This window comes from Lissotriton vulgaris, chromosome 2_1 (genome assembly GCF_964263255.1).
Source record: "Lissotriton vulgaris chromosome 2_1, aLisVul1.2, whole genome shotgun sequence".
In the NCBI taxonomy this organism is placed as follows: domain Eukaryota; kingdom Metazoa; phylum Chordata; class Amphibia; order Caudata; family Salamandridae; genus Lissotriton; species Lissotriton vulgaris.
In genome coordinates, this window is record NC_141687.1 from 1,094,506,547 (window position 1) to 1,094,794,904 (window position 288,358).

Here is a 288,358-nt window from a genome sequence, read left to right on the forward strand (position 1 = left end):
AAATAATCTGATTATCTATCACTTCACATGGGATGTATTTGATGACATATGGGATGACTTTAGGTGCTTTGCTTATTATTGAGTGAACAGTGATACACCCACACATGAATGACGTACTACTACTAAACTAAAGTTATTAAGAGAGGTAGGGAGTGTCCACCGTAATAACCGGATATATGCTGTGCTTGCAGTTGCAATACAAACTACTGCTACTATTCATGGTAGTATTTGGACAAAATTACAACTTCTTTTCCTTGCCTTTCCTACACTGGAACGGACATGCGGGTGCAGTGTTACATGCTCTTCAAAGTAACACTTAGTTCATCCAGTGACCGTCTACTCTCTCTAGATACACATATGCTATATAAGAGTCAGATAGTACCATGATCCAGGCATCCATCCAATCAAAGTATATGCACACATACAGTTTCTGTTTCACCCACCCAGGCTGTTCTCCTTCCACCCATCCTTGCTTCATCATTCACCCAGCCATGCACCATACCATATTCTTTCCTTCCCAGCCATCTCGGGGACCAAGCAAACACATATCATTCTTCTTTGCCAGTCATCATTACATTTGTCGTCCTTCCACACTTACTTACACTCTTCTTTCGCTTTTCGTTCATCCCATCCATCAAGTTCATCTCAGATCTGATTGGGATTCTTCTCACCAAAAACTTCACAGCTAAGTCGAAGTACATTTAGAGGAGGCTACTACCTGGTTGATTTATAATACACCCGTGCAGAAAGCACACTCTGCAGTCTTCAATCTCAATGAGTAAGGAATATATAGCTTACCTCTGCCCGCCACCACCGTGTTATCCCCCACAGAATTGTCCGGCACTTCCACCGCCTCCTCCCCAGAGTTGTCCTCCTCGTCCAATGCCACCAACACCTCCGCGCTGGCCCCGCCTCCAGATGTTCCACCTACAAAGTACATTTAATAATGTTAGAATACACCACTCACTACTATATAATATTTGGTCTAGGAGGAAGAAAGAAATGTGAAAAAAACAGAATACAATTTAATAATTTGTGACTGTCTACTCTAAAGTAAAAATGTCCCTTTTTCCAGGGAAGGCTGTTGTCTTGCTGCACTTTTTGGCACAACTGATGAATGCTTGCTTTTTATTTTTAACACGCACCACTTTTTCTCCTAACAGACAGAATCTTGACTTCTAAGAACACGAGCAGGATCAAGTTCAAACCAGGTGAGAGCTCGGCTCGACCACAAGAAATGTGTCCAATTAATCGTCAGCACTAAGCACTTTTCCATTTTCAGTTAAACGTTTACTTTTATGACAAACTTGATTTTAATAAATGTGTTTACTTTTAATAAAGCTTTTAAACTTAAATAGACTCTGTGGTTTTTGGTCCTCCAGACTAGAGTGGATGAGCTAAAGGTTTTGGAATTTTTGCAAGCATGAGTCCGTGCCTCTGACATCATTGGGAATCAATCATCGGTGACTTTGGGAGCTAAATGACTCTGCCACACTATCTAGTCATTAAGGAGATTGGGGGTTCAACTACAAAGTCTGTTATCACTGAGGTATGTGGAAAGTCTAACAGCACCTATTATAATTGATAAGCTAAGCAATGCATTATTTAGTGTCCATTGTTCTGTTTGTGCAGATTTGTCCCTGCAACAGTAGTAGAATGGATTGTCCTCCTATCCAAACCAAAAGTAAAGTAGTATCTTATTCTTTCTTGGTGGTCATTCACCTTTTTATTGTTGGCAATTGTCAAAGCATAAACATTTAGAAGACTTGAAAAGACATTATGGACAATCCCAGAGGACTGCACTCAGTGCATAGAGCTATTGCTGACTAGAAGGGGAGTCCAATGGAATTGCCAAATGTGCAATCGTAGTTAGCTACACCGACAGACTAATAAGAATAATCTAGTAATACCACACGGAGTCATAATCGAGGCAGGATAAGAATTTAGATCCAGTCTACAAGAAGATCAAAGATGATTTAGAAAAAATCGAATGAGGAATGCTAGGAAAAAATAAGTACTCTATATTAAAATTAAAACTTACTGGGGCCAGCAAAGGAGCCCTCGCCTGCCCGATCCTGGCTTGCATCCTGAACAGCACCCTCCTCCTCCTCCTGTGTCCTCCTCTTGCCCTGGGGGGAGCTGATGTACAACATGAAAGAAAGAAAAACAGAAAACATGGATGATATTTGTCAACCAAATCAAACATTTCAAAAGAACTAACAAAATATTTTGGCGAAATAGCAAATAGACAATTCCACGGGATATATTATTGACCAATCTCATGTGGTCTACTACGTTATTAGTATTGCTTGATTTGCGGACCGTCGAATTGGAAACTTCTTATGTAACTCACTAAACAAAGTACTAAAAAGGTTTGCCTAGGATTGGCAGGCAGCAGTCCGCAGCACGCGAAGTGACAGACAAAGTCCATCGTGATTGCAGATCAGCGACAACACTAAAATTTCCTCCTACATTAACCAGTCATTAAAATACTCAAACTATCAATCCACCACCACTATTTCTTCTTATCGCCATGTGTACAAACGAAGGACTGGACTTGAGTCTGTAGGGGCTGATTTAGAAGCCCCTTGCGGCTCTTTTGCTCCATTTTTGCGTGACTTTTGTGACGCAGCGGCAGCACAAAAGAGGCGCAATGGTGCGGCGTATATTAACAACGTGACGCATATGGGAGATGCATCACGTTGTAAAGTCCTGCGCCATCAGGGGGCGTTCCGGCGCAAGGGAGGGCGTTCCTGCGCAGGAACGCATCCTAAAAGTGGCTGAGGGAAATCTACAAGATTTCAATCACTCACTTTAACGACAATGATGCGTGACTCAAACTCTGCGCCTGCTTGAATCAGACGTACGGCTTGACGCAGCATTGGGGAGATAGGGCACCCCAGAGCATTGATGGAGCTGCGCCATCGTTGCGACGCAACTCCAGCAATGCGCCGCCTTTACGGCACAGATGCGTAACGCTTTGGTGACGTTTTGGGCCCATGGTGCGCCGCATTGTAAATACGGCGCACCATGGGTGATGGTGGCGTGGCGCACAATTACTGGCGCATCCCTGCTACTTTGCAGGGATGCGCCAGTAATTAAAAATCTGAACCTTAGCGTGTAGCATTACGCAGTTCTTTAAACTACACTCATACATAATTTCACAGGCCAATGAAATGAACACAAAATCGAAAACAAATAAGCATAGTAGCAACACTACTGAGAAGGAGAGCAGTGCACCTGAAATGCACAGAAGATTTTGAAATATAATTTACCTACAATGTAATGAGCAGCATTATTGCTCTTGGTAAAAAACAAAAATGTGCAATATAATAACACACAGCAGGAGAAAACAGAGTAGTAAAGAAATAGCTACTACTACTCACCAAGCCCGGGGATCTCAAGGCCAAGCAGGTCGAGCAGATCTCGTTCACGGTCCAGGACATCCGTCCAGCCGTGGGTGGCCTGGTTGTAGGTGCGCCGGACCCGAGAATGGTGGTACATGGCCCGGCACACCTTCTCCCACCGCTTCCGGCGCTCCCGGATCCCGTACCCGACACCGATCCTGCCGCCTGCCATGATGGTCCTGGGGAGGCGGCGCTGAACATAAAAAATGAGTGCGGCCACCTCCTCCGGGCTAAAGATCTCCCGGGGTACGACCTGCTCCCCCTCAAACGCCCGCACGGGAGCCGGGCACGGGGTGCGGGACCCTTCCCCTTCTCGGGATGCTTCCCGGCTCCCTTCACCATGGTCTGGGCGGAAAGGAATAAAGAAAATAGAATAGGGAAGAGAAGAAAAGAAAAGAGTTTAAAAAAGTAGTTTAAAATTAACCAAAAGTAGCCGTAAACACAAAAATATAGGGCTAGAAAAATAGAGGGACAGATAATAAGTAAAATAGATCAAAAAAAATTCAAACAAGCAAAGGATGGCAGAGATTTAGAGAGGATACAAAAAGCATGCCCAGAATCATAGCAATGAATGAGAAACGGGTAAGTTCGCGCAAGATTTTCCTCGCGAACACTGGCGAAATTGTACTGGCGAGCCGCACACTTTGCGAGATTACACTTCGCGCCCGGAAACGGAAATACGTCATGCAAACAAGATGGCCGCGCCCTTGAACGACCGCGAGGGTAACTTCGCGCCTTGCGCTACAAGCGGCTCGCGAAAACGCACAAAACCTTGCGAACTAACACGCCGCAAAAAAAGAAATCACATATTCGCACGAATTCGCGGCTTCCGAATCCGATCTCGCGCGTGTTCGCGTCCCGCGAATCCCGCGAAATTGCAGAAAAACGAGTTTTGCAAAACTGAAAGCACTCGGCAGGTGCAAGAGTTCAAACTCATCATTAGTAACCATTCCCTGTAGTGCTTCCTGACTGGGGCCCCTCCAGAGTTCAGTTGCTAGTTGCAACAATTGTATGACCCTGCTCTGACCCTCTATGACCCTCACAGCAGGCTCATAGAATAGCTACAAGTAGGCCACAAAGGTCCTGGAAAAAAAAATTGCACTGCAACAGAAAGCAAATTACTGATAAGGAAGTAGGTGCCAGACCTGGAATTTTAAAACAGTGACACATTAATAAACTAACCCCAAATTAATTCATGTCAGTTGAAGCAGGGCAGGTGTGCTTGCTTTTCCCCTCCATAATCTACAGTGATGATGAACCAGAGGGTGGCATTGATGTAACAGAGGGTGGCATGGGTGAAACAGAGGGTGGCAGTGGTGAAACAGAGGGTGCTGGGAACCTGTGATGATGAACCAGACGTAGAAACAACATAGTCGCGACCGTTGCGAGCCGACAAGTAAGTTCGCGATTGCGAACTAGTACCAAACCCTCGCGAACTGGCAGAAACCCTTGCGAACACAAAAAAAAAAATCTGCAAATTCGCGAGAATTCGCTGATTTTGCGGATTGCGAGTTCGCAAATTCGCAAAATTCGCGAACGCCAGATTCGCAAAATTCGCCCACACTTAAGTCCAAACAACCCTTATGGTGTCTGGTTGTAAGTCAACCTTATTAGACGGGCTATCTTAATGGTAGCATAGACTAAGCAGCCTTAAAGGCTTAACTCAAGAGGTCGTGTTAAGCGAGCTGTTTTACCAATCACAGTCCTGTAATATCAAATGAAAGGACACCACACAAGTATATATTATAAAAATATATGTATTTATTTCTAAAATAATCCCCAGTACTCTTTATGAGCAAAGGGGCACAAGCGTTAAATCAAAAGCACAGTATAACATACAAAGTTGCACAATTATGGATGAGGGCGGGTGGCCACTCAAACCATATATTAAAAAAGTGGTATAAGAGATACCAATCGAACAGTGGTTAGGCCTAGGGCCTAGGGAATCGCTGGGAGCAGTCGGGACAAGCAATGCTGAAGTCGGGAAAAGCCCGCGGGATTCGGGTGCAGCGCTTAAAGCGTGGCTTGCACCAATGCAATGTCAATGGTGCGTAAAAGTTACACAAATAGAGTTTAAGGATACTTCCGCTGAACCTAGAAGGACCAAACTTTAGACACAGACCCTAGAGGTGTGTACCAGTGTGGGAACACCGGCGTTGCAATGTTACCTCACCCACAGGAAGCGGGTGCATAGGGTCGAAGTGGCGTTGGGTTTTGTCATGCAGGTTCTTGGTGCTTGAAGCTGAAGAGGCTGCAGGCGATGTGAAGGAGAAGTGTCCGGTGTCATCCAAGGGTGGATCAGAGTCGTAAAGTACCTGAAAGCAGAGGGAACAGAGTCTGGGTCACTCAGCAGTGACCAGGTTGGAACCAGGACGGATCCAGACAATGTCGGGCGCAATCAGGTGGTTGTTGAGGAGCTTCTCTCCGCTGTCACGTGGGCTCTGGGGCATCTGCGACTTCCAGGAGCAGGTCACGATCTGTCCCACGCAGGCTCTCACCGTCGGCACAGTTGGCTTCAAGATTGGAGCAAACAACACTTGGCAAGAGCAATCCACGCAGGACCGGAAGATTGCTTCTCACTCGGACCAGGAGGGTCAGAGTGGAGGCTCCTTTTCAGAGGAGCTGGTGCAAGTCTGAAACAACCAGAATCGCAAGTCGGTTTTAGGTTTTCGTCGGCACAGGGGCCACAAGCCAGCTGGCAAGTGACCGGGCCAACACGTTGAGCCAAAGAAAGCAGAAGGGCCCCACGCAGCACTCGTCGAGTGTAGAGGGGTGAGATTCGGTGCAAGAGTGGCTCAGGGTTGGGGCTTCTCAAACCATGGTGTACAGCTTCAAGGGTCACTTGTGGGCTGCACGGTCAGCGTCTTGTGGTCTTTTCAAGATGGCATGCCCCACGCTTCCGGTCGCCTCCACGGGTCTCACCTCTGCAGGAACTGTGGATCGGGCTGTAAGAAGGCAGGCAAGCTTAATCTCGTTGATCTCTGTTGCTCGAGGTCCGGCGGGAACTGCAACAAAGCAGACGTTGAGGTGCTGGATGGTGCCTGTTTGCACAGGGTGGTCACTCCTTGACCACAAGGGAGATTCTTCAGTCTTCTACGTTGAGTAAGATGTCGAAGGGTCCAGAGTTTTGTTTCAAATGTTTCATCAGGATAATCTGAGTGCGTTGGCACTGCTCCCATTCTTATACCAATCTAGGGGGCTGGATTACCTGCTAGGTCCCTTCCTATGGGTGGGACCCAGGAAGGGGGTGGATATACCCCTTTCTTTTGATCCAGGCCGCGCTGGGACAGGGGCTGTTGTGCCCCAGAACCGGTTTGGCCGGATTATGCAAGGGGCAGCCTTGTGCTCCCCAGGCAGTGTCTGGTTTCTTTCAAACCTCCCAGCTGTAATCCACTATCTCCTGTCTGGGGTGGTGTAACACCGCCCTGCGACAGGAAACCCTTTGTCCAGGCCTCCTCTGCTGAGTTTCGGTCAGCAGCAGGAGGTCAGACTTGTGTCTGTGGCAGAAGCATCCATTTTGTGGATCTGAGGCTCTTTTAAAAATCAACCGCGTTTCAGTAAAGTAACATGTCTTCTCCCTCTAGAGGGGTGGAATGCTATCCCCGTCGACAGAACTGTCGAGGGAATAGTATTCCAAATCGTATGACACCTTACACGACATGTTTTGATAAAGCCAAACCAAAGTTGCTATATAACCGTGAGGATTATAAGGCACTTAATAGTATATGGTATGGCATTATCCCGGAACAGCTTAGGGAGTTGTTCCCGACAGCTGCAGACAGGCTCAGCTCATGCTAGGGCTCCATCTCACATTAAACCATGCACTCTGCCTTCAGGATTGATAAGGCCTTCCATAGGAGTGGCTCTCAGGTTTATATGTGTCCAGATATAGGTTTAGATATAGGTATACTATATCTAAGCAAGGGGTGATTACACCCACTTGCCCCAGCTGAGTGATCAGCCAGTTGTGTCAATTTAAGAACCAGCCAGGGGTGGCAAAAGCTATGCTTCAGCCCCTGGTAGGCCTTGGTGGCACCTATGCCCTGAGCACCTATAGTGCATGGTACAGGGGCTGACAAGGAGTCCATTTCCAATTGTGGTATGTACCTATAGCACATGTATTACGAATTTAGAGAGAGAACAGCAGGCTGGGGGTCTGATTAGCAGGCCCACAGCCTCAGTAAGTCGAAAACCAGTGAAGCAAAAAGCAAAAATTGGGGTGACCATAGGATAGCAGACCCTACTCTCCTACACAACCCCCCCCCCCCCAAACATAGGGACATTAAACTTAACCTTGACCAGATAAGTCTTCATGTTCTAAGTGGAAGTACCTGGAGAGACCATCTGCATTACCATGGTCAGTCCCTGGGCGGTGCTCTACTGTAAAGTCCATCCCCTGTAGGGAAATGGACCACCTGAGCAGTTTGGGATTTTCACCCTTCATCTGATTTAGCCACAAGAGGGGCTTATGGTCTGTCTGAATTAGGAAGTGAGTTCCAAACAAGTACGGCCTCAACTTCTTAAGGGCCCAAACCACAGCAAAGCCCTCCCTCTCAATAGCTGACCAACGTTTCTCCCTGGGGGTCAGCCTTCTGCTAATAAAAGCTATGGGCTGGTCTTGACCATCTTGATTAAGTTGTGAAAGCACAGCTCCCACCCCCAACTCAGAAGCATCTGTCTGTACAATGATCTGTTTGGAGTAGTCAGGACTCTTCAGGATAGGTGCAGAGCACATGGCCTTCTTCAGGTCATCAAATGCCTTTTGACAGCTAACTGTCCACTGAACCTTTTTGGGCATCTTCTTGGATGTCAAGTCATTCAATGGTGTCACAATGGACCCATAGTTTTTCACAAATTTTCTGTAATACCCAGTCAGGCCCAAGAAGGCTCTGACTTGTGTCTGGGTAGTTGGAGGAGCCCAGTCCTGTATGGTCTGGATTTTGCTCTCCAATGGTTGAACCTGACCCCCACCTACTAGGTGGCCAGGGTACACAACCTTGCTCTGCCCTACCTGGCACTTGGTAGCCTTGATAGTCAGGCCTGCCTTTTGCAGGGCCTCCAGAACCTTCTTCAGGTGGATCAGGCGATCCTCCCAGGTGGAGCTAAAGACAGCGATTTCATCTAGATATGCTGCGCAAAAGTCATCCAACCCAGCAAGGACTTGATTCACCAACCTTTGGAAGGTGGCAGGTGCCTTCTTCAAACCAAAGGGCATTACCACAAACTGATAATGTCCACTAGGGGTAGAGAATGCTGTCTTGGCTTTTGACTCTTCAGCTAGTCTGATCTGCCAGTAGCCAGCTGTCAAATCAAATGTGCTCAGAAACTTGGCAGAAGCCAATTTATCAATGAGCTCATCTGCTCTTGGAATGGGATGAGCATCTGTACTAGTGACAGCATTGAGACCTCTGTAGTCCACACAAAACCTAATTTCTCTCTTTCCATCTTTGGTATGAGGTTTTGGCACAAGGACCACTGGGCTAGCCCATGGGCTCTCTGATGGCTCAATCACTCCAAGCTCCAACATCTTTTGCACCTCAGCCTTTATACAACCCCTGACATGGTCATGTTGCCTGTAGATCTTATTCTTCACAGGCAGACTGTCACCAGTGTCCACCTCATGGGTGCACAAGTTAGTTTGACTGGGTGTGAGTGAAAACATGTGTCTGTGGGCCTGCAACACCTGTCTGCAGTCTACCTGTTGCTGCTCAGTGAGGCTGCCTGCCAAGGCTACTCCATCAACTGAACCATCATCAGGGTTCTGGGAAAACAGGTCTGGGAGAGGGTCACTCTCTTCCTCCTGATCCCCATCTGTGGCCATGAGGAGACTCATGTCCTCCCTGTCAACAAATGCTTTCAAACGATTTACATGGAGCACCCTGTGGGGGCTCCTAGGGGTTCCAAAGTCAACCACATAGGTGACTTCTCCCTTCTTCTCAATGATAGGGTAGGGTCCAGTCCATTTGTCCTGGAGTGCTGCTGGGCCCACTGGGTCCAACACCCACACCTTCTGCCCTGGCTGGAACTCAACCAGAACAGCCTTTTGGTCATGCCAAGCTTTCTGTAATTCTTGACTGGCCTCCAGGTTTTTGGATGCTCTCTCCATATACTCAGCCATCCTGGAGCGGAGACCAACTACATAGTCCACAACATCTAGCTTAGGCTTTTTGAGAGGTAACTCCCATCCTTCCTTCACCAAACATAGTGGACCCCTCACAGGGTGGCCAAACAAAAGTTCAAAAGGGCTGTAGCCAACCCCCTTCTGTGGGACCTCTCTGTAAGCAAAGAGCAAGCAGGGTAAAAGGAAAGGGTGTCCCATTTCCGCCTAAGCTTCTCTGGTAATCCTTTTATCATTCCCTTGAGGGTCTTGTTGAATCTCTCCACACGCCCATTGCACTGTGGGTGATAGGGTGTGGTAAACTTGTAGTTTACTCCACACTCCTTCCACATTGCCTTTAAGTATCCAGACATGACGTTGGCACCTCTGTCTGAAAGAAGCTCCTTTGGAAAGCCAACTCTTGAGAAAACTACAATGAGGGCTTTTGCCACAACAGGTGCTGTTGTGGTCCTCAGGGGAATTGCCTCTGGGTACCTGGTGGCATGATCCACTACCACCAATATAAATCTGTGCCCAGATGCTGTTTGAGGATCCATGGGACCCACAATGTCTATTCCAACTCTTTCAAAGGGTACCCCCACCACAGGTAGTGGTATCAGGGGGGCCTTTGTTGTGCCACCTGACTTACCACTGGCTTGGCAAGTGACACAGGAGCGACAAAACTCCTTGACATTTTCTGACATGTGAGGCCAGTGAAAGTGAGGAACAAGCCTGTCCCAAGTCTTGTTCTGGCCTAGGTGTCCTGCAAGGGGAATATCATGGGCCAAGGTGAGAAGGAAACCCCTAAACTTCAAAGGTATAACCAACCTCCTGGTGGTACCAGGCTTGGGGTCTCTAGCCTCTGAGTAAAGGAGTCCATCATCCCAATAAACTTTATGGGCACCTTGAGCATTCCCTGCAGCCTCAGCAGCAGCTTGCTGTCTGAGGGGTTCAAGTGAAGGGCAATCTAATTGGGCCTGCCCCAGGTCTGCCCTTGAGGGTCCCCCTGTCCCCAGAAACTCAACTTGGTCAGGCTTGGGTTCCTCTGAGACAGTCTCCTCTTGGTCTGCAGAATCAGCTTCCTGTGAAGTCTGATCCTCAACCTGGGGCAAGTGGGAAGGCACAGCCTTAACCCTCTTGCTTCTTCTCTTGGGTTGTGGTTGGTCTAATGTTTCAAGATCCACCACTGGTTCAGGAAGGCACTTCTTAGCCTGAGACCTTGTCACTGCAAGGACATGAGCTGAAATCCCTAGCATTTCTGCATGAGTCCTGTACTCCACTTCTGACCAAACTGAGCTTTCAAGATCATTGCCTAACAGACAGTCTACTGGGAGGTCTGCACTTACCACAACTTTCTTTAGGCCATTTACCCCTCCCCAGGAGAAGTTCACAACAGCCACACTATGTGACGTAGTGGAGTTGCTTGCATTGGTCACTAGGTAACTCTCACCTAGTACAATCTGACCAGGGTCCACAAAGTCAGGTGTCACCATAGTGACACTGGCACAAGTGTCCCTGTAGGCCTGAGCCAGTTTCTCATTGATTAAAGGCGTCTGCCTATATTTGCCCAGGTTACTGGGACTCACTGTAGTGGACAAAGATAAGTCCACATCATATAGGAGAACTGCCTGAGTGGGGATTCTGACTAGGCCAGATTCCACCTCAGTACCCAGGGTTAACCCTACTATCCCTTTAGGTTGTGCACTACCACTGCTGACTGAACTAGGGGGTGTAGTTGCTTTAGGAGCTGCAGTGGTAGGAACTGGATTTTTCTTGGTGCATTCACTGCCCCAGTGTGAAACTGATTTGCAGGTATTACACCAAGGTTTCTTTGAGCCATCATTCTTCTTTTTCTTTTTGGGAACCAACCTCCTTATTGCTAGTTTGGGGACCTGAAGACTTCTGGTCCTTTTCTTTATCTTTCTGATTCCCACCCTTCTGGTATGTTTTCTTCTGGTCACCACCATGGTTCTGGGGTTTCTGCTTAATCCTTGTTCTGACCCATTTGTCTGCCTTCTTTCCTAATTCTTGGGGAGAGGTCAGATCAGAGTCAATAAGGTATTGATGCAACAGCTGGTTCTGACAGTTATTAAGGATCTGCTCTCTCATTATAAGATTGTACAATCCTGTATAGTCTGAGACTTTACTTCCCTGCAGCCAACCCTCCAGAGCCTTAGTGGCACAATCAACAAAATCAGTCCAGTCCTGAGTCTATGCTTTTTGGGTGTCTCTGAACAACAACCTGTATTGCTCAGTGGTTAGGCCAAACCCTTCAATAAGAGCACTCTTCAGGACAGAGTCGTTTTTGGCATCCTCAGGTCTAACTGTGAGGAGCCTATCCCTCCCTTTCTCAGAAAAGGAGTACCATAAAATTGCAGCCCACTGATCCTGAGGAACCTGCTGTACCATGCAGGCTCTCTCAAGAGCAGTCATCCATTTGTGGATGTCATCCCCTTCCTTGTAGGGGGGCACAATTTTTGTCAGGTTTCTATTGTCATAGCCCCTGTCTTTCTCTCTAGGAATATTGCTGCCACCAGTGGCGTCTAAGCCACAAAACTTAGCCCTCATCCTGACCCTATGCTTTTTCCTCTGGGGGGAAGTCATTCCCCTTTGAGATTCCCTGGAGACAATAGAAACATGAGAGTCCCCTGATGGAGATCTCACCCTTCTGTTGCCTGTGGGAATTATGTTATAGGATCTGGGGAGGTGCTGGCCCTCTCCACTCCCATGTAGGTCTAAGTTGGCCTGGTTAAGCCTGGCAACTACAACCTGGTTACCCTGCTGATCCTGATTCTCAGGCTCATCTACTTCTGAGCCATCCTCCTCTTCCTCCTCCTCATCTTCTGGAGTTGTCTCATTCTAAGGGTGGGTCACTCCATCTTCTAAACCTAAGGGAGCTTCATTCGCCTTAGCTAAGTCATCCATTTCCAGGATGGCTATCAGGATAGGAATGGTGGGGTGTCTGCCCCTTTTTAGCCCTCTTGCAATGCACAAGGCACTCAAGTCTTTGTGGCTAAGTTTGTCATAGCTGGAAGTTGCCTTGGTAAGGTCAACTGTCGTAGGAACAGAGCCTGAGGCTCCACCTCCGTCAGACATGACTGCTAGTGAGGTGCAAGTGGTGCATTTACCTACACTAAGTGTTTTCCTACTGTACCTTGCTAGTGAGTTGTAGTCAGGGTGTGCTAATCCCTTTAATCTACAACTACTAAGTTCAGTAGAACTTAATATGCTAAGCCTTTGATTTATATGTACCTAAGGTACTTGATGTGATCTTTCAATTTGATAAAAAGATTGCAATGGTAAAACAACAGCAAGCTCAAATCCGCACCGCTGCGCACCAATGTGAGAAGTTGGCCTGATATATGATGTTTCCAATTCTGGAACCACCTTGTATCAGTCCAAACTACCCTTATGGTGTCTGGTTGTAATTCAACCTTATTAGACAAGCTATCTTAATGGTAGTATAGACTAAACAGCCTTAAAGGCTTAACTCAAGAGGTCGTGTTAAGCGAGCTGTTTTATCAATCACAGTCCTGTAATATCAAATGAAAGGACACCACACAAGTATATATTATACAAATATATGTATTTATTTCTAAAATAATCCCCAGTACTCTTTATGAGCAAAGGGGTACAAGCGTTAAATCAAAAGCACAGTATAACATACAAAGTTGCACAATTATGGATGAGGGCGGGTGGCCACTCAAACCATATATTAAAAAAGTGGTATAAGAGATACCAATCGAACAGTGGTTAGGCCTAGGGCCTAGGGAATCGCTGGGAGCAGTCGGGACAAGCAATGCTGAAGTCGGGGAAAGCCCGCGGGATTTGGGTGCAGCGCTTAAAGCGCGGCTTGCACCAATGCAATGTCAATGGTGCGTAAAAGTTACACAAATAGAGTTTAAGGATACTTCCGCTGAACCTAGAAGGACCAAACTTTAGACACAGACCCTAGAGGTGTGTACCAGTGTGGGAACACCGGCGTTGCAATGTTACCTCACCCACAGGAAGCGGGTGCATAGGGTCGAAGTGGCGTCGGGTTTTGTCACGCAGGTTCTTGGTGCTTGAAGCTGAAGAAGCTGCAGGCAATGTGAAGGAGAAGTGTCCGGTGTGATCCAAGGGTGGATCAGAGTCGTAAAGTACCTGAAAGCAGAGGGGACAGAGTCTGGGTCACTCAGCAGTGACCAGGGTGGAACCAGGACGGAACCAGGCAATGTCGTGCGCAATCAGGTGGATTGTCGAGGAGCTTCTCTCCGCTGTCACGTGGGCTCTGGGGCATTTGCGATGTCCAGGAGCAGGTCACGATCTGTCCCACGCAGGCTCTAACCGTCGGCGCAGTCGGCTTCAAGATTGGAGCAAACAACACTTGGCAAGAGCAATCCACGCAGGACCGGAAGATTGCTTCTCACTCGGACCAGGAGGGTCAGAGTGGGGGCTCCTTTTCAGAGGAGCTGGTGCAAGTCTGGAGCAACCAGAATCGCAAGTCGGTTTTAGGTTTTCGTTGGCACAGGGGCCACAAGCCAGCTGGCAAGTGACCGGGCCAACGCGTTGAGCCAAAGAAAGCAGAAGGGTCCCACGCAGCACTCGTCGAGTGTAGAGGGGTGAGCTTCGGTGCAAGAGTGGCTCAGGGTTGGGGCTTCTCAAACCCTGGTGTACAGTTTCGAGGGTCACTCGTGGGCTGCACGGTCAGCGTCTCGTGGTCTTTTCAAGATGGCGTGCCCCACGCTTCCGGTCGCCTCCACGGGTCTCAGCTCTGCAGGGACTGTGGATCGGGCTGTAAGAAGGCAGGCAAGCTTGATCTCGTCGATCTCTGTCGCTCGAGTTCTGGCGGGAACTGCAACAAAGCAGACGTCGAGGTGCTGGATGGTGCCTGTTTGCACAGGGTGGTCACTCCTTGACCACAAGGGAGATTCTTCAGTCTTCTACATTGAGTAGGATGTCGAAGGGTCCAGAGTTTCGTTTCAAATGTTTCATCAGGATAATCTGAGTGCGTTGGCACTGCTCCCATTCTTATACCAATCCAGGGGGCTGGATTACCTGCTAGGTCCCCTCCTATGGGTAGGACCCAGGAAGGGGGTGGATACACCCCTTTCCTTTGATCCAGGACAGGGGCTGGTGTGCCCCAGAACCGGTTTGGGCGGATTATGCAAGGGGCAGCCTTGTGCTCCCCAGGCTGTGTCTGGTTTCTTTCAAACCTCCCTGCTACAATCCACTATCTCCTGTCTGGGGTGGTGTAACACTGCCCTGCGACAGGAAACCCTTTGTCCAGGCCTCCTCTGCTGAGTTTCGGTCAGTAGCAGGAGGTCAGACTTGTGTCTGTGGCAGAAGCATACATTTTGTGGATCTGAGGCTCTTTTAAAAATCAACCGCGTTTCAGTAAAGTAACATGTCTTCTCCCTCTAGAGGGGTGGAATGCTATCCCCGTTGACAGAACTGTCGAGGGGATAGTATTCCAAATCGTATGACACCTTACACGACATGTTTTGATAAAGCCAAACCAAAGTTGCTATATAACCGCGAGGATTATAAGGCACTTAATAGTATATGGTATGTCATTATCCCGGAACAGCTTAGGGAGTTGTTCCCGACAGCTGCAGACAGGCTCAGCTCATGCTAGGGCTCCATCTCACATTAAACCACGCACTCTGCCTTCAGGATTGATAAGGCCTTCCATAGGAGTGGCTCACAGGTTTATATGTGTCCAGATATAGGTTTAGATATAGGTATACTATATCTAAGCAAGGGGTGATTACACCCACTTGCCCCAGCTGAGTGATCAGCCAGTTGTGTCAATTTAAGAACCAGCCAGGGGTGGCAAAAGCTATGCTTCAGCCCCTGGTAGGCCTTGGTGGCACCTATGCCCTGAGCACCTATAGTGCATGGTACAGGGGCTGACAAGGAGTCCATTTCCAATTGTGGTATGTACCTATAGCACATGTATTACGAATTTAGAGAGAGAACAGCAGGCTGGGGGTCTGATTAGCAGGCCCACAGCCTCAGTAAGTCGAAAACCAGTGAAGCAAAAAGCAAAAATTGGGGTGACCATAGGATAGCAGACCCTACTCTCCTACATGGGTGAGCAGCCTGAACGTGATCCTCTTGCTGACGGGGAGCCAGTGCAGTTTTCTCAGGTGGGCGGATATGTGGCTGTGGCGAGGGATGTCGAGGATGAGTCGTGCGGAGGCGTTCTGTATGCGCTGAAGGCGTTTCTGCAGTTTGGCTGTGGTTCCTGTGTTTTGGGTTGTTCCCGTAGTCCAGTAGGCTGGTGACGAGGGCCCCGGGTGACCTTCTTTCTGGTTTAGGTGGGGATCCACTGGAATATCTTTCGGAGCATGCGCAGGGTGTTAAAACACGAGGACGAGACTGCGTTGACTTGCTTGGTCATCGTGAGGGAGGAGTCCAGGATGGAACCCAGGTTGCGTGCGTGGTCCGTGGGTGTCGGTGCGGTGCTCAGCATCGTGGGCCACCAGGAGTCGTCCCAGGCGGATGGGGATTGTCCGAGGATGAGGACCTCCGTCTTGTCCGAGTTGAGCTTCAGACGGCTGTGCTTCATCCATTCTGCAGCATCTTTCATTCCGTCCTGGAAGTTGGCTTTGGCGGTGAGAGGGTCTTCGGTGAGGGAGAGTATCAGTTGGGTGTCGTCGGCGTAGGAGATGATGTTGATGTTGTGTTTGCGTACAATGGTGGCGAGGGGGCTCATGTAGATATTGAAGAGGGTTGGGCTGAATGAGGAGCCCTGGGGTACGCCGCAGATGATCTTGGCGGCTTCGGAGCGGAAGGGAGGGAGGCGGACTCTCTGGGTTCTGTCGGCGAGGAACGATGTGATCCAGTCCAGGGCCTTTCCTTGGATCCCAGTGTTGTAGAGGCGGGTTATTAGGGTGCGGTGGCAGACAGTATCAAAGGCTGCCGAAAGGTCCAGGTGGATGAGAGCGGCTGTCTCTCCGTTGTCCATTAGGGTGCTGATGTCATCGGTGGCTGCGATGAGGGCGGTCTCGGTGCTGTGGTTGGCTCTAAATCCAGACTGGGATGGGTCGAGCGAGATGTTTTCTTTGAGGAAAGCGGTTAGCTGTTTATTGACGGTCTTCTCAATGACTTTAGCCTGGAAGGGGAGGAGAGAGATGGGGCAGAAGTTCTTGAGGTCTTTGGGGTCCGCTGTTGGTTTCTTCAGAAGGGCGTTGATTTCTGTGTGTTTCCAGCTTCCAGGGAAGGTTGCTGATGTGAAGGAGCTGTTAATGACGTTCTGGAGGTGGGGTGCGATGATGGTGTCGGCTTTGTTGAAGATATGATGAGGGCATGGGTCGGAGGGGGAGCCGGAGTGGATGGTGTTCATGACACAGGTGGTGTCTTCAGTGCTGATGGGGGTCCATGCGCCGAGGCTGGTGGTGGGGGTCGTTGGTTTGGTGGCTCGAGGCAGAGTCTGGGGTCCAAAACTGTTGTGTATATCTGCGATCTTGCGGTGGAAGAATCTGGCGAGGGAGTTGCAGAGGTCTTGTGACGGTGTGATGTCGTTGTTGCTGGCGCTGGGGTTGGAGAGCTGTTTGACGATGCTGAAGAGTTCCTTGCTGTTGTGGGTGTTGTTGTCCAGCCGCTCTTTGAAAGATGTCGTTTTGGTGGTGCGGATCATCTGGTGGTATTCGCGGGTGGCGCTCTTCAGGGCGGTCATGTTTTCTGATGTCCGTGTGTGGCGCCAGGCTTTTTCGAGGGTTCGGCATGATTTCTTTGCTATTTTGAGGGCGTCTGTGAATCATGAGGTTTTTCTGTTGCTAGTCTTGTCTGGGGGTTTCTTCAGTGGAGCGAGGTCGTCAGCGCAGTTGGTGATCCACTGTGCGAGGTTCTTGTGATAAATAAAGTCTGTGTGGACCCACGGCATGGGTTACCAGTGAGCAGACATAGCATGACATAGCGGACGTCTGGGTGCCCACTGCGGTCCTGTGTTCATACCATGTGTTGTGCAGGAGCTCGTTGTGTGGTGCATGTGGAATGCTAATGTTTGGTTCAGTGTAAGTGAGGTGAGAGAAGTCCCTACGCAAGCGCGGTAGAAATGTTGAGGTAGGCTCCATGTGACTAGGCGAATTTCTCGCTGAAGATGGATGCTGACACACCTATCCTAAGCAGATGATATACAAAGGTGCAATAATACATAACCTTTGGAACATTGCAGGTCTTGGAATGGTGTCTGGAGGGGTTGTCTGCAGGTTTGTGGCATCAGTGGGCTGTCTTTGTTTGGCACAGTGTAAAGGGTCTGTAAAAAATAGTCTGTGGTCTTTTTGGAGTGAACCCTCGGACCTCATTGAGATTTCGGATGTTGCAACTGAAGAGATGGTGGACCGCACTAAAGATGTTGCACATGAAGGTCAATTGCAGACCAGTTGGATAAAAGTTGTGAGCTGTAGGTTAACGTTTAGAACAGCATGCATCATTATTCTTGTTTGCCTTTTTATTGTCAACAAACTACTATTGTCCTAGTGTTCAAGGCAGTTACCATACCATACAGAGATCTGCAGGCATCGCTGGTTGTACATAAATTATATGTTGTAATTTATGTACAACCAGCGATGCCTGCAGATCTCTGTATGGTATGGTAACTGCCTTGAACACTAGGACAATAGTAGTTTGTTGACTTATTGAGTGGAGGGCGTCCTAGCTGTTTGTTTCCCTCTTTGCTCCTATTTTTTCCCATGCCTTTTTATTGTGCCTGTCCTTTTTGGGGGGAACATTTGGTACATCTATTTTTACGCAACTTTTTAATGTTTTTTAGTAGGGTACTGGAAGTAGGCCTCAGTTTGGGGAGTCATTCTTGGAGACAGTGAACATCTTAGTAATGGAGCACCTGAGATGTATCTTTCTGGATCATTTTGGTCCTCTTCCCTCTCCATGACAGAGGTGAGTGTTTTAGTGGGGTGCATGGATTATCCTTTTGAGTTATTGTTTTACAGGCATTGCCGTCCCTCTAAAACCCTACTTTTCCTAACGTATGGTGTGTGTGTATTGTTTTACCAATATGGATGGCACCTTTTGACCTATATACGTGCCATGCGCCATGAAAGGAAGACAGAGTGTAGCAATTTGGAGGTTGTGGGTAATTGCAACGTGTCCTGAGGACACATGTATGCCCCTCTGGTCCCTACACGAGGCGTATAATTACGTTTCCCTAATGGAGTTGGCTATTTTGACTACGCCCTTTTTTCTGGAAGCTTCGATTTTTAGGCAACTTTTGTGCTTGTTCCTGCAGGTCATTTGAGACCTTCCTACGGTTTCATGCATTATTGATTTTAATTCAGCATACAGGAGGGCAGTTGAGAAGCTGCTCTGTGTCCCCCATGTGATTCGAATGTGGCAATGACTGGGATGAGGCCTATTGTTTCCCTGGACAATGTTTGTGAGACCCTTTGGTATTTGTATCAACACATTGGGTGCAGTGTTGAGCATCTCCATGTACCTTGTGTGGGGGGTGCAATGGTCATCTACAGAACGCCCTTCCCTTCCGGCATCCCTTTCTCCCTCGGATCTAGAATTCTGTGGGTCTGTCGCACTCGGCGAAAATCAGGGACTTTATACCTAGTGATAGGTTACTCCCGCCATTTTGAAGGGGCATGGTCCGATGAGCAACTTTGGATATTTGGAAGCATTAGGGGAGAGGAGGAAGCAAGATCTCTTGCTTGCGATGGTTGTCAGGTGCGCGGCTAGGAGTTGTTGTTCTGCGAAAAACAAACTGAGGTGGATTATTGCCCTGGTGAATCTCCCTACTGACTTGATGCCAAATTGTCACTTATATGTGCGTGGACTACGGGGGCACCATTATCCCAAGTACACAGAAAACCTGGCCTCCGGCACCGGAGTGTCACCTTGTTTTGGAAATGAAAGGGGGTCTCCACAAGCTGGAGGCATAAAATGTTGAGGAATGGGATCCGTTGGATCTAGTAATATGAACCTGTCTCCATTGGACTAATGCGAAGGGACCTGGGTGCCTGTTCTTGTGCACTGGTCGGGCCACCTTGCCCCCGTGTCAGACTGCCCTCCCCCTGGGTTGTGGCCAGCCAACCACACCCTGGGGTACTAGCAGCAGAGTAGGGCCTAGGCCCTAGCAGGCACCCAAATGGCAGATTTTAGCGTGAATTACCAATCGACCGAACATACAGCAACCCTGAGTTTATCCTGAATGCAAGTAAAGGCTTGATTTTTCTCCAAATGCTATGTCACTAGTCTTTATTGTTGTGGTGAGTTTTCTGACCTGGGTATGAAGTGGATGTGTCGTATTTATGATTTTTAGGCTTATTGCGTATTTGGATTGGGCAACTGCGTAAAGATATTACCTCCCCAGACAGTTACCCATCCCTGACGTGGCTGTGGCCCAGGTTCTTGCTGGGCTGGGTTCCCTGGCTGCTGCGGTTGCCATTTGTTTTGCCAACTACCTGGTCCTTGTTGAGGCAGTGTGTGTGCTGCCTGATTTCCTTGTGGCTGAATGTATTGTGCATAAGGGTTTATCTGGGCTTGGTTTTGTGGATGGGAATTTTGTAGGGACTGATCCAGGCCTATCGATTTTTGCTCATGGTAAGCTTTCAAGTGGCATTTGTCAGCCCTGTGGCCTATTCAGTGACAGTAGTGCTGGGAGGCCTCAGGGTAGCTATGCGCTATACAAATATAAATTAATTCAGTAGTAGCATTCTCTGAGTCTGGCCCTGGTGGAAACCCTCTGGAGTTCAACGTCAGAGTTCCCTTCAAGACTGCTGCTCTTCACATGCTTGCGCCCAATAGCCCCCCGATGGTGGTCATTTTTAACTTATGTTTGGCCAGCTAAGCTGTGTCTCTTTGGGCTTGCTCCTGTTTTTCCCTGTACTTTTCCTGTTTCTTCCTATATTAATATAATATGTGGGCCTGTATCTCCCAGCAAGGTTTGGTGTCTAATCCTACTACACTATCTAGACCTCCCTGTATTTCGGCGGGAGATCCCTTCTTAAGCAACCTCCCTGCCCTAGATCTAGTGGTTTTCTGCCCGGTGGGGGACCTTTTGGCCCCCTAAACTGCCAGATTGGTGTAACCCAGTGCAAGAATGGCAGGGAAGGCAGGCATTAGAGAGAGCACCTCTGTGCCTGTGTATGGTGGAGGAGGTGCAGCTGCCTTGCTTTCCGGGTTCAGGGTCAAAATTGTAGGTTGTGGCCATAGCCCATAGTTCTAACATTGCCTCTCTTCTAACCCTCTTTTGTCCTAAATACTTGGTCCAAATGTACGTCCTTGTGTGCTCTATTATGTTGTTGTCGAAGATTACCCGTCTAGCCAGGGGAAAGCATTTGTTTTAGTGTGGACATGCCAATCACAGCAAAATGTATCCAGCTTTATAGCCTGTGTGGGGAATTAATCTAGCTTGTATGTGGTTTAAAGAAGACTCCATGATGACTATGGAACTTTTTACGGGCTAGTACACTTCTAACGTAACAAGTCTTTTAAACAAACTTAAATACTCATCTGATTGTGGGAAAAATATGTACAGGGTATTATGCCAGCATTATCTACTTTTTCTATGAGCTCAGCTTGGGACAAAGATGCATCAAACAGACATAATACATAAAACAACACATATGGAAATAAACAACCTGTAAGAAAGTGCGTTGGTTAGCTCAAAAACATTATGAATTTTACTTTTAGCCGCGAAAACAACAAAATTTAAATAAATTATGATTTTTTCATTTGCACATTGAATCGTTAACTGGACATAAAATTTAGCATGAAACACAGTTACAATAATTATATCAGCACCACAGCATCAAGATAAAATACATAAATTGAAAAGCACAGTAAAATATAAGTAAAAAGAGAAAAAGTGTCAGAGGAAAAAATTATACCTTTGCCCAAAAAACCTTAGCCTGCTCGTAGCGCATGCTGCTCAATGACAAAGGAAGCTCTGTGCAGTACATAGAACTAAGTGAGCCCAATAGTCTCAGTATCTGCTCGGGGACAAAGATAGTGACAATTGATGCGAAGATGAAGGAGCAACTCAACAACTACAGGTCCTCCTTGGCCATGCACAAGCCGCAGTTTACTCTCCAAGGGCCACTTTTTTCCCTAACGCCCAAAATACACCCTATATCACACTCACGGGTCTTGTGTAATGGCTGTGTCACGCCCAGTGGTCCAAGCGAATAGCACTTCTTTCAGAAACTACCAGTGTTAAGAAACTGATAGCAATAAGAAAAGACCTTTAGACTAAAAAATAAGATAGAGATGCTGGCTCTATTTCACACCCAGAGCCTATGCGTAGTTTGCGTGTCATGCTCAGTGGTCCAAGTAGTGAGCCCCACCCAGGGATCAAGCGTACCCTCTGTGTCATACCCAATCAGTCCCTTTATCACACTCAGAGACAAGTGTACCCTGTGCGTTATGCCCAGTAGGCCTGTATCACACCCAGTGACAAGCGCACCCTCTGTGTCACGCCCATCAGTCCAAGCGACAAACAACCCTCATCTTTCCTAGTTTGCAATTCGCCAAATGCTGGGGCTAGGGAGCAAATGTAGTCTCTTACCCACTGGCAGCTGCTTCAGGATGGAACTCCGCCCTGCCGATTCAGCAGAACTTCCAATCAATTGCGGATTCTGCTCACCGTTCTTGTTATGCAGATGTGAATCCGTACGGGCAGGGTCCTTTTCCTTTGACTGCAGTTGAGCACAAAGAACAAATCTCTCCTGTGTGGCTCACCAAAATGTTGTTCAAATATGCATTTACCTTGAAAAAATTCAATACAAGAGGAGTTTGGCAAAACAGGAACAATTGTTTAATTAAACACAGCGGCTGGGAGAGTAGACAACAGAGTCGGGGTCTGAAGACTGTCTGAAAGCTCATTGGTTTTGGCTGTCATTTTACACATTACATGAAAAGTCATAAAACGATTTATGCGTTCCTTCAGAGACAGAAATTTGGGTCTAGTCAGGAGACCATAAATGTGGTAGTTTGATAAGAAGAGCAGATGGGCCTCAACTTTGCTTGGACAAAATGCAGGGCCAGTGGGTACGTGTCCAGATGTCCGGCATGGTGAGTGCGTGATCAGTGCATGTTGTGTGCATGCTGTGTTCTGAATGGCTGTGTGTTCCTAACTTAGAGTGGCATTTGACTTTATGGTGTTTTTGGGAATATGCGCCACTCCGGCCAAACGTGTCTTATTGGAGCCAATCTGCTGAGACAATTGTTGTGTTGCTGGCTATCTGTGGGATCGATCCGGGTTTTCTGGTTTGCACTTTTGTCTAAGGGTTAAGTGTCACCCCACCTGTGATCTGTCAATCAGTAGCTTCAGGCATAGGCCTATTTCTGACTCTGGGTTGAGGGGGAGGTCATATCTGCTGAATTCAACAATGGAGCTGGGAGTTTTTTTTATTATGTGTACATATATCATGGTCTACATCGACATCGTATTTATCAATATTAATATTACTCATTTAGATCTCAGAGAGATAGCATATTCTTTCTATACCTGTGGACACGTGAGAAGAAGATCAAATCCCAAGCTGTGAGAGTCTTATGCTCAACAAGTTTCAATGTATTTTTACTGGCCTGATTTGCACGTTTGCCTTTTTATTGTACGGGCTGTGGACCCAAAGACCTGCCATTAAATCAGTTGCGAGTATGAGCACCAGAAACCATACCTTTGTGCTCTGTCAGTGTCCCCCATGTACTTTGTTATCTCAGGTTGGTCTTGGCGCCTTGAGACCCTCACGGGTGATTAGTCGTGCTTTATAAGCCCCTGATTGATTGATAAAGGTGGGTAATTATTACCTAGATGGCGCCTGGTAACCATTTATATTGAAAAAAAATTAAATGTGTTTTGGGGTACCATAATGGCTGAACAAAAGGGGGTGGTGATGGACGGAGCATCTGAATCAATCAAACGCTCACACCCAGTCAAAAGATCTGGGTTTAATCCATCACTGTTCTTTAGCCCACTCTGCCACCCCAGTTCAGACATGGCTATATGCAAATCATTAACTAGGTCCACATTGTTTTAATCACAACGAGACTGGGTATATTAAATATACACAAGAATAGATCAATAGGTACAGTTGGTTGTACAGTGCCCCGGGGAGGGAAGGAAGGGTGGTGGTAAGTGATCAGGTGAGGTTAAGGTAGTGAGGTAACGTAAGTGACAGTAAAATCAATGAATCGAGAAGACTGTATTTTCGAGTCATATACAGTTTGGAAGACAAATAGTTCATGACAATTGGTTTAGGAAATCATACTTCACATTAAACAATGAATGAAATGATTGATGGCGTGAAGTTGATAGACCAATGGGCGGTTGTCGACGTTTCGACCCTCTAAATAATGCAGGGTTGATTGTGCCCTTGCTGGGGGGTCTTCATCAGGACTGGAAAGAGGGGCAGGCAACCTATTTAAGTATATAAAATACAGAAATTAAACTTCAAAGTGGTGGGATTGATCTCATGATAACTGATTGACGCACACTTATAGGGGCAAGGCCTTTAATCTGAAATTTGTCCTCAAATGCTTGATAAATGGATAATGCTCATTAGAGAATTGGGAATTACCTCGTGGTGAACTAATTACCGTACACTTATTGGGTATATTTGGACAGAATGCCGCCAAGATCAGGGGGTTATGTACCCGGACCAGCCAATCCTGGCGCTGTATGGTGCCCCCCCAGCCAGGATTGGCTGGGGGGGCACCATAACTGCTCGCCCAGTCGCCCTGTACAACCCCGGGGGTTGCCGCCCGCCCCCATGCCCTCTCTCTAAAGGAAAAATCAGGGGGGAAACAATCTGCGCATGCGCGGGCATGTTTGTGCCCAAAAGTCGACATGCGCAGCTTTAGCAGGCCTATCAGGCCCCCACCCTCCCTGCGCACTCCGGGAAAGTCAGGTGTCTCCCGGATTCCCGGCCGGCAGGTAGCGCGATTTTTAAAAAAATGTGTATGTGGTTTAGTGGCGACGCGGTGGGTCCAGGGGGCTTAGTGGGGCTACGCCCCTACGCCCCAATGGACGCACTGCGCCTGTCCTAGGTGTAAAAGTGGACCCGCAACACTTTTTCATATGTTCTATGAATGTGACAAGCTGGTACTTTTTAAAAAAATGATCTGGGAGTTCTGGAAGGAGGTTTTTGGGCGTGAACTGCCCGAGTCTTCTACCATCTATGTGCTGGGGCACGATTACACGCTAAAATTGCACCATAAGGAGGAGGTGACTCTATTTATTGTAATCGCAGTATATCGTATTATTTTGTCCGCACGTTGGAAGGAGGAAGATCCTTCGAGCTTCCAAATGTGGCTTACTCGGTTTCTGGCAGTGTATGTGTATAACTATGAGATGGCAATTTACGCAACCAGGGGGTTAAAGTCTAAAATGCGAGGCGAAAAGATATGGTCTCCCATTACAGCCTGGTGCGTTTCAGCCACCTCTAATTGATGCGTCAGATTGCCCATGGGCCAGTAGGAGTATGACCCCTCAGAAGTATGTCGTGTATTTGTAGTAAAATATTATGTTGTGTCTTAATCTGTTTTCCAGTATCTTTCCGTTCCCTATTTGTATCTAAATTCTTTTTTTTTTTTTTTTTTTTTAGTACATTATGTTTTTCTCTTCTGTGTGTGAAGAATATGCATATAAATGTAATGGATATGTCTGCACAAGAATAAATAAAATTAAAAAATAAGCTTTATGTATGTGCTTAAACACCATACCAATGCCACGGTGACATGACAGGAGCGCCACTCTGCCACTCACGCAGCACCTGCCAAATACGTCACACCACAAAGGTACATTGCCTTGAGTGATCTATACCAGTCCCACTTTTCTAAATAATTGTGCTGAAGTACAACACAAATCCGTGGTACTGTGACTGGAGCTGCACCTGACATGCCTCGTGCATGATGCCCCTCTCTTCCCACATACGTCACACTATAAGTATACACTCTGCCAATCATGCGTATGAGGCAGCGATGCCACCGTGCAAGGACAGCGCTTCGAACCATGTGCGTCAGAGGGGGAGAGAGATGCTGGTGTGCACCTGTCTGACTGACAGGCTTCCGTACATCAGCTAGGCTAGAGAGAGGCGCATGACCGATAGAGTGCAGACGTGTCAAGAAGAGATAGAAAAGTGCACGTGTAAGGTAGGCAGACAAGTGCTCTCTATCAGGAAAGGGCAGCTAGGGCAGGCAAATAGGGAATAGGAGGGGGGGGGGGGGGGGGAAGAGTGTGAGAAAGAGACTGGGGAAGTGAGAGGCCGTGAGAGATAGAGGAAGAGTGAAAGAGAGAGAGCATGAGTTACAGTGAGTGAGGGGTGTGCTGCAGTGTGCGTCAAGCAGAGCGAAGTACAGCTGCGTACCAGGCAGAGACAGAAACCCATCGGTACAATTGTGTCATTTATAAGAATGCTTGCCACTGTGCAAAAACAATAGTCTAAGAGAGAATCCCCCTTTATGATTTTACTATATAGTGCCTTATTTAAAGGCGATGGGCACACGGTAGGGGTTTCTACGAATAGCCAGCTCGAGCGCAGGCCGTCGATACTCTAGTCAAGGCAGGGAGGACTCCCGGGGACTCCTGGGGCTCGTGAAGCAATAGTTGCTTCATCTTTCCGAAGAAAGACCCTTAGCCACTCCCCTCCACTTCCAGGAGCCAGACGGCTGTGTGTGGTCCGTGTTTATTTACACAGGTGCCCCGGGCTGAACAGGCAAAGGAACTCTAGTGGAAATAAAGATGTCTTCCCGTTTGTGTCTGCGTAAATCCGCTGGCAGACAATGCCCCAGCTGTGCCCGCGAGGCCCGGGTGGTAGTGCCGCAGCTTCTTGGGGACACTGCAGCATTCTGCGAGCGAGGCTCTGATGGAGGCTGGTGGTGTGGAGGCAGCAATAATGCGGCACATGGTCACTTCAAAGCGACGAAAAATCCTTTCGATGGCTTCTGAGGCCCACGTGCTCGTTGGGAGTGGGGGGGAAGTTGCCCAAACTTCAGAGCAGCATCTTACTGGGAGCCTTCACTTTCCACCCCCAGCCTGCTCTCGAGACTTTCAAGAGAGTTATATATAGAGTCTCACAGCGGCGTAGCTAGAGGTGAGTGAGGCAATAAATCAACGGCCTGGCTCGGCTCTTAGATAGAGCCCGTACACGAGTCGAGCCCTGAAAACATTTGCTATGTAATTGTAAATTATACAACAAAATCACATAAAATATGTGAAGGTATCTTAAACATTCAAAAAGAATATTTCTTTAACACGTCGTAGCTTTGACAGTAATACCTCACGTTATTGCTCTGCCTCTATGAAAGCTGTGCTTTACATGGGTTAGCTGGTTTCACTTTATAAAATGTTAAGACTTTGTTTTTACTTCTTTGTGCTTTTTAGGTTTTGCCTAGCGGAAGCTGCGCTCTGCGCAGCTTTTCCGCGCAGGCGAAATCCTGTTGAGAACTGTAGTGTGGCTTTTGTTCGGCCCTCGTCCTTGATTGGCTGGCTCCGTAAACGGAGCCTTGCCATTGGACGAGGGGCCTGTCCGTCAATGCCGGACCAGACACGGGGGCGTTCCCGACATTCTTTGGCTTTTGCCGACGTCACGGGACGCCGGGAACGCCCCCGTGTCTGGTCCGGCATTGCCGGCACTTCTGCGAGGCTCCCGAGCGAAGGAGGAGCCCCGGGGAAAGAGCAAGTCCCGCCTCGGCCCCGGAACGAAGTCCAGGTGAGTGCTTTGTTTGCTGGGACTAGGGGAGGCTCCCTCCCGCTACCCGTGTGTCCGTTCCCGCCCCCGCACCCCCCCCCGCCCCCTCTCCGTGAGTCCGTTCCATGAGTCAGTGTTGGTGTTTGCTCTCCAAAGCTCCTTCCTTGTTATGACATTTCCCTGCTTGAACACAGTCGGCTAGGAGGCGTGCAAAACGTGACTGCCTCGAACTCCCGTAGCCTCAATTTTAACCCATGCGCCGACATTATTATTGAAAACCACAGAGACAACTGGGTACAGCAGGAATACAAAGGCACGTGAAATGCAACCCGTCGAGCTGTTACCTCAGGTAAAGTAGTTTGCTTTTGTTCGCAATAGCGAACAAGAGATTTCATACGATTTCATACGCTACACGAGAATCAATGATGGCAAAAAAAAACTCCCACTGCCACCCCCTGCCACTTCATCTTAAAAAAAAAAATAATAAACCATTGAAATTAACTGGCAGCTGTACAATGACTCGAGCATCTTCACAGAAACATTGGAACCAAACGATACAATGGTTTAATTAGACCCTACGCCGCTATGCAAACGACCTGCTCGGTTTCTATGGAAACTCCAGGTGGCCACATTCATCGTCTGTCAGGAAGACAAAAGTTCCTGCTCCGAATCACGTAACGTACTGACCCGGTGTGCGGAGAGCTGGGCACGGTGGGCTTGCACTGCCCATTGACTAGGCGTGACCGGGTGAGGGCGGCCCGCGGCCGGCTGGCCGGGGCCCGCTGCTGGCTGCCTGCGCCCGGTGGGTGGGAGGGGGCGTGCCCCGAGGTTAGGTTGAGCCCCCGCAGAGGGAGCAGCCTGCACCCAGCCGCACAGTGTAGCTCGGGCTGCCTCGTGAGTTACACTGTGGGAGCGGCAGCAGCGGCTGAAGGGGGAGGCTGAGACCGCACGAAGCAGCACTCCAGGCCGGGGCTCAGGGAGCGGAAGCAAGCATGGACCACTACGACATGCAGACCAACGACTACATGCACCCGGAGGACGACTGGGACCGGGACCTCCTGCTGGACCCCGCCTGGGAGAAGCAGCAGCGGAAGGTGAGCTCAGGTGGGGGCTGCGGGGCGCAGGAGTGCTCCGCCTTTCATCATTGCGCCGCTCGGGGTGGGAGTGGGTCTGTTTTCCACGCTGGCTGCGAGGGCGGGGGAGTGAGCTGCTAATGCGGAGAAGGTATTTCCTTTTCTGCCCCTCCTCGTCCCCCGCAGGTCGGTGTGGCAAGAGCAGCCGGGAGTGAGTCAATCACCGCTTCCTTTTCGCTGCTTGTGCGCTGTGGACAGCGGGGGCATTTCAACATATAAGATCAGAGAGTGACAGGCTTCAGGCAGTTTCACGCTGCCTTCGGGCAGCTTCACATTATGGAGTTTAACTGTGGTCGGACCTGGAATCTTGTCCTTGTAGCATTCTAGAACCCGAGTGTATCCCTTCTGAGCCTTGCATTGATGTCTGGTTGTTGGTGGCATTCTAGAACCCGAGTGTATCCCTTCTGAGCCTTCCATTGATGTCTGGTTGTTAGTGTCACTCACGTTCTAGAGCTTGAATGTATCCCTGTTGTACCATATTTGAGATCTGCTTGTCTGTTCTCGGTTCTAGATCCCGAGTTTACCTTCTACTCTCAGCTGATTGAAAGTTTTACCATTTTGAACCCTTGGACACCTAAGCAGCAGCGGAAGGTGAGCTCAGGTGGGGGCTGCGGGGCGCAGGAGTGCTCCGCCTTTCATCATTGCGCCGCTCGGGGTGGGAGTGGGTCTGTTTTCCACGCTGGCTGCGAGGGCGGGGGAGTGAGCTGCTAATGCGGAGAAGGTATTTCCTTTTCTGCCCCTCCTCGTCCCCCGCAGGTCGGTGTGGCAAGAGCAGCCGGGAGTGAGTCAATCACCGCTTCCTTTTCGCTGCTTGTGCGCTGTGGACAGCGGGGGCATTTCAACATATAAGATCAGAGAGTGACAGGCTTCAGGCAGTTTCACGCTGCCTTCGGGCAGTTTCACATTATGGAGTTTAACTGTGGTCGGACCTGGAATCTTGTCCTTGTAGCATTCTAGAACCCGAGTGTATCCCTTCTGAGCCTTGCATTGATGTCTGGTTGTTGGTGGCATTCTAGAACCCGAGTGTATCCCTTCTGAGCCTTCCATTGATGTCTGGTTGTTAGTGTCACTCACGTTCTAGAGCTTGAATGTATCCCTGTTGTACCATATTTGAGATCTGCTTGTCTGTTCTCGGTTCTAGATCCCGAGTTTACCTTCTACTCTCAGCTGATTGAAAGTTTTACCATTTTGAACCCTTGGACACCTTGCCTTACCAGATATGAATATCTAATTGTCAGTTTCACATTATGGAACCTGAGTGTATCACTTACCTGCGGTGCAATCCATTGAAAGGTGATTGTTCAATTCACATTCTAGAACCTGACTGTATCACTATCCCACTCTACCATCAGCTGATTGTCGTTTCCCCTTTTAGAACCCGAGGATATCCCTACTGTACCTTATATTAAAATGAAATTGTCCGTTTCATATTCTAGAACCCGAATGAATCCCTTCCCAATGGTACAAGCCATTGAGCTGTGGCTGTTTGCTTCACAGCCTACCACTTGAGGGCATCTTTCATGGTCGGAGTATCTGTTTCACCATTTACAACCAGATTGTATCCCTTCCGACCCTTCTATGGCGATCTGATTGGTTATTTCACTTTGTAGAACATGTGTATTCTCTGCACTATGCATACTCCAGATGTCTCTCTGTGCCCCTGCCTGTCTCTTGCCTGCTCCTAGGTCACGTCCTCGGTTATCAGGGTCTGTTCCTTGTACTCTGTATACTCCAGATGTCTCTCTTTGCCCATGCCTGTGTCTTGTCTGTTCCTTGTGCCTGCTCCTGGTACTCTGTATACTCCAGATGTCTCTCTGTGCCCATGCCTGTCTCTTGTCTGTTCCTAGTGCCTGCTCCTTGTACTCTGTTTACTCCAGATAACTCTCTTTGCCCATGCCTGTGTCTTGTCTGTTCCTAGTGCCTGCTCCTTGCACTCTGTATACTCCAGATGACTCTCTGTGCCCATGCCTGTCTCTTGTCTGTTCCTAGTGCCTGCTCGTTGTACTCTATGTACTCCAGATGTCTCTCTGTGCCCATGCCTGTCTCTTGTCTGTTCCTAGTGCCTGCTCCTTGCACTCTGTATACTCCAGATGACTCTCTGTGCCCATGCCTGTCTCTTGTCTGTTCCTATTGCCTGCTCCTTGTACTCTGTATACTCCAGATGTCACTCTGTGCTCCTGCCTGTCTCTTGCCTGTTCCTAGGTCACGTCCTCGGTTGTCTTTCAGTGTCTATTCTCTGCACTATGCATACTCCAGATGTCTCTCTGTGCCCCTGCCTGTCTCTTGCCTGCTCCTAGGTCACGTCCTCGGTTATCAGGGTCTGTTCCTTGTACTCTGTATACTCCAGATGTCTCTTTTTGCCCATGCCTGTGTCTTTTCTGTTCCTTGTGCCTGCTCCTGGTACTCTGTATACTCCAGATGTCTCTCTGTGCCCATGCCTGTCTCTTGTCTGTTCCTAGTGCCTGCTCCTTGTACTCTGTTTACTCCAGATAACTCTCTTTGCCCATGCCTGTGTCTTGTCTGTTCCTAGTGCCTGCTCCTTGTACTCTGTTTACTCCACATGTCTTTCTGTGCCCATGCTTGTGTCTTGTCTGTTCCTAGTGCCTGCTCCTTGTACTCTGTATACTGCAGATAACTCTCTTTGCCCATGCCTGTGTCTTGTCTGTTCCCAGTGCCTGCTCCTTGTACTCTGTATACTCCAGATAACTCTCTTTGCCCATGCCTGTGTCTTGTCTGTTTGCCTGTGTCTTGTCTGTTCCTTGTGCCTGCTCCTGGTACTCTGTATACTCCAGATGTCTCTCTGTGCCCATGCCTGTCTCTTGTCTGTTCCTAGTGCCTGCTCCTTGTACTCTGTTTACTCCAGATAACTCTCTTTGCCCATGCCTGTGTCTTGTCTGTTCCTAGTGCCTGCTCCTTGCACTCTGTATACTCCAGATGACTCTCTGTGCCCATGCCTGTCTCTTGTCTGTTCCTAGTGCCTGCTCGTTGTACTCTATGTACTCCAGATGTCTCTCTGTGCCCATGCCTGTCTCTTGTCTGTTCCTAGTGCCTGCTCCTTGCACTCTGTATACTCCAGATGACTCTCTGTGCCCATGCCTGTCTCTTGTCTGTTCCTATTGCCTGCTCCTTGTACTCTGTATACTCCAGATGTCACTCTGTGCTCCTGCCTGTCTCTTGCCTGTTCCTAGGTCACGTCCTCGGTTGTCTTTCAGTGTCTATTCTCTGCACTATGCATACTCCAGATGTCTCTCTGTGCCCCTGCCTGTCTCTTGCCTGCTCCTAGGTCACGTCCTCGGTTATCAGGGTCTGTTCCTTGTACTCTGTATACTCCAGATGTCTCTTTTTGCCCATGCCTGTGTCTTTTCTGTTCCTTGTGCCTGCTCCTGGTACTCTGTATACTCCAGATGTCTCTCTGTGCCCATGCCTGTCTCTTGTCTGTTCCTAGTGCCTGCTCCTTGTACTCTGTTTACTCCAGATAACTCTCTTTGCCCATGCCTGTGTCTTGTCTGTTCCTAGTGCCTGCTCCTTGTACTCTGTTTACTCCACATGTCTTTCTGTGCCCATGCTTGTGTCTTGTCTGTTCCTAGTGCCTGCTCCTTGTACTCTGTATACTGCAGATAACTCTCTTTGCCCATGCCTGTGTCTTGTCTGTTCCCAGTGCCTGCTCCTTGTACTCTGTATACTCCAGATAACTCTCTTTGCCCATGCCTGTGTCTTGTCTGTTCCTAGTGCCTGCTCCTTGTACTCTGTATACTCCAGATAACTCTCTTTGCCCATGCCTGTGTCTTGTCTGTTCCTAGTGCCTGCTCCTTGTACTCTGTATACTCCAGATAACTCTCTTTGCCCATGCCTGTGTTTTGTCTGTTCCTAGTGCCTGCTCCCTCTGCTCTGTATACTCCAGATGACTTCTCTGTGCCCCTGCCTGTGTCTTGTCTGTTCCTAGTGCCTGCTGCCTCTGCTCTGTATACTCCAGATGACTTCTCTGTGTATACATGTTGTATGTGGTCGTTTTTAGGGTGTGCAGGCAAAAATGGGGGTAAAATTGGGGTCTGCAGTGCTACACGGTCAGCTCTCCTAGATATCAAGTGTGTATGTTACTGTTTTTAACACATTTTTGGTCTGGCAATAATTGTCAGTATGGAACTAATTAAGTTCTATCAAGCCCTGTGTGTGTTGAGGAGGGCCCCTCAGTGTTAGACATGCTTTTACGGAGGTTTAGGGACCTTGTTGCTTCACTGCTGATTGGGCTCTGAGACGGCCATCCTGCCTAGTTGCCTGTTGTGAATGGGTATAAACAATAAACGTCCGATTATGGTGCCGGTTGGACCTATCCCCCCTCAAGAACACAAATAACCTACTGACATTTTCTACCTGAAATAGACCATCTAATTTGGAAAGACCACCCTGTGTCCTTCCTGATTTTATTTTCACCTAGTCACTAATCTCAAACTTATACTCCTTTCTCTCCATGCTCACATTTGTCCCCTTGCCTCCTACACCATTTCAACCTTTCAGCCATGCAGGGACCAATTTAGTACCAGGTAAGCATCACACATCTATTGAAATGGGGGTCGCAGTGTGTAGGGCTTGCAGTGTGTGGGGGGGGGACGCAGTGTGTGGGGGGGCTCTGTGTGGGTGTGTGTGGAGGGCTCTGTGTGGGTGTGTGTGGAGGGCTCTGTGTGGGTGTGTGTGGGGGGGAGCTCTGTGTGGGTGTGTGTGTGGGGGGCTCTGTGTGTGTGGGGGGCTCTGTGTGTGTGTGTGTGTGGGGGGGGGCTCTCTGTGGGTGTTTGTGTGTGTCATTTGCGAGAGATAAAGCTAGTTGCATTGTAAATGACAATGCCATTTATTTATGTTTTTAAAAAAACACATAAATAAAAATAATGTCAAGAGCAATGCCAATAGCTCTAACTTTAACAAAGGCAAAACCATTGCATTGTAAATGCTTGTTTATATAGTGTGAACTCAACCTGTAAGTGTTGGAGTGCTTTACATGAGCACCAGTTACATTACACACAGTCAGAATATTTTTTTTCAGACTCGGGGGAGATTAAGTGATTTGCCCAGAATCACAGGGTGGTGAATTAACGCCAGGACATTAGCCTGGTTCCCAAGTTCTAAAGCCGGATTTTCTGGCCTTAACACCACATCCTGGGTAAAGGGAGGGAGGCAGGTACAAGCCACATTTAAAGTTTGTCTCTTTACGGGCTCCATGTTTCAACAGGACCTTGAGCTGAGCCACAGTCAGGCTTCAGGCTCAAGCTTTCAATGGCTGGTCTACCTCTAGGCATAGCCAGTGTGTCAAGGCCCCTAGTCAGGGGCATACTACAAGCCCCTACAGCCCTGAGGCACACAGGGTGCCCCAACCCATCAATGGGGCCCCATTGAGCTTATGGCCAATGAATATATGCGAAACTTGAGGATCTTCATAGATCTGGTTCATAGCTTAAACTGCCTGGATGCCCTAGTACTTACACTCAATTGCGCATCACTCAGGCACTCGGTCACTCATCCTTCCTCTTATGTACCTAGTCATCACTCACTGAAACACTTTTGCATTAACCCTCTTGCTCATCAATCCCACCCACATAAACTCAGCAGTCAATGAAGAGGCACGTTCAGTTTCCAAGTGGGACTAGTAAATGTTGTTTTTCTGTAAATTACAGTTTTTTAGGAGTGTGAGAGTAGTGTGTGACTGCAAGTTGTGGAGTCTTGCTGGTAGTAGGAGACAGAGCATGCTGCCAGTAGGGTTAGACTGCCACTTTGTGAATGGTTTGAATGCTGTGTGAATTGTGTGGCTGCATGTTTTTGAGGGGGTCTTAGAGTTATTCTGGTTGGCTTCTATTGTGACCGCTACTCTGATAGCCGTGTGAGTGCAAGACTGCTAGTATGTGTGTATTTGTGAATGCTGCTGATGTTTTATGAGGGGCATCAAACTGTTTCTGGTAGTGTGTGACTGCAAGTCTGAGAGGGAGTGAGTGTTCGGATGCTATTTAGTGTAGTGTGCTTTTTCACCACAAGTGCTATAACAATTTGCGCCATATTTTCTTTCAGGACGTAGGTGAAGACACATTGTGTCATTTTTTGGTGGATCCTGCTCGCTCGGCGAGGCATGCAGTAGTTAAGTATGCTGTGGAAGGATCGCCTTCTCTCCGCCCATATTTTTGATTGGCTGGTGTCATTGTCCTTGGTAAATGCTGGCTTCAGATTGATAATGAGGTTTGTTAGTCCCTCCTTGTTACCGCCCTGTCACCATTTGTTACCTACCATGAGAACTGGATATTTTACTTGTGGCATTACACGGTCTCCTTCATAAGTCGGTAGGCACTATTTTTTTTTATTTGCTGCGCGGTCCACTTTCACTTTAGCAGCTGCGCTTGTTTATTTAATTAATTTGCCGCGCGGGCTGAAAGGGAGCATTCTACTTACTAATGTAACAAGCATTTGCAATGCAATAAGTCAGGCATTTACGCCAGTTTGAGCTATTGACATTGCAAATAACAATGCCTTTTATTTATTTTTCGTTTGTAAAACATACATAAAAGGCATTGTCATTTACAATGCCAGTAGCTTAAACTCACATAAATGTGAGACCTACTGCATTGCAAATGCTTATTTAATAATGGAGACGTCCTAACCTTGAAACAATGCTGCATCAATGTTTCCTAAGCGGAGTCCGTTTCCTTCACTTGTGAGCCTTCATGATTTGCTTTTGCTGATGAGGCTGTCCGGAAGGTGGGTGTGGCATTAATGACAAAGGTTTCCATTTATGTACTTTCAAGACCCCTGCCCTAGTGTAAACACCCTCCCCCCCTCTTAATCAGTATAGATGACTGACCTGGATATCAAGTGCACAACCAACCGATTTTAGATCTAGCCAGACAGTGTTCGCTGTCTGTTGCTGGAGACCTATTATCACTAATTGAGTAAAACCTATACATCTAGTGAGTGACCTTTGGGCCAGCCCCTGCTCTTAATTGAGTGGTGCGTTTTTGCAAGTTGACGCATTAGCATGTATGTCATCACACTGGGCCACCATAGCATCATGGTACATACGTGTGCACAATGCTATTAATTTATATATTTTCAAAGCCAACACATATTTAAAAAAATTGTCGTTTACAATACAAATATCTCACACTTTCCTAATGTGAGACCTATTGCATTGCAAATGCTTGTTTTGTCAATGCTGCCCAGTATCGGCGAAAATCATTTTTCTCTCTTTTTTATGCAGTTTTATATAGCGCAAACTTGACCTGTAAGTATCAGAGCGCTATACATGAGCACCAGTTCCATTACAGATGAACACATTCATTTTTTAAAGGCACGGGGAGATTAAGGGTTTTGCCCAGAAGCACAGGATGCTTGAGCCTCCCACCGGACTCGAACCTGGTTCCACAGCTTCAAAATCGGCAACTCTAGTTATTAGGAAACATTAGAAACACAATCAAATGACCAGACCTGTTGACTTTACCAATATGTGATTGTTTCGTCAACAAGCACCAGATGAACAGTGAACAGAGTCTTAGCCCTCTCTCCCTAGAACCATAGTGACAGCAGACATTAACCCTCTGCTCCTGTGTGTCTAGCTTCACATGAACAGCTCCACACCAGTTTCCAGCAGCTGCACTCCCTGGATGACTTCAGGTCCAGTGCACCAACCCATAAGGAACTCCAGTTCCCCAGCATGCATGGACCATGTAACCATGCGACACATGTGCAGCAAAATGGCCGTCGTTCAGCGAGGCACATCGTGCTTGTGCAATACCGTGAATATGATTGGAGCAGCTGGTTCACTGAGAAGCAAAATGGCGGCAGCAGCAATACGTAACACAATAACCAATGGGGGAGAGGAAAGGAGCACACATCATCTCATTTCTTTATTACAATATTAATCACGTACCATCTCACCAAACAACGGCAGTCAGTAATACGAAGGAAGTAACAACCTGTGGAGAAGGGAAGGAATCCACAGCGTGTGATGCTGTGTTATATCAGCCCTGCAGGTGCATGCATACATGGTAAGGCTCACACCTGCTGCTTTATGAGCAGTGACTGGACCTGCTGCTGTTGAAGCTTGCACCGCCACAGCAGAGGACAACCAGGAAGCAGGGTCGGACTGGGAACCAAAACCGGCCCTGGCAAAGTGACGGTCGGCCCCCCCCCACCCCCGGGGGGGGGGGAGTTGGGGGTGCGACCGCGCTCTTTGCCAGGGCCGGTTTTCGGCCGATTTTGTTACAGGGCCGTTTTTGCAGCAACGCTGCAAAACCGGCCCCCACCCTTGCGGCACACCGGGGAATTGCCCGGTGCCCGCAATGGCCAGTCCGGGCCTGCTAGGAAGGTGCCTGTACACCAAAAGGTGTACAGGCTCCAAATCCGGGTTTGACTGTCTGCAATCACTTGCCACATCACAGATAGTTAAATATATAAGGAGAAGACACCCCACTCAAAGTTTTGAGTGGCACGCTTCGTCATAGGTGTGTTCTTCTCATGCGTGTAGGTGTTCAGCACTCCGGTGGAATCAACCACTAACAGGGAACTCTCTGGGTGAAAACAGGGATACCGTTTTTGATTTTAAAAAGACTAAGGGTATACCCATCATAGCTCTTTAATTCACTGAGGACCTTTGCCACATTAAAAAAATAAAGGCTGATAAGCAGCAAACAATGAACTTGGACACAGAGGGTAATCCAATGTTCGACCCAGAATTGCTACAACACCCTATTTCTGAAGAGTGGTTCCCTCCTCCTTTTGTGGATGATTATGTAAAGGCTAAGTTTGGAAATCTTACTGATCTGCCACTAGAGCTAAAATGAGGGGAGCATGACCTAGGCCAGCCATTACTGAAGAAGCATTGACAAAGCCAATAGGTTTCCCCTATGCAAGAGCTATTGGCTTTGACAATATGTTTTAACAATGTTGTACACCAGAGTGGCTGCTGTTCAGCATAGTTACAAGTTAATGGGATAAACGAGAGGGGTGTGAAGTGGAGTGTTGTTAAGTGGATTAGAGTGGAGTTTTATGGAGTGGTGTACAGTGGCATGGAGTGGTGTAGAGTGGCATGGAGTGGCGTACAGCAGAGTCGAGTGGCATGGAGAGGAGAGAAGTGGAGTGTCATGGAGTAGCGTACAGTGTTGTGGAGTGTCGTGGAGGGAGTAGAGTGTCGTGGAGTGGGAGTGCATATAGTTGAGTAGAGTACAATGTCAGAGCTGAGTAGAGTGTCAGAAAGGACTGGCATAGAGTGTCATTGAGTGGTGAAGAGCAGAGTGGAGTGGTGTAGAGGGTGTTGCGTACAGTGGAGTAGAGTGTTGTAGAGCAGAGTGGCATAGAGCAAGTAGATTGTAGAAGAATGGAGTGATGTGTCATAGAATAGAGTGGAGTAAATTGGCATGGAGTGGCATAAGGGAGTTTTGTAGTGCATCATAGAGTAGTGTCGTAGAATGGCGTGGAGTAGAGTGCTGTAGAGTCGAGTCGTATAGAGTAGAGTGTCAGTGGAGCAGATTTTAATGGAGTAGAGCATTGATACTCAAAGTACCTCCCGGGGAACGCGTGCGGCCCTCCTGACCTAGGTATTTATTTAAAGGTTAATTGATGTTAAAGAAACAAGTAACTAGAGTCCTGCACTGCTTAACCTGAGCAACACCTTTAAGGCATCTTACAGAAAAAGGGTAAAAATATGACAGTCTCTTCAAAATTGTATTTCATTAACATGAAGAACCGTTTCACTTTAGTACATCAGATTATATTTGTGCATTGAGATTTTTTTTTAAGTAATAGTTTTCAAACATTCATTTAGAAATATAAATTCCCCACCCTGACAACAATGCCAATAGTGAAATAAGAGGTAAGTTAGTTGAATGTGCACTCGTTGGGTGGCCTGGGTTATTATTATACAAGAACAAAATTATACTTTATTAAAATCATACACAGGTAAAGATTTTGCACTGCACACATCCTTAAGTCATGCATTTCAAGGTGCTCTTGTATATGATAATGAAGAAAAAGGAGGGAAAGTGAAATAAAACAATTGCCCAGGATCACACAAATTGGTAAAGTGGGGAAGCCGGGATTAATTCCAGGTTTCTTGGTTTTTCATTGTGCAATTGAGCCACTAGATGTATATGCTTCACTTACTTACACCTACCTTACCTCCAAATTACCCCCCCCCCCCCCTCCTCCCTGACTGCCACTGCTGGCATCAGTGCAGCCGTAAGTCACATCTAAGACCAAACCTTTTGGCAGAGTGAATTGGAATGGCGAAGAATGCAGTGGCGTAGAGTAGATTGCTTCAGGGTAGAGTGGAGTGTTATAGAGTAGAGGCATAAACTGCACTGGCATAGACTGCAGCGTTGCAAAGTGGAGAGGCATAGAATGGAGTGATGAAGAGCTGAGTGGCCTAACTGGAGTGGTGTAGATTGCGGTGGCGAGGACTGCAGTGGTGCAAAGTAGAGTGAGGTACAGTGCATTGACAAAGAGTAGAGTGGGGCAAAGTAGAGAGACGTAGAGTGAAGTGGTGTAGAATGCAGTGTCATAAAGTGCAGTGGTGCACAGTAGATTAGAGTGGTGTAGAGTGCATTAGCACTGAGTGCAGTAGAGTGGTATAGAGTGGTGCAGATTAGAGTGCAGTGGCAAAGAGTGCAGTGGCATAGAGTTCAGTGACAGAGTACAGTGCTGTAGAGTAGAGTGGTGTAGAGTGCATTGGTGTAGAGTGCAGTGGTACAGAGTGAAGTGACAGAGTGCAATGGTGTTGAGTGGGGTAGAGTGCAGTGGCTTAGAGTGTATTGGTTTTGAGTTCAGTGGTGCAGAGTGCAGTGGTGTAGAATGGAATACAGTGGCATAGACAACAGTGGCACAAACTAGATTGTTTAAGAGTAGAGTGAAGTGTCGTACAGTGCAGTGGGGTAGAGCGGAGCAATGCAGAGTTCAGTGGCATAGAGTGGCATGAAGTAGAGTGGCATAATGCTGAGTGGCATAAAGTAGAGTAGCAGAGAATGCAGTGTTGCAGAGTATACTGTTGTAGAGTGCAGTGGTGTGTAATAGAGTGCCATGGAGTGCATTGGGATAGAGTGCAGGGGTGCACAGTAGGGTGGTGTAGAGTGCAGTGGCACAGAGTGAAGTGACACAGAGTAGAATAGAGTGGTGTAGAGTACAGTGGCATAAGATGCAGTGGGGCAGAGTAGATTGCTGTAGAGTTCATGGGTTTTTAGCAAAGTGGTGTAGAGTGCATTGGTATAGAGTGAAGTGACGTAGAGACGTGCAGAGTAGAGTGGAGTGGCACTGAGTGCGGTTGTGCCAAGTGTAGTGGTGTAGAGTAGATTGTTTCAGAGTAAAGTGCAGTGGTGCAGAGAACATTAGAATGCCATAGAAGGGATTGGCATAGAGTGCACTGGAATGCAGTGCAGTGTTGCTGAGTAGGGTGGCAAAGAGTGGAGTGATGCAAGTGGTGTAGAGTATAATGGAGAAGAGTGCAGTTGTGCATGGTAGAGTAGTGTGGAGTAGAGTGCATTGACATAGAGTGTAGTGGTGTAGGGAGGTGTAGAGTGGAGTGATGCAGAGAAGAGTGCAGTGATGCAGTATGTAGTGGAGTGTAGTAGCGTGCCGTGGTGTAGTGTGGAGTGGTGAAGAGCAGAGTGCAGTGACATGGAGAGGTGCAGAGTAGAGTGGAGTGAGGTAACATGGAGTATGCATGGTATGATAGGGTACTGCCTTTACAGACAACACATCTTCAATTGAAATGACCATTAGATTTGCACTCACAGTTTTACTGATTAAATGTATACAGCGCACAATGTTTGAAAATGTCATCACCCAGTGTATTGATTTGATCGTCAGCACAGGTTATTTACAGATATTACAATTTTGTTGCGTGCTAGGAAAAAAATAACATTGTACAGACTTACTCAGGCACTTCTCAAGAGCCATCATGATTGTCACATAAATCCTCTCACTTTGAAGTCAGAGAAATAAAAATAAACATCAAGCTCCCTGGAAGAACCAGCCTGACATTTGACCTCTGTCTTTGAATACACAGCAAATGTCACAAGATAAGAACAAGATTTAAGTGCTTGTTTACAGAAAGCTAGTTTGTGGAAGAATACAGTAAACAATGGTTGGGCTACAGAGGGGATGAACTCGAGCTGGACAGCATAAAGCTAATAAAGACAGCAAATAAGCCACAAAATGTGAGTTACAACTTACAAGCCACAATGCCAATGATAAGCAACAGTGGATTGCATTCCTAGGTCAATTTACTGAATATCCACAAGATATCTGTCCCATAAGATATCTGTCTGGTAGACTGCGACCTAAAAATCATCCCTGACCTCAGCAGTTGATGTAAAAATGGTAATCTTCCTAAGCAGTGTAGGTAAGCACACCAGAAAAGAGGTAGGCAGAGCTTAAGCTTCTTGCCAAGAGACGTTGTTATTCAGGGTTAGAATTCTATGTACAGCTGAACAGGTGAAGATCTAAGGGGAACCTCTCTATCCAGAGGTAATACCTACATACACAGATCTAGTATTTAAAATCAGAGGCAAGTCTCAGGGGGAGGGGGCCAGGTGTGGCATCTTCTCAAATTGAGCAAGATTGTCCAAGAAGATGTCCACAATGCACATAAATTGTATAGAGCTTCCTAAGGGCTCCTTTGTATTGTATTGTAATTGCATTTATATAGCACTTACTATCCCTAACAAGGCGTCAAGGCACTTTTTCAGTGAGTAGCACACTACTCTTAAACCCATAAAGGATTTGTTTTGAATTAGTATAGTGAAATATTAAATTTGAGAAGTGAACATGTTAGTCTGTTATTTTTATTGAAAACGATAGTGGAGGGATAGAAGAGTGAAGTGTTTAGAAGTTTTTTTGGGAGGACATAGCAGTAGGAAGATGCTTTGGGATGAGTAAAAAGGGGATGTGGAGGGGAAGAGTCAGAGGGAAGGGTTTAGAAAGGCTTTTTTTGTGGGATCGATATAGTAAAAGAGGTGTCAGATGATGCAAGGAGGGGTATAGTATAGGAGTGTCTAGAAAGGGTTATTTTGAGGATCATAGTAGTGGTATGGGTTTTGGGATAAATGAGAGAGTGAATGTAGAGGATATATTGGTAGAGGTATTGGGTGAGAAAGGGTTGTGCATTGGAAAGAGTAGTAGAAAGAAGCTTGAGATGAGTCAGAAAGTTGGGGTAGAAGATATATTGAGAGAAGTATAGGGTGAGAAATAGGATAGTGCATTGGATATGCTAAATTGGAAGAAAGTGATAAATACATAGATCCATAAGTACATTGAAAGTATACAGATGTGGTCTAATACGAGTCCAGTGCTGCACAAGACAATGCTCTGTAAGGAGGGCTTAACCTCTTAAAAATTTTTCAACAGGGCTAATGTTTTGGCACAACTGTCTTCTGTCTCAGAAAGCTATCAAATCTGGCAATTTAAAAAACAAAAACAACTGGTGTTGTGCTCTCCGTGCCTACAATACTGCAAGAGTTTTGTCGCAATTGGGGAACCAATCTGTGTTCTTTCTGGCTTTTCTGTACACTAAGAAAAGCTGGTTCCTAAAATGGCAGCATCCCAAGCTGATGCATCACATCCTCCTAATTTAGCAGCTTTTCCCTGGGGTCAACACTTCACTCTTTCATGGTGAGGTAAAGGATGTGTTATGAACAAGCATGGCGTCTATGAACCCTTGAAGCTTTGTCCATACATTAAATAGGTCATTTTCTACGTGTGTAAAAAGACACAGTTGTTGAGAGAGGGGAGAAAAATGAATAAAACAGCTTGATAGCTGGCTTAAATTGATGTCTTGGAAATTAGTTGTATAGATTGAAATACTGATAATGGCCGCCTTCATATCCCACCAAAAGGAGGAAGTGCAAACAAGGGCAAAATGAAGAACATGGTGACTGGCCAACATGAGGAAATTAGTCACAGTCGGGAACGATGTACAAAAGCCTAGATGTGGAAAAGTTGAACAATAATCTGAATGACTGAATGAAGTAATAAAAATAGCAACAGAGAAAAGAAATCAGTCATATGGATGACGATTAGATAGAAATGTTGAGGAATTAATGTCTTTTGACATTGGCAACACAATTATTTGAAATAGTTGAAGACTGGAAACATGGGATTCTGATGACATTGAAATGTCATGATGCACAGTGAACATAACAACTTTGGGATACATGATGTAGCCAATGAGAGCACACGCTACAAAATGTCCCTCTTTTCCTTGAACAGGTCAGGGACCACAATAATGACACGACCAGGGCCCGGCTGGCAGTAAATGTAAAATGTATATGTAAATCCAGTACTTGTATAACGCACGAATCACCCCTGAAGGGGTATCTCGGCGCTGGGGGCCGTAGGGAAGATTAAGCAAGCTATTGCCCAGAGACGCATGGTGCTGGGCAGACCCTACCGCCGGAGCCGGGATCGGACCATGATCCCCAGCGTCCAGCGTCAGTCGCCCTGGCCGCGTTACCACACCTCTCCTGCAGTAACAAGCATCAGGCGTTTCCCCGGGAGGCTGGAGAGATGGGGGCGGTTTTCAGGTGGTGGGGCTGGTTTTCATACTGGGGGCAGGTTTTGCAGGGGTGCTGTAATATCGGCACCAGTAACAAAAGCAGCAGTGCTCCATAGGGGGGCTTGTCTGTCAAAATTGCCAGAGCTGCTTTGGGCTCCTAGTCCGGCCCCGGACACAACCTTCCTCTACAGCCCCCTTGCTGGCAGACTACAGAAAGAGACTCAAGACCTGGCTCTTCGACAGAGACACAGCGCCCAGATACCCCTAGGGGGGACAATGTTGTGCTTAACAAATTTTGTTTGATTGATATGGGGATCTTACTTATTTGTCAGATCAGTACATACCCTATGGGTGTCAAACAACAGTCAGTAAGCGCCAGACACATGCCAGATTTGCAGGCTATTCCCGAAATCCGTTTGTGCAAATTATAGCACATGAGAATCATTTACAGAGAGGCCATCCTGAAAATCTGGTATCAGTGAACCAATGTAGAACAGCTCTCGCTCAGACACTTCTGGTCATTGAGAACCTCGAAAACATAGTAGAACAACCACAGGCAAAGCCAATTGGTCTCATCTTTTAAAAGCAATGCAAACCTATTGGCCTTGCTAATGATTTATTGCCCATGATGTTCCATATAGACAAAAGGAAAAGAAATGCTCCTTTACACAAGTTTAAAAGGATCGACTAAAAAGCACAATTAAGTGTACATATTTTAATGTCTATGTGACATTAAGTATTCGACAACAGACATCAGAAGCTGCCTGTGGGCGAGACCTGCAACTCATCCAAAAAGAGTGGCAGAGCAAAATAATGTATTCTTCACCTCGGTATCTTCCAATACTACATATCTTCCAATACCACACCCTGCTGTTTCATTATGCACTGAAAACTCTAGAACTCCCGCCTTCCACTGAAATGCTCATTTACAAGACCTCCTACACAAATGGGCATGAATAAACTGAAAGACATGGAATTTCCCCCAGGTGTTAAAGTAAACACAACATTATTCTATGTACAGTACGTATCTTCTGAATTAAATTGCTCACAGTGAATTAAAACAATCAATGCATAAAGCACACTAAAACAGTGAAGCTAAATCTCCAACAACAAAAAACGGGGGTTAAAAAGAAAACTTCATGTGTCAACCAACTCCCTCAAAAAGCTAAATGTGAAACAAACACCTGACAGCATCCACACTACACCACATCATGCAAACAGACGACCGCAGAGTAATTCCCCTGAGAGACAGAAGCCAGAGCCGCAGTAACCAAACCACAACACAGCGTTCGCGGCCGCACCAGCGCCTCAGAGCAGCTCAGCTCGCCCCTTCAAGCAGCTGCTTTGTGGGCGTCTATATTTAGAGGAAAACCATTGTGTGGCTGTGTACAAAGAAGCGGCAACTAGGCCGCAGCCCGGTGGTTGAACTGGAAAAACCACTGTAGTTGCTTTCAAACAAGCGGCGCTCCTTCTATTATGTGTTTCGAGGTAACGGAACAAGCACGCGGGCGTCCGTTTGAGCAAATACGGTACAAAGCACGTACAATGTATTTTGAAACCAACAAGCAATAACTTTCTGATGTGGAATAAAAACTGAGCAGAAACTTCTACACGCGAGGGAAGGACGCTAGAGGCAGTTAGGTAAGGCAAAGTAACACCATTTGCCATAGCAATGGCGACACATTTCTACAAATGGTCCAAAAGATTGCCTGTTTTCAGTGACGAGTTGTTCAGTTTATATGAATAGTGAGTGTTTACAGGGGGTGAGGATGAGGAGACATTTAGTAGCGAGAAAGAGATAGACTGGAGAGAGGATGTGGCCCAATGGCTAGAGCGGTCGATCTCAAATCTGGGGAACTGGATTCGAGTCTCAGCAATGACGTTGAACATTCTATGATTCTGGGCAAATCGGTTAATTTCCTTGTGTCTAACAAAAATTAATGTGTCCTTGTGTAACGCAACTGGTGATCTTGTAAAGCGCTCTGATACCTTTGGGTCAAGTTCACGCTATATAAAAAACTGAAAAAAATAGATAAACTTCGTTTACAAAACAAAAGAGAAACTAATGAAGTTACATACCAGACAGCATACGAGTCTCCCACACTGCTAAGTTAGTAGAGGCACAGCATGGACCTACCTGGAGAGGCAGATTGTCTGGACCCCTTACTCGTGTGTTGATGTGGAAGGGCAAGCCAGCATGTAGAGCCTCTTTGTTGTTGTCAGACTAGGGAGCCCTGTCGCCAGTTGCGGCCGGCATGGCTCGCGGGTGGGTTCATTAAAAAAAAATCCTTCCCGGGTCCTGCGCCGTCTCAGCTCCTGGCCGGGTCCTGCGTTTCCTTCTCACTTGCTCCACAGGAAGCAGGCAGCCTCCCTCCCCTAAGCCAATCACAACGCTCCAATGGCAGCATTGTGATTGGTGGGGACGCTGACCAGCCAGGCATCTAGGGGGAAGCCATTTTCTCCATGTAGGTTGCATGCAGCCTACATGGAGAAAAGGGAGAGTGTGCATGACTAGATTGGTCAGCCCCAGAGGGCTGACCAAAAAGCCAGGGCCCGCAGCATTGGACAAGCCACTCATCCCTTGCCCTCAAGCAGACCCGCCCACCGTCCGCCCGCCCCCCCAACCAAACCCCTCTGCTTTCTCGCAGAGCGAGAAGCAGAAACATAAAATGCTAATTTGCCATTTTATGTTTCTGCTTCTCGCACTGCAAGAAAGCAGTGGGGCGACAATGGAGAAGCCACCCCTGCCTATCACGTCACCCCTACCTCTTAGCATGAACCAGTTTTAAATCAAGATTATCCTAAACGGTGTTATCTGGCCAGTGACCAATATTGGTTAGGGAAGCTGCATCAGGTCATGAATGCACATCTAGAGCTAGATATGTCATCACACCGTTGGGAGAACCAGGCAAATGCTGGGACTCTGCACCTGTTAACAAACAAGGCTCTTTTCCCAATGCAGACACAAGCTCACCCCTTCAATAAGCACAGCACGTTAGTGAAAGACAGAGAGAGAAATGGTTTCAAACTTCCGGGTCAACCCTGAGTGAAGGTGGCCTCACCACAAATTCAGGATAAAGGCAGGAGTCCACCTGCATGTAGATGCAGTGAGTGACTGAACCCACTTGGGGAAGGAATCTTGGGAGTTCGTGGGAAACCCAGGGTGCAGTTCCGGATTACCAAGTAGGCAAATTAGGGATGGCCTATGGGCCCCACTCCTTTTATGGGCCCTGTGGCAGCGGATCAAAATAATGTTCATTTGATCTTGAAAGAAAATTACTATCAAGCTTTCTTAAATTGTTTTCAAAAGATAGAAAATAATGAACCAACTCAGAGAAACAAAAACTTGACATTTAAGACTCTACAAATAGTTGATAAAAAATACAAACTTATTAGGAGATAATTTACGAGGGGGGGTGGGCAAAATTTCGACTGCCTAGGGGCCTCCACAGGATTTAATCCGGCACCGGGGGCACCCTTCCCAAGAGGAGCCCTCAAATGGCACAATGGCAGTGTGCCAACTTATATGTGGCATGAGATCAGTGCTCTTGTCCCACGGCTTGTTTGCCAAATAATAAGGTAGGAGCAAAGCCTTCCTTTGCATGGTGTGATGCAATCCTTTAGGACTGCAGTGTCGCAAAATTAATGTCAATGTCATCTATATTACAGACGGGCTTTATGGGCGTATATTGCTGCTTCTGTAATGCAAAAAGTACACAGAGAGTGAAAAAGTGGGTTCAAATTCCCGACGCACTGCCTGGCTATCAAATGTAACACAATCTCTGGGTCAAAGGGGACTCTTTCGGGGGCAGAAGGGTTAAGGAGACGGGATATTGTGACTTTTAACCCCTTGCCCGCGGCCGGAATTCCGCTCCTGTGCAGCACATTCCGATCGCAGGCGTGGTCATGACGGCTGGGAGCCGTCATCAGCGTCATCAGCACACGAGCACTGTGTGCCATGACGGCTCCCAGCCATCATCAGCATGGAAGGGGTTAAAAGCCATTTCTGGAGAAGAAATACCCCATTTCTCCGGTAAACTACAATGAACACATTTTTACACCAGTGCAGGGTGATTCTAAAGGATGTATGACGTTACAACGCATACTTTTACCACGCATACCATTACAACGTGGTTTTTACAACGCATACCATTACAACGCATAGCGCTTTGGGGTGCTGGATAGTGAATAGTTTAATTTACTATTCCAACTCCAGTCCCCGTGGACACTAGGGAAGGTGTTGGATAGTAAATTAAACGTATTCCCTATCCTAGAGCGCCCCCCAGCGCAATGCGTTGTAATGGTTTGCGTTGTAATGACTGCGTTGTAATGGTAGTGCGCGGTAAAAGATTTGTTGTAAAGGTTGTATACCGATTCTAAAACTTAGGGCCAGATTTACAATAACTGGCGCATCTCTGCATATCAGCAGGGATGCACCAGTTATTGTGCATCAGGGCTTCGCCACCATGGATGCACTGCATTTACAATGCGGCGCACCATGGGGCAAAAACGGACAGATGCATGACGCATCTGTGCCGTAAAGGCGGCGCATTGCTGGAGTTGCAACGCAGCTCCAGCAAGGCTCCGAGGTGCCCTATATGTACAATGCTGCTTCAAACCTTACGCGTGCTTCAAGCAGGCGCAGGGTTTTAACGCAGCATGGGCTGAAAAGTGACAAAGATTTCACTCAGCCACCTTTAAGAGGCGTTCCTGCGCCGGAACGCACCCTGCTTCCTGCGCCAGAACGCCTACTTCTGGCGCAGGGCTTTACAACGTGATGCATCTCCCAGATGCGTCACGTTGTAAATACCCCGCACCATGGCGCCTCTTTTGCGCTGCCGCTGCGGCACAAAAGTGACGCAACGGGGCGTAAAAGAGGCACATGGGGCTTGTAAATCTGCCCGCCAGTTTAAAGAACCAAATTCATACAAGATTTTCAGGCTAACCATTGTCTATTTAACCGGTTTCTTTTTAGTTTAATAGTATGCAATGGAACACAGTTGTGTCACAATTTAAGTTTTATCAGGGTATAAGATGGATGTATACTTTTGGAAGCTTGTGGAAGATCTATTGGATGAAACCACTGTCTTTGAATACAGATTGTCGAAAACAGTCAAAATAAGACATCAACACCCTACCAGCATTTGATTGACCCCACTTCGGCTTATCAAGGGGTTATAGATTTGTATTTCAAATAAGACGACAAGCAGAGTTTGTATCTAAAATTCTGTCTATAAACTTTAATATGAAGTAAGGGCGTTAGGCCACAACGTATTATAAAAGCTGTCAAATTCCATGGCTTATTGCAAGAGTGTCAATAAAGTCAGGTGTACTAAGAAGGCTGTCGAGTATAGGTCTCGAAAACGCAGATGTCCTAGTTTATTGCGTTTTTCACGATTCCAACATATTGCAGCACAGCCACTTATAAGCAACTGTAAATAAAGACTGATAATACAGGGCAGAATTCAGAAAGTGCAGACTACTCCAACAACCGTTGTGTCAGGGTGTTAGGTAAGTGGAAAGGGGGCATCCACAAAAGATTAAAAAGCGTGTATCTTTACCCAGTACTGGTCTTTACCCAGTTCTGAATCACTAGAAGGCATAAACCATTGGCATGCTAGAATCTTCCTTTGTTTGATGAGTTCAGCTTGGAATTTTAGACACGTAAGTTCCTGCAATTTACTGCTGAAACCTCGAGATTTTCAAGTTAGAAAAACTACAATAGAGCCTTCCCTGGCATCGCCTCCAGAATTTGGAACTCCCCCCAAACCAGACTGAATCCCTCCACGGCATCTATTAAGAAAGAGGTTAAATTACAATTCAGGAACACATTTCTGCCCTAGGTCCTTGGAACTCTTTTCGCTCAGCCTACCTGGACCTGTCATCTTCTCTCATGATACCATGCGCTGGTTATTTTACTGTATGACTTTCTGTCCTCTCATGAAGGCGATCCCGCCCTCTCAGAGATTCCTTCATATAATGTTCCTTTCTCGACTATATTTATATTGATTGTAAATTTGTTATGATAAATAAACCAAGAAGATCTGATCATATTTCCAAATGGATTTATTCTTCAAAGGAAGACCTGAACATCTTCATGCCAGGCACAGCTGGACCAACTGCTCACTGATGCCACAGGCATGACATCATCTTAGAACCATCTAAGGCATCATAAGAAAGCAACATTCTAATGAGTGCAAGATGTGAGTAATGATAAAGTGATGAACCACATAACATATAAATATAACAATATGTCTCTGTTCTTTCACAAGTATAAAGCTCTCTGATACATGTGAGGGTCTTGTTTGCGTTATATAAAACATTCAAATAAATAAATAAATCATGGCATAATTCATCAGATCGCCTCCTATACATCATCTCTGATGGACCCTTGGTATATGAACTTTAAAAGGCCATGCAGACTTCCAATTTTCGATCTTTTGTAACACCTTTACAACCTGCTTAGTCCACAGTTTTATTGTGGCTGTTATTGAGCTCTAGCAACCCATTGTGCATCATAAGTATTTTGGAGTTCTGTTTATTTGTGGGCCAGCATTTTGACGTCCAGCTCCAACATTCAGATATTGTTCTCTAAAAAATGAGCGTGGGTCTCTCTTACTCTCGTAAAGACTGAAGAGAAAAGCAGCTTTGTGTGGTGAGGCCTAATGAAAGGCCCTGTGTTGTTGAAAGTGTCAAAAGAAGTCAACGCTGATGAGACAAAATAAGAAATATCAAATGTTGCCATGTACATACAAAAACATCATTGTCTGTGAGCTGGCAATAAGCTGAGGAAAGCCCCAAGGGATACCATGTAAAAATGTTTTATTTTTTTATATGCACAGTGTAAAAAGGTCACACTGCAATTGCTGTTTTGATCTACTTAGAAACTGTTTTTAGTCAGACTACAAACATGTTTCAATCAAAGCTTGAATCTTCACCGGTCTGCATCAGTATGTTATGTCTTATCATATATTAATATTCACACGCTTTCAACTGTATGCTGGGCATCTCGATATTCCGAGTTTGTACTCAAATGGATTCTGAAATGACCTTTTTTTATTATATCATTATGTCACAACTATGCTGCAGCACAGTGCTCTTTAAATAAATTATAACTTTCTTACTTTTATAAATACACGTTTTGAACAAACTAACTACAAAGTCGGTACATCTAATGTATGTGGGCATTATATATATATATATATATATATATATATATATATATATATATATATATATATATATATATATATATATATATATATATATATATATATTATATATACTGATAATGCATATATTTTGCAGAGCAAACACAACATATTTAATTCAGCAGTTTACATTGAAGACTTTTGAAACAGTTCATAGAATAAAATTCAGCACTATTATTTAGGGGGGTAGGAAGTTGCACCTCTGGTCGACTCACCAATTATTATTTTTTAACCTTAGCAAGATGCACAATGTGTAAAGCTTACAGAGTATCACACCTCACATCCTCCCCTGCAACAAGGGTCCCTTTTCCATGCCAAAGGCCATTCCTGCATACTACCAGCATTTAAGATTTTAAACACATTTTCCTGACTGTTGACTTGGCTCATGATAAATGAACTGGCTGCCATTGTTAAACTTAGAATTATCATTAAAATCATAGAGTAAAAGGACAAATACATTTGCAGTTTGCAATGGACCTTCGTGCGTATTTGAACAGGCCAGGGCTATCATATTTGTGAAACTCACAAGCCCTCATAGTCCAAATAACTTTTGAATGTCATAAATGTAATTTTAGCCCACCTTAAAAACGAAAAGATCTCACTGTCACAATAATATAATACACTTTTATGTAAACCAGATCCCAATGGTACCGAAATTTAAAAGCACCATGGCCTCTGACAAAACAAATTAATATATTTGTTTTTTAACCTAAAATAAGGTATACATAACATAAAATGACCTATTTACGTTATCAAAATAGCACCATTTAAAATCCTTTTTGCTTGCTCCACCCATGCATCTTTCATTATAGAGATTTAGCACCTGATATCTAGAGAAGTATTACAATAATTGTTAGAAATGGGATCCCTGGCTGGCCAGGGCTTGCGCCAAAGTCAGTCAGAGACCACCACTCCTAAGTCAGGGCAAGGGAGTTACACGCCAAGATAACCCCTACTCACCCTCTAGGTAACGTGGCGCGAGCAGCAAGGCTAAACTTGGAGGCGATATGAGTTAAGAATTTGCGCACGCACCCCAGCAACAACACCCAAGGCCCACCACAAAGGAAACTCCACACAAGGTTATATATAAAAATAGCCTTTGTATTACACCAAAACACATTAGATAAAACACACACTTTACAATGTGCCAGGGGCACGGGCAGAATTTACAGGGGATATTTACAAGATAGGGCCCCCTGGACCACTGTCAGGAATCGGCACTTTTAGAAGTAACACTTTTAGCACATAGAATTAAAACTGTAGCACAAAAATAACATACAACCAGTCACTACTGGTACCAGGTGAGCACCACCTATGCAATCCTCACTATCTTAGGAGATTACACTAGGGAACCTGGGCTCTGCTAGCACCACCTGTACTAGCAGGAAGGAAACCACCTAAGTTTCGCTATACCTGTAGGGGTCTAAGAACATAACACATGATGCAATGCATACATTCAGAGGTGTAAGGGAGGAAACACATGATGCCTAACAAAACATTCAGAGGTGTAAAAGCAAAGCACATGACGTATTACCAACACATTCAGAGGTGCAAGAACAGCAACCACAATAGCGCAAAATCCACATTAGCCACCACCTGTGGCAGTCCCTGTGTCCCAAGGTCAGGGCCTAAACGTGGCAGTTGCCCACAAAGTGCTGGGCAACTGGTGCAGATAAAGTTAGGGCAACGTTGGCGCTCGTGGGCTCAAGAACCACCACTGTGGCACTGCTGAGCCTCTCTGGGCTCTAGAACACAGATGCAGCCTCACTGGGCTGTGGGGGTCCCTCACGGGGGACCCGGAACACTGGGAGTGCCTCAAGCCTCTCTTAGGCTGGAGCACAAATGCGGGCGTGTTGGAGTCCCCCTCCTGGGGACTCGAAGCACAAGGAAATGCCCCCTTTGTCCTCTTAGGGCTCAAAATAACTGACTGCCAAGAGCCTCGCTGGGCTCGAAATCAACTGGGGGAGCCCGTGGGAGCGGCCCGCTGCCAATCGGGCCGCTCTCCTACAAACACAGGATGCCCCAATCGTTGGAGTCCTTCCCTGGGACTCAGAAAGGTAATGCCCCCTGAGCCTCCCCTTGCCCGTGCACACTCACCGGGCTCTCAGGCGGAGGCTCCTCGGTTCCTCTGGCTCTGCTCCCGTCGGGCGGGGAACTCCTCTCTTTCGTGCTCCACCCGGGGCGCAAGTCCAGGCTCCTCGGCGGGACACCCCGGGGCTCTCTCTCTCTCTCCCCCGGGAGCCCCGGAGGAGACGGCCGCTTCCTGCTCCTCGCTGTGGGGGCGGGACTTCCGGCACCTTCTCCCAGGGCCGCGCAGCGATAGGCCGGCCTGGGAGCTCCTTCCGGGTCGTCGCGGGCAGCGCGGCGGCCCAGCTCAGGTACCGCAGGCGGGGGATGAATTCCTCGAGGAGTGGGCTCCCTCGAGGGAAGCAATGCACGGACCACAGCGGCAATCTCGGGGGCCATGCCGGGTGGGCACCGGCAGTGAGCGTGCGGCAATGAACGGGGTGGCACCCGCGCCGCTTGGCACAAAGACAAGGCAATTTGCGGCGTGGGCAGCCGCTAAGGAAAAGGAAAGCGCTCCCAGTGCTTTAGCAAGAATTACAGCGCTTCCAGGCGCTAGGTGAAAAGTGAAGCGCTCCTAGCGCTATATGTCAAAATAAAGCGCTCCCAGCGCTGCAGGAGAAATCAAGCGCTTCCAGGCGCTTGGAAGCCCAGAAGTCCAGAAAAAGGTCCTTAGGGCAGGCAGGGGGGCAAGGCTGGGCCCAGAGCCAGCACACTGGGTCTCCAGGCAGGGAGACACTCCAAGTGGCGGTCCTCTGGCCCAGCAGCAGCAACAGCAGCCCTCTCAGGATCCTGGAACAAGAACAGTTTCAGTGGGGACACAGCCCCATTTTTATACACCAAATCCTTTGTTCTGGCACAGGGTGGGGGCAGACCCAGTCGCAGCTGGTCCTTGAGTACCCTTGATGGCCCAACCACCCCTTTCTTTCATTGGCAGGGCTAGGGTCATCAGTCACACCACAGGGGGGCGGAGCCAGCATTGTGTGGGGAAAACCCAGCCCATCCAGGACACAGGTACACTCCTCCCACACACTCATGCTAATCTCACACTCACCACCGGGCAGACCCACCCAGCCTTCCTGGAGCCAGGCTCACCAGCCTGCTCCAGCCAATCACACGCCAGGCACATTTTATATTAATATGCCAACTCCTAGAAGTGGCACTTCTACATATGACACACTCATGCAACACACACCATTGCGAAGCATTCACTCTCACGAGTTCGCACATATCAGATTCGAACCTGTACACCCCACGCATCAGGAACTACTAGGGACACATACATTCCCCCATGCATTCCTATGGGAGGGCAGGCCTATCTCATCACATGCACTCAGAGTGCGCACGCACTTTCCACTGGGACACAGTAAAAGTGCGCAGAACCCAAAAATCACCATCACCAGGTCACCATTAAAGCAAAAAGTCTAGGGGTGAACCTGCCATAAGGGCCAAATCCAACAATAATGTTTTCAGTTACTTTATTATTTACCTGATCAATGTTCTAAAATAGAAACCTTTGAAATCATGGCTTTAACTCACATTCCACACATGAAGTAACTTTTGTATAAGAATCATCCTCGGGATTCTATTGTACAAAGTTGAAACACATCTGCATACAGTGCAGTTGATTGGGCATTATATCATCATTATCACAATATATAATGTAACAAATGATACTAAACTAGAAGATAGCAATGACAAAATATGATTTTAGTTTTACTTTGGAATTTTTTGTAATATAATCTATATGTCAACCGTATGAGAATAGGAATGCAGGGGCTCTGTATACAGGGGCGGTGGCAGATGTGCTGCCGCTAACGTGACCGGCCTGCCCCACAACTCACAGCGGTTTCCGCATCCGGGGTGCACAGATGCCGTTGATGCAGTAAGATAATCTTTATTGCGTGAGTGCTAAAAACCATTGCAAATGTGAAACAATATGTCAAAAAAGTACAATATGATAAGACCCTATTTTAAAATACACCTTGATAAAACAATAATCGTTGAGTTCTTTAAAGTTCAAGCCCTTATATCTGTGGTAACTTGCGCCAGCCCATAATTATTGGTTTTACAAGTGACCTGTTAAAAGCTTTAAGATTATTGCTTTTTGTACATTGCAGATAGTGCAGGCACTCGGACGCTGGATATCTCTCAGTGGGCGAGACAAGCTGGTAGAGATTCTACCCGGTCCTGGCACCAAGGCTGATAGAGCTCAGGTAAGTCATAGGATGGCCCTACCAAGTGTCTCCAAGTTAGAAGTTAACAATTTTCTGCTTTCTCTAGAAATTGAAAAAAGAGCAATTGATGGACAGAATGCAGAACAATGTCATACATTCACCCCAGTACAGCGATCTGGGCCCAAATTCATCGTTTTTTTGCTTTTGCTCACCATGCCATTCCAGTTTGGACCCAGCCATATGCAAATTAGTCTTGACCCTGTGCCCAATGGGAACAGTCCAGCCGAACTGCCAGGCCAGGTCCTTCCTGGACTGGAAACAAGGATCCTAGGACCGGTTTTGGGCTTTCAGCCCTCATCAGCCAGGATAGCTTGACTCCAGTGGCATGGAGAACACGGGACCCACGTCTGGGCATACCCGCCCCACTCGGGATGACAAATGAAAAAAGAACAATTGATGGACAGAATGCAGAACAATGTCATACATTCACCTCAATACAGAGATCTGGGCCCACATCTAATGTTTTTTTGCTCACCATGCAATTCCAGTTTGGACCCAGTCATAGGCAAATCAGTCTTGACCCTGCGCCCAATGGGAACAATCCAGCTCGAACTGCCAGGCCAGATCCTCCCTGGACTGGAAAGAAGCATCCTAGGACCGTTTTCGGGCTTTCAGCTTTTATCAGCCAGGATAGCTTGACTCCAGTGGCATGGAGAGCATGGGACCCACGTCTGAGCATACCCGTACCACTCGGGGTGACTAATGCAAAAAGAACAATTGATGGACAGAATGCAGACCAATGTCATACATTCACCCCAGTACAGAGATCTGGGCCCAAATCCATTGTTTATTTGCTCACCATGCTCTTCCAGTTTGGACCCAGCCATATGCAAATCAGTCTTGACCCTGTGCCCAATGAGAACAGTTCAGCCTGAACTGCAAGCCCAGGTCCTCCCTGGACTGGAAACAAGCATCCTAGGACCGGTTTCAGGCTTTCAGCCCTCATCAGTCAGGATAGCTTGACTCCAGTGGCCCTAATTGGGAAGGGTATGCCCAGACGTGGGTCCCTTGCTCACTACACCACTGGATTCAAGCTAGCCTGGCTGATGAAGGTTGATGCCCTGAGACCGGTCCCAGGATGCTTGCTTCCAGCCCAGGGAGGACCTGGCTTGGCAGTTCGGGCTGGACTGTTCCCACAAGGAACAGGGTCAAGACTGATTTGCACATGGCTGGGTCCAAACTGGGGTGGTGTGGTGAGCAAAAGAATGATGGATTAAACCCAGATCCTTGTAGCTGGGGGTGAATGTCTGCATTGTCCAGCATTCCGTCATCAATTGTTTCTTTTGCATATGTCACCCTAAGTGGGAAGGGAATGCCCAGACGTGGGTCCCGTGCTCACTACACCACTGGATGCAACCTAGCATGGCTGATAAAGGGTGATGCCCTGAAACCGGTCCCAGGTTGTTTATTTTCGGTCCAGGGAGGACCTGGCTTGGGAGTTCGGGCTGGACTCTTCCCACAAGAAACAGAGTCAAGACTGATTTGCATATGGCTTCGTCCCAACTGGGATGGTGTGGTGAGCAAAAGAATGATGGATTAAACCCAGATCCTTGTAGCTGGGGGTGAATGTCTGCATTGTCCAGCATTCTGTCATCTATCGTTTCTTTTGCATATGTCGCCCTAAGTGGGAAGGGAATGCCCAGACGTTGGTCCCGTGCTCACTACACCACTGGATTCAAGCTAGCATGGCTGATAAAGGGTGATGCCCTGAAACCGGTCCCAGGTTGTTTATTTCTGGGCCAGGGAGGACCTGGCTTGGCAGTTCGGGCTGGACTGTTCCCACAAGAAACAGAGTCAAGACTGATTTGCATATGGCATCGTCCCAACTGGGATGGTGTGGTGAGCAAAAGAATGATGGATTAAACCCAGATCCTTGTAGCTGGGGGTGAATGTCTGCATTGTCCAGCAATCTGTCATCAATCGTTTCTTTTGCATATGTCGCCCTAAGTGGGAAGGGAATGCCCAGACGTGGGTCCCGTGCTCACTACACCACTGGATTCAAGCTAGCATGGCTGATAAAGGGTGATGCCCTGAAACCGGTCCCAGGTTGTTTATTTCCGGGCCAGGGAGGACCTGGCTTGGCAGTTCGGGCTGGACTGTTTCCACAAGAAATGGGGTCAAGATTGATTTGCATATGGCGTGGTCCAAACCTTGGTGGTGTGGTGAGCAAAAGAATGATGGATTAAACCCAGATCCTTGTGACTGGGGGTGAATGTCTGCATTGTCCAGCATTCCATCCATAAGTTGTTTCTTTTGCATATGTCGCCCTAAGTGGGAAGGGTATGCCCAGACATGGGTCCCGTGCTCACTAAACACTGGATTCAAGCTAGCCTGGCTGATGAAGGGAGATGCCCTGAAACCGGTCCAGGATGCTTGTTTCCGGTCCAGGGAGGACCTGGCTTGGCAGTTCGGGCTGGACTGTTCCCACAAGAAACAGGGTCAAGACTGTTTTGCATATGGCTGGTTCCAAAGTGGGGTGGTGTGGTGAACCCAGATCCTTGTAACTGGGGGTGAATGTCTGCATTGTCCAGTAATCCTTCCATCAATTGTTTATTTTGCATTTGTCTAGAAATTGGACAAGGCATCAGGCTAGTTGGAGATTCTCTCTCTCAAAGCATGCCTTAACTGCCTGCCTACATGTTCTTATTCCCTTTTTCTTCAAAGCAGGTTTTAATATGCATCTTCGTTCATTGGCCAATTTCCTGCATATGCACTGCAGGTGTTCATATCCTCATTTGGATCACGGCATAGTCGTCAGTTATTTGTTGCTTGTGGACGTTTCCACGGGGGCAGGTAAAACAGTGATGGGAGGATGCCCAACCTTACTTGAAAGTATTTCTCCTTTGTGGACCGCATGAAGCCGGCGCCTAAGTAGGGTTGAGGCAAGCCTCTAGTGTAACTCTGTAGAAAGAACCAACCATGTGCCCTTTTCGTTAGCACCGCCTTATCTTCCACTGATGAAATAATTTTTACTGTTTTGTTTACCAGCTTTTTAAAAGCATTATGGGATCCAATGCTCTCCCACAGATTTCGTAGAGCCAGGCTGTCTATAGAATTCTGTAAATAAGTAATTGCTGCGCTGCCTTTTTTGGATTCAAGCTCTTTCCAGAGGTAGGTGTTCAGAGTCTTCAGATCAGCTCCCTTTTTTTAGTGCCAGCACTTGGCGTAGGTGCCCTTCCGTGCTACATGTTGGTTCCTTTGGCCAAATTCGAGCCTCATTTGTGCTGGACATGTATATTTAGGAAGACTAAATATAATTCTCATTGCCCTGGCTGCTGTACTGTCCAGGATTTCGTGCATCGCCTCCTCGTAGACATTCTCTTTCATAGGTGATGGAGGATATGAGAAATCACCTGTAGCAAAGGTGTGAGTCTCAGGCCCCCTATTTTTAGCTTAATGTTTTTAGTGCTACTGCTTTTGCAGTGCCTCTCCTAACTATTGCTTCTTTCTGTAGCTGGAACGTGCCCTTGCTGTCCACTAGTACACCCAGGTACTTGTATTCTTCCACGGTTTCCAATGGGGAGCCTCCTAGTAGCTAGTCTGTCTGTGGACCTCCTCGAGTTTATTCCCATACCCTTAGTATTCTCTAAGTGGTAGCCGAGTAGCTATACGCTGTGTTGATCAGATGTTGTAGATCAATCGGCATGCGACTGATTAAGGCAATATCGTCGGCGCAGATTAAGTTTGAGATGTTAAAACCACCCAGTTTAGGAGCATGGGAGTTGCAGTTATCTAGCCCGGGGAGAGATCTGACATAAAAAGGTTAAACAAAGTCGGGGCCAGGACGCAGCCTTGTTTGAGACCCTTAGTCATCTGAACTTTTCTCAACAGACAATCGCCGACTCCCAGCTTGACTTGAACCCACGTGCCAGTATGGAGTGTAATCAGCTGGGACAATGAAGCCGATGGAATTTTTCTTTTTGATAGCTTAATCCATAATTTGTTCCTATTGATGTTGTCAAAGGCAGATGAATAATCAATGAAGCAGATGAAAAGAGCGTGGTTGGTAGATTTGGCAGCATCTATTAGAAGTGATAAGGCGAGTATGTTTGTTGTTGTACCAGTGTGTTTGCAAAAGCCTGTTTGATTAACCTCATAGCTGCTCGTAAACATCCCTCCCCAGTGCTGCACTGTCCATTGGAACTAGTGCTGAATGGACGTCCAATGGTCGTGCGCAGCACTGGGGAGGTAGTGCTGCCGTCGGCCAATGCACCGAGGCAGCACTTAAGGGGTTAATAGGAATTGCTGCCTTTTCTGCTGCACAGTCAGTAAGTTCATCCAGTACGAGGCCGCATAATATTTGGCATTGTTGTCTATTAAGGCAACCAGTCTGTCTTTTTTTTTTAAACAGATTTTATTCGTCAAAATAGCACGTATAACGCAGATCTCTGTACCCCAGAGACAACTGCCGCATATAAGATATAGATTTTAAGACTTTGACCATTTTACATTAGTAAAGACAGGAGAATATGAAAAGCAATACAAATTAAATCAAATCTTGCAACCAACCAACTACCCCACCGCCCTCCCCACCCTCCCAGCGCACCGTCTACAAATCCCGGAACAGCATATTACTATTTTAAGCTGCCATCAATCGACACCAGTACTATTAAGAGGAACAATGGTCCTTAGCACACTGAAGAATGAAAAACGAAAATACAATATAGGCCACAATAGGTTACTATATGAATCCACAGTCCAGCCGGACGAGGAGGTTTATTCAACAATACTTAAGAATATAGTCAGATAATTCTGAAACAACGGTTTGTATAATAGGGCACAAGCCTGTACCCTATATAGGAAAAGGAGTGTGTAGAACATTACATTTTAATCAAACAAAACATATAAACATGAATATAGGCAAAAACTTTGAGCTGTAATCACTCGCATGTATTATATTATGCAGCGAGTTTAACCAGAAATAGAAACCACACAGGTTAGGCACAATGGAAAACTGTGGTGCTATTTACAAGTGTCGACGTTTCGATCCCATCGCTCATTAATTCTCGGGATCATCATCAGGACCAAAAAAATTACATTTGCCTGGTAAAAATAATAATAGCCTGAAACAATTTTGGGCGCTTGTTGCAGCCAAGGAAAACGGCGCCATAGCCGCCAGATGGTTGCCGCTTTTAAGAACCAACCCAAGTGGGGCAGGCAGGTAGAAAACCTTGTGGTTGAGGGGATTTAATCTCCAGTATTATCCAGATAGTTATGAGCGCCCGGGGATCAGGATTGCTGGTCTCTATGGCGAGACTGCTCAATTTTTGATGTGGAGGGATGGAAACAGCAACGGTGTGCTGTCAACGTCAATGGCACGATGGCTTGTAAAGAACCAGAACACAACATCCAGAATGCCAGTGTCTACTGAGGAATCACAGGCCACACATAAAAAGAACAATACAGGGGGCGAGAATAGCTCACCAGTTACTCTGAGCCTTGACCCCGGTCCTCCTACGGTGGCTCCAGCTCCAAGCCATGGTAATCCGCCCAGCGCTCTAAATCTTATAGTGCTTCCTAGGGCACCCTCCAGCCTCAAAGATGGGGAGCTTGAGGCCCATACTAAAGTCAAGACCATTTTACCAAATTGAAACCGAAGGGGAAACCACTGCCTTCCAGGCTCTAGCTATGTCTCTTTTAGCTAAAGTAAAGCCCAGGAGCATGAGATGTCGCTTTTATATGTTGCCCCCAATCCTTCCATAACATGGAGGAGGACTAGTTTTGGCGAGTGAGGAAGCTCCCATTCCAGAACCTCAGAGAGACAGGCCATTACCCCCTCCAGAAGCGTGCGAGCGCTGTACAATGCCATATAGTGCGTATCAGGGACCCCTTTTCATGCCCACAGCGGAGACACCTCGAGGAAGCCACCATGCTTGCCCTCCATAGTCCCACCCAGGTAAAATGAACGAGGTGGAGGTATTTGAATTGGATTAACCGCAGGCGCACCGCGTGTTGATGCCAAAGCTTCTGTCCAGTCTTCTTCCTCCAACTGACCCACATCTCCCTCCCAGGCCTCCCTCGAACGCTGCAAGGAGGGGGAACAGTGCGTAACCAGAGATTGATAGATTTTGGAAATCTTATGATCAAGGAGATCCCCCATAAAAACTTTAGCTTCCACTGGACTAAACTCCGGTAGTGAATCCAGACCCTCAAAGCTGGGGGCGATGGCATGCCGAAATTGTAAATATTTAAAAAAGTGAGTCTTTGGCATCTGGAAGGTCTTCTTAATGTCTTGGAAGGATTGCAACACTGTGCCAAGCAAAACGTCCCCCAGGGTAGATATCCCGATATTATCCCAATCACAGAACCCAGCGAGACTCAGGAGCTGTGGGAAACTACTGTTATGCCATAATAGAGTTTCCTATGTCAACTTATTCCACCAGCCCATCTTCCGCAATGCCTGTCCCCAAATCTGAAAAACAATCCGCATGGCCGATGGAAGAAGACGCATCAGCAGTGCAGAATAGAGAATAACATGGAGAGAGTGATCCCCCATGCATCGTCACTCCACAGCGTAAGCTGGGTCAGCCCTGTCTCTATACCACCATTCATTTAAGACAAGGAGGTGCGATGCAACATAATAAGAGCAGATATTAAAGGTTGCCAGTCCCCTGCTATACGTAGAAATAAGTGAGTCCCTGATGGAACCGATTTCAAAATTTGTGGACTTCTTCCTGAAGCCGTTCGTTCCTAATGTGAAGTCCTACATTAGGGACACAACTGACTTCATCAACAGACTACAAAATGTGAAATTTGATAAAGGAAGTGAGTGGCTGGTCACTATGGATATAACATCCTTATATACCCAAATTCCACAAGATGAAGGAATACAGGCTTTGAAATACTTTTTGGATACACGAGAAAAACCGGAACATGTTCCAACAGAATTCATGTCCATTTATGAAGAAAAATTCATTTACCAAAATAATCCATTTGAACATGCCATCAAACATTGGAGTCGTTTCATTGACGACATCTTCTTCGTATGGTCTGGCACTGAGGAAGAACTAAAATTGTTCAATCAATGGCTTAACAACAGAACCCAGGAGATCAAATTCAGCCTTGTTTACTCCAGAAATAAAATCCCATTTCTAGATGTGGAGATATACCCTTCGGACGAAGGAGATTTAATAACTACTCTCCACAAAAAAGAAACAGATCGCAACAGATTGTTGCATTGCACCAGCAATCATCCCCGTAGCCTAAAAGAAAACTTGCCCTACGGACAATATCTTAGGATTCGGAGAAAATGTCATGACAGACAAGAATACGAGAAACATGCCGAAAAACTGACAAACAATCTAATTGACCGGGGTACCCAAAAGAACTTTTACACCGCTACAAGAAACGTGCATGGTGGACTCCAAGAGAACACCTGCTGGAAAAAAATAAAAAGAAACAGGATCGAATAGTCCTGGTGACTACTTATTGCCCAAATTCAAATATGCTAAAAAAGGTTATAAATAACAATTGGCATTTGGTCAAAAATTTGAGCGAAGACCTAAAGAAACCGCCACTATTCGCCTTCAAAAAAGAATCTAATTTGGCCAACAAATTGGTGAGATCCGCATTACCGACTAAACCACCCACCAACTTAAGAAGCATGATGGGCTTACCCCCAGTGATGGGTCACCATAAATGTGGAGGATGTAATTGTTGCGATTCAACCGAAGAGGGATCAGTGTTCAAACACAATGGATTATCGTGGAAACATGAGCATTTTACGAATTGTAAAATAAAGTATGTGATTTATGGGATCAAATGCCCGTGTAACCTCCTATATATTGGGAAAACCAATCAGGAGGTACGCTCCCGCATACAACAACACAAATCCAGGATAAAACGGAAGGTACCTAACGCCCCATTAGTCAGTCACTGGCAATCAAAAAACCATGATGACAATGATTTCCGATGGACTGTATTGATTAAGGTGGAACAAGATCCTAGAGGTGGAGATATAGACACCAAATTGTCTAAAAAAGAGGCCTCAATGATTGTCAGATTTAATTCGGCCACCAATGGATTAAATGAATTATCTGAAATGTTTAAGCTATAAAAAAACATTGACAGAGACATTATAATTGATGAACAGGTCCCCTATCAAAGATGGCCCCCACGGAGACACCACCGGGATCGATCGCAAAATTATACACGTTTTTCCGTTAATAAACATAAATTAACAATAGAGCAACCAGAACCTCAAGGAATACCAAGGGAATGCACCACAGACACAAATGCCAGGCGTCGACATTTGTCAATTTGACTATGCAAACATGGCGACCAATATACATGAGGAAGTCACGTGACGTTTAAACCAGGAAGTTAAAACACCATCGGGTGCCTTCACGACTGGATCGGAAGATGGGACCCGAACGGAGCGAACAGCGAATTGAAGGTACGATGAAACTTACACTGAGAGTACTTGAACTTGCCTTTAATGCGCAAACACCCACTGAGACATTCTCGCTTTTTGGCCCCACAGACGCGGTACGACTCTGCGCCCGATCATACACAGATGCTGGCGTGCAGCTTACATTAATCGGTAAGACCTGCCACGAAACACAGTGGAAACCTGTAAAGTGCACGACAGCAATGACGAATTACTTTCACTGCACATAAACATATAATAAGACATCTCTGCTCTTGGCCCCCACAGACGCCCTGTGATCAACCAATCCGACCCATCACAAAGCAAACAATTTCGGCGTTACCACCTAACTACCTGGTAAGAAACGCCGAGTGATGCATGTGATTTTTTAGCTCCAATTCAAACAGAAATCACTGACAGAATCCCTGTCCTTTCCCCCATTACAGAACTAAGGAGACACATATTACGCCAGAAGTGAGTATGAGGTTGAGCATGCCTGTAACGGAACGTTGTCATCAGAAAGTTACTCAAACATACGTGTATATTTGTTACATAGGTGGTCCGGCTCCGCGATAAATGATGAATACATGAGGCACATCTTGCTACACTTAGAGAGGTAAGAGGCAGAGAAGTGGGTGTTGAACCCAAGTAGGCTCACGCTGAAATAGTGCATTCACTAACACAGGTCCCCATTTTTTGTCATTTTCAGCTATTGGTCCTGACGAGAACTCCTAAACTAAGGAGTTTGAAACGCGTAGACCCCTCTATATCACGTTTCTTATGTGGAAACCATAAGAGAATTGAACAAATCTTTTGATCAAAGCGATTCACATCAAAAAATGCATATCTATGGTTTCTCTCTCATGAATTGTATATAATTGTACATAAAATTGTATTGTCTTTTTTATTGTTGGTTTGAATGAGTTCACAGTATGATTGCAATGTCTTTTGGTATGAATGGTGTATATAGGTATAACTGTGACATGGTCATTTTGTTTATTGTTCATTTGTAGTGTGCCTCATAAAGTATCGTTGAAAGAAAAAAATGTTTTGAAAAAATAAGATAAAAAGAAGTATTGTGCAAATAAAATGCAGATTTGAATTGATTAATTCTGAGAGATAAATTCCTTCTTGCATAAAGTCTCGTACATATGCATGGTACCAAATAAGTGCAGTTAAATCACTTGGCAGTATTGGCATTTAGTTTTGGAATAATACGTAGAAAGAAAGCACATCTGAATGGCCACCTGTACCGCTCCACCCTCCCAGAGGAACTGACTCGGAACTGAATTCACCTGGCGGAACCACAGCGGAGGAATCGGATAGGGGTGATTTTGTAGCTGGTACAATAACCAGGGGAGTGACACCATCTTAAATATGGCTGATCAGCCCTAGATGGACAGAGTCATATGGGACCATGTCTTAATGTCCACGAGCACCCGCACCCATACGGGTGCAGGATTACGTTCCCATGTCGTGGCGGGAGAATCATACAAATATAACCCCAGATATTTGATGCCTCCTTGTACTACATGCACAGACAACGCCCAAGAACCAACCTCATCCTGGCCAACCAGTACCCACAGCGTAGACTTCCTAGGAGTCATGTGGAGACCGGACGTTTCCCCGAAGATCTGCATAATACACAGCAACCGAAGGCCCGTTCGTTTCAGATTGGTAAGAAAGAACAAGACATTATCAGCATAAAGGGCGATGTGATCGGACAGTCCCTGCGCCCATTCAGATCTGGACACCTGAGTGTCCATCCGCACACAAGCTGCCAAGGGTTCCATAGCTAAGACGAAAAGATATGGTGACAATAGGCACTTCTGTCTGGTGCCCCACCCAAGAGAGAATGCAGATGAAACAAAGCCCACCACTCACACAGAGGCCGTCAAGTCGGTATATAGCAAGGTAAGATAGGACACGAAACGCAGTCCGAAATTCAGCCGCTACAAGAGTGCGAATAAATAGACCCAACTCAAGGAATTGAACGCCCTATCCATATCTGGTATCAGTAGCGCAGCCCGCTCCCCAGACCGTGAATCGTTGAGACTGCCAAATGTACCCGTCTTATACTGTGGCAGGTTGCACGCTGGGGCATAAACCCAGCTTGGTCCGGGTGTATCAGCCAGGCTATATGTGGGCGGAGGCGGTTTGCCAAAGCTTTAGCCAATATCTCGGCCTCCACATTCAGGAGGGAGATAGTGCGATACAAAGCGTGTAGTTCCGGCGGCCTACCGGGCTTATGAAAAAACACTATCTCCGCGTGACGCCAGTCGCTGAGCAAACGCTCCAGGCCCCTGGCCTCCTCGACAACCCTGTGGTAGTGGGGTCCCAACTGCAAGAAATATTTTTTAAAGAATTCACATGGGAAGCCATTAGGGCCCAGATCCCTCCCAGAATTTAGATCACCCACGGCCGCCCCCAATTCTTTATCAGTGAGTGGGCCTTCCAATTCCTCCCTAACCACATCCGGGATTGCCTTCGGACGGAGATCGTCCAAAAGCGATTGATGACCTCCGCAGGGAGGCACTCTGCAGGGGCATATAATTGAGCATAATACCCTGCAGAGCTGCTCGCGATAGCCAACACCCCCGCAACAGGGAGCCCCTCCAGCCCCACAACACCCGGGAGGACCTGGGGGAGAAGCGAACCTTGACCCAAACTGTGCAACATTTTACCAGATTTGTCACCCCATTGGTATATCCTACTACGGGTAGCAAGCGAAGCCTGTCGAGCCTCATCCAATAGGATATGAGAATATTCCTATTGCGCTAGCAATAGCTGATAACAAGCCAGCCGTCCGCCCTCCTCCCTGCCGCGCGCCTCCAATTCTAGAATTGTAGCCTCCGATCTAACCAGAGCCTCTCTACGCTGTTTCCGGGCCGCAGCGCAAAAGGAAAAGTCCACCCCTCAAATAGTGGGCTTAAAGCCCTCCTGAAGAGTCCCAGCCCCCGAAAGCAGGCCCATGTTAATGTCCAAATAATAATCAAGGGTATCTCCCATTCGTTCCCCAAAGTCCTCCTTCTGAAGTTTCCAGACTGAGAGGCGCCATTGGAATGGCCCACAGGCACCCCCAGCTCGTATGGTAAGTGCAACTGGAGAGTGGTTGGAAAGTCCTCATGGGAGGATATCAGCTGCTACCACTCTACCATCAAATACCCGTGGGATGAACAAATAATCCAGGCGGGAGAAAGAACCATGGACTGCCAAAATGTATGTATATCCCTGCACATTGCCATGTAGCCTGCGCCAGGGGTCCACGCAATCGAGGCTCGTCATTAAGGAGTAGAGTTTAGTGGGATGGCAGGCCGCAGATAGACCCCGGACATCCACCTATCAAGGGCTACATCCATGAAATCATTTCAATCCCCTCCCACCACCGCTAAGCCCTCGGGTATATCCGCTTACAGGGTCAGAATCTTTTTGGCTAACCCCCAGAAAAGAGGCGGGGGCATAAACACTCCCCAGTACAAAAATCTCACCCCCTACTGTGCCCTGCACAAACAAGTATCTGCCCTGAAGATCTCCCCAGGTCTTAACATGTGTGTATGCAACCCTTCAAAGTATTAAAATAGCAACCCCCCTGGAGCCTCTCACAAACCCGGACTGAAAGATCTGTGTAAATCCGAAACGCTGGAAGCATACTGCTTTTGTCCCCATGATGTGGGTCTCCTAAAACAACAATATATCAGCTTTAACTCGTTTGGCTGACTTCAGAATATCCCCGCTTGATCTTATCCAGAGCCCCTCTAATATTTCAGCTAAGAACCCGCACAAGACAAGTGGCCTCCCGCTTGTTAACAGGCATTCCTACCCGGTGCATATCTTATACAATACCATGGCAGCATCCCGGATCCTCCAGCAAGCGTGATACAGTCCAGAACACAAGTAGTCAGTGCGGCAACCCCCTCCCAACTCCCCAAAAACAAATGCACAACCCAACAACTCCCCCCCACCCAGTACCTCCAAAACAGTGAAGTACCTGTTGCGTCAGGCAGAGCAGACTGACCCCAACAGGAGGTCCCACCCCTCACCCACCAATGGATCCACAAATTACCACCCATTGTCTAGTGGCCTCCTCTCATTTCGTGGAGCACCACTGAGAGATTGCCAACATATACATCCCATTCGGCACAAACAGAATACTTAAGTTCAAAGGATAACATCGCCGTCCTGGTGTCAGTCCGCTGAAACATGCGGTTGGGATTCGGGCTCATTCCGGGCCACGGATCCTGCAGATTGTGAGTGGCGCCTGGACTTGGAGTGTCTGCCCCTCTACCCCTCGGCCCATGTTTAGTCCGGTCAGGCACACCCGAGGATGAGTCGGATTCCCTACCCGAGGGGAGTGAGGACGGAGCCGCACAGTTTCATCTGTCCAGTGAAGCACCTCCTCCGGGGAGTCAAAGAAATGGGTGCGGATCGATACACCACCGCAGCCTGGCCGGGTAAAGTAGAGCGTAAGGGAGCTTGAGTTCACGGAGATGGGCCTTTTCCGGCCAGGAACGTCTGCCTCCGCTGCTGTACCAGCTTGATGTAGTCCGGAAAGATCAAAATGCGTGAGTTATTGAACAACAATGGCTCCTTAGCTCGAGTTTGTTTCAGAATGGTGTCCCTGTGGTAATTGAGGAGTTTGTCGATGACAGTCCGCGGACAGACACCCGAGTGGGCTTCTGCATGAGAGCCCTGTGCGCATGTTCCACCACGAAACAAGGCAAAAGTTTCCCCGCTGGGAGCCAGCTCTCGAGCCTGTCCGTGATGAATCGCTCCTTATTCCCCTTCTCACAATCCTCTGGGCAGCCAACAAAGTGCAGGTTGTTGCGTCGCGCCCTCCCCTCTGCGTTTTCCACTCGTACGGCCAAGCCCCGCTGGGCGGTCTAGAGGGACGACACTTTCTGCTGCAACGTGACCACCACATCCTCCACGCCCGATATTCTTGTCTCCGTTTCCGTAATGTGGGCCACTGCCTTCCTCAGTTCTTGGCGCAGGAGCATTACATCGGAGCCGACCGCCTCGATCTTGGCATCCAAGGCAACCCTAGATTGCATGATGGCGGGCGTAAGGGCCGCATTATCAGGCATAGTATTTGGAGATCCCCGGGTGGCACAGCTGATGCCCCCTGGCCCGTGAATTTGTACATGGCCTTGCGCTTTGGCAAACTTCCAACCTTAGCCGACGAACCATCTTGGAGGCACATTGAGTCAAAAGAATGCCGTCTCTGTGGAAACGTAAAGGAAGATTTAATCCATATAATATGCCATTGCAAGATGCTGCACAGTGAGTGAGTAACTTTTTTGAAGAAAGCCTTTCTGGAAAGGAGAATACGTACATGCAGGACTGCTATTATTGGGGGCCTGGATCCAACTGACCCCCAAATGAACTGCAAAATGATAAAGTTTTTGCAAGCTCATGAAAAACACTTGAAAGCAAGCAAGATAAATAACAAATTAATAATATTAAGACCCTTTAGCATTGCGGACTAAGTCAGAAGGAAGTCTCTCATTTACATATGTAAACACTACTTAAGAATTGCTTTTTTAAGGTTTTAGGAAAGATCACTATAGAAAGTAATTTTATTGAAATTTTATTCTTACTGTTTTTCGTTGTCTTGGTTGTTTTAAGCTAATATTGGCCAAACGCTGTAAAGAAAATTTGTTACGGTTTTTATTAACTAAACAATAAAATAAATTATTATTATCAGGCATAGTATTTGGAGATCCCCCGGGTTGCACCGCTGACGCCCCCTGGCCCGTGAATTTGTCCATGGTGCTCTGTTTGGCAGAGCCCCCACCGGCCTTGTCCCTGGTCATTGTGGCCTAATCACCACCACCGATACCGGTCGGAAACCCCCAGGAGGCGGATAGAGTGCCGTTGAAATGGAGGTCAGGGTCCCATACCCGTTTCTGTCTGGCTAGAGGCGGGCCACCTCCCTAGCTGCCCTCGTCCAGCCAGTCCTGCCAAACCCGCCCGGGGCACCCCGATACCCCTCCTGCGGCCCGACACGGCCACCGTGCCCTTGGTCGCACTATCAAGGAATAGGTTCTAGATGGGGAGGGGGGGAAAGGCCCAGGTCTCCAACGAGGATGCAATGGCACTGACCCCAGTGACGCTCCCCATCGTGACCAGACTCAGTCGCTGATGACCCCAACACGCCAGACTAGTCGCACCAGGATCAGGAGAGTTGCCCCAGCCCCGGGTTCTCACGCTATCTGGCCAGCAGGCGGCCGGTGTGCCTGAGTAGTCTATGGGGGCCAGGGAAGGGGCACAGCGGGCCACTCCCGACTGGGCACCTCGCAGGAGTTTCCCTGTCTCCCAAGGATGCTGTCACCCGCTAAACCCCCTCCGTGACCCGACCCGACCCCTCAAGTAGTTCAGGCCTCTGAAGGAGAGGGGGGAAGGACGATGAAGCGGGGGGCGCTGGCCATCGCCAGACCTCCCCCCCAAAATAATGGTGGCTATACTCACTCTGGGGGAGATCAAGTGGCTCCGGAGGCCCCCACTCCACGATGGTCTGTACAGACGAATACTATGACCCCAAGATGGCGGCCCGCAGGCCATGTCCCGTACTCCCGACGCTTTTATCTTGCTGCCCCGCGACCCAAACAGGCTGCCGATTTCAGCTGCGTCCCCCATCGGGGACTTCTGGGCACTGATGTTGGATTGCGGACTCCGCTCCGCGGACCGCCACCAGAGCTTCCACTGCCGCTGGCGTAGGGCACAGCCCTGCCGCGGCCGCCCTGGCCAAGCAATGTGGCCAGAAACTCCAGGCGACCCTGCGGCTCAATGAGTGGCAGCGCCACAAGCAGGCTGCTACCGCCGCCGATCCCCACTCTGCTGCCTGCGGCCCTCTGAAAGCACCGAGGGCCGGCTTCGGGAACAACGCTCAGCGGGCCACAGTGACGGGGCAGCCCATGAACACAAATAGGTGCCGAATAGAGACAGGATAAGTGCAGGATCAGTGTGAGGTGGGACGGAGCATGCTCAGCTCACGTCCGCTATGCTGGCCTGCCAAGCCATGCCCCTCAAAGCCTGTCGTTTTTTTGCATCGTTTTTGCTGGCTTTTTTGTGGATTGGTGATATAATTGACCCCTTCCACGAGTTTGGAAGGATTCCCAATTCTAAAATCTGATTATACAGTGGCAATAGTGCTGCTGCCCAATAATCCGAGTCTTGATTATACAGGATAGGTGGAATGGCATTAGGACCTGGTGCACCCTCGGTCTTTCCTTTCACTATCCTTTCCATGATCTGTTTGTCTGTGAAGACCATGGGTTCTGGCTCCGGTAGTGTAGCCCAGTCTGATGTAGGGCTGCTGGCTTCTTGAGGCTCATTCGCAATGGGCGATGGTGTTATATTAAAGTGATGCAAGAGATAAAGATGTTGGTACAGTAGAGAAACACTGTTGAGACGTGGTTTAAATGGGATGTGATGGGAGACGCTTGGATATGTCGGTGATGGCCCCCTTGTCGCTCCGCAACAGCAGCTGCAGTTCGCTTTTTCTCTAGGCATTCCTTGACCCTGGAATCAGACGGCGGCTGCGACTGAGTTGTCACACAGCCTCTTGGGCGAGGGATAGACTGGTTTCGGAGGGATCCCCGTGATACATGGATTTGGATAACAACAGGTTTGAATGGGAATCTATTTAATTTTGTGAGTTATTATGCCCCAATTTCAGACGATTCCAAATCGATCATTAAGATTAATGAGCTGGCTAGGGGAGCAGTGGGTCTTATAATTTTAGGGGGAGAATTTAATTCTATTCTGGGTTTGGCAAGAGATACATTGAATAAAACAAAAAAACGGCTGAAGCCAAACACTAAAAAAGTACTGGATGCAATGAAACAAGACCACCAATTGATTGACCCGTAGTGTTTGGCCCACCCGGAAATTTTGTAATACGCTTGCTACTCTCATCAATTCCAGTCTGCCTCTCGTATAGACTCTTTTATTATCTCTCATTCCCTCAAGTGTCTTGATTCACAAATATGGGCTAATTCATTTTGGGATCATTAGGTGGTTAGTGTGGAGATGGCAATAGAAGCGAGACGAAGGGAAAGGTCCAAGTGGCAGATGAATCGCCTCCTTCTTTCCATCTAGAAATGGCTGACAAATACGAAAACATGGATTAAAGAATTTTTTTAGGTGAACAAGGTCACTGCAACCATTTTGTCATTCTGGAGAGCTTTCAAGACAACAATGCACAGTCAGATTGTGGCTTTTATGGCATACAATCTAAAACTTGGGGGATATGAATAGTCGAACTCCAACTAGCAGTTGATACTGCCTTACAGATGAAGATAAGCGTGTCAGGGATGCGAGCCGCAACAGACATGCAGCTAGCCTGTGCTAAACAAGAGTTAAGGAATTCTTTATAATAGAGGAGATAAATAGCTCACGGTTGTTTCATCAGCGGGTATACGAAGAAAGCCAGATGGTAGGCAAATTCCTGGCTTGGTCAACCAGGGTGAAGTGGGAAGTTGCATTAATGACTGAACTGCAGGAACCAGAGACTGCAGGAATCTTTTCGGTCTCCACAAAGGAAAGGGTGGCAAGAATCGTTTTAGACCACTATAATAAGCTATACGCGACTAAATATGCAGCTTCGAAAGAAGAAAATTATCAGAATTTTTTTTTTTTATATCAACTTACCGCAGCTGTCAAATATTCATGCAGAGGGATTGGTTATTGATATTACAGCTCTAGAAATTCAGCAGGTTTTAGCCTCAATGTCTCGCAGGAAGACTTGTGGGAATGACGGCCTTCCAACAGAGTTTTATAAAGTGTTTTTAGAAGAGTTAATACCTTTCTTAAAAGAGCTTTTAATTTTGTGGAAGAAGAAGAGGTTCCATCAACTTTTAAGGAATCCGCCTAGTCAGCTTTCTTAAAAGGGGAAAGAATCCCAGTGATGTAAACTCATATCGACCAATTTGTCTATTAAATACCGCATATAAAGTATTAATGAAAATTTGAGCAAATCGGATTACTCCAGTTGCCCAAAAGGTTATTCACAACGACCAGACAGGTTTTTTGGCAGGAAGAAAGATGTCGTCAAACACAGGATTTTTAAAACATGCACTAGATTTTTGTAACACCAATCAAAAACCCCCACTTGTAATGATAGTAGATGTTGAGGAAGCATTCAACCTTGTGAATCAGGACACCCATTTCTATAGTATTAAGAGGGTGGGGTTTCCTTTTCAAAATACTAATGTGCTACACAAGATATATATCAAGGAGCACAGGCCCAGGTTTTTGTTCCTTCCAACTTAGCAGGAACAGTTGTTATAAATCAGGAAACTTGGCATGGTTGTCCCTTGTGGCCCGTACTTTATACTTTTTTTATTGAACCACTAGCAGTCAGTATCAGGGCAAATACGGGTATAGGTGCACCAATAGATGCCAAAATTGTTTGCGGACAATATCATTTTATATCTCAGTCCAGAAGAACAAAATATTAAAACAATGTTGGCAGAGATTACGCAGTTTCAATCAATTGGTGGATTTAAAATTAATCAGAGCAAAACCAAAATATTGATGTTTAACACCTCTTGCAGTATCCTCGCTGGTAATCTCCAATGGCAAGCTCTTTCCAGTAACCCAACTCGATACCTGGGGATTCATGTAACAAATTCCTATGCAGTGATTTGTAAATTGAACTATTGGGCAATGCTGAAAAAAAATCAGACATTTATTAGCTAGAAGGACACTTCGCCCGCTCACACTAATTGGCCGAGTTGCTCCAAGAGCGGGAAGGAGGAGGGCTGCGGGCAGAGGGAAGGGGGGGGAGGCGAGCGGAGCCACAATCTCTGCAGGGCTCGAACAAAAAAGATTACAAAATGCTGCTTACCTGGTCGCAAATCAATCGGCACCAGAAATCACGCAGCCCATCCGTGCAACAGACACGTTCCAAATGACAAAAACATGGCTTGAAAAAAACAAAAACAAAAAAAAAACCCACCGCCCCATGGCTGTAAAAAGGGGGCGGGGCTATAAAAAAAACACAGAGACGCCCACAAATCTGCTCCAACAAGGATTGGCATTATTCTCTTCCAATGGTTAGCCTCCATTTATGGAGCTAGCCAATGGAAGAGAGAGGCGGGTTAAACCCCACTACTGTTAAAACAACATTTCTCGAGCTGCGTGACACTGCTGCGCAGTGTATGCCAGTTGAGACCTAAAAATGATTGCCCTTGCTTTGTTTCTTTATATATCGTTGTGATGTGTTAAGGAAGGGACTGGACATTGTCTTTTCAAGGCCAACTTATCAGTCAGATGTTAGAGATAAGCCCCAAATTTGTAATTTACAGGCGTTGCGAAGGGGTAATGTCATACTATGACCACTGATGATTCACCACTCAATGAAACCCAATAAAATACGAAACCCAGGACCCTATTGTTGGAGTGCGCCCGACCAGTTACTAACCAGGCATTTTTATAAGACTTTTAAATTGACTGCTTCTGTTGAAGGTTCTCGGTTCAGACTTGAAAGTGGGAATTCTGCTAACATCCTCTTTCCACCTCTGACCTCGAGTGTTAGAACTGGGAACAAAACAAACTCAGTGAACTAAGTTTGTGCATGTTATGGGTGGGAATTACATCTGATTCAGTGCTGGAAAGTAGGTGGATCGTGACGCATACAGGTACCCTCAGCTTTATCTGGCCAATATCTGTGATCAGGCTACCCAGGAAAAAATGCTGAATTTGTCCTGTGTCATTTTCTGACACGGGGTCACAATTCAGCAGTGCCCACGCATCGTCGGTATTCCATTCGAGGCAACAACCTGCAGCAGCAAGGGGGCATTCTTGTTTTCCATTCCAGCAAACCACAAAGGAGTGATTTAAAGGGCCATAAACCCTTTTGTTCAAGTATCATCCTGGCTGGGAGCCATCTGGAGAGTAACACCTAGATGTCAATGCAACAGGAGGAAACAAAGGCATATAGCATATCACTTCACAAGCACTTTAGAGAAACTATGACTTGAAGGTGGGTATTTGACTTTAGTTAACCCCTCCTACTTAAGAGCTGTGCATGCACTATAAGAATGCAAGATTTATCTGTGTGTATGAGTAATTATAACAATAATGATTTAAGGGATGCCAATTAAGTCATTGTTTTATTAGTTCTTTTCTAGCACAAATTATCCCAGTGTAGGATGTCACAGCTCTTTATTTCACACACAGAGACAAAATGTACAGGAATCGGCACTTTAGACAATGAGGGTTATAAGATGTAGGAATCACATATCGTCCATACTTCTAGACATTGTATGTTAAGAGTGAATGGTCAAGAAAAACACAAAGTCAGGAAATGAAACGTAATGCTGTGATTGGGGTCGTCTGTACTAACAAGACTTTATTAGTTCCTTAGCCCTTCCATGCATTCTTAGACTAACAACATATTGAGAAAAAAACAGTAAGGATCGCAGTGATAACTTAAAGTTTGCATTCAGTTTCTTTATGCTGGTAAATACATCATTGTGCTTTATTAGAAGGACTGCAACTTACGAACTAGAAGTAACAAAATGATCTTAGTTTTAAAAGCAGTAGCCCATTTATCTGTCAACATAGAACAAAAATATGTGATCTGCTACTATTATAATTTAGCTTGACAATTTTCTATTTTTACTGGAATTTACAGGAAAATAACAACAGAAAACAATATATTTCCTGTCTATATTCATTTTTAAAAGCTAAAAAATACAGAAAATTGTGCTTCTTGTGAGTGGCTCTCCATGCAATGGTTCGTGATGCTAGGCAAACAGCTGAGCAGATAGACAGCAGGATGAGATTTCCTTAAACACAGTCGTATGTTAACATATGTAATTTGTGGTATAATACAAATATTTACTTGTGGGTGTAGTGAGGTGTTGTATTTGGGAAGCTTAATTTGCTAAAAAGCGACAGGCCTCAATGTATGAGTGCAGGTTTATCAGTTAAATAAATGTGTATCTATACCATTTTACGACTCCATTTACTCTCTAAACACAAAATAAATATGGATAAGTACCAATCAGATGGCCAAAAATATAAATATGGATAAATACAGACGGAAATGTTAAAAAACATAAACACAATAAAACCAAGAGTCCTAATTATAATCACCTCAAACATGCTGGGTTACACAAAAATCTCTGAAGCAGCTGTTTTGTCCCTGTGTTTTTCCCTGAAAGATATTTTAAAATGCAGCCTCTCTGTTACCAATAAAGAAAGCTAGACACATTCGTCACACTTGTCCTTGTGGCCAATTAATTTTGCTGCAGATTTTTTCAAAAAATAATTGTATAAGTTGACTGTCCGCCCCTTTCCTATGCCAAACATTAATCAGCAATATATGGGTTCCTGGAGTCATTATTTTCAAATTCCAGCACTGATCTGATTACATATGCCTTTCTTAATGGCCAAAAACGTGCTAAATTGTTTTTGCAGATGGTTTTGTACATGCTGCACTGTTCTCTCTAGATTGAGGCGGGCCAACGCTGGAGGATTTTAATCTTGCAAAACGTGGGAAGCGAGTACAATTTGCGCTAACACCTTACTCGTCCAAAGTGAAAAATATGCACCCAAAAAAGTTTGTGTTCATTTTCACATTTTCAATCATCAAAAAATGAGCCTATTAGGTTCAATTTCATCGTTTATGTCTGCAGCAACCTGTTCCTGATAATGGGGAATTGAGACGGGACACCCTATTTCAACGGTCTGCAAACATTATAGTTATATTATTCTTCATGTCATTCCCACTGGGTGTTTTCAGTGCACAGTGCAACCTTGGTTCCAAAACGAGTAATTAAAAATATATATTTTATCTGAAAATAGTTAAAAAGCCTTTTCTACACACATGAAACTTATATGTGCCATTATTATTTCTGCTTTTACCTTATAGCCCTATCACATCGTTGTGTGACTGTGTTGTATGATGCATTAAATGCTTTGCCGAATGCAGGAAGTGCAGCTATCTTTTGGCCATAAATATCAAAATCAACAGATATCACCATCAATGTGAAATATATACCAGAGGTTACACCTTAACCATTCAGAGATCTTCTACCTAACATATCTTGTATGAACAGTTTATTATGGATATTCTTTGGATCCATACCCTGGTGCTATTCGGTATGGTGGCCCTGCATTCTGGCAAAAGGGTTGGACTTGATAAAAACATAGTAATGAAATAAATAATTGTCTTAACTAAATAAATTGAACTCAGTTACGTGTTTGCTTTCGTACTTTTACTTTAAACCTCCTGACATCACATTACTCTAGTGATAGTTACCCCTGCCTCATGTTTCACTCTTTGTTTTTATCTCTTTGTATTTTGTCCTTTGTTTGGTAGTGGTTTTACCTGTCAGAGCTCGGCATATAACGTGTTCTGGTCAGGGCAGGACTGGGAACGCAAACCAGCCCTGGCAATTATGTCGGACCGGCCCGGGTGGTGGAGATGGGCATTCTAAAACCAGCCCCCACTAACAAAAATCATTTGCAATGCAACAGGTCTCGCATTAGGAAAGTTTGAGCTTGAGTTGATTTTGAAAATAGCAAAATTATTAGCTTTGTCATTTACAATGCCAATAGTTATAACTTTCGCAAATGTGACACCTATAGCATTTGTAATGCAATATGTGTTGAATTTACGTGACTTAGATGTATTGATATTGCAAATAACAATGGCTTTTATTTTTTGTAATAATACTTAAATAAAAGTTATTGTAATCTATAATGGCAATAGCTTAAACTTTTGTAAATAACTTTTGTGAAGATTATGTTCACAGTGTATTTTATTGTGACAAAAATCCAAGAACAGAAGTGAAATATTAACATCTTTTAGTGACATTTGTAATAAAGCTTGAAACATTGAGAGAACATATTTGAACAAGTTGTTGTTGAATGGTTGCACAGATTGATGCTGTAGTGGCGCTGAGTGATGTTGTTGTGGCGATGAGTGATGCTGTGGCGGCGATGAGTAATGCTGTGGCGTTCAGTGATGCTCTGGTAGCGCATAGTGATGTTGTGGTGCCCCTGAGTGATGTTGTGGTGCCCCTGAGTGATGCTGTGGTGGTGCTGAGTGATGCTGTGGTGGTGCTGAGTGATGCTATGGTGAAGCGATAGATAGATAGAGTGAGTGCGATAGATAAAGTGAGTGCGATAGATAGAGTGAGGGCGTTAGATAGAGGGAGGGTGATAGAAAGATAGAGGAAGGGTGATAGATAGATAGAGGAAGGGCGATAGATAGATAGAGTGAGGGCGATAGATAAAGTGAGGTCAATAGATAGAGTGAGGGTGATAGAGTGAGGGCGATAGATAGATAGAGTGAGGGCGATAGATAGTTAGAGTGAGGGTAATAGATAGAGTGAGGGCGATTGATAGAGTGAGGGGTGATAGATAGAGTGAGCGCGATAGATAGAGTGAGGGCGCTAGAGTGAGATCGATAGATAGATAGATTAATAGAGTGAGGGGCAATAGAGTGAGGGCGATCGATAGATAGATATGGTGATGGTGATAGAGTGAGTGCGATAGATAGACAGAGTGAGGGCGATAGATATATAGATAGATAGAGTGAGGGCGATAGATAGAGTGAGGGTGATAGATAGATAGATAGAGGGCGATAGAGTGAGGACGATAGATAGATACATACATAGAGTGAGAATGATAGAGTGAGGGCGATAGATAGATAGAGTGAAGGCGATAGAGTGAGGGCAATAGATAGATAGTGTGAGGGTGATAGATAGACTGAGGGCGATAGATAGATAGAGTGAGGGCGATAAATGGATAGATTGATAGAGTGAGGGGCGATAGATAGAGTGATGGCGATAGATAAAGTGAGGGCAATAGATAGAGTGAGGGTGATAGAGTGAGGTCGATAGATAGATAGAGTGAGGGCGATAGATAGTTAGAGTGAGGGTAATAGAGTGAGGGCGATTGATAGAGTGAGGGCGATAGATAGAGTGATGGCGATAGATAGAGTGAGGGCGATAGAGTGAGGTTGATAGATAGATAGATTAATAGAGTGAGGGGCAATAGAGTGAGGGCGATAGATAGATAAGAGTGAGGTCGATAGATAGATAGAGTGAGGGTGATAGATAGATAGATTGATAGAGTGAGGGGCGATAGATAGAGTGAGGGCGATAGATAGATAGATAGAGTGAGGGCGATAAATAGATAGATAGATAGATAGATAGATAGATAGATAGATAGATAGATAGATAGATAGATAGATAGATAGATACTGTAATTATGTGGCACTGAGTGGTATTGTGTGGAGTGTATGTTGCATTGAGTCCAGTGTAATTATGTAGCATATAATTTTGTAAAAAACAACAGGTGATGGACAGAATGCAGAACAATGTCATACATTCACCCCAGTACAGAGGTCTGGGCCTAAATCCATCGTTTTTTTGCTCACCATGCCATTCCAGTTTGAACCCAGCCATATGCAAATCAGTCTTGACCCTGTGCCCCATGGGAACAGTCCAGCCCGAACTGCCAGGCCAGGTCCTCCCTGGACTGGAAACAAGCATCCAAGGACCGGTTTCGGGCTTTCAGCCCTCATCAGCCTGGATAGTTTGATTCCAGTGGCATGGAGTGCAAGGGACTCACGTCTGAGCATACCCGTCTCACTCGGGGTGACAAATGCAAAAAACAACAGGTGATGGACAGAATGCAGAACAATGTCATACATTCACCCCAGTACAGAGATCTGGGCCTAAATACATCGTTTTTTTGCTCACCATGCCATTCAGTGCCACATATAATTATGTGGCACTGAGTGGTATTGTGTGGAGTGTGTGTTGCATTCAGTAGAGTGTAATTATGTGGCGTGTAATTATGTGGCACTGAGTGATACTTGGAGTGTATGCTGCATTGAGTGCTGTGTAATTATGTGGCGTGTAATTATGTGGCACTGAGTGATATTTGGAGTGGTGGTGGAGGTGGTGATTGTGGACGTGGTGGTGGGTTTGGTGGTGGATGTGGTGGTGGAGATGGTGGTGGACGCAGTGGTGGTGGACGCAGTGGTGGTGGATGTGGTGGTGGTGGTGGTAGTGATGGTGGACGTGGTGGTGGACGTGGTGGTGGTGCTGGGTGTGGTGGTGGTGGACGTGGTGGTGGTGGACATGGTGGTGTTGGACGTAGTGGTGGTGGTGGTGGACGCGGTGGTGGTGCATGTGGTGGATGTGGTGGACTTGGTGGTGGTGGACGTGGTGGTGGTGGACGTAGTGGTGGTGGACGTGGTGGATGTAGTTGTGGTGGTGATTGTGGACGTGGTGGAGGATGTAGTGGTGGTGGACATGGAGGTGGTGGTGGAGGTGGTGATTGTGGGCGTGGTGATGGTGGACATGGTGGTGGACGTGGTGGTGGTGGACATGGTGGTGTTGGACGTAGTGGTGGTGGTGGTGGACGCGGTGGTGGTGCATGTGGTGGATGTGGTGGACTTGGTGGTGGTGGACGTGGTGGTGGTGGACGTAGTGGTGGTGGACGTGGTGGATGTAGTTGTGGTGGTGATTGTGGACGTGGTGGAGGATGTAGTGGTGGTGGACATGGAGGTGGTGGTGGAGGTGGTGATTGTGGGCGTGGTGATGGTGGACATGGTGGTGGACGTGCTGGTGGTGGACGTGGTGGTGGATGTGGTGGTAGTGGACATGGTGGTGGTGGACGTGGTGGTGGTGGGCGTGGTGGTGGTGGTGGTGGAGTTGATGATTGTGGACGGGGTGGTGGTGGTGGATATGGTGGTGGATGTTGTGGTGGTGGTGGACGTGGTGGTGGTGGACATGGTGGTGGATGTGGTGGTGGACGTAGTGGTGGTGGACATGGTGGTGGTGGACATGGTGGTGGTGGACGTGGTTGTGGTGGTGGACGTGGTGGTTGTGGACGTGGTGGTGATGGACGTGGTGGTGTTGGACGTGGTAGTGGTGGATGTGGTGGACATGGTGGTGGTGGACGTGGTGGTGGTGGTGCTGGGTGTGGTGGTGGATGTGGTGGACATGGTGGTGGTGGACGTGGTGGTGGTGCTGGGTGTGGTTTTGGTGGTGGCCATGGTGGTGGTGAACGTAGTGGTGGTGGACGTAGTGGTGGTGGTGGACGTGGTGGTGGTGGATGTGGTGGACGTGGTGGTGGTGGACGTGGTGGTGGTGGTAGTGGGTGGAGGTGGTGATTGTGGAGGTGGTGGTGGATGTGGTGGTAGTGGTGGTGGACATGGTGGTGCTGGATGTGGTGGTGAACGTGGTGGTTGTGGTGGATGTGGTGGTGGTAGTTGTGGTGATCATGGAGGTGGTGATTGTGGACGTGGTGGTGGATGTGGTGGTAGTGGTGGTGGACAGGGTGGTGGAGGTGGTGATTGTGGTGGTGGTGGACATGTTGGTAGATGTGGTGGTAGTGGTGGTGGGTGGTGGTGGAGGTATTGGTGGATGTGGTGGTGGTGGATGTGGGTGTGGTGGTGGTGGGCGTGGTGGTGGTGGACGTAGTGGTGGTGGATGTGGTGGTGGTAGTGGAGGTGGTGGTGGTGTATGTGGTGGTGGTGAAGGATGTGGTGGTGGTGGAGGTGGGTGTGGTGGTGGCGGACGTGGTGGTGGTGGACGTGGTGCTGGCGGACGTGGTGGTGGTGGATGTGGTGGTGGTGGTAGTTGTCATGGTGGTGGTGGGTGGTGGACGTGGTGGTGGTGGAGGTGGGTGTGGTGGTAATCCTGCAGGAGTCTGCCAGCAGACTGTGCAAAATTCAGCAGCACCTCTAGGCGTTTGTTGCAATGCACGGACTTCACACAGAATTTGGCATCACAGTATAGTACACAATAAAACATTTCTTAGAACATAATAAAATAAGAAGCTGAAAAGAGCTCTTTCGGCATCTCTGGCAAGTGTGAATGAACAGCACCATAAACGTCTAAGAAACGAGACCAGAACGGGTAGGAATGCGTACAGTGTAGTTTCTTTGAGACTTTCCGAAAGTGACCTTAATCAGGACATAACTAAACCTTTCATGTCTATTTTACAACATCTAGATAGCAAAGGACTGGGGTCCAATGATGAAAGCGGAGGTGACACCAAAGTAGCAGGAAGCAACAATATAATTTATGGGCGCATTACCTCGGCTGTTTAATCGGGTGTGATCTTAAGCAGGACAGCCTTCAGCGAGCAAAGCCAGAAATGGCAGGGGCGGGGGAGTGGATTCCTTCGAAGTCTGTTGCCGGCTGCAAGCAAACCAGCACCTAAAATCGGCCCCCGCAAGTCCAAAACTGGCCCCCACCCTTCCGCCCACTGGGAAAACACCCAGTGCCGGCTACGGCCAGTCCAGCCCTGGTTAAAGATGTTACGTTTTAACTGTGCTGTCTGGTCCTTGGATGATATAACCAGATTTTGGGTGAAACATTCAAATGGCAAGCAGCTACTGTAGCCTCTTAAGCTTCAAATGTGCAGATCACAGCCGGCAATACCTGAAATTAGCTTATGGTGCAACAAAAGACGTAGCTGGAGACAATCTGCATATTCCGCCAAGTTTTGCATGGCCCTCAAACTGACATCTTCATAGAGACTTTCACATTTAACTAAACAGCCAAGCATACTGTGCGCCTACCAGTGGTTTCCCACAACCTCTTGGTCATCCACTGATCACATACAAAAGGTTAGAGTGTGGAACACTCTATACGTTATCCTCTTTCCTCTAGGCCCCTCTGCTACAACTATAGCTAATAGCTAGGAGACTTTCTTCAGTGCCGCCGGATATTCACACACCATCTTATCCCTTTAGTCCGCCATCTGGTCTCCTCATATTAGGACATGTCTAAGCTGAAGGTCCCCGTCTCTGCATAAGAGAGCGTGGCACGATTGGGTGGGGTGTAGTATAGCAAGAAAGAAATCAGTTATTGTATAAGTAAATAAAATCACACCAAAACTTCATTATATTTTACAAACAACGGCAGAAAACATCAGGTTCAAGCTCTATTAGAAATACCAGCTTTATGTGGTAAAATCAAAGCAATATCCAGCAGTCACCCGTGCAGGTAAGAGCGGTGGGGCGGGGTGGGGAGGAAGTCGACAGACGACAAAGAGGGAAAATTAAATTTAAAAGAAAGCCACTTACCTTGCGCTGCTCACATCACACTCGGCGATAAAACGAGCGCAAGGTAAGTGGTTTTGGTTTTTTTAAATTTCATTTTCCCTCGTCGTCGTCTGTTGACTCCCCCCCCCACCGCCCCACTCCTCTTACCTGCATGGGCCGCTCCTGGCAATATCCATAAATTTCCAGTTGATTGAGGACCAGAGCCATGTTAAGCTATTATTGCTTCCCCATGAACGTAAGTGTAAAAACACAAGTCTTAAAAGTTGTCTCCTAGACGGAAGAAAAACTAATTGGAACAGGCATAAACCTTACTCTGGTTAGTTTGCTCGTTTGCTCTAAACTAAATGGTAATTCCAATTATTGTTTTCTTGTATTAAAATCATACTTATTGCAGACCTCCTATGTGTGTTTCATTGGCTCTAAATAGGCCCAACCTTCATGGAATGATATGAGCGTGGTTTGTTTCATGACTAACTTTTTTAGATTGTGGTGTTGGTGCTAGTGTTTTGTTCCATAAAGGCTCCAATTGCAAGTTTTAAAAAGCAACCACCCAATATGCCCGCCAAGGAATCCCAGCAACAGTGATTTCTTGCTGCAGTAGTAACTTGAGTGTGATGGTACTACTCAGAACTTTCAGCAATAAGACACAAATAAAGCTTTTAAAAGAAAAGATTGATTGTACAAATTAAATTTTAAACAAGCTTGTGCAGTGATAGCTGGCACTCTAAAGAGTAGTCTAGATGTACGCGTTGAGCGTTTTCCACCCATCTTGAAAGTCTCCCACAGTAGGTAAGCAAAACCATAGGTAAGGGTTGACATCAACTTACTGTAGATTACTTGTAAGCTAGGATTGAATGATAGAACTGGTATCTTGTTACACAGGCACTAGGAGGAGGCATTAGGGCTCGAGCTGTTGTGTTCTTCATTTTGGACTTCCTTGCTCCTCCAACCATACACCAAGGTATTTGTAACCATGTGTTTGTTCCGGTTTGGTGCCATTCAGTTGTAAGTAGCCCTTCTATTCACCTTCCTGCAAAATACTAGGACTTTTTTTGTCTTTTATTAATCCCTATGTTTTTATCTTGACAGTAGCTATTAAAAGCATTCAGGACTTTTTGAATACCAACTGATGTCAGAGCACCGAAGAATGCAAAGCCTTTGACCAGCTAGTTTGGGAGGAAAGGTATTCACCGCTGAGAGAGCTTCTGCTAAATCTGCCAGGTACAAATTAAAAAGCAAGGGTGCTAAAATGCAGCCTTTCTTCAAGCTTTTATTTGTCTCTATATTTTCGGTGGCAACCATATCAAGGTATATTCTTACTTTTACCGATGTTTGAGAGGAAAGGCTACCAAAGGGTCTCAAGAGTACAAAAAAGATCCCACAATTTGTTAGCTGTACCCAGTTTCCCCAGACAGTACAATAGATTCCTGTGGTAAACACAGTAAATATGGCATAGTGAGCAGTGACCCTTCTTGTAACCGATTTCTGAATTATTAATGATGGGGCTAATAAATTGTCCTCTATGATAAATTTCTCTGGAATTTGGCAGAGTGAATCGTGCATCCTCATAAAAGAACAGGGATGAACTGAAACAGCAGGATCTCCACCTAAGCAATTTCTACAATTTGAACCTCAAAAAAATACACAAAAATAAATAAATAAAACAAGTAGACATCAAACAAAGACACAAAGCACTGAATATTTTATTTATGTCAAAAACAAAATGAGCAAAAATCAAAATGTTAATGATACAGAGCGTTTCAAGATATTGCTTTATTTCTAAAAGGTGAAGTGTTATGCTAGACTGTAGCTTATCAGTTTGTCTTTTTTGCTCCTAACGCGTGTTCTCTGTTTGTCAACGGATATCAGTGCTTCATCTGTGAACAGGCCAATGGAATTATACCAATTTGTTGTGGTTTTGTATTTTGCATAATTATGGATTTGCTGCATTTGCACATAATGCATTATCTGCTGCATAACATGCAGAGTTTACCTCAAAAAAATGGATTCAAGCTCAAACGGATCAAAATGAACAACGTATTTGCGTACAGAGGAAGGCCCTTCGCAAAGGTTAAATAGATATCGGTCAGTTGCTTATTTATGTATTTAGTTGTTAAACTGGTACTAAAAAGGCAGAATCTTTGCCTAGCCAGAATTACTATGTGTACAAATGGCAAAATAATGAAGTGAAATGCTATCAAAATATGTGCCGCATTATGCCACATAATTTGCCTTTTCTGGCTGCTTTACTTAGTCCACCGTGCTGCACAATGTGGTGCTCCCCTGCAGCATAATTCCATTCACCCTCTCTATACTAAATTCTGTTTTCTGTAATTGTGCTGCTCCCATAAATCAAGATAAGGATACCAACTTAATGTTTCGTTTTTATTTCCTTCACATTTACAGAGCATTTTAAAATGTTCAAGTTTCAATTTTGCTTCTTAATTTATATATACACTTGCTTAGTCTGCTAAAATGGGCTCATTTTCTAAGCAGCCGTGGACCCCCTGAGTAGGTGTCAGAGACCGCCAGGTGACCGTGGACCACAGGTTAAGAACTACTGAACTGGAGGACTTACAAAAGGCTGCGAAGTAGTGAGAGTCTTATACGAAAACACTAAAAAAACAATTTGGCAAGATATTATAGGATTAAATAAGACACTACATTTCACCGTCGATATATACTCAGTGAGAAATTGATGTACCCTCGACGCACTAAGGAAACTACCCCAAAACAACAAAGCTCAATCATTTGAAGTAGCAGCGGGGTGCATAAAGCCCGAGTTATTTTCAGAAACTAATTGATTCAGATTGGCAAACAAGCAGCACTGCCTGCAGACGGGAAAAAGGACATGGTTAATACATCCAGTATTTTGTTCTGATGATAATCAGCATAATGAACAAGTCTCACCTACATAGAGAGGATATTGATCTGTCTTAGTTCTCCATCAGAATCCCCTGCAAGCATGTCTTCTTCGGGAGAAGGAGACAAAGTTCTAAAGGGTTAACCACCTCAGAAAGGTTCCATAAAACAGAGTAACTCTCACCCACTGGGAAGACTACGCTAAACCTGGCACAGCACCAACTCATGACTAGACTAATCTCCAAACCAACCAAACCGGTTCCAGTCTGGGGCGTGTGGGGATTATGGAGCATTGTCCCCTGCAGAGCATGGCCTCTTAAAAGGAGGTAACTCTTTCTTGGAACCTGGCGCTGCTGGAACTTGCAGGTTCTCCGCAAGCGTCCAGGCTGGGGAGTGCTTTGAAGATTGGCAGTGTGAGAAAGGGTAGTGACAGGATTAGAAGGTAATGCAAGGATGAACCTCAGCATCATAAAGCTGGGTGTGTCAGAGCAAGCGCTACTACAAGCTCACAAAGTGCTTCTGAACTGCCCTAGGGAGTTTGCCTGATTGCAAGGCACAGGTATGGTATTTGGATTCCTCGCCTGAAGAGGCCACAAACATATTTTTCTTAGAAAATGCAATGCACTTTCAAGAATGTGGATATTATTATCCCCGGTTAAGCAAATACCCCTGCAAAGATGCAGAACTGTGCTCTGCAGAAGTATAGCTCTGTTCCCATAGCTAGGTCACATTTGGAACTCGTCACCAAATCTGAAAATTGATAATGGATCATATGCACCATTTAGACCTCATTTCGTCTTTTTGTATTTGATGCTGTAAGATGTGAACTGGCCAATGATCGGGATAGTGTTTGTTTGACTACAAGAGCCACCCGGAGCAAGGTACCTCTGCAGACCTAACTCTGGTGTCTGCCCTTCACACGGTGATAGGCAAACCCCAGAGATGCGCTAGCATCACATGCATTCACATACAAGTAGACCACACACTCCTTGCAGAGATACCTGAACAACCACCTGACCTTCCACAGCCCACCAGACACCTGTGGTCCGCCTCCCTGACCCTCACCACCATACCACACATCCATTGTACTCAAGCCCGAGGACGCTCTTTCACCCACCTCACTACCAAAGCCTGGAACGAACTCCCATCCACCTCCGAACCTCTACCTCCCACACCGAAGTCAGGATTGGCCTCAAGAACCTGCCTGTTCGAGTAGCCCTGGATACCCCTCGGGTGATTAGCGCGCTCTACAAGTACAGATTGGATTGACCTGAATGAAACATGGAGGTTGCCCCTTCACCTTGACTTCCCAGCCCTGGCACTGTGAAACATTAAGAGAAGAGAGCAGGTTGGAACACTCAACAATTCTCATCTTCGGGGTAGGGTCAGTGGATTCAAACAACTCTGACAGGGCCCCTGAAGAAGCAGTTGTAATGACAACTTCAATAGGGGGCTTCCACTTATATCAATTGTTCAGATCCTGTCTGTGCCATAGGCTCACGATGAGAAGTCTGTCTTCTCTCTGCAGAGTTTTACCACATTTAGTCTCTTCTCAGTGGGCAGGCAACAACCTCAGTCTCTTTGTTCAGTGTCCAGTACAGACATTCACGTAACTTTGACTAATATGAGAAGCCTCTACCATCACTCTCCTTCAAGTCAAACTGTACCAGACGGTCCAGTGGGACAATTCTACTCCGCATTTTAGGACATCAGCAGATGATAGATTTACGTATAGTCACTTTAAATTGAACACATTTACTTACTGGTCTTCAAAGAACTCTATAACAAATCTATTGTTGCAAGGACAATATCTAAAACCCCGGCCCTGGCCAACTCTCCCCCAACACTTATCCCCAGTGCAGTACACATGGGAGGGAGAGGGGGATGCTACTGCTGAGATGAGTCGTTGCAAAGCCTGGTCTTTAGGTCCTTCCTGAACTCCTGCAGGGTGGGGGAAGCACGGAGTTGGAGGGGGTAGCCATTCCAGAACTTGGCTGCCAGGTGTGAAAAGGCACAGCCACTGCTCCTGCTTCTGTGGATGCGGGGGTGTGGGCCAGGAAGAGAGATGAGGAACAAAATATGCGGGTAGGTTGGTGGAAGTTCACCCTGTAGTTGAGGTGGGCTTTGTAGGTACGGGTGAGCAGTTTGAACTGGCACCATTTGCTGAAGAGGAGCCAGTGTGGGCTTTGAGGTGGGAGGAGATGCCTCTGAAGGTCAAGGATGAGTCTGGTTGCTGCGTTTTGGATGGTCTGGAGTCTGTTTAGTAGTTGAGCGGTGATTCCCATGTAAAGGAAGTTGCAGTAGTCCAAGCGGCTGATGATGAGGGCTTGGATGACGGTGCATCTGATTTTGAAGGGAAACCATTTGAAGATTTTTCTGAGTAAGTGCAGGGTGAGAGAGCAGGAGGATGAGACGGCGTTAACCTGATTCCTTATCGAAAGCTAGCTTTTGGGTATTATTCCGAGGTTTCTACCATGGTCTTTGGGTGAGGGTGCGGGCTGAGCTCCGTTGGCCACCAGGAGTCCTCCCACAAGGAGTTGCTGCTCACAAAGATGAGAATTTCCGTTTTGCCTATGTTGAGTTTGAGGCATCCAGCATGCAACGCTGGTCATGCACCTGTGAAAGTTATATTTGGTGTAGTCAGGTCTGAGGAGAATGAGAGGATGAGCTGAGTGTCGTCAGCGTACGAGATTATGTTCATGGGATCTGACCAGGGTGGCCAGGTGTGCCATGTAAGTGTTGAAAAAGGTCGGGCTCAGAGAAGATCCTTGTGGGACGCCACAGATTATGTTTTTCAGTCCTGAGGTGAAAGGTGGGAGGCGGACGCTTTGGGTTCATCGTGAGAGAAATTAAGAGACCCATTCGAGGGCAATCTCTTGGACAGAGAGGAGTGGGGGTGTGGTGGGACACAGTGTCAAACACTGCGGAGAGTTCGAGGAGGATAAGGGCAGTGGGCTCTCTGCTGTCTATTAGGGCCTTGAGGTCACCTGTGGCTGAAATAAGGGTAGTCTCATTGCTGTGATCTGAGCAAAATCAGGATTGGGGAGGGTCTAGAAGGTTGTTCTTCTCCAGGTGGGTGGTGAGTTGGAGGTTTATTGCTTTCTCTAGCACTTTGGCTAGAAAGAGCAGTAGGGAAATAGGGCTTTTTCAGGACTTTGGGGTCTGCTGTGGGGTTCTTTAAGGAACAGTTTGATTTCTGATTGTTTCCATCCTTCAGAGAAAGAAGCAGATGTGATGGAAGTGTTGAGGATTTTTGTGAGCTCCTTGCAGATGGTGCTTTATCCTAGGTTGAACAATGGTGGGATCTAGGATCCTCGGGGGCTCCTGAGTTGCAGGAGCCCATAACGGCTCAGAAAAGGGGGTGGTGATGAACAGAGTGTCTGAATTAAGCAGACCACTCTTACCCAGTCCAAAAATCAGGGCTTGATCCATCACCGTTATTTATCTCACTGCACCATCCCAGCTCAGAACCTGGCTATATGCAAATCAGTCTGTACCTGGCCCAGTGTATCATGGGAACAGGGCAGACTAAACTACCAAGCCAATTCTTCACCAGAAAGGAGACAAGCTACCGGGGACCGGTTTCTGGCATTTCAGCCGTCTTCGGCCCGGCTTGCTTGAATCCTGATGGTGCAGTGAGAAAGGGACTCATGTCTGAGTATACCCTGCCACACCTATAGTGGCCAAAAACGATTCAGAAAAGGGGTGGTGATGGAGCCCATAACGGCAGCAGTTGTGTCTGCAGAGAGAGTGGATCCCATGCGTTTAAGGATCTTTTCTGGGGGTCAGGGTTGCGGAAAAGTCTGATGAGTTTGGTATCAAAGTTCTTGTAGATGGTGGCGATTTTAGTGTAGAAGAATTTGGGGAGAGTGTTGCAGAGCTCCTGTGAGGGGGTGGTGGTGTTCTCGGTGCCTGAGGGTTTGGAGAACTCCTTGATGATGCAGAATAGTTCCTTGCTGTGGTTTGAACTGGCATCCAGGTGAAGGGCCAGGGCATTTATTTTGACAGTTTTGAGCTGGGGGTGGTAACTGTTGAGGGCTGGTTTGATGTTGTTGCGGTCCATCTTTGTTTTGCATGTGCGCCAAATTCTCTTGAGTCGCTTATAGGAGCGTTTGTTGGATTTGAGCTCTGGTGTAAACCAGTTGTGGTATTTGGAGGATCAACCAGTTTTCGTGGGCGACTTGGTCAGTGCCTGGGCTGATCCATGCGCTGAAGTTTCCGACTGTAGCCTTGAGGATGGTGGTGAAGTCACAGTGAGGTTATGAGGGAGTTGGTCCAGAGGCCTTCTGTTACTTTGCTCCAGCTCCTGTAGGGGGCATTGGAGGGGGGCACCGGGTGTAGAGGGGGAAATTGACAATGGAGTGGTGTGACCAGGTGATTTTAGTGGAGTGGCTGTATTTGATTCTGTTGTTGGCTGTGAAGATGTGGTCTAGAGTGTGTCCAGCGATTTCCGTGATCAGTTGGGAGAGTCTGAGGATCTCCAAGCTCTCGAGTAGATTGGCTGTGTTGGTGTCGTTGGGGTCTTCCAGGTGGAAGTTGAGGTCCCAGAGGAAAAGGAAGTCTTTGAAGGGGATGGCTATGTGGGTGATGAAGTCGGCGATGGTGTCGCAGAAGGCAGGGAGTAGTCTGGGTGGTCTTTAGGCAAGAATGCCTCTGATTGTTGTTTTGCAGTTGATCTGGAAATGGAGGAGTTCCATGATGGGGTTGGGTGTCTGTGGTGGCTGTGCAGTGCAGGGATGGTTATTCCACCACCTTGTTTGTTGGTGCAGTCCTGGTGAATTATCTTGTATCTGTAGGGTGTGGCGTGGCGATGTTGGGCGCTAATGCCGGGTTAAGCCATGTCTCGGTGAGGATGATGACGGCAGGTGTAAGGGAGGTGTTGGTGTCCCAGATCTTGCTGGCGTGCTTGTGGAGTGATCAAGTGTCGATTAGCAGACATTGGAGTTGATCAGTAACGGTGGCGGTGGTGGAATTTCCAGAGCAGAGGGTTTTGTGCTGCAGTGGAATGGGCTGTGCCGGCAGGAGAAAGGTCCTGCTGTTGCTTGCGGGAAGACAAGGCTGCAGTTTTTGATGCATTGTCCGGGGTTGAGGGCTAGAAGTTTGGTGCTTGTGTATTGTAGAGGGGGGGGGGGGGGGGGAGGAGGACCAGGGATCCGGGTGCTAGGCGCAGACGGGTTTGCCTTTGGGGCGCTGGCACTGCTGCCTCCATTAAGTAGGTTACCCGGGGAAGGGGTGGGGTCAGTGGGAATCGGGAGGGAGAGGGCAAGAAAGAGCTTGCGAAGAAAAAGTGACCAAGAATTTGAGGAGGGAAATGAGCCTGAAAGTGAAAACAGGTAGAGAGGAAAACAAGTCTGGAAAAAAAAACCAGAACAAAATTTAAGGTAGAGTAGTCAGTCATTGAGAGCTGTAGGAGTCTCAATATGGCCAAATAAAGTAAAGGGGAACTCTGGGAGCCGGCCCAACATCTGCCAGTTTGAAACATTTCCCCGAATCCAAATCTTAAAGTTGTGATTTTAACACAATATATGGAAGTCTATAAATTCCTGGCTCATACTTACTGAGTATCTTTTTTTGTTGACAGCTCCCAGTGATGCACAAGCATATAACGGGTAAGCAAGGAGGACGCCATGACCTACAAGAATACGCTAACTAGACAGGCAAAACATAAACAATACAAGAGGTCTAGAAAGAATCTATTAACAGCTCGAGAGATTTGTGCAAATGCAAAGCAGTATGCCAGATAATGCTGAAAAGGGAAAAAGGAGTGGAAATTAGAACCAATCAGAAAAAACTAACAGGTGTTGCTTACAGGTATCCATACTTACCACATACGGTGCTAGAATAGAAAGCCCTGACTATGAGATGGTTATAATAAGGGGGTGGTATTTGCTGCACCCCGGATTGAGATAGTTCCTGGCAGTGCTAAATACCTCACTTTCCAATGTGTGGCCCTAGAATTGAGATAGAGTAAGCAAATGTGATACTTATAGAACCAAAATATGAATGTTCTGCAGTTTGAGGAGTTTCTGGGTGATGCCGGCATAGAGTGTATTTCTATAGTCGATTCTGCTGCTGATGAGTGCATGTGTGACTGTCTTTCTGGACTGAATGGAGATCCACTTGAAGATCTTTCAGAGCTGGCATTGTGTGTGGAAGCAGAATGATGAGAAATTGTTGATCTGGAAGCTCATGGTGAACGAGGAGTATAGGATGATGCAGAGGTTCCGTGCATAGTCCATGGGTATGGGTGGGGAGGGTTCCAGGTGCTGTGGGCCACCAAGAGTCATCCCAGGTGGAGGGGGTGGAGCCCATAATGAGGACTTTGGTCTTCCATGAGTTGAGCTTGAGGCAGCTGTTTATCATCCAGGTCGGGGCAGCCTTCATCCTGTCGCGAAAGGTGATCTTAGCGACTGTGGGTTTGTTGGTGAGGGAGAGAATCAGCTGGGTGTCGTCGGTGACTATGTTGAGTCCATGGTTCCTGACGATAGCTGTGAGCAGGCCATGTTTTTGTTGAAGAGGGTGGGGCTCAGGCAGGAGGTACTCTGCATCTGATCTCTGTGGGTTCAGGGTGGAACGGTGGTAGTTTGACTTTGTGTTCAGCCGGTGAGGAAGGAGCAGATCCATTCCAGGGCTTTATCGCGGATGACGGCGTTGTGTAATCTTGTGCACAGGGTACAGTGAAAAACAGTATTAAAGACGGCCGAGATGTCTAGGAGGATGAGGGCTGCAGTTTCGCCTCGGTCAAGGAGGGTGCAGACGTCGTCTGTGGTGGTGTGGAGGGCAGTCTCCATGCTGTGGTTGCTTTGGAAGCCAGATTGGAGAAGTCCAGGATGTGGTTCGCTTCAATGAACTTGGAAAGTTCACCATTGATGTTCTTCTCTATGACCTTGGCTGGGAAGGGTAGAAGAGAGATGGGTCTGAAGTTCTTGAGGTCTGTCAGGTCGGCAGAGGGATTCTTCAGCAAGGGGTTGAGCTCTGCGTGTTTCCAGGCTTCTGGGAAGTTGGCAGAGTTGATGGAGCAGTTAATGGTGTAACAAAGTTTGGGGGCGATGGTGGTGCCACCTCTGTTGAAGATGTTGTGTAGGCCAGGGACCGAGGGTGCTCTGGAGTGGATGCTCTTGATGATCTTGAGGGTGTCGTCAGCTGTGAGGGGAGTCGGCTGAGTAGGGTCTACTGGGGTCCAGTGTAGTTGGGTGCTGTGGTTGCGTATGGAGTAGGAGGGTCTTGGAAATCGAGGCTGTTGTATATCTCCTTAATCTTGCGGTGGAAGAAGGTGCTGATGTTGTTGCAGAGGCCTTGGGAGGCTGGGATGTCTGCTGTCGCTGTGCTGGGTCTGGTGGTTACAGATTATGTTGAAGGTGTGGGTACAGATCCTCTGTATGAGATGGTCTACCTATTGCAATCCCCCAACAAACTGCCAATCATTAGGAGGAGCTGCCTCAAATTTTGAAATGTACCAGTGTCCGCTAAGATGCGCATGCTACGTCATTGTCACTCTAAAAATAACAAATGGTACCAAATTTATCAGGCAAGGTTCATGAGACTACTGATTGGGCAGATCCAAGAGGGACTGTCGTGTGTTATTGTTTTGACAGGGTCCATTAGGATCTTTGATGAGCTGTTGGGCGTAGATACTAAATGGCAGTGTGTTGAGCTATTGGTTGAGGATTGTGCAATAGGCAAAGTATTGGGGTATTGACTGAACATGGCGTATTAAAGAGTGTGCTTGGCTAAGGGTTGGACAGTCAATGAGGCGATATGCCGTGTAATTGAGTATGGTCCTAAAGGCAGTGTGATGGGTGACTGGTTGGGCAAGGTTCACAAGGCGGTATTTTGTGTTATCTTTTGGGCTTGGTCCAAGAGGCTGTCCGAGCATTGTTGATTTATAGTTGTGGTGTAGTCCATGAGGCAATTTATTGAGCATAATCCAAAAAGCAATGTGGCGTGAGGTGGTATATTTTCCTATTAGATAGGCCTGTTCCATGAGGTAATGTGTTGAGTTACTATTTGTCCATGTTCCATTAGGCAATGTGATGAGCTATTGGACAGGCTTAGTGCATGAGGCAGCGTGTTTAGTTATTTATTTTACATAGTATTTGAAGCAGTGCTCAACTATTGGTTGTGCATGATCAAGGAGGTTGTGAGGTAAACTGTTGGTTAGGTGTTGGCGTTGAAGTAGCGTTTCAGTATGATACAAAGGGCTGCGTGTTGGATTAGTGGTTGAGCATGGTTCACGAAGCAAGGTGTTGACCTATTGGTTACTCATTTTCAATGAAGCTGCGTGATAAACTGTTGAATAGGACTGGTTCATTAGAAAGCGTGTAGATTTATTATTCAGGAATTGTCCATGAGAAAGCATGTCAAGTTATAGGTTGGGAATGAGCTGTGAGGCAGTTCAGGGAGATATTTTTATAGCTTTGTCTATAAGAAAATATGTCTGTTTATTGATTCGGCCTGGTCTAATTCGCAGCAGGGTGGTTTACTGGCTGTGCAGCATAGTGCATGCGGTAGAGTGGCATTGTGTCATTACCCATGGTCCAGGAGGCAATTCAATGAGTTATTGGGTAGGCATTGTTCATGAGGCTGAGTGGTGTTGCATTGGTCGGGATTTGTTTAAGAGGAAGCGTGATGGTTAATTGGTGAAGCAAAGTTCATGAAGATGAATTGTGGTTTATTGGCTGATCATATGACTTCCTGCCAAAGGGGCATGTTACTTCTTTTAGCAAATAACTTCATTCAGAGAACTGTAGCCTTGTTTCAGGTACATTTAATCAACTAAAGGACAGACCAGGAACAATGGTTCATATAACAATATGTCAAGTTCCAACATTTGTATAGCGCACTACTCACCCAGAGGGCCTCAAGGCGCTTGAGGGAGGGAGGTGTTTTACTTATCGAATATCCAAGTTTGTAGTTGCTTTCTGAAGGAGAGGTGGTTCTGTGTAAGGCAGAGGTGGGTGGGGAGAGAGTTCCAAGTCTTGGCCGCTAAGTAGGAGAAGGATCTTCCCCCCATGGTGGATCTGTGGATGCGCGGAATTGCGGTGAGGGCTTGATTGGATGATCGTAGTTGTCGGGAGGGGGTGTAGAAGGATAGACGCGTGTTGAGGCATTCGGGTCCTAGGTCGTAGAGTGCTTTGTGTGCGTGGGTGAGGAGACGGAACGTTATTCTCTTGTTGACAGGGAGCCAATGGAGGTCTTTCAGGTGGCTGGAAATGTGAGCTTGCCGAGGGATGTCCAATATGAGTCTGGCTGAGGCGTTTTGGATGCGTTGGAGTTTTTTCTGTAGTTTGGCTGTGGTTCCGGCGTAAAGGGTGTTACCGTAGTCCAGTCGGCTTGTGACCAGTGCGTGGGTGACCGTCTTTCTTGTTTCGGTGGGGATCCAACTGAATATTTTTTTGAGCATTCGTAGGATGTTGAAGCAGGATGATGAGACGGCGTTGTCTTGTCTGGTCATCGAGAGGGAGGAGTCTAGGATGAAGCCCAGGTTACGTGCGTGGTCCGTAGGTATGGGTGCGGTTCCGAGGGCCGGTGGCCACCATGAGTCGTCCCAGGCAGAGGGGGATGGCCCTAAGATGAGGACTTCTGTTTTGTCCGAGTTTAGTTTTAATCAGGACCTGATCTGCTGTGTGTCGGTGATAATGGAGTCATCATGCCATCATAGCCAATGTTTGCATACCTGAATGTTTCACCTGCGAATCACTGCTATCACGGGTTAACCTAAGAAAGGCATGTAATAGAAAACAACACTACAACACCCAGAATGCATTAGGCTGTCACAAGAAATCCCAGCACTGGCAATAGTGCCCATGGCGTGGGATCAGCACTTAGCTATAAGGTAACCTCATCACCCCTTATTGCCTGCCAGCACGCTAAAGCCAAGGGTTTTCTTATTTCGGAGTATCGAGATACTTGCCGAAAAGCGCTTCGACGCCTCGTCAGGGGGTAGGAAGTGCTATATAATTATAATACAATTTAAACAGATACTTTAAGGCAAACTATTCCAACGAAGCGCTGTAAAATTACAACTCTAAATTCCAAGTTCTTAAATCAAAGTTCAGTTTAAGAACATATAACCCGTGTGACTTTGAGTTCGTTAACTAGCTCAGAGATCAAAGCAGGGGTCAGCGGGTTTAGGGAAGAGAAAGCCTGGGATTAGAATACCCGGGGGCACTTAGTTCTAAACTTTTCAAAACTCATCTGATGGGGCGAACACGCGCAGTTTCTTAGCCAGTTAGATTAGGTCCGCGTTTTTTGATTTAACACTGGCAAAAGGTCGATTTATGCGAAAACATCCGAACATTTGTGAAAATATGGGTTTGTCCTACGAAATTAATTTCTGCCATTCTGTTAACTTTAGAGTGGGAAATGGGGAGGGGGCTCGACGGGGCGGAGCATAAACACGGTATGGGGGTGGGGGGGTCAGATCTTCATCGCCCCTCTCGGTTCGATGAGGGGCTCCATTGTTGTGGGGGGGGGGAGTCTGGAGGGGGCGGGGATGACGACACTTACCCCCGGATGCAGCGCTGGGGGCTTGGGGCTGCAACAGCAGGGAGCCGGCTCCCGCCCCCTTTGAGGCCGGACCGGGCTGGAGGAAGTGACGGGCCTGCCCTTAATGGAAAGAGAAAGAGCCGCGGGGAGGGCAGAGCAGCACCGCCCCCGGGATCTCACGGCAGGGCCAGCCCCCGGGACAGAACAGCAGCCAGTCCTGGGACAAGAGAATCACCATCCCCCGGAGTGCTGCCCTCCCCCGCCAGACTCTGGGGGAAACTTTCTGCAAACTTTGGAAAGTTTCAGAACCCGGTGAGCAGGCGGGGAGTTGTGTGTGTTTTTGGCTTCACTCCCCCCGCATCGTTCAGGTCTGCATCTATTGCTCAGCATTGAACTCTGCCCCGTCCTCTCTGCCTGTCTGTACCCCCTCACCAAGACGCCTCTCGGTAACGTGTTCGCTCATCCTTCGATGCTCGACTTTGCAGCGATGCCTCTACTCGCTTCTTCTTTCACTTGACTCTCTTCTGTCCATCTCTCCTCTCAGAACATTTTGTCCTGTTTCTCCACTTTGTTTCCCCTGTTTGCTTTCCTCAATTATTTCTTCCAACCCCCCTACTGTCTGCCTCCCGTAACTTAACTCTGCCCCTCCACTCTGTGGCCTCTCCCCACACCCTGCCTCTGGATGTGCCCGGGGGGGATGTGCTCTCTGCTCTGCCCATCTAGCCTCTCGTCTTTGGGGGTCTTGTGCCTCCTGCTGGCCCTCTTGCCGAGCTCCATGCTGGGGCTGGCCGAACTCCGCGTCAGGGTCCGGCTGGAGGATGGGCAGGTCGCCGAGGAGAGCCTGGAGGCGGACAGCGAGCAGGACTGCATCAGCGTGGAGTACAGGAAGGCTGATGGGACATTTATCACCCTCCTGGCAGACTTCAAACAGGTGAGAGGCGTGAGTGGCTGTAGGAATGTATTAGAGTGGGGTACAGACTTAGGGCCAGTGACATAGCAAGAAAACCTAGGGCGGATCAGGAGAACGACTGGCTCCTGTGTAGGTTGTAAAATAGAAAAATAAAGACATTAATTTGGTCTCTGAGTCTTGGTGCCACAGCACCTGCTGCACTGTAGATATCTACGTCTCTGCCCTGAGCATTTCTTCATCTCTCTCTTGGCAGATCGCGGGCAGGTGAGAGGTTTTGGACTGCATGTAATGCGGTCTGACAGGTGGCATCCCTTTGTATTCTCTGGATAAGGCTGCCTTCCAGCCTGCCACAGTAATGGAAACCTAGAAAGAGGCCAGCCTGCCAAACCAGTGCGCGGCTCAGTACAAGGAACCACGCTCTCTCTGACACCTCTGAACACCGTGCCACGGCCAGATGGAGATGACAGTCCCTTTCCGTGCGTGTTATGCTACCAGGCACCGAAGGACCACGTTCCCCTGAATTACACACCTTAATAAACCTACCTACTCAACCACCATCATGGCAAACGAAAAGTAATGCTTTTCATCCACTTTAGGCATAAAATAGTGATCTAAACAAAGAACAGACCTGTCGACGCATCTCACCTAAGATATAATGCCAGGGCTAGTCTTTCCTACCAACCCGAGTATGGTACAGTGCCACACGTGTAAGGACAAGCCCCCCCACTCCCCCCCCACCTCAAAGCATCATTTCCACCAATAACAATGGGTAGCGCTATACCTGAAACTTAAAAAAAGCATGTTCATCTTTTCCAAACCTTTGCCAGAGATCAAAAGGCAAGTTTTTTTCACCAGCTCCAGACACTCAGCAGTGCCAGAAACTCCAGGACAAGCCTGTTCACCAAATCTTACCATGTGATAGTACAAAATACCATAAACGTGTCTATCCCATTTGTAACCCAGTGTGGTATAATATTATTATCAAAACCTGAACAAGAACTGCTGCAGCCTCCAAGCATGGTACAGTTTCAGAAACTCTACTGAATCTCTGGCCAGCCCTGGCATGAGAACATATTAAAAACTTAAGAACAAATCTGTCTCTGGTCCACAGCATGGCACAAAATCAGAAACTGAAAAATATTCCAAGAACCCAAAACAAGGGAGCAGTTTTTCACCAATTCCAAAAATGTCACTGTATCAGAAAGGAAAAGATAAGCCAGTTGAATCCACCCAAACTTGGTACAGAATGAGAAAATCAAGGACTGTCCTACCACCCGCCTCAAGAGTGCTGCAGTACTGGAAAGTGAAGAAGAATAAGCCTCTCTGCCAACCTCTTGCATGGCATAGAACAAGAAACCCAAGAATAAGAATCCCCAAAACCCCCAAAATCAGAAAGATTGAATCACAATTGTCCCACCAACTCCAAGCACGCAGCAGTATAGGAAACCCTCAAAAAACACAATCTATGGGCCAAAAGCCACGTATATGTCCAACTATCACCTAGCACATTACAAATTCAAAAAAAGTGTGTCCCAGCAATACTAAGGGTACAAAGGTATTGGAGTCCACTACTAGCATATTAGAATGACTGAAACGCAAAAGCTAAAACCCCCACCATCCCCAACCATGGTATAGTTCTCAAATGGAATAGCAAGAATGCCCTAGCATACCCAAGGAGGTTACCCTTCTGAAAGACAACAACTAGAACACCTCCCAATCCCCAAGCATGGCCCATTTCTGAAACCCTTTAACTAAACCTTCCCATCAACCCCAAGCATAATACAGTACCACGAGTGCAATATCACACCCTCACCATTAACATTCAGCATGACACGGAACCAAAATCATAAAAACAGACCCTTAGCACCAACCGTAATTATGGTACAAACACAAAATCCAAGAATAAGAGCATATCTCCCCGAGCACTCTTAAATCACAATATTTTGCTATATATGCAAATATAATCTTCTTGAATGCTCCCAGTACCAGTTGGCGTAGTTGCCGTAGGGTTTTGTTTCTTTTGTTTTCAAGAGCACAGGACTTTCTTTCTGATTAATTAGAAAGGTCATTTACTTTTCGAATTATTATTGATTTGCAGCCCTGATGAAGTCGCTTTGCCACACTTGAGTGCGACGAAACACGTGTTGGCTGCTATATGAATATATGTGCTGGAGTGAACAATAAATTGATTTTGGAGAAATGGACTATTGTATGGATACATCTGTCCAGGCTGCATGAACTTATAATCTATGCGAGAATTCTTGCGTCTCTGGAAACACCAAGATTTATGGACTGATATTTGAACTTTATGTACCTCTTGCAACTACGCCAACTAGTACTGGGAGCATTCAAGAAGATTATATTTGCATATATAGCAAAATATTGTGATTTTAAGAGTGCTCGGGGAGATCTGCCTTTGTTAGGATCCACAATGTGGTTCTAGGGGGTGTGTATGGTAACCACATTCTCTCTTCTGGAAGCACCGAATTTTACTTTGATTAATATCATTACTGTTTTTTTCCCCTTGTCGAGCGCCCATATTGTCTGTTGGTTACCAAATTATAGAAATTGACAAAATCTAAGAATAATGTCCCTTCTCTCTTAAAAATTTAACTGTACGGAAACCTAAAAACATATTTTCAAGTTTGTCCCTGCCTCACAACTTTCAAGGATGACCTATATCAGACACCACAAGACATGACTTAGCCTAACCTAGCCCAGGCATGTAACAGGAAATCCACGTGTGTGCCAGCTTTACCAACAGCAAACACAGCACCCCAAGGGAAATCCAAGGGCGCCGCTCCCCTACAAATCCCAAGTCTGTGCAGCACAGCATGAGAAACCCAACACCTGTGGATCTTAACCATTTGATTTAGGTGGACCCCAGGTGAGTCATTATTGGAATGTGATGGATCCGGCCTAAGCAATTCTGAAGATTTGTAGCACAAAACAATGCACACAAATTTGGAATCAAACATTCTTCAAACAAATACACAAATGAAATATTTCCTTTATTTCAGAAACAAATATTTTTTTTTTAAATCTAAATTTTAATAGAATCGTAGCTTTACTAAATCCAGTCGAGGCCACCCATCGTCCATACCACATTCAGTTTGATGCCCTTTGACTGCTCTCATGAATCAATCTGAGGATACCAACTTAGTTATTTTGGAGATCCTCGCGGTTACAGAAAGTTTTAAAATTATACATTTGGCATTATCTATAACCTTTAATAATCTGTTCATATTATTTAGTTTTGTATGCAGTCGCGGACCCCCAGAGCAGGCGTTGCGCTCCTCCAATTGTCCCAACCACAAGTGTGAGCAGCACTGCCCCAGACCCGCTTGCCTTCCCAACCCCAGGAGCCTGCACAGCCCGCGATTAAGTAGCATGTCCACCTCCCAGGAGCAATGCCCTGCACAGTGAGGCCAGATCCGGCTGAACACCCTCCCGGCAGTGCCAGACACCCAAGGTCACTCAGACTGACTGAGGAGTGAGAGTGTGTGTGTGTGTGTGGGTCGGGGAGGAGGGGGATAAGCCGCCCCTGAACAGGAAATGTCGGGCCAAATTGCAACACATATAAAAGAAATAATCAGTGTGAAGTGGAGTCAATGGAAAGTTCCCGCTGTGCATGTTGTGAACTTGTAACCATTGGGTGTACTCCTTGTACCGCCGTGGCTGCAGATCACCTGTCTCCGTAGCGAGGCTTGTTTTCAAGCCGCGCAGGTGCTGAGTACTGACTGATTCCGGTCCATTCCTCCTTCTACCTTTTTGCCGCATCTTGCGCCCCACTTTCCTCCCCCTGCTCCCCACCTCTCTCCTCCCCCCTCGCGTCCTCCATAATCCCTTTATCTCACGTTACCTCATTGTCTCTTCTATCTCCCTGTAGTGCTTTAGGGGTGGCCCGTTAAGCGCTATACAAACAACCAAAGTGACATGATGGCAACTAGCGGGAAACAGGGCGCCCGGATTGCGTGTACTTAATCTTATAGTATTTGAAAAGGATACTTCCAGGTCTACCAAAACACGAGTCGCCGTGGCTAGTAGGTTAAGAAATTGCATTGCCATAAAACCACGATTAGTCGAAGATTATTACAACATGTCATGCTTTAAAGGGTTAACATGTTAGCCTGTTTTTGGTGGGACTTGCTAAGAGTGATGTTTTCACACGGCAGTGGAATGGTGCAACACATTTTAATAATTTTTGCGATTTTACAGAATAATAATTGTAATTATTTGGGAAGAATTCTTAGTGACGCAGTTACCTCGCCTTTTGTACCGTCGTTGCCGACGAGCTCCATCGGTTAATGCTTCCTGTTTTAGCATGCACCGAATCGCCTCTGTACAGTGTCATTTGTGGTACAGAATGTCCCATAGCACAGTTGGGTCTACATAAAGTTATTCTTTTGTGAAACTCCCGTCATTCATGTGACTATTAATATGACCCCATACAACTTGCAAGGTTTTCAGGACGTGCTTTTTTGGCTTAAAAGTTGGGCCAGGATTTACTCAAATTCTGCACCATGGTTGCAGAAGGTGTCACAGGAAGTGAATGTGGAATGGTTTGCGTGCATTCCTAAGTAATAATAAAACAAAACCGCACACAGTTTTACTTAAACAAGGGATTGATAATCATTGGGCAAGAGGGCACAGCACTGACCACTTGTAGTGTGAAAAAGGCTATTTAATGAAATAGGTGCACATCATAAATATTTCTATAACTTTAGGTAAATCGTCTTAGAAAACTATTGTCCTCATTATACGTTAGTATTCGGTTACCGGTGCCCCCAACCCTTATTTGTCCCCCGACAATTCCCCCCAGCTCAACTGACTCTCAGTGTATCTACACCAGGGGTCTCCAACCTTTACTGTAGTGAGAGCTACTTCTGATGAGTGAAAATCGTCGTGAGCTACTACTAAAGGCCAAGTAACTCGCGCATTTTTCGGAGACACCTCTCACACCCTCATTCATAGTCTTTAAGCCTAATTTGTTTGCGCCCATACTGTGGTTTGAACAAGATGCATAGATAGACCTATGGAGCTGTTCAAAGCTGTCAACAGACTGAAAAAGCATACCATAACTGTATATCTGTCTCACACCTCATTCACCACACTGCTACGCACTGTGTCCTATAACATGATAACGATAACTGCATATTGGTGTTAATCAGGCAAGACAAGGAAATACTTCCCACATAGGATCACAAATATAATACATTAAACATATGGCAATGTCCCTGAGCACATACCTCAATAAACAGAAAGTTCCATGATTAACAAATTTAATAAAACTTACACATCATGAAATTTTAAAAACGCTCTAAACAAGTGAGCATAAATGTGTTTCTTAAAACAAATGTTATATCTGATCACACCTCATGCATGCACACACACTTTTACAATTTTACACACTCCAGATATCTATTGCAGATATCTATTGCACTCACCAGCCTGCTTTCCTCCTACATACGCCATGAGTTTCTAAATCAGGGCAATCAAGTCCTTCGTTGAACTTTTTTCTAAGTAACACCTCAAAAACCAAACCATATAAAGACAAAACATCAATGGGATCAAAGTGCATGGGTAAAATCAGGTAAGGACTAATGAGCCTTGCTCAGAAAAAATCGCATCTTTTCAGACTCAGCCTCTAAAATTGTAAGCAGAAGCTGCCTGTATTAAACGCAGACAAGTATCGTAGTACTCAACAAATGAAATTGTTTTGCATGGCTGAGGTGCACCAAAACACAGCTCCGTGCCACATAAGCAGAGCTGTCTTTGCACAAAGGAAGAGTGTGGGAGACGAGAGGCTGGAGTGACAGGACTGGACAGAGAGGTGAAGAGCCTGTTTTTGGATGATCGGATCAGTGCAGGTAAAGCGTTTTGATTTCAACATCGGCAGACACTGAGCTTTAAAATTGAAAGAAGATATAATAAAGCACAGTGGCAGCCGATGTTAAAATCAAAGGGCCTTGCATGCACTGAGCTGCTTTTATTGACTACAACACAAAGCAAATTTAAAGCGTGGTGTAGTTAGTGAAAGCAGTTCACAGCAGGCAAACACTTTTGATTTTAACTTTGGCCACCAACGGGGTAAAGCTGCTCAAGCTGAAATTAGACTTCAGGCAGAAATTGTAGAAAAAACGATGCAAAGAGAACTGTTGCGCTCTTTTCGTCAGGCACTGCGCCGAGAGAGGGATAGAATGTGATGCCTTTTTAGCCTTTCTGCTAAAAAGAGAACAGTCACCCATAATGGCCAGTAGAGACACAGAGGGCGCCATAGTAACCACACGAGGGAGGGCTTTAATAAGGCCCTTCACACGTATAAGACACTTTCTAAAGTAGCTCAAGAAGAGCAATATCATTTCAACAGCCAGAACCATTTGGATGGAATTTGGTCCAAATGTACGTTTTCAAACTACTGCTCATGTTTTATTTAGAGAACTCGAATAACGGCATGCACAGGCATCTGTTCAAAAAAAAAAAAATTAAGTTCCTCTTGCCCACATACCTGCTGTCTGTCTGCTTTGTAATCTACATGCTTCAGCTTAAGGTGGCTGACACTGCATCTCCTCTATTTCAGCATGGCGATCCGGCCGCAAAAATGCACAGGTCACAGGATCAAAGAATGGAGACCAAAAGGCGTGCATAGTAGTTCTCCGAGGGCAGGGCTGACATCAACCACTTCACATCGCCCCAGTTAGGCTCAAATAGAAGCGGCTTCCTATGGCGCTAGACAAGCTACTGAAAAAGGCCCAAAAACAAACAAAACGACAATGATAGGCTACTAAAGTGCAAGTCCGCCCACGAGCTACTGACAGGGCACCTGCGAGCTACCGGTAGCTCGCGATCGACCGGTTGGCGACCCCTGATCTACACTCTATAAATCCTGAACTGACTGTACTTCATATCACTGTAAACCTTTAACTTCTTGCTACCTACAAGTGCCAAATTACTCTCACCCTTCCCTGTAAACTGCTTCGCCCACTCCAACAAGCTAAAAGACAGATTCAGACCATGAAAACATCTCGGCAAATGGCTGGCTCAGCCCCTGCACAACAGCGAAACAACCTAGACATAAAACCTTTCCTTGTGCATCTCACCCATAAAATCATCCTCCACGCAGTGCACCCCTCCCACCCTTATTAAAGAGGGTGGCCGGGTGCAAAAATCACACTCTTCTCTTTCTGGTGCTTTGGTCCATTCTCAATTATCTTAGATACATTTCTACACTCTCAGCCTGCACCTCAATATCTACCCACTCCAAACTCATCTCCCGTACACCCCAGCATCAGATACCCGAAGTGCCCCAAAGAACAAACCTATCATTAACAAAGGGTACACTTCTGCCTCCCTTTCGCTGTGACATATCATGGGCAGGATGCCCATCACTCTGCAAATCATCAAAGAACTGCGAGAGAGACAGTTATCTGTCTCTCTCGCACAACCTTTGAGCAACCTACTCCCTAGCAGAAGAGGCATATACCCAAAGCATCTTTCCAAACAAAGCGATGCCCACCAACTTACCCAAGGTTGTCACTTTGTACCAACTTTTGCTATCATGCCCACGATAAAATGTACCACATCTTTGCGTCTCTGCCAGGCCGCGCTCTCCTTTGTACCCCAGATTCCAGAAACTGGTTCCATGCCTGCCTATATAACATTCTTCGAGACTGTGCCCAGAACTGTGGTTAGTAGCTACAGCTCGTCTGACATTGGTGTTTTCCCCTGGTCTTCTCTTTAAGCAAATACACGGAATCTCTTCCACTGCAAATGAGATACAGCTTCTTCAATGTCGTTATCAATTACAGGAACATGACTTTCCCTAAACAAAATATTGTAACACAAACAGCCTAGTACCAAGCCAGCAGAAGCTTTAGTGCCTTTATGTCCCTTGCTGTCTGTTAACCAGTTGTCTGTTAACCACCATTTTGACCACATTGAACATTGCTTTTTGACCACATTGAACATTGTTTCTTGAGGAACTTGTCACCTCACTAAACCAAATGAAAGAGCTCCCTCCATTCTTCCACCGATCCGGCCACTGTTCCTTGCTCCAATGCTATTGCTAGTGTTGACAAAATCCTGCAACACCAGAAAATGCATATTTCACTCTGCTTCCTCACTTAACCCTGCTGTGAAATGCTCCGAAAATGAGTGCAACATCCTGAAGTCCTCTTGAACGACTGCAGCTAGGGCGCATGAGAATTAGCAACTCATTGGTGATGCTTTGTCCGCGTAAATCCGTGAGGTACACCAGCAAAAGGTGGAATGCTGACTTTGTCACAAGTTGCTATTTAGGCTCCTTCCCCCACCTGGTTCACTTGTTCAGCAGCGCCTGCTGTGGCGTATGTCACAGATGACAAGTCATAGGAAATATAATTATTCACCAAATGCCCTTCGTGTCATGAAAGATGTTTATCAGCCTGAACTGCCCTTCCTCTTTCTTCAGTACCAACCTGATAGGAGACACAATCAACCCGTCTATGGGCCACTCATCGAATGGGCCTGTTCCTCCACAGATTTTAAGTTTGCAACCCACCTCCTACCCATTGGCCCGACATAGCCCTACTCAAACCCTTGCTGAAAAGTCTCCCACAACAACTTAGAATCCTATTTCTTTTTAAACCATTGCATCCACTATGCTACACTTTGTAACTTAAATGGCACATGAGCCTCCTTAGGACCTTGCTTGCCGCTACCACCACCTCTTGGTGTCTGCCGTTGGCAAACCCCCATTGCAAACCTTCTGCTCCACCCACATTTCAATTGCAGTGTACAAGGGGGCGACTGTGTAGTACGACTTGTACCTCTCCGGTAAAACTGAGCATTTGTTGGACAACGTAAACGTGTGGATTGTGCCAGGCTCATTCCGTGCACACCCTCATAATATGTTGTCCTATATCCCTGCTAGCCCACAGTGCACCATTTGCACCCCTAACGAATATGTGTGCAACAACAGAACATGACAACCTTGATATTTATATGTTTCACTCATTGTTTAATTTTGTTCGCGAGAAAGTGTCCCTCATAGTTGTGGAAATGTCACTCATAATTAGTCTGAAATTAAGAAAATGTCACACACAGCAATCTGAAGCCTTGGCAGCTATGCCTGCAAAGCACCTATTCTAAACACAAGAACCCTGTTTCTAACTTGAAGGCCCCAAATGCCTTGTTCAAAAGCAGAGTACTATTGTAATTAACCCCATGAAGTTGGCACAGATCTACTTTTATGATTTATAGTATCATTTCATACTACCTGTGTGGTACATTTGTCTGTAGATTATTAACCAAGGAAACTAACTCCTGTTGACTTTGAGACGATAAAATGCTGATTTAGCTGTGCCAGGATTATGACCCTACGTAAGGCACACAGATATGTTTTGCATCAACCTGTGTCCCACCAATTCGCCAAATTTAGTTCATGAAATGTTGTTAAAAAATACCTTCAAGTAAGTGACAAATAACAGTGACCTGATGTGCAAAGAAATCCCATTAAAAAAAATACATACACAAAAAATTCCTTTAGTGTCTATGGTAGTACTGTTTGAATATTATTACTGTGTTTCTGTTCCTGAACCTATAACAATGTCAGATGCCACTTGCTGCTTCAAATGATATGAACTACTGGCAGGATTTTCCTTGTGTCCTTCACAAAGAAAATACAGTAAGATGGAAAAAAGTCTGAGGACTACCACTATTTTTAAATAGACATCAGCATTTGCAATGCAATAGGTCTTGCGTTTGCCAGATTTTAAGCTAAATGCCATTTATTTATCTGTTTTGATAATTAAGACATAAATAAAAGGCATTGTCATTTACAAAATGCGAGACCTATTTCAATTCAAAGAAGCGGCCGCACTGTCCAGGGCTGCTTGGGAAGTGAAAGAGCACATGGGGCGCTGAATGTTGCAGGAAAGCATGCCTGCAGTAGGAGAAACTCATTAGACATACCGTGTAACAACAGAAGTAAAAGGGCCGGTTTTCATCGGAGGTTACAAATTAAGACAAGGCGGTACTAAGGAGGGACTAACAAGCCTATTAACAAATCAGAAGCCAGCATTTACAAAAGACAATGAAAAATATGGGCTGAGCTTCAGTCCATAATCGACTACAAGCATGCCTTACAGAGTAGATCATGCGCTCCCCAGGATAAACCTAAAAATCAACCAGATTCTTGCACACTGCATTCATTAAAAGACAAATGCAATACATTGGTCGCTTAATTGAGAACTGGATAAAACTGCCTCTCCATGATAACGGTGTGCCCCTTGGCTTCTGGCCTCAGACGGACACTGGCAAAATGATATATATTCTGCTGGCTTGCAAAATATCTACGCCCAGGTTGCTATTCTGCAAATTAATATAGGTATCTTCCCAAAGCAAGGGCGCTGCTGTTACCCTGAACCACAGTACCCCTCACAATTTGGGCACTTTTTATCTGCCTACGCGTGAAGAAGAGAAAAAATACAGGCAAAATTAACTTTTTAAAATTTCTTTTTGATCCTTTTTATGGGGGAGTGACGATGAGAAGATGAAGGGGAGAGTAAGGACATTTGCTGTTTCTTTTCTAGGGTCGAGCTTGCGGGACCAAGTGCATGGGTCTCGCTTGCGACACACTATTGTTTGCAAAAATGGCTTAGAGCCTGCCCATTGCTTACCATTTCTCTGCGTCCGCGTCACTATTCTTTGCAGGCATCTTAATTGGTTAGTGCAGCTGAAATGCCACTTCAATGCTTACTGTGAAGCAGGGCCTAGCACAGATTAATTCCACTTATTCTGTACCCGTCTGCTACTTCAAACATGATTCAGATACTGTTTCATCCCCTTTCCCACTCCTCCTGCTTGTTGGTCAGTTCATAGCCCTTTAAAATAAAATTTTTATCATCTCCCCTCGCCCACTACCTGTTGCTTCCCCCTCCTGCTCCATCCATCTGCACCTCTGTTGCACCCCAAGGTCTGTTGCTTCCCTGTGATCTTAAAAAAAAAAAAAAATCATTTATTTAGGAGAGCGTGGCAGCAATTGCCAACATCCATTCAACCTTAAAATAGTTTCGCACTACCTAGAATTTCACTTCATTTATTTACCGATCAACCTTGGATCGGCTACTCAAAAACAATTGGAAACTACGTCGTTTTCTAGGCACACGCTTGCACAGTGATGCATGACTGCACATGTTATCAAGCATGCGAGAGCCTATGAAAATGCCTCGATCATCTGCAGAGGCTAGGTTATTGTCCTTTTTAGGTTTCGCTGGGGGACGGAGCCGTTAGGCTCCTCCTCCAGAGAAATCTATTGAGTACAGTAAGCACTCTGGAACACGCCCCCCCGTCCCATTGGCTAGCTCCATAAATGGAGCCTAGCCATTGGACGAGGGGCCTGTCCATCAATGCCGGACCAGACACAGGGGCGTTCCCGAGATTCTTTGGCTTTTGCCGACGTCACGCGACGCCGGGAACGCCCCCGAGTCTCCTCCGGCCGGGCCGTGCTTGCTGCTGTCCTGCCTTGTGTCCGGCCGGGCCGTGCTTGCTGCTGTCCTGCCTTGTGTCCCTCCTCCCGCCGTCCCCACGTTTCCCGCCTCCCTCCCGACGTCCGTGTCCTTTCCCGCCCCCCTCGTCCTCTCGCGGCCCCCCCCCCGTGTCCTCACAAATTGTGGTATCCCGTCCCGCCCGGGGGTCAACCGGCAGCTGCTCGGCACCTTGGCCGAGGCACGAAGGGGCTGCGACCGCATTGGTGGCTTTTCGGAGGCTCGTCGGCAGAGGCGCGCTCTGATTGGCCGCTGCAGTGGGCCTGTCCCCGTGAGCTGCGCCGCCGTTGGTTGGAGCCTCGCCGCGTCATCAGGATCTGCCCCGGGAGCCGCGCTGTGAGTGGCTGACTCCGGGGGAACCCTCGACGTCAGCGGAGGCCAGTGGGAGCTGCGACGGGGGCCGTGCCTGCGAGGGTGAGTCTTCGGCCCAGAAGCTGGGGGAGATCGCCTTCCACCCCGCACCTGGTATTGACACCGGCTGAAGAGAGGAAGCGCTGGGGGGCTGTGCGCTCGCTCGCCAAAGCGTCACGGTCGTGCGCCTCGCCTCCCGAGTGCCCCGCATTGCGCGTGGGACCCGGGGATAACAGCCCAATACCCGATCTCCCTGATTTGAGGGGAGAAACCAGCTGAGGCAGGAGCGCTGCTTCTACAACTGTGCCTTTAGAATACAGGGGTTCACCAGCAACTCTTCAATTGGACGTTCATACACAATGCATTTCCCCCTGTACCCCAGGGATGATACTCAGTAACAGGTTCTCCAATGAGAAACGGCGCCCATTCAAGTGCAGCACGCACTCTTAGTATGATCGCTTTTATATTCGGCACCGCAGTGGAGCTTATTGTTGTATATTTATTTGACGTTACAAGCATTCCGTGGTGATATGTGGCAGGTTTCTATGTTTAAGTTAAGAACGCAGACTTCCCACCGGCAGTATAGCACTTTGGTCGACGTGGCCTTTTTCGGAACGATACTGTGTATTCTATATATATAATTTCCTCACAGCAACATTAAAGGTTTCAGAAACGCCAATATTTTCGATACAACGTACTGCATAATGTTTCCTCATGCATGCATTGCATAGGCATCGCTAAGGTGTATGTTTTCGTTGAGGACCCCTGCACAAACTACTATCGCAGCTAAAACTCAGGGCCCCAGATTAAGAACACACTTCCGTGGAGGCGGCCACGCCATCTGCCTGTCTCTGGAGGAAGTAGCAGCTACAGTAAATCAGCCCCTTTGATGTCAGCCAGGGATCCTGGGATGGCATTCGAGCTTGAGCTTGTGACCTGGTAACCATAGAGACATTAACCCATTGGAATTATTTTGTCCTATGCTTTTCATGCACGGAGGACGTTAAACGGAAAAAAACGTTGTTCCTAATTCTTAGCGGCATCAAAGCAGACTTTGCTCCAGACCTTTTACTAAGTGGTGAAAAAATGATTTCTATGTGTATAATGATTTTGTATGAGTTACGCAATGCATATAGCTATGAGGATCACCTTGCTACTAGTTGACAAGCTGTGTGTATACAACAATAGCAGGATTATATATATATCTATTTTTTTTTTAGCAAAAATACGCCGCACTCAGAAATCCTTCACTTCAGGTATTTAATTAAGTAAACAGAGCCAGTCTGTCACACCGACCTGTTTCGGCCACGCAGGTCATTTCTCACTGTTGGAGGACACTACTTTATAGCCTGATAACATTTCTTGCTAATAAAGAGATCAAAGAGGGGTTCTCAATACCAATCATTAAGAAAACAACTGAGATGCTAAAACTTACAAGAGCAGGTGGCACAGATAACTTATCAGCAGTAATAATATATAATAATAATCTTTATTCGGTTTTTACAATTCGAAAAGCCATAAAAGATAACACATTAATTTAAAACACATTGAATTTAAAAAAGTGAATTATACATTTGATTTCTTCGCTCGGACAAATACTTTTTAGGCAGTTTGGAAAAAGTAGCAAAAGATGGAAGGTTGCAGATTTACAGGTTATTTCTGTGTCTCATGATGCATTTTAAAAAATTTAATACATGATATACCGTACATTCTGAGTCCAAAAATTGAAGAGATAACATCGCTGGACGGCATTGTCTATAGCCCCATTTTTTTAATAGGGGAATAAGCCAGGTTTTTCGGTGCAGTTGATAGAACTTACAAAAAAGTACTGTATGAATGGTGGACTGTTGGGAATGTTCGTCACAAGGACACAGTGCCATATCAGTACTCCAATTATTCTTTTCGGGGAAGGTCACCAGTCTGAAAAATAAGTTCAACCTGAACCTTGTTAGGAGCATCTTCTCGTAGGTGGAAATCCCTAAGGTAAGATATGGCTGAATTTTCATGGTCTGCTGAATGATAATTGCATGCATGACAGATTTTTTTGTGGTCAGCGTTGTTAGTCTCAGGGAATCCAAGTGGCTCAATGCTACCTGTTTTAGATCTTTTTTAGAGATTTCTTTCAATAGTTCTGGATTATAATAGTATTTCTCAAATCCCAGATCTTGTAGAAAATTTCTAATGTAAGAAATCCAAGGAATTTTTTTAGCATGATCCAACTCCATGATGTCTTGGATAATGTTTTTTGTCAGGTTATTTTCATCAGATAACCAGACTCTTCTCCAAAGCATTAGAGGTTGGATTTTTATCAGGTCTTCGATAAGTGGGATTCCCAATTCTATATGCGAGGCATAGATGGAAGTGCCTCGTGGTGTTGACAGAAGGAATCTCGTGAAGATGTTTTCCTCTTTTTGGATTGGGACGGTGTTTGTGTGGCCCCAGATCCCCGCACCATATAATGCTGTGGATTGGCACTTTGCCGCATATATTTGCAACAGTTCCACTGGGGGTTTTTTCCCTAGTTTGTTGGAAAATTTCATTAAGGCCATGTTCGCTCTTTTAAAAAGGTGCCTCCTAGCTTCTACCGCCGGTTTCCAATTTTGGGCATCATCAATCATGATACCCAAGTAGGGGTATCGTGAGGTTCTCTCAATTTTTTGGTCTTTTAAAAAGATGGATTTTGCGGGTTTTTTTGAGCCACCGACTACCATAGTAAAGGTTTTTTTAACATTAATTTGCAGATCTAGAGCTGCCATGAAGTCTGCATATTTAGTTAAAGATTTCTGTAGTTCAATCGGAGTTCGGGCTAAAATGACAGCGTCGTCCGCATAGAGCAGGGCGGGGATTAGGCGATCTTTTACTTTTGGGAGGTCTCTTCCCCCCTTCAACATACACTTTTCCAGGCCGTTAGTGTATAAAGAAAAAAGAAAGGGGGCGAGGACGCAGCCTTGCCTCACTCCCCGCTCCACCCTGAATGGCGCTGTCAGTTCTCCTCCTGTCCCGAACCTCACTCTCGCTGTGGCCCCGCTGTAGAGTTCTCTTAGGAAGTCTAGGAGAGGAGGGTCTACTCCCATCTTGCTTAGCAATGACCAGAGCTTGGTGTGTGAGACACAGTCAAATGCGGAGGAGAGATCCACATATGTCATGAAAATAGAACCTGATTTTGCCAGTGTATACTTAGAAATGAGCAAAGAAAGGTTTAAAGCTTGCTCGATGGTTCCAAAGCCCTCCCTGAAGCCGAACTGTAGGTCTGAGAGGATGTTTTCGTCAGCCACCCACTGTTGCAGCTTGCCAAGGAGGACTCTGCCAACTACTTTGCCCAAAGAGTCAAGAAGGGAGATTGGGCGGTAGCACTTGACGTCTTGCCTATCCCCCTTCTTAAAAATGGGGACCATTATTGACGATGACCATGAGTCCAGCAGTCCGAGTTCCATGGTTGCGAAACAGACCCTCGTGATTATTGGAGTCCACAGGTCGGGAAGGAATTTAAATAGGTCGACGGGGACCCCGTCAGGGCCAGGGGCTTTTCCGGGTCTACTTAAGGATAACGCTTTTTCGAAATCTTGAAGGTCGACTTCCAGGTGAATTGGGAAGGTGACTGGGTTGCAGCTAGGCTGATGCAAACCTCTATTAGATGTAGTTTGGAAGATTTTCGAAAAATGGCTTATCCATGTAGCCTCGTCTATGGCCACGTCTATTTTTGGTCCAGTTGTGTTAGATAGAAAAGGCGATTTGACTATTTTCCAGAAAGCCTGGGAGTTCTTTGAGAGTGCACTCTCATGTAAGGCCTTCCACAAAGATGTTTTTAGGTCTTTTTTCCTCGCCTTTCTGATAGTAGAGTATTCTCTTCTAAGATTTTGGATCTTTCTTGCATCTCTATTGGGTTCCCTAAGAGCTTTCCTCAGATTAGACTGTGCTTTCGTGCAATCTCGACTAAACCAGCCTGTGGTCTTTCTATTGTTTTGTTTGAGAGTTCTGGTTAATAGGCTTTTGACAAGTTCTATAATGGCGTTGAAGTTTTCCAGTATTTGTTTAGCCTCTGCTTGAGGGTCAAGGCAGACCAAAATGTTTTTGTAAGCAAGAGTAACTAATTTCTTCGTTAGAATATTGGGATCCACTTTCTCCCATTTGATTGTAAAGCCATTAGTCTTGTTCAGCTCGAGCCTATTCTGAGATAAGGTGTTGGCAATGGTTACCATCGGAGAATTCGAGAGATATATTTGGAGGTTTAGGGTTAGCGCTGAGTGATCGCTAAGGCAATTTTCTAAGATTTTAAATGGTCCGAGTTGCGGTTTTAGGGCTTCAGTAACTAATATATAATCCACTGTTGTTTTCGTAGCCCCTTCCTCTATAGGTAGGCTCTAACATTTCAGTTGATTGTAGTGTGGGATTCAGAATTTGGAGGTCCAGGTCTGCAATAACTTTGTTCATGGCGGATCCTGCTTCTGAATGAATAAAGTGCATTAGAGGGCTGTCAGAGTCATCTACTATTCCGCAGGTATCGATAGTGGGGCAGGGGTGCAAATTGAAATCGCCGCCCCAGATTACGTAAGCAGTATCCCCTTTCTGTTTATAGTGCGTGTGTTCCATTATTTTGTTTTGAATTTGATCAAGAACATTCACAAAATTTTCTAGATCCAGGTTATTGTATATATTTACTACTGTAACACGGATTTTTTTCCCTACAGAGAAAGTAAGAATTTGAAAATTCGGAAGGAGGTCTGTCTTGATGATCTTTAAATCTACAATAGTATTTGCCATGTAAATTACCAGACCCCCCTTCGGTCTGCCTGAAGTACTAGGAAGGGCAGGGGAAGTGAAAGTTCTATGTCCCAGTAGATGGAGCGCTACCGTTGACCATGTTTCCTGGAGAAAAATAAGTTGAAAGCCCTTCAGAAAAACCGCTGCCGATCCGTCCTCGATCTTATTACGGAGGCCGGCAACGTTCCAGAAAACCATGGAAAGCTGAGTGGATCCACGATCATGTACATCCTTATGCTTGTGCGGTATGGGTGGGATGGGCGTTGGATTTAGATGTGAGGATACTGCCGTAGTTAGCAAGGGTTCTGGGGGTTTAGCTGTTTGTCAATCGACCATTTCCAGACCGCTGAACCTGTTCGTGGTCGGAAAACCTAACCAGTGTTGCCCATTACTAGTGTCTTCGTAGTTAGGTCCAAACGTTTGGTAGGGTGGTCTCTCCCAATGATCCCAACTTCGAAGTCTGTTTTGAGGGCCCACGATCTGCCAGGGGACTTCTCTTTGATGGTAACTCCTATTAGGTGGATACCGAAAGTTGGTAGGTTCGGTGGGTCGCATTATAGTATTAGTGGCAGCTGTTTCTAGCTCCCATGGTTGGGGAATTGGCTTCTTCCAGAAGTTGTCAAACTTACGTTGGTGGCTAGTGTTATTATACCTTTTCGGGTAGAAGTAAGACAGAGGTCTTGTTACAATATCCCCGGGAAAGTTGTTACATTCCCAGGAGCATATATATTCAGCTATGCTGGGGTCCTCAAATGTGATGACTATGCAGTCTCCTCGTATTGTTTTTTTTCTATATCCCACCCACGGGGTCCGGGAAACTGAGGCTATTTTACTTTTCCAAGGTGGCGGAACAGGACGGTTTGTATTCAGCCAAAACTGGACCTTGTTCTTTAACGACCAGTTTGGTTCGGTTCCTTCACCTGTGAGTTCGGGAACCCCCGTCATGACCACCACGTAAGGAGTAGCCTCAGGTGGTAAGTTAAAGGTGGGTGGTTGATCGGTTGTCCCCCTCGGAGTGTTTTTTGTTTGGGGTGGCTTAGTACTTGTTGTTGTAGGCGTTTTTGAAACGGGGGTTTTCGGTGGAATAGTGTTTGCGGTTGATATTGATTGGGAACTAGCTTGTGAGGGAATAACCAGGGGCGTGGAAGCTACATTTTGTAGAATGGGATTATTTACCGGAAGGTTTAGTGTAATTTGCTTTTTAGAATTTGGGGGAGGTACAGTGACGGCTTTCTTAGATGCAGGAAGAATAGGCTCTGGGATTGGCGGAGGCTTGGTGTGGGATTGTTGAGGTGCAGGTTGTAAGAAACCAATGATTTTAGTTAATTGCCTCTCTATATTACTAAGTCTTGTTTCTAGAGGGCGAATATGAGAATTTAAAAGAAAGGCTACCTCTGTGATTAATCTTGCTGATTCTCTTTGTCTGCCAGTGTTTGATGTGGATATTGAATCAGGCATTAAAGTATCACAGAGGTCACGCGGTACGTGGTGGATTGTTACCACGTTATTAGGTGGGGGAGCGGGGTGGTTAGGGATCACCAACTCGTTAGCGGTGGTGACCGGTGTCGGGGATTTAGACGCTAAAGAGGTTGTGGTGTGATTTGAATTACTCTTTGCAATCCTTTTTTTTACCGCCCCCTCCCGTTTTCCTCTCGTTTGTCTGGTTTCTTCAGGTGTTGGATCGGGAAATATGTCAGGGGTATTCTCCAGGTCAGATTCTGAGAGGGTTACAGATATTTGGGATGCTGACAGATCAACGTTATTGGGTAGACTAAGTCTATTCGTAGTCGCCGCCGTTAGCGTTGAGGTTGACTGTATTTCTGGAGTTTTTGCTTTTGCAATTAGTCCCATTGATGAGCGACGTGCAATCGCCAAATCGGTGGAGACTCTACCCTCAATTAGACTAATACTCTGGTCTATAAAAGTATTAGCTTTGGACAGAAAATCGTCCATAGGACCTAGTAGTTGATCGCCTATACCATTCTTTTTTGTTTTTTTCTGCCTTGTGGATCTAGTAGTCATTTTGCAGTGTATGGTCAGCTAGATTAAGGATTAATACGTTGACGGATTATCAGGGGAATAGGAATGATTGTAGATACCTGTGTTGGTGAGGCCGGGGTGTAGCTGTTAGAGGGGGGGGCCGGACCGGACTCTTCCGTACTCTAACGGCCTCGAACGGCCCTGTCTTTGCCCAGTCTTAGCCCGGGCTGCGTCCCGCGCTGCGGGAGTGAAACGCTATTAAATGGGCGGCGGTTTGGGTGGGGGGGCGGGCCAGCAGGGAGAGCGGACCGGAAGCTCTTCCGTGGTCTCGCAGGGACTTCTGGGAGATGAAGTCCCTGCACACTCGCAGCCCCGCTGGTGCCTCACGCCCCTTACCGCCTTTCCGCCGAGGTCCTCACTTGAGCACGCAGACAACAGCCGAGACTGGGGCTCCCCTGCGAAGCGGCGCCCGCGAAGCGGGTGCGGCGAGTCGTCAGCAGGGAGCCTCACACGTCGTAGCAGAAAGTGCGCTGTGCAGTCGGTGGCCTCCAGCCTCGTCTGAAAACAGGTTAAAAAAAAAAAGTCCTAACAGATGCCGGCTGCCTGCTATCAAGGCCTCGCCCGAGGCTTTAAACCGCCCTGCCGTACTTTGCAGCGATGCCACCGCAAAGTACCATGTTCCTGGTGCGCATTTCTAATTAAATTGCACAGCAGATGTGAGGGCTTCATCAGTAATAATAAAAACAGCTATTCCCCTTGGAACAACTTGCTCCACCTGCTTTTTCAAACAAATTCTCCTGAAAAGAGCTTCCTAGATTGCTGGAAGGGGCAGTCCCTCGAATCTGGGGTACACCTCCTCCACCTCTGGCCAAGTTCGACCCCCCGCCCCACGTATGGAGCTCTCCCTTCATTGTTTACCTCCTCTCTTTCATCACTTCTCCCTTACCCTCCCTCTATTTCATGTTAGAGGCTTCATGCGAGCCTCAGCTGGTGAAACTCTGCTTCTGTGCCACCCCTGACCTCTGCGTGGGGCTCTTTGCATGTGTGTGGGGCTCTTTGCGTGTGTGTGGGGCTCTTTGCGTGTGTGTGGGGCTCTTTGCGTGTGTGTGAGGCTCTTTGCGTGTGTGTGGGGCTCTTTGCGTGTGTGTGTGTGTGGGGGGGCTCTTGCGTGTGTGTGGGGGCTCTTGCGTATGTGTGTGGGGGGCTCTTGCGTGTGTGTGTTTGTGTGGGGGGCTCTTGCGTGTGTGTGTTTGTGTGGGGGGCTCTTGCGTGTGTGTGTTTGTGTGGGGGGCTCTTGCGTGTGTGTGTGGGGGGCTCTGGTGTGTGAGGGGGGCTCTTGTGTGGTGTGTGTGGGGGGCTCTTGTGTGTGTGTGTGTGGGGGGCTCTTGTGTGGGTGTGTGTGTGCAAATGCAATACGTCTTGCATTTGCGACAGAGTAAGCTATTGGCATTGTAAATGAGAATGCCATTTATTTATCTGTTTTCAAAACCAACACATAAATAAAAAGTTTGTCATTTACAATGCCAATAGCTCAAACTTTTCCGAAGGCGAAACCGTTGCATTGTAAATGCTTGTTAGGTTTCGCTGGGGGAACGGAGCCGTTAGGCTCCGCCTCCAGAGAAATCTATTGAGTACAGTAAGCACTCTGGAACACGCCCCCCCGTCCCATTGGCTAGCTCCATAAATGGAGCCTAGCCATTGGACGAGGGGCCTGTCCGTCAATGCCGGACCAGACACGGGGGCGTTCCCGAGATTCTTTGGCTTTTGCCGACGTCACGCGACGCCGGGAACGCCCCCGAGTCTCCTCCGGCCGGGCCGTGCTTGCTGCTGTCCTGGGCATCGTGAGTGTTTTTCCGCGGCACGTTTCCCGCCTCCCTCCCCCCGTACGTGTCCTCTCCCGCCCCCTCCCGCCCCCTGTGTCCTCTCAAGCCCCCCTCCCGCCGTCCTTTCCTCTCCTGCCCCCCCGTGTCCTCGTAGGTGCTGCCGCCATTTTTTTTAATTTTTTTTTAATCATCTGCCGGGGCTTTAGAGGGACGCTGTTCTCTGCTTCGTCACAGGCATGCTGAAAAGTCACTGCTCAGTGACGGCGTGTGGTGCTGTGGAAAGAATGTACTGCTCGCACGACGAGCACGGCGTTTTTTTTGTTCGAGCTGGGAGCAGTGTGGAATGGATTGTGACTGTTTTCGCCAGCTGTTTTCGAAAGGAGACACGCGGCTCCGGTGTCATTTCATTAATCCATTTTGATTCCGCCGAAGCTACCGGAACAAGTTGAAGATTGCCTTTCAGGACAGCACGGGACCGCTTACGAACACAATTTACCTACAAAATCAGCCTTGCGTACTGCATTTCAGAGCTCGATCTCCCCACCGCGTCCCGAGCCTTGCCCCCTCTGCGTCACAGCACGAGGAAAGGTGACGCTGCCCTTCAGGCCCCTCTCTGCAAACTTGTTGTACTTGGGACTTCATCTGCATTCAGCAGCGTTTTTACTCCACGTGTGCGTGGAGGAGTGCTGCAGGGAGCAAGGCTCCCGTGTGAGGAGGTTAGCCCCGCCCGCCAGAAGACAGCCGGTGAGTGCGGGTGCTTTCAAAGAGAGGGGAGGGGGGGGGGGCTGTACTTGTAAATGCTTGTTCTGTCGTGGAGGCGGGGAGTCTAAGCGTGGATGCCAAACATCTGATTCTGCATGCATGGCTTGCGCTCTCGGCCCCAGCCGCGCTCCTGAAAAACCGAACGGCATAGAGTCGAATTCAATGTATTAGTGACGCAACAACACTCTTATAATTTATTTTGGTTTGTTGGGGGAAATATAAACCCCTTTTTCCACCACCGTTGCCAGTACTTCCTCCAACACACTGATCGGTACAGAGTCCTTTTATATTCCAGTAGCCCCCCCTCCCCCACATATTGCTGCTTTTCTGTTGCTAAATTGCATCCCTGTTTTGTCGATTCTTCGCAGTGGCGCTCGGCCATTCATGGAAATGTGTGCGCTCTAGAACTTGCATCTTAACTTTCCAAATTAAGCGTGGTGTCTGGAAGAACATTACGTAACTGTATTGAAAGGGAACTACTTGGAAATCATTAGTTGGCGATGAAAAAGTTTGAGCCAGCACTTAACTGCTTAAGTTTCTACCCCCCCAGTCATTGATTGTGGAAGGGGGGTGGGGGGCTTTTCCGGTCTGTATTGTTTGTATCAGTTCACCAGTTAAGTTCATGTGCAACCTGTACCATGTACAGCGCGCTTTTAGGAACTTACTGAAACAGACTGACCACGTGATATAGCGTGTACACCTTTCCTAGTTTAGTTGAATAAAGCATGCTCTAGAGACGGCACATGATCAGTACATATATATGTTTGTGACATAACCAGTTATACCCTACGTACCTATAATTCTCTGTATTGATATTGTCCCGCTTGTAACTAAGTTAAGCTTTTTTTTTGAGTGGGGCGGCGGTGTTAAAATAGACCCTAATTCTGTGGTGTTGATGATAATGTAAGTTTTAATGATCTAGACCAGGCTCTCATCTCCAAAGGAGTAGCTCGTGAGCTATTGGTAGCTCCCTGGCTACCTGTAAGTAGTTGTCCTGTGTGCAGTTCAACCTATTAAATTTGAAGGTTGCTGTACTTGTAAATGCTTGTTCTGTCGTGGAGGCGGGGAGTCTAAGCGTGGATGCCAAACATCTGATTCTGCATGCATGGCTTGCGCTCTCGGCCCCAGCCGCGCTCCAGAAAAATCGAACGGCATAGAGTCGAATTCAATGTATTAGTGACGCAACAACACTCTTATAATTTAGTTTGGTTTGTTGGGGGAAATATAAACCCCTTTTTCCACCACCGTTGCCAGTACTTCCTCCAGCTCACTGATCGGTACAGAGTCCTTTTATATTCCAGTAGCCCCCCCTCCCCCACATATTGCTGCTTTTCTGTTGCTAAATTGCATCCCTGTTTTGTCGATTCTTCGCAGTGGCGCTCGGCCATTCATGGAAATGTGTGCGCTCTAGAACTTGCATCTTAACTTTCCAAATTAAGCGTGGTGTCTGGAAGAACATTACGTAACTGTATTGAAAGGGAACTACTTGGAAATCATTAGTTGGCGATGAAAAAGTTTGAGCCAGCACTTAACTGCTTAAGTTTCTACCCCCCAGTCATTGATTGTGGAAGGGGGGTGGGGGGCTTTTCCAGTCTGTTTCTATAGAACCCGACATGGCCTATGCCCCAACCTATAACCGAACACCAGGCCAGGGCTAGATCACCTACTGAATTTATTTTGCTTGACCAAATAGAGAAAGGTTAACGGTCCAGACTTGTACAATGAGCGTGCTCCAAACTGAAAAGCATCCGATTAAACTGTACAGGCCTGTGCTACTTCGTATTTCCTTCCTAGTTGAAAAGTTAACGCCACATGCACCAGATATAAGTAGTAGTCATCTGCATTAAAATTGTATTTTTTTCGAAATATGCCTGTTAGATTTAGAATATCTGTATTACGTGATGTATAGCCGTATGTTGGGTTTTCTGCAGCTAGTTTGGCCTCCCAGTACAAATCAGGTTTTACACCTCGTCTCACTGGTTTACAAGATCCTATTCTTTTTGTATTATGGTAAGTAAAAGAAGTGTATGGATAGTTGGTGTTTTGTTGCTGATGATGTTTTATAAGTTTGTTGGTTATGGCTGTATAAGGTTATGCCTTTCTCAAAATTGTGACACTGGTGATCATGTCTTTGGGATACAAGGCATTTTTTTCAGGAGACTAACAAAATAAACTACGTGTTTTCTACATGCTCCTATTACATAAAAAAACAGCTGTTGCATGTAGATGGCAGGGCCCTCTTTTTTTGTAGCCGAAACGTAAAATAGCTTAATTGTGCATGGTGTCATTTGCAGGGGTGGGTTGCGTGTTGTCCCGCTCTGCTCAAAAATAATTGCTCTGCCCGATTCATGCTTCCCGTCGACACTAACTCAATCACAGTTTGTCCAGTACTTTAAGTGCCATGATTATACACTCTGGCCATACCATCTCCACCCCCCCTCCTTTACAGTTTTCTGTACCCAACAATTAACTGCGCAAGCAGACCTATCAGATCGCTACATCTGCTCCCTATCTAGAAGTAACCAGTTCCTATAGCTACACGCTATCAACTCGCACTATCCAGCACAAAGCAGTGTGAGTCTTCTAGGGAGAGCATGGTGTGTGGGAGAGCATGGTGTGTGGGAGAGCATGGTGTGTGGGAGAGCATGGTGTGTGGGAGAGCATGGTGTGACTTTTTATTTATGTTTTGGTTTTTGAAACGTAAATAAAACTCATTGTTATCTGCAATATCATTAGCTCAAACTCTCGTAAATACGCGACCTATTGCATCACAAATGCTGTAGGTCTCACATTTGCGAGAGATTGAGCTATTGGCATTGTAAATGACAATGCCATTTATTTTCAAAACCAACAGATATAAAAATTGTCATTTACAATGCCAATAGCTCAAACTTTTCAAAAGGCGAAACCATTGCATTGTAAATGCTTGTTTTTTTTTTTACCCCTTTGGCTGATGCTGCGCAGCATCAGCAAAAAGCATTGGCAAAGCAAATGGGTCCCAAAGGCGAGACTTACTGGCGTTTGCCAATGCTTATTTTTTGACAGTCATGAGGTAGAGCGAGGGAGGGCAAAGCAGGGAAGTGGACATTGTCCTTCATCATTGTATGCATTTAAGTAGAGAGCTAAAGTGTGGTTGTTGATCAGATAGGCAGGTGACGTGTGATGCCTTCTTGTCTATGTTGGTGCAACAAATTCACCAAAATAAATTTGGTTACAACTGAATTTACCGTTTTTTAAGCCTTCCCGGAATCCACAGTTGGGCGTATATGCATCAATGAGTGGGAGTTGTCACCGAGTCATGGGGTGGAAAGTGTGAATTCGAAGAAGTGGTTGGACTTGAAAGTTTGGTAAAGTTCACAAACGTACATTTGGTGGTATCCCGGAAATGTAATGTGGCACTTTTCCACCGAAGAAATGTTCAGATTTACTCTAGCTAAGGACTGGCTTAACTCCATTTCTTGTGTGAAGCACAGATCATTGCCCACATTTGGAAAACAAGGAAATTGTGTTCTCACTGAGGCTCCATTTCCGTACATCATTATCATCCTAACCCCCCATAGCCCCGCACCCCACACCACCAAAACGGACTGCCCCACTATGGAGAACTTTGTAGCGGGAAATATTCGCCTGTGGGGATGTCACATGACCTTCCCAAATGTATGCCTCAAATCTGGAGCCTGGACCTTTTCAGGTTTTTTTTTCTCCAGAATATTCTATGAATTTTAAAAAGTAGCAAGTCTGTCCGCGTAAACAGGTGTAAATTTATGTGTACAGATGTAATACTTTTTTGGGTAAATCTGGTGCTGTGTACTTTTTCCTAAATTTAGCAGACTCGCACAGAAAGAGCAGCACATGTGCCTTTGCGATCGCCAGGTAGGCCCATAGAATAAAGAGTAGTTGGTCGGATGAAATGCCGTAGGAGGCACCATGCTGGCCCCGGCCCATATGACCGACCGTGTGGAGTAGGCAGTGTTTTAAAACTAGCCTCACTAAGTGGTGGAAGGGTGACGAATTATCATCACCATGTTCCTCATTCTGAGTCAGTGTTGATATGTAGTCTCCATGCTCTCTAGCGGTTGGCTCTCAGTTTGTATAGTTTGATAAACCTCCATGGCTCAGTGTCTCCCAGATTCCACGTTTCTGATTGGGTTGGTCTTTTTCGCAGTTCCATATTGTGAGTTTCTCCATACGAAGTGTTAGAGTGTGACAATGCTTCAAGAGTCTTCTAAGCTTCTTATATAATCTGTTTTTATGTTCCCTTTCACTGAGACTCCACTGAACCTAGAATTGACAATTGAGTAGGTTTTAAATGCCCACAGTTACCACTGCTATATAGTGCACACACACATTAATATATATAGTATATATTCCGAATATATAATCCCTCGCCAATGTCCACTCATAACCTCAAACTCCCACCCTCCGTGTCCAGAATCTGTCTCTGAGTAAGAAGGATACTCTCTGCTGCTGGCCTCCTGCTCTGGAACCAGCTTGGATTGGGTTTAAGATGACAGGCCAGCCTTTTTTACGTCGGTGAACCCTGACTGGTATATGTGATCAATTAAAATGGTGCATTATATAGGCCACAATATACGGTTGCAGTGTCATCCTTTAAGCTGGAGAATTTGTACGAGAGGCTGGTGTAGAGGTTTGCACAAATTGCAAAACTGTCGAACTCCATTAGCTGGATAAATTTAAGAATAGCCTGATCTGGAACATTCACAAATTGCTGAGGAAGGTATCAAGGTAAAAGATTTAAACCACATTTGGTTATTTAATTTTGTTGGTCAAATTGGCTGGAAATGGATATCAGAGGCAGCCAAGAAGGTTACATGGATATATATATATCTGCCTTATGTCTTGTTAGAAATGCAACTAGAGAATCTAGCATATGCACTGATATCCGTTTTGAGGTGTTTGTCAACACAGTGTTCACCGCCCAAATGTGTAAAGGACACATGATGTGGTGGCTTAGATTCTGACCTCGTAATCTGGATACCTGGTTTCTTATCAGAGTTTCATAATTTGTCCCAAAATGTTGGCGATTCTACTATATTTTATCTCCCTTTACCTCCGACCATATATGAATGTTCACTGTGAAAATTGATTGCCTTGTTATTGTTAAAAGTTATTGCCTGCTTACATGTTATCCCTTCTCCGTCCAGATCATGCCTTGGGTTTTTAGGTCGAGCCTAGGCAGCGCATGTACTGCTCTGAGAGGCATGCTGTATTCATGTAGGGACTTGAAGCGCAACTATTTTTCATTGGCTTGTGTCATTATCCACTGTAGGCTGGGGCTTAGTAGTCCCTCCTTAGTACCGCCTTGTCTCATTTTTTACCCTCCCATGGTGACACCCCCTGTTACATGTGTTGTTACTCGGTAGGTTTTAATTACAGCCTCCAAACACAATTTTCTCAAATAGCTTTGTCCTGCCTGCTGTTGCAGGCTGGACACGCTCTCTCCTATTGCTTTAAAAAATCATTTATAGCACAGGCGCCCAACACATTTGCAATGCAATCAGTATCACATTTGCGAGATATTAGTATTGTAAATATCTGATAGACAGGTCTAGCTGCAGATTCCTTAACTTAGAATATCCCCAGGACGTCAGACTGAATCCAGAAAATGTTGCGCAGCAGCACCTCTGCATGCCGGTGGCGCTGTATGGCTCCGCCCTGACATCGTCCATGGACGTGACATCAACGGAGCCCTATATGCCCCGCCCTGGTGCGCCGACATCCGTTTTCTTCTTTTCCGCGTCACGACGTGGATCCTGGAAACCAGCAATTCCTGGCCTAGTTTTGGGCCCTCTCGACAACGTTGGTGTCGTACCGGAACAGTGTGCAATGCCCTCCGGGTTCAAAGCCTGTGAGCGTCAGATGTCTGGCACTGATCCTCACCTTATTTGCATGTGGTGCCTTGGTGTGCACCACGATTCCAAGCAATGCGGGGACTGTCAACAGATGAAGCCGAAGTCCCTTCAGGAATGCCGTATGAAGCTGTTGGCCTGTCCGGCCTAGCCTCTTCTCGTTGCCGCTCTCCCTTTCCAGAGGGGGCTTGTTCCCGAGGCCGGTCCCGCAACCGGCGCCCTAAAAAAGGTAACCGGAGCCACAAGCGTCCATTGAGGTCCACCTCCCATAGGCGTGCCGCTGGCGCCCATTCCTCTCGTACGAGGTCCGCTATGGGTGCCCGGAGGCCACCTCCTCCATACCCTCCTTTTCCAGGAGTTTGAGCGACGCAGGCTCAAATGGAGGCCTACGCCAGGGCTCTTCAGGCCTACTTTGAGTCCCTCTCTCTCCCTTGCACGCCTTGGGCCCCACAGAGGTGGAGGGTACTTAGCCCGGGCCCTCGTCGGCGGATCCTTCCTCGACTAGGGTTGTGTGCACCGACTCAGACTCCGGAGCTGAGGCGGCTATGTTGGGCCGTGGCCCAGACCGTCCTGGTCGCTTTAGCACACTCTGCCAGTCAACACAAAGCCCTGTGCAGACGGCGTTAGCAGCGTCGGCGACGCTGTGTTCGACCCCAGGCTCTCACTGCCAGTCAACTCATAGCCCTGTGCGGCTTCCTGCATGGACGGCAGATGTGGCGTTAGCGACGCCTAGCATGGAGCTGGTCTCCACGTCGGACCCAGAGCCGGGCTCAACGTCCACACCCAGCTTTAAGCCTGAGCCCACGTCTGGAGCAACGCATCATTCGATGCCGGTCGACGTCGAGGTAGTGTCCCTCGTGGAGGCAGTCGACTCTGACACAGCACCCACCGACGCCCGTGTCGACACATCCATCGCCGCCGGTGTCCATCCGTTCATCGACACCGGCGTCCATGCCTCGGGTTGACCTCCCTCCGGATTGCTTGCTTCTGACTCCTCAGCGGTGTCAGGCGTCACCGGTATCCGCTACAGCCCTTACCGAAGCTACTGCTTCCCCTGGTCGGGGACCACTGATACAGGTCCCTAGTGTGGCATGGCCTTCGGGTAGTTCCCCGGTCCCGCTTTTTATGGTAACTGGGAGAATTAGTCTCCAACCACCTCTTGTCCCCTCCTAGGGTGACTACTGAGCTGGGGGCCACCTATGCACGGACATTCAACAGGGCAACTACTATCTTTGGCTTTCAGCCTCCTGTAGTACATCTCATTCCCGATCCCTTAATGGATCTTCTTAATCTCGATCCCGTTACTGTGGAGCCCTTGCTACCCCTTGGGGAGGGTGCTTTTATTAGAAGTCCTGCGTGGCACATGGGCACGGCCCTATTCTAGAGCCCCGGTTGATTGGGCCATTGCTAGTAGGCACCGTCCTGCCCCGGGGGTTCCACTTTGCCTGTACCTCCACCCTGCTGCTCAGGGCCTGGTAATTCAGGCGGCTTTTGGTTACAAGACTCCTCCACTTTGCCTTTGTTTCCTTCCACCTGGGAAACCCGGTGGCTGGTTGCATGTGGAAGACAGCTTTTTGCTTCTTCTAGCACGGCCATCCTCGCTTTAAACACTACATGCGTGTTTGCTAGTGCCTCCTCCGCACTCTGGGACCCGTGGCTAACCTTCTTCCTTCCCTTACGGAGGAATTGCGCCTGAAGCTTCTCCGTCTTGTCCTTCACGGCAAGGAGATGGCACATTTTTCAAAACGCTCCTCCCTGGATACCCCAGACTCTGTTGGCCGTGCTCTTGCATGGTCGGTGGCTTTGCGCCGCCATGCCTGGATGCCCGACAGTCACTTCCCTGAAAATATTCAGGAGAGCCTCCAAGACATGCCTTTTAATGGAATAGACCTTTTTTGGTCCCACACGGACTCTGCTATCTCCAGGCTTCTGTCTCTGACTTTCTTCCTGGTTGTGGGTCTTCCTTTACGGCCCGCTTTTGATCAGAGACAGGTTGGTGTCTCTGTCTTGTCTGTATAGCAGTATGGCTGATTGTTTTTGTTTTCAGTCCTTTGACTGTCTGTTTTTCCAAGAGGACCCCCTTCTTGCCAGGGTTTGACCCTTGCCCTATGTGGGGTATTTGCTGGTGGCAGGTGTCTGCATTTGCCTTTGTACGCTCCTGTGGAGTTTTCATTGTGGTTATCCCTCACGGCCTCATATACCCCTCTACTGCGTCCCACAGGGTCACATCGTTCTATTGTCTGCAGTTCTTTGACTCTTGGTCTAGGTCTATGCGGTGTAGTATCTACCTCGCATGGCCTAGCATCCTGCTTTTGGTCACATGGTCCGTCTTTTGGCGCCAGCCCCTTCTGGGTTGTTCTTGCCAGTAAGGAGTTGCTGTGGGCCTCTCTGTTGTACGTTGTAATAGCCTTTCATCTTATTTCCCAGCAGTTTTCTCCATATCCCTGCTGCTTCTGCGCAGGGATTTCTACGTTTTGCTGGCATTCTTACTGTGGCGGACTCGTGGAGCCGGTTCTCTTTGAACTCCGCTCTTCCTGGCGTCTAGGACCCGTGATTTGGTCCCGAGTACTCCCTTTTTAGGCTCGTCTTTTCTTCTACTTGTCCTGTGAGGGTACTGTTCTGTCTTCCGGACCGGAGGCAGATGCTGCTTATATCCTGGATTAGTTCCACTGTCTGTATGAATGCGGGTACTTTTGAGCGTACCCTAGTCCCTGGGTTTGGCTCGATTTCGGCATCCTCTTGAGGCTGTTTCTGCGCCGATCTTCCTAATGGTTTGTGCGGGCTTTCCTGCCTTGGTCTTGGCCCTGTCCTCTTACATCACCAGATCTTCTCTGATGTTTGTGGCCGATTGCCTTCGTGCCATTGTGCGCATCTCAGCTGTTCCTGCTGTCTTGCCTACTTGTGTTCTTCTGGTATGATACTACAGGCACCCTCTGGCCACGTATGAGCGTCCTTTTGGTTGTTTATGGGCATCCTTTCAATGCTCTCACACATGCCTCGCTGGCGAGGGTCTCAGCAGAACTCTTCCTCTGTGGTACATGCGGGGGCGGTACGCTTTCTCTCCATCATACCACTTACCAGTCTTTTGGGCCCGTAGGTTCAGTTCTACTTCTTGCGAGGTGCTGAACTCCCTTTTTACACTAGTTTCTTTACTTCTTATCTTTACAGGAGCAGGTTCAACAGTGTTTTCCGCTGTTCGAGTTGTTTAGCTGGGGCTAGCTCGGACTCCTTGTCGATGCCTTGGATCCGGAGGATCCTTCATGCCCCCTTTGCTCGTCTTCTTTCGAAGTTCGGCATTTTTCCCTCCGGCACCAGCATTCTGGCTTGGTGTTTTCCTTCTCTCATCCCCTCTACATATAGGGGTTTTCGAGTTATTCTGGATGGGCTGTGGTGCCCTAGCCTCCCCTTGATTCCCGCTCTCTTCAGAGCATAGGTGTCTGGTGGTTGGCTGCGCTGTAATTTCTGTCTCCACAGTGTCTCGCCCTTTGGTTGACGACACTCTTTTGGTCATGTTATTGACGGCTAGTTTCTCTCTGGACCTTAATGGGGTTCAGTTGCAGTCCCGCCTCCTCTAGGAGAATGGCTTTGGTATCTATTCTAAGTTAAGGAATCTGCGGCTAGACGTCTATCAGATGAACAAGTTACTTACCTTCGGTAATGATGTATCTGGTAGAGACATGGTCTAGCCGCAGATTCTTTAACACCCGCCCGTCCTCCCTGTCCTGCGACAACCCTTTCTTCTTGCCTTTGCCTCCCTTTGGGTAGCTTTATTCATTTGCGGGGTGACATCTTCTCTTCACTCCGACTCAAGAAGCTACATTCTGTTTTGTGGCTCTGCTCTACCCATCCTTGTGATTGGACGGTATGCTCATATGCCATGTGTCCTTTACAACCTATACCTTGGTTGTCCGATATGAGTCTAAATTATTCTACCTTCCCCCGTTCTTCCCTTTTATCTTCTTCTACCGCTTGAGGTCTCTTGCGTCCTCTGCAATCTAGCTGTTGCAGTCTCTGACAATGCTGCATTCGGTAGGTCCCTTATTCGGATCTGATGTCTCCTTTTGGATGACGCCTTAGGGTAGGTAGTTTGTCCTTACTCCTGGGTTCTGGACTGGTTGTCCTTCACGGTCAGCCTTCTGCTGGCTGCTGTGATGGTTCACCGAGGAGCTATGGCTCAATGGTAAGTCTTGTGCCTCTGGTGGCAAAGGTTCACACAGGCCAAGGGTTCGAATCCTGCCTATGCTCTGAATCTTCTTCTACCTCCGGGAAAGGTTTTGGACTTAAACAATTGCGGGGGTCCCTCCCAGAGTGGTGCTCCTCTTATTTTCCCTCCCTCAGTTTACAATATACGGTGCCTGGCACTGTCTTTCTATGGTGATGTTTTTCACCATACCTTGTTTTTTCATTTTCTGCACACTGTTCCCATATTTTCACAGTTTTTAGTGGTGGCTTCGCGTTCTGACGCAGAAAAGTCTTCTGACGAAAACTGATGTTGCCGCCCCGGGAAGGGGCATATATGGCTCTGCTGACTTTAAATCCATGGACGACGTTTGGGCCGAGCCATACTGCGCCACCCCCTCCCCCCCGGCGTGCAGAGGTGCTGCTGTGGGGATATTCAAAGTTAAGGAATCTGAGTCTAGAATATGTCTCTACCAGAGACATCGTTACCGAAGGTAAGTAACTTGTTCGACAATGCCTTTTTATTTATCTGTTTAAAAACAACACCTAAATAAAAGGCATTCTGATTTACTATGCCAATAGCTCAAAATCTCATAAATGCAAGACCTGTTGCATTGCAAATGCTTGTTTATTCCTACAATCATGTCTCTGGGCTGGGAGAGGTTAAAACGTTTTAAAAAATATATCATGAAGAAAAAACTACTAACATAGCATGTTTATGGTAAAAACCTGCAAAAAATCACAGTTAATGGACGAATAATGATGCACAAATATGTTTGCTGGAAAATTCTGTAAAATATCGGATTCCGTAGGAATATTCATTCTCTGGAAAAAAGTTAAAGTTCACCCTACTCCCTACTCTATTTATCAATATAAATGCTCACTGTGAAGCACTGCGCTGTTCAGGGGCAGCTCTAGGGCGGTGTGACGTTGCTGACTATTTGAGGGGTGCCTGTTTGGAAGTATTTTATGGTTTTAAAAGCACCTGCTGCTGCATTGCTGGCCTTGCAATTCTCATACAAAAATTAAAATGTCAAGATAACTCCAGTGATTAATGTTCTTCCTGGAGAGAGAAGGAGTTTTATAAAGTGGAAGTTTGAGCTCATTTTATGGAAGCACAGAGGTAATGTGCCTGCTGCAAAGAATGTGTACCATGCAGATCACAAAGTGCATATAGTTTAAATAGATCAGTGCTTTTGTCAGAGAGATCCTTTTGTTACTAGTAGTGTAGATGTTAAAATCCTAGATTGGAACAGTGAGCTAATAACTGTCAAAGGGCTGCATGCAAACTGCAAGGTATACATTAGAGCATTATGATGTTTTTCCTCAGTCTTTCATTTTTCTAATGTTTCAAAAAGGGTACATTTCGGTAAAAAAAAAACTGTATTAAGTGTTTAAAGTATTTACATCTTTACATCGGGGATCAAACAAGCCACAGCGATAAATTATCGTAATCACTCCCTCACTATCTGACCCCCCTTGCCGCCCTCCTCCCCCCCACCCCTCCCACTCAGTCACTGATTATGTTCTGCCAGCAGAAGCGTTCCTACATAGACCAGGTCGTTTGGGAGGTTCTCCAATATAAACCTTAAATATAGAGGGGGAATAAAGGAGGGGGCACTGTGTGGTGGCAAAATAAAATATGAACCACGGAAATATCAGACGAATGTGAGCCCATGAACAGATCCTAAATCAAGCCAGGGTACTAAATTGTTTGTAACAGTACAACAACGATCACTGGAATCCAGAACACTGTTGTGTTCCTTAACCTGAAGAAGTGTACGTGCAAAACAGGCTTCTGTGTTTGAGTTTAATCAACAGAAACAGGTTTATTTTATTTTTTATTTTGAGTATTTGTATAGCGCAGCTGATACCTTGCAGGCTTCCTGGTGCTGGAGAATACTCTGAGGAGACCAGAGTAAATAGCAGGCGGGAAGATTTAGGGGAATAACCAGGTCTTGATCCGTTTCCGAAAGGGAAGAAGTTGTGAGATCTGGCGTATGTCAATGGGCAGACTGTTCCATAATTTGGCCGCTGCGACCCTGAAAGATCTGCCCCCGGTTCTGGCTTTGTTGTATCTGGGCACTTTTACCAGACAGGCCGAGGACGATCGCAGGTCTCTGGTTGGAGTGTACCACAGGAACAGAGCTTGCAGAGGTCTGGGCCCAAGTCCGTGCAGAGCCTTAAAGACAATGCAGAGGGACTTGAAAGCCACACGCTGCTTTAAAGGTAGCCAATGTAGCTCGGCTAGGGCCGCTGTGGCCCAAGATCTCCTCGTCCAGCCGAGAGCTAGCTTGGCAGCGGCTGACTGAATTTTTTGAAGCCGGTCTAGCAGCGTGACTGGAGACTCAAGGAGCAGTGCGTTGCAATAGTCGAGGCGACTAAGAATAGTGCACCTGACTATCAACGCCCGGGCTTGTGCAGGGAGGAGTGGCATAATTTTACGCAGGGAACGTAAAAGAGCTGTGCAGATCCCCACTGTTTTAGCGACCTGGGTTTCCATACTCAGCTTGTTATTGAGCATGGCTCCCAGGTTGCGGACCGAGGTAACTGGCTGAGGTTTGTCCCTAGTCTCTGGAGGCCAGAAATCACTCGGGAACTGGCGAGGTATGTTGTTACCAGCGCAAAACAAAACCTCTGTTTTGGAGGAGTTAAATTGTAGGGAGTTCCTGTGCAACCACCCAGCCGTCTCTCTTGGGCAGTCGTGGAAGGAAGTTAAGGGGATGGAGTCTTCTCCCTCCCAGGAGAGAATGAGCTGGGTGTCGTCAGCATAGTTGATCGTTTTTATCCTGAACGACTTAATTAACGTGATCAAAGGTTTGAGGTACACGTTAAAAAGGATGGGACTGATGGAGGAGCCCTGGGGAACTCCCTGGGGCACAGGTGCAAATGCGGATTGGAATGGGGGGAGGGAGACAGCCTGTCTCCTGTCCCGCAGGTAGGAATGAAACCATAGCAGAGCCGTGCCATCCACAGGTAATTCTTAGCCGCCAACTACAGCCCAGAAAAACTAATTTCTACAAACTAAGCGACTAAAACTAGGCCTTCCTTGAGTTCATACTAGCGAACATCTCCCTTCAGAGAAACGTGGAAAAATAGTTCAACACCTCTAGGTCACTAACACGGTGTAGTGTGTTGGTCGATCACTGAACCACTTCAGCAAATTCTGATCTGGGCAAAAGATTCACCGGGTTAGGACAGGCCCTCCAAACATCCATAACACCGTTCCCCAGTGCATTAAAAGCCTGCAAACAAGCGCCTAGAAGCTGTTTTTGTAGCCTGTGGTACTCTAAGTCCACACAATTTTTGACGTCTGGCAGGAGTCTGTATGTACCTGCTGCTCGAAATCCGAAAGGAAACACGCGGGGAGCGGAACAGGCAATACGTTTTTTGGTATAACACAATTTAAGAATATTCAACGCTGGAGATTAACACTGCCAAACACAGAACACAACTTGTAGGCACAACGTTTAACACTGTGGTCAGCAACACCAACACACAGGTAGTTGGACGTTTATTCCGCCACACTGCAAACATGCGCTTTCTAATGCCTTTTGCAGAGCACAAACAAGAGAAGTGTTTGGTGCAGGAAAGTGTGATTCTACAGCAACGTTTGCTGCTGACCTTTGCACTTGTGTTGATGACTACAGTGTGAGGAGATGTGCCAACATGTCGCACTTTTGCAAGTGTGTGCCAGCGTGTGAGTGAATAAACTCTTGTGTAATTAGAATGCAATATATCACCTGGAAGCTGTCTTCTGTGTTACTCTGCTTTTGCACCTGCACTGCTCAGTACCTTTTTAGGCTCCGGTACTTCCCCAGGACAAGTTCACAAGGGTACCCAGTCCCAAGTGCAAGGCATTGCAGGTGCTCTGACAGTAGTAGGAATGTGTTTTTCAGTTATCCCTGTAGACCCTCAGTCGAAACAAAGTGCATGTTGGTACATGTAGTTTTGAGTTTTCCACTCAGTACATAAAATATAAATGTGTTTCTTTTGTATGGTTGTATATAGCCACTGAAGGGGTTCTGCTGGATGCCAGAGAGCCTCAAAATATATTAAAATCGTTTGTTGGAAGGGTTTAGGAGAGATCATCGCAATGAAGGTAGCTTATTAAACTATTACAATCAACGGTTAAACAGTCATGCAAGCGCTTGCAACAAAGTGGGCAGTTTATAATTGGTAGATTGTAGCGGATGTTTAATATTCAGAGGTGGGATTGTATCTGTATTTCATTACATTTTCATTGAAGAGGAACTTACATTGCCAAAGATTTTACCTGGTATCACTTTTCAAAAGCATGACATGAGTTTACATTTTATAGATCTAGTAAAGTTATCTGCGAAGTCAATAATCTGATCAACGTTAAGGGTGCCGAGGTCAAATTTAAAAATGAAGAAAAGTATTTTCACGAGACTTTAAAAGAATGTGGAAAGGGAGGAAAATGTATTTTTCAAAGACCTTTTATGTTCATGGAACTCCTTACGTTTATTCGAAGATGTGAATGACTGACAGTTATTGAGAATTTTTTTTAGGGAATTAAGGCGCTCGTGCATGTTCGCCAATCTTGTACACATTTTACACACTAACTTCTTTAACGAATTAGAGATGTGTGTAACCTGTTTCTTAACTGCCAAACAACAAAGAGAACTTGCTAAATAAATGTTGTGTATAGCTAAAGAACACAATACATAGAACATCTTGCCAGTTTTGGGTGCCTAGACATTGGCATTTAATAAAGAGGATGACGAAAAATACATGAGTATACATACATTTATCATATGTAATGAATTCTAGTGAAAGGAGAATGTGTAGATGTGGTTGTTAAACCAATTAATGCAAGAGAGGGTGTTCCTTGAGAGCAGAGTTTTGAGCGCGTTCTGACTGGTAGAGTTCAAGTGAAGCGGAAGGAATGAAACCTTGACCCTGCAATTCCATTCCAGGTTTGTTTGTAACTAGTACAGGAGTCTTCAAACTTGGGGGGGGGGGGGGGGGGGGGGGGGGTCCTGGGCGGGGGTGGGGGGGGGGGGTGCGGGGCGGGGGGGAGGCCTCAAGTGATGGGCGTGGGCACTAGGCTCCGTCCAAAGGAAGTTTTATGCTGATAGAAGTGCTTTGTTTTAAGCAGGAAACAAATAAGCAGCAGTAAACCGCTCTGTAATGGGCCATCACTAACATCTTTTGTCATTTACATCCTGGATGGGAGTATGTGTCAAAAGGGAAGGGACTCCAAATACCCTTCAATCCCCCCACCCTCATTTCTAATAATCACTCTGTGGATACTTTTACAGGTTAGTAAGGCCTGGCTTGCCAAAATAGTATGATTGGCAATCGTGTATTTGGTTGCATTTTTAAAACTATAACAATTTAAATGCAATGTTTAAATATACCTTGTGTTTCAGTCATTTTATTTTTTCATTGCCCCCCCCCCCCCAACTTTTTAATGCTGCGCCCCCCGAGCAGCATTAAAAAGTTTGAAGAACCCTGAGCTAGAGGATTTTTGTTGACTGAGCCAGGGTTGAGAGTAGGCACATATTGATCTGGATTACAGAGAGTTTGTCTGGGGAAGAGCCATTTATGGCTTTGAATGCGTGGATCAATGGTTAGTTTGTAGTCCGCTTTAAAGGGGTCAACCAGCTGAATTGGTGTTGACCTTGTGAGTTGGTGCAGGTAAAAGAATATAGGGGCGACCTAACAGTAGACAGCAGGACTTTAATTGGGATGAAAAAACTGGGGGGGTTTCTCAAAGAGGCGTGGTCAATGTAATTAAGGGCGTGGCTTAAACACATAACCTAAAAATCTGTGCTTCGCATAGTGTGCCGCCCGACTTGTATTTTGTTGCTGCTGTTATTGCATCCAGATATATGATGCAAGAAGTAGCATCATACCTACAACAAGTCAAGACTATTGGCTTTGTCAATGGTTATTAGTTGCATAAGATAAATAAGCAGCAACTATGGCTTGTATATAATGAAAAAGCTTCCATTTAAATCCCTGGTGACACAACGACAATGTTGCTGCTCCTGAGTTTCAAAAAGAGAAGGGAAATCCAGAGAGAAAATGACTTTAAAGGATTTCCCTTCCCCTACAACGATCACCTGGCATGACGACATGCCATCCCTTCTCCACTAGTGAGAAGTGAGCAGTGTGTGCAGCGCACATCGATGTGCCTGCTGTCACTTAAGTCCGAAAAAAAACGGACAACCTGTGTCGGGGCACAAATCACAGCCCCATAGAGACCCGTTTTGAGGTCTCCTTTAAAAAACTGCCGGTGCTCAGACCCAGTGAGAATCGGCCCATTTATTGCCATGGTAGTTGGTTGTAGGTGTGAAGTTTGCCTCAGGCAAGGGAGTGACTTGGGTGTGCAAACTGAAATGTAGAGCACATTTTCTATTTACTCTTTTATTGAACTCAGTCTGCGTTGACCGTGTTGGTCATCAATGTATCGGAGTTCACCAAAGGGTTAAAATGCACCTGTGGCTTTTCTGTCTGGGGATGCTGTGGTCATAATGTCTGGCTGGAAATAGACATGATAGAGGAAGGAGGCAAGTAGGCAAGTACTGAGGCAGCAGGAAAGTAAATTGTCAGTTCTGGGTGAATTTAACATTAGGCAGTGAACAGCCAATCAGTGGCAGGTGCTTATAAGGCACTTTGAGGCCTGTGAAAGTAGAAAACAAATGAAAGATCTGTGTATTGCATTGGTAGGTACGATATGAAAATCCCAGTAACTTTAAAGTGGTTTGCTTGGAATCAGAGAATGCTGTGCAGAAGCTGAGACTCAAGCCTGGATCCCCCGCTCCTGAGTCCGCAGTTCTAGCCGCTGCGCCGTTATTGGGTGGACTGCATTTGCGGATTAGGGCAGACAGTAATTTTAATTCGGTCTTATCTTTCTGTTGCAGTTACAGCTCACATGCAGCCAATTTTTTGCTAAACAGCAGTGCACAAGCAGGGCGTTGGCTAGCAGTGGTGCAGCAGGTACAGTGGTACTGGGGTCCAGGGCGCTGCGAGCCAACACCAGCGAGTGGCATAATGCAAAATGATGCTCCCCTTCCCCCATCTGCAAAATCTGAGTCGACCATAACTCACAGATATTCATTGGCCTAGGATTGAAATGGGGTGTCTTGAAGGGTTGTGGGCGTCTTCAAGGTAATTGGCCCTGGCCTGAGAGGCGTCTTAGTACCTGGAGCCCACAGACCTGGAATGTAGCAGGAAGCGCTCCCTCAGCCTGGAGGCTGTTCCTATCTGAACCTGCCTTGCAAGCGACTAGGAACGAGGGGTGGGCATTACTCATGTAATTCAGTGTAGCGTAATTAAACATAATTACCTACAAATATTGGCAAGATTACACAATTATGTGACAATAATAATTCTGTATTTAGCACTATTTTCTTAGCTCAAAAATGCCCTCACGTCCAAAATGGACAGCAGGGTGAATTTTGTGCTAAGAAATAACACTTAATGCAACATACCACAAATATTTCACACTCGCTGAATGTGCACTTGGGGTAGGAATTTCCAATAACTTTCTCCAGGCATTTAGCGCTAGTTTCTTACTGAAAAATGCATGCTTGTGCCTTAAAATGGACGCAAGGATGCATTTTGTGATAAGAATATAGCTCTACATGCAGCAGAACATGAACAGCAGGACGAAAAGCTACTCGTGCTCACTAAATGTGCTTTTGCAGTAAAAATATTTAATTCAAATTAGTCTTAATTACATAAGCAGGCATAATCGCAGTGTTATCGGTAATTCCATGTCAAAGAGTAATGCAGAATTACTGAAATTACTCTGGGGTAATTAAAATGACTCTCAGACCTACTGGGTACCCTCCCCACACTGAGGAAGCGTGTGAAGGTGGACAAAAGTGGCATGGGGTGGATTCAAGACTACGAACCCTTGGTATTCAACATCCCTGACATTCAGTAGCTCAGGGTGGTGGCTGCTGAGCAGAATTTTGAGTCCCAGCATATATTCATTTACAAATTAAGTACTGGCCTGGTGTATCTATGGGAGTGCAGAGTGAGCAGTGTGCCTGTGGATGTTGAAAGTTGAACCTGTTTGTATGCATAGGGAGTTAGATCAATCAATCACTGACATTTATAGAGCGCACTACATACCCGTGGGGTCTCAAGGCGCTGGGGGTGGGGGGGTGCCGCTACTGCTCGAACAGCCAGGTCTTCAGCTTCTTCCTGAAGGAGAGGTGGTCTTGGGTCAGGCGCAGGTCGGTCGGGAGGGAGTTCCATGTCTTGGCGGCCAGGTAGGAGAAGGACCTTCCTCCTGTAGTCGCTCTTCGGATGCGGGGGACGGCGGCTAGGGCGTGGTTGGCTGATCGGAGGTGGCGTTTGGGAGCGTAGAAGTTGATTCGGCTGTTGAGGTAGCTCGGGCCTTGGTCGTGTAGGGCTTTGTGTGCGTGGGTGAGGAGGCGGAAGGTGATTCTTTTGTTGACGGGGAGCCAGTGAAGGTCTCTCAGATGTCCGGAGATGTGGCTGGTTCGTGGGATGTCGAGGATGAGTCTGGCTGAGGCGTTCTGGATCCGCTGGAGTCTCTTCTGGAGTTTGGCGGTGGTACCGGCGTAGAGGGCGTTGCCATAGTCCAGTCGGCTAGTGACGAGGGCCTGGGTGACGGTCTTCCTGGTCTCGGTGGGGATCCACCAGAAGATCTTCCGTAGGATGTTGAAGCACGCCGAGGAGACGTTGTTGACTTGCCTGGTCATGGAGAGGGAGGAGTCCAGGATGAAGCCCAGGTTGCGTGCATGGTCTGTCGGTTTGGGTGCGGTGCCCAGGGCGGGAGGCCACCAGGAGTCGTCCCAGGCGGAGGGTGAAGAGCCCAGGATGAGGACCTCCGTCTTGTCCGAGTTCAGTTTCAGGCGGCTGGTCGTCATCCACTCGGCTACCTCTTTCATCCCTTCGTGCAGGTTGGCTCTGGCGGCGGCGGGGTCGTTGGTCAGGGAGAGGATCAGCTGGGTGTCGTCGGCGTAGGAGATTATGCTGAGGTTGTGTTGGCGTGCGATGGCCGCGAGGGGGCTCATGTAGACGTTGAAGAGGGTGGGGCTCAGTGAGGATCCTTGAGGGACGCCGCAGATGACTTCGGTGGCCTCTGACTTGTAAGGTGGTAGGCGGACTCTCTGTGTTCTTCCGTCGAGGAAGGAGATGATCCATTCCAGCGCCTTGTCCTGGATTCCGACGTTGCTGAGGCGCTGTACTAGGGTGCGGTGGCAGACAGTGTCGAAAGCCGCGGAGAGGTCTAGGAGGATGAGGGCCGCTGTTTCTCCGTTGTCCATCAGGGCTCGGATGTCATCGGTGGCGGCGATGAGGGCGGTCTCGGTGCTGTGATTGTCTCGGAAGCCAGACTGTGAGGGGTCGAGGGATCCATTCGTCTCGAGGAAGGCGGCCATCTGCTTGTTGACGGTCTTCTCGATGACTTTGGCTGGAAACGGGAGGAGCGAGATGGGGCGGTAATTCTTGAGTTCGGTGGGGTCCGCTGTGGGTTTCTTGAGTAGAGCGCTGAGTTCGGCGTGCTTCCAGCTCTCAGGGAAGGTGGCGGTGTCGAAGGATGTGTTGATGATGTCTCGCAGGTGGGGTGCGATGACAGCGTCGGCCTTGTTGAAGACGTGGTGAGGGCAGGGGTCGGTCGGTGATCCGGAGTGGATGGAGTTCATCGTGCGGATGGTGTCTTCGGTGCTGATCGGGGTCCAGGCGTGGAGGGTGGTGGTGGGGGGTGGTTGTTCGGTCTTGGTGTGCGTTGGTTGGTTGTTGAAGCTGTTGTGTATGTCCGCGATCTTGTTGAGGAAGTATGAAGCGAGGGAGTTGCAGAGGTCTTGCGATGGGGTGATGTTGTTGTTTCCTGCGCTGGGGTTGGATAGCTCTTTCACGATGTTGAAGAGTTCCTTGCAGTTGTGTGCGTTGTTGTCCAGCCGGTCCTTGAATGCAGTTTTCTTGGCGGCGCGGATCAGCTGGTGGTGCTTCCGGGTGGCCAGCTTGAAGGTGGTCCTGTTGTCCGGTGTAGGTTCCCTTCTCCAGACTTTCTCGAGGGCTCGGCAGTTCTTCTTGGAGCTCTTGAGTTCGTCGGTGAACCACAGGGCTTTCTTGCTGCCGGGTCTGCTGGGCGGGGTCCTCAGCGGGGCGAGCTCGTCCGCGCAGATGCTGATCCACTTCGTGAGGTTGTCGGCGGCCTGGCTGGGGTTCGCTGAGCTGGCAGGAGGGTGCTGGCTCAGGGAGGTGGCGAGCTGGTCTGCTGTGATCTTGTTCCAACTTCTGCGGGCGGCCTGTTGCTGGTGGTGGTGGGTCGTCGTTCTCTTGAAGGTGAAGTGGACGCAGCTGTGGTCCGTCCATTGAAGCTCTGTGGCGTGGCTGAAGTCGATGTCTGTGCTGGAAGAGAAGACTGCGTCGAGTGTGTGTCCGGCGAGGTGGGTGGGGGTGGACACCAGCTGCTTGAGTCCAAGATTGGCGAGGTTGTCGAGCAGGGTGCTGGTGTTGCGGTCGTTGTTGTTCTCCAGGTGGAAGTTGAGGTCCCCCAGGAGGATGTAGTCAGCGGAGGGGAGGGCATGCGGGCTGACGAAGTCGGCGATGTCCTCGCTGAATTGTGTGCGTGGTCCCGGGGGTCGGTAGATCAGGGTGCCTCTGAGGGTGGTGTTCGGGTCGGTGTGGATCTGGAAATGCAGGTGTTCGGCGGTGGTCAGGGTGTTGTCGGTGCTGGTCGTGAGACGGATGGTGTTCCTGTGGATGATGGCGATGCCTCCTCCCATCTGGTTGGCGGTGCGGTCCCTCCGGACGATCTTGTAGCCCTCTGGGATGGCGATGGCGATGTCGGGAGCTGAAGAGGCGTTCATCCAGGTCTCTGTGAGGAAGGCAACGTCAGGGGCTGTGGCGTCTAGGAGGTTCCAGAGTTCGATGGCGTGTCTGTGGACGGAGCGGGTGTTGAGCAGGATGCACTTGAGGTGGGTGCTGCTGGTGTTCGACTTGGCGGGTGCTGGTGCGAGGCAGGTCCGGATGCAGGTGAACTTGCAGGCGTGGCAGCTGAAGGGTCCGTGGGTGCGTCGTGGTGTGGCTTGATGGCATCCTGGGAATCGGCCGGTGTTGAGTGCGATGAGGGCGGCGGCGGAGTACGTCAGGTGGGTCGGTCGGGGTCTTCGTGGGCCAGGGGTCCTGGCGCTGGTCGTGATCCGGGCGCAGACGGGCTTACCTTTGGCGCGCCTTCGGCGCACAATCGGCGCGCCCGCTGCGCGTGACCGCTGCGCGTTCGCACGGTCGCCATATATGGCCAAGTGCGCGGGTGGGCGGGGCAGCTGGGAGGCGGGAGCGGGGAGGGATACAGAAGGCAAAAGGGGCGGGGCTTAGTGGCGGTGGCGGTGGCGGGAAGCGGGGAGCGGGGAGGGAACCGAGGGACAAAAAGACTGCAAAGATAACAATTTAAACAAAAAGACAAAAAGTACAATTTTACACAAAATACAGAAGTACAGATCTAAGATAGGCTAACAAACGACAGCAGGGCACAGGGAGAGAGGCGGCGCACAGGAGCTACCACGGACCGCGTCGCTCGAGGGAGGGGGCGCGGTCCAGCGGCAGCAGCCGGGCAGCGAGGCAGAAGGCGGAGGGGGCACACGCAGCAGCTGGTGGCCGTGCGGCGCGGGGGTGTCCTACAAGTAGGTCACGTTGAGCACATTGTGCACCTCTGTTTCCAAGGGGTGTCTTTGTGTGTGCTGAATAGTTCAGGGTGCTGAAAGAATTGGGTGAATGCATGAGTGTTGCAGAGTGCTTGTAGGGGTTGTGTGTTGGGTGCCTTAATTGGGTGAACAAGGGGGGGTCTGTGTGGGGTGAGTACACGGGCTGCCTGTGGAAGCACATGGGTGGTGTTTGTGACTGAATGTGCTGGGGCACCTGTAAGGTGTATACACAGGGAGATCCGGTGTGGTTATGTGAGCGTGGGTGGCTGTGAATACTGGGGTATGGTATGTAACTGCAGGGGGAGTGGTGTGCCTGCGGGTGCTGGAAATGTTTGCAGGGTATGCCTGAGTATGAGTGAAGGGAGTGCCTGTGTGCGTGTAGGGGGAGCATGCACGTGTGCGAAGTAAGTATTGATCTGTGTGCCTTCAGGGGATGCCTTTGTTCCGGTTTCGTCAGGGGTGTGCCCGTGTTAGTGCACGGTGCGGCACAATAGATGCTGACCAGGCGCGACAACCATTGGAATCAAAGGGCTTCAGCACCCCCCTCCCCCACCCCTCGTGTGTGGCAGCCCGTGCTCAGAACAGATAGCTCCCGGGCACACACACAGCCTCACCCGAGCACTTCACAGGTCTTTAAATACCATGTGCATGTTAAAGAGTCTTTGTTGATGTTTCACCCCTTCTAGGAGCCCCTGCAGCGGCTGTGTCGCAAAAAATATATGTGGTACCTAAGCAGGGAAGCCATATGCTTGCAATAAAAAATGTAGGAGCCATCTCGCAGGCATAATTAGAACAGGTATAGAATATCTGTGGTTTTAATGCACATCGCAGAAGAATGTGATTCCTATTGGCACAAAGAAAAGGTACTTTTTTGTTTGAATTATTGTAATCTGAAGTCCTAATTTAAACACACAAGGATGGGATGCCTACAAAAAAGATAAAGAATAGAAAGAATCAAGCATTTGCAAAGTTCAGGATTAGCTCACCAACCTAGGCTCTGAAATATTTCTCATTTTAGGGGAATGAGTTGGTGACAAGACCCTTTTTTTAAAAAAAAAATACACGAGCCTGGCGAAACACCAAAAACCTGGTTCTAAGTCTGACCTAAAAGGGTCTGTGGAGTAGTTTGGGAAGTAACCGTACAGTGAGAGCGAAGTCCAAACTGGGGTCTAAAGAGTTCATGTGGTGTTCTAGCAGACAGGAGAATGGGCAGACGGCATGGGGCCGGCTGACCTTATCTGCAGTCGCTCGCTCCGTCTCTGCTGCGAGGAGGCTCGCCCCACCCCCCTTTTTAGGCCACAGTGGAGCCCAGACCTCTGTTACCTCTTCCTAGTGCTTGGCTCCCCCGCCCCTTCCCGGCTCGTTGAGTCACCCTCCGCCCCTGGGATCTCTCCCAGTTGCGCACATCTGCTGCTGGGCCCGGGGCGAGGTGCTGGGCCCATTGTGATGCAGATCTCCGGCTCCGCCCGAGCCCGACCTGGAATGCGGAGCCCCTCGGCCCTTTTATGTGACTCAGACTGACTTCACTCCGGAGGGCCAGAGGAGGAAGTCAGACTTTCCACGTCTTGCTTATTATTATCGCTCATCTCGAGTTATGGGGTCTTCTGTGCGTGGGCTGAGGAGCCTCTATCACTGCTCGCGCTCTGACTCCCCCTATATGTGGAGTGGTCTAGCTAGCGCTATATAAAACTCTCTAAATAAATAAGTATGTATCCCCCCTCTTTAAACTTGAGATTACCTCTAAGCAGCACCCCCTCCCCTTCCACGGACTCCAATCCTTCCGGTTTGCGGGTCTCGCGTTGTTTCTCTTCAGCCTTGTCTGAGGGTTCCATTTCTTCCTGTGTGTCCCAGAGTCCTCTGCGCGGGTAGATCCGCGCCTCCAGACTGCAGTCTCCTGTCAGTGTGCCTGCCTGGGTTCCCACTTTCACCTGCTGGCCCCAGGGTCTCCCTTGTGCCAAAGGCCGTAAGAGTGAATCGATGTCAATCTGTAAAGAGCCAGGTTTTTCCGTTTTTTTTGCTATAGATAAATACTCAAGTGCCCAGGAATTCCGCAATGAAGAGAATAAGCGGCCACCCATCCTTACTCTTTTCATTTGCATCGTTTTAGCTAGTGCTAAAGTCTGGGACCTCAAATTGCGTGAAGGGTTGTAAAAGTCTAATTTATGACATAAAGAGAGTGGACCTGTCTTGTAAAAATGGATTGTGCGCATGGCAAAGGATTCGAAAGTTTGCTCTCTTGTGCAGGGGCAACCAATGGAGGGATTTTAAGCATGCTGAAGCTGAGCTAGATCTGTCTTTAGTACAAACGAGTCGAGCTGTTAATTCTGGATTATTTGAAATCGGAGGAGTAGTCTGACAAGGCGTTTCCTTAGTCCAATCCACTTGCAACTAGGGCCTGAACTACGATTTTGTGCTAGTTCACCAGTATTCAGCAACAAAGAATTTGCCACATGTGGCAGTTACTTGCTCTAGCATGAAAGGGTGTTTCTCTATCATAATTTCCAGATTTTTGACTGTTTTCTTAAGCTTTGGATCTACACTGAGGGGAGACGGCACTAGGAGGCATCTCAAATCTGTTGAGCTTCACCAAAGAGTAATATAAGTCTTATTCTGCATTCGGTTTCAGACTGTTTGTCTTCATCCAGCCCAACACCTCGGTTAAGGAACTTTACTTGAGCGCGGACGAACGGACTGAGGTTACGGATTTTTTTTGTTTTCGGGCATTACCAAGCCCTGGGAATTTCCCCTTGCATCCAGGGCAATACACTGGATCACCGATCTTGGATATTAGCAACACAGTTTTCTGAGCTTTTCGTGTTACGAAGCCCTGATGAAGTTCTCCTTGTGGGAACGAAACGCGTTGGCTGAGCTGTTTATGCTTTTAATTTATGGAAGGAATTGTGTTAAAATAAAGACATTTGATACAGCAAAAGTGTTCTGGACTTCATTGCCGGGTGCATCCCCATTTATAGCTGACCTCAGGTAAGGAGCTCGAGAGGTTATCGTTAGCTTCTTAGTAATTAACTCCTAACAAAATGATCAGTTGGGTATTGTCTGCATTAGAACAGATTTCAAATCCCCATTTCCTTATAATTTTGCAATCTCTGAGACATAAACATCGAATAGTGTGGGGTTTAACGAGGAGCCTTGAGGGGCTCCACATTTGAACTTTCGTGGAGGTGACCTAAATATGTCCAGCTGGACAGCTTGCGGCCTCTTGTCCAAAAAGGAGCCGAACCATTTTAATGCTTTGGTGTCAATCCCTATTTCAAACTGTTTTATTTTTTATCAGTAGATGATGGGACATAGTGTCAAAGGCTGCAGACAAGTTTAGTAGAATCAGAGCTACAGCCCTGCCCTGATCTACCTCTAATATGAAGTTGTCAAGCACGGCAAGTACAGTGGATTCAGTGCTATTATTCGCTAAACTGGTACTAATGAGGTGCAGCCAATGCCCATACAGTGTTGTGTTAAAATGAGAAAATAATGAAGTAATGTTATCACAAAGTGTGCTGTTACGCCACATAATTTGGCGTTTCTTGCCATATAATTTAGCCAATCCTACTTCAAAATATATGCCCCCCCTGCCGCCTAATTTCAGTGGCCCTGTTGATACCACTGCCGGTAAATGTGCACCACAATTGTATTTATTGGGTGTAGTATTATCTCTTTAAGTACTATGAGTCTCATAATGAGCCATGTGGTTTATATGTTGCTGATATATTTGGAAATATTTGAAGAAGTTACGTTTGTAACCCAAACAGTTGTTTTTATTTGCATGTGTGCTGTAACTTGATGACTTACTGCAGCCTTCTCTTTTCACATGCTCCTGTGACCCAGCAAGAGCTTCACTAGAGTCAAGTTACAAAACTCCTACATTTTTGTGTCCGAGAAGGAAAAAGTAAATGCTTTAACAGAATTATCAGCTGCTGATCAGAACAAGCCATCTCACGTTTGACATTGTCTTTGAAAAAGCATTACATGTTTCAAGACAAACAGGGACCCGCATAAATGTGTAGAGGATGAAACTTTATGTATATATTACTTTTAAATAAAAAAATTGCTGATAACTGCATGTCAGACTAACGTGAGCTTGACATTGCTTCCTCATACCGGGTATAGGAACTAGAGTCATACAGAGACTGATTCAGGATTCCCTTGTCACAGAGGGCATTAGGGATACTCTAATAGGGAAAATGGAATTGTAATTTTTTTTATGTGTAATCCTTAATAATTCTGAGTAATTCCAATGTTTGAGGGAAAGTAAGGCACATGGAGATATAGGTGTTTGCCAAGGATCGAATAAGGTGGTCTAATAGAGAAACCGGGAATAGAATTTTGGTCTCCAGGGTCCATATATGTCAAAGTAGCCTTCAGCTAATGTGGTGGAGAGACAAAATTATGCAGCAAGAAAATGCAAACCAGGCGGCGAAATGCAGCATATTTTGTGACTGGAATGCTTTATGATTTTGTAATTTTTACCCTGTGGAAAATGTTTCACTTCATTCATGCTAGTTTAACACCCAAATGCAGCAATAAGCAACAGAAATGTGACCAGTCAACATTCGTGAATGCCTTTTCACCGCACAGCGACATGAATCACTGTCTTTTAGTAGCTATTGGTCCTTTTGAGCAGGATTTAAAAAAAACTTACTTTGGATTGTGTCGACCCCACAATCCTCCAGAAAACACAGCTGGTGCAAAATCGCTTAATGACAGTGGTCCTGCCTTATGGCTACATCCCAGTCAGCTTGGTGCAGAGTTAACTTTTGCATTGTGAGGTGAGCACAAATGCATTCTAAAGGTATTCATTTTAATGGTCTGCTTTTACAGCACAGCAGACACCAATCATGTGAGCATCACTACAGCGGGCTTTGGGGTCTCCCACCTCTTGGGAGCCAGGAGTACATGTTTTGATTGGGCTGAAGTTGTGGGATTCCACAAAAGAAGTGCTTGCCCTCCACACAGCTGTGATCATTTTATTTATCCAGTTGCCTGCACTTGAACTTTCAGGAGCATTTTAATAGCATTGTAATGCTGTTAAAATATCTTGGATACTTCGATAATTGATGGTGTTTACTCTATCAGTAGTACAGATAGGAGGAGGGCAGTCAACCTATTTGTGTGTGTATTCTGCTTCAAAGTGCAATTGTCACCCATCCTTTTCACCTACACCAATAATATTATACAGCTCTTTGCTTTCAGACAACGCAATATCCATTCCCATGTTATTTTCTTGTTATGTTTCACATTATCATACAACATTCCTTAAAAGCCAGACCTATTGGCATTGCCAGTGCTTGTTAAATATTAAGTTTTGCGTAAGTGATTATTCTTGATAATTGGATGCACTGCTTGGTTTGTACATAATGGATTCTAACCTACTGAAATAAGGGTCTGACTGTAACATGGTGGATTAGCAGAAATAGAAGCCAAACCTCCACAAAAAAAAATAATTAACTGAAGAAAAAGTAAAATTTCATGCATGCATGGTTTGCCACCTGATAGAAGCTCTCCTTACTTGGGTTAATTTATAGGTTATGCGGTTTGTACCTTAGACAGTGGTTGAGGGGGAAGCCAGTGGGCATATATCTCTCATTAGACATTAACTAGGGGTTATTTACTGGCTTGGGTGACATGCACTGGTGCCTTTCTTTATATGTTGGCTGAGGTAGGAATGTGCAGGGGTCTCTCATTAGACACTAAATGGGTTAATGGCTGGCCTGAGGTCTTGAGGTAGATACTATCTGGTAGAATAGGAGTAGAGTAGTCTATCGTGGGAAACTGACTGGGGTAATGGTGGTGCTCTGTGTTCTCAGATCCAGTCTGTCAGTAGATGGACCATTGGGAGCCTCTCCGACAGCCTGCTGGTAACCAGTGGGTCAAGGTCTCTTTCTCATATTAAACAGGCTGGTGTAATGGGTAGGTCGTGGTTTCTCACATAATGGGACTTCGTGTTAAACAATGCCTGGGGTAACAGGATGTGCTGTAGTCTCTCCGAACCCATGTTCCCAGGTTTTGGGGTGCTGCTAGGCCAGATTCTAGTCTTTCCAGTAGACTAATGTCACCATTCAAGTTCGAAGGCCAGCAGCCCAGAAGTTCCTAGAACGATACCAACACATTACAACGCATTGAACACTTTTCTGTATGACTTTAGCGGCTTCAATCCCTTCCTTTCTGTCATAGTCTTCTGGTAACCAGTACACCTGCTCATTGCTTGAGTTACTGGTTGGAGTAATTGGATTTCTTGCCATTGACTACGGTGCAATGATTTTTTGGAGCACATGGAATATAATATTTTACCTTTTAGACACTCTTTCACCTAGAAACCATGCCATTTTAAGACCATCTGTTGCAAAGTGACGCCATCCTCTGGCCACTTGTAGTACGACCTCAAGGCAGGTACTTCCAGTGTCCTTAATTTAGTCCAGTTCCCGCTTGGAAGTTCCCTTATGCCTTCATCCCTTGGTGAGAGTTTGTCTGGAGACGACATTGGCCTCTTTGTTGTGGTAACGGAGATTTTTAGACTATGGTTCACACTTAATATTGGGTGTAGAACAGTTAATTTTGAACATAGGCATGGTTAATGAATGGTAACGCAGCCTTATCATAAGCGCTGTGCTTACAACATGATAGACTGGATGGTGTAAACATTTCTGTGGCCCTTACCACAAATGCCACTTTGGCCATTGGACTGCATTGATCTACCTGTTTCTTTAGAGGAAATAATTGCGGACCAGCTGCAGCTGTTGTCAGTAGCTACTGAACTACTTTAGAGAACATTTCAGTTACTTGTATCCATTTGTAGAAGCAAGTGGTGTTGTTTAACCTGTGTAATTTCTCTTGTTAGGTCGAGCCTAGTGCAGCGCGCATGCGCGGATCTATGGGAGGCTTCTTGTGAGCACTCCACACTTTTCCTAAACTTCTCCGTGGGAGCTTAACTCACACACATTCTAGTGTTTTTTGCGTGTGGCTTTCAATAATGAAAGTCCGCAAATGGCTAAAGACGGCTGCATCTCCCGGCTTTCCTTTTAACATTAACTCCCATTGCCTAGGGTTCTCGGGAGCGAGCAGCGACGCGCATTGTGCCAGCTGCATACCTCCCTTATCGTGATCTTGGCTCCTGTTACTAAATAAACAAAGCAGGGTCGCTTTTGCGGCCGCGCTTGTTTCAACTTTGTATGAAAATATAAAAACTAGTAATATTGGGTCACTTAACGTGAAAGCATGAAAAGCATGAAAGAGGGAGAAAAACAAACATTTGTAATGGACACTTTCTGAATCCTCATCCCTCCCTCCTCCCTTGAATAGGTTTCTATAGTCCAAGAACAAACCTTGATTGAAAGGCTCAAGACTACGTAGCTGTCGAGTGAGTCCATGTCCCGGACCTGACTTTCAACCAGAGCTAGTTTTTCAGCCAGCAGCAGGGTGCATGCTGGGAAGTCTCACTTACTTATCACATTATAAACGGAAAAGGACAACACATCCCAGGGTGCTTTGCGCTGCAGGCCGAAAAACTAGGACTGCACTAATAGCACTGTCAGGACGCAGGGCCAGATAAAAAAAAAAAGGCATTGGATACGACACTTATCACGGGCTCACACATTCCCATAATCGGCTGTCATTTAAGATTCAAATGCAGTCTGTGAGTTGCAGTCCAGACTTTCTTGGTTAGTGCCAATTTGACTAAATTACCAGTGTACACAAATTTGTACTGGAAACGTTTAGACCCGTTGACATCCAGAAGCGGGAACCAACATAATGGGACTAAGGGCGTCTGTACTGTCCTGAATGATGAAGCATGTCAGAAGGCATCATGGGACATGTAGTCTTGATCATTCCACAAGACGTGGGCCGGACCACACACACCCATCCTTGGAGCTTTACTAGATCTTCCATTGACTCATGAACTCTCCAGGAACCTGGCATCTCTGAGACAGGTTTACTGAGGAGAGAGGAGGTGGTATGCCGGTCTCTGGCAATGGTAAGTAGAGGTTTCAAAACTTTTTACACAGACAGAAGATATCAAACTTTGCACATAAAAAAGCCTTTTAACAGACCTGAGCTCTACGGTTTGTGTTACCTGGAGACCAAGACGTTGTATGGTTTAAGCAAAGTAGAGAATGGTCCTGGGCCCGACCTTCCACGGGGGGGCTCTAGGAAAGTGAACCCTCTCTCCGTACCTTTCTCCCTCTCTGACTATCAATCCGGTGTCAACTTAAGGATTTTGGGGGTCGCAATACCGATTGCAATAGTTTTGGGTGAGTTTGTTCAAGTTTAACATAACGTTTAGTTAGGTTTGGCATCCTGCAGGCTTGAGTTAGCAGTAATTGGGTTATAAAATGCAGGGTTTTTTTTTACGTACAGCAAAACCACAAAATATGTCTTCCTCAGGGCTCCAAAAATCCTTAAGAAGACACTGCCTGGAGGCCAATGCTTGTTCAGTCTCCAAGTATTCGTTTTAGTTGTGAAGGGGATTGCGACTGGTTATCTTTTATCACAAGTCATTGTGTTAATTTGTTGACGTTTTGGGGCATTGTACCTGCTTTGCTGCTTTCTTCTTTATATTTGTGGTAATTCTTGACGCACTACCTGAAAAGTAAGTACCGCCTAGCTCCGTGACATGGCACGTGTGTTTACAGTCCGAGGCGCTTCTCTTATAAATCATTATCAGGTGTGTTGAGTGGACTGGGTCTACTGAAGGAAGCCTTTTCTACAACACCCAGAAGGCAACAAGCTGTCAAATAAAGTCCCAGCGACATGGTGGGAGGCCTATCTAGTATGAGGATAGGCATACAGGCCAACACTGCCAATGTTGATCAACGTATGCTGGTATTTCAGCCAAAATAGCTTTATTTGTAGCTTTCTTCCGCATGGACCCTCCCCCCACACCCCTTCCTTCACTGTGAATCTTGGAAATTCGTCATTATTGTGAAATTAGAAAGCAAAGATGGGCGCGACACTGCTGGCCTCTCCACCGGATCGCCCCTCAGCATTCTGGAATTAGTAGTGCGAGTAGCATCAGGAACCGGAAAGTTCCAAGTGTATCACCTTGGTTGGTGCAAATCAGTTCTAGAAAGTTGGGTAATCTCTATACCTGAGTCATGGCGAGGGTTTCGGGATCTATATCTCTCATCAGTAGAGATAAAGTTCAGGGGTGGTGAAGAAAGCTGCCGTAGATCCGTCAAAGGGTTTCGTTGCCTGCTCGGCAAGCAGGTGCGTTTCCCAAAAAGCCTGTCTGCTTTGGAGGCTCGCAAAAGCCCTTAAGTAGAAAGCAAAGATGGGCGCGACACTGCTGGCATCTCCACCGGATCGCCCCTCAGCATTCTGGAATTAGTAGTGCGAGTAGCATCAGGAACTGGAAAGTTCAAAGTGTATCATCTTGGTTGGTGCAAATCAGTTCTAGAAAGTTGGGTAATCTCTAGACCCGAGACATGGCCCGGGTTTCGGGATCTATATCCCTCATCGGTGGAGATAAAGTTCAGGGGTGGTGAAGAAAGCCGCTGTAGATCCGTCAAGGGCTTTGTTGCCTGCTCGGCAGGCAGGAGCGTTTCCCAACTTCTACTGATGAGGGATATAAATCCCGAAACCCGGGCCATGTCTCTGGTCTAGAGATTACCGAACTTTCTAGAACTGATTTGCACCAACCAAGGTGATACACTCTGAACTTTTTGGTTCCTTATGCTACTCTCACTACTAATTCCAGAATGCTGAGGGGCGATCCGGTGGAGAGGCCTGCAGTGTCGCGCCCATCTTTGCTTTCTATTATTGTGATATTATGTTTAATGTCTAGCTTTCTTTTGCTTGTAGCCTCCCGCCCCCCAACATCGCTGTAATTCTTGGAAATGTATTATTGTGGTGTTCTTTTTAATGTCTCTCTTTTCTTTGCCCCAGATGTTGGCAGGTATCTGCTCACGTCTTGGTTTTAGTCGCCTAGAGCATCTGGATGGAATGAGGGCAGCTGGCACAAATTATTAAATTAGAGTACTGTATGTTTCTCAGTGTACTACACAAAGCTGTTGCGGCTCGCTTAACACAGGCATAAGGAAGGGCCCTGCAGGGGACTTAATTTAAGCCAGTGTATGCCAGTACGCATATGGGAATTTAAAAAAAATAATTATTTACAAACACGTCCTCCGGCACTTCTTCGCAATTACACGTCACCTAATTACACTCTATTTAATGCAACCTAAATACACTCCACAAAATACCACTCGGTGCGATATAGTTACACGCCACATTTTTGGCGCATTTGCAGCATTTTTACAAAAGTGCTGATTTCACGGCAAACCGTAAAATCCAGGAGGGTCTGTCTACTCAATGTAACATAAATACGCTCCACATAATACCACTCAGTGCCACATAATTATATGCTACATAATTACACTGCACTCAATGCCACATACAATGCAAATACTTCCACTCAGTGCCACATAATTACACCCTACTAAATGCAACATACACTCCACATAATACCACTCGGTGCCACATAATTACATGCCACCTAATCCCACTCTACTCAAAGCAACATAAATACACACCACATAATTCCACTCAATGCCACATGTTTACACTCTACTTAATGCAACATAAATACACTCAACATATCACTCAGTACCACATAGTTAAATGTCACATAATTACTCTCTATTCAATGCAACATAAATACACTCCACATAATACCACTGTGCCTCATAATTACACGCCACATAATTACTCTACTCAATGCAACATACACTCCACATAATACCACTCAGTGCCACATAATTATATGCTACATAATTACACTGCACTCAGTGCAACATACACTGCAAATAATACCACTCAGTGCCACATAATTACACAGCACATAATTACACTACTGTATGCAACATACACGCCGCATAATACCACTCTGTGCCACATAATTACACGCCACATAATCACACACTACTCAATGCAACATGAATGCAATCCACATAATACCACTCAGTTCCACAAAATTACACACTACGTAATTACACTCTACTCAATGCAACATAAATACACTCCACATAATACCACACTGTACCACATAATCACGTCACAATGACTATTTAATGCAACATAAATACACTCCACATAGTACCACTCTGTGCCACGTAATTACACCCCACATAATTACACTCTTCTCAATGCAACATAAATACACTCCACATAACACTGTGCCGCATAATTACACACCACATAATTACACTCTACTCAATGCAACATAAACTCCACAACCATTCAGTATGACCTAGTTACATGCCCCATAATTACACACTACTCAATGCAACATAAATACACCCCACATACCACTCAGTACCACATAATTACAGGCCACGTAATTACACTCTATTCAGTGCAACATCAGTACACTCCACATAATACCACTCAGTGCCACATAATTACACGTCACATAATTACACTCTACTCATTGCAACATAAATACACTCCATATAATACCACTCAGTGCCACTTAATTGCACTCTACTCAATGCAACATAAATACACTCCACGTAAATGCACTCTGTGCCAAATACCACCAATCAACATAAATGCATTCCACACCATGACACAATTTCACTAAGCATAATTTGACTCGACACCACAGTTCCAGGTCACACAATTCAACTCTACACAGTTCCTATACACACCACAAAATTACACACCAAAGTTATTTCAAGTCCGCAATCCACAACGTACCTCCAAGCCACAACATATAGTGGCACCACCTAAGCACCAAACACCACTCACCACCACCATTTTGCATCAGCGCACCACCTAAGCATCACCTAAAGATTTCCTATGCATCATGTCATTCTGCCCTCAGAATCTTGCATCTGTTGATTCTCCCCTAGTGTCCGCCCGCTGCTCGTGTTATAGTTAAATTACTGTTTTCCAACCTTCACTCCCCTGTTATTTATGTCCCGCTCCCCCATAACAAAAAAATGTATAACAAACAAGCATGAGAACAGGCAGAAAAAAAGTTGCTAGCAGTGCAACTACAAAAAAACTGGAAGACATTTTTTATGTTAAAAACTTTTTTTAATCAGGTTGTTCATTCAGTTGTATATAATGTTGTCTTGGTTTGTATAAAGGTAATACAAATGCTTAACACTTTTTATTATAACTTTTCAACATGATGCACAGTAGCCACAATCCTCTACAACATAGCCAAAAGTTCTGGCTAAACACATAAGGTCCCAAAGGCGAGACCCATTGGCTATGCCAATGCTTTTTTTTTTTTTTTTTTTGTAACTAGTAACCATTTGTGACTTTTAACTGGAATCCCCACCATGGCTGCACATTGAGATAAGGCATATCATTTATAGCTGATTCTTCCTTTTCTTGTTAGTCCGTATTGTTGCCTGCGCGGTCTATTGTGTGTTGCCAACGCTGTGTTGGTGTGTTTGCGTGTTGCTGTACTGCCACCGCCTCGAGCGTGACAAGCCTGTGTGCGTGTTTGGGCGAGGGTTGGTCGACGGGGACTGAAAGAGTTAATGCAGTTACTCCGGAGTTTGTCCTTTACCCCAGTGATTAGCAGCCCAGTGTGGGCCGCTTGTCACGTTGCAGCTTGTTGTCAGCCTGGGAAAGTTACCGAAAATGCCAAACAAATATGACTCTTTGTGGCGGGAACCTGTTGAACAGTGAGTCACCGATGCCTACGCAACAGGGCGGGGCGGCATCGAAGGGGGGCTTTGAACGCTGCCCCAGAGTTCAGAAATTAATATTTCTTTACAGTCTCTACTACCTCTAAGCCACAAAGGGGAGGGGGTATCACATGACGCTTCAGAAATAGGGCGGTATCCCTCCTTCCCTCTTAAGGGAAAGGGTAGGGGCCTCGCACTCTTCATGGGATGGGGGGTTATAATACACTCTCTCCGTAGGGTGGCTGTCTGCCCTATCGACCATATTCCGATCTGGAGGTTTAGTGAGCACCAATTATCCTCACCTCTGTGTTTACAGTGCCCCTCTCTCCCTCCTTCAGAGACCCAACATGATAGGAGGGGAAATCCTAACACCATCGGGGTGCGGGGGGGGGGGGGGGGGGGGGGTTGGATGTCCTTTACTCATTCCCATCGTCAAAGGAATGTCCATCAAATGCCCCCTCACTGTGTATGGGAATGTATAGATGTATAGTACTGTTACCGTGTGGGAATGTCCAGCGCACAGTTTGACCTTTGGCAAATGACGATCTTTCACCTTCGCAGTGGGGCTATTGCCTTCACCCACTATGAAGGCTGATACCTGCTCAGAATAGTTGACCTAAGTGCCCTATGAGTGGAACGCAGGGAAAATATTAAAGCGGTATGTTGACATGCTTTTGAGTGACATATACCGGGAAACGTGACATCTTGAGGTCCAGGTTTATAAGCAGTTGGGATCTTCTTGAAGGAATGAAATAAAGGTGTTCTGACCGAGGAAATAGCGCTGGGTTACAACACCCCACGTGTTTATGGAATGACACTGTACATTTTGACCACACTTGGTCAATTCACTATCTTTTCACTTACCTGCCTGTTATCGCTCTTCCGAAACACTGCATTGCTTTCATAAAAGAATTGTAGTTGAAAATAAAGGTTTAAAAAAACTAGAATAAATCGCCATTCCTCCAGTTCCGTACTTGACTTTGCCACTTTGTTGCTCTTGCTGTGATAAATCCAGATGCGAAACGGGCGGGGGAGGGGGGGGGGGGGGATCTGGGCTAACTGTGCCACTCCAGTTTGGACCCAGCCGTATGCAAATCAGTCTTGACTCTGCTCCCCATGGGAACATTCCAGCCCAAACTGCCAGACCAGGCCCTCCCTGGAGCGGAAAGCAAGCATCCTTGGACCGCCCTACGGGTATTACCCCTTATCAGCCAGACTAGCTTGAATCCAGTGGCACAGTGAGCACAGGACCCACATCTGAGCATACCCTTCCCACTGAAGGCGTCTATAGCAACGCAAAAAGATGATGAAGAGCATGCCAAAAACCCCGAAACTGGTCCTAGGATGCTCCCTTCCGGTCCAGGGAGGACCTGGCCTGGCAGTTCGGGCTGGACTGTTTCCAAGGGGAGCAGGGACAAGACTGATTTGGTTATGGCTGGGTCCAAACTGTAATGGCATTGGGAGCAAAAGAGCGATAGATTTAGGCCCAGATCTCTGTACTGCGGGTGAATGTTTGACAATTTTCAGCATTCCATCTATCATCTTTTTGTGTTATAGCCAAATGGGAATAACCAAGACCTGAATATTTCACAGTGTGATCGTCTCCACTCTTTCAAAGGCAGCGTAGCGTGCAAAAAACGAGGTGCCCCTTGCACTAAATGCACCCGAGGCACAAGGGAACAACCACATTGTCTTGTAGTAAAGAGGAGTTATTGTTTTTAAGCATGACTGTGCTTTTGCAGTTTGAAACTGTGGCCTGCATGCTGCAGATAGGCTGCTGCAGCATGCGCATTAACCCACGTTGTGTATTTCTTGTACTAAACTAACAGGTCACAGTTGCAATTTCTTTCCATACGTTTCCTTTAACCAGAAAAAGGCAGTGTTTTTGTATTCCAAAGTAGGTCAGTGGGCTGGGTCAAGAAAAAGTGAAACAGTTAATCTTGTTGGATGAAGAGATTTAGTGTCTTCGATTTCATACCCTCTAAAAGGGAACTAATTAAATATTCAAGTACTTTCAAAGAAGGCTCAGTCCACCCTGTTCTGCTCTACACAGCGGGTAGTGTGCAGTTGGGTTTGGCCCCAGTGATGATTTGGGATTTGTTCGAAGACTTTCCTTTCTCTTCTTGTGTTTCTCTCTCCTCTGGGGCATAGCTTCTTTGCCACTTGTTTAATTTGATAATTTAACATATCTTTGCTGAAAGTGAGTGTCTGTGTGGATACATTATGCCTGTGAGTCGGCCATTGGCCACCACACACCGGTGGTACTTCTTGGCCTAAGGGTTACCTATGGCAAAATGCTGGTGCTGGCACACTAGAACTGGGGTGGCAGAGTACGCTAAAGAAGGGTGAGTTGGCAGGGCATACTAGAGGTCATCATTTCTTGAATAAGGGCCTCCCTTATTCCACCCTCCCAAGCTTGCTTACTCACTGGAATTCTGGGCAGGTATTACGCCCCTCTACTTGCAAAGATAAACCAGCGTACACTGCCGGAATAGCCATCATAAGGCCTTCGAGCTTCCCCTGGAAATGGTTGTGAAAATTGTCTCATGCTTCCTCATAAATGATCCTATGTGTCCCCTGAGTAGGAGCTCAAAAGGCGTCAGCTACTCTCTGGGAATGACCTTGAAAGTTCCTCTGCATTAACTCAGTGTTCTCTTTCTCTGGAAAAATATATGAGAGGGCGCGTTACTCCCGGGGAACTCCCTCGGGTGGCTCCTCTCCTTTCCCTGGTAAAATGATAGCATTCGGAATGCCTCACAAGTCCATTGTGTGCATTGCCGCCTTTAGGTAGTTTATGTTCAGTTCTATTGCTTTTCATGTTTGCCAAGAATATCAGCAGACCAGTCCTGCAAAGAGGTTCCCCCACCAGAGCCCTCCCATTGACATATAGATCTAGAGCATGTCTGTATCTAGAGACAAACCCAGTAACTGCTCCTAACTCCTTGTGGGCGGCCATCGGATACTGGGAATGGAGGTTACTCAGGCTCACCTCCCGCAAGGGGCTGCCGCTTCTGTTTCTTTTGTCTCTCTCATTCCCTGTCTCATTTTTGCCCATCTTTTGTACTCCTCTCTTCCTTACTGGGTTTTCAATGCAACCAACCGTTACTAGCATGATCTGCATGTTTGCAAGTTTTAACAAAGTCTTTGAATGTCTGATGGTATCAGATGGTCTCACATTTATACTCACACACTACCCCTAGAGGATTTTCTTGGTCCAGTTCTTGCTATACCTAACACTCGTTGATAAATCATGAAGGCCTACCCTTGGCAACCGTGCACTTTTTGAAAATGTATGCATGTTTGCAATCATATGCAATATGCAAAAAATATTTTAAAATATATCAAAATAAAGGAGTGGCTTAGCTACCACGCACACCAGCTGTGTCACTGAAGTGCATTTCTTTTCAGTAGCTGAGTGCACGAGTCGAAAAAATGTGTTCACTGACATAACAAAATAGCCAGTGAATGAAGTAGTTTGACCCACTGCACAGTGTGTGCTGAGGTGGGAGGAACCTGTCAGCAGATTTGTCTTCAGCAGCAACTGACATTTTGGGAGCCACGTCAGGCCACGTACTAACTTTATTAAAAACATCAAATCCTTCTCCAAGACCTGCACCGGGCTATCATGAACGACTCTGGTGCCTTTGTGGCCAGCGTCGGGAGCGAATCTGGTGCTATTTCTGATGTCAAACACTGTACTGATTTCAGTTCAATTCAGCCGATGTCACAATTTAAGATTTCAAAAGAGCTCTTCATACAGCTTGACTCTGAACCAGTGTATGTACCAAGGCGGGCGCCTGTGTATGTACCAAAGCAGAGGCTTCATTATCTTTTTTGGCTCTCATTCCGTGCCCCAAGAGGGAGATGATGATGGGGATGTTTTTGATAGGCACTTGGTCAAAGTCCTGTTTCTGCTCACAGATAGATGGGGAGGTGTCCAGGCATCAAAGACCAGTTACTGATAATCCTGATTTTTTTTTTTCACTAAACATACTACTCCAGAGGAGAGGCTTCAGTCAACAAAGAAGAATCGTATTTCATTCCCAACAACTCCCCTGGACTGGGTGAATTGGCAGTCTGAAATTAAAGCAGCTCTCCGAAAACATATGTTATCTTCTGCTAGCCAGGCATTGATATCAGTCAATGTTGTTTGTTTATAAGGTTGCTACACGCATGTTCTCTGGGACATGGCCATTGGAATCTTACTAGGGGTCTTGGAAAACCTTAGGACCTCTCTTGCTCAGACGAATCATTGCTGACGAGACGCAGGCAAGTATGTGATTCATGCCGTCCTAGATACTTCTGATAACTGACGCTCTTGAAATGTTTTCTTGTAGCTGATGTAATTTGTAACTGATGTAATTTAGTGGAACCTTATGTAAAGCGCTCTGATACCTCCGGGTCTAGCCAGCGCTATATAAAACTCAAAATAATAATTATAATAATAATAATAATAATAATGTGACTGACTCTTGAACGGACCAATGGATGAAGCAGGCTGACCCCTCCTGTATACATAGACATGGATGTATTTTATTATGCTTTTTGGAAAACGAGGTCAGGGAGACATCTCTGTCACAGATTTTTTCGGTGTATCTTCTGAGCCTTTTTGAAGACTAGTTGATGGGGAATGGTGGGGTGGAGTTTAAAAGAGTGATTTCCTGAGTTGTGCTCTTTTTGCACACAAGGCCCTGTGATCTAACTTTATTTCTAGAAACCTTCAGCTGCTCACAGTATTGACTTCCGAGTGCCCTAGGCAGCTAACATTCAATCAGTTAGTTATGTACTTTGGTATTCAGTCTCGCAGATATCCTTTTGCTTTGAGGGCACCTACGATTTTGGACCATGTTGTCATGTGTTCCAGCTGTATGGTATCAGTTATCCTGCAGAGACTGACTCTCAGTAGCACTTCCTTGTCTGCTCACATGTGAGGCTGTCTGTGGTTAATTCGATATCCCACATTTCCTGGATCAGAAATCCAATGCTACTTAGTTTTCCATGCCTTTCGTTGCCTGTTAAATGTTCTTGCCTGCGTTCACTGACCTGTTCCTGGTCATTATATGTGTGTATTTGAGATCAATAATTATTTTGGCGAGTGTTTCAGTCTACAGCCTAAGATGCCTGATCCTGTTGTGTTTGTTTGAAAATCCAAAGTCTATTAGTGACTTTTTCATTCTCTGATGATTTGCCTGTGCTTGGTGTCTCCAGATCTGTTTATACCAGTTACTCTCTCCAGTCTACTGTCCATTATTTTGTAGTTTGCTATTCTCCAGATCCTCAGCTTCTTTGCCTCTTGCATTATCCAGCCTGGGGTCCCTGGGTTAGGAATCCGCAGTTTTGTCCATGGCTGTTTCAGAGTGTACATGCTCAAGCTGTGCTTGGTCACTACTTCCCTGTTATGCAATCCCACAGTCAGTGTTCACATATTTTTATGGTCCTTTTCACTTTTTGTCTTGGTCAGTATTCACCTGTTGTAGGACCCACAGATCTGCCTATTTCGGGTTCCAGCTGTGAAATCAGCGGTGTAACAAAATGATGGTTCCTCTTGAAGAATGTGATGATTCTCAGAGTCTCCCATATTTCAGACAGATTCATTGGCCTTGAGCTGAATGTGGGCTCCCAGGAGAGGTGGAGCTCCCCTGCACTATGCCCCTTTATAACACCCACTATCTGTCTCCTGCGTTGTAAATATTTCAACTCGGTAGGAGTGTCTGTGCCTGTCGGCCTCAAGCCTATGGTATCTGACCCAGCAGTTGGTGTCTATGGAAAACTCTGCTTTTGCCACCTTGAGTCCTAAGCCTATGCTTCCTGTTTGGTAGTCTGTTTTGGAATTCCCAGGTTTGCCTGTGTCTGTTTCAGTATCTATGGCACAGACCAACAATGGTCCGATCGGAGGAAGCAAACAAGCCTAGCCTGTATTCAAATTTACAGTCCACATATTGGCAATTGCTGTCTCTCAGCGTTGCCAGACTTGGATGGAATAAATGCTATACCTATACTTTGGACATGCTCCTTAGATAAAGCAATCTAATTGAAGAAAAAAGTCTTGAAGCCTTAGCATCCACTCTTTTACACTCTCAAGAAAACTTTCTCTGGGCACCTTCTTTATCCATTACTTTCCTCTGGAGCTTTGAGTGTAAATTTCTGACAAAATTGTGTCCATATGAAGTGCATTCTTACTATGTTTTGCAGAAATTTTAACTAAAACCTACTTGAAGTACATATATATATATGTATGTATCTCAAAAATTATTTCTTATTTATTTGTTTTTTGCTGCTTTGATCCCTCACGTTATGTTTCATATATTGTTTGGAGATAGTGACACAATCGGCTCTCTGTTTTGTTTGCCTGTGTCATAAATTACCCAGGTCCTTTGGGTTAATTTTGGGTCACCCCAATGTGTCAGTATCCAGTCCATTTTACCCAGTCCTGCGTCGGCAATCCTCGGCTCTACTGGTGACTGTTTAACTGTCTAGTTTGTGGCCCATCACGCTCTAGTTGGTGTTTTTGAACCACGCCCACCCGATCGATGCCCTTCTCAAGCCTCTCCTGCTCTCTTGATCCTCGGTCTCTCCTATTACAGGGAATTCCAAGCGCCACTGGAGCCTGTTTTAGGCCCCTGACCCTGTAGCTGCTCGTGTTTGCAATAAGCAGCCCTGCGGCTTTGCCATTTACGTTCACTGACCCGCGTTCTCCGACCTGTGCCCGGTCAGCGAGTCCCTGGGTTTGGGGCTCCTCTTGAGCAGATGTTCGGCTCTGCCCGGGCCCCTGTGTATCTGTCTGCGGCAGTTAGTCTAATCTTTTGGGATTCGTGCAGCCTCATCGTACAAAAATGCGCTTCCGGCACCCAGCAACATGCATGAAGTGTTATTTAAGTGCTGAAATACACCACTGCTCTTGATACAGCTCACACGATGATTTTCAGGTATCTGTGTAAGTTCCTATAATTTTGAGTTTCCCGGGTTTTTCCTCAGCCGGCCTCCCCTACACGAGCTGTGATTACACTTCTCAAGTTTTCACGTTTTAAAAAAGGTGACTGTCTCTGTTCCCTCAAAAACCCGAAGCCCAACTCCAAAAATAACAAACTGTACAAAATTACCGGGTCAGCAGAACCCCAGCTCAGGGTCACGCATGGCAGGGGCTCGACGCTAAACGGCTCCGAGGGCTGGAAAACTGGAACAAAGCAGTACACATGAGCATGCAAATACAGTCAACGTGTTTTCATAAGCGAGGATGTTCAGCCCGAGGGTACAGAGAGCGCAGTAATGGAGCCGGTCCGATAAAGGAGGGAAGAAATTTGAGAGAGAAAGGTGAGGGAGAACACAGGCAGAGAAGGAGAGGGAGGGCAAAGTGAAGTCAGGAAAGAATGAAAAAAATGCAGGAAGGTGGATAAAGAAGTAGAAGGAAATGGGGAATGGATGAGAATTAAAATATAGACCAGTAAATTCTAATTGCATTTATATAGCGTTTACTACAACCAACGAGGCACCGAGACGCTTTTCAGCGAGTAGCGCGCTACTCTGGAACCCAAAAAGGATTAGTAGTTAATTGATATAGGGAACTATGAAATTTATTTGAGCAGTGGGCATGTGAGTCTTAGCTGGATTGGAAAGGATAGTGGAGGGTTAGAAGAGGGAAGGGTCTAGAAAGTGTTTCTTTGGCGATCATAGCAGTAGGAGGAGGTTTGGGATGAGTAAAATGGAGATGGAGGAGGGAATTGTCTCTAGAAGTGGATTAGGGACAAATGTGAGGTATCGGATGAATCTAGGAGGGAATACATGGGAGAACGGTTTAGAAAGGCTTGTGTGAGAGATCTGAGTAGTAAAGAGGTTTGAGATGATGCAAGGAGCAGTAGAGAAGGGAAGAAAGAGTCTAGAATGGGTTTATTTTGGGGATCATATTAGTAGAGTGGGGTTTGGGATGAGTCAGAGAGTGGAGGTAGAGGATGTATTGAGAGGTATAGGATAAAATGTAGGGTTGTGCATTAGAGATGCTGAATTAGGAGAAAAGTAATGCATATGAAGATACATAAGTACGTGGACGGTGTATGTATAAGGAAGGGAATATATTTATATTTAAGTTGTATTTAATAAGTGTTGTACTTAAAGCTAATTTATTTGTTTTCATAATGTTTTCCTTGTAAGTATTCAATAGTGTGGCTATTGTAGGTAAATAGTTATGATAAAAATGTACTTATTTGTGCAGTGACTATATACAAGTTAAACATAAAATGTAACCATAAGTAATACGTACATTTGTTTAGCAGACATAACCAATATATACATAATTATTAAACACATTTATAAAAAGGAATGTACATCTAGATACATATCTAAATAAATGTTTATATACACAGGGATATGCTGTACATTTGTGTTTGAGTATGGTGATTATATGGGAAAGAGTCAACTCTTGAATAGTCTTCTGAAGATAAGTTAGTTATCCGTAGATCTTATGTTTGGGGTAAAAGAGTTCCATAGTTTGGCTGTTTGAACAGAGAAGGATGTGCCACCTATGTTTTTTCTTGTACGGTGGGATTTTCAGGCGAGGTGGCAACCTAGAGCGGTTGTTCCTTCGTTGAATGTATTTGATAATTTTATCCCCGTTTCATGGATCGCCTTGTGGGTGATACAAAGCAGCTTGAATGTGGATCTTCTGGAAACCAGTAACCGATGGATGGCCTTCACGGCAGGAGAGATGTGGGTTTGTGGCTTTACATGCAAGTATAGTCTGACAGCAGAGTTCTGAATCCATGGTAGTCTTTTCATAGTTGTTAAAAATGATCCTTGGTAGAGGCTATTGGCATAATTGAGTTTAGACAGTACAAGAGAGATGGTAGCCTGAAGCCTGTGTAGAAATCGCAGGTTGGCGAAGATGCGTTGCAGAGTTTTTATAGCAATGAAGCTTGATCTTGCTAGTTTCTCCGCTTGGGCATTCATTGATAGCTTTGAGTCCATGGTAATGCCAAGGTTTCTTACTTCCTTAGATACTTTAGGCTGTGTACTCAGATCTGTAGGCCTGGCGGTGAGTGGGTCATAATTTTTCCAATCGCCCATGTGATTATTTCCACTTGGAAGCCTTCAGTTTGAGATGGCTCCATGTTATCCACTGCTCAACGGCTCTGAAGCAACTGAACATTTGAGTTTCTGGTGTCTTTGGGCCTTTCCAGTTTAATGGGGTATTTGTGTGTCATCTGCATAGTTCTAGCATATGAAGTGAAATTCATTGATCAATGTCGGTAATAACTTCATGTAGATGTTGAAAAGCATGGGTGAGATGATAGAGCCTCGAGGGACCCCTGCTTTTTTTGAAGTATGGTTTAGATGAGAAAGGGGTAGGGGATATGGATGGCCTTTGTTCAGTTTTGAAGGTAGGATGTGGTCCAGTCGAGAGCAGTCCCCTCTATGCGGGCCTCGTAGAGTCTTTGTATTAGAGTGTCATGTCAACTGTGTCAAAGGCAGCTGAGAGGTCCAAGAGAAGTAGTGGAGCAACCTGGTTCTGGTCAACTGTGTTCTTAAGGTCATCCCAGATGGTAATGAGTGCAGATTATTTACCTCTTCCTTGATGGGATCCTGTTTGGAAGTCTGAAGGTATGGAATTATCTTCAATGAATTGTGACATCTGGGTGAATGTTGCTCTTTCTATCCGTTTTCCAAGGAAAGGACCATTTGAAATTGGCCCGTAGTTGTCAGGGTTAAGCGGTCCAGGTTTAGTTCATTTAGTAATGGGCATATGTATGACCTTTTTAGGTCTTCTCGAAATATTCCTGTAGTTAAGGAATTGTTGATGATTCTTCTTTCAGGTGTAGCAGCAGAGGTAGTTAAAAGTTTCTTGAAAGGTTTGTGGTGGAAACTGGTCAGAAGGGCTGCCAGTAGGCCTTCTTGCTTAGAACAGATCTATAAATTCATTGTATGATATTTGCTGGAAGGAATGCAGAGGCTGGGTTAGTCTACTCTTGGAGGGTATTTTTGGAAAATGCTGCTAGTGCTTTTCTTTTGTTTTAAATAGGAGTCCAAAGTATCTGCTTTGGTTGTGTAATGATTTGCCAGCTTGTCTGTGAAATCTTGAGTAATGGGACGAGTTCCTTCTAGGCAATTTGGTTTATGAAATTTGGTGAGAATTTTATAGAATTCTTTATTTGCACATTTCGCGTATTAAATTTTGTCTAAATAGTATCTTTTTATTTTTTTAGTTTTTTGATTGCCGACTTGTAAAACATGCTAAGTTTCTGCAGGTGAAGTTTGTTTTGATTTGTGTTTATTTTTGAACCTGGTGCATTGCAGCTTTTTGATTTGCTGTTTTATTTCTTTTAGCTCCGTATTTCTCTAAGGCCTTGCAACCTTGTATGGCGGTGTCAGCTTTCGTGATTTTTGATGTTTGCTTGTTTTCAATAGCTAGGCCGCCTCCTCTTTTACCTATACAAGTTTTTGTGATAGTTTGAAAGGCTAGAGGAACGGCTTCATGCAACACTGGAGCCATGTCATCTGCCAACCATGATTCAGTTATGAAGAGCATGTCAGATTGAGTGTCAGTGAGAAGGTCGTAGTTGTGATGCTTGTTTTTAGAGAGTGATCGAGCAATTATTAGTAGGCAGTTTAGAGATTGTGTTTTGGTGATGGTTTGACTTTGTTTTGTAGAAGAGTGAGCAGTATTTTGTGAACTTGTAACAGATGTGTCTTTAGTGCTGGACTAACTGCATGTATGTAGCTTTTCTGTATGGTATTCCTCGTCCAGCAGGCTAAGAAGGCATTTTGATGGATCTGCGTGTGTAGGTTGTGGAGATGGTCTGCGTGTGTAGGTGTCTTTAGTGCTGGTACTAGCCGTATGAGTGTAGCTTTTCTGTATCATATTCCTCGTCCAGCCGGCTAAGAAGACATTTTGATGGGTCGGCGCGTGTAGGTTGTGGAGATGGTGGTTGAGTGTGAGTTGGTGAGCTGTGTTGTTTTTGTTGAGTAGCCTTGCTGTGTACTAGACATAGAAATGTGAGGTTGTGATGAGTGGCTTTTGTTTTGTTTTTGTTTGCGTCTGTTTAGAGTGGAAGGTGTATAGGTTAGGGGTGGTGGTGCAGCATGTGGGTTATGTTGTAGGGTTCTAAATTGTCCATTGGATGAGAGGCAGTTGAAAGAGAGGTGCTATATATGTGTTTGGTGTGGGGGAAGCAAGAAAGCTTGGCAGTAGAGTTGGTTTAAGGTATGTATTATTTGTGTAGTCAGGAGGGTGGGACTGGGTGTGTGTTTGTATTTTTGATGAAAAGTATTATGAGGCATTGTGTGTGTGTGAGATTTTGTTGTGCTAGTATGTTATGTTTTGATTTTGAGGAGTAGTTAGAGGAGATGATTTTCTGGAAAGCATTTGTATGTAAAGTATTGTTGGTGAGTGGAAGGTGAAGTGTAAAGGGGTGGTTATTTGTTTTGGTAAGAGTGTATGTGGTGTGTGAGAGGGATGAACTAGAGTTAAGAGTGCTTGTGTTAGATTTGATCATTGGAAGAGGTAATATGTGTGGTAAAGTGGAATGTAAGAGTTGTGTGTTTTTTGGTAAAAAGAGGAGGAGGGTGTTGGTGGATGAAATGATCGAAGGCTGAGTATAGGTTTGGTGGTGACAGAAAGAAGGGGTCTGTTAGGAGTAAGTAAGGGGTAGAGCTGGTGCTTTGTATGAGTAAGGAGTGTGTGTCTGGATGGGATATAGTTACCTATAATGTGGATTCTGATTGTGTTGGCGATGTGTGGATTTGTTAGTATAGAGGTGTGTTTTGTGTGTGCATGAAGGTGCCATTGTGTTGTAGTTTGGGTAGAAGGCTGTATAAGTGTGGTTTGTGGTGTTTTTTAGTGGTTGTTTTGATAATGAAAACGGGTTAGGTTTTATTTGTAGTAAATGAGTGGAGTGCATTTGTTAAGTGTTTTAATATGTTTGGGGATGTTATTGTGGGTGCTGGTGAAAGGGGCAAACAGGGCAGCATTTCTGCCCTAGGCCTGACCAGTCCTGAACAGGCAACTGCCCTTTTCCTCTCTGCCCTTTTCCTCTCTGCCCTTTTCCTCTCTGCCGTTTTCCTCTCTGCCCTTGTCCTCTCTGCCCTTGTCCTCTCTGCCCTTGTCCTCTCTGCCCTTGTCCTCTCTGCCCTTGTCCTCTCTGCCCTTGTCCTCTCTGCCCTTGTCCTCTCTGCCCTTGTCCTCTCTGCCCTTGTCCTCTCTGCCCTTGTCCTCTCTGCCCTTGTCCTCTCTGCCCTTGTCCTCTCTGCCCTTGTCCTCTCTGCCCTTAGCCTTGATGCTCGGGCTGAGAAGCCCTAAGCCCTAACAGCCCTATTGATCAGGTGACCCCTTCAGCCAATCGGAACCCTAACTCTAAACAACCACAACACTAGCCCTAGGACTAATAGGAGACCAGGCCCTTAAAGCCAATCACAGTCCTAGGCCTAGCAGCCAACCAGAGACCAAACCGAAAGCCTTTGGTTCCTGGGGCTATGGGTTCTATAGAACCTATCAACACTCTAGACCTATCTACCAATCCCAACCCTAACCTCTACGTCCAATAGAATCACTATCCCAGGGAGCAATCAGAAATCCAGACCTATCAACCAATTAGAAACCTAACCCTAAGCTCAATAGAAACACCAGATACCGCAACTAATCCGAGCACAGATGCTATGTCCAATGGCAAATTTAAATAAGGAGCGTGTGACCTCAGGCACAGGTAGATGGCCAGGGCGCAGTGAGCTGCTCCTGAAGAACAAAATCTCCTTGGATCACCTTGGATATAGACCGGCTCAATCCACACTTTGCATGTAATTGAGTGAATTACTGCACCGCAAAAGAAACATCTTAAAGGTAGATGTGAAATGACAATAAAACCAGCCGTAACCCATCTCTGCTGGGGACTGATCACTTCCTGTGCAGATGTCTGGTGCTGAAGGATGCCTCCCAAACAAGCCCAGTTGTGGACATGTTTCACCCCGTTCTTGTTTCTCAGCCACCCGTACTCTGCCAAAAACAGACAGAAAAAAAGAGCATTAACAATGCAATAGGTCTCGCATTTACGCAAGACCTATTGCATTGCAAATGATTAGCATCACGACATTGGGAGGGAGGGTGGGTGAGGGAGAAGGGCGGGGGAGAGAAGGTACGGACAACGGGTGGGTAGGGCGAGCCAGGGGGAGAAGGCACCAATTCACGTGGTGCCTGCAGTACGCGAACCTCATTAACGAAAATAGTGCTCACAGTCTAATTAACCCGTACTGTGTAACACTCGAAGTAAAGGGGCAGTCACCATGGGAGGTGACAAATGAAGAGGAGGCGGTACAAAGTAGGGACTAACAAGCCTATCGACAAGTCAGAAGACTGCATTTAGGACAGACAATGACACAAGCCAATTGCAAATATGGGCGGAGCTTCTATTCACCTACTTCTCTACAATAAGCCTCGCAGAGCAGCGCTGGCTCTAGGCTCGATCTAAAAAGGAGACGAGTAAACAGGATGAAAAGAACAAGAGAAAGCAGATTGGGAGAGGAAAGCAGAGTGTAAGGAGTCATAGGCATTGGTATTTATATAGTGATAACTAGAACTGAATAGATGCCGAGGCACTTTTGTGAACCTTTAGCACACAACTCTGTGAGACCCCACTATTAGAGATTTAGTTGAGTGTAATGATTATAGTTAATCATGATTCCATTCGGTGTTGTGGGGTTCATAGTTAGGCGTCACATATGTGGGTGTTAATTTAATGTATTTAAGTTAAGTCTGGTTCACGCTATTAGTAACATTGTGCTTCATAAGCATAGTGACTGTCATGTTTGGGATCTAGTTGTCATGTCACGTGTGCACTGTTACTCATGCCTTTATTTGTGAGCAGAGTCTTTATGTAGGAAGATTGCTTATCAGGAGCGTACCCGGAAATGACACTGGAGTAACCAATTGGATGCCCTCTTAAACCTTAAAGAAACATCATTTACAAAGATATTTTCTTGGAGACAAAACTTATTCATGTTCACTAGGATTTTGTGCTCTAGGAATGAGGCAGATCTCCTCAGAATATATTCACAAACCCTGGTCCCAAAGCTGTGATCTATATAAGTATATAGTGAGACCACATCTAATATGATCATCAGATATGAGTCAGACCATTCAATATCAAAACTCTTAGATAGACAGTCTCCACTGTCTCCACAATAAGAGCATAGGGTAGCCACAAATGGAAATAGAAAAAAATCTATATAAATAGCTGTGTTTTCAAGAAGGCTGTCACTCGAGAACCCCATCGGTCTCCTCAAGATTACTGCTATTCTTATGTACTTTGAGCAGTACATAGAAAGATGGTACGATGGGGTGATCTGATCTCAAAAAGTTATATTCGTCAAAATCTAAGACCCCCCCCCCCCCATGACGCCAATCCAATAGATATTCACAATATTTTAAAATCAAAGTCTTCAACTGTTATAACATCCTAGCAGTTATTCTGCGACAGCTGTCTCATGACTTCCATTACATACATACTGGCTCCAAGAACCACAACATTAACCCCCCCTCTTTACCCGAGGGCTTTAGTACTATAGGCTTCTCATTTTTCAAGGAAAAAAAGCATTCCTTTGGAGTTGTGATAGGTAGTCTGGCACATTTCCATTGGTCTTTTTGATCTTGATCAGCTCCCTGATCATAATCTCATGGGAGACATCTAAATTGTCATGCGGCAGGGTCAGAATTATTTTTGAGTTTGGGTTGAAACCACTGCTGCTTGGTGTCTCCCAATCAATCCCTATGTTGCCCAATACTAAATCTAATTCCACAGTTACCTCTCCCCATTTGTTTTCTCTTTGTAATGACTCTAAAGGTGTAAGACCTTCTACCTCCTCAATCTGCAAATCACACAGGTTCATTTATTTGCGGTGAATTCAATTTATTTTATGCCAACTTATGCACCTACTTAAAGAACAATGAACCACACGAGTGAAGAATGGATCATAAACTATGAATGCTACATTGCAATCCATGCACATTTTTATGTATTTTCCCTGTGCATTTTGGGATTTGTATGCTTTACATGCTATGTGAGTGGCGTAGCAGCCTGTCGCAAAAGTGACCACTTGATATTGCTGCTCTGCTATGATTAAGGCACATTTAAGAGTTGAAGTGCGAAAGCGAAGGCCTTCTGAAGTTGGCATCACTTCTTGTTCTCTGCTGAAGTTTTCGTAACAGGCTACTCCATTCCTGTACTTCCAATGACACCCTGACCGACTTGGAGGCCCCCCGCTTTGGAAGAAATATATATATATATATATATATATTTTTTTTTTTGTTTGCGGCAGGAGGAACTCTACCGTAAACCTACGGCAGGAAATGCAGTCCTACACGCTGCCAGTCACCATCCTAAATCAATGGCGAGAAACATCCCCTATGGTGAACTGTTACGCATCAAACGGAATTGCTCTGACACCAGCGATTTCCTAGATGCACAAGAAGCAGTGATATCTAGATTCCAAGAACGGGGCTACTCTTAGACATCTCTATTAGCAGCCTCAAAAAAAGTGGAACAGAAAAACAGAAAAGACCTCCTGGTAATCAAAAACAAACAGGCAGAGACAGAACCAGCAACAAGGATGATAACAACTTACAATATGAGATCAAAAGAATTGGTCCAAATTTTTAATAACTGGCATATTCTGACCACAGACAACATCTTAAAGAACAGAATATCGCCAAGACCATTGATCACATACAGACGTTGCCAGTCAATTAGTGACCATCTCACCAGGAGTCACTACACAGAGCCCCCTATAACACCCAGATCCAAACCCATACAAGGTTTTTACCCTTGCATGCACTGCAAAGCGTGCAAGTATAGCCAGAAGAAGACCAAATATGAGGGTAGACCGAAAGATCCACGACCAATCAGAAATATCACGAAATTCTTGAATTGCAACTCAGAATTCGTTGTATACATTCTGGTTTGTCCATGCTCCAAGAGATACGTTGGTAGTACCATCAATCCAGCAAAGAAGCGCATCCTGGAGCACATGCGTGCCATCACAAATAGGGACAAGAACTACCCGGTGGCACGCCACTTCGAGACCCACCATAACAGTAACAGGGATCTCTTGTCATTCTATCTAATTGACCAATTAGGAAGACAAGAAAGAGGTGGAGACAAGATCAGAACCCTCAGGGCTATGGAATCCAAATACATTATAGACCTTCAGACAATGAAACCGACAGGTCTTAATAATGACGAAGAACTTTGGGTACATCTGGATTGATATATAGGGGCACCTCTTTACAAGTAATGATCTGCAACATCTGTAAATGCAATATAGCAACATCATCTGCCGCACTCATCCCTGCACACAGTAGAAAGTATATTAACTATGTACCTTTAGCAGGGAGTCACATGCCCATACAGGGCTAGACGTACAAAAACAAAAAACAAACATGCCCATTCAGGGCACTAAAGTTACTAATGGACTCACACACATGTATGAAACAACACGAAAGAGAAAGACCAAATGCACACGACGCACTTTATATATTGTCCTAAAATGAAGGTTAAATTACATTCACAATTTCCTCCAGTGGAATATGTAGTTCCCCATGTAAATCGCTCTTGCGGAGGACATATCATGATAACATCTGTCAGCATTTTGAATAGAGATTTATTGCAATATATACATATTCATATTGACACAATGTATATATGTACATGCCATGAATTGAACTGGTCGGAAACGTTTTCTCTTTAAGTTGTCTGTGAGCCAAAGAATGTCTGAATGCATCACGAAGGGAAGTTTTTGCCTTCTTTTGTTTTTTTAATGCACGAGCACTTTATTGATCGCCATTCCTCCCAGGTTGCATGTAGAACCAGTATGCATTTGCACTTTTCAATATGTCTGCCACTATTTTCATGTATTGACTGGCTTAGTCCTCTTTTTATTGCTATTAAGAGATGGAGTTTAAATGCGATCTTTTACATTCACAATTGACACTGAGGAAGCCGTTTCACGGCGAAACGCGTTTGTCTTTGGAGGGGGTGACGGGGGTCTGTCAATAAACTAAGAAATATCCAGCTCCGAGTGCCGCCTGCTTTCTTTGATGTGAGCGAGCGTGTTGCAATATATATATATATATATATATATATATATATATATATATATATATATATATATATATATATATATAGTTTGTTCAGGGTTTCAATAGGAAGAGCATATTTTATTGATGACTTTGGTGCCGTTCGAATACTCTCCAAACTTTCCCAAAAAATGAATCCACTTCAGCTACTGCATGGAACGTTTTGGGAGCCATCTGTCAAACAGGCCAAGAAATAGCCGGCATCCCAAAACGTTGCTTCCCATGTTTAGTCCCAAGTTTTAAAGCAGCTGCAGAAAAAACAGCTGAAGGGAATTACATCAAATTTGGCAAAAACTTAGAACTTTACTCAGTGTGCTTTTCATTATGTGGCATAAGTACGCTCAGCTGTTTTCAAGAAGTTCACTTTTAAGGAGATGCTTTGGTGGTCATGAAGTGGGTTAAAAAGTTAGGTATATATGGATGCTTGGTCCTGCAAAATTGTTGCAGTACCTCTGTTTAAAGAATAGAGCCCTCTTATTGGCCAACAGAGTGTTTTCTCCAATCAGCCTAACCGGTACTGCAGACCCAGTACTGACAGATCTGATTGGCTGTCAGCAATTTATGTAGCTGTCATTTCAGGACTATGTACCTTTTTGTCCTGAGGTAAAAAAAAAAAAAATATATATATATATATCCATATCCATATCCATATCCTACTGGCAGTCGCCAGTAGGTAGTTGTAGTTAGGACCTATTATCCATAGGAAATCCGCAACATTCTATTTGGAATAACTTTGGGGCCGGTTTAAGAATCTTCGCGAAATTTGCAAAACTGGTGGGGCTCTCCGGTCCGCTCCTATCCTGAAAGTCTCGGGGTGATTCGTGAAGTGGGGGCCGAGAAAAAAGGGAGGTCCTAAAACGTGTTTTTCCCATGCAAGTTTCCATAGGAACCGTTCATCGCGGCTACAGCCTGAACCGCTGAACGGAATTACACCAAAATTGGCAAAGAGGTAGTCCTTGGTTCAGACTCGTGCCTTTTTGCTTAAATGAGGTGTTAGAACTGGGGGTCTCTAGTTGGCAGAGGTAGGTACCACTATCCAAATAGGGACCCTTGCTTCTAGTCGGTGTAAGGAGGAAACACTCTTAGATAACCTCTGATCACCCTCTGGGTAGCTTGGCACGAGCAGTCAAGGCTTATCGAAGGCAATGTGTAAAGTATTTGTACCAACACTCACAGTAACAGTGAAAACACCACAGACTTACTTCACAACAGTTTAGGAAAATAGAAGTATTTAATCTAAACTAAACAAGACCAAAACAACAAAAATCCAACATACACAGTTTAAGAATATGGTTTCAAAAGAGTTCTTAAGGTTGTGTTAAAATAATCCACAGTTGCGTCACGTTTTAGCCAACAGTACCTTTTTAGATGCAACACAAGTTCCAAGTGAAAGCTGTAGCGTTGAAAGGCAAGCAATGCGTCACTCCGGAGACCCTGGGGAGGCGATGAGACAACCCCGCTGTACGTAACGGGCATGTTGCAGTGACTCCGGTCTGTATGGGGAGGGATGCGATACCTTGCATGGATTCCGGTGCACAGGTTTCGGTGGAAGCGGCTCACAAAAGGTACTATGCGTCGATCTTTGGGGCGGCGACGATCTCTGGTGCGGCGACGATGCGTGGCTCAGCGACTATCTTCTCCTCTCGCGGCCCCTCGATGCGATGTCTCTGCAACTACTCTCGCAGCGACGTGATGCTGTCTGCAAGCAAGCGGTGCGACGATCTCACCCAGCGACGACAGACTCGGCAACGATACTCGCAGCGATGGTAATCTTCCCGCACTAGACTGGTGCGTCCCGCAAATGAAGGATGCGACGACTCTAGCAGCGGCAACAGGCGCTGCGATGATCTCTGCCTTCGTAGCGGCGGGAATTTCCTCGCACTGACGGGGATGCGCTCCGCAAGCGAGCGATGCGTTAAAACTTGCAGAACGTCTTTAAAATCTTGGTTTCCAGCTTCCCAATACAGGTACAACTTCCAGAGGCACCACAACTGGCCCAAGCACTCTAGGAAGGATAGAACTCTCTCAGCAGAGTTCAGGGAAGCTGGGGGTGAAGTCCTTTTGTTCCTGGGACTTCTTAACAGGAAGCCAGCTCTTCTTCAGGCCCTTGGAGATTCCTGCAAGCAAGGGGACACAGCACAAAGCAAAGTACTTCCCCTCTCCTTGGCAGCAAAGCAACTGCAGGTCAGACCAGCAAAGCAACAGCAGGACAGTCTTCCTTCTTCAATCTTCCAGCTTTCTCTTCGGCAGAAGTTCCTTCTTGATTCCAGGATGATCTAATTTTCTGTAGTTTGGGGCCCTGTACTTATACCCCTAAAAGTCTTTGTTCCTTTTGTGCAGGAGGGCTCTGAGCCCGGTCTGAACCAGTTCTGGGTGTTCCTTGAGCACTTTGTTTTCCTGGCCTATCCTTTCCTTTCAGAGATAGGGACAGGGTCGTCAGCCGCCCAGCAGGAGGTGGAGCCAGCATTGTGGAAGGCAGGCACAGCCCTTTTCAGGCCCAGGTGGTACACCCTCCCACCAATCTAGATGCAGATGGAGCTATTCAGCCCAGGGATGGCCCACTCAGCCTCTGGGAGCCACCCAGCCCCTGCCACTCGCAAACCAGACAGTCAATTCTCAAACAATACAATGCACACAGAAAGGTCAGACAAGAGCACAGCAACTTTCTAAAAGTGCTTTTATCAAACACAGGATTTTAAAACCACCTTTCCTAAAAGATGTGTTATTAAATTCTGAGTTCAGGGATACCAGACTTTTATGTCCTACCTTGCTCCTATAGGAAGAAATGCTGGTAGCCACTGCAGCCAGCATTCCCCATGATAGCCTACGGGCAAGGTAGCCTTACAATAGTGAAAAACGAAAATGGCTGTCATTCACTACCAGAGCATGTCACCTGCACTAGTACATGCTCTACCTTTCACATACACTGTACCCTGCCCAAGGGGGTACCTTGGGCCTTCCATAGGGGTGACTAATGTGCACAGAAAGGGAAGGGTTAGGCCTGCTCAGTGGGGACACTGACCAGGAGGAACTGCACACAGGCACTGCGGTGGGAGCATGAGGCTCCATTTTAGGGCTACTCATGTGGGTGGCCCAATCAGTGCTGCAGGCCCACTAGTAGCATTTGGATCACCAGCCCTGGCACACTCAGTGCACTTTACTAGGGACTTCTTGGTGATACAAATATGCCAATCGTGGATAACCAAGTACAATCACAATTTACACAGGGAGCACTTGCACTTTGACACTGATCAGCAGTGGCAAAGTGCCCAAAGCATCTAAACCAGCAAAAACGAAATCCAGCACAGCGTAAAAAATACAGGAGGAAGAGGCAAAAAAACAGGGGACACCACGCCAAAGATGCCAGGTCCATCACGGTGTAAATACGTTCAGTAGTTACTGCGAAAATCACAATTAAAAGTACATATATATCTATGGCCTCGCAGGTTCCGCGCACCCTCCCGATCACGAGCTGCATGCTAATTGGCTGTCAACACTCCAAATCAGGAAGTGTTGGCAGCCATCTTGTGCCTCTGTAGAATCGAGGCACAAGAAAGCTAATAAACGCGCAAAACGGCAACATCTGCACAGGATGCGCGGATCCTGCCGATGGGGAAAAAAAAACCAAACGCGGGTTCCCACGCTATATTGGTCATTGGCCCCCGGGGGGGCCAAATCCCGGGGGCAGTTAAATAATTTAGGTGTGGCCCCAAAGGCCCCCCAAGCTCTGGGGACTGCCACCCCCCAGGGCTTTTTGCTAATATATGCGGGGGCTCCCGGTCCCCCGGGGACCGCCAACCTCCGGGGCTTTTTTTTTAAATAAAGAAACCTGTGTGGGGGGCTTGCTCCCCCCCCCCATGCCCCAGGAACCGCCACCTCCCCGGGCCACTAGCTTTTATTCATTTGGGGGGGCCAATCCCCGGCGACCACCACCCCCAGGGGTTTTTCAAATGGTGGGAGGGGGGCCACACTGCCCCCCTCCTGGAGCCATAGATGGCCCTGGGGAACACCCCCCTCTGGGGCCGGCTCCTAGGAGCTCACCACCAGGACACTGCTGTTTCCAATGACCGGGCAGGAGCCTTGCGGCTCCCACCCTGTCATTGCAAACTGCTTTGCTTCATTGAAGCGAGATCAGGGAAACCTGCTCTCGCTTCAATGAAGCAAAGCAGATTGCTTTTCCACATGGGGAGCAGTATGTTAGCTGCTCTCCATATGGAAAAGCAATGCCAGCTCCCGCAGGAGGCGGGGAGCCGGCTGAGACCGTGGGGGGATTGGGGACCCCTCCACGGTCCCCAATGGAGTGGGCCAGCCCAGGGGATGGGGTCCCGGGCTATAAGTGGCTCGGGAGGGGGGCCACGCGGCCCCCCTCATCAAGTTTGAATTAAAAAATAAATAAAGAAACAAAGGTCGCCCCGGGGAATGGGGTCCCCGGGGCTATAAGGAGGGGGGGGGGGGCAAGGCAGCACCCCTCCCAAAAAATTATTTTTAAAAAAAGGGCCATGCCCCGGGGGGTGGAGTTCCTTGGGCTGATTAAGGCCTCAAGAGGGGGAGCCCCACGGCCCGTTCCCAATTTTTGTTTTGTTTTTTTATTTAGGGGGCAGGCCCTGGGGGATGGGGTCTCCAGGGCCCAAAAATGAGAAAAAGAATGGGGGGCTACGCAGCCCCCCTTCTTAAAAAAAAGTAAGCAATACCCGCATCGCACCCGAGGCCTCACCCCCTCCTTTCAGCACTCTGCAAACGCGCCCCCTAGCACGTTTGCAGATGGGGAACTCCCCTTGAAACCTGGGGGTCCCTGGGGGCCAACTAGCCCACCAGGAACCTCCAGTATGCGCCAGGGGGCTGCGTTGCAGAGAAGTGTTCTGAGGTCATGCCCCTTTTCACACCCCTCTGCAACGCAGCTCTGTGGCGCTTAGTGGAGGTCGCTGGTGGGCTAGTTGCACCCCAGGGACCCTCCGAATTCAAGAGGAGTTAATTCCCCAAATTGTGGTGGAGGGAGGGAGCGGGGTCTGAGTTCACATGTGTGCAAACTCACCCTGTGGCGCAGTCTAAGTTGGGGAATTAATTCTTCGTCTATCCTGAGGGTTCCTGGGGGCCAACTAGCCCACCAGGTACCTCCAGTAAGCACCAGGGAGGTGTGTTGCAGAGTGCTGTAAAAAGGGGCGTGGTCTCTGAACACCTCTCTGCAATGCAGCCCTCTGGCGCATACTGGAGGTACTTGGTGGGCTAGTTGGCCCCCAGGGACCCACAGGATTGAGGAGGAATTAATTCTCTAACTTAAAACGTGCCACAGGGCGTGTATGCAGACATGTCACCTCAGGCCACGCCCCCTTCCTTCACCACTGTGCAAACGCGCCCCGTGGCGCGTTTTAAGTTGAGGGAATTAATTCTCTTTCGATACGGAAGGTCCCTGAGGGCCAAATAGCCCAACAACTACCTCTAGTATGCACCAGGGAGCTGGGTTGCAGACAGGTGTTCAGAGGCCACGCCCCTTTTTACACCTCTTTGCAACACAGCTCTGTGACACGTATTGGAGTTACCTAGTGGGCTAGTTTGACCCTAGGGGCCCTCAGGATTCAAGGGTACTTAATCTCCCAACTTAGAATGGCCACAGGGTGCGTTTACACAGGGGTGAAGGGGAGGGGACGGGACCTGAGGTGACGTGTGCAAACACGCCTTGTGGCACGTTTTAAGTTGGGGAAAAAAATTCCCCTTCAATCCTGAGGGACCCTGGGGGCCAACTAGCCCACCAGGTGCTTCCAGTAAGCGCCACTGCTGTGCGTTGCAGAGAGGTGGTCGCTCCCACTGTCCCTGCAGACAGCAGGTTTCTCCGCGCTGCTTTGCCATAATTATTGACTCTGTTCATCTCCTGCTGCATAGCTAAGTAGCGCTTTGCCTGTTCTGCGCTGTTTAGCTGCTCAAAGTGTATTTTACATTGGCGCTCTGTGGCTTGTAAAATTGTGCCGCTTTTTAACATTGTGCTTGCTTTGTGCCTCATTTGCGCTCTGTTACATAACTACTGCTTCACCTACGCTCTCAGCGCATTCTCCTGTAGCGCTACGCTGTGCCTCTCCCCTCCGCCTCCATCTTGTTTGTTTTCCTCGTCGTCCTCGTGCACCCGCCCCGCCTCCCAGCTGATACGCCCTCCCACTGTCCTCAAATAGCTCCCTGCCCCTGGTAGCGCCGTGACTCGCTCCTTCCCCACGAGTTGAGGAGTCGCTCCCACTGTCCCTGCAGACAGCTGGTTTCTCCGCGCTGCTTTGCCATAATTATTGACTCTGTTCATCTCCTGCTGCATAGCTAAGTAGCGCTTTGCCTGTTCTGCGCTGTTTAGCTGCTCAAAGTGTATTTTACATTGGCGCTCTGTGGCTTGTAAAATTGTGCCGCTTTTTAACATTGTGCTTGCTTTGTGCCTCATTTGCGCTCTGTTACATAACTACTGCTTCACCTACGCTCTCAGCGCATTCTCCTGTAGCGCGACGCTGTGCTCCCCCCTCCGCCTCCATTTTGTTGTTGTTGTGATCCCTGGAGCCCGCCCCGCCTCCCAGCTGAGCCGCCCTCGCCCCTCCCCCTCCACTATCCATATATGACAGTAGTTCCCGCGCGCAGCGTTTACGCGCAGCGACCGCGCCCAACCCGCGCCGGAGGTGCGCCAAAGGTAAGCCCGTCTACGCCCGTCCGCGCCTGGACCGCGCCCAGCGCCATACCCCCTGCCCCTCGCGCTGCCCAGCCCCACCGCATTACCTACGATGCTGCCACCCTCCTAGCCCTTAACCCCGGTCGCGCCCCCAACTGCGTCCAAGCCGCTCCTGGACGCACCCATGGCCCGTTCTCCTGCCTCTCCTGCAAATTCATCGGCACCGCCAACATCTCCGCTACGACCACACCACAGATTCCCGGCCCCAACCACCTAGAATGCATCCTTCTCAACACCCGCTCGGTCCACAGGCACGCCATTGACCTTTGGAACCTACTAGACACCATCTCTCCTGACGTCGCCTTCCTAACGGAAACATGGATGAACGCTTCCTCCGCCCCTGACATCGCCATTGCCATACCTGAGGACTATAAGATCACACGCAAGGACCGCACCGACCATACAGGAGGTGGAATCGCTATCGTCCATAAGAAATCAATCCGCATCTCAACCAACTCTGACGCCAACCTCGCTAACTCCGAACACCTTCACTTCCAGATCCACATCGACCCCAAGACCACACTCAGAGGCACCCTCCTCTACAGACCACCAGGACCCCGCGCAAAATTCAGTGAAGACATCACGGACTTCATCACCCCACACGCGCTCCCCTCCAAAGACTACATCCTTCTAGGAGACCTCAACTTCCACCTTGAAAAGATCAACGACTGCAACACCGCCACCCTCTTAGACAACCTCGCCAACCTCGGACTTAAACAACTGGTCACTTCCCCCACCCACATCGCAGGTCACACACTCGACCCCATCTTCACCTCCAGCAACCATGTCTCCTTCAACCACACTACGGATCTCCTCTGGACTGACCACAGCTGCGTTCACTTCACCTACAACAAACCGAAACCCATCGTCCACCTCCAACCAACTCTTCAAAGAAACTGGAACAAAATCACCACGGAGCAGATCTCCACATCGCTCCTTCAAACCTCCCCAGCCCTCTCTTCTAACGCCAACGAAGCCGCATCTAACCTCACCCTTTGGTTATCCAACACCGCCGACACCTTAGCACCACTGAAAAAACGCCAACACAAACTCGGCATCAAGAAGGCCTCATGGTTCAACGATGACCTCAAGAAGTCCAAGAAACTGTGCCGCTCCCGTGAAAAGGCCTGGAAAAAAGACCCATCCACCAGTAACAAGGACGCCTTCAAAAGCGCCATCCGTACTCACCACCAACTGATCCGAATAGCCAAGAAAACAGCATTCAAAGATCGACTGGACAACAACGCCCACAACAGCAAGGAACTTTTCAACATCGTCAAGGAATTTTCCAACCCCTCGGCCAACTCCAACGACATCACCCCCTCTCAAGCCCTCTGCGACTCCCTAGCCTCTTTTTTCCACAACAAGATTGCTGACATCCACAACAGCTTCGACAACCAACCCGGAAGCCAACCCACCCTACCATCAGCTGACCATCTGCCCCCCGTTTACACCCTTAACGCCTGGAACCCCATCTCCACTGAGGACACCATCCGCCTGATGAATTCCATCCACTCTGGATCCCCCACAGACCCATGCCCTCACCACATCTTCAACAAAGCAGACTCCGTCATAGCTCCTCACCTCCGAGACGTCATCAACTGTTCCTTCAACTCCGCTACCTTCCCAGAAGATTGGAAACACGCTGAACTCACCGCCCTTCTGAAAAAACCAACAGCAGACCCCACCGAACTCAAAAACTACCGCCCCATCTCGCTTCTTCCATTCCCGGCCAAAGTCATCGAGAAAGCTGTCAACAACCAGCTCGCCGCCTTCCTCGAAGCCAACAATTCACTCGACCCTTCACAATCTGGCTTCCGAGCCAAACACAGTACTGAGACCGCCCTCATCGCAGCAACAGACGACATTCGAACTCTATTGGACAATGGAGACACAGTCGCCCTCATCCTCCTCGACCTTTCTGCAGCCTTCGACACAGTCTGCCACAGCACCCTTTTACAACGCCTCAGAAACATCGGAATCCAAGGAAAGGCACTGGAATGGATAACCTCGTTCCTCACCGGAAGAACCCAGAGAGTCCGCCTCCCACCATTCAAGTCCGAGGCCTCTGAAATCATCTGCGGCGTACCGCAAGGATCCTCACTCAGTCCCACCCTCTTCAACGTATACATGAGCCCCCTCGCGGCCATCGCCCGCCAACACAACCTCAACATCATCTCTTACGCGGACGACACTCAACTGATCCTATCTCTCACCAAGGACCCCAGCACCGCCAAAACTAACCTTCACGAAGGAATGAAAGAAGTCGCCGAATGGATGAAACAAAGCCGACTGAAACTGAATTCAGACAAAACAGAAGTCCTCATCTTAGGTAAATCCCCCTCTGCATGGGACAACTCCTGGTGGCCGGAAGCCCTCGGAAATGCACCCATCCCGACAGACCACGCACGGAACCTTGGTGTCATCCTAGATTCCTCACTATCAATGAACAGACAAGTCAGCGCCGTATCCTCTTCCTGCTTTAACATTCTTCGCATGCTCAGAAAAACATTTCGCTGGATCCCCACCGAAACAAGGAAAACAGTCACCCACGCTCTGATCACGAGCCGACTGGACTACGGAAACACCCTCTACGCAGGTACCACCGCTAAACTCCAGAAGAAACTACAACGAATCCAAAACGCCTCAGCCAGGCTCATATTAGACATTCCACGCAACGAACACATCTCTGGTCACCTTAAAGATCTCCACTGGCTACCCGTCAATAAGAGGATTACTTTCCGACTGCTCACCCACGCACACAAATCACTCTACGACATCGGACCAGATTGCCTCAACTCTCGACTGTCCTTCTACTCCCCCTCCCGCCAACTTCGCTCTTCCAGCCAAGCCTTCGCCACTGTACCTCGCATCAACAAGACCACCATGGGAGGCAGATCCTTCTCTTACCTGGCTGCCAAAACATGGAACTCACTCCCCGCTTACCTTCGCCTCACCCAGAATCACCTAGCGTTCAGAAAGCAGCTTAAAACGTGGATATTTGACAAATAATCCTCCTCCCCTTCCTAAGCGCCTTGAAACCCTCTGGGTATGTAGTGCGCTATATAAATCCTATGACTTGACTTGACTTGACTCTGCTACGCAGCTCTGTGGCGCTTACTGAATGTACCTAGTGGGCTCGTTTGACCCTAGAGACCGTCAGGATTGAAGGGGAATTATTTCCCCAACTTAAAACGCGCCACAGGGCGTGTTTGCACAGTGGTGAAGGGAGGGGATGGTGTAGGAATGTCGTTCTATATATACTGGACCGAAGAAAAATCCTTCCATAGGCTAACATTGACTGGGTTAACTTGGAAATTCTTCTAAGTGTGGAGTTTTGGAACTTTAAAATATTCCTCTGAAATCAGCCGACCTACAAATTCCTATTTACTCGCATATTATCAGGAGAGAACCCAGTGCTGCATCTTTTAGCCCAGCACTGACCCTGAAAAATAATTCTAACTGTACTTACCAGTAACTTGTATTTCCTTCCATACAAATCCATTGTCTGGTTTTCACCAGAAAACTTTTTAAGTGTCAATTTTCACAAACTACAAATATTCTTTAAAAATCGCCTGTATGAATAAAAAGGCATTCTTTCAACTGTTTACAGGAGATGCACCAGTGCTGGATCCAGGATCCACCACTGAGTAAGAAAAAGTAACAATAACACTACTTACCTGCTAAGTGAATTTCGTCCCGTAGGATAACATTGGTGATTCTATGTGAAAGTTTTTAAGTGTTAACTTTTAAAATACAATAATATTCCTTAAAAATCACTACTGTAACCAAAACGCTTTTACTCAACTCTTTACAGAAGATGTCCCAGGAATGAATCTAGGATCTAGTCCTGTGGTTAGAAAAGTAATCCATAAAGTAACTAATTGCATTTAACTGGAAATTCCCATTGAGCTCAATGTTGCATTGTATTTGGAATTGTGTTGACCATTGCAACAACTGTAACTACTGTACTTAAAAGTCTATTGCCTATTTGCAAAGTTTTTAAACTAAAGTAATTCATTCTGAGGAAGTATATTTGGTAATGTATAATGTAATTATAATGTAATTTAAAAAATAAAATATCTAAAAATATATATATTTTTTAAATGTAGTAAATCAGTATACAAAAATAAATATAACAATACATTTAAAAATTGTCATTTACAAAACCTTTGAAGTTCACTGAAAAAACCATAGGTTTCTGACATGTTATAGTTAGGAATTAGCATATACAAAACCTTAGAAATTCACTGAAAAAAACATAGGTTTTAGGGGTGTTATAGTTAGCTGAACATATCACAAAACCATTGAAATTCCTCCGTTATAGTTAGTTCTGCTAACTATAACTTGCGCGCCCCCAATCCACTGCTGATGATTTCACATATTACATCATTCATGACATGGTCCGTGACATCACTGATGACATCATCCATGTAATAATCAGATACACCTCATCATACACTAGTATAACCTTTCATCACTCACTGTAAAATAGAGTACCATATTTGAATCCATTTGACACACCAATACAAGTTTTTAAAAACCCACTCAGTGACTCCTAGATCTACACACACATATCTAATCACTTACCTATAGATTCACTCATGCATGCTGCCAACGATCAATAGAACACTATCAAATATACTTATACACCTATATTGACATTACACACCAGCACACATCCTATTCACTTAGGCAGTCATCCTACTCACTTATGCAAACAATGGATCATACTTACATTCACTCAGCTACACACTTATACAAACACCACTTCATTTATTTATATAGATAGTAACTCATACTTAGTGTGTTATAAAATCACTGTTACAAGTATAGTTATCCATACAGTCACTCATACAATCACTGACTCTTATGTATACTTATTTATATACAACTGTCACTTACACTGCCTTTTATTTTTCTACTTTTTGGACATATACCATTGAGAGATATATTTGCTCATCACCATACCCATAAAGATATTCACTCACCCAAACAACTGTTATAACATGTAGTCTTAACCTCATATACCTACTGAATCAAATATTCACACATCTGTGGGTAGTCACACCCCCCCCCCCACACCGAACCACACACACATTCACTCTTCCATACAAATACTCAGTTAACTAATCAATAACTAATATAGACTTTCACATAGCTAGTAACCAACTGGTGCAGCAGTTTACACAACAACTGACAGTGATACAGATATTCACACAGTTTAGTCACTATCCAATATATTTAGTGAGACACTATAAATTAGTCAAGTAAACAGTCAATCACACTGCTACTAAATCCTCCATCCAGATATTTATATTTCCACTCATTCTTCAATGCAGATTGATATATATATATATATATATATATATATATCCACACGCCGGTTCCCAGTTTCCCGGCCATTGAGCGCTCAATGTGGGTGCAATCCCTACGGCAGAACCTCGCCGTTATTTATTTAACACTCCTCCGCCTCTTGAGCGAAAGCAATGGGCGCACTCCCTTAAAGTTCCACAAATTGATTTATTGCAATCCTTCAGCAGTAATAACAAACTCGATCTACGCATTTCAGTGCTCCCAGCACCTTGCTCACGATCACTTTCACAAGTTTTTTCCACAACATTTAAAGCGACCCTAGTGTTTGATGTTACATCACATCCTGTTATAATTCGCTAGGCATTCTGGTATTTGCGGTTTTTTGCAATCTAATTTTATTAAAAAGGGAGTTTCTCTGAGTGAAATTAAACCATTTAGCAAGAGAATTCAATCAAACTTTTGCCTCAACCTTATATTTATAACATTGTTGGCTGACATTATAATTATGCATCATTATTTGTCACTTATTTTTCAACTATTTATCCCTTACAATCCCGGATAAATAGTTGAAAAATAAGTGACAAATAATGATGCATAATTATAATGTCAGCCAACAATGTTATAAATATAAGGTTGAGGCAAAAGTTTGATTGAATTCTCTTGCTAAATGGTTTAATTTCACTCAGAGAAACTCCCTTTTTAATAAAATTAGATTGCAAAAAACCACAAATACCAGAATGCCTAGCGAATTATAACAGGATGTGATGTAACATCAAACACTAGGGTCGCTTTAAATGTTGTGGAAAAAACTTGTGAAAGTGATCGTGAGCAAGGTGTTGGGAGCACTGAAACGCGTAGATCGAGTTTGTTATTACTGCTGAAGGATTGCAATAAATCAATTTGTGGAACTTTAAGGGAGTGCGCCCATTGCTTTCGCTCAAGAGGCGGAGGAGTGTTAAATAAATATATATATATATATATATATATATATATATATATATATATATATATATATATATATATATATATATATATATATATATATATATATATAATACATATTTGAATAACGAACCAAACCACATTCACTGGATGATGTCATCAGGGATGTCACTGACCATGTCATGAATTATGTAATATGTGACATCAGCAGTGGATTGCGGACGCGAGAGTTATAGTTAGCAGAACTAACTATAACGGAGGAATTTCTATGGTTTTGTACGGGTGAAATGTCCAGCTAACTATAACACCCCTAAAACCTATGTTTTTTTTCAGTGAATTTCTAAGGTTTTTTTAAATGCTAATTGCCAACTATAACATGTCTGAAACCTATGGTTTTTACAGTGAATATATATATATATATATATATATATATATATATATATATATATGGGCTTCTGTGTCTGTTAATAGTACACCTCTCAGCTATGAAGCACCTCTATTGTTCTAGTAAGAGTATATACAATGAATAACTTACATTTCAAAAGTCATTTCTATCTCATATTTAGGTGGCAGCATGTGTTTTTTTTTATTTGGGGAGTTTTATGTAGCGCGAACTCCACCCAAAGATATCAAAGCACTTTACATGAGCACCACCAGCTCTGTTACACACGGACACATTCATTTTTAGGTTGAGCTGGTGTAGCAGTGGTCCAGCGAAAGATCTATTGTCGTCCACTTCCTGGGAATGTGAGACAGGGGATGGGCACGCGCAGGGGATTCTCCCATGTGAGCGCGCACGTTCACTCGCACGCCGTGCACATCTCCTGTCCAACATTGCCAGGAAGCGGATAACACATACACATGCCCGCGCACACACAGGCACAAACAGACACACGCACACAAACATGCACACACACACAGACAGACACACACAGACAGACACACGCACACACACAGACACATGCACACACACACATGTACACGCAAACACATCCCTGTTCGAGCCGCACTGCCACCGCATCCAAGACGCCACGATCCGGCAAGATTGTACCCTGCAAAGTGCGGCCCGCACTCTCCAGCCCCCGAAGCTGCACCGCATGTGAGGATTCAAAGTAGGGCTCGTGCTTGCTACCAACGTGCTGTCCGCTGCTTCAGGGAACAAAGGTACGCCACGTACGCCTGAAGCGTACTAAATCGCACTGTGCCTGCCTGTACGCCAGAAGCGTACTCCTGTGCACTGTGTCCCCACCGGCCGGGGCCGCGCCGCACAAGGGAAGCCGCCCAGTACGAGTCGTACTGGGCCACTCCGTGCCACACTGCCGCCCCGGGGATCCTGCCTGCAATAAGAACATACTGCTTGCTACTCATTTCACCCATTTTCTACCCCTAGTATTCATGCCTCATCTCCCTTGGTCGCCCCCATCCTACTCTATCCCTGACGATTCATCCTCGTCTGCCCCCGATTTCCCTCCCTCTTTTCCCCTGGTTTCCCCATGTTTACACCTGATTCCCCCCCCCCCCCCCCCTCTTTCTGGGCCTCGTAGTTAACGTCTTTTTTTTGGCCGAGCTCCCCTCCTTCTCTGCCCCTAACCTCCATTCTGTGCCCCTAATGTACCCTCCTTCGCTTTGCCCCAGATCAATCTTTATTTTCTTAGCCCCGGCTCTACCCGCCTTCTTTGGCAGAGCTTCATTCTTGGCTCCTGGTCGCTCCCCAGCTCCCACTTTACTCTCCCCTAGCTCGCGCCTGTATCGCTCCTGAGAATCCTCTCCTTCTCCCCTTAAGATTTCCTGCTGAGCGCTCTCCTCGATCTCCCCCTTTGATCTCTCACGATTCCCAGTCGATTAATGACAGTCAAATGCCCGGCGGCCCCATCCCATGCCGCAGGCCCCGCACTCACCAGGCTGCAGTCAGAGGGCCCCGGGGGGCTCCCCGGGCTGGCTGCATGGCCCCCTTCCAGCTGCTCTTACTTTGGCCGCGCGCAGCTCCTGCTGCAGTTCCAGGGGCCGGAGACATGTCACCATCAGTGTGCACGTCTACAGTGGGGCGGGAACGTCAGTCTGAGGGCCATGCCCCTCGCGTTAAAGCCCCGCCTAAAACCGAAGCTCTGAAAGCGACCGCAACCTGTGTGTCGCCCAACAGAGATCACAGATCAGAGGTTGTTGTCACAGGAAGCACAAAACTCGTGCTCACGTCATGAGCTAACCAGCGCTGTTGAGTTTCCCAGATCCATGCGTGAACAGCGAATCCGGTCAAGATTTTTTCTTTCCATTCATGGACTTGGTAGTCTTGTTGCATAATGGCATGAACAGGACTACGCATCGGTAACTGCATGGAAACAAGTATTTGCAATGCAAAAGGTCTCGCATTTGCGAGAGTGTAAGCTATTGGCATTGTAAATGACAATGCCTTTTATTTATGCTTTAAAAACGAAAACAAAAATTAAAGGCATTGTCATTTGCAATGTCAATAGCTCAAACTTGTGTAAATGCGAGACCTATTGCATTGCAAATGCTTGTTTTGTTAGGCACTGGGAGATTATGTGATTTGCCCAGTCACAGAATGTTGTGCGTCCCTGCCGAGACTTGAACTCGGTTCCCCTGCTTTGAGTTTGACCACTCTAGCCATTAGGCCACATCCTACCATGCTTGCAGTGAAAATAAAGCAAATGATCCTTTTAGCTCACAGAGAACAGACCTGTTAGCTTTAGCAAGGCTTGCTTGTCCCTTTGATGGCTTGTATATTTCTCTGTTGATCTTATCAATGCTAGATTAAGATTTGAGCCAATTAGCTTCCAATTTGCCACTGGCTCAATTAAGATCGGCAACCTCCTTGTTAAATTATTTGTTATTACCCGTTGGAAAAGTTATTTTTTCAGTTTGACAGATGCATTACATTCAGTGCACATCTTAATTTTTGATAAATATGTTTTAATGGTGGTTCGTGGTCTGTGGAGAAATGTGATTTGGCGTGTTCACTTGAAGCTCAGAAGGCCAGTTAGAACTAAACTTGCATTGGCCTGGAAGTAGGCGTGCAGGGTATGCTGCAACACCCATAAAATAATCAAACTGAAGTTTAGAAAATTAATTCGCATTAAGCCAACTCCTCAGGGGAGAGGAGTTGGCCTAATTGCTAGGGCGGTCGACCTCGAATCTGGGGAACTGGGTTCGAGTCTTGGCAATGATGCAACTGGTACTATGTAAAGCGCTCTGATACCCGATTCGGGTCAAGTTCGCGCTATATAAAAGTCTGTAAAATAAAAATAAAATAAAATATGCCTTTAAATGTTCTTTTTATCTGGTCACATTTGTTTTGTCTTCTAAGACGGGTCAAATGGCAGGCTAAGTCTTCAGACCAATTGATGTGTATTTTTAACATGGAGATTGTTTTTTTTCTTTCTCGACTGCTAAGTGAGAGGAATTTTTAAAAGGAACTTTGAAAATGTTGCGGGAGCACAAGGGATGTTGAAGGAAAGGTTGTAGGATGTGTATTAGAATAAATTGACGACAATTTTCTTTGTCGACAATTTCAATTCTTGTGCACGGGACCCACGCGCCACGCTACGCTGCGCCGTATTATTGCTGTCCGGATTGATGGACGAAGGGAGACGACATGTCCCTGCTATTTAACTCTTCTCACGGACCAATAGCGGGAAAATATTAAGTGTCTGCTACAAGAAGCCACCCACTCAAATCGATACATAAATCCTGTGGACCACTGATAAGAATTGTTTTTGGAGTCCTCGTGCAAACTGTTTAGAAGACGATCCTATTATAGACACTGTATACTTTACCTAGAGGCCGAATCCGTGTTTGTGAAGGTTTCAAGTCAGACTTTGAGAGTCGTGAAACTGTTGACGAGGGAATTTTTGCCTCAGTTAACATTTGCTTCAACTATACGACTTGAATGCACATGACCAACAGGACCTCTGGAACAACTTCGGGTTCTATCTACATTTGCGCTATTGCATTCTACAACAATTGCGATCCAAAAAACTGGATAGTGTTCACAAAGGTTGAGATCGGCTGAAGTCTCTTTATAATCTGCCCTGAGCGAGCTCCCAGTGTGGGAGAGAAACGCATTGGCGGATCTTTGATGCAACTGATTTTATTGAAAAGAACCTGATTAAATAAAGAAGAGATATTTTCATATACGTTTTGCCTCTCTGGACTTCTTAAATTGTGCACCCCCCATTACACTTTAGAAACATTTCAATACTTTTAAATGAACTGCACAAATAGTATACAATATACCCACACATCTGTAGGAAAGCACATATAAATTTGTGGTTCTTCTTCTGGGGTGTTTGAATGTTTGTCATAGCCGTAAATTAGTTTGAAGGCCTGCCTGACTTGGTTAGTTAGGCGAGTCAAATTTCTTTTTTTGTCTGAAATGTAGGCTTTGTAAGTTTTTGTTAACCCTGTGGCAGCTTTAATGTTGGGGTCTTCCAATAGAATGGTCTGCAATAGGTTTGAAGATCTAAAAAACGCACTACTGTAGATCTTTAAAGAATGAGTTGTCCTATCCCAGTCATCAGTATATTACCACTTTATTGAGTGAGCTATTTGGTTCCGCAGAACACCTGGCGGCTGGGCGTTCACAGGTTGTGTGGTCTGTGGCCTCGCTCCTTTTAGGAGGAAGCAGTGCTTAACTTGAGCCGATGGTTGCAGGTGGGGCCCAGTGGGATTGGTGCGATTACAATTTTTGCTCAACAAACTTTGATCTAGAGCGGAAGAGAAAAAAAAGGAAAAAGAACGAAGAAGGGAAAGATTGAAAAAGTGACAAAGCGAGAAAACGGGGATGCAAACGAACCTGCACGATTGAGTTGAAGGGGCAGGGGGCGTCTGCTGGTAAATCAAAGAGGCATGCAGTGGAATCAAGACCACTCAACCCTGGTATTTGGCACCCCGACATTCGATAGCACTGACCATGGGCTTCTAAGCCAAACTTTAGGTTTAAAGTATTTTATTAAGGTACAAAAAACATGGGGAAGGGAATAGGAGGTCAAGCGAACATACAGTACAAGACGCGAAACGTTGCAGCGATTCAGAAGGAAAGTAGGGAGGCAGGAAGCCCCGGAGGATAACAGGGCATAAGTCATAAGGCAATAAGGCAGTGCGAATGACCCTCCAGTAGACACCCATTCCCCGAGCAAGGCCGAGCTGGAGTAGCGTCCCGCAACACAGTGAAAAAACACACCATCCCTCCAACCCCCCGTCCCCGGAAAAATAGAAGAAAGAAAAGCAAAGGAGAAAAAGGAAGAAAACAATACCCCAACATCCCCGTCCGAAAGTCAGCATTTAGAAGCATGTAACCCCGCCCCCCACCCCCGGCCCAAACCCCCCGATCCCGCCACATTCACTCCGTTGGAGCCGCCGGCGGCGTCAGCCTAAGGAGTCGCAGGTACCGTGGACATGTGAGCTCGCGAAATTCCGTGGACAGCAGTGCTAAAAAGGGGTGCCAGAGCTCTTCAAACTGGTCTACATTCCCAGCTACTGTTAGCGACATCTTCTCCATACCCAGTACCTGCCAGAGCCGGTGTAGCCAGCCAGTGATAGAGGGGGCAGTGGGGGTACGCCAGAGTACAAGGATGTTTTGAACCGCCGAGCCTAGCGCAATCGCAATCTGTCTACCCCTGCGGGACTTCAGCGGGTACATCAGGTCATTGGGGAGGCCTAGCAAGACATACGCAGGGAAGCGCGGGAGCTCGATCTCAAAATGCCTATCTACCTCATCCAAGACCTCCTTCCAATAGGCCGACAGCACCGGGCACTCCCAGAGAATGTGCGTGAGGGTGCCTTCCTGTCCGCAGCCGCGCCAGCAACCTTTATCGCCGATTTTGCGCATCTCGTAGAGCCTCTCCGGGGTGTAATACCAATAGGTGGACACCTTAGTAAAGGTCTCCGTCAGCCCAGTGTGGTACGCAGAGTGCCTCGCCCGATACGCGATCCTGTCCCATTCCTTGTGGCTCAAGGTCCTGCCCAATTCCCTGTGCCAGCGCTCCCTCCCAGGGTTATGGTAATGAAACGGCGGGGGTTGGAGAAACTTATACAAGTCGGTGATAAGCTTGGCATCCGAGGTCCGGGTTACCAGCCACCGCTCAAAGGGCGTAATCGAACGGGCAGCGACATCGCGCACTGGGGGTTGAAGAGCCCAGTGGCGGACTTGCATATAACGCAGTCTGTCCCCCTCCGTTAGGCCAAACTCCTGACGGAGCTGCTGGAAGGGGAGCACACCCTCCGGCCCGTAGATATGGAAAAGCGCCCTACAACCCGCGCTCACCCAGTGGGAAAAGGCTCCCGGTTCCAGACCCGGAGTGAAGTCTGGATTGCCAGCAATGGGAGTAAACGGTGATGGAAAAGTGGTGAGCTCACGAAGCTCACACACCGCGTCCCACACTCGCAGCGGAACCCGGGTGATAAAGGAGGCGTAGAGATTAGGCGGGCGGTGAGTGCGCCGCAGGAACGGGACTTCCTGGAGGGTACGGCCCGCAACTGCCTGGTCCTGAAAGAGCCAGTGCTTGTCCGATTCCCACCGGCTCCACTCCACCAAATATCGAAGTTGCGCCGCCTGAAAGTACTTCCGGAGGTCCGGGACACCGAGACCCCCCGCCTCCGGGGCAAGCATGGAGAGGACCCGTTTCATCCGAGGCTTACGGCCCTGCCACACAAAGCGGGAGATGTCAGCCTGCGCCTGCCGTATCCAACCTACAGGGGGCTGTAAAGGCAGAGCGCGAAAAAGATACAGGATCTGAGGCAGTATCGTCATCTTCACCGCTGCGATACGGCCCAGCCACGAGAGCAGGCCTTTGTTCCATCGGCTGAGTTCCTCCTTGATCTTTTTGCCCAGGGAGGAATAGTTGGCTGTGACCATTGCAGGTAGGGAGGGTGCAAGCAAAATCCCCAGGTAAGGCACCGTGGAGGAGGACCATTGCAGAGGAAAAAGACGCTGGAGGTCCCGCCTAGTGTCAACAGAGAGTGACACATCCAGGGCAGCCGATTTAGACATATTCATTTTGAAGCCCGCCACGCGGCCAAAGGCGTTCAGTTCCTGGACGCAGGCAGGGAGCGACCGCCTGGGGTCATCCAGGGTCAGCAAGACATCGTCCGCATATAAGCTGACAGTATGGGTGTATTGCCCCATCTTCACCCCAATAGCATCCGGGTTATCACGAATTCTCTGGGCAAACGGCTCCATATAGAGGGCAAACAGGAGCGGCGAAAGGGGGCAACCCTGTCTCGTGCCGCGCTCAATGGCAAAGCTGCAGGAGCTGTGTCCGTTGACACGCACCGATGCTGACGGCCTCCTATAACAATTAAAGACCATAGTGCGGAACTTCTCGCCGATCCCCAGTTTCCCGAGAACCAGCTCGAGGTACGGCCAATGAACCCTATCAAAGGCCTTCTCCGCGTCGACCGACAGCAGCATCCGCTCCCCCGGGACGCGTGAGGCCTTTTCTAGCACGTGCGTCACCCTCTTGGTGTTGTCGACCGTTTGCCTACCGGGCACAAAACCGGCCTGGTCCGCCTCCACCAGACCTGGTAGGTGCAGACCCAATCTGGCCGCCAAGATCCCTGTGTAAAGCTTGAGGTCCACGTTTAGAAGTGAGATGGGCCGATACGAGCCGCACAGAGTCCGGTCCTTCCCCGATTTCGGAATAACCGACACAGTCGCCGAGAGGAGGTCCGGCGGGATGGCTCCCGGTTCAGAGAAGGAATTGAATAAGCGAGCCAGGAGAGGCGCGACAGTGGAACAGAAGGTCTTGTAAAACAAGGCCGTATAGCCATCCGGGCCCGGGGCCTTGCCGTGCTTTAACCGTGCAATAGCGGAGATGACCTCCTCCACATGAATGCTCCTCTCTAGGTGGTCCGCCTGGGCGGGATCCAGGACTGGGAGGGATACTGATTCCAAATAGGCCTCAGCCTCTCCCGGTGGGGAGGGCTCTGCAGCGTACAGCGCCTCGTAGAAGGCACGGAAGGAGTCCGCCACCTCCGCGTCACCGGAAATCGGGACCCCGTCCGCTCCCACTAGCTCCTTTACCACGTTGCGCTGCTGCGCAGCCCTGAGCCGGTGGGCCAGGAGCTTACCGCATCTGTCTCCGCCGGTGTAAAAGGCATGTTTCAAGCGCAACGCCGCATACTCCGCCCGGTCCAGGTCCAACGCAGAGAGGAGTTTCCGCGCCGCCTTCAGCTGCCTCCAAACTCGAGGGGCCCCCGTCCGGCGGTGAACCTGTTCAAGTTCCCTGACCTGCCCCGTTAATTCCTCCCTCTTACGTTGCCGCTCCTTGTTCTCCGCCGAGGAAATGGAGATAAACTCCCCTCTGACGACCGCTTTCAAAGCCGCCCACTGCGTTGCTAGGGACGTGTCGGAGTTGTTATTGTGGGTCAGGTACTCCTGAATGACTTCCTCCACTCGCTTCACCACCGATTTCTTATGGAGAAGCGTGTCCCGAAGCCGCCACATCCCTCTAGAGGGGGGGGCCGCCGGCCAAGCAAATATTCCGGAAACCGGCGCATGGTCGGACAGGGACAAAACCCCGATGTCTGCCGCCGTGGATGCCGAGCGAAGCGGTCCGCTCACCAAGAGGTAGTCCAACCGCGAATAAGTGCGGTGTGCGTGGGAGAAATATGAGTAGTCCCTATCGGCGGGGTGCATGGTGCGCCAGAGGTCATGCAGATCCATCTCTGCAATCTGGTCCTGAACCGCTCTAGAAAGCTCCCCCGTCTGCGGAAAGCGCTGGGCAGACCTATCCAAAGTGGAGTCGAAGACCATGTTCAGGTCTCCCCCCAGAATGACGTGGCGATCGGGCGAGGCAGTAACGTCTACCAACACAGATTCCAGGAAGCGATCCTGGTGGTCATTTGGGCTGTACACGGAGCCAACCGTGAAGGCAACACCCCCCAGATGCATGCGATACACCAGAAGCCTCCCCTTCTGCTCGGCATGTTTATACAACACCTCACCCCTGAAGGAGCTGGCTAGAAGAATGGCTACCCCCGCAGTCTTAGTCGCAGCCGAGGAAAAGAGTTGCGTGGGGAACTTGGCAGAGCGCAACCTATGGCAATCTTTAGAGAGTAAATGGGTTTCCTGCAGGAGGCAGATATCCGCCTGCGACCCTTCTAGCAGGGAGAGGATCGCCCTACGCTTCACAGGATTATTCAGACCCTTAACGTTAAGGGTCACTACTTTCAGGGACGGCATCGCTCCCAGGGAAGCAAAGCGCTATGCAGCAAGCGGGGGATCAGTGGAGGGGGCGCGCGGGGCAGGGGCGCAGGGAAGGCCAGAGTCGGCTTCGCATGTGTTCGGACAGTATCGGACGGGACCCCCCCAACACCAAACCAGCTCTTGAACCCCCCCAAAACCAACCCATGGCAACCAGCCAAAACCAAAAACAAGAAAAAACACCCCATTGTCTCAGTCTAGCCCAAGTGGGCGAGTCTGTAGAAACCAGTCAAGTGGACGTCAAGCCACACACCTCCAACCTCTCCCCCCCAACCCCCAGCCCCAACCCAGCATCGTAGAAGCTAAGAGTCTCTCCCCCCGGAGTAAAGTTAGGCCGTTTGGGCCACGCCATTAGAGTCAGGCAAGTTCCTGGCCGCAGTCCTCAGGGCCTCCGCCATATCCGCCCTGATGGTAGGGGAGTCAGGGCGACTCGCCGTCGCCGACGATTGGCGCCTCCTCGATCTCCGTCGGCCCCGCCGCTCGGGGCGCCTCCATGCGGGTGTCGCCCCTTCTTCCTCTGTAGCTGTGAGTCCCAGCACCCCACAGACATCTTGTAAGGAGCGCAGCTGATGTAGCACCCCATTCCATCGGAAGATAAGACGGAAGGGGTGACCCCAGGAGTAGGCCGTCTCATGCTCTCGCAGAAAGTCCGTAGCGATGCGGAAAGACCTGCGCTTCTGCAGTGTGATGGCGGACAGGTCTTGATAGAGCGCCACAGGTCGTTCTCGGAAGGACAGCGGCTGCTTCCTGCGGGCCTCTGTCATGATGCGCTCCTTCAGGGGGAAATCCGGCAGGAATGCCAGGATATCAGGTGGGGGTGCCGATGACTGGCGCAGGCGGCCCACCCTGTGTGCTCTGTCGATGCGGATCGGGAAGTCCGCTCCTTCTCCCAAGATGTCGCGGAACAGGTCCTGCAGATAGGCCACTAGGTCCGCACCCTCATCCGCGGACGGCACGCCTCGCACCCGGATGTTATTCCGCCTGGACCTGTTCTCGAGGTCCTCAGAGTGGGCCTGGAGCTCGACACACTGCTCCCGTAGGCGGAGAACGTCTTGCTGGAGATGAACTATCTCTTCATCGCGACGTTGGGCCGCTGTTTCCACAGTGTCGACCCGCTCGCCCAGGCCCTCGATTTCCCTACGCACTTCACGGACCTCTCCGGCCACCTCGGACTTGAGAGTCTGGAATTCCTCCTTGAGGGAGCTGAATAAGTCCTCCATGAAGGACCTCGTGACTGGTGGTTCGCCTCCGGCGGTGTCTGTTGAGGCCCGGGAGGACCCCGGGGACGGCTGCGCCCTGTCTCGCAGTAGCTGAGCCCTGCCGAGCATGTCCGGCAGAGTGCGATCTCCCCGTGCCGCGCCTCGTCTCCCAGCCATCCTGGCCTCCGCGGTGGGCGAAGCCTAGAGCTGGCCGCTGCAAATGTACTCAGCCGCTCGTGGGCACCAGATGTGAAGACCTCGCCGAGGACAAGGGTAGTGCGTCACAGGCGACAAAATGGCGGCACGGGCCAGGGCGAGACGACTATCGAGCCAGTCAGGGCGATAATCAAGGTTCAGGTCGGAGGCCTTCAGCTGCGTGCTTCCAGGGAGGGCGGCAGATGCATAGGCACCAAGATGAACCGAGGCACCTGTATGACAAGGGCGCGGGCGAGGGTCACCAGTACCAGCTCCTCAACAACAAGATGGCGGGAGGGCGGAACCTAGGGGGGCAGCCCAGGCCAGCAAGTCTATGGGCGACCCTCAAACAGCAATGGGTCGGGAAAGTGCGAAACCAGTGTCCCCCAGTTTCACCAGCTAGTACGCCCGGCTCGGCACCGCACAAACTCCAACGTCCCTCGCTTCCAGGCCGGGGTCCGCAAGGCGTCACACACCGACACCCATGGCAGGGGGGTAGATCGCCGACTCAGGTCTGGGGTCTGTCGTCCAGCGATGACTCTGGCCACCAGGCCGCCGGCCAGGAAGCCTCCGCACTCCACGGAGTCCGTCGAGTCCGTTCCCTCGGGATCCCCAGCTTTCAGCACTCGGCCCAGTCAAGACGCGCGGACAGCGCCGCACTACGCTCCGCCTCCAGGCCCTTCTCCTCGGGGCGATCCAGGCTCTACTCCTCGAATCGAGCGTTGAACAAACTTTTCGGGGACTTCCCCCGGGGCAACAGAAGGCAAAGTGGTATCAAAATGTGCCCCAAGAATTCCGGCACAGTTCTCTCGCCCGCAGTGCAGCCGCGGGGGGAGAGAAGCGCAGGAATCGGGGCTCGAGCTGAGCTGGGCCGGAGGAGCTACGGGAGGAAGCGTCCGCTCACCCCGCCATCTTGGCCACGCCCCCCAAGCCAAACTTTAGGTCCTGATATTTACTCTTATACAAATTAAGAAGGGGAGTGTTGTGTGTGGAGGGGGGGAGAAGGGCTCACCAGAAGTGTGGAGCAGGGAATTTATAGCCAGTGATGTCCCTATTTTAACTTCATTTCTAATGAGAGGGACACGTGAAACGCCACATGACCCTTTATTAAAGCCTTGATTTCTTTTTTTTGTACCTGGTAAATGAAGAATACTGAGAACTTAAGAATTAAAGTACCACAGTACTCCGACCCTGCTTGTCATATAATGTATTTTAACATTATATGCCAGCGCCATTGTCTGAAGCTCCCCCTACCCTCCCTCCCCCACATCTTTCTGACCTGCGTGCATAGTAAGTTTGTGGGCACTCACTGGCATGTTTGGTGAACTGTCAAGGGAGCAAAGCCATACATGCCAACTCTCCCGATTCAGGCAGTAGTCTGCGATTTCAAGGCTAGTCTCCCGCCTCCTGCATGCAGAACCCCGATTCCTCGGCCGACTTCAGACTCCAGGGACTGGCTTGCACTGCCAGTAATCTGCTCCTCAAGGCAAGTGCAGAACGTTGTTGTCACGCTTCTCTGTCTGCCATAACGATTTCTCCTTGCGCCTGACCGGTAGGGAAAAAACTTTATTTGCATTTCTGATATCCGATCCTGCAGCAGCACACTTGCAAGTCCCATAGACGCCAATAGAAAGTCCCATACACGCCAATAGACCAGATGCAGGCCGCAACAGACGTATATGGGAGAAATACATACTCCCTATTATTTTTTTTAAACTCCTACTTTACTGTTTCAAAATGTTGGCATGTATGCAAAGGGTTCAGAGGCGTGTGCAGTAAATGGGTGGCGTGTGTTGTGTGCACAAGGAGTGTGATGAACTGACGGAACAATGCATTCTTGAGGGCATATATGGTGAACTAGCAGGGCACAGTTGTGAGCTTACTGTAGTGTTCAGTAAACTGTCTGTGTGTGACTTGAGCTCACTCTTGTGTGATGAACTGGCAGGAACAGTGCACACATATTGGCATGCTGTAGGGTGTATTAGCGGGCGACAGTATGAGCGCTAGCCTGCTATGAACTTGCTTGTGTGAGCTAACTGCCAGGATTTTTGGTGCTTACTGACATGGGTGAGCTGAAAGGCGCGTGTGCTGAACTGGAAAGGGCGCGTAGGAAACTGGTTGCGTGTGATGTGATCTTAACGACTGTGGTGAAGTGTTGGGGACAATGCTCACTTACTGAGACGTGTGGTGCACTAGTGGAACACAACGCTATCCTATTGGCATGCATTGTTGACCGACAGGAAGCAGAGCTAAAGCCTCTCACATTTCTGGTGCTCTAAAGGCGGTGACGCAAGTTTTCTGCCACGTGTGGTTAACCCGTTGTGAGAAACGTCAGCTGAGCTCATTGGAGCGCTGGGATTTTTCGAAACAATTGGATGGTTTTTGTTTTCCACGTGCCTGACCAGGAGTTCTAACTCAATCCCTGTTATTTTCTTTTTAGGAAGTGAAGATTTTCCGGACCTTGATCCTGGGGGAGCTGGAGAGGGGCCAGAGCCAGTTCCAGGCGCTCTGCTTCGTCACGAGGCTTCACCGGAATGAGATCATCCCCAGCGACTCCATGGCCAAGCTGAGGCAGGTGAGGGCACGGTCCGTGCGCGAGCCATCCGCGAGCCTTGCTGGGCTGAGACTGCACGTGACACCTTGCAAGTTGCTGTAAAAGGAGGGGCTGGGGTGTGGCCTGAGGTACCTAGTCAGTGTGGAGATTTTAATTCTGACTGCAGGGCAGGAGCGGGTCATGTCAAACCATACAGTATCAAATCTTGCCTGTGACCTTATCCCAGTCTGTGAACTCCCTGTGCTGATTCGTGTTTGAAATCTCTCCTCAGAAGAACCCACGCACCGTTCGTCAGGCCGAGGAGCTGAGGGGACTGGAGAGCCTCAACATGGAGGTGGCCGTGAACTTCAGCAAGGCGCTGCAGCTCAGTCCTCATATCCACAACGTCTGCTCCGAGGCACAGGAGGCCATTTACACCCGCAAGGAGGACGTCAGCTTCTGGTTGGAGCGAGGTAAGGAAGTGCCACCGTGGCGAGCGGCCATGATGCATTTGTATGCTGGTGACATACGCGAGCGAGCAGCACATTTTGGGGGGCATGTGCTGGTGAAGGGAGAGTGCTTGTTGAGTCTGCACATATTGCACACTCCTTCATGTTCTTTATTTATGCCTACTATATACATTGGGATCTACTCATCAACAAGTAGATCCAGGAAACCACACACTGTTCACAGAAGATTCACATGGTTACTAGTGATTGATGAAAATCTCATACTTTTCCTCTGGTTTTGATGATAAATATTCATGGAATGAGCACATGTGTTTTTTTCACTCGTGTAAATGAGTGCAAAAAATTGGGTGTTCTAAACACTTTCTTCCAATCCTATATTTGTACTTGTGGAGAAAATAAGACTTTTTTTTCAAAAATGATTGCTTTGAGGCCAGAAAGAAAGTTATTTCTTTTCATTTTGGACTTAATCTATTCTGCACTTCCAAAAAGGTTAGGTAGCTGCTTCAATGGACAATTTCATTCACTATCAAAGTTGTAATTAGATTTTATTTGTAAGTTTTACCTGTGCATCAAAATCTTTTATTCTATCTTGTGTACCTTTTGGAAAAGATGCAAATGCAAATTTTTTCCTTCAGTGGATTAAATAATCCTTATAGTTCTATTTGTTAAATGCATGCACGTTATGATGATGTAAACATTTACCTGAACGTGGAAAAATATTGCTAGTGATGATGTAAAGGATAATTTTGATAACTCTGCTGAGGCCTGGGAGAGCCCAGCATAGTTCCAACATGGCCTGATCCGTGACAGATTTTCATGGCCACCTACAGCTGTGTAAATGAATTCGATTTAGATCCTCCATATGTATATGTAGTATAAGTGGTCATCATGAGAAAGCTTGCTCATCTGGGACCATCCTGGACCAATATGGACATGTCGATCTAATAGCTCAATCAATTTGGACCTAAAAGCATTGTAGGAGAGTGCAAGTGTGGCACTGACTGTATCAGAACGAGGCAAAGATCTCACATGCCATGAATGGAAAATGTTACTTACCCTGTCAGCATCGGTTCTTTCCATGTAATGCTGTATATTCACATGCACCCACTCTCCTCCCTGGTCACCAGGGTTGTTGCAGATGGGGTTATCTTTTCACCTTTTTCTTTGCATGCTCATCTCTTCTGTATCTCTATGCTCCATTTACATCCTCACGCTCCCTGTGGAAAAAACAGTATAACAATGGAGCTGTTGCCCATGTGCATTACCAGAGATAGGTGGAGTCACTATACCTAGTGGCTCAAAAAGACATCTTCAAACAAAAACAAGTTGCACACGCAGATCACATTAGATGGCAGGAGTATGCACATCTTGTGAATCTAAAGAACTAGAAGCCACAAACAGGTGCTTACAGGGTAAGCAACATTTTCCTTTCTAACCACCGCTTTTTCCTGCAGATTTGTCATTTAGTGCTCTGTAACCCATCTAACCCATTTTAATGGTACTTCATTTATAACACTTGGATGAATTGGGGACTGAGCAGGCTGTGCCACAGTTTAAAGTGGTGACCCACAAGTCACATGCCGTTCTCCACAGACTGCAGCTTAAATCAGCCATCTTGTTCCCTGGTGTCAACGCAACCGATTTTCATCCTACCTAACTGTGTGGTCCTTATTTTATTTATATTACGTGGGAAGAATGGAAGCCCAATTCATCTATCCTTGTTCTGCATGGTTACGCAAAATACATTGCAGTGGGCATTCAACCCACTGAGCTATGATAACAGCTCACTGTAGGGTAAAATGTGGTTTGAGCACAGACCTTGTTACGTAAGAGGCAGGGCAGAGTCCTTTTGTAGCGCAGATTTCAATCTTCAGTGTTAACTTGGTCCCCTCTCATTCCTTCCAAAGAAAGAGGCACTTTGTTTGTATCCGGAGCCGTGACAACGTGGATTCTACTCCCAGCAGAGATCCTTTTTCATCCTCCGGAAATGTTTTTGAAAGATTACAAGTATTCCTGAAATGCAAAAGGATTACAGGATCTGTTGGCTGATAAGCTGCTACTAGGAGGCGTCCGTCTAGGCAGTAAGCCGACTACCACTTAATGGAGGCTTAACGCACTTTATATCTACCTGTTCTGTACTGCTTGATGAATTCTTGGACTTGGCGCAAGTGGCTGTTGAGGTGGCATGGAATGCAGCCAGTGGGTGACTGCAGTGGAGCCAAGAGTTTATGTCCTCACATTCATGCTCCTTGCCAGTGGTCTTAATCTACGGTCTGCATTGCTTACTCCAGGGGTCCACATCTATTTAGAAAATTAAATCATTTTAGCAGATTAGTAAAATATGCATCAATAAAAAAAAATATATGAAACTGAAAAATTCAGCACACTCTGCCAATGTGGAGGAATTTGAAATGGTAGGATACAAATTACGTTGTTATTCCTAGCTTGATTTGTGGAGCAGCACAAGTACAGCAACCAAAATCTGGTATGGACATTGGTTGGTGACCGGTGTGTGCTGATAAAAATAGGTCATGCTTTAGGAGTAAAAAAGGAAGTTGTATACTAGAGCATAGCATATTACTTTCTCTTTTAGAAATAAAACCCCATATTAAAAAGCTCTAACCTTTCCATTAAAATTAAAAGTTTGCTCACTGTGTTCCCTTTGCTTGTGAGTAAATAAAACATTTAATAATTTCTGTATTTCTTTGTATCCTTTGAGTTTCAAATCATAGGAATTACGAAGGCTGGGGTCCCCAGATTTTACTAGTGATGCAGTGTGGCAGTCCACAGAAGTCAAAAGGTTAAGAACCGCTTCTTCAGACCACACCCATTCTAAAGAGATTGACCGCAATTGGAGAGCAAATATCTTTATAGATGTGCAAACATTTCACACTTCATACATACAATAATTGTCATTGTAGCCCTTGATTTATTGTTAGAAGTCCAACAGAAGCCCCTAAGCCCCCCCACTCCTATTTACGCCCTCTTTCATTTATATACTGGACCAGATACCCTGGTTTTTACCCTCACTTAACACCCCACCCGCCAAAGTACCACTAATTTGCAGGTAAGTTGATTTCACTTGTTAGTAAGTCTGAAGTGTGATGGAAACAAAGATTTTAAAAGAATACAAAAAAAAAACAAGGCTCTTTATTAGGTGATTCACAAATTATATATATATATTTACTGATTATTTTATAAGTAAAACTACTCTGTGCAAATTAAGTGGCCATTTCCGTGGTAAATATGCTGCCTGTAAATCACAGTGTGCTACCGTATAATGATTTTGTTACATTACCAAATCACCTGCCTCATTTCGTGAACGTTTGGTGTTCTAAAAATTGGCTCGTGGTTCTAAAGTTTGGGAAGCACTGCTCTGAGCTAAGGTGCGGTCCATTGTGGCTTGGTGACCCTGGTACCTTTGACTCCGATGCCTCTTGTTAATGCGCCTTCATGGGCATTGGCTTTGTCCCTGGCATCTAAGATGAGGGCAAAACTGGCCTAGGTGGTTTCCCCATGTTCTCTGATCATTCTTTGTTGCCAATTTTAAAGTTGACAATCATGACCACAATGGACAAGGAGACTTTGGGAGAAGTTTTCACCTGTGGCAAAGGAGAAGGTGGAAGCTAATTTTAACTATGAACCATATTATGGCCACATCTCAAAAGTTGGCCCATTTGGAATAGATTTTTGATTCAAACTCTTTGACAGTGGAGGATAAGGACAGTGGACATGCGGAGGACAGCTGATCACTCCTCTCCCCTTTATAGTACTGAAAGTGGTATCTACTTGGGCTGGCGAAATACTTTTGGCCTTAGAAACAAATTAGGAAAGGAATTAACCTTCTGGCCGTGTGTTAGAGAACGCTTTACTCCCTTAACTTCATGTTCTCATAAAGGACAGCTGTCTGAGGACTGTCCTCAATCTCTGCCTTTTCAACCTCTTCCTCCAGAAGAAAAAATTCAAGATGCTATCCTTGATTTAGGTTCTGCTGACCTTGAACTTGGGAGATTGCTTAATGTTCCTGGACACCAAAATTGCCACTTTTATCTTCCAGATCTTCCCTTCCATGTGTCTGTTTGAGGTTCAGGGTGAGATCACACACTTTCAGTTTTTCGTCCTCTCACCTAGACTGACAGCAAACCCACAGATCTTTATGAAGGTGCTGGCAGTCTTTGAAACTAAGGTGCATGTGTGGGGAGGGCATGCATTTCTGTACCTGACCAAATGGCTGCTCAAGTCAGAGTCCTTGACTCTGGCCTAGGGGTATCTCCAGTAGAAGCCTGCTCTTCTTTATGACCTTGGCTTTACTATTAACACCCAGTGGTCTTGCCGTACTCCCACACAGTTGCTGAACTCTATTAGTGAGTTATTTGACACAACTCTTATTAAGGCGTTACCCCCTTTTTAGAGGTTTGTGAATATTCAAGCAAAGATTTTGATGTGCCAGAATCCTGCTCAAATCCAGATCCCGCACGTCTTGGGCCTGCTAGGGCTCATGGCCCTGTACACCCTGTTAGTGACTCACACCAGATTGAAAATGAGGGCCATACAGTGGTGTCAAAGAAGGCAGTGACTGCAGCACTAAAATGGTTTCCGCGCAGGGTTGATCTTCCGGTCGGTTCATCAGGATACGCACTGGTTAATGGACCATCCTTCTGCGAAGTCATCCATTCAACCCTCTGTAGATTCAGGCTAGCGTGGGTACAGACGTAGCCTCTTTGGACTTGGGTGATCACCTGGGTGATGTGATGTGATGATGTATAAACTTTGGTCTAGGTCAGAGCAGTTTCTGTATATAAATATGCTCAAGCTGTGTTTGAGTAGTCTTCCTTTGAATGTCTTTCTCCCTTCCATCTAAGGGGGCAGCCTTCAGATTTGGTCAGACAACACCAGGGCTAGCCATTACATAAACAAATGGCCATAGTGACTGGCGGCCTTCACATGAGTCAAACAAATAAAGCAATATTGGGTAACGAACACTATCTTGAAAAGTGATTCGCCTTTAGGCATGGGCACAGTGATTGATGGCCTTCACAGGAGTCTTGCAGGGTCCCTTTATGTAGGAATAGTTGATATCCGTCAACTCTCTCCGGAAGACCACGAACAAGAGCTATATCTAAAAGCCACAATGGTTCCAGAAAAAATTGTATCACAGATATTGCACTACAAATAAACCAGTGTCCACAACCACAAAAAATGAGTACTTGAAATTATCATTAAATATTAATTTGTCACAAAAATATTATCACAGTACATTATAGAAATAATTTGTACTCCCTATATTGTACTAAACAAAAAGATACAGTGTAAAAAAAAAAATAAGTATCTGATAGAGACTACTAGCCGCAGATTCCTTAACATAGAATTATCCCTAGGCATGAGACTGGATCCGGAAAAACTTTCTTGCCACAGCATCCCTGCGTGCTGGGGGGACGGCACCACTTGACTCTGCCCTGACGTCGTCCGCGTTTGTGACGTCAGCGAGGATACATACTACACCAGTTATTCTCATTTCCGCGTGCAACTCGGATCTGGTTAGTGTCCTGGCCTGTTTTCAGTGTGGAAAAAACTCGTAGGCCATCAGCTAAGTATGTGAACAATTAGTCTAAGACCAGTAGAGAAAAGGGAAATCAAAAAATGAAGTGTATATTAAAAATATATATATTTTTAATTAACATAGATAAAAATCATATAGAGACTCAGGCACATAAGTCAAACTATATGATACAGTAAAAAATAGTACATTAAAATTCATCAACAGACTTCAAACACGATAAATACAGGGCATATAAATCATACTCGTATATAGGTCAGACAAGTAGCAAATAATAATACATTCAAGATCACCAATGACATAAGAAACATTGTAGAATTATTTATAAACACTCGACGCGCGTTTCGGCAGAGAAATCCGCCTTCCTCAGGAGCCACAGATGAAACTCTGAAAGAACATTATTAAAAAGAAAATATAGATCAGATCACAAAGTTTGTATAACATAACTAATACATATCATCAACTATACTAAAAAATCTTACACAAATCAGAATTCAAGAAACCTTCCTATCTAGTAGGTCTAGACTATAAATTTGGTCACATATTGTCATATGATAGACAGGTATTCATACAGAAACAGTGTCGTACTTAGCAGAACAAAGAACCAGATACACAAATATTCTTGGATAGTACAATATTCATTTCATGGGAAGATATTATAAGTAAATCCCCTACAGAGGAAGAAATGATGATAAACTAGTTTAAATCATAGTTAGTTATGTCGTACAAATCAATAAACTTACATTAGCAGTATTGACTTTCAAATCCCTAGCACAACCAATCGATGATAACTTCTTGATTAGTCAGAGCCGCTTGATAAAGGCCTTCTCTTTTTTTCCACTCTTGACGTTAGTGTAACAGTGTGCGAATGCCTTCGGGCTTCAAGACTTTTACCCCCTGTGCACGTCCCATGTCGGCGACGGACCATCACCTGGTTTGCATGTGGTGCCTAGGTGAGCACCATGACTCAGAGAGCTGCGATGCCTGCTAGCACCTTAAGCCTAAATAGCGGCGGGAGCGCCGAATGAAGTTGCTGTCTGCACGCTTGTCCAGGTCATACCAGCGTCCGTCCCCTACCTCGGAGGCGAGGACCTGCCGGTTTCTTCTGCGACATCGTCTCTCCCCATGGCCCCAGGAGCATGGCTCACCGGCTGGTAGGTCCTTCAGTTTATCTCCGAGGCCTTGTCCTCCTTCCGCGGTGAGCGCCGGCTCCCTCCGGGACATGCGCCCCGCCTGTCGCCTTCCTACCCGCTGTTTCCCAGCGCAGAGGTGACTAGGGCCCAAATGACAGCCCACGCTGCAGCTTTGCAGGCTTTTTTGGCCCTTCCTCCACCTCCTGAGACATCTGCAGAGCCCTTGTCTTGCGCGGGGCCTTTCGCGGAGTCGCCGGCAGCTCCGGCCCCGGTGCCAAAAGTTTTGGCTTCAGGCCCTAGGTGGGTGGTGTTGTCGAGATGTGGTCCTTCAGGGCTTCCCTCTTCGGCGCCTGGCGTCCCTGCCTCGCCGCAAATCCCTACGGGGCTCCCTGTGGCATTGCGGGAGATCGCCAGGACTCTGGGCTTGCCCCCGAGTCGCCCTCGGTCCTCTGAGCAGGAGGCTGCCTCACCAGAGGTCGAGCTGGTGCCGTTTCGGCGCCGGGAGCCTTCCTTCCCGGCTCGGGTGGAGTCGCGGTGGAGGTCGGAACCTGGGGCGCTTTCTACAAATCCCCCTCGGTCCTTGGCGCGGGCGGCTGCCCCGTCTGAGGTCGAGCCGGCGCCTCTCCTTCACCGTTCTGGCATCGGCCTGCCTCATTTTCCCGGAGAGCATGTTGGGGGAAGAAGTCGACCTGGTGCCACGACTGCCCCCTCCGGCACCGGTCGACGTCGATCAGACGCCGATGGCGGACTCCACGGAGCAGCGCAGGCGTCAGGTTCTTGATTCGTCTCCTGAGGTCCCTTCTTCTCCAGAGGTCTGTCACCTGTTGGTGTGTTTCTCCCCGGAGACTGGGCGCCGAGTTGTTGCCTTTTCAACAGCATCTTCCCGGGAGGGCTCCTCGCAGTCCCCACGGCCTAAATCCTTGAACCCTTCTTTCCGTGGCTCGCCGCTGACTTTTCCACTGGCCTCTCCGTCTTCCCCTGAGGCCCCTCAGGTTCCCCATTCATCTGTGGATCCTCCTCTTTTTCAGGGCTAGCCGCTCCCACTGGACTTGGGGACGAACGGCTCAGTCTGCAGCCATCGCCCACGAAGGAATTACTTTCTCCTCCGCGACACTCTACTGAGGCTAGTGTTGCCTTTGTTCGGGCTATTTCCACTGCTACTGGTATTCTGCGGATGGGTGAACCTATCACTCGTTTCCTACGGACAACCTTTTGAAAGTTATCCACCAGGGCTCTGGTGGACGGGAGTTGTTCCTTTCCTTTGAAGTGTCCCTCCACAATTCTCTTATGGGGGCGTCCTGCCACAGGTGATCCGGGGACTCAGGGGCTTCAGCATCTCAACTGCCCTGCTCCACATGACCCTGTCTGTCTTTCCTTCTACCCCGATACTCAAGGCTCTCTTCTGCGGAATTCCTTTCCATGTTTGCCTGTAGTGTTGTTGAATCCAACCACCGGGCCTCCCGTCTCGGGAGGCCCTGTGGTTGGATTTAGTCTTCGTGCGGGCTTGGATGTTGCAGAAGCTTTCGGCCGTGCTATGGCCACCTCTGTGGCTCTCCGTTGCCATGCAAGCCTGCGTGATGCGGTTTTTCTTGAAAATATTAGCGAGCGTCTGGTTGATTTGCCCTTTGACGGGGTCCTTCTGTTTAATACTCATGCAGCCTCCGCCATTCAGCATCTTCTTGCGGGCCTCCGTCCTCCTCTGCCTCCTCCATCTCCTCCTCAGTAGGTTGGGTGGTTGATCCTCCGGGTCTTGGTGTGTTATCCCTCTTGCTCCTGGAAGCTGGGGTTGGAGTGTCCTTTACACTTTCTGTGAGGGTTGCTGTGCCCTTGGGGTTCCTTGGTTGGTCCACTTTTTCAGTTGGCTGCTGGTTCGGCCCCCCTTTTTTGGCTAGAGTGTACCATTTGGCTGCTTACTAAGGCTTCTGTGGTTTTTACCGCAGGTTTATGGTTTGTTCTCTGATGCGGGGTTCTTCCCTAAGAGTGGTTCCCATACATTTCTTGGGACGTGCCATACCCCATGTGAGGTACATGTAGCTATTGTATAGCTCTGTCTTTCGCTGGGAGGGTGTGGACCTCCTTGGGGGTTCTTGCCTTTCCTGGTGCCCCTATATTCTGCTGGTGTGGTCTCTTGGTCATTACCTGGGCGTAGCTGACTATGCTTCCTTCTGTCTTCTAGGTCTTGATGCGTCGATTGCCTGGCTTGGTATGCCGCCTTCAGCGTTGTGCTGCGGTGTTTCACTCTCCTGTCCGCTGTTTCGGCCTGGTCCTCTATAGGGTGATTCCAGGGGGAATGCTCTCCTGTGTTGACCGCTAGGGCCGTCCTACTTGTTTCGCCTCTTATCTTCTGGCTGGTCGCTTGTTGGCGCCCAACTGCGGCCGCCCGGACGATGTGGTCTGGACGTTTAGTTTTGTGGGGCTTGTCATTGTCCAGCTGCTCTTCTGGTCTGTGGCCAGTGGTCTTGGAGTGGGGCCTGGTGCCCCCGTTTCCTATTTTGCATGAGCCTTGTGGGACTATGTTTTCCTTCTCCCACCTGCCTTACTGCTGAGGCACTGTTCTGTCTGGTCTGTTGTCTTCCAGCTGTGATGGATTCGGCTGCCCTTTTCACTGGGTGTGTTTCCAGTGGAGGGCTTTTGTCTTCATTTCTACCCCTTCTCCTTAGAGTCTCTGGGTTGCTCTTCTTCCTCAGTACTCCTCTGTGTTGCCTGTACCTCTGGGTCTTCTGGTGGAGGTCCCTGGCACGTTGACTGCTGGCCTCCTTTCGTATTGCCCTTGCTTCCGCCTGCTTGGTGAGGGCTGGGCTGCCTCTTTTGTCGTTATAACACAACCCCTGTGGGGCCGGTTTTCTTTCAAGATGCTGAGGTTCTCTTCTGTTTGGGGGGACTGGGCTCTTTTCTATGTCCCTGTACTTTGTCCCCTATTGGGGTCTGGTGCTCGCCTGAGCTGGAGGGGTCCTCTAGCAGATCCTCCTTCCCCTTGGGTATGGCAAGGGCATCTATTCTTCTTTGTCTGCTGTGCTTTCTGACCCCAGGGAGGCTGTCGTATTTGTTGCAGATTTGCTTGCAATAGCTGTGCTCTGTCCTTTCCTTCCATGCCTTTTGGTGCCATAGTGCCTGGCACTATTCTGGATGGTGCTGTTCCTCACCAGTCGTTCCTTTCCTTTGTGTTTAGCTGGTTTTCGCACACTGTTCCAGTATTCTCACAGTTTTGTTGGTGATGGCTCCGCGTTGTGGCGCGGAAAAGTTCTCCAAAAAAAACTGACGTAGGCGCGACGGGGTGGGACTTGTATCTCCTCACTGACGTCACGAACGCGGATTACATCATGCCGTCTCCCCGGCGTGTTTCCTTCCCAGTGTAAGAATTGGCTTTTGTAGTTTGGTTTGCCCTGTTCCCATCATGCACTGGGACAGGAACAGACTAATTTGCATACAGCCAGGTTCTGAAACTGGGATGGTGCAGTGAGCTAAAAAACGGTGTTGGATCTAGCCCTGATCTCTTGACTGGGTGAGAGCTTTCTGCTTAATTCAGAGACTCTGTCCCTCACCACCCCTTGTTGTAAATATTTTTGTCCACCCTAAGCGTGGAAGGGTATTCTCAGATGTGAGACCCTTGCTCATTGCACCATCAGGATTCAAGCAAACCGGGCCGAAGACGGCTGTAATGCCAGTAACCGGTCCCCGGGAGCTTGTTTCCTTCCCAGTGTAAGAATTGGCTTTTGTAGTTTGGTTTGCCCTGTTCCCATCATGCACTGGGACAGGAACAGACTAATTTGCATACAGCCAGGTTCTGAAACTGGGATGGTGCAGTGAGCTAAAAAACGGTGTTGGATCTAGCCCTGATCTCTTGACTGGGTGAGAGCTTTCTGCTTAATTCAGAGACTCTGTCCCTCACCACCCCTTGTTGTAAATATTTTTGTCCACCCTAAGCGTGGAAGGGTATTCTCAGATGTGAGACCCTTGCTCATTGCACCATCAGGATTCAAGCAAACCGGGCCGAAGACGGCTGTAATGCCAGAAACCGGTCCTCGGGAGCTTGTTTCCTTCCCAGTGTAAGAATTGGCTTTTGTAGTTTGGTTTGCCCTGTTCCCATCATGCACTGGGACAGGAACAGACTAATTTGCATACAGCCAGGTTCTGAAACTGGGATGGTGCAGTGAGCTAAAAAACGGTGTTGGATCTAGCCCTGATCTCTTGACTGGGTGAGACCTTTCTGCTTAATTCAGAGACTCTGTCCCTCACCACCCCTTGTTGTAAATATTTTTGTCCACCATAAGCGTGGAAGGGTATTCTCAGATGTGAGACCCTTGCTCATTGCACCATCAGGATTCAAGCAAACCGGGCCGAAGACGGCTGTAATGCCAGAAACCGGTCCCCGGGAGCTTGTTTCCTTCCCAGTGTAAGAATTGGCTTTTGTAGTTTGGTTTGCCCTGTTCCCATCATGCACTGGGACAGGAACAGACTAATTTGCATGCAGCCAGGTTCTGAAACTGGGATGGTGCAGTGAGCTAAAAAACGGTGTTGGATCTAGCCCTGATCTCTTGACTGGGTGAGAGCTTTCTGCTTAATTCAGAGACTCTGTCCCTCACCACCCCTTGTTGTAAATATTTTTGTCCACCCTAAGCGTGGAAGGGTATTCTCAGATGTGAGACCCTTGCTCATTGCACCATCAGGATTCAAGCAAACCGGGCCGAAGACGGCTGTAATGCCAGAAACCGGTCCCCGGGAGCTTGTTTCCTTCCCAGTGTAAGAATTGGCTTTTGTAGTTTGGTTTGCCCTGTTCCCATCATGCACTGGGACAGGAACAGACTAATTTGCATACAGCCAGGTTCTGAAACTGGGATGGTGCAGTGAGCTAAACGGTGTTGGATCTAGCCCTGATCTCTTGACTGGCTGAGAGCTTTCTGCTTAATTCAGAGACTCTGTCCCTCACCACCCCTTGTTGTAAATATTTTTGTCCACCCTAAGCGTGGAAGGGTATTCTCAGATGTGAGACCCTTGCTCATTGCACCATCAGGATTCAAGCAAACCGGGCCGAAGACGGCTGTAATGCCAGAAACCGGTCCCCGGGAGCTTGTTTCCTTCCCAGTGGAAGAATTGGCTTTTGTAGTTTGGTTTGCCCTGTTCCCATCATGCACTGGGACAGGAACTGACTAATTTGCATACAGCCAGGTTCTGAAACTGGGATGGTGCAGTGAGCTAAAAAACGGTGTTGGATCTAGCCCTGATCTCTTGACTGGGTGAGAGCTTTCTGCTTAATTCAGAGACTCTGTCCCTCACCACCCCTTGTTGTAAATAGTGCAGGGATGCTGTAGCAAGAAAGTTTTTCCTGATCCAGTCTCCCGCCTGGGGATAATTATACGTTAAGGAATCTGCAGCTAGAATTGTCTCTACCAGATACATCATTACCAAAGGTAAGTAACTCGTACAACGGCGAAAGGTCTGAATTTAAATTAAGTGGCCCACATAAAAACTGTAACCTATTACAACCAATGTTTCTGGCCAATTTGCCAATGTCATCCTGAAATCCGTCCCAGGATGCTTGTTTCCGGTCCAAGGAAGTCCTGGCTTGGCAGTTCGGGCTGAACTGTTCCCATGAGGCACGGGGTCAAGACTGATCTGCATATGGCTGGGTCTGAACTGGGGTGGCAAAGTGAGCTAAAGAACGATGATGTATTCAACCTAGATCTGTGACTGGAGGGGGTGAGTGTCTGAAAAGATTCAGCTGGTGGCTCAGTGGACTAATGTGTCCATTGCAGGGGCCTGTGTTCGACCTCATGGTCTCAGGTTCAAATCCCGGCGGGTCCACTCAGCCTTTCATCCATCTGAGGTCCATAAAATGAGTACCATTAAGTTGGGTAACAATGAACATATGTTATTCAGCGCCAAGAGACCTCTGGCTGAACTTTTGCTTTACAAATACACATGTTATGTTATCTCCTTGTGTTTGCTATGATGCATTAATGGCATTTCGACCCTTGCAGTTTATTGGGTCACCATCAGGACCGAGCGATTTTGGAGCAAACAAAAAACAAAAATGCTATTGACCACTGAACACGTCACATTTTGAGCATCTCAAGGGAATCTTCCTATAAACTGCAGTCAATTCACTTGTAGCGTTTGTATGTCGAGACCAACGAGTCCAAGGACCCTTTAGCTCATTCAGTCTACTCGTGCAATAGACATCCATATTTGGTGAATGAATACGCAAGAAATGTCAGCATTACCGGTGAACACGACTTCAAGTCCTCCTCGGCTTTCCACAAACAACCTCACTGCCTGTGGTGGAGCAGCATTAAAAGTGACAGAGATAATCTTCTAGTTGGGGTTTCACTTCATGGATCTTTTTATGATGGTTTAGAATAAGAAGTGTCCTCAATGATATGCCATACGCTTTTTGCTGGATGCATTCCTGAGGGAGAGCATCAGCTGGTGTCAGGCCAGCTGTACACATTTCTGCAGTTACCACTTCTGTCCATATTTTTTTCACAAATAGTGGGAGGAATGGGCACAGATTGTGCTTGCTTCAGACTAGGTGAGGAGGACCTGGTACACCGAAGTGTTGGCATTCAGCATTCGGTCTCCTTCCCATGACCCATCAAGTAGACCCGTTCTTGCACCTCTCGCCCCCTATCCAAACCCCAAATGGTGCAGCTGAACATACGGGGATTGAGCGGTCTCATCTAGAATTACATTGTCTTCCTAATGACATCACAGATGTCACTGTAGAGGCCAGGAAACCTGCTACTAAATCCATCTCTGCAGGCCTCTAGAACAAATGTATTCCATTGGTGTGAGTCCGAAGGCATTTATCCTTTTTACATATCATCTGTCTGATGTCTTGAGGTTTGCATTGTTTTTAGCATTTTTTTCACTTTTTAGGTCTCGTAGCGAAAACACAGCGCGTCAGCGCTGTGTCTCGCTAGAGATCTTTTGTTAGCGACTGTGCTTCCCAGGAGACAGTCCCGGCCGCGCGCATCCTTGGAGCCGATTTGAATCAGGAACGCGCGCTGTGGCCAGGCGCTGTCTCCTGGGAAGCTCAAGCACCACACACGCATGCGCATACATACACACAAGCGCCCATGCACGCACGCACATACATACATACATACAGAGACACCCCCCCTGACACATACACACACACGCGCGCTCACACACAAGTGCACCGAGGCCCCCCTCCCCCGCCGTCACCGTCGCACACATACATACACACACACACACGAGCATACACGCGCACACACACACAAGTGCACCAAGCCCCCCCCCCCCCGCCTTTGGAACTTACCTGGCCAATGTCGGGGACTCTTCTCTCAGCACGCGGCGCCCAACCTCCTGCTAGCGCGGCCCCGGGGCTCCACACCGCTCACAGGAGCCCCGGGCCGCGAGACGCATTGACTTCGCCTGCCTCCGCCTGCCTCCTTTTCCGGTCTGGACGTGGCCCCGCCCCCGTCACAGGCGACCGTGCCTGACTTCCGGGGTGGCCTGCATTGCACTGTCAGACGCGAAATGAAAGATAATGTATTGCAATTCAAGTTATTAATAGCAATTATATGCAGGCAGCCCGTCACTGAGATAATAATTTAAGCAGAGATTGGAAAATAGTCAGACGCCTCTATCCGAGTCTCTGGAGACTTCTCAGTAATTTTTATCCGGCGCAGTCGGGCACCTCTATTTATTGCTAATTATTTATCTTCCCTTCAAATGCCGCGTGATGTCTGCCACTTTACAATGCGCGATGGTCACCCCGCTATCGCGCGCCGGAAGATGCGGCGATGAATCTTAGTTACTGTTTTCCACCAGTGACAGCTCTCGGATGCCACGGGCTCCGCTGCCCGGCCACGGTTGCAAACAGAAGGTTAGTAAGGAAAACAGAATCCCCCTTTGCTGATCGCTATCAGATCCACAGCGCTCAAAGAAATCTATGCATGTATGGAGTGCAAGTTTTTTTTTTAATCCCCGTAACTTGCTTATGCTAACGCACACAATTTCCCTCAAAGTATTTTTTATAAATCTAGTGGATCAGATCATGGCATGACTGATCCTTTGTGATAATTTTGTGAGTGATGAAAAGTGCTTTCAGTGAACCAAAGTGAGCCGATCACAGATATGGGAGCCAGGTTCACAAAATCAGCAGTGGGCCTGAGTAACACACATCACTTCTGAGCAACATTTTTTGAGAATAGCTGATCGTCAATCCCTGCTCCCGTCCCCTCTTCTCATCCACTCCACACTTCGCTCCCTGCCCCTTCTCCTCGTCTGTGATGGCTTCTGATTTTGGGGAGTCGTCGGGAGTAACACTTGCCCAGAATCCAAATCGAGTGAGACCGAATTCTTCTAGGTAGGGCCAGGAGTTCTTCCCATGGGAAAATTAGGAAACAAATTGATAAAATAGCTCATTTTGAAGCACAGTTTTCACACACATTTCTTCAAACACTTCAGTTCTGAAAGGGCTCTCAGAAAACATCCCAGTACCTTCATGGTGACAAGGAAAACTTATGACCCCCCCTGGAGCTGGCCTCATTTTTTTTTTCAAAATCTGATATATGTTAGAAATTACCAGCACTATGTCAGGGCCAGAATTTTGTCATAGGCTTCCCCATATGCCAAAAATGAACTGCAGTAGGCCAAAGCCATCATTGTGCCATAGGTGCTTCCCTTATGCCAGGAAATACATACATGCCAGTGCCAGAATGTTGCCATTGATGCTTCCCGATATGCTGTTGGTTACCCCGTATGTCAAAAATGCCCTCTCCTAGGCAACACATGCTTTTTCCTAACTCTTGAGGGAGAACTTCAGCTGGGGTGGGGAGGGGGGTTGGGTCGAAAATCTAGGCCACTCATAATGAGAGCTTAAGATATGAGGAATTCCCACAGGAATCAGTGAATCTGGGTGTCTTTTCCATGGTAAATTCTCATTTTGGTTGGACTTTCACCAGGCTTGTTGGCTCCTTTTAGCAACTCAAAACTCTGGGTGACATAAAAACGTGATTCAAATGAAGCCGGTACCGGCCCCATAGGAATTAAGAGGCCTCTTATACTGAGGACCTTTGTTTAGAGTCTGCCACCCTTGAATGTAGCAGTCATAGCAGACAATAAAAACCACAACGGAGGTTTTCAGTATTTATAGGGTGTGGTAATTACTCGGGGACACCACCACTTCACTCGGGGACACCACCACTTCACTCGGGGACACCACCACTTCACTCGGGGACACCACCACTTCACTCGGGGACACCACCACTTCACTCGGGGACACCACCACTTCACTCTGGGGACACCACCACACCACTCAGGGGCACCACTCGTCACTCGGGGACACCACCACATCACTCGGGGGCATCACTCAGGGACACCACCACATCACTCGGGACACCACCACATCACTCGGGGACACGACCCACTTCACCCTTCCACCAACTCAATTACAATAACTTTTATTTAAGTATTAAAAAAATGAAAAACCATTGTTATTTGTAATATCAATACATCTAAGTCATGTAAATACAACTCGTATTGCATTACAAATGCTATAGGTGTCACATTTGCAAATGTTATAGCGTTTGGCATTGTCATACACAATGCCAATAACTCAAACTTTAATGCTGCGAGACCTATTGCATTGCAAATGCTTGTTTTCATGTAGTGGCTAAAGTTAAAAGCTACTTGAGAACTACTTCTGTGCTTACATCTTCCCAGCCAACCTTCCCTGTTTAAAACACTACTAGTGGTATGCTTTCTGAAAGATGTGCTTTAATTATTCTCTTTCACTTTTGTGATTTTAATCTTGCTTTGACTTTCTAGATAGTATGTCAATTCAAGCCAATGCACGGTTCAGCTTTTTATTTTTACAAGAGTTCTGCTTTTGGGGATGATTTATTTTTCTCTCGGAGTTGGAGGATATCTGGCCCTTCGCCCTGTCACCCTTCAGTTTCATACAGGTGTAAGGTTTTCCTTCACATCTGCCGATAATTCTTACCCAAAGTAGTTGCTGTATTTTCCTATAAATCAGCCAGTTACACTTCCATCTTTCTTTCCGCCTACACATTCAGCAAGTAGGAGAGGGGTCTTCTTAGGCTCCATCTCAAGTGTGAGGTGTTGTACTGCGTATATTGCAAAGTGACAGGACATGGTTGATGACCTACTTTTTATGGGCTTCACTAGAGTTTATATGGGCAAGGCTGTGACTAAACGCACTATTTCATGTTGTATCATCGTTTGTAGTAAGATACTCTGTGCCCTGCCCAAAAAAAACTTTCCGGAGGGCATTTGTGCTCTTTTTACAAGGGCCATGGCTGCCTAACAGAGGCATCCGAGTTGTACATGTTTGCATGGCAGTACATGTTTGATCCAGCACACCTCTGCTAAGCACTACTGCTCCACGTCCCGGGCTCAGAGTGAGGGGAAGTTTGCCTGATCTGTGTTGCATGATTTCCTTGGTTAGCCGGCAGCAGCCATTTCCACCTTCTACGGAGGTATTGTTTTTGGACTCATTCATGAGCTGAGGAATCTGCAGGAAGATGTGTGCATCCGAAGAAAAAGTTACTTATCTTTGGTAATGATAATTCTGGTGGATGCGTAATGACTGTTTGCGATTCATTGCAACCTTCTAAAGGGGGGAGTGCGGTTTTCAGTTCATTGCTTTATTGTGCGACTGGTCATGTTTGTAATTCTACATGTTCCTACAGAGTTGAGGTGTGTTGCAGTTTCCTTCCTAATAGAGGGTGGATGGCCGTGTTTGAGGACCCTTGCTTTCTTCTAGAGGTGAAGGGTTATGTTTATGTTTCTAGTTTTCCTTGAGGATGCATTGCTGTGTTTGTAGTCTATAGATTCCTGTTAGGTTGATTGGCTGTGTTTGTGATCCTTGTGGATGGCTTTTTGGAGATGCTCAGATTTCTTCTGTTGCTGGTTCCATTTCAGACCCTTTGTTTCTCTTTATGGATTGATGACTGTGATGGAGAATCATTGCTGCCTTATTAGAAAGAATGGTTTTGTTTTGAGGGTTGTTGATCCCTTCTAATGATGGTTGGGTATGTTTGGGGCCAATTCTTCATTCTAGGGTTGTATGGTTCCAAATATGGTTTTGAACTTCCTCCAGATCCGGCTGGCTTTGTGTTTGAGGTTATATGTTATGTGGAGGTAGTGAGTTCCATCTAGGATTTAGCATGTCCCCTATAATTTAACTCTGTTTATGCTTGAGGTTCTGTTTTTGTTTTCCTTCCCAGGCATTTGTGTGACTCGCTCTCTAGTTCTCTTCTGTAGCTAAATTCGTCAGATGAACAATGTTGTTTTCTTGTTTTCTGTCTAAATAGGGATGGACGGCTCTATGTTTGAGCTTCTACCTTCATCTGTGGACATTCCCGAACTGGAGCGATGCAAGCTGTGCACAGACCTGTGGAAGCCCTGCCTCTGCACCTACATGCTCAGCATAGAGTGGTACCCCTGCATGCTAAAATATTGCAAGAATCGAGATGCAGCCGGCAAAGCCTCAACCTACAAATGTGGAATTCGCAGCTGCCAAAAGGCGTACAGCTTCAGCTACTTTGTGCCTCAGAAACAGCTCTGCCTGTGGGACGAAGAGACCTAGCATTGCCTACAGTGCGCCGTATTTTTTTTTCCTGTAACACTTGTGGCCAAAAATCCCTTATTCGTCTTCTGGAGTTGTGACGATTTAGGGCAAGCACTTTGAACAATAATGCGTTGCAGGTTCTCAATACTCAATTCTCTGAAGTCCTGCGGTGTTTCAGTGCCTTCACTATTGGCCTTCTCTTTCACCTTGAATGGCTCCAGGCTTACCTGGAGCATCACTGCATGGGTACTCTTCGTATAATCGAAGACTATTAATTTAACATTGAGAACAGAATTCGGGCCCGGGCCTGGAGATCAGAGTGTGTAGGGCAATTTCTGGCCTGCTGTGAAGTCTTTTTAAAAACGGCTGTCGGAACAGCTGTAGCGTATATGAAGATGCACAAATCAATGAATGATCCTTTCCTCCAAGGAGAAGGTGCCAAGCACTGTGTGCCACCAGCCCTCGATGCCCTGCAGGTCTGTGCTGGTTGGACAAGACACCATGACTTGTGGCATCTGGAGACACTACAGTACTGTTGGCCAAGCTCTAACGAAGTTTTAGACGGAGGATTTTATCAATCAGTGTAAACTGTGAATCATTTTTTAAAACTTTTTATCCTATAATATACTCCATGTTTTTAAATGCAAACCGGCATGGCATAACCATTGTCCAGGAATACGCTATGCCAAAACTTAAAATGAAGACTAAGTGACCAATGCACCTTCCTCCGGCTTAATCTGTTTTCACTTTTGCCTTTTTCTCCACGCTCTTTGACCTCCGACTTTAGTGATGTACCTGTGGTGCCCTCCTTACCTACCATTCCTAATTCTCCCGCAACATCTTGACATGCGTCCTATTCTCCTCTCTCTCACTCTGCCTGAACTCTCTGCTCTTCCATCACTCAAAGTCTTAATATCCCACAGCTTGACCTCCCATGCGCCATCCTTCGTCTCTGCTAGAATCATTTACGTCACTTACAAAACGTATTCAATGCAGTCTAAACCCATGCCCTTACATTGTTGTTGAGCTCTATTGTCTGTGCCACCTATCTTCATCCTCACCCAAATTTGTATCTGTCCATTTCGTCCCAATTCCCATGATGTCACAGTCTCTGTTGATTCCATTCCCCCTCACTTTGCCTGACCTCCACAGCTTGACCTGGCTGCCTGTCCTCGAATGCATCTGCTTGTTTTTCTGCTCTGTCCGCAGGCGGACTTGCTGACTTTTAAGACCCGTCTAGCCTCACGGCCCCTCAGTTCTATTTGCATTGCTGTCCTCCTCCTGAACCGTGACCTTGCTGTCTGTTCCTGTGAACTTGCAGCCCCTCACCTTTCTCGTGGACTATCCACCGCCCTCATTTATCGTGACCTTGCAATCCTCACATCAACCTTGCAGTCAGAACTGCAATGCCTGTCAATTCCTCTTACTATCCAGCGCTCACTCCTACCTTTGATCTTGCACTGCGATCTTAAAAGCCCCACAATTCTCGGACTTTTCTGACCTGCAACTGAACCTGGGTCTTGCTATGTGTCTCCTCCTTGGCTCCTCTCTTCCCTGATCTTGCTGAACCCACCATTAACTTTCATATTGTAGTGACCTCCTAGAGCCGACAATTCTCTGCAACTTTACCTCACCCCGAAACTGCCCTTGGGTCCAACTTCCAATGTCCCTCTCTTCCCCTGAACTTGCTGACTCACCCGAACCGTGACCCGGTTGTGTGACCTCCAAGGCCCCTCAGTTCTCTTGCCCCGTTCTCCCGTCTTTGACGCTGTGAGGTAACCCGTGGAGGCCAGGATGCCCCCCTCACCTCACCACTCACTGCCTGAATGCTTCCATGAACATTTCAATGAAACAATGCTGATGTGAAAGTGGAAACACATATTTTTTTACGAACCTTTTGGGGCGGGTGGGGAGATTTTTATATTAAAACATGAAGTGACAATATTTGAATGTACAAATAATAAAGCGTATTTATCCTATAATGAGATGCATAAGACACCTTATAAGTAAGTGCATCGCACGACAGTCGTCCATGTACTTTTTCTTTTGTATTTGTCAGAGTTGAGTGGCGTAGCTCTGTCCCCTAGTGGATAGACGTTGTAAGTTACTCCGAATAATGTCATACCTAGACACAAGGCACAATTGCTCATACATCTGGTATTAATTTAAAGATGCCACATCCACAAAAGTTACTGATGTGGGTTCTGTAGTTTTATATCCATGCTACTTTTATGTGGGAACACCAAAAACATGTGTATATCTGGAGAGCTGCAGTTGAACGTCTGAATAAGGTTGGCCCTTCACACATGAGAAAATCTGCTTTTCATGTTAATGACTTTATCGACCAAATTAAGCAAAATCTATGAAATACGACATTCGAAATGTAACCCGACAGTGTGGGAATCATAGTGCAGATCATTCCAGAAGGCCAAAAGTTGTAATGTGTGCCAAAATCGGGTCATTTTCCAAATAACATGGAAACCGCAATAGGTTACTTCTGTTGCAAGCAACTCAAACCGTGAAACTAAAGTATGTCATATTGTGCCTGCAAATCGCCACCTCCTTTATTCTGTGTCTCTTTTATCGGTTGTTTTTTTGAGATATTATTTATTTTTTATGCCAAACATAAGTGCCCACTGGACATATGTCTGTTAATGTTAACAAAAATCATAATCTTTTTGTGAACGATAGAAATTAGAACAGTTCACGGGTTTTTCAGTTGCATCAAATGTGTGCAAACATCAGTGGTCGTGAATATTATGTCAAACACAGACGAAAGTCTGCATGGACAAAGTGTCATCTCAACCATCACACCCATCTATTCTGTTTGGCTCAATTAACAAATCCAATGGTCACGGACATTCCACAAAACACATCAACAATCCAGGCGACCCAACAGTGTCACCTCTAATGTAAACACACTCACACTCCATAAGTTGTGTTGTTTGTGAAACTAAACATGTCAGTGTTCTCTAACAAAAAATAAAACTTAAAGTTCACATCCCTAAACACATTACATTACACTGTGCAGGCTTCAAAAATATACATTGCTCAGTACGTAAAAAAGTAGGTTTATGTAAACTCGGCCATTATAACCACCAAACAGTTAAAACAGGAACGGATATTTGTTCCCAAAAACTTTAGTTTAAGAGAAGCCAAGTTTGACAGGGGAGGGGTGTTAGTAATAGCTATACCCTAAAAAGTCAAAAGGCATGAATTTCACATGTTACAGTGCTATTTTAGCTCCAGCTCCTCCTGATCATGCTCTTCTTTCCATGTCAAACATGATTTTATAGGTGCAGTAGCATAGCACGCATGGTTCAATAGCAGGAAGTACATATTGAATGATTAAGCAGGGATGCAATTCACCCTTCACTGACAAAAATGGGCAAGAACACAATACACAAAGTTCTGGCATGTAAGGAGCAAGTTGGCATACTTCCAACACAAAGAAGCAACTGCACAATCACCATTTCAATTCAGTGTTACCCCAGATACGTGGAGACACTGCTTTAAATGGGCCGGTACAGAGTACCAGCACTTTTTTTATTTTGAGAGGGCGAGTACCTGCACTTCCCAAAAAGGGCGTAATACTTTTAATTAGAGAGTACCAGCACTTCTCAGAAACAAGCAGGTGCTGTGCTACAAAGTACACTTCTCTTTTTTCATTTAGAATCATACAAACTCTTACACGTTTAACATACTCGCTTCGTCACTTCTTCGTCTCTGATGTCACCCTATCCCAAGAAAAGGCAGGGTGAGAGTTAAGGTTGAATGAGAACAGCTGGTTTGAGAGATAAGGTAGTACCTTAACTTGTGAATCTATATTTCCCTTTTAAAGGGGCGACTCACTGAATTGCAGGTATGGTTATGGTATTTCTATAGCATACCTAGCCGAAAGGCAGTGGAGCACTATACATGGTGAAAGACTCGCATGAAGTAACCGGGAAAGGCGATGAGAATGGGTTGAAGATGGTTAATGCATTGTGATGTCGTGCTCTTCAACTATTTCCAAAATTTGAGCAGCGTTCGAGCAAATTTTGCAGTACGCCGCCAAACCCTGCTGACGTCCTCAAACAAAGCAACATCATAGAATGCTCTTTGTTTGTGATTGTTAGAGATATAGGATTGGGTAAAGAGAATGTGTTTTTTCTCTCTCTTTACACTGGATGGTCTCTTTATGAAGTATTTATGTTCACCTGGTAGCAGACAAGGTACCACTGGAATGACCATGAATGGGCTTTGCTTCATGCAACATTTTGTCTCATGATTATGTGGTGCAGTACCACATAACTATCAAAAAGTGATTAAATGTGATAAAGGAACCTTTTATCAGTTCTCGAACCCAAGAAAAAAAGCCATCTTATGTGTTATAGTTACCGTAGAGGACATAGTTTGGAAACATTTAGTCCGAAAATTCAGTAATAATACATTACGTACTGTAAGCCATGTCTATGATAGCAGACAGAGTGAAAAAAGATGTTGCACTACACTCTCGCTAGCAAGCATATTGCACATGCCCTATCATGTGAGTCTTTTTCGATTTCCCTCCAACATGCCTTCTCAAATTATCCACAAAGTCCTAATTTCTTAATTTGCTAAAATTCCCCTGCGGATTAAGATCCCTTTTAGTTACTTTCTTTGCCTGAACTGAAACCTAGTTCTTTTAAGTTCTGAGATCTTTGGAACTATATTGCAGCTTAAGTGAAAGTATTACAGGAATACTGTGAAATGACAGCCTAGTAGTATCCATTCCTGTTACTCATTTCTTAATATGCACAGTGCTGGCCGTAGTAGTAATATAACTGTAGAAAATGTTGTGACTCTTATTAGCACAAGTAAATGAAGTTATGTGAAAAGTGGTCAATTTACAAAAATGAAAAAAAACATATAAATTGAAATAAGCCCGGGTTTGCTATGAACAAAGAAGCCGCACAATTTATAGGAGTCCACGCACCAGAGAGGCAGGTAAGAATGACTATTTTAAATGGTATTACATCAAAATTTAACTACAAATCGAATGCAGCAACTAACAAATGAAGTAGAACATAAACAGTGCTAATGGAAATTCTGCTGCTAAGGGACAGTGGATAAAGTGATTTTAACACCAGTAAGACCTAAAGGTATTGTAAAATACAAGAAGATATTGGGATCTGCAGTAACAAGTATTAAGCAATTCAAATTGCCTTCCGTTTTAAGGGACTGATCACTAAAATGTCATTAGAGCACTCACTTGGTTTCTTACTTTCTTCTGAAAAAAATGGATTACAATGTTTTTGTGTGTTTTTTTTTACAGTTTGTGTTTTATGTTTCTCTTGTGTTTTATGTTTCTCTTTTTATGTGCCTTGTGTCTGTGGCGGGGTTACCACCCACTATTTAAATCACTTTACTTTTCTACAGATTTTTTTTCTTCAGTTTTTCCTTTAAATAACCACAGGCATTTATTTGAAATCTGCTCCTAAGAAGCTGTGCGAAAGTGATTGAAAACATGTATCTGAAAGAGACACGTTAGTGATAGATTCCTTACCTTAGAATATCCACAAGCGTCAGACTGGATCCGGAAAGTTTTGCTTAGCAGAATCCCTGTGCGTCAGTAGGTAGCGTCTTGCGTCTCTGGCGCCGTCACTGGCCTTGTAAGCACCGAGATAATGTCACGGAGACTACTTAGGTGCCACTCATGCGCGCTGACGTCAGTTCTTTTTTCCCACATCAGCAAGCGCAGATCCGATTGAGCATGTACCTTAGTCACTTTTTTACTACTATTTGAGACTTTTGTCTCCCCTTTTTTTTCCCCCATCTGGTGCACGTAGGGATGCCTGGCTTTAAGTCCTGTGGGGCCTGCCACCATAATATGTCGCCGGCAGTCCCCCACGATGTTTGCCTCTACTGCCTGGAGACTAATCACGACTCTCGGGACTGTCACGCCATGGCCCCGAAGGCCTTAAGGGAGCGGTGAAGGAAAGTGCTGGAGGTCCAGCATTTGTCACACTGCCCCTCCGGATCTAGGGGCCGTTCTCGGGACCGCTTGCGGGACTGGAGCCGTCGCTCCTCGGGCTCCAAGTCTTCGCCTTCGGATTCTGGTAAGCGACGTCCTAAAAAGAAGTTGAAGAAGCGTGTTCGCTCTCCGACGTCCCCGTCACTCCTCGGAGGCAGACGATGGGGACAGGGGCTCCACCCCAGCGGCTCATCTGGAGCCTTGGAGTCTCACGGTCTACCCGCCCTACCCGGGTCTGTCTCGACTTCCGAACATTTGCAACAGTTTCTTGCTGCAATGGATCACCTTTTTAGGCCTCTGGCTCCTGCCGCGCCTTTGGCAGAGTCCCGGCATCATATCAACCTTTTGGAGCTGCGGGCGATCCGGCTTGCACTGAAGGCATTCCTTCCCTCTGTCCGGAGAAGTGTGGTGCAGGTGTTCACGGACAACACCACCGCCAAGTGGTATTGCAACAAACAGGGCGGGTGGGGTCCTGGACCCTATGTCAGGACGCTCTGCGGCTCTGAACATGGCTGGAACATCAAGGCATTTCTTTGGTGGTTCAGCACCTGGCAGATTCTCTGAACGCCAGGGCGGACGAACTCAACCGCCGGTGCTTGAGGGATCACAAATGGTGTCTGACCACGGACCTGGCACAAGGTCTCTTTCAGCAGTGAGGAGAGCCTTGGTTAGATCTATTCATCACCGAAGAGAACAAGCAATGTCATCAGTTCTGCGTGTTGGACTTTACAAGGTGGCACACGCTCAGTGATGCTTTTCGTCGCAAGTGGAGCTGCGGTCTATTATAAGCTTTCCCGCCTATACCACTTCTGCCCAGAGTGCTGAAGAAGATCAGGCGTGACTGGGCCCAGGTTATCCTTGTGGCTCTGAATTAGGCACGAAGATACTTGTATCTCGAGCTACTCAGCATGGCGGTCGATCTCCCGATCCATCTGCCTTTTTGGGAGGATCTTCTGTCGCAGTAGTCCTGCATCCGAACCTGTCCAGCCTCCGGCTTTCAACCTTCCTCCTTCCTCCTGAAGTCTGTGATTTTATTCTGGAAGCCACGCGTCCCTCCACTAAAAAGGTATACGCCTGCAAGTGGAACAAATTTGTGGTATGGTGCACAGCAAAGGCTGTGGATCCCCTTACTGCCCCTCTTTCTGAGGTCCTCCCGTTCCTTCTCTCTTTGGCCCAGCTCTGCTCTGGGCACTATCGCAGGTTATCTTTTGGCCATCTCTGCCTTTCTACGGCTTCCAGATCAGCCTTCTCTTTTTCAGTCCCCAGTTGTTAACCGTTTCCTCAAAGGTATTACTCATATGTTTCCACCTGTGCCTTTCATAATGTCTCAGTGGGACTTGAATCTTATCTTGACCTTTCTGATGTGCGCTTCCTTTGAGCCCCTTCATAACTGTCCCTTACGTCTTCTCACTCTCACAATGGCTTTCCTAGTAGCTATCACCTCTGCGAGAAGGGTGTATGAGCTCTTCTAAACCTCCTTTCCCCTCTGTTCATCCAGTCAAGGTGGTCCTTCTTTCTTGCCTAAGGTTGTCGCGCCCTTCCACATCGGGCAGACCATCACTTGGCCCACCTTCTTTCCACCTCTGCATCCCTCTAGGGAGGAGGAGAGGCTCCACTGGCTGGACCCAAAACGGGCGCTCGCTTTCTCTCTGCATCGTACACAACAGTTCCAGGTGGATGACCAGCTCTATGTTGGATATGTGGGTGCCAAGAAAGGTCGGGCCGTGCACAAGCGGACCATCTCCCGCTGAGTCATTCTGTGCATCAAAGCATGTTACTCCTTGGCTAAGAAGGAGCCTCCTTTGGGGCTGCGTGCTCATTCCACCAGGGCGACGGCAGCCACTACTGCTTTGGGAATCGGCGTTCCCTTGCAGGACATTTGTCAGGCAGCTATGCGGGCCTCGCTGCACACATTTACAAAGCACTACTGCCTTGACATTCCGGTCCAGAGAGACGGCTTCTTTGGCCGTTCTGTGCTCCATGACTTTCTGGTGTAATATTGTCCGCAGACCCACCACCGGGGTTGGTATTGCTGGGGTATCTATTCTAAGGTAAGGAATCTATCACTAATGTGACTCTTTCAGATGCACAAGTTACTACTTGTGTAACGATATATCTGTAAGAGACATTAGTTAGTGATAGATTCCTTACTGCTCCACCCATCCTCCCCGTTCTGCGAACTGATTACTAGGGTTAAGGTTATCCCTTTCAGGGGCCTAGTTTTTTTTGGTCAGTATCTTGCATGGCTCTGCTTTCCTGGTGCGGAAAGTGATGTACAGAACTGACGTCAGTGTGCATGGGTGGTGCCTGAGTAGTCTCCGTGACGTCATTGGAGCTGCAGGACGCCACCTACTGACATGCAGGGGTACTGCCAAGCAAAACTTTCCTGATCCAGTCTGACGCCTGGGGATATTCTAAGGTAAGGAATCTATCACTAACTAATGCCTCTTACAGATATATTGTTACACAAATAGTAACTTGCGCTTTATAAATCTAAAAAAGATATTTGAAGGTTGAGCCAACTTATAGTTTGCGCTATGTTATCTCAGAACATCTGCACTGTGGGCTGAAGTAACCATCAGTCTAATGGATACTCATAACTGCAGATTCCCCAGCCTGAAAATGTTCCCAGGAGCCAGACTTGGTTCAGTGATTTGTCAAAGCAACGCCTACTGTGTGCTTCTTGGTGACACCATCATACTCCATGAAGGCCTTGTGAAATTGACACAGCAGAGCCTCTTATAGGCGTGGCTCCAGCGTGAGGAGTTCTGCTCCTTGCTTTCCAAACCTTTTGAAAGGGATATGGTGCTTCACTACCACCTTTGTAGGTCTTTCCACATTTTCAAAATTTATGGACTGTGTGTTTGGGAAGAAATTACCTCTCCCCAAAATAAAAGGTGATCAGGGAGGGGGAAAGATAATTTGCATGTAGTGAAACACAAGAACTTGCATTTGAAGCAGCAGTCCTGCTCGAAACCCCACTCAAAGTCACCAGGTAACGGCCACACGAGGAGCTGCATAGTCTGTAATCTGAGAGCTCTTCTCTTCCAGTGTCCATCCACTCTGCTCCCATTCTGGGCCTGGTCTCAATGCCCTCTAATATCTCCAGACTGTTGTTGACTCTACAACAGGCTAAGGCCATCAAAAAGGCAAAGCAGCAAATTTAAAATACTACTGCAAAGGTCTTCAAACATTGTTCCGTTGAGCCCGCCTAAGCTAAATGTTTTGACATCTGGGCCCCCTTCAAAACTTTATGGCAAGGATTGGAGGATTAGGAGGGGCAGGGCTTGCAAAACCATTTCAGGGGTACCTTTTCTGTATCTCATTATCCACAGTAAATGTGAGACTTAAAAGGGGAAAATGCATGAAAACAAACAGAAATTGATTTTTTTTTAGACGGCGTCCCATAATTGGGGGAGTTGGAGTTATGAGACCTTCACACTCCTTGGCTCCACTGCAACACCACCTGCTTCACTAATTATAACTGCATCCCCGAGTAGCAGACTCTTTCATCCCTTCCCTACCATGTCTGGCCATCACTACAATCTTTACAGTCTCTCTATCCCTTTCAGAAAAGAAATGGCTCCTACGAGTTGTTATCTATGCAGCACGGGTTCCCTCTGCTCAAATGCTAACAAGGAATATGATCAGCTCTAAAGGCCCTTTTGTGAAGAGGCCCATGCACTACCCATGGAGCTCTCCCTTGATGCAAAGTGAAGCAAGGCAGCATGTAATAACATTTTGTGTTACTTTAAGAAACTATCCAATGCAAAATCTGATCTTGCCTTTGCTAATAAATCCCAACATAGCACTTTGTGTCAAGTTTGCATTACAAACCTGTTGCAAAGCATTAGTACATCTGTGCCCTAAAGTGGGGCCTTACAGCCTTAAAGTCAAGGATTTTTAGACCACATGGCTGCTCGGAGTGTCCTTGCAGTAGGGCTAAAGGTACACACCATTACACAGAAGAACCCACTAGTGAGTAGATAAGAAAAGCCAGGTTTTTAAGCTTCCCACAAAAGACCTTCAAAGGAAGCATCCAGAAGTCTAGAGGAAGCAGATAACAAGCTTTGCCCGCTAGGGACAAAAATACTTTACCTACCTTGCTCGCACGCTTAAGGAGAGGCACCATCAGCAAGGCGGAAGACACCTTCGTAAAAATCTAATGGGAGGGTTAGGTTGAATTTGTTAGAGAGATAACCGGGGTTGGAATGGAGCAATGCTGCTTCTTTATCTGTAGCTAATGCAATGATTGTGGAAAGGGAGAGATTGCTGTCTGTCCAGGAAGTCTCAGAATGAGCCGGGTAGCAGCATTTTGCACTGCCTGGAGATGTATAGCAAAACCTAGGATACCCTTATTTAAAGAGTTAGCATAATCCAACCGAGAAGTTACCAACGCATGAATCACCGTCTTTCTGCAACGAAATCCGAGAATTTAATATGGGTGCAAAATCAGAGGTTTCAAAGAAAGTTATCTAATTTTACTTGTAAGCCTTGCATTACATTTGCGTACAATCCAGCTCAAATCGTGATTTGCAATGGATTGTAAATGCCAACACACTTTGAGTCAGGTTTGCATTAAAAAGGTAACGCAAGACAGGAGGAGCCAAGCGCATGCCCAAGATGGCCGCGTAGGGTAGTAGCTCTGCCAAGACGGACCCCTCGCCCCCACATCCTGAGCCGCTCCTGATGCGCGGACCCGAGTGGCAGTGAGTGGCCCGCGGTGACGGAGTTGGGTCACATTTGTTGCCCTGGAGTGACAAGTGGGGCGCCGGCCGTCGAGTCCTGACGAGGACGGGGTCAATCAGACTGCGGGCCCAGCAGTAGTGCAACGGACGGTCTCGGAGTAATATCCCTTTTGGCAATTGGACTTCTTCGTGGTTTAGATCAGTGAAGCCGGGTTTGCTGGCACGGGGGGAGGCCCTGGTTTGGGTCAAAGATGGTGGCTAAACCAGAAAGCGAGAAGTTGCAGTCTCGGTCTACTAAAGGATCCCGTTATGTCCAAACCAATAAACTGGACCGGTACACACTGCCCAGAGGTTTCCCGCCTGAATCAAAGAAGACACAAGGGCCGGGAAGAGATTCAACTGGCACTCTGCCAGAGCCTATGTTGCTGGGTGTGATGGCAGCCATAGAGGGGGTAAAAACGTCTTTGGGACAGAAAATGGAATCGCTTGATCAGAAACAGGATGCTGTGACCATTGAGGTCTTATAAATTGAGTCTTCTTTACCCCGGTACCGTTTGGTTTAATGGGTGCCCCCTGTCATTCATAAAGTGACCATTGAGGTCAACCTTAACCAGTGAAAAGGTCAAGTCCCTGGACATTAAAACTGCTAGCTTGATAGATGATGTGACGTCGCTGCAGCAGGAGGTACAGGAAGTTCAGCGGGCTGGGGACCTCACAAGCCGGAAGCTGGACGATTACGAGGGAAGGGCCCGGAGATGTATTGTTCGCATTGTTGGTGTACCGGAGAAGGCAGAGGGCCCAACTCCGGATCTGTTCATGGAGGACCTGGTTCTCAAGCACCTTAAGCCCAAAGGCTTGAGTAATTTCATTACTATCCAACGGCCAACGGGCACACAGAGTCCCGGGTGGTTGGCCAAGACCTGGGGCTTCCCGCCGTCCAATGATTTCAAAGGTGCTTCATTTCAGAGATCAAGACGCTATCCTGCAGGCCTCCAGGTTGGGAGGCCCTTTGAGATTTGGGAATACCAGCCTCTCCTTTTTCCCGGAATTCACGCAGGCGGTCCAGAAACAGCGTCAGGGATTCCTAGGGATCAAGAAAAAACTCAGGGACAGGGGCCTGAAATATGCCATGTTGTTCCCGGCCCGGCTGAGGATTGAGGCCAACTTAAAACCTGTTTTTTTGACAATCCGGACATTGCCTTGGACTGGCTGGAGACAGGAGTCTGAGAGTCAGAGAGACCTGAAAGTGAGGAGACGGGAGATGAGTAAGAACAGGAGTAGTAAGAGCCGCTCGTAGACCGCGAATGGGGCGACACAATGTCTTCCTGGGCAGTGATCTGCATTAGGCGCAGAAATGGATGCTACGGGGGTGAAGAGGGGGTCTATTGGAGCTGCCTTCCTCCTCATTTCTACCTTTAGATAGTTGGTTAGTTAGATATGGGGCGACAGGCACACTGCGAGTTGGGGAAAGGCGGAAGCCGAGTGCAGGGGTGCAGGGTGGGGGGAGGGGGGATGGGAGTATGTTGGTTTTTTGATTTGTTGTTGAATGATCGTGGTTTTTTCTTTTCAATTTTTTTGTGTCAGGTGATGAGAATGTAGCTCTGTGCTCCTCACATGGGTTAAATGGCACAATATACTCACAGATTGGGGATGAAAGTGCTGAGTTGGAATGTGAATGGTTATTGTGATAAAATCAAGAGAGGGATGGTTAGTCAGCTTATCAGGAGACACTCCCCAGACGTATTGCTGCAGGAGACTCACCTAGTGGGTAATAGGTGCATGGCCCTCCATAAAGGGGGGTTTAACCCCTTCACTGCGGCGGCTATTCCTCCGCAGTGCTAAGGGGGCGGGGCGGCGGTCGCATGCTGGTGACTGAACCGCTCCGTCACCAGCTTTGGTTGCGCTGTGCTTATGACGGAGCGGTTCCGTCATGGCCCGCCCCGCACAATGGAACGCTCAGCGCAGGCACGGAATTCGCACCGCGCAGGAGCGCCGAGCGGGCCATGACGGAACCGCTCCATCATCAGCACAGTGCCACCGCAGCTGATGACGGAGCGGTTCTGTCATCAGCAGGCAAAGGGTTAAATTGGTGGCTCACGCAGGGATTCACTACTGGATCTAGGTGGGGTGAGGATTTTGTTTAAAAATTCCTTTCCCATGTCAGTGCAGGCCACGTGAATTGACCAGAAGGGCAGATATGCTGGGGGGTAAGACGGTCACCTTTTTATCTATGTACTTGCCGCCAGGCCTCCAGTCTGATACTTTCCGAGACTTGAGCTCAGTCTTCCTTACACTGCCTCTTGGTAGTCTAGTTTTGGGATGCAACTTTAATGCCGTACTGGATGGAGAGGTTTACCGTAGCCCACCATGAGTGCTTAGACAGTCACAGAGATGGCTCCCAGACTTCCTGGAGATGCTGGGGTTGGTCGATAGCTGGCGAGTCTGTAATCCAATGCAGACACATTTCACTCACATATCGGCAGCACACAAAAGTTTGTCAAGCTGGACTACGTGCTGTTGCCGGCAGCGATTGCCACCATGATTCAAGACGCACGATACCTGGGCAGGGGTATCTCTGATCATTCTCCGTTATGGTTGCAGCTCACTCTCAGACGGCAGACGGCTGGTAGGGTAGCTCCCATTAGTGCTTGGCAGTTGAAAGATCCGGCCATTAAGAAAGAGGTGCTCCAAATATCGGAACACTACTTCCTGGAAAATGAGGTGAATTGATTCAGCGCAATCCCTCTGGGAAGCTTAAAAAACGGTCGTAAAATGGGAGGTCTTGTCTCTGGTAGCGGAGGGAAAAAGAAGAAAAGACAGGCGGAGTTGATTCAGAAGGAGGCCGAAGTCATAGCTTTGGAGGAGGGAGTTGCTAGGTCGCACCCAAAGGCGGATCTCCACTTATTGAGACTCCGACATGAAGAGTACAAAGCGCTAGCCAGAGACAGAGTGATTGCTCGAAACAATGCCGTACAGAACTGCATATATGAGCATGGTGATAAAGCTGGTAAGTTGATTGCGTGGCTCGAGCATGGGGAGTGGGCATCGAGGCTGGTACCAGAGTTGGAGGGACCGGAGTCAGATAAAGTTACTGAACCACTAGCTGTGGCAGACGCATTCTCGGTATATTATAAGAAGGTCTATACCGTTGACAGTGCGTTTACTGAGGCTGAAAACAGCGCAATTATTAGGGATATTGCTATGCCTGGTTTGTCAGAGGACGATAGGTCCTATTTGGACTCTCCATTCTCTAACGATGAAGTGGTACAGGACAGATAAAGTCCGGTAAGGCGACTGGCCCTAATGGGATACCGATTGAGCTGTGTAAATTAAATGCCAACAGAATCGCCTCGCATGTACGAGCCATGTTTCTGGAGAGCAAGAAAAGGGCCATCTCCCATATGATCAACGACTGGCAAATATAATTGTCATACACAAAGCGGGTAAGCCTAAGACACAATGCGCCTCTTCTAGGCCTATTTCGCTCCTTAATGCAGAGCCCAAAATTCTGGCGAAGCTGCTTGCTACTCGGCTGGTAAAAGTAATCACAAATTTGATACACCCGGATCAATCTGGTTTTCTGCTGCATCATAACACGGCGCTGAATTTGCGGAGGCTGCATGGTATCATTAGGGGCTCCCTGAAAATACATGAGCCAACGGTCTTGGTGTCCTTGGACGCCTCAATGGCGTTTGACAGTGTCGAGTGGAATTATCTGTTCGCTGTATTAGCAAAATTGGGTTTCGGCTGTGAGTTTATTGGCTGGGTGCGATTATTGTATGCGAACCCCCTGGCCAGGGTGGTTGTCAATAATTGTAGGTCAAATGATTTTACGTTGGAGAGGGGCACAAGACAGGGATGCCCGCTGTCCCCGTTGGTCTTTGCCCTTGCCATGGAGCCGTTGGCGGCCTGGGTCAGATGGAATAGATCCATACAAGGCTTGCAATGGACACAGGAATGGGAAGATAAGATCTCGCTATATGCGGATTACGTCTTGCTTTATCTTACTAAACCTAGAGAGTCCTTCGGGAATTATCTAGACCTGCTCACCATTTTTGGTAGATATTCAGGATTAGCAATTAACTGGTCAAAGTCGGTGCTTTTTGTATTGGTGGGAGAACTGCCGAGGATCCTGCTGAAGTGCCCAATCTAGATTGAGACAGTCGGTTTCAAATACTTAGGCATATACATAACGCTTGATCCGCCGTTACGATATGCCAAAAATCTGGCCTCCCTGCTGAATAGATGTAAGAAGGGCGTGGAACGCTGGAAGACCCTTCCACTTTCTTTGCTTGGAAGAGCCGCCATTTTTAAAATGATGGCTCTGACCCGATTCCTCTATGCCCTGCAGAATTCGATGGACCCGGTACAGGCCTCCTATTTTAGGCAGATTGAGTTGCTTCAGAGGCAGATTCTGTGGGAGGGGAGACCCCGAATAGCATTCCTTAAATTGACCCTGCCGTGGTACGATGGTGGAATCGGACTCCCAGATTTGAGAAAGTACTAATGGGCTTCACAGCTAGCCACTGTGAACCACATTGTTTACGGGTCCCCAGGCGATCTGGGGTACGCCATGGACCGTGGACTGGCCCCGCGTGGAATGTTGGACAGAGCGTTATATGCCAAGCCAGGGAAGTTTGCTCTATGTGGCCCGACTGCGCATGCGATATGGGTGTGGCATGCAGCCAATCGATATCTTGGTTGGGAAGGCAAGTTGACGTTGGCTACGCCCCTGTTGAATTCAGAGAAATTAGGGAGCCTGTGGAGAACCAAGGGGTTTGATAAATGGGACCTCATTGGGATTACTCAGATAAAGGATGTCTGGGGAGGAGACACAGTACATACATTCGAGTCACTCCAGGAGCAGTATAGTCTACATGATAACGAACACTTCCGATATCTGCAGGTGAGACACGCTCTCCTTGCTCACAAACCTAGGGGCACGGTGCTCCCGGAGGCTTCGCCTCTTGAGGGCAGTGTGCTAGATGGACACATTCCTGAGAAAACCATCTGTCTGATATATTGGAAACTGGTAAATAATATGGAGAGCCCGCTGGGTCGAGTTAGAGCACGGTGGTGCGCAGACAGGCTTGAACTAGACGATGAAGATTGGGTGGAGGCAGTTTTCTCCCCGAAAGTAGTGGCGATTCAGATACGGCTCTGGCTGGTGCAACTGAAGATTTTGCATAGGTCATACATAACTGGACCCAGATTGGTGCGAATGGGGTGAGGGGAGAGTGGGACGTGCAGAAGAGTGTGGAGAATCTGGCACCTTCATGCACATTCTTTGGCATTGTGTGGCGATACAGACGTTCTGGACAAAGATACATGACAAATTAAGAGGTCCTGGGTGAGGAGATCTGCCCAGAGGCCTGTAGATGCCTATTGAATGTATGGGAACCTACAGATTTGAATGTGTATCGAAAACAATGGGCGACGCTGGCGTATATGGTGGCTAAACAAAACATTGCTCAGCTTTGAGGTGCAAGTTAGCCGCCCCGAATCTCTATGTGGGCCGAGGACCTGGACTAGTGTATGTTTAGGGAGAAATCAGTATACATAACCAGGGATTGCCCAGAGAAGTGGGGCAAGATTTGGGGGGCGTGGAATGGTCACCCAGGAGAGATTTGTGAGCCACCGCTGCCAGGTCCGGAACTGGAGGCGCAGGAATCCCTATGATCCAAGTGTGAAACATTGATTTAGTGATTCTGATTTTGTCCGTAAGGACCCATGGGAAGGAATTGTACTGTACCACCTGATGCTTTTTTGGTTTTATTTGTTTGATTTTTGTCATTTATTAATAAAAAGAGTTTAATGACATTTTAAAATAATGATTCATTCAAAGTGCTTTCTGCCAAAGACTGAGACCTGGTAGCACTATAAAATATTCCCCACTGCACCACGCAGGATTCAATTCTGTGAGTCTAATCTCACACACAGACAATCTGCAGTGATTGCATTAACCTGTAAGAGTTTCTTTCTGACTGATTACTTTGCATTTATTTTCCATCTTGAATGTGAGCACTATTTTCTATGCAGTTATCGCGAGAAGAAGAAAAAAGCATCACACCAGCTACTGAATATTTTGTTACTTTTATGCTGGTAACTGACTGTGCCACCACACTGTCTGACCTCTGCCCTCATGACAATTAATACCGCAGTTTCCTTGCTTTTTTTTTTTTTAGTGCCCTTCGGCTGCATGTAAATGAAGATAGCCTAGAAACGAGACAAATACGTTTGTGCTTCTAGGCCATCTTCATTTACAAGATTTACAGGTCTTTACTGAGACATTTCTGCCCCCTTAGTAATGCAGCCATTGATCTCTGGAGGGGGCATGCCCAACAGTTTGAAGACCCCTGTTCTACTGGCTCCCCGGAACACCATTAGGAGACACCAGTCCTACTTCCATTGGTTTATCTGTCACTGGTGCTTACTGACCCCATAAGACTTGCTCCCGGCCCTGTGCTAACCCCTGTCCAGACTTACAATTGGTTGCTTACAAGCAATTGGTAAGCATCATCCATGCACCGCTGAGCAGGAGGCATGTCCAGAGCAGGGATTCCCTATTCATCCTCCGACTCGCTGAGGGAGTCACCCGAAGTATCTAATAGCTCAAAAATTATGTTTAAGTCCCTCATGCCTATAAGGGAACCATGAGCGGCAAAATTTCCCCGGTGAGACATTAAGTGCTTCAATCTCGATGTTTCTCCACCCACTCTGTTGTAGATACGCAATAGGCAACCTGCTTTACTCATAAGGGGAATACCCTGTATGTCAAGGGAGGCCATATCAAGTGCCCTATGACTACACTCAGTGATGATCGAACCCATGTTGTTAGGTCTCCAGAAGAGCGACCAAGGCCTGTGAAATAGGCTGGGATACAGAAATTCAGATAGCATGCCCTGTGCTCTGGATCCATGTCTAATCACACACATAAAGAAGAGTAGGCTTTATAATTCGATAATCTGGAATCTGTGTTCGGGGAAAACCTTCAGGGTTTTTAGTACTGCCCTCACCCACTAGATAGTGGCATGTTTCATCATAGGGACACTTCTACACCCTGCTGCAGGCTAACATACAGGGTGGAGCGCAAACATTATTTTTTTTTTAAAGGCTTTAGGGATCCATTTATGCAGAGGCAGTAATCTTTGTTAAAACTATCTAGTAGGAAACCCTCTATGTTGCTTTATTCTTGGGTCCTTCCTGATAGGGGTAAAACAAATGTATATTGTGTGTGTGCTTACGGAATTAAGGTCCCCGTCACCCTCTCTGCTTCATATCGACATGTTCTTAACAATGGTTTGAGCCCCATGTGGTCTATGGCATTCCTTAGGATATTGGATATACCTCCCAACCATTTATTTCTTGGCTCGGGATTATAGTGTATACTCAACTGCCCTGTTATAGTAACATATTGGGAATTTTCTATAGTAAAATCCAATCAGAATTACTTTCTGTACATATGATTTATTTCTCAGTACATTATGTGGGTTAACACACCATGCCCCTTTTGTGCTACCCCTTTCGTTGGTTATCCCCACTTCGTATCTTTTGCATATTCGTATTGCTTTTTCAATTTATGTGCTATTACTTCACACCCACACTGCACCCCATCCAAGATGGCATTGTCACGCATTGTAATTATTTGGTAACACCCTTACCAATCACCCATATTGTCACGCAACCCATGTTGTTTCATATTGAGCTGTAGTGTCCCTTACACAAGTTTCATATATTCACTCCGGAAATCAGGAAGAGAGTGGGACATTGTGCTAATGTCACACTCTCCTAAAGCAAACGTATCATATTTTAGTTGTTGAAGTATTTCTTTAATCTGTGATGCCTCTTGGTTTCAACGGAGTAGTTTGTATCAGATACTGGTCTACACAGCATCAAAGGCTGTACAGCTCCAATATGTTTGTCAATTGTTAGGTATACTACAGTTCTTTTCTCCTCTATTTTTTGATAATCTGATATGTTTACTGCTACGACAGTTAACTGACCCCCTCAGTTATATTCTTTCTACGTCCAGGATCGGTCGTCGCCCAGTCGGACCTCTCTTCTCCCTGTGCCGATTTCTCTTCCCACCAGACACCCTTTAAAAACAGGCTCCAATTCTGGGTCAGTACCTGTCGTCTGACCGAGACGTCACTATGTGCGGTGGTCTCCGTCTTCCTTACAGGGGCAGGGTTTCACGGAGCCTAGTTCTGCAATCTTGGACCATGTTCCTTGTTTCTTATTTTTGTTCTAGAGCTGCCTCCTCTTTGGTTTGTTGGGCCAAAGGGTAGAAAAAATAATTTATTTCTAAATATTATCCTGTTGGTTTTGTGGGGAGTGATTTTGTTGGTGGTTTATTCTAGATGCACTCTGGTTCAAAAGTAGTGAATATTAATACATCTCTCTATCCTGACTGAGATGTATACATGTACCTCTGAGTTGCACTATAGTTGGTGAGTTAAAAGCCTTGGTGCATCTCTCTACACTGATGGGGGGTTGCATTGTGTAGTGTATATATCGTTGTATGCATACATGCATATAAATATACAAATAAGTACATGTACATACAGTAGATAGAGTATGTCTTATCTTCTATGTCGAGGGGTTCTTATTCTAGAATATTGAGGTGATGCCACGGAATTGCATCATTAAATCCTTGATTGTCAACCCTTAGTCTATGCACCCGCCTTGGTTCACGTCTGAAGAGATAGGGTTTTATGTCTCTCACATTCCTAGGGATAACTGGTTTGTCTGCCACAACCCACTTTAAATCTCTCTTTGTGATTTTGCTCCAGATAATGTGTTGTTAATTTAGTTATGTTTTTCTTGCATCTAATATTGCTCATGTGTTCCATGAGCTGGATTTTCACTCGTCTCGTTGTCATGCTCACATAAAAATATTTGCAGGGGCACTTGATATATATCACGTTCTCTGAAAAGCAATTTGAATATGCAATGGATACGAAGTGGGGATAACCAATGGAAGGGGTAGCACAAAATGGGCATGGTGTGTTAACCCACATAATGTACTGAGTAATAACTTGTATGTACAGAAACTAATTCTGATATTTATTTTACTATAGGAAATTCACGATGTGTTACTATAACAGGACAGTTAAGTATACACTGTAACGCTGAGCAACGAAATAAATGGTTGGGCAGTAGAATAAAGGATCTAAATGCTAAGGAATGCCATAGACTCCTATCGGGCTAGAACTATTGGCAAGAAACATGTCGATATGAAGCAGAGGGTGACTGGGATAATAATTCCCTAAGTACACCCACAATATAATTGTATTTAACCTTATCAGAAAGGACCCAAGAATAAAGTAATATAAAGGGTACCCTTCTAGCTAGTTATAACTAAAATTACTGCCTCTGCATAAATGGAACCCTATAGCTTCCCCCCCCCCCCCCCAAATGTGCATTCCACCCTGTATGTTGGTTGCAACAGAGTGTAGAAGTGGCCCTACGAGGAAGCATGCCACCATCTAGTCAGTGAGGGCAGTATTAAAAACCCTGCGGGTTTTCCCTGAACACAGATGATCACATTCCAAAGCCTTCTCTTCTTTTTGTGTAGTTAGACATTTTTGAGGGAGGACTATGGAAGGCTTATTTCCTCTTGTCCCTTCTTTTTAGAGTGTGATTAATTCACTGGATCCAAGTGCCATATCTCCTTGAGTAAACAGATATCAAAATAATCAATGAACTTGCCCCCGTAAGGGTCACTAAGGTTTTTTTTGTTTTCTTTTTTAGGCCTGCCACATTCCAGGACTGCATATTGTTAACATTTATATTGTTAGATAGGTCAAGGATCTATATAGTGGGAGAGCTCACCTCGCACCTTTGCAGTTGTTGTGCAAAGGGCGGCAGAAGTTCTTGACCCTCATCTGGTCACTGTAGAGTCAAAAACCAACGTATTGACTGAAATTCTTCAACCGGGACTGCCCCCTACTGAGTCCTAATTGCTCTTCAATGATGCATTTACAGACACTCCCATTTGGATGCAGCCATGCTCATCCTCTTGAGTCAGGCTAGGTGTCGTAAAACAGCCCTCAGTGACCTTGTGGGGGAAGTGTCACCCACTAAAGCTAACCCAAATGCTTTCCCAATTGCTCCTCTGGACAGGGAGCCAAAAGTATTGAAGCATTTGGAAAGATTTTCTCTTCAGCTACTCTAGCCCTTTGCTCCCTGAATGAGGTCTTCCTTCTCGATAGATGTACTGACACAATGTGGCACCTGGTCATTGAGATGTTGGCAGCTGTTCCAGAAGCCTAAAAGGCAACATTTGCCCAATCTTTCTAAGACGGCCCAGATGCAGCACGTATTATGTGCTGGCCTCAACAGTACAGACTGTGGTTAGTGCCATGGGCTGGGGTTTTGGTGTATGACCAAGCATCCCATACAGACATGCCCTTTGAGAGTTATAGTCTCTTTGGGAAAAAATCTGACTGAGTTGGAGAGATTTAAAAACAGCCAAGCTACAGTGCCTTCTCCAGGATTGCTTTTGCAGGCTCACAAATTTCATCAGCATTAGCAGACGTTAAGGGGCTACTCACAGGAGCTGGCATACTGACAGCAGCAGCCGCCTCCAAAACCAGTCTAGCAACCACACCAGACCTCTCACATCAACAAGGGAAAGGGTGGCAGCTGAAGTCTGTCATATCATCAGGGGCAACTATCCTTACCTCCTCCTGCTCCACTGACAGCAGCCACTTAGCCACTCTGATTTGCCTTTTCAGGTACAGGCAGCCAGCAGGGGGCAGAATCTGATTTTTGTGTTCTTCCCTGGATACAAATACAACCTACTAGTGTAGCAGATCATTTAATGGGGGTATGCCCTACAATTTATTTTTATTCACCCACCACTGCTCCCCTCACCCAGAATCAGGACACATAATCTCAACCATTCCGATGCAGAAGGTCAATCTACTCCTTGCCAAGGGTCCCATTGAGAGAATATTGGAGTCAAAGATAGGTAAGGGGTGTATTCTTGCTTCTTCTTCATACCCAGGAGGTGGATGGAGGTCTCAAGCCAATCTTTCCATTCCGAATTCTAAAAGCCTTCTTACAGAAGGACACATTAAAAATGCTCACCCTTGCTCAGATTCTTTCTGCCCTGAAGCCAGAAGACTGGATGGTGCCCTTGGATTTGCAGGGCATGTATTGTCCCAATGATGCTCATTGCTGTTCACAATCGGGTCAGAACACTTTCACTTTTCTGTTCTACCCTTCAGGCACAGATCAGCCCCTCTGGTGTTCACGAAAGTGAAGGTGGTGGTCACAGCTCACCTTTGAAGTTAATGGATACAAGCATTCCCATACCCTGATGCGTGGCTACTCAAGGTGTGTTTACTGCACAGTCCCAGACCATCTCCAGACGACATGAACCCTTTTGTCATTCATGAGGTTTTCCATTAGCAAACCAAAGTCCCACCCAATACATATGCAGAGGTTCGCTTTATAGCAGCTATCCTGAACACACTGTTATCCAATGCTTTTCCACCATATCAATGAGTTTGGGGGCATTCAGCATGTGATCTCAATGTTTTGGGCTCAATCCTGGGTCTGATTTAGGATTGTTCTGAGGCTTCCTGTGCTCTTAGCATCATTTATCCTACTCGTTCCATGTGGAAAATGGCACAGTGGGCCCTAGAGGGTAATCTTCAGTTTCAGTGGACTCCGCACCAAGGTAGATAGTCCAACACCATATTTATCTCGAAAGAAGTTCTCTAGGACCAGCATGTGATACTGCTCCAAGACGTGAAGAATGTGGGCCTGGATCCGGTGTCAGTACTCTCTGCTCTTTTGAAGGTGTCTTGATCAGCAGAGGATTGTCCTGGTGCACAGTCAGTTGGTGCAGTCACAGAAGACCAAAACACACAGGTTTAGCAGATGTTGTCTGGCAGACCACAAATTGTGTCTGCTTCCCGAGATGGTTAAGCATATGATGGACCAGTGGGGCATCCATAGGCTGGATCTTTTTTGACACCATTGAGAATGTGCAGTGTCAGCACTACTGTATGCTGGAGCTTCCGCCAGGAAGGCCTTCATGAGATGTGTTCCACTTGCAATGAAACAGAGACCTCGTATATGCATTTTCAACATTACCTCCCCTTCCTCGGTTCCAAAGACAGTCAGTCCTGACTGGGCCCAAATTATCTTGCTACCCCAAAGCCGGCCATGAGAGTGTGGTTCTCAGATTTATTGAGCCTGAGTATTTGCCCTGTGCTCTGGCTACCTCTTCTGGAGGTTCAACTGTCTCAGCAACAGGGCAGGGTCCTGCACCTGATTCTCCACAAACTACATCTGCATACTTGGCAATTAAGCATCAACAACTGAGCACTTTCTAATTGCTTTCTGAGTTAGTGGATTTGGTAGTGGTAGCCAATTCTCAGTTAACAAAATCCATCTATGTTGATGCTGGGACAAGTTCATGGCCTTGGTTGGGGTATGTCAGCTTTTGCTCCCTTACAGGCTAAACTATTAATGTTATTGTCTGTTTTATCGTTAGCTTAGCACCGCTTTGCTGTGGTCACAGGTTACATGTCTGCCCTTTCAACCTTTTTATCTTTACCAGAACTGCCTTTCCTCTTCAGGTTACCTATTATAATTTATATGCTGAAAGGGTAAAGACATATTTCCTCTGAAACCCTTTAGTATGCCTCAAAGGGACCTTAACTTTCGTCATGCCATTGGAGACCAGTGCCCAATTGTTCCCTCCGGCGCTCAACTATCTAGACAGATTTCCTTGTTGCAAACACTTTTGTGATCCATGTTAGTTTTGTTGCTGTTAGGGTAACATCTGCATATCACCTTCTTCCCTGAGAAACTGGTGCTGTGTGTCCAGGCCCCTACCTCGATTGGTAATGGCCTTCCATACATAACAATACATCACACTAACGGCATTTTTACTTTCCATCACTTTCCTCAAAAGAGGAGGAACGACTTAGTCTGCTTAACCCAATGAGAGCCCTATGCTTCCACAATGAATCCACTGAGGAGTATTATGTTGCTGATCGGTACTTCTTGGCGTTTGGAGGTGCCAAAAATGGAAAGGTGGCACAGAAGAGGACCCTGCCAATGTGGGTCGTTCAATGTATAAAGATGTGTTATGCTCTAACCAAGATAGATCCCCTTGAATGCCAATGGCTCATTTCACCAGAGCTAAAGATGCTGCAACAGCGTTAGCAATGGGTGTTTCTGCCCTGGACATCTGGCAATCTACAACATGGGCATCCTTTCACTCAGTCACCAAGCACTACTATCTTGCAATCCAGGTCAACAGAGAGGATCATTTAGCCGACTTGGTCCTGTAGGACTTCTTGGTTAAATGCCACTCTTTAGACCCTTCACCTTTTGAGAGGCGCTGGTTGGATATCTACTCTAACGATGAGGAATCTGCGGGTGGAAGTAACCATCAAAAGACCATGTGATAGTATTTTTTTTTATTATAGCATCTTATTTGCATTTATTTGGGGCGGGGCATTGTCACATCAGCAAATACCATCTGTAACAATGGGAAGTAATTAACCTTCATACATACATCTTTCCCACCCATGTAAGCCGTCAAAGCAAATCCCTTTTCCCCACATGACTTTACAGACCCACGTTTACTTCACAACTACCCTGTGGAGCAGCGAGAGACGTGCCCAGGGAAGTGAGCAGAGCTCAGATCAAACAACTTTAATACAATTAAACCAACACAACTCTTGACCCTGTGCCCTCGTGCAATAAATGGAGTTGTGCCTCTGGATGGTGACGTACGACCCCTACCCCACCCTACATCTCTACCTATATCCACCCATATAGTCCGCTTGGAACCTTATTGTCTACATCTGGTGTCAACTGTGTCTTTACTTTTACTCTCACATCCCACTGGGAGAGCTCGGCTAATTGTATGTATTTGTAAGCCCAATCCTTCCTAGGAAAGCCATGATCATGTACCTGTCATTTAAGCCCTATTGGTCCTAAGCTCAGGGTGGCATGTCCTCTGCCTCCAGTTTGAGGACATATGTGTCCCAAACTGTTATGCCCTGCTCCTTCCCAGCCAGTCTGTTCAGCCACTGCCCATTTCCACAAGTCAGCGTCCCAGAATGTGGCGGACGGGGGCTCAGCAGCCCTCCACGCCTTTGCAATATGACATTTGCACAAGGTCTATCATGCAACCTATCTAAGTCTATCTTGCTCTTCTTAGATAGGGACATCCATCCGAGGAGGCAGTGACCTGGATCAGAGAGTAGTTTCCTGCCAAACTCCTCCAAGATATGTGTCCATATGCCTGTCCAAGCTTGTGCAATACTTAGACACTCCCACCACATGTAGTAAAAACCGTCCTCCACAGGACCACACCTGGGACATGCTGTAGACCGATGTGGGAACATTCTGACTATTTGGCTGGGTGACGGGGAGGCTTGATGTTGGTAAATAAACTGCAGGAGTTTGAACCTAGCATTGCGCGAGACCTGTGTAGTGTACTTTATGGTCTTTGCCCATTGGCCATCCGTTATCGCCAAGTGAATACACCGTATCCATTTAGTCCGAAGGTCGTCACACGGCTTCACTAGCGGCTCCTGCAGAGCCTTATATAGTACCACGCTGGCTTTTCACCCGTATCCATGTGTCAGGATACACTGTAATATGCCACTTGCCTGCGGTTCTCTCTGGCCCCATGTCGCGTGATCACATGCACCAATGCTCCCTATAGAATAAAGTGCCTCGGTCCAAGCTCATTGCCCTCTATCAGCTGTTTGACAGTGCATAGCACACTCTGCTCATAAAGGTCTGACATGTGAGCAATGTCCATGTTTGTCCAAGGGAGAGTGTCAAACGTCTCCGCTATCTCTAGTTCAGGCCAGAGCAGTAATCTCGCCTCATAGACACAAGGGCCTCTTTTGTCCCACAAGTAACACAACCAGCAGATCGTAGCATTGTTATAGATTCTAGGTATGGAGGCCCCTGGAGGGGGGCTTGTCTGCTAGAAGCTATTCCGCTATGTTACTATGACCCAGTACCCGGCCAGGGTGTGGAACTCTGCACTTCCTGGGACCTGCAACCACTTCATGGACTACTGCAGTTGGGTGGATGCATAATACCATTTGTAATTAGGAGCCCCCAATCCACTGTGCTCCAGTGGGAGTTTGAGCTTGAAGAGCACTACCCTCTCACTCCTGCCACCCCATACAGGATTGGAGAGAATGGTGTTTAAATCTGAAATGGAGGTGTGTGGTATCGGGACCAGCAGCACAGAGAACAAACACAGCAATCCGGGTGGGATAAGCATTTGGCAAGCGCAATCTTGCCTATCAGGGACAGTGGCAATGCACACCAAAAAGGTACAGATCTCTTTGATGTAGCCAGTACTCCCCATATTTTTCTGCACCAAATCAGTAGTAGCGTGGCGTGATGTACTGGGTTTCCGCAAATATATCAGCATGTCATCAGCATATAAAACAATCATATTCCCTACACCTCAGAAGCAGCCTCCATATCTGTGCCCTTCGTCATATTAAGCAGGTCCAAGGTTCCAGTGCCATCTTAATGCATGGGCACACAGGACAGTTGCCCGGGGGCCCCACAAGCATAGGAACCTCATGCTAATCTATGCACAGACTAGAATTTAACAAGGGGCGGCTCCTCCGCAATTTATTTCTATGAGTGGTTGTGTAGGCAGGGCCCAGTGCACTGCTTTACCCGGGGGCCTATAATGCTGTTAAAAAGGACCTGTCCATCGCCACGGCAAAAATGATGTGGGGACAATGGGCAACCCTGTCTCATGCCGTGTGCAACAAGTGCAACCTCAAATTCCTCCAAGACGGTCTGCCTTATCGGCACCCTGGCCAGTAGTTTTGTGTCGAGCAATTTGACTCATCACAAAAACTCCTGCTCCAATCCCATTCTTTCTGGTACTGCCTGTAGGTAAGGCCAGCAGAGCATAGCAAATGCTTTTTCTATGTCTAGTAACAGACACTTCTTCGCTTCCTGTGGGCCCCACATCGTCCATTACTGTAAGCAGTCTGTGCATATTCAAAAGTCATTACACATGGGGACGAATCTATTTTGATCTAAATAAATCAAGTAGGTAATATTTAAAACAGCCGTTTGGCCAGGATACTACTAAGCATTTTATAATCTTGGATTAGAAGAGACAGGGGACGGTAGGACCACACATCTAGCAGATTCCTTCTCTGCTTTGGGAGTACCATAATCAAGGCATCCCTCATGGTATGTGGGAGTTCCCCCTTTCTCTTAGGCAGCCTAATACACCAAGAGCATTTTGCTCCTTATGGTGTCTGATATGTAGCATAAACTCCTCAGGGACAGCATTCAGCATAGGCATCTTGTTGTGAGCTATTTGCTACATCATTTCCCACCCCTCGTCTATTTTCAAGGACTTATTTAGCATAATGCTCTATAGCTGGTCTAAAACCGGATAGGAATCCCTCATAAATACTCCCGCAACTGGTCCAGTGCCCTACTTCTATGGGCCTTGTAAAGGATGAGACAATAACCTGTAAGGGACTGGAGGAGCCATGCCATCACCTTGCCGGCCATGCCATCCTTGGCATGTTGCATCACCACAAAAGATTTATATGGCAGACAGCCCAGCCAGGCCTTACTTCCGCTTGCTGCATCTGCATTTCTGTAAGACTTGGCCCTGTGTCCATCATCCTACGCACTTTAATATACCTTATGTCCACCTTCAAATTAAGTAGCTCTTTGTTTAGAACGCTTTTGACACCCCAGGTAGTCTTAAAGCAATGCCATCCAATAACCACCTTATAAGCATCTGACTCAAATGTGCTGTCTTTTGCTGCCCCCTCAATACCGACAAAATATTGGGATATGTGTGTACCAATTTGTTCGCGGAAAGAGTCAACACCTCTGCACTAAGCCTCCACGCGCGGACTCTGGTTCAGTGTACACTAGGTATTTTGCATCTAGTATCTTGGGGAAGCGACCTCTTGGCCACAACCAGGAGTCTGATCTGGGGTGTAGTAGGTGCACCGGGGAGTCAAAGGAGTATTCTTTTGTCTCTGGATTCACATATCTCCAAATATCTATCAAGTGTCTGATTGTAAGTCATTTGTCAAAATGGCCAGCCATTCTGGTGGTGCTAGTATCGGGGAGGATGGGGTCGAGCGATCCCAGTCTAGATCTCGCGCACAGCAGATTGGGCGTGTGTTGGTCATAGGGCATTACTGACACCAAAGCATCCAAAAAGTCTATCTACTGCACATTGAGAGCATGTATTGCTGTGATGGAAAGAGGCCTGTCATGGAGCAGTCCGTCAACTTTTGTATATCTACCATTGAGATCAGCCAACATGCGTGGTACCATAAAGGGATGTCTGGGTCCACCCACACCAAACACCCCATGGGCATAAGAGACTTGTCCCCTCCATCTCCTGCAGTTCAACCCCAGCAAGATGTCTTTCTGGCAAAAGGGCGACATGGATCTGGTGCTTTTTGAGATGGGTGTAAACTTCATATCTCGTCCAAGGAGTCACCAACCCTCTAACAATTAGCGCTCCAGACCAGCCGCAGCCCGTGCAGGTAAGAGCGGTGGGGCCGTGTGGAGGAGGATTTCGACAGAAGACGACGAGGGAAAATTCATTAATTTTCCCTCAAGGTCGTCTGTCGACAGACATCAGACCACACTCTTGCTCCAGTCGGAAGTGACGACCACAAGCGGCCGCCCCCCTTTTATTTCAGCCCCGCCTGTCCTGCGGATGTAGTGGGTGGGTGAGTGTTGGCTGCTAGACCGCCAACCGTTACATCCCTATCCAACTCAGTTCTTTTTATTTCTAAAACACAAAACAACTGTCTTAAACATGCCATACAGTTCAATACACTAGTTCAGTACTTGCATGTGCCCCAGCCGATGGTATCCGGACACCCTCAACAGGCATAGTCTCTCAGACGCTGGCTTGGGTGGGGGTTCGGCCTCAGGCTGTATCTTTGGGTGCCGGTGCGCCCGCCGGTAATGTCCAGGCTGGGGTCTTCAGATCGGGCTCCAAACTGAGACGGTGGGTCTGCTTTTGGGGTCTCCTCAGCTCTGCTACTCGCCGATTCTTCCTCCCAGCCTTCGGGCGCAGCAATAGCCATGGGTCTTGTCTGGTCACTCGAGGTCTCCCGTGGATGTGCTGACGGGACCTCCTTGAACCATGAGATGTTTCTGGATACCTCCTCTTCACCTCTGCTTGCGGTTATCATGGTGCCATGATTGGCAGTGACTGTCCAGGTACCAGGTTCGTAATTTGTTCGGAACTTCCCCCCTTGGCGTCGGTTGCCAAGGAGGACCGTCGTTCCAGGGCTGATCACTCTTGAGGTGGCGCGTCAACAGACGCTGGCATCCTGGTTGTGTCGTGCTCTTCTCCCTTGCGCTTCTTTCACCTCTAACTGCGGTGGTGACCACCCTGGGGAAGTGGGGAGTAGGTCTCGGAGAGCCCCATGGAGCATGAGGGCCCACAGGCTCCGTTGGGTCATGCAGTGAAGGGTGCTTCGGTACTCCCTTAAGAACTTGTAGAGCCTCTGTTCCAGGTCGAATTGTTCCACGACCGCTATGCGGAACATTTTGTTTAAAGTGCGTATGAAGCGTTCGACATCCCCGTTGGCCTGAGGCCACTGAGGGGTGATGCGGCGATGAGAAATGCCTCGCTTTTGGAGGAACGTAGCAAACCTTGGAACGGAGGACCATTGTCACTGCGCACTTCTTGGGGAAACCCAAACATGGCAAATGTCTTCTCCAACCCTGGTCCAACAAGGACGAAGGCAGTGGATGCCACAGGTTCCACTATAAGGTATTTGGAGTATGTGTCTATGATCACTAGGGTGTGTCTTCCTCCAGGGAAACTCCTGAAAGTCTATGCTTACTTTGGACCAAGGGACGGTGCAGGCTTCTTCAGTGATGATCGGGAGGGGTTTCTCAGGGCCGCTAGTCAGCTGGCACAATGAACAGCGTCTAACATATTCTTCGACCATGTCTTCGAGCACCGGGAATCAGGCTTTCTCTCGCATCTGCGCTTTCATTTTGGTGATTCCTTGGTGTCCTCCGTGGGCTAATTGGACTGCCCGATGTTGGAGGCTCCGTGGGATCACTAGCCTGGGTCCTCTCAACAGGACGCCACAGTTGGTCGCACTGAGTTTGTGACGGACCCTCCATATCTTCTTTAAAGTGTCACGATCTTCTGGGACCCACGAGTTGGCCTGGCGAAGGTAGTTGGTCCATGAACCTTCTTGCACTGCACATAGGGTCCAGGCGTAGACTGCGTCATCAGCGGCAGCTTCTCTTACATAATATAAGGACATGCTCTGGGGGCATGCTGCCAGAGCTACCAGATGAGCATATTGTTTGACGTCCTCATCTTCTTCTTGCTTCTCCGGCCGAACTGGGTGTCTCGAGAGGAAATCAGCCAGATTCTTGGACCCTGGGCGGTATACCACCTCCATTTCATTGGTTGCAGCTGGACGGCCCATCCATCAATGCGCGGGGGCGGATGCAGTGCCGTCCCTTTGAAGAGGGGAACGAGAGGCTGATGGTCGGTGACCATGGTGAACGGCCGTCCACGGAGGTACAGATGAAAATGACTGCAGGCCCACTTGATGGCGAGCGCTTCGCGCTCAATCTGGGCGTACCTTGTTTCTGTGGAGGTGAGGGGCTTACTGGCGAACGCTAGGGCGGCCCACTGGCCTGGCTCATGGTACTGGGCTAATACCGCACCAAGTCCTACAGGGTTTGCCTCAACTAGCACCTCTGTTTGCGGAATTAAATTAAGCCAGCGTTGCTTCTCTCAGGAGGGCATCTTTTATCCCTGGGAAGGCCTCTTCCTTCTTTGGGCCCCAGTGCCATGTTGCATCTGCTTTCATGAGAGCCCGCAGCGGCTCGCTCCGGGTAGCCAGACCTGGTATAAATCGCCCACAATATGTGGCCATTCCCAGGAAGCTCCGTACTTCCGTCGGTGTCTTTGGCGCGGGGTCATCCTTAATTGCTTGCGACTTCCTGGGGTCTACCTGTATGCCTTTGTGGTTGTATACCTAGCCGAAGAACTCGACGGAAGGTTGAAAAAACTGTCACTTGTCTTTATGTAGAGTGGCTCCGTATTCGCTAAGGCGTCTCAGTGTGCTGTGGATATGTTGGTGGTGATTGTCGGCCATTGCTGAATGGATGAGGATGTTGTCACTCACATTCAGCACTCCAGGTAGGCCTGACAGCAGCTCCCGTATTGTGTTCTGGAACACTCGGCCGCCGAGGATATTCCAAAATTCAGCCATTTGTATCTTCTGAGCCCTATATGTGTGCTGAAAGTGGTGATCTATCTGCTCTCCTCGGACAGGGGTAGTTGGTGATACCCTGCGTTTAAGTCAATTTTCGAAAACCACTTGAATCCGTTGACATCCGCAATGATGTCATCCATCGTTGGTGTCATCCTTCGTTGGTGTTATGTGGCGTTCCCTCCTAATTGCTTTATTGGGCAGCCGCATGTCGATGCATAGGCGTTTGGCTCCTGACTGTTTTGGCTTTTCCGCGGTGACCATCGGGGACACCCATGGTGTTGGCCCGGATACTTTTTCGATGACTCCTTGCTCCTCTATTACTTCCAGCTCCTTCTCCACTAGCGGCCGCAGGTGGAAAGGAATTCTCCTGTGTCGCAGGGCGACTGGGAAGACCGATTTGTCAATGTGTACCTTGATAGGGTCACACTTGATGAATCCGAGGCCTTGGAACAGCTCGGGGAACTGTCCAAGGAGCTCTTCTACCTGGTATGTCCGGATTCGGCTGGCGAAAGCGATTAGCTTGAGATACTCCATAGTGTGACTACTCAGGAGGGTATCCGCTTCCCTGTCGATGACATGGATGGTCGCCGTCACCTCGAGGTCATCTGCTTTGATGGGTACCGAGATCTTCCCTTTCAGCGGCAAAGGTGTGTCCGCTCCGTACGCATAGATTCTGGTTTTGGACGGCACTATAGGAGGGCAAGGGTGTAGGGTTCGGTACTGTTGTAGGCCCATGACGTTCACTGTCGCTCCTGTGTAGATGACCACCTTCACCTCCGTTCCCGCGACTTGGACTATGCACGTGGGTTGTGGTCGGCGGCACTGTTTGAGCTCCCTTGCGAAGGATACTATGTACACTTCTTCATCGTCATCTTCTGTCGAATCTTTTACCGTTGGCAGGTGTTTCGCTGGTCTCCTCTGTGCGTGGTCGGGAGAGGCGGTGTCTGTCACTGATAGTTGCCGAACGGCTCGCGTTGTGGGCTTCTGTCCTCGAAAGTCTCGGTTTCTGTTGTGCCTTCTGCAGATGGATGCAAAGTGATTGGGTATCTCACAGTAGGTGCAGGTCTTTCCCTGGGTGGGACAGTCTTTGACGGCATGTGGTTCATGGCCACAGTATCCGCATCTAGATCTGGGTGCGTCTCCTTTTGGTCCTCAGAATGTGTCTTCTCTGTGCTTGGTTCTCACAGCATCAGCTCGTTCCGTCTTGATGGAGTCCGGCTTCCCGTGGGGCTTGGGTAGGGATTGATCCATCTCGTTTGCCCTTGCCGCGGACAGGTCATGTGATCTGGCTAGTATCAGTATGTCTTCCAGCGTGATTCTTGGTTTGCACAGTATGAATCCTCGTAAGGTCTTGTCGCAGCACCGCTGAATTAGTTGTCTCCGGATCTCCTTTGGCTGGTCTTCATCCGTGCACGTGCTGGCAAGCTCTCGGAGACGTGCATAGAACATGTCCATAGATACTCCTTCTCTCTGGCGGGTTTGTCCGAGCTTAAAGACTCCGAAGTCCGGGTTTAGTTGTGGATCAAAATGGCCATTTAATGCTGTTACTGCCGCATCAAAGTCGTCAGCCGCCCCTGTGTGGGTAGGTGCTTGAAGAGCTTAAAAATCTCCTCCCCTGCATAGTGGAGTAGCAGGGATCTTTTTACCGCTTTATCCGTTTCCCTGGTCGCAACTAAATAGTTGTTAAGGCGTTCGATCCATATTCTCCAACGAGGGGAGGCTGATGTGGGATCTTCTAGCTCACTGAAAGGAGGCAGGACCCCTGACGCAGCGTGCTGTAACGGGGTGCAGGCTGGCGCTGCAGCATTGCTGTCGTCTCCCATGGTGCTTGGCGGAGATTGTTTTTGACTGTGTACCAGCTGGTGGCGTGCAACTCACTTGGGCTGGGTCTAGGGGAAGATGGGCGGGGTCACACCTGGTGCTCTGCCTTGCTTTCCCCTTTTCTTGGCCTTCTGTGGTGTGGTACCCCTTTTATCTCCTTACCTGTGGCTGTGGCAAATGCTCAGGCAGCTGGGATCATCTGAGCAAGTGGGGCCTCGAGCAGCTCAGGGATCCTGCAAGGCCTAGAGCGCCGATTCACGGCGGGGGCGTGGCCTGACTGCACAGCCCGGTCTGGACTCATCGTCGCGGGGCATCCGGAGACCCCGTAGACTCCCTCGGCACTTCCCGCACCGACTGCCGCAGACGCTGAGGTTGGGGGCGGGGTGTGTACACCGCCGATGCTCCGCAGCTCTGGATATGTGCGGTGCACAGCAGCACCGTCGCGCGCATGAGGCGGCTGCTACACGGCAGTGTGAGGTGAGGTGAGGTGCGAGCGAGGGTCGGGCCCGCTCCGCTCGTCGCCAGTGTTGTAGGGTAGGCCTGGGGCTATGTGACTGCAGTTGGGTGACAGGCAGGCCTTGCGCGGGGCAGGATCGCTTACGTGACAGATATCAGACCACACTCTTGCTCCAGTCGGAAGTGACGACCACGAGCCGCCTCCCCCTTTTATTTCAGCTAGACCTCCAGCAGTTAAACCCTGGAGACTGCCAGCGGTGTTGGCACTGGCAGCACCGTCGGAAGCATGCAGGAGTCTTTCTGGAGGCCCCCCCCCCCCCCCCCACACACACACCTACACCCTTCCCCAGAGTGTCACAGACCAAGTCACTCCACTGCGATCTCCGCTGCCATTCTAGTGGTCGCTTTTGAGCTTGTCTGTGAGCCAGGGCAAGCTGGTCACCAGCCTCAACCCTGAACCGCAGATGCTGCTTCCACAGAGCCGCAGGCCGCACTGTGCAGCAGGGCTCTATTCTTTGATCGTCTGCTAGGCGGAGAGATTGGTTAAGCCAAGATACATGGAAGGGCCATTGTAGGCCTCATGTCTGCACTCTCCGCCATCTTGGCCACACTGACACTCCTCCAAAAGACCATGATACTTACTTACAGTAATGTTCTTTGTGGCGGATATTCCTCACGGCCCTTCTACCTCCAAATTCTGTTGAATGGGTATCTTCACATGCTAAAAGTTAGAAAGTTAGGTTTTTTTGGCACACTGTCACCTTCAGTTTGCCTGAGTTGATCAATGTCTGAGGCGCAGAAGAACAGAAAACAAGCATTGGAAATGCAATAGGTCTCGCAGTAGTAAAGTTTGAGCTATAGATGTTATTTATTTTTTTGTTTTTTATTTATGTGTTGTTTTTTCTAAATAGCTAAATTAATAGCTTTCTTCTTTACAAAGCCAATAGTTATAATTTTTGTAAATGTGACACCTCTAGCATTTGTAAAGCAACATGTTTTGTATTAACGGGACTTATATGTGACTTATATGTATTGATATAAAAAAAATCAATGGCTTTAAAAAAATAATAATAATTAATACGTAAATAAAATGGATTTTATTTTATATTGCCAATAGCTTAAAGTTTATTAAATATATTTAGTGAAGATGCTGTGGTTGCGCTGAGTGAGGGTGAGTGAGGGTGAGGGTGAGTGAGGGTGAGTGAGGGGTTGAGGGTGAGGGGTTGAGGGTGAGTGAGGGTGGGTGAGGGGTTGAGGGTGAGTGAGGGTGGGTGAGTGAGGGTGAGTGAGGTTGAGTGAGGGTGAGGGGTTGAGGGTGAGTGAGGGTGAGGGTGAGTGAGGGGTTGAGGGTGAGTGAAGGTGAGGGGTTGAGGGTGAGTGAGGGTGGGTGAGGGGTTGAGGGTGAGTGAGGGCGGGTGAGGGTGAGTGAGGGTGAGTAAGGGTGAGTGAGGGTGAGTGAGGGTGAGTGAGGGTGAGTGAGGGTGAGTGAGGGTGAGGGGTTGAGGGTGAGTGAGGGTGAGGGTGGGTGAGAGCTTTACAAAACAATCAGCGAACTCAAACCAATGCAATAACAAGAGAAACACCGAGCACGGCGTCAGTGTTGGCATTGCTGGGGGGTAGGGGGTAAGTGGTGATTTAAAAAAAAATGCGACACGGCGGGCAGGGGAGGGGGCGGAGCGGGGAGAGGGAACAGATGGAGGGAAGGCCATATAAGGGGAGGGGGGAGGAGAAATGCGACACGGCGGGCAGGGGAGGGGGCGGAGCGGGGAGAGGGAACAGACGGAGGGAAGGCCAGATAAGGGGAGGGGGGGAGGAGAAATGTGACACGGCGGGCAGGGCTCAACACTTGACTGTCCCCAATTTTCAGAGTCAGAGCATGTAACAGCTTTTTTGGCTTCGAAAACAAGTTTGGGTTGACGGCCATTTGGCTTACCCATGATCGTAGGAGCAGTTAGTACTGGGGACAAAGTGTCCAACAGGAGTGGGAAGCGCACACGTGCTGGCTCCTCAAACAGAAGGTGGAATGGCGTCCGAGTATCAGCAGCAGCGGTGGTGCATCTCACAAGCCCAACAAGTGAAGGGTGCTTATGTATCTGCGTCCTTACTATGGGTGGAAGGTGGGGCCCTCACCTGCAAGAAGGGTGATTCGCACAATGACGTTAAGGATCAAAGTACGAACCACTCAAACAAAGGGAGTACATGCCCCACCATGTCCAGCAGGTACATTAAATTTATGCACAACCACTGTAGAGTTCACAGGAGATGAGCAGTGCAGGGATGCCAGCCTAGAATGAGAGCAGCTAAGCACAAGGTAGTGCAGTATCGCAGGCCCTGGAGCAATGATCAGACGTCTCAATTCAACAAGTTATTACCCATGCGTTGTGGATACGATGCATCCGCTACTGCGCTTGGAAAACGTGCGAACGAGTGCCAATGGCGTAGGGGCAAGGTCTAATATCTTACAGCAGCCACAATGCAGAGGGCCCAGGGCGTCAAGCTCAGAGGAAAGTGGCACTGTGCTGGTGAAATGCCCTACATGCAGTGTAACTGCTGCACCCAGCCCCCTCCGCAGTAGAGGAAACGACTCCATGGGCGTTCAGCACCAAACTTTGCCCGCCAGACTGCAGAGTTCAGGGTAGCGGAATAGTTCTCAGCGCCACAATTGCGATGGTGTCGGAGCGGCCTAGATAGCCCAGAGTGACAGGAAAAGTGCGCTTCAGGCAAGGATGCAGGCAGAGTAGCTCGGGGTATGAAAGAGGTGGATTTATAAGCGTACTTGAGGTAACCCTGATGTAGCGTGGGGCGCAGTATGCTCACCGGGGGTTGCTTGGGCCAGACAGCGTCACTTTATGCAAGGCTTTGCCTGCTCTCGATCCCCGCAATCTGGTAGGGCACGAGCCGGCGAGCAGGTAGTGAGCGATCCGCTCCAGAGGTACCAAGCCCGGCTTGCAGGGTGAAGTAACTTACTGTGGAGGCCCGCCAAGGGCCGGTGACGTGAGGATTTCCCGGGGCCAACATTTTGGAAGTTGCGAGGTCGGGCCTCTGTCGCAGAGTTTCCTTCACCACCTGTGCACAAGGCTCTTGCTAGGAGATCCCTGCTCGTTACAGGAATGCGTACGCCAGTGTTTGGCAGGATATGTGGGCACTAGCGGAGTAGGCATTTTGGCTGACAGGGAGGTTCAGACTGAAGCGTAAGTCCATTGAGGCCTATCGCCATGTGGAATCCCTGGGGCTCACGGCGGGCAGGGGAGGGGGCGGAGCGGGGAGAGGGAACAGACGGAGGGAAGGCCAGATAAGGGGAGGGGGGAGGAGAAATGCGACGCGACATGGCAGGCAGGGGAGGGGGCCGAGCGGGGTGTGGGAGGAGTGCGGGAACAGACGGCGAGGGGAGGAGAGTAGGAGGAGGAGAGTAGGGGAGGCACGGCCTAGCGGCCGTGCAATCAAGAAGTGAGGGGGCGGGAGAGTAGGCAAGGCAGGCGGCTGGGGGCATGTGCACGCGCTTTTAAGCTCAATGCGCATGCGCATTGAGCTTAAAAATCACGGGCACTGCAAGGAATCGCCACGATTCCTTGCAAGTTGGATAAAGAGTGGATAAGCCCCCATAATCTTGCTTGCTCGATGCGCATGCGCATCGACAGGCGAGACCTAAAAAACAGCATGCAAGGATGGCACCTATATGTGGCTCTGCTCTGTTACATCTAGGGCTGTGGGATGTCTTTAAATAGTCAAACACCACCACCTGGTGGCATGCACAAAGTATTACTTGAAAAATCTCTGGATCAATTCAGCTGGTGCGTGGGAAAATTCTAACGGTGAAGATCTTGAACGGGCTATCTATCACTATCTACCAGAAAGAGCGTTACCGAAGTTAAGTAGATTTTTAATCTAATGAGCAACATTATTCTGTATTGTTTTGTTTATTTCTGTAATGCGCTTCTACTGGAGGGCACCCTGAAATTCCACGATTCCATCACCTCTGCATTTTCTTTGTAATAATGGATTTGCTACACTAACTCCAAAACCTGCTAATTTTGCTGCATATTTCAACAAACGCACTGTGGCTCAAACAGGTCACAAGTTACTACATTTCAGCACATGCAAGTGCGAGCCAGGGCCCAAAACTTTCTAAAGGTGATTTGTCACCTTGCACCTGTTTATTGCCTTACTTGGATAAATAACAATGATGTGTGAATTTTGCTCAAGTGGTGGTAATGTGAAATAATGGATTTGGGGAAGGGCATTTGCCTAAGCAGGATATTAAAATCCTACGTACTCTAACGTGAATCAAATAAAGTTGAGAGTACGGATCCTTCTTCTCTACATTTTATTTTGATAATTCATGCAAATGCGTATTCCCATCACAGCATTCTCAAAGGAGTAGGTGCTTCAGGACAAAATCTCAGTTTGGAAAAATCTCCTGGCACACTTTCTGTGAGAAGCTTAAATAACAATTATATAATTGACAATCCCGTTAGTTAGGGCTGTTTCTTACCTGGAGATGTGATTCTAGAAACCTTACACGGAATACAAAGTAAACATAGAACTGGAAACAATTTTTAAAACTTACATAGAATTTAGTCACCTCATTTTAATTATCTGTATGATCATTCCTTTCTACTTTTGTACTTATATATGTTAAACAAAAATATTTGTGCGAGTTTAAAAAAAAAAGAGAGAAGGCAGTGTTTAGGGTACTTGTGCTTCCATCTCAGTTGAAATAATTTATCTGAGAATACCATTTAGAGTAGTCTGCTGACCGTTTAAAGGTTCTTTCACAAGAAACCGATGCACTTTCTACATTTGGGGTCTTGGTGTACCATTTTTTAAAAATGTTAAAATATCTACTTATTCGTTCAGAGATGGGTGCTGCATAATTCGCATTTCTTTCCACATCATTTATTGTACCCCAAGTACAATTTTGACGTACATTGCCACATAATTCCAGTGGCCATGGCAGGATCCCTATGACGTATGTCCATTCTTTAAAACATTTCTGGTCCTATTTTATGCTGTACAACGTAACCTGAATTAATAAACAATTACACTTTAACTGCATGAAATTTCACCATGTAAGTTTAATTTTTGCACGGTGTCTGCAAGAGATTTTAAAGCATATTGTTCGTCAGTTTCTCTGTTGCAGGAATGATGCGTGATTTTACCAGTGGTGTCCCTGCTGATATAATCTATGGCATTATTTGAGGTCATGAGCAGTGCAAAAAGGTTTTATCTTTTTGCATCTCACAATAAATTTGATTTTGTTTTACCCTTACCCATCCATAAAACTTGGAAACCCTGCTACGCCATATACTTACCCAAATATAAAAGCATATTGGTAATACCTACCTATCACTGAACTCTTTAAAAAAAAAACCTTACGACTCCAAACGCTAACCCATCCCTAAAAACACCTTACCTTATAACCCTTACTACCCCACACTCTTACTCATCTTAAACCCTGTAAAATGCTAAAAAAAAACCTTACCATTTCACACCCTAACCCAGAGTTCTCTAGCCTTTTCGGTAAAAAGAGCTACTTATGTTCAGTGAAAACCACCCCGCGCTACTGATGTAGTAGTGTCCACTCAAAACAAGACTGTCAGCAGTGATCACATCAGTGCAATAGGCTAGGTTATCAGCAGTATTTCCCTCTACATGGGTAATGCATAACAGCCATAGCTGCACTCCGCTGGCACCAGGGTATTAATGGTAGTAATAAATCTCTCCAACCCAAATAATAGCTTTAAATACATTAAAAAAGTTCAAACATTTGTCTCCAAACAACAGCTCATGAGTTCTGGAAAAAACACATTTTCAACTCACGTACATGCTATGTAATTTTGGCATAAAATAATAATTCAACCAAGCAAAAGTTTTGATTATAGTAGGCTGGACTGCACACAGAAGAGCTACTTACAAAAAGATGGTGAGTTACTAGTAGCTCACGAGCTACACGTTGGAGATGCCCATCCTTAAACCCTAAAAAGCCCTAATAACTCTTACTACCCCACACCCGCACCCATCCCTAAACCTTGCAAAAATGCCTTTTGGACTGGGAAATGCATTGGCTTCTGAGAGTTTTTTACTAAAATAAATGGAAATCCCATTACTCCATGGTTCTCTCTTTAATCCGTAATCCTTAAATCATCTTCATACTCCCCAGGGCCTCAGTTTTGGGGATTTGGCATAGGTTAGCACAGCAAGTCACCTTGCTGCGCTGCCCAATGTCAACATGAAAGGGAAGGAACGCACCATATTTTACTAATATGGTGCATTCCTGTCCTTTTCCGCTGGTGCTGTTTTGGCAGCCTAGTGCCAACGCAGGCTGGTACAAGGGTGGCTGTTTTGTCTGCACGATTGTTTATGTGCAGACAGAGTCAACAACAATCCTGGGAGGCTTTTTCCTTGTTCTAGTTAGAAACAGGAAATAATTAGGAGAAATATACTTATTTCTCCTTGTTGCTCTTTGAATGGGGAGCCTTAAAGTTTTGGAGCATCCTCAGACTTACATGGTTTTGTAAATATGGGGAAAACATCAAAGTCAATGGGTGTTGTGTGAGAACACCCACTGTAACGCCCATGGTACGCCTCCCTAGTGCAGAGTAAGGCAATGCAGTGATTTGTGCTGCCTTGCCTTACTCCATTTCTATGAGGCCTTTCAAAGCCATGCAAAGTGGCTCTGCGCGACCTCATAAATATGATTTTGTGATTTGCGCCTCCGGGGTGTCACAAATAGTGATGCTGTGGTAGCACAAGGAGCTTATAAACATGCCTCCCAGTGACGGCCTCTGTTATGGAATGTATCATTACATCGCAAACTCAAGTGTGAGCGTGAGCTTGTAAAGCTAGAAATCATCGAATATGTGTGTGGAACTCAGCTCAGAGTTCAGAATAAATGGATCTTTACCACTACTCTAGTCACTCTATAAAGCATTGCTCCTCCGGGAGTAAGTACTCTGTGCTCCTCTAGAGAAAGTCACTGCCAAACCCAATGTGTCAGCCAACCCTGGTGGATGAGCAATGGGCAGTTCGTTATACTACCCCTACGTTAACATTGTGATGGAAATGCTGATGCATCTGGGACTTTCATTACAAACAGTGCTAGTGTTGGTGTTATGATTTTTTTTTGTTTTTTTTTTGTGTAAGACCTTTATTAACACATTGCAGTTTACACAGCATGAGCCCACAACCCGGGGGCCGGCTCGCCACGTTAGTTCGATCATTCATTATAACACAGCTGCGTTAACAGGTACAGCACATTACTAAAAGGTGGAGCCTCCCCATGTGACTTTCCGTAGGACTCATGTCTGACGAATGAAGTGAGTCTCACATTTTCTCATTTTATAGTGAAGTAAACAGAAAAACAACATACCCCAACTAAGACCCTACAGTTTCATCCCGCACAGCCTACACATCAACTGTGTGAATAGTTACAGTCCCCACCGATAGTCTGCCGCCATCAGACACGAATACTTGCATCAGGCATTACACACAGCAGAATGATATAAAAGGTGTGCTAGTCCTCCTCACTGTCCGGTATGGAGGCGAGGTAATCTGTTAAGAAACACCAAATGTCCTTCGGTCTGGTCTTCGCTGGCAGTTGCTCCTCATAAGTTTGCAGTTTGTCACGGCAGATGGACATGTCGTGGAGCCATGTTTCCTTCGTCGGCACCTTACGGCTGTGCCAACATTGTGCCACCTGCCTTTTTGCCAATAGTAATGCAATTGCACAGAACCTGCGCTTCAGAGCCCTGAATTGAGGCACTATGCCCAGCAAACAAACCTTTGGTGTGCACTGTACCTCCTCCTCCAACATTACAGTTAGCGTGGTGGTAACCTCCCCCCAGTATCCCGCCACCTTAGCGCAGTTCCATGCCAGATGTACAAAATCTGCACCCTCCCTGCCGCACCTCTTACACTTGTCTTCCTCTTGCAAACCAAACCTAAGCAGTTTAGCCGGTGTATAGTAGATTTGGTGAAGAAATTTAAAATGTATAATTCTTAAATTGCCGTTGGGCGTCAGTATCTGTGTCAGGGCGCAGGTGCTGCTCCATTCCTCATCCGTCAATGGCGCGTCTAACAACGCATCCCACCGACCCTTAGCCTTTAAAGTGTGTCCCGCCAGTTCCGATTGTGCAGCAGTATATAATCTAGACACCAAATGGGAGAGATCATTAGTGGTGATCAATAGTTGCAGTGGAGCAAGGCATTCAGGCTCTGTCGGAAATGTCGGGTAGTGTTCCCTCAACGCCTTGGCCAATCTAAAGTACGTGAATCGAAACATTGGAGTCTGATTCTGGATGTAGTGTAATTGGTCTAGACCTATGAATGTGCCTCCCTGAAATACATCACCCAGCCTGTCAATACCGGCTCTATTCAGCAAAGACATTCCAACCTTTTCCCCAGTGACAGACAGCGCCTGATGGTGGTGTAATGGCATAGCCGGTGCGTACAGTGGTGTTTTGTGAGCCAGCTGCCCAAGTCTATTCCACGCTTTGACCGTGGTGTCCACAGTGTTGATATCCTTTGCGTGTAATGGTGGCCGTGTGTGCGAGACGTTCGCCGAGAGGGGGACAGGGGATGCATCACTCTCCTCTATGGCAGCATGTGTGAGGTATGGGGCCGCGTGGTACCAATACGCCGCATATTGCGCCTGCGCAGAGATAGTAGAGGAGAAAATCAGGCACACCGAATCCTCCTTGCGCGAATGGAAGCGTGAGCGTTTGCAGATCTACACGAGCCTGTTTGCCCGCCCATATCAAGGTTCTCACCAGGGAGTTTATGCGGCGGAATATTGCTTGTGGTGGAGTGATCGGTATGTTATTAAACATGTACAACAATTTGGGCAAGACGTTCATTTTGACAATAGCTATCCTATCGGCTAGCGACAGAGGTAAGTGGATCCAACGTTGGATTTTGTCTTCAAGTTTAGAGATTACCACCCCATAGTTCGCTCGTAAAACCTCCTCCGGATCCCTGTGATACATGACTCCCAGGTAGCGAATCGGGTCTTGTTGCCACTCCAACGGGAAATCCACTGCAAAGGGCAGTGTAGTGTCAGTGAGGGGTATTATAGAGGATTTAGCCCAGTTAATTGCCAGCTCTGAATGCCCGCCAAAGCGGATGTATTCCCTGAGCAGCGGGTTCAAATGGGTTTCGGGGTCTCGGACATACAGTAACATATCATCCGCGTAAAGCGATATGTGAAGTGGTCGGGCCACAAATTGCAGTGCAGAGTCTTTATAGTTCTGCCGCACTATGCAGGCCAGTGGCTCCAATGCTAGTGCAAATAAGAGAGGCGATAATGGGCAGCCTTGTCGCGTGCCCCGTTCAATGTCAAAGTGGTCCGAAACATAGCCGTTGATTCTGACCCTGGCACGCGCTTGTGCATAAAGCAAGGAGACCCACTGTGCAAACCGTTTCGGAAATCCCATTCTGTTCAGAACGGTAATCAGTGTTGGTGTTATGATTAGAGTTGGATATTGTGTAAATATTATGGTTATGGTTAGGGCTAGTGTTATGTAAGAATTAGGGTTTGCAGTAGATTTAAGGTTATCTGTGGAGTTGTGTGTATCATTAGTGTTAGCATTTACATTAAGGTTTGGGCTAGTTAATTGCTGAGTTAAGGGCCATGTAGGTCACAAAAATCTGTAAATGTCAGATTACAAAAACCTAACCAGGGGAATGGGGATTCCGCTGAATGCGTGAAAAAGCAAGACCCCTGTCCAAAGAAAAGAAAATTATGTTCTTGAATCCCCTCACTCACCCAGGGTTGCCCCTATGTGACATGCTTCATCATTGGGGCCATTCCAAACAGCTGCTGCTTGGGGCGTGCTGCGACTTGCGGAACTACGTAGGAGCACTTTTTTGTGAAGAAATGTGTAGTGCAGTGTTCGTGGAATGGTGAAAGTGATATTAAAAATATCTAGCTAGTGAGCAAATATTTTATTCTCGCTCCTAGTTGGTAAGGATAAAAAGGGGTTAAATAGTAAGTAAAAGATATAACTGTTATTTGTATAGAGTCCCTAATATTCGGTCGACATGTTTCAAGGTATCCCCTAAACCTCTTCTTCAGGACCACACTTGGACCAGCCCCCTGCGTGTTTGAGATGACCCCAATGATGAAGCATGCTAGGGGCAACCCTGGGCGAGTGAGGGGACTCACAAAAAGAATTTTCTTTCTTTGGACAGGGGTCTTGTTTTTTCGCGCATTCTGCGAATTCCCCATTCCCTTTGGTTAGGTTTTTTGAATCTGATATTTAGAAGATTTTTTTATTAACTACGTGTACATTGGAGGGTGAACCGAACCAGTACCTCCATCTTCCCCCTTTTTTGATTGAGTTAAGGGCCAGGCAGCGTTTTAGGGCTAGCAGTAAAGCAAGATTTAGTCTAACAGATTGAGTTAAAGTTATGTTTGAGATTAGAATTAACATTCAAGTTGGGGTCAGTCTTCGAATCCATCTAACTGCAGATGTTAAATTAAGGAATGGTGTTAGGGAGGAGTTAAGTTCAGAGTTGGGGTTTGTGTTAGAGTCAAGTTTTCATTTAGCTTTTGAGACTGTAAGAGTAAGAGTTATATTTAGGGTTAGGTTCGGCATTATAGGCGGTTCTAGGTGTTTTGTATTCCTCATGATTGATTTCGCATTATTGTCTATGCAATGTTAACTGATTTGTCTTCATTATTTTTGCATTCCTCATTTTCACACTGATGCAAACAAAGCCCTTACATTTCAGAGCCCTCTTGCATACCATATTATTAAGGTAAACCCTATTGGCATTTGTACTAGGGGGCTATGCTTTTATACGTCACACGTGATAGGGTGCTCCGGATGGTGTCATTTCCTGCTTGGAGTCTACCTGCTCTTGACTCCTGTTGTGTTGCTTTATCAACCCTATTTGGTGAATGCCCTTTACTCATGCCTGCTCCATCCACCAAACGTGAATGACTCGAATCTGAATGTAATAAAGCTCGAATTCTATCAAACATATTTAATAACCATTCCTCCTACAGGAACAATTGCCTCTCTCTTGGCAAAATGTGCTACGCGTGGCATAAGTATACCACATACACATTTGCCACACCCAGCTATCTATGCTTTCCCAAACCCCGTAAATAGCAAACCCTTGGAAAGGGGAGAAAGAAGCGTGCCAAACATTTCAGGCACTAAGCATCAATTTTTTTTCTTGTGTGCTCCATGAGAGTGGCCAATATGCACTCTCTTACTTGAAGTCCCCTTGTACTTGAACATTTTTTTTCTTGTTTAAATTTGTAGTGCATACAGAACATTCGAAGTTATATTAGTAGAAAAGATTCTCACATTTGAATCATTCCACCCTCTCAAATCCCAATCTACTCTCGTTGTTTTGGTTTTCCAAACATTGATTCTATTTAAAGCAGATATATCAGTAAAGACATAAAGTCTTCTTCAGCCAATGTGGACTCAACTTGTGCACCATTCAGTATCCAGCCATCCATTCCCTTCCTCTCTCCCTCCCTCCCTCCCCGGGGCAAGCAGGGGTTACTGGGTCTCAGCCTTGGGGGCTGGGGTCATTTGCCTATGTTGTCTTATGGCTCTGCAAACAGGACGATGTACAGCCCCTTCAGCACTTGACTCTCAGCTGCAGTGATGGTGGGCAGTCATAGCCTTTTTAGGGAGGTAGACGGGGATGCATTAAGCTCAGGATTAACAACCACCCAGCAGCACAATCGCTGATTGTTCAATGCAGTGGTTGTCTTTTTATATAAATAAAGTACTTTTTACACTTGAAAGGGAAACCCTGCATCCCACAAATGTGGAAAATCACTGATGACGGACCAGTATACCCAGGGCTCAAGATCCTTCCTTGCTTGCCCCCACGCTCAAAGTACATGTGGTCGTTTTCAGGCACAGGTGCAGAGCTGCCTATCTCATTCAGAGTTAGTTCTCTCAGTTCCACAGTCCTTGTCCCAGTGTTAACCTTGCTGGTAGCAGTTGAGGCCTCAGCACGTGTAAGTTCCTTTATCCCTCCCCTGGGAGGAAGATGTGCCAACTGTGGGCACGTCAGAACGCTAGTCTTCGGGCTGTGAATAGCAGGTGCAGAGGCTCCACAGCACCGGACCCCAGTACTTCAAAAAAAGAATCTCCTTCAACACCCACAAGGGGAACCTTCGCTCAGCTGACCTAGCCTTGGCCGAAATCCCCCGCATCCACAGAGCCAGAACGGGAGGCAGATCCTTCTCCTACATCGCGGCCAAGACCTGGAATAAAATCCCCCTCAGCATCAGACGGAGCCCCACACTGCAAGCATTCAGGAAGAGCCTCAAGACCTGGCTCTTCTGATGACTGGAGCTGCCAGAAAAGCCCCTCCCCCAGCGCCTTGAGACTCTCACGGGTGAGTAGTGCGCTGTACACATCCCTGATTGATTGACTCCTTAAAGGCTAGCTTGCGGTAAGCTCATGTGTCACTGACGGTCTTTGGTGTCTAGCATGTCCTCTTCTGGGTGAGTCGGTGGGGTCAGTGTTCACAGTGCCACCACAGGTTCTTCTCAAGTGGTGGAGGTGCAGCTCCAACGTGATAGCCGGATTAGCGGCTTGGTCTGCACAGATCCGGCCAGTCAATGTGGCGATTCCAACTTGTAGCGTCTCATTCCACTTCAATGTACAATGGTTCAGATTGCAGCAGCTTTGGTCCGGGAGCATGCTGGTCTCTCTTTTCAGCAGCCAAAACAATGAAGAGGTGGTCAGGCAGGTGGAGTGGGGAGCACAGGGGAGTTGATAAAAAAACAAAAACACCGACCTGAAGCTGCCAGCTGTATTGCGCCTCGGTGTTCTGCTGCTTCCTGGTCCAAGCAGACACTGGGACCGCAGCAGAGATTCCCTGTGCAATCCTCACGCTGCTCTCATGCTATGAGACCAACGCGGGGATTGGTCTGAGCGGGCTGGTTTGACGCTCCATTCAGAACAGAGAGTCTGTGCTGTTTCTCCAACCCAACTGTTCAATACAGCAAAGGTTTGAGAAACCTAAGTGCGCACGGTGTTTGGCCGGCCTGAGATAGCCAGCCAAACACACATGCGCACTTATAAGTGCACAAACCGGTCCTCCTCCCCACTATCATGGTCCTGCCCCTCCTTGCACACGCTGGCTCAGAGCCAGCAAATAAAATGGCACAGCAAACATGGTCTGTTCTCAGATCCAATATGAAAATTCGTAGTGAGCATGTGTACAATAAAAGACAGCCGTCCTAGTCCTATTATCGTATGATATAGAAAGAAAGTAAAAAAATGGAGCAACTGTATAAATCATTGTATTGGTATAAGAGGAGGTAGAATATGACATTACCCGAGCTGGGTGATCTTTATCATGGTAGATGCGGAATGTGACTCCTAATGAATTGCCTGTAGTCTAGAAGAAACGTTTGACTTCAAGTGATGTTTCTCCATCTCTGGGAAGCTGGCTGTTGGCAGATGCCAGTTCTGGTCACACAGTAGTCCTCTAGTTACTCTGCGGCGCACCTGCTTCCTTCATTAAAGAGAACTTGGAAGGATAACACAACTAAGCAACTGTTCCCATTTTGATACAGAAAAAGCAGACTGTGGATTGGAACTGAAATGGTATTTATATAGTGCTTACTACACCTGACGAGGCATTAGAGCACTTTTACGCTACTCCCAAACCCAAAGTGGATTAATGATGGATTAGTATAGGGAAATGTAAGTTGTTAATTCGAGAAGTGGACATGTGAGCCTGTTAGTTGGACTGATTATGATAAATGAGAGGATACAGGAAGAAGAGTCTTGAAAGTGTTATTTTGGAGATCAACGTAGTAGTAAACTAATTTTTGTGAGGAGTCAAAGAAGGGATAGAGGAGGAAACAGTTCATTAAGGGTTTATGGGAGATCATAGTAGTAAAACGAGGTTTGAAATGAGCCGCAGGAAGGATAGAGGTTCTAAGAGTGTATAAAGTGTTATTTTGGAGATCATAATAGTAGTAAAATGAGGTTTGGGATGAGTCAAAGGAGGGACAGAGATGGGAAGCCATTAGAAAGGGGCATTAGGGAGATCATAGCAGTACAATGATGTTTGGGATAAGTTAGAGAGTGGAAGTAGAGGATATAATGCAAGAGGTATCGGTTGAGACATAGAGTAGTGGACTGGAGAGAGTTAAAGGGTTCTTTTTTCCATGTATTTATTTATTTGCAGTAGGAATAGAGTAAACATATATAAATACATAACTTCATAGAAAGGTATGCCTGCATCGGGACAATATTAAAGATATATGAAGTTATATTATATAAAGTCCCATATGTACATCTATGGCTAAATAGTTGGAAACTCTGACTTGCAAGTGTAGCTGTACATAAAGCTATTTTGTATGTATTTTGTTTTTTTTAATTTCTTTTTCATATGTTTATTTACCTATATTTATTTCTTTTTATTTGATATTTTCCCAGTATTTTAATAGTGAAGCACATAGTTACAATTGTTATGATCATATTTACACATTGTGATAGATAAAATAGAGACCCTTAAACATATAATCAATTTATCTGTAAACTATGCAGTGACATATATATATATATATAATATATATATATATACATACTTGTTAACCATAAAATAATATATATATTTTAGCCATAAGTAATATATATATTAGTTAAGTAGTATATATATTTGTATAAAGAGTGCACATATCTAACTGCATACATATAATTCAATTATATATGTTTACACAAACAGGCATATGCTGTACATTTGAGTTTTGAGTATGGTGGTCATGTAGAAAAGAGTCAAATCTTGAGTAGTCTTCTGAAGATCAGATAGGTACCCGTGGATCTTATTTTTGGGGTAGAAAATTCAGTAGGTTGGCTGCTTGAACAGAGAAAGATGTACCAACCATGTTTTTTCTCTTGTATGCTGGGGTTTTGAGGTGAGGTTCCAATCTGGAGTGGAAGTTTCTATGTTTTATGTATTTGGTGATTTTATTCCTGATGACAAGCGGTTCTGTTCCATGTTTTGCTTTCTGGGTGATACAAAGCTGCTTGAAGGTGGATCTTCAAGACAGCCGGTAAACAATGTAGGACCCTTAAGGCAGGGAAGATGTGCGCTTGTGGCTTTATATGTAGGAGTAGTCTGGCGACAGAGTTCTGAATCCATTGTTGTCTTTTAATATTGGATAAGAATGATCTGTGGTAGAGGCCATTGGCGTAATCAAGTTTAGACAGTAAAAGAGAGATAGTAGTTTAGACCTTGTGTGGAAATCCTGGGTGGGGGAAGATGAATTGCAGACTTTTCATAGTAAAGAAGCTTGATATTGCTAACTTATCCACTTTGGCATTCATCGATAACTTGGAGTCCAAGGTAATTCCGTAGTTTCTTACTTCCTGGATACTGTAGGAGTTGGTCCCAGATCATCAGGCCAGACTCATAATTTTTCTAATTGCCACATATAAATATTTCAGTTTTTGGCACATTCAATTTGAGATGGCTCCACCTCGCCCACTGATCAATGGCTCTGAGGTAACTGAAAATGTTTGAGTTTGCAGTGTCTTTTGGGCGTTCCAGTTTAAGAAGTATATGTCTGTCATGTGCGTAGTTGTAGCATGTGAGCTGAAATTCATTGATCATTGTCAGTAATGACTTCATGTAGATGTTGAAAAGCATGGGTGAAATGATAGAGTCTTAAGGGTCCCCTGCTTTTTGGAAGTACAGTTTGGAAGAGAGAGGAAAAGTATAGATCACATTTGTTCTGTTTTGAAGGTAGGATGTGATCCAGTCAAGAGCAGTCAGAAAAAGAGTAATATTTAACAACCAGATACTAAGCCAACAGACCATTTGCCATGGCAATGTTCACTTTTTCAGTCTTACAAGTCAATGCCTACCCTTCCCAGAAAGAAATTTAAAAGATAAAGTGAAGGATGGATGACGACGACATTTTCAGCCATTTCGACGATGCATCTTTCCTAGAATTGTAGTCACCACTGAGTCACTGCTTCGCCATACAATGTATCATCTCTGGGCTCACGTCCCATGTATTCATGGCTAGCGCAACCCTTACTGAAGCCCACATAGCTTTCTAGGTCCTGTCTTACCTGAACAGAGCACCAATCGCACAGCCCTGAAGAAAAACACTTTTATAAAGTGGCGCCACTAAATAGCCTCGAGGAGCTTGCTGGGAGGAGTGCTTGTGGGTAATACCTGAAAGAGGATAGGGTCAGCTTGGGATGCTGGAAAATGTCTGGGAAGGGACACAAACCAGAGTAAGGGGGAAGCGAATCATCCACCCCAACTCCCCCCCCCCCCCCCCCAGCCCATAGGTAACTGAAAGTGAAAGTCAGGAGAATACATTAAAACAAATTCTGTTCTGTATGAGAAAAACGAGAAGGCAGATTTGTGCACTATTACTGATCACGATCAGCACTATAAACTCACTGACTGTTGAGGAGAGACAAGTCATAATGATAACGTTTGTGCTGCGAAGTGTGAATGGGAGAGTCCGCAAGGTGTGGGAAAAGAGGCTTCTATTATAACACGCCAATGTAGTAGAGGAATCTCACACAAAAAGGTGCACCCTGCAACCATGCAAATGAAAGGAAAACCACTCTGGTGATGGGAGGGTGATGGTGAAAAGATGGAGCATGGGCTACGTCAGTCCTTGTCAGCTGAAGACACAGTGGTAACTTATGGTACGAGGGATGCGTGAAGTGTGTACAAAGAAGGGGAAATTTCTTTCCCCACTCTGGGCTTTCTAGGCACACTCACCCAGGTTACCCGACACAGGGCTGTATACCATTCCTGGTAAATAAATTCATGGGACGTGGAACACAAATCACTAAAACTCCCCTAGACCAAAACTCCAAGATAAGACTTCTTAGTAACGCAATGTTACAAAAGATACTAGCCACTACTGGACAAGGCATGTTACAGCATGTTGCCAAATTTGATCTCTCTTCCAAATCTAATTGCAGACTTAGGGCCTGATTCACAAAGGGCCTCCGCACTCGTGGCGGAGGCCACAGCCGTATCAGGACGTCCGTATAGCAGTTGCAAATTGTGAGGCCCCCGCGACAACAAGTTGCCTCTGCCACGAGTGATGAGGCCCTTTGTGAGTCGACCTCTTAGCGTATTGTCCCGTGGTTAGATACCTGCTTTACCCTGATGCATCACACCACTCAGGTGAACCTTCCCCCACACACACATCTACAGACACTAAAGGTGAGTCTGGCCTCTGGCCACAACCCCATTCAGACCAAGCACTCTGAGAATAAGATATATTCAGAGGTCGCAGTGGGAGGGATCGGAGGGGCATGACATGCCCATACTCTTTTGATTTATGAAAAACGATTCCCCTACTTTTGTAAAAAGACAACCGTCCCTGGACAGTTAGATCCGATAGTTTAAATGTTTCATCTGAAGTGCCATTCAGTGAGTCTCCTGTGCTGTGAAACCAAAGCCAGGCAGACAGCTAAACAAGCCTTCTTGCCAGGGTGTCTCCTTGCATGAAAGAATTGCAAATGTGCGCAACAAGTTAATCATGCAATTGTGAAAGGTAATATGCAAAATGCAAGGGACGCTTTGGAGCTGGTACTGGCTTTAATTTGTCGAATCACTCGAAGCTTTGTGATCACAAAGATTTATTATTTTTAACGATAGTGCAAAGATTTTACAACTGAACTGTGAAGTGTGTGCTTTTAATTACAAGTGTAATTATATAGTTCTTAGTACTCCTGCCGAGGTGTTGAGGGGACAACTATGTAAAAATTGAAATACTGACAGTGTGAGTATTATTTTGGAAGCACATTTTATTGTAAACCTTTTTGTGCAGTTTGTAGCAGTCTATCCTATACTGTGTGTAATATAAGTTTGAAATAATGACATATATTCATAGGGCTTTCTTTCACAGGTTGTGACCTCATAGCACTGAAAATACACCAGTCACTACTCTCCATTGCACCAACCAAGTTATAATTTAGCATCTCTCTGGTTACACACAGACCTCTGCAGTGCATTGAATAATAGAGCTTTCGTGATGTACTATAGTGCATTTACCTCTGGGTAACATCTTTATTTATTTATTTTTCATTTAAGCTGCATGTTATTTTATATGTAGCTATCTGATGGTGAAAGACCAAAAAGACTTATAGAACATTTTGTTTTTAAGCCACACCTTTGACACCACCCCCACGCTCAATGACCCCGCCTCCACTGCACTGCATGCAGCATCACTGTTCCCATACTTTTTAGGTCTCGACCTATCAATGCGCATGCGCATTGAGAGAAGCGAGACTAAAGCGACTTAAACAGACTTTACCCAACTAGTATCCCAACTGGCGATTTGGTGCTGTGCCCGTGTGCTTTTAGGTCAATGCGCAAGCGCATTGACCTAAAATGCGCGTGCACATCATCAAATCGCCATCTGTTCCCCAGCAGCACTCCTCCCACACCTTTGAAGTGAAGCTTAGCTTCACTTCAAAGGCCCCTGCTGCTTAACACCTTCATCGCCGCTCTCCCCCCTCCCCTGCCTGCCGTGTCGCATTTCTCCTCCCCCCTCCCCTTCTCTGCCTTCCCTCATTGTGATAAGGTCGCTCGGCCCCCTCCCCTGCCCGCCGTGTAAAACTACCTTTCCCTCTAGCGCTGCTTAAGTAGTGGATTGTAGTTAACAGATATGTGGTCGCCCTCTTCCCGGCACAGTCTGACTTTGCAGTTTGTTCCTACACGCCCCCCTCTCTAGATAAATGACCTTTAAAAGGTGAGAAACTCGTATTTACATTTTCAAGGCTAGGCGAGGACGTGTGGATAAACGGAACTTCAAGAGCGAAATAAAATCACAACCTTGGAAAATATCGAACTTGCAACTTGCAATTTAGCCTTTCAGAACCGGTTTATTGACTCTCTCCTCTCGTAAAACCTCTTGCAGATGCACGTTTGGTACATACATAAACCCACAAGCTTGTTTATATAATAAATCCCTAATTAAGCCACTGTCATACTAGAAATGTGGGACTCCGTGGTTCCTTGTGTTGCTATCTGAGACGCCACACCAAAGTGATACGAACTCTGGAGCGGTTATAAACCGCTCTGTGCATCAGCTATAAAAACCGGGGCACAGCCCCCACGCCCCTTCCCGGCGCTATCTGTGCGATAAATAAATTATTAAACGGGTTGGTGGCGCGAACTAGTCCACGAGTCTCTGACTCCACAGGGCTTCATAGTATAAGCCGCTTTATTGCCAGTTCTAGTAAACACAACATATGCCAGGGAGGAAATAGTCAGTCAACCCACTTTAAAGAGTACTGCTAACAATATAAACCTCGCCACCACTCGGGAAGTTATACAAGCCTCTTGTTAAACGAGCTCTGAATGTGGGAACAGGGACTCCTGGGGCCTATTTGTGGGGAAAGACATATTAAACACGCCAAAGGTAGGATTCGATTCTATGTTGTGTACACTGCAAAGCGGTTTACAATATTTTAATTTGCTGCAAGGCAATTAACTACCGCCGGGTGATAAATTCACACCTCCTGAAAAGAAAATTCCAAACACTTCCATGTTTTGCAAATTGTCATGAACGAATGTGAGATTATACAAGCTAATCTACTTGCTATGTACAACTCCTGTCCAATCATTTCCCCCCCCAATCAGTTGGAGTGCGTTTTTTTCACACCTTATTGATAAAACCTCCCTGGATACAAACAAATGCAAGTCACAAACCTTTTTTAAGTAACTGAGCCTATATAGGCTCTTCACATTCGTACGGAAAGTAGGGTGGAATAGGCTTGGAGTGCAGTCTCCGACTTCCTGAAACATGTTACACCACCATTTGTTCTTCATTATTTTGCATGCTCCATAACAGGGAAGTTTCCAGCAACTGATAAAAGACGCAATAACATGACTATCAAGTGAAGCACAAATACCCTATAAATCATATGCTTGTCTCCAGGAAGTGCATACCTTAGCTGCCCTCGAACCAAGGACTGGTTAGAAAGGTGCAAATAAAAAAAGGTTGAGAGATTTTTTTAAAAGGCTTTTTGAAAAGTGGAAAATAACTCTCCCCCCTCCCATCTTCCCTCTCTCCTCAACCTCCCCTCCCCCCCTCTCTTCTCACTCACCCCTCATTCTCTCTCCTTTCTCCCCTCGCCTCTCCCCTCTCACCACTCTCCCCTCCCTCTCTCAAATCCCACTCTCTCCTCACTCACTCCTCTCTCCTCTCTCCCCTCTCCTCACTCACCCCTCTCCTCACCCACCCCTCTCCCCATCTCCCCTCTCACCACTCACCACTACACTCCCTCTCCAATCCCTCTCTCTCTCCTCACTCACCCCTCTCTCGCCTCTCTCCCCTCTCCTCACTCACCCCTCTCTCGCCTCTCTCCCCTCTCCTCACTCACCCCTCTCCTCACTCTCTCCAGGCCTGACTCTCTTCCCCTTCACCACCACTCTACCCCTTCACCACCACTCTCCCCTCTCAACACCACTCTCCTCACCACTCTCCCCACCACTCTCCCCTCTCACCACCACTCTCCCCTCTCACCGCCACTCTCCCCGCCACTCTCCCCGCCACTCTCCCCTCTCACCGCCACTCTCCCCTCGCCACTCTCCCCTCTCCTCGCCACTCTCCCCTCTCCTCGCCACTCTCCCCTCTCCTCGCCACTCTCCCCTCTCCTCGCCACTCTCCCCTCTCTTCGCCACTCTCCCCTCTCCTCACCACTCTCCCCTCTCCTCGCCACTCTCCCCTCTCACCACTCTCCCCTCTCACCACTCTCCCCTATAACAACTATCTTCTCTCATCCCACCTTACAGTATGCACTCTCACCACTCTCCCCTCTCACCATCACTCTCCCCTCCCTTCTCTTTTTCCCCTCACTCCTCACTCTCCCATCACTTTCACCTCCCCCTCTATCCCCACTCTACCCTCCCTCTCTCCACCCTCTCACCACTCTCCCCTCTCACAACTCTCCTCTCTCCTATCTCCTCTCTCTCCTCTCTCTCCCCTCTCCCATCTCTCCTCAAGGTACACACGATTGTCAATGAGCACTAACACAGCATCATTTATACCATTTCGGCATTAGTCAACACCACTAGTTTTTTCCTGTTCTCATCTTCATCTCCCCCCATGATTACTCCATTTCCCATCTCCATTGCTCTGCCTTCCACCTCTCATGCCTCTCTCCCAAACTCATCTTCTCCCTTTCTATACTCAACTCTCTCCCTTTCTATAATCTCAGACTCCCTCTCCCTTTCTTTAATCTCAGACTCCCTCTCGTGCTTCTCTCTCTTGCTTCGCTCTTCGGCTCCCTGTCCGTACTTCTCGCCCCTGATACACTCTGTCTCCCTCTCCATGCTTCTGTCCCCTGCTGCACTCTCAGGCTCCTTTGTCCGTGCATCTCACCCTTGCTTCACTCTTGGGCTCCCTCTCCGTGCTTCTCTTCCTTGCTGCACTCTCTGCTCCCTCTCTGTGCTTCTCTCCCCTGCTGCACTCTCGTGCTCTCCAGAGATGTGGCCTAACGACCAGAGCTGCCATCTAAGTCACGTAAATACAAAACATGTTGCATTCCAAATGCTATAGGTGTCACATTCGCCAAAGTTATAACTATTGGCATTGTAAATGACAAAGCTGTCTATTTAGCTATTTTAAAAACCAACACATAAATAAAATAATTGTCATTTACAAGACCAATAGCTCCAACTTTTCTAATGCGAGACCTATTGCATTTCCAATGCTTGTTTTTAATGCACTTCGACCGTTGGATATACTTATGTCTCTCTAGCAAGGCCGAAGTGCAACAGTGCACACAATCGGCATCTACGGGCCACACAAACAAGACATTGCAAGTTTCAGGTGACTGGACCTAAACAACTGTTTATTCACTCATTCAAGCTATAAGTAGATGGGGGCAGTCTAAACTTTCAGAGACTCTGGTTCATGGTGTTGTGACAAACAAATCAATAGATACAACATTGAAACACATGTAGTAAGTAACCCCAAATGATACACAGACAAGTCTGCTCCAAGAAATCGGAAAGATATATACACTAAATACATCAGATGATTATAACCACTGAAGACTTGATGTGTGCACAAACTCACTCACACATCACAAAGTCAATACTCAAATAATAAAACACCTCACCAGCTGCAAACACTGCATCTTAGCCCACTCCAGACTGGGGGATTCACAGCCGGGGTTAAGATCCTCAGCAGACCAAATTCTGCCGAAGTAGGTGCGTCCGTCCTCATTCGGACTCCAAACAAATCCCACTTTCAAAGTCAACAAACCCCAGCTTTATAATCTCAAAACACACTAGAAGGTTCCGAGAGTCCCTCTTCTGAGCCAAAGAAACTTACTGGAGTTGGCCACTCTCCATGCGGGCATTCTAAAGGCAAAGAGTTTTCAGATTCCTTCTGTGCTCTCAAGTGTTCCAGCCTTTATCTTAAAGCTTACAAAAGTCTCTAGCAGTACAGTCAACAATCTCCAAAAGCATACCCATCTTGAACGTGAATAGCCTAAACAACGTGAAAAATCTGGTGGCTTGTCTGTGTACGCAGAAGCTCAACCTAGCTGACTGATTTCAAGATGGCATGAGGGTATGTCAAAGCTGATAGTAAGAACTTCATAATATTTCCCAATGTACAACACAATGCACATTTGTGCACCACTGTCTATAGCACTGCACACTTCATCTCCCAATGTACAGCATAATGCACATTTGAGGATCACTGCCTATAGCACTGCACACTTCATCTCCCAATGTACAACATAATGTACATTTGAGCACCACTACATAGAACACTGCACTCCGAGACCAAGAAGTACATTCCACACCTCTCTCATATGCTTTCAAATGCACATCCCACACTTTCTGTTCCTGGCAAGGCTGTTCTACTTTGTGAAAGCTCTCACTCTAAAACTACAAGGAGACACCAAAGAAATATTTAAGGAAACGTGCACATGCAGGAAAGAATGATATTGTGTATTCAGGCTAGGGTAAGGTAAAACAGCAAAAGTCACTTAAAACAATGGTAGTCAAAGGTCATCACATGGTTTAAATACATAGGAGTGCCTTTAGCACTACAGTATGTTTAGGTTCATAAAGAAATTATCTACTACTGCATATAAAGATATAGTGCTTTCCAAGAGTTTTCCCCTGAAGGCTAACAGATTGTTATGTTCTTAGATTTCATAAGCAACCCAGTTTAATGCAGTACTTACAACCAGAGATAAGGCAGATGAGGTACGCAACTGGATAAAGGCTGAAATCCGAGAGTTCCACACAGCCTCTTTTCTTTTTTACCCCTATCCCCCTTCCCCCCTCTGGGCATTCCTGGTTCCCAGTAGATATTCTGGTTAAGGGAAGAGTACTGGGAAGGGCATTGGGACCTCTCATCATTTTGCTCTTGTGCAAGCCCAGAGGTAAGACTCTCTGATCGAGTGAAGTGCTCACATTTTAGAGTTTGCGCCTGAACAGAATGGCAGAAGCAATTAATCTGAAGACCTTGGGAGAAATCTTAGAGGTGATTCAAAAAGAATTAGTAGCAGTCAGTGAGGAGAATATAAGCTTACCACAAGAATTAATAACTTCCAGAAGAGAAACCTCATACTTAGCCTGAGATTTAGTGGAATAATGTTAGGGACCAATTTGAGATGTTCTGGCCCAGAGAATGAAGCATCTAGTTCAACTACCAGTTCAACACATAGAGTACCCACACAAGTAGTGCATTCGTTATCCCATGTCATACCTTTAGCTACACCAGAACGCTTTATTGGGCACCCTCAGAAGGCACACATTTTTTGACACAATTTGCATTTTCTCGTATGACATTCATTTAATCTTACTTCAGTGAGAATGCAGCATCCTGGTCAATGCCTTTAGTTGCGTGAGATGATGCAATACTCTAAAATTTCAGAGACTTCAAAAAATAATTTCTCTGACTATTTGACCCACAAAAGGTTTCACAAACTACCAATAATGAGCTTTTAGAGTTAAGGCAAGGGAATAGAGACTTATTCACCTGTCTAGCTCAATTCAAGAAGCTGGTGGTGGAAACAAATTGGCATGAGAGCAAAAGAGCGGTTGTCTTTTAGCAAGGATAAAAAGATTAACTGTAAGATACCCTAGCACAGATTCCCAATAGACCCACCAAGATGTCTGTGCTTGTGAATCTAGTATTAGAGATTGACTTCCATCTAAACGAAAGAAGTGGAAAAAGAAGAAAATAATTTCGACCCAGAGTGCCAAGATTTGATAGAGTGAAATCAGAAACCCCCAGGATCATTGATAATCAGCAAGGAGCAGACCCAATACAAATTGGAGCAGTTTGAGGTCCATTGACAAAGGAAGAGAAGGAAAAGAGGTGACAGAATAATTTATGTTTGTATTGTGGTGCAAGCGGAGACTATGTGAAGACATGTCCAAAAAAAAACAAAGACGCTGTTGAAGGAGAAGAAAACTAGTGGCACCATCAGTAGGAGGAGTTGGACTGAACTGTTCAGATAAGAAAGCAACTCTAGAAGAACACCAGCTTGCAAATACCTTTCAATTGTCATCCCCCTACCGGATTTTGTCAATGACACTAAGATCTAGACAATTCTCTCTGTCACAGATTTCTGAGATGATCGACTCCGGAGTCACAGGAAACTTTTGTGACCTGAAATTTTCATTAAGAATTGGGTTAAGGGAAATTCGGAAACAAAAGAGTGAACCTGTGCGAGCAGTGGATGATACTAACCTATCATCGCAACCAATCATGAGTCATACTGAGCAAGTGGAATTAATATCCCTTGAAAGTCATAATGAGGTTCTCCAGTTCAACTTGCTCGACGCTCCCCAATTTCAAATCACTTTGGGATTACCTTGGCTCACAGAGCATAACCAGACTATAGATTGGAGTGCAAGAACAATTGTTATGGATTATGATTTTTGCAAGGAAAACTGTTTTGGAAAAGGCGAAAGGTCCAGAGAACAAAATCCAGCAACCCCATTGTGTAGTGAAGGTGTCATACACACAAATAAAATTTCTCAGGAGTACAAAGATTTTGAGGATGTATTCAAGGAAGTCGAAGTAGAGAAGCTCTCGCCACATTGGCCATATGATTGTAAAATAGATCTGGAACCAGGCTCAAATTTACCCGGTAGCTGATTATATGCCTTGAAAGAGAAAGAGAATCTACATCTAAAGGAATACATTTAATATTATCTAGCCGGTTTTATTAGAACTTCTCTGTCTCCTGTATCATCGCCGTTGTTATTTTTTCCTGAGAAAGAAGGAGACTTGAGAGCTTGCATAGACTATCGAGCAATTAACATATTACGATAAAGAACTGCTATCCCTTACCCCTTATTTCAGTTTTGCTGGGCCAGGTGACGGGAGCACAGATTTATACCAAGCTCAACTTAAAAAGAGCCGGTCACTTGATAAGAATGGGAGAGGGCGGCGAATGGAAGACCAACTTTCAGACAAAATATCGACTTTTCGAATGCCAAGTAATGTCATTTGGGCTATATAATGCTCCGGGGGCCTTTCAGCATTTTATTAATAGTGTCCTGAGCAAATTCATTGATCAGTGTGCCATAGTGTATATTGAAGATAATTTTTTCTACTCAAGAGCCGAAGAAGAGCATCGAGAACAAGTGCAGAAGGTGTTGCAAAAATCTGCGAGATAATAAACTGTACGTTAAATCGGAGAAGTGTGCCTTTAATGTTAGATCTGTGGAATTCTTGGGATTTGTGCTTTCTCCAACAGAAATTACAAAGACCAACAAAAATCAATGCAGTAATGGAGTGGAAATCACCAACATGTGTAAAGGAAATGCAGAGGTTTGCACACATCTGCTCAAGAAAGGAGTACTGTTCGAATGGACTGAGGATGCAAAGAAGGAAAACCAGATTCCTCAGACTTGGCCATCGAGGTGTGCTGTCCAAGAGGCTTAAGAAGATGGGACAATTTCATCCAGAAGCCTAATGTTCTACAAAACTAACCCCCGCAGAGGTGAATTACACCTTCACAGAGAAAAACCTACTAGCCATTAAGGATGCATTTAAAGAATAGACACACTATTTGATGGGAGCCAACTACATGGCCACATTGTTCACCGACCATCGAAACCTGAAGTTTTTAGAAGCTGCAAAAACCCTGACCCCACGACAGCTTCAATGGTCCCTATATTTTGCCGACTATGATTTCTATCATCCCATATAGACCTGTCTTTGAGAATGGAAAGGACGCCCTATCTCAAATGGATATCAAAACCCAGAAAGGCTTGATATGGGTCCAGAAAATTATACCTGTTTCAAAAATCATAGAGGCAGTGTCCCATGAAGCTATGGAAGGGGGAGCAATCAGAGCAATTAATTCAGAAGAAATGCGGGCATGGGCTGAGCAAGATTCCAGGAGAGAAATTCGACATAATTTACTGTTCCATGAAGGAGCCTAGTACCTACCCACTCAAGAGTTGCAACAGCAAGCCTTATATGAATGCCACGACAGTCCAATAGTGGGTCACAAAGGAATTCTAAAAATTGAAGATTTGGTCAAAAGAAGGTTTTGGTGGCCGCAAATGACCAAGGACATTCACTTGTATGTCAGGACTAGTGAAAAAAGTGCTTGGGGAAAATCAGAGAGACAGGCACCCAAGGGTCTGTTACAACCAATTACAACTCCCCTTTATCCTTGGCTCATGGTAACCTTAGATCTGTTAGTGGATGTGCCTTCTAGTCAGGGGTATGATGCAATCCTAGTGTTTGAAGATGCCTTCACTAAAATGACCCATTTCATTGCCTTCAGAGGAGTCTCTACTGCTAAACAACTGGCCATCCAATTCAGTAAACACATTGTATGAGCCCATGGAATCCCAAAGATAATCATTTCTGATTGAGGATCTCAGTTCTTGTGAGAGGTTTAGGAAATTAGGCTAGATACTCCACCAGTTATCACCCAGAGACAGATGGTCAGACAGGAGGAGCTACTCAATCACTAGAGCAGTATTTGAGGCTGTTTTTACTGGATCAGGAGGGAGTTTGGGTAGAATATTTGTGGGCTGCATAAATTGCACATAAATAACGCAAAACAGGTTTCCACAGGTTATTATCCTTTCTGTTTGGACAATGGTAGGCACCCAAACTCCTTAGAGGATTATAGAGCGATTTTAGACCCAGCCATGAAAGATATAGTACAACATATAACACTGGTCCATCAATCTGCAACTAAAAACTTGATACAAGCCAAGGAGAGTTTTAAGACTCATACATACAGAAATAGAAAAGAAGCCCCCCCCCCTTTGCAAGTATGAGACAGAGTCTGGCTTAATTGCAAAAACCTCAGTCTAAAGGGGAATCGCAGGTTTCAACCTTGATTCATTGGTCTGTATCCCATTGGAGAGAAATTGTAAATCTAGTAGCATTCTGCTTAAAACTGCCAAGTAAATTGAAGGTGCATCCAGTCTTTTATGTTTCATTGTTGAAGAAAGTTCCTAAAGATTTGAGAATAGTACTTCCACCCGAGCCTGTGCAGTTAGAAGCTGGAGTGGAATTCGAAGTGAAGAGAATTTTGTATTCTAAAGGTATCAGGAACCAAATTCCTCTTTCCTTAGCCAAAATTCGAATGTGAAGCGCGTGCATTCTAGAATCTGCCCACTTCACTGAAGTAAAAATAGTGAGCACACCAAGATTCTGGAGGTTTGGTGTGACAAATTTAGTCAGGGTAGTTTTCGTCATGTGCTTCATGTTAGTTACATCCAATGAATTTAAGGAAGAGCCTACTACACATTGTAATGGAGGAGGCATCATTCATTAGGAGAAAAAGTGCCATTAATCGGAGCCTGTACTTTGAGTAGTGAGCAGTGTTCACTCCGCGCTTGGCTCACAATTGAGTTCCTGTTGCTTAGCAAAGAAGTGTCAATACACTCAGTGTTTGAGGCCCAAGGTAGTGTCCCCGTATGCTGCCTTTGAGACAGCATGTTAAGAGAAGTTGGAGCTCAAACAGAGTTCTCGCGCTTCATGTGAGGAGCTGAGCGAGTCCATCTAAGTAACCAAATTCTAGCACACATTTCTAGAATTCTTAGATTGCTAATGAACTTACAAATTAAATGAAACAACAACATACATATATCTATATATATCAGCAAAGCTACTTTTCAGATTGAAAGTCGTGCACTCACGGGGTCAATAAATCAATTTTTTTGTACCCATATGCAGGCGCGTTTCGGCAGCTATGCATTTATCAGTGCTCTTGGTAACTGAAAATGGCAATCTGGCAATTTCATTTGAATGTATAAAGCAACACTCCCATTGGTGTTTGTGCGTGGCTGGTGAAGAAGGACAAACAAGCCAATGTTCAATTCGTCTGTTTACGGCCGCCATGCCAGTAAGTGAACTATTCAATTAGTGTTTGGTTGATGTCCAATGACATTATTGGTGTATAGTGATTGATGATTGCACCTTCACACACAGACGGTGTCTCTAAATAAACACCAAAATCAAATGATGTTCCCCACTTACTGGCAGTCCTTATTGAGTCCTTCTTCTTTAAAAAAAGATTACATTCCAATTGTTCATGCCTTTTTGACAAATAAAATCCTTATGGTTGCCCCTCATCTGCTGCCTGCAATATTACTGCGTAAATCCAAGGCTTGCAGCTGCAGGAATTGTGCCCAATGGCAGTCAATCCTCAGGTTTGTATAACCTCCGACAGTCGTCAGCAAGCTACATGCCTGTTTCTCAACAGGCAGCAATTATGGCAGTATATATATATCCTGCAGCCAGGTGGGGTGAAGCGCCATCACCACAACAAATGGGTGAGTGGCCGGTGAATTGTGCAGTAGCGTGATTGCGTTACTCTATTGGTATTAAGAATATACTGATACAGGTTATTTTAATAAACACAACTGACTTATGATGTTTTATGTATGGCCAACATCATGTATGTCATTAGTATTAGCCCACAGTTTGCTAATATTTTCTTACTTTTATATTTTTCTCCTGTGTGTTCGTCTCCTCAATATGATGTGACAAACGTCTGTGGTGGATCAAATTGACCTGGCTCTTGCAGGTGACACTTTTTAACTTCACTTTATAGTAGCAGTAGCTAACATCGGGTCCTGAAGAAGGCATTGGTACTACACCTACATAATGCTGAAACATGTCGACCATTATTGCTCACAGATATTATGTTAAATCTGTTTTTGCACTTTACCTTTTCGATTTGGGAAACTGAGAAGAAAATGTAAGTTTCATATCTACTCAGTATTGTCCAATTTTAATTGTTTTCTCACTTACACTTATTTTTTGCACTGCTTTCAGTCGCCACTTATATCTAGTACTGACATCACATCACCTGTAGTGTCTTGGAACAGCCTCAATAACATCAACAGGCTGTTTTTTCTTTTTTGTCTCCTGGGCAAGGAGAACCCAAATGATGTCAACAAGGGCGGTACAGAGTGGCTACTGATGGGAAAATTTACCCATGCCCTCGAGCTTTAGCTCACACATTTGTGTCACACTTGGGTGCATGCTTGAGTCTGCATTAACCCACCTTTTGTTTTTCCATGTTGAGGTTTTGGTTTCACAGTGAGTTTTGTTGCTTTTTTGACTCCTAGATATAATTAATGTTTTGATGTTTCAGTCGGGGCATATATCTAGTATGGGTCGTTAAACCTGCCCTCGAACCCACTTCTACTGAGGTTGTTGATGTATATATATATCCATTGGCATATTTATGAGTCCTATGACTTTGTATATATTTATATTCATATTTATTACTTTTGATTGTGAGATATTTATGGGAAAGATGCAATACCTATGCCTAGACTCTATGCTTATTTTGCACAAAGTTCTATAATATAACAATAGATGGTCCAACTATCTGAACTCCAATATTGTTTGAAATGGTATTTCACCGATAGTAATGTCCCCCAAACAACAATCCCCCAAGTATGGGAGGGTTATCATACTGTAAGTCGCACTTTATCTCCGGCCTTGGTACATTCAGAAATATGTGGATAGTAAAAGAAAATGGGGCTCCATTGTGATTCCACAAAATGCACTTGAAGGCACACCACGACAATGAAATCTTAATCCACGTTGCATTGCCTATGCAATCAAGGATGAACACAACTTAATGCTGCTCTTTCACTAAAACACACCAAAACTTTTTTAATTTCAAACACTTCTTTTTTTGTCACCAAATTTTTAAGGACTAGGTTTTAACACACACACGGGTAAAATCACTGCAGTTATGTGCCATTGAACATTACATATGAGCTATACCCAGCACAATGTTATCTATGAAATGTCTCTTTTTTGTAGTTCATAGACTGTGATAACTCTTCAGTGTCTTCAGTGTCTATGCTATTTGTAGGCCATAACATGTGATTTGTGTATTTAAACGTATGCCTGGTGATTACTGTGTCATGTGATCAAGCGCTCTGTGAAGCGCGAAACGTGTCGTGACGATTGGGAGCACCGATAGACAATAAATTTATACTTGCACTTATTTTGGGTCCGTGTCCATGATTGCAGCCTGGAGGTAACCTGAGCCGTGCCGGATTATCCTTGGAATATATATATATATATATATATATATATATATATATATATATATATATATATATATATATATATATATATATATTCAGTTCAACTTCTCTTTCCCAAACGGCAAGGAGATCAAAGGACACAGCAGAGTATCACAGAGGTTTGCTTTATTTGGATTCTCGCAGACCGGTTTCGGCGCTTGCCTTTGTCAGATGCCTCCTCCAAAATGCGTGCTTCCCCTCTCATGATGTTTCAGTGGGCCCCTCCTCCACGTGGTTTAGGAGCCTCACCTGCTCCCAATTCCGCCTGTTTGCGCCAATTCTCGGGGACTACCAGTCCCACAGTGCAGCATGTATATATATGCAATAATGTTCCTGTTCCGCCAGTACTCGGCGAAAGGGAATCCAGGCGGGGACCTCGAGCTCGCCTTCACGCTTGCAGCAAACCAAACACCAAATCCGGATTTTCAGGTGAAGAGCAGAGTGAATGCATTCAATACAAATAAATATGAAGGGAAAAATGCCCATCCATATATATATATTCATATTTATATTTATATATAATGCTATGCTCTTGTTCCATCCAGGCTGCCGAACTCCTTCGAGATGGGTGCACAGTACGTGAGGTTGCGTTCACAAGTAAACAGCAAAGCACCCTTTCAAATTGAAAGTCGTGCACTCATGGGGTCAATTACTCATTTTTATAGTACCAATATGTAGACGCTTTTCGGCAGCTATGCCTTTATCAATGCTCTTGGTAACTGAAAATGGCAATCTGACAATGTTATTTGAATTTATAAAGCCAGACTCCCATTGGTGTTTGTGAGTTGCTAGTGAAGGACAAACAAGCCAAGGTTCAATTCATCAGTTTACGGCCGCCATGCCTGTAAGTGCACTATTCACTTAGTGTAGCTCTGCAGATGTTTCTTTCTTCAACTATTTTTAGCCCATTAAAAATAAATTATACCTCAAATTATTTCATACTCACACCTCCACTCATATTTTAATGCACTGGTTTCATAGCTGAATGAAAATCTCAATGCTTATTTTAGTTTGCATATCAGGAAAGGCTTTCACGTCAACTGCTCCTATTCCAACAAAGTGGTGCTCAGGAGTACCTCACTTGTGTCTGGAATACAAAATGTTGGTGCTCTAGTTGTTCATTAGAACTATGTGGGGAAGCTGCTGTTGATCACTAGGAGTTAACTGACAGAACACGGCTGGTGTTGAATAACGTTTCACTCTGCATGTGAGTATACATTACTGATATCGATGAAGAAGATAATTGAGAAGTCATAGAAAAAGTGTCCTGGTTTTAGCTTTCTAGAGCACTAACCATAACTTTGATGACAAAAAGAAATACATCATTTTGTTAATTTATTCCAGTATCCTCTGTAGGAAATGTTTTCAGTTTTACAGCTTTGATTCCATCAAGATGGGGTTTCACATGTGCAGCACTTTGGTTATAAATACAGAATGTTGATGCAGGAGTTATTCGTTGTACCACAGTGGTGAAGCTGCAGTAGAACACTAGGGAGGCTGCTTCTGGTGTTAGCAGGACAGGTTCATTAGGCATACCAGGCGTTTTTTCTGGCATTGGTGAAGAAGATGTTTTAAAATGTAGAAAATGTGTCCCTGTTTTAGCATTATAGAGCACTAACTATAACTTCTGTGATAAAATAACCACCTCATTTAGTTAATTTCTAACTTCTAAAATACATGTTCTCTATATTACAGGTTTGATTACATGAAGATGGTGTTCAGCTGTACCACACCTTTGTCATAAATACAGAATGTAAGCAATCTAGTTAATCCTTGCAACACTGTGGTGAAGCTGCAGTAGAACACTGGCGAATCAATTGGACAGCTGCTGAAGCATATTACACTTTTTTTCTGCATTGCCAAGGAATATATTTGATCATTTATGGAACATGTGCCCTCATTTTAGCTTTCTGGAAAATTAACCATACTTTTTATGACAACATGAGCCCCACATTTTGTTAATTTCTAAGACAATTGCTTTCAGTTTTACAGCTTTGATTCCATCAAGACGGAGTTCCTGTAAAATACACTTTTCCCATAAATGTACAATGTTACGACTCTAGTTGTTCATTAGGGCACTGTGGGGAAGCTGCAAAAAAAGAGTGGGGACACAACTGAATGGCTGCTGCTGATGCTGAAAGTACATTTTTACTCAACGTACCAGACTTTTTTCCGACATTGATTAGGAAGAGGTTTGAAAACTCTTAGAAACGATGTCCCCTTTTTAGCTTTCTAGAGTAATAACCATCATTTCTATGACAAAACGATCCCCCCCCCCCTTTTCATTCATTTCTAAAGAAAAGGTTTTCATCTCTATTAGTTTGATTCCATCAACATAGCGTTTAGGAGTGCCACAATTTTGGCATAAATACAGAATGCAGCACTCTAGGGGTTCATTAGAACACTGTGATGAAGATGCGGTAAAGAACCATGGATCCAACTGACCGGCTGCTCTTGGCGATTTAATCTGTTACGATGAATAAATTGCCTGCCTTATCATTTTTATGCACAAAAAAGTTACCTGCTTTTAAAATCGTTTTTATGTTTGATTGCCTTAATTTATTTAAAGTTTAGGTTAGCGCTAAAATAACGTTAGGGGGAATCTGCAGGGGATCTGCTTCTATTTTGATTTGCTGCTGATAATGGAGCATTTCTGTTCTTTGCACTTTTCACTTTTTGAGGGCACTATATCTGTAGCTGTACCTCTCTGTTTCACCCGGAACTGAGCTCCATTTCTACTCTGATCCCGGGGCCATGTTTGGGTGCCATGTTGCTTAGGTGAGTGGTCTAGAGTCAATAGACCTGCTTCCTAAGCACCAACGGCAAACATGTCTGCTCCCGTACGTGCGTGGATCGTGTCCAGTGCCAGCTATGCTGCCCGTTCCTCTACTTCTCAGGTCAGTCCCTATTCAAGAAAAGCACTCCTGTCCTTGAACTGTGGCCCATGCCATTCAGCCATGCTTTATGATCCTGTTGCGAAGAGTGCCTCTGTTTTTTGTAAGTCTGCGGTTTCACCTCTAATGTAACTGGTGATGCCCAAGTAATGCCAGGGATGGCGTACCATGGCTCCTCCTGGCAGCATCTGGAACCGTCGGCTTTAGAGCCTGCCTCATTAACTGTAGGTCCCTTCCCAAGCACTCCTTTGACATATGGCTTTTACTATCTGTCCACAGGCATCTCAGCTGATTCAGACCCTGGCAGGAATCAACCTGACCCAACACCCATAATGCAGGCCTCACATTGGACCTAATCTTCTCCGACCTCACTGGTCTCCAAGCCAGTGCTCCCATTCATCTGGTGTGGACTTTTCATTTCCTTGTCCTGTTCATCTTCTATGGCCCACGTCATCAGTTAGAGACTAGGACCACCTATGAAAGGGGAGAAACTGGCAGAATGCTACAAAGGAGTCCATAGAATTTTACCTTTTTTAATCATTATGACGTATTTATATTCCCGCATAGCTATTTTGGATATATGTAAATGGAATTTTTATCTTTTTAATCATTGTGATGTATTTATATTCTGTGCTTTTATGGCTACTATTGTATCTGAATAAAGTTGAACTGACCTTAACTGAACTGAACTACAAAGGAGTCCTTTGTGCTCTGCCTTCAATCTTTCTTCCCCCATTTACAGGTAATTCTGATAGTGACTCAATCCTATTTAACCAATGGATTGCTAAGGAACTGGATCCTCTGGCACCCCTAAAAGTGCGTACAGCCAAATGTTCTAAGCTTCTGCTCCCTGGTTCTCCCCCCGCTCTAAGAGCAAAGTCTATGTAAAAAGATTGGCATCAGTTGGAGAAGGTCCTATGACCCTGAGGCATAACAGTCCTTAACGTGGTTCTAAAAACAATTCCGCAAACTCACATGGCACTCCATGAGAGAGCATTTATTGATGCGCATAGAGAAGGCCGCCAACTGTTCTAGAGAAGTTTTCAATATTGCCAAGTCCTTCGTCTCCCCTCAAGTGGTTAAAAGCACCTTTCATCCTTCGTCTGCTCTCTGTACTAGGCTCTCAGATTTCGTTGTCAGTAAAATCCCAAAACTCTACTCCACATTTCTGAAAGCAGTCAGCAGGGTAGACCCACAAATGCCCCAGCCAGTCTCTGAGTTTTGGGCAAGATCAGAAGATGATTCTCTGGAGGAATTGCTGAAATACAAATCTGACTTTTCTGAGGACCCTTGCTTTCCCCAAATTCTCAGACTAATCCCTCTCTCAGCACGATTTGGAGTGCCCCTCCAAGGTGTGATTTATTTCCCCTCATTTGGAAACACGCTTTCCTGTTGCCGCTCCTAAAGAACCCCAATGCAGACCCTAGTGTGCTCAGCAACTGTAGGCCCATCTTGCTGCTGCCTGCTCTTGCAAAGATCCTGGAAAAGTTAGTAAATCGCCAGCTTTCTTCCTTCATTGAAGCAAATGGTCTGCTTCATGATGCTCAATCCGGCTTCCACGCTGGATACAACATGGAGACGGCCTTATTAGAGGTATCAGAGTCCTTAAGGGAAACTCTGGATGGGGGGACTGTTAGACTTATTTGCAGTATTCAACACTGAAGCACACTCCACCTTGTTAAATGGATTAGCATGCTTGGCTTGCCGGGCACTGTTCTGTCCTGGATTTGATTGTTCCTGGAAGAGCGCTCCCAGCGGGTTTTCCTTCACCCTTTCTCTTCTTCTCCCAAACCCTGGCATGTGGGATGCGTCAGGGCTCTGCACTCATTCTGCTGCTTTTCAATCTCTACCTGGCCCCTTTGACCATGCTTATTGAAATCGGGGGAGTGAAGGTAGCCTCCTACGCAGATGACACACAACTGCTGGTCTTACTTCATGATCACTCATGCAGCGTTCCTCAACTTTAAAGAGTGCTTAAAAGGCATAGTCCACTGGATGGATTCCAACTTCTTAAAGCTGAATACACAGAAAACAGAGGTTCTCTTTTCAGCCAGAAGCCCTCCCCCCGCAAACCACTGGAGGCCCTTTTAAATGAATCCACCCCCAGTACCATCCTCATCGGCTAGAAACTTGGGGATCCTGTTTGAGTCTGACTTCTCCTTCACCACTCAGATCAGACAGCTTTTGTTGATCTCCTTTCTGAAGCTTAGATCAGTTAGGAAGCTGTTACACCTGAATCTGATATAGTCCAGAAAAACTGTTATCCACGCTTTTGTGACATTGCATCTGGATTACGCCAACAGCCTCTATTTGGGACTTCTTGCTTTCCAGATCTATAGACTGCAGATCATACATAATGTGGCTGCCAGGCTGATTTGGTGAGTTCCTTTTTGCTATCACATCTCACCCCATCCCAAGCAGCTTCACTGGCTGCCTGTTGCAAAAAGGATTCATTTTAAATCACTTACATTGGCGTTCAGATCCCTTGAAGACAAAGGCCCATGTTCCCTGAGGTATAGACTTAGCAGGGATCTAACCACCTCTGACTCATGCGCATTCCAAGGTTGGGTGAGTTGGCAGGTCATTCATGGTTCTGATGGCTAAGCTTTGAAACACCTTGCCTATCAAACTATGAATGGTCGAGTCCAAGAATGGCCTTAAGTAAGAAGTTAAAACTTGTCTCTTCAACCAAATTTAGATAGGATGGCTGGGCTTCGCTCTTCAGTTTCTGCTTTGAGTGCCTGGATACCTCAGTCAAGGCAGCCAAGCACTCTACAAATGTCAGTGATTGGTTGATTAGTTGATTGATGGAAGAACATGCTTCACCCAGCATATTGGTAATGTGTAAGAAATTGGATTATTATTGAGGTGGATGACTACGCGCCTCAGGAATATTTACAACACATGTCAGGGTGAACGCTCAAAGTCAATAAATTAACCGGTGCTAAACCCCCTGGTACCAATGGCACAGATCAGACAGGCTTAACTTAGAACAATGTGTAAAGTTTTTATGCAACACCAAAATGGTAATAAAGTCAAAATCCCAATCCAAATTAGAAAAATAGAGTACAAATGGACAAACAAAATGATACCAAAATGACAATATTCCAATCAGGGGAACCAGAGATATGAATTTTTAAAGTTTTAAGAAGAAATAGCACCAAGAAGCACAAAGATCCAATGAAGGTCGCAGCAGACCAAGGCCTAGACTGCATTTGAAACTGACCATGATGCAGCGCAAGTCAGATTCATCAAGCAGGTTCATCCTGATCAAAGATTTTGAATTCGAACGTAGTCTTTTCAGACCCAATCAACCATAGAAGTACACTTCTAAAGCCCTCATGGTGACACTTACAGGCTCACAGGGTGCCAGGAAGAGGCCAGCAGCAGGGACCAGTCAAATGCAGTTGTCATTGGTCAGTTGAGTACTTCCAGGAAAAAGCATCTTGCAGATTGTTATCCCCTGTTGCGACAAAAGAGATAAGCCAACTGGCCCTTAGTGTCCACTTATTTGTCCTGGGTACAGCAAGGAGCAGGTCCAGTCCTTCAGGGCTCCTCTCAGGTCACGTACTGCAGATCTAGTCCTCTTCTGTTCAATCGAAGTTCCAGAATGTGCTCTGAAGTGGGTGTCTGGAGGTGCTACATTTATGCCTGCCATGGGTTAGTGGATGGGGTGACTCCTGGCCCCTCCCTAACCAATGCTGTGAAAGTTCCTGGGGCCCCCAGAGCCCCCAACGCATTTTAATTTATTATAGCCCTGGGGAGGTGGCGGTCCCCGGGGCTGCGGGTGAGGCGAGTGCCCCCCTGCATTTGTTTGGTGTTTAGCCCCGGGGAGGTGGCAGTCCCGGGGGCTTCCGGGGAGGGGGGCCGCGTAGCCCCCGCATTTCAATCAATTAGCCCTGGGGAGGTGGTGGTCCCTGGAGCTGCGGGGGCCCAGCGGGTCACCACATTATTATTTGTAATTACCCCCTGAGCCTGGCCCACAGGGCCGGACTGGCCATAGCGGGCACCGGGCAATCCCCCGGTGCGCCGCATGGGTGGGGGCCGGTTTTGGGCCCCTGGGGGCCGTTTTTGTAACAGGGCCATTTTGGAATCGGCCCTGTAACAAAATCGCCCGAACACCGGCCCCGGCAAAAAGCTTGGTGGCACCTCCAAACCCCCCAAGTGGGGAGGGGAGGCCGGCCGAGCTCTTTGCCAGGGCCAGTTGTGGTTCCCAGTCCGTCCCTGCTGGCCCACCAGGCGGCTTAGTTAAACAAAGCACGGCAACCTGCACTGTTTTTTTTAATTTTCAAAATAATTTGCGGATCCAACGACATTCCCGACAAATGTTTTTTAAAAAAAAGCTTTGTTTGTCCCTAGGGAGGGGGGGGGGGGGGGGCTGTTGGATCCCCTGACTAGGCCTAGGCAGTCAGGGAGTTTGTACACTGCCCAATTTTCTTTTTTTCATGTTTTTTCTTGTGACTTGTTTTAACTGAGTCACAAGATGGCTGCCAACACTTCCTGGTTTGAAGTGTTGGCAGCCAATCAGATCTCAGGCACGAAATCAGGAGGGGTCGCGGATCCACCACGGTCACAGTTGTATATCTGAGAAATCTTTAAATTTCTCAGAAACTACCAAACGGGTTTATACCATTTAACAAAAAGAGTGCTTACTGCACCGCAGGGTAGGACTTCAAGGCATATTCTGTGCCCCTGGGTAGAGAATGGAATAGAGGAGGTGGGTGCATTCTTTGGAGATGGAACTCTGTTGGACCATGAGTCCTTCCTACAGATCACAGCCCCCCCCAGTTTGTATCTATTACATGCCACGATATCGCACTACATCCGGAACACCTGGGCACCACAGCGGCTCCAACCCACACAACACGAGTTGGTTCACCTATTATATTATATGGGGGCAGGGGGACATTTGGTACGATGGCTGTATACAGGGATCAGGGAACACGCAGCTATTCCACTCACTACACTTAGAGATACTTGGGCCCAGACTACAGACGCAGCACTGACGGATAAGGCCTGTCTGACATTGTCGCACACCCCAGGCGAGTGTCGCGGAATGTTAAATTCAGATTCATACAAGTAATGGTGCTGCATAGGGCGTATCTAACTCCAAAAAGATTACACAAGATGTTCCTGGACTCTCCCCACAATTGTCCGCGTTGCGGGGAAGATGAGGCTGGTTTCCTCCACATGCTCTGGGCGTGTGTACGCCTGCGGGGATACTGGACGGAGATATGTCAGGTACTGAGGACCGTTACTCATTTGCCGGTACCTGAGGAAGCTCTATACTGCTTAGTAGGGTCTCGTAAAAGATCCAAACAGCTGAAGGCCAAATTGAAATTCCTAGACCTGGCCCTCTTATTAGCGGTCAGGGCATTGGCGATGAGATGGAAATCCACCAGGTCACCCCAAACGTCCGTGTGGCAGACGGACCTTGTGAAATGGGGCCGAGTGGAGGGGTCAGCCCTTAGAAGAGAAGAATAGAAAGGCCAACGGAAGTATCCCAGAGCACAGGAATGGGAGGTAATGTTGATGGATCTGGAGAGGTTAGACCTTATACCGTCACAAGGAAATAGGGTATGATGCCTACACGGGGTATTGCACTAGAGAGACAGGATGTTATGACACGTACAGGCCATCTGTATACTTATGCTATGGTCTACATGATTAAGATATGAATCAGGAGGAACTATATCACAGATATTTCACTAATACCAGGAGACGAGGGAGGGACTGGGCAGGAATGTTGTGGAGGGAGGGAGGGGAAAGGGTTGTTTTATTCTTGTTATGTATGAAGGAGCTGGATGACAAATGCAGGCTCTACCTATGGTGGAGCTGGAAGGATATGTCACTATTGGGCACAAATATGAGAGTGTTGGACTTCAGCCGTAGTATTATATATCTCTAGACAGTCTCTCCTGTTGCAGGATTGATTATAGGCAATGTGACGACTGGTAAGGTGTATTGTTTCCTTTATTTATTGGTTGGGGAGAAAAGAAGAAAAAGGGACTGATGAACATTACATGTACTAATTTGTAACACTGATACATTGCTTTAATCAGTCTTGAATAAAGAGTTTATAAAAAAAAGAGTGCTTTTGAACCAAGAGCTACTTTCTTGCCAAATGTGGTGTAATTCCATTCAGTAGTTTAGGCTGTAGCCGTGTCTAGAGTTTCCTATGAAAATTAACATAGAGAAAAGGCGTTTGGGACCCCCCTTTTTCTCGGCCCCTGCTTGACATATCACCTTGAAATTTTCAAGACAGGATTTGACTTGAACTAAGATTCGTCAAACGACGCTAAAGTTATTGGGTTAGAAATCAGATCCATAACTACGTACTGGCGACCACCAGTAGGTAATATATATAAGTATAGATAGCTATATTAGTGAGTAGCGATCAACACTGGGCAGATATAGTTAGGACCGCATTTCCTTAGAAAATCAATTTTTTGATTTGCTACTAACTTTGGAGCTGTTTGACAAATTCTCACAAAACGTTCAAATTAAAAGTCCATCTAGATCAGCTTTTATCTGAGAAGTCTCGAGCGGATGCATCAAGCAGAGGCCGAGAAAAAGGAAGGGGACTTAAACGCGTTCTCCCATGCAAGCTTCAATAGGAAAATTGAGCAGCAAAAACAGCTGACTGGAAAACACCAAATTTGGCACAAAGCTAGATTTTGGTCCAGGAACAATGCTTTTTGTGATTTGGTGTAAATATGTTTAGCAGTTTTTTGATAAATTAAGGTTCATAATTTATGTATATATATCACAAAAAAAGTGTGGGCTCTGGCCCTTTTGAAATGTAATCCCCGGTGTGGGCCAGGGGGGCGACAGAAGCCATTTTAAGCCCCAGGGACTTCATCCACCGGGGCCGTATTTACTTTAATGGGAAGCTGGGGTATGTGGTTCCTTCCGACTATGTCATTTTATGGCCGGGTGACTCTATCCCTGGGGACGATTTGCTTTCTATGGGGAGGGGCATGTGGTCCCTTCTCCCAGCCATAACATGAACTCGTGACCCCATCCTCCAGGCTTGAAGCAATTTACGGTTATAGTGGATGTCGGGTCCCACCCGGGACCCAGACACAGCGGCGTAGCTAGACTTTTGGCCACCCGTGGTGTGGTGGTCCCTGCATTTGCCGCTCCACGGCAGCCCTAGGTAAGAGCGGGGGGAGGCCGCCACCCCTAAAACTTGTGCCGCCCAGTGCACTGTAGCCACCGGGCCCTAGGAGCTGGGATTCACAGGGCCACTGAATGGCTAGGGGACAAGGGCTCTTCCCATTACATTTGGTATAAATATATTAAGTAGTTTTTAAGAGAGATTAAAAAGTTATGCATGTATCACAAAAAAAGTGTGCGCTCCTGCCCTTTTGAAATATTCTCCCCCCCCCCTTGCCCCACCCCCTCCCCCACCCCTGTGTGGGCCAGGAGAAACCATTTTAAGTCCCCAGGAACTTCTTCCCCTGGTGGGTAGTAGTAGTACATATCTTCAGGTCGGTGCACATGGTCCAATAATTAATCATAGATTTTAATACAAACCATCCCTATTTATTAATGCTGAAACAGCTAACATGGCTAATACCACTAGATGGTGCCGGACACTAGATCTTCCATGTTTTCTCTTTCCCTTCAGTACAGATTTAGGTTTTGAGACAGACTTAGCTGTATTTTCAGCCTCGTTTAACAAAAATATCATTAAAAAAACAAAATAAATACATATATTCATATATACTGAATTTGGGTTAGATATTTCATATTTTAGTCTGTTCACTGTCATTCACATATTGCTTCTGTGCACCCCAACATACAGCAGGGGGTAAATACTCCATGAACATTTGAAACTGGTTCTCTTACAAGGCCTGTGACAGTATTTTGGCTGAACATGGTGGGGATCACTGCTTAAAACGAGGTGAACACTTCCAGTGGCAGGGCTGCTGGAGCAATACTTTTGTTGGTACTGTTTTTCCTTCCATTCTTTATAGATTCATATTTAAATCATCCTTGTGTGTTTGAACTGTCTTCAGGTTACAACAATTCAAAGCCAATTAGACTTTTCCTTTGCTTCAGTAAGAATTACATTTTCCTGTGGTGTGCATTAGGACTAAAAAGTGTTTGTACATCTTTTCTAAGTGTGATTGTAGGACACAAGTTGGGGGTACAGGCAATACACGGCGTCCACCCACTATTTTCACAGGGTGGACACCTTCCACCAC

At 46.6% G+C, this 288,358-nt stretch overlaps 1 protein-coding gene across 2 annotated transcripts; it reads left to right on the forward strand.

Annotated features, from left to right (window-relative positions):
* Window positions 1–95,178: 95,178 nt before the first annotated feature.
* OAF (out at first homolog) lies at window positions 95,179–215,454 on the forward strand. 2 transcript variants are annotated; one of them, XM_086956786.1, is made up of 4 exons: window positions 95,179–96,003; window positions 194,660–194,794; window positions 195,045–195,225; window positions 213,216–215,454. In XM_086956786.1, the coding sequence occupies exons 1-4, from the start codon at window positions 95,755–95,757 to the stop codon at window positions 213,488–213,490; spliced, it is 840 nt and encodes a 279-aa protein (XP_086812912.1). In that variant the 5' UTR covers window positions 95,179–95,754; the 3' UTR covers window positions 213,491–215,454. The 2 variants fall into 2 exon arrangements, with proteins under 2 accessions (XP_086812912.1, XP_086812911.1); XM_086956785.1 differs by having other exon boundaries at window positions 95,223–96,003; window positions 195,048–195,225.
* The last annotated feature ends 72,904 nt before the right edge of the window (window positions 215,455–288,358 follow it).

Bases quoted from the DNA above. Each gene is read 5' to 3' on its own strand.
- OAF (XM_086956786.1), top strand. From the start codon at position 95,755: ATGTGCCCGGGGGGGATGTGCTCTCTGCTCTGCCCATCTAGCCTCTCG. The intron at 96,004-194,659 runs GTGAGAGGCGTG...TTTTCTTTTTAG, and splicing joins TCCTGGCAGACTTCAAACAG to GAAGTGAAGATTTTCCGGAC. The intron at 194,795-195,044 runs GTGAGGGCACGG...ATCTCTCCTCAG, and splicing joins CCATGGCCAAGCTGAGGCAG to AAGAACCCACGCACCGTTCG.